The sequence below is a fragment of the Panthera pardus genome, unplaced genomic scaffold, assembly GCF_024362965.1.
Source record: "Panthera pardus isolate Hobbes unplaced genomic scaffold, ASM2436296v1 HiC_scaffold_25, whole genome shotgun sequence".
Taxonomy (NCBI): Eukaryota; Metazoa; Chordata; class Mammalia; order Carnivora; family Felidae; genus Panthera; species Panthera pardus.
Window position 1 is genome coordinate 57,159,207 of NW_026526821.1, and position 282,332 is coordinate 57,441,538.

Here is a 282,332-nt window from a genome sequence, read left to right on the forward strand (position 1 = left end):
CATACTTGTATCACAATACAGTTCATGGATCACAGACTTTTAGGAATTTTAGTAATAATTCCTGTGATGATTAACATTTATCACCCTTGGGGACTTCATCTACAAAGTACACCAGCTAAGAATACAGCAGAGCCTGCAAGTTTGTTCCACGTTTTTCTCCAAAAAAATCTCCGTGCCTCTTATAGATGTATGGCTCATAGGCTCCAAAAAATAAACTCAGTAGCTCTCTTCGTAACTCTGAAACGCCTTCTTCCACAACAATAGGAAAATGGACTCTTGAAATACATGGAGACTACTGTGTGGATGATGAAACTATTTTCTTTGGAGCAAAGGACTGTGGGACCTGTGATGTTGCCTAGTGGGTCTGTGCTCCCCTGACCATCTGGATCTGACTGCTGAGGTCTCCTCTCCACTCTCCTCTCCAGATTCAAACTCCTCATCTACCGCGTGGAACAGCGGTTTGGGCCGTAGCGCCTCCCTTCTGCCTCTGCCATCATGCTCTTCTTGGCTGGTGTTTCTCTGATAACCGAAGTGGGATGGTTTCCCTCCTCTGGGTAAGCTCTTCATTGGGATTATGTCTTGCGTCAGCCGTCTTTCCTGAAGTATCCCTGCTCGAGAGTGTGCTTTGAACATGATGGATGGGAGTTCTGAATCGCTGCTGTCATTGTCTAGGAAAATATGACAAGAGGAGGAAAGAACACAACTTAAGATCAGAGAGAAGACTTCATATCTGCATGGCAAGAACTCAGAGTGAAGAAGAGTCCTTCTTGATGTTCTAACTCTTACATTCACCTGGCTGATCTTCTCTGCCCCAACGAGGGCACCCAATAGAAGCCCTGTTATGGGCCATGTTATAAATAAATAGAAATGCCTGGAAACCTGTGTATTGGGCTAGACTCCTGCAGGTAAGTAAGAGAGGTTTTTTTTTTTTTTTAGAAAAGCAGATCAAGTGGCCAGTAGGCGCAAAGATGCATTGCACTGTCAAAGACCAACACTAAACTGAAGGTTCCATGGTTAACAATGATATGAAAATTTTTTTTAAGTTTATTTATTTATTGAGAGAGAGAGAGAGAGAGAGAGAGAGAGAGTGAGAGATCGAGCAGGGGCAGGGGCAGGGAGAGAGAGAATCCCAACCAGGCTCTGCACTGTCAGCATGGAGGCTCAATCAAACTCATGAACCATGAGATCATGATCTGAGCCCAAACCAAGAGACAGCCACCTAACCAACTGAGCCACCCATGAGCTTCTAAACGGTTGGTTTGTTTTTTAATCAGTGCTTACCAGAAAGCATGAGATCTGAGTTTCATCCCTTTGACCTTGAAATAGCCAATCGTGGAAAAGGGAGAGGAGAGAGCCACAGCAGAGAGTCATGTGTGGCAAAACAAGAGTGATTAGATGTCCTCCTTTCAAGGGAGGTAAAAGGGTGCACAGATTTCCACTGGCAGGTGACAGCAACGACAGTGGTAGGAATGTCCATGTACTGAGAACTCACCATGCACCTGTCATTGTGCTAACCATTTTACATCTGTCGTGCCATTTAGTCCTTATGGTAATCCTTGGAGATGAGTGAAATTAGCATCCTTATTTCAGAGGTAAAGCGGCTGAGGTTTCGAGATGTTAAATGACTTTCAGTATCACACAGTGAAGAAGATGGGACTGCAGTGTGCACAGAGTCTGTCCCACTGTGCATCTGCTCTCTGCCAGGCTGTGCCTGGCTCCCTGATACATGCCCTATGCGGGTCGGAAGGGTACACCAAGAGCGGAGGGAAGCCATTGGGTATCTACGTGACATCCCCTCTCAGATGACCTTCCGAAGGGCCTCCTTGATGCCTAGGACATTGCCTTTTCCCTATTTCCCTGTGCACACATCTTCAAGGGAGTATTTTTCACAAATCTCGTTTATTCTCATTTCCTCAAGTTGTAACCTTATAAACTTGTCTTTCCTTTAAATATTCTCTCGAGACTCTAAGTATTTTAAGAACTTTAAATCTGAAAGCAGGGCTCTTTGTCCCACTCTCCATTCCCTCCTAAAAAACAAAACACAACACAAAAGAAGAACCCCACAGTAATATGCTCAGAGGTTTACACATGACAAAAGGTATTTAGTCATCAGAAAAATTTAAAAAAACCTGTTCAATGATGTTTTTCTAAATGTGATCGAATTATCCTGAGAAGGTAGCTTGGAAGTTGAGGGGGATAGGGGACAGGAATCAACTGATTTGAATTAAAAAAAAAATAGTTAAGTGTATTTGTCCATTTTTTTTATTACTTCCCTTTAATTTGTGCTCTACCATCTGGCCTGGAACACGAGTTCCTCTTGATTCTTTGCTGCTTGGAATATTACTTAAGAAAACAATGGCCTGGATGCTTCTGCCCTCAAGAGCAGTCCTTTGGCTTGCTTTCCTCTGCCCTGTCCTGGTTTCCAACCCCTCCTTCTGAGTGTATGCTCCCCTCAGCCCAAAGATCATAGCCGATGTTTCCTGACCACCTCTGCTTATTGAAAAGTGGCTTCCAAGCACTCAGAAGGGTCTTGAGCAGGTGACTTGCAAGATTCCACTCATCTCAAGTCAGTAGATCTGTCCAAAAGGGGAGGAAGAGGGCAGCTGAAAGTGGAAAAGGAAGGAGGAAGAGTGGGGGCTGGGCTCTGTCCCAACTGCACAACCTCCCGCAGGTCAGCACTCAGGCCGGCAGTTCCAGGGAGAGATCGATGGAGACCTTGCTGCAAAATCTGAATATCTGTTATTTTATCTTGCATTTTAACATTTGGACTTGGGCACCCGGGGGCAAGGTGAAGGAGAAGCGGAACAGTGCTTCTGCATAGGGCAAGGCAGAGCCTGATACCCAGGGGTTGACACTGGACCACCTCATACAATGTGTGCTCTTTAGAGACCCGGATCTGGGGTATAGCCCCCTCTCTTGCCTCTCCTCATGGTTTTGTTTTAATTCTGTTTAATAATGGTAATTTAAAATTTACCATTTTAATCTTTTCCCCCCATTGTAACCATTTTGAAGCGTACAGTTCTGTGGCATTAAGTACATTCACATAGTTATGCAGCCAATACCACCATCTTCATTTTGTCCCAATCCACATGGATTGTAAGCTGTCTCAGAGCAGAGGAGGGGTGTCTAGGAAGGCCATCTCTAGTTATAACTCCAAGTGAGCCTCGGCTCCTTGAAAAAGAGCATTGGAAGAGTATGTGGAGCCCCAGACATTTAGAGTAAGGAATGCTCCAACACTGGAGAGCAGGGGACAGTGAGGAAGGCAGATGCTCCCCAAGTCACAGCCTGGTTAGTCTGGGACCGCCTGCTGGATGCCAACACTCCCTCCGTGTTGTCCCCTACAGCCCTCTGGCCATTCCTTGGCTTGTCCAGGTGCAGAAAGACTTCAAATTTGGGGAGAATGTGGATTCAAATAATTGTGCCCGGAGACACGTTGAGAACTATCTCAGTCTAACCCTGATTATTATAATTCTTGAAAACTTATTAGGGATAAGTGATCAAATAAGTGCCACTTTGAAAGGATGTACGCACCCCTATGTTTACTGCAACATTATTTACAATAGCCAAACTATGGAAGCAGCCCAAGTGACCATCGATTGATGAATGGATAAAGAAGATGTGGTGTATATACACGCAATGGAATATTCAAATCCTTTATGATTCGCTCGTATGTGGAAATTGAGAAACAAAACAAATTAACAAAGGAAAAAAAGAGAGAGAAACCAAGAAGCAGACTCTTAGTTATAGAGAACAAGCTGATGGGTACCAGAAGGGAGGTGGGTGGAAGAATGGGTGAAAAAGATTAAGAGTACACATATCTTAAAGAGCACTGAGTCATGTATAGACTTATTGAATCACTATATCATGCACTTGAAACTAATAATAGTGTATGTTAGTTATACTGGAATTAAAATTAAAAACTTAATGAAATAAAAAAATAAGTTTGACTTCATTACTTACCCTTCTCATATCTCTAGGTGAACAACTATTTAAAAAAAAAATTTTTTTTAATCTTTATTATTTATTTTTGAGAGAGAGACAGCGTGTGAGCAGGGGAGGACCACAGAGAGAGGGAGACACAGAATCTGAAGCAGGCTCCAGGCTCCGAGATGTCAGCACAGATCCCGACGCGGGGCTCGAACCCATGAACCGTGAGATCATGACCTGAGCCGAAGTCGGATGTTTAACCGACTGAGCCACCCAGGCACCCCAGTTAACAACTATTTTTTGATAACCTAATAAAATTTTGAACCAGTTATGCACATTTGAAAGAAAAAAGTGCATTGGGACTAAGACTTCATTCCATGCCTAGTTTAATTCATGTAGAACCAACATTTCTGAAGTGTTGTCTTTTCTTTCCAAGAACACCTCTATCTACCCATGTCAAGCCTTCTTTGATGTTCTTCAATAGTATTAATTGTCAATGGCTAATATTTCTTGCATATTTACTTGGTTCCAGGCACTGTTCTAAGAGTTTTGCATGCATTGCCTGGCTTTAGCTTGAAACAGAACTGTTGTATGTGGGAGGTACCCATATTCACCCCTTTACAGAGAGGAAATGGAGAAGTGGACTTTTATGTTTTCTTCATATAAGTCCTATATATATTTTCCTAGGGTTTTATTATGTTTACAGAAAATAAGAGTGAGATGCCTTTTAAGGCATCTGTCTGAAGAATAGAATCCTTTGACCTAGTCATTTGATGAGTAACGTAAACACATTTCCAAATGTTAAACAACCTCCACTTCTGGAATAAATCCCACTTTGTAAGGTGTAGTATTTCTTTAATGTCCTGCCATATTGTATTTATAATGCTTTATTTAAGATTTGCACATGTGTGCTCATGTGAGTTTGCTATGTGGTAATCTCCTGCTACGGGAGCATGTGATATTGAAACGACATCATAAGAAATGACCATGAGAATTTCACATTTCCTATTCATTCAAACAATGTAAATAGCAACAGATTACTTGTAGCAGGAAGGTTTTTGGAAATTAATTATTATAAACCCTACAACGGTGCTCTTTTGTTTGTTCGTTTGCTTTGGTTTGTGGATTAGCTCTTTTATGACATAAAATGACACTAGTTCCAAGAGTGTGATCTAGGAATAGATGGCTAGATCAATGAAACACAACTGAGAGTCCAAAACTCTCTCAAGATAAATGACTGTAGCACAGCAAAGGTAGCATCTCCTCTTGGAGGAAAAGATGGGTTTGGGACAGGCGCATGGCCACTGAAAAACAATCTGAAGTGTGTGTGTGTCTAAATCTATGCAAAGAGAAGTCTCAGAGGGTTTGAGATATAAAGGGGATAATTAAACTATTAAAGTTCTAGGGAAAAACATTGGGTAAATCGTATTCTAATTTTTCTGTGGAAGACTGAGCAGACTTGACTAATCAGAATGTATATCTGATGGCAAGTATATCTAAAAACTAAAAGATAAATGTGAAACTGGAAGAAAAACCATTAGCAAAAAATATGAGACAATGGATGATATCCTTGTTATACAGTGTTCTTCCAGTTCATTGTAAGAAAACAAACAACGGAATAGACCAAAAAAAAAAAAAAAAAAAGTGGCCAAAGGCAGAAACAGAAACTTCCCAAGAAGTAATAGTTGCTTCCAAGAATGTGAACGATGTTCAACCTCACTAAAAATCAGACTCAGATTAAAATTAATATGATATACAAATGTTATCTTATTCCATCATAGATTACTCAGAAGTTTGACAATAGCCCAGTGATGGTTAAAATGATTGAAAGCAACCTTTCTCACAGACTGTTGTGAGAGTAAATTTAAATGTATTTCATTTTTGACCCCCAAATCTTGGTTCCAAGAAAACGCACTAAGGGAGTAATTGATTATTTGTGCAAAAATCACAAAGTGATTCACAAGTGAGCCAAGGTGCTTATTAAATAAATATCATTGCTTACCTTCTATAAAAAGTCATAATACCTTAATATTTGTTAATAAGCATTTAGCGAAATAAGCTAGGATTATTTTATATAATTAGCTATTATTCAGTCATAAAAGTGATTATTAACATTATATATTGACATGGAAATATGTCCACAGTAGATGGTTGAATAAAGTAGACAATTTATAAAAATTCCAAAACAATGACGATACTACGATTTTGATGATGCTGGGTTTTTTTTTTTCTTTCTTATATCAGATACAGGTGGGATAGGGATTAGGATAGTGCAGAGAGAATTATAGAAGAATGTTTACCAAAATGTTCTATAGTAATTATATCTTGGTATTGGGGTTTCACGTGCTTTTAACTTTCTTATTTTATGCTTTTTATCTACTGATTAGTTTTTATTTTATATCTAATATTAGTTTTTATTTTATTTTATATCTACTGATTTAGTTTTTATTTTATTTTATTAGTTTTTATTTTATTTTATTTTTACATTTTTAAATCAGAAGTAAATAAAGTTCTATTTTAAAGAATAATTATATTCACTCTTCAAAGATTTAATTCCAAAATCCTGAGTTTAGTTTATTTGAATTTCCAATGTGTTTTTGTCTTAAAAATTTGAAAAAAATTAAAATAGATAATATGGCATATTATATATTACATATCACCTTTTGCTAATAGAAAAATTATTTTATATATACATTTGGAAAATAATAATGGCTTTTACTAGAACAAAAGGCAGTTTCAATAAATCTAAGAATTCTACTTAAGAATTAGATATTAAATTGGAAACACTTAATCAGTAAATTTGGTAAATCATTTTATTTATTTATTTATTTATGAAATCATTTTAGTAAAATCTAACCAACTTTGGAGAATCTTGCTAACTTTTAAACCTTGGGTGAACCCCAAATATTTCAAAAAAGTGCCCATTTTACATCAGCAAATTATGACCCCTAAGCTATACCCAGCCTGTGCCTCTTTTCCTATGGCCTGTGAGCTAAGAATAGTTGCTACATTTTTAAATGGCTGAAAAAAAATTAAAAGAATATATTATGTCAGGGAAAAATTACGTGAAATTCAAATTTCAATGTTCATACATCAAGTTCTGAATTAGATTTAATGAAAATGTTGTTTTCTCTTTTTCTTGTCATATAAGTACCTACATGATATTCTCGGGTTTGCCTTTTGGCCCACAAGCCCCCAAATATCTGCCCTCTGACCCTTTGCAGGAAAAGAGGAAGAAGAGCCAGGCAAGCAGATTACCTGTGAGTTCAGCAACCCTCGTGTCTCTTCCTGCCGGCTGAGGGTGGCCATAGGGAAAGGAGAGGTAACGAATGTTTTTGGTACCAGCCTGTGGGCAGCAAGTGGAAAGAAAAAGCAGAATTAGGCCTGTGGTCCCGAGTGTCACGTGGAAAACAAAGTAACGGGTGCAGACTCACACCGGGCACCTCATTTGGATCACAGGTTCTCCTGTACTCCTACTACTCTGGTTTAAACAACGTAGAATGCTATAGCCTTCAATATGTGTTTCCTTCCCCTCTCATGACCCCCTCAAAGTGACTTTTGGTTTTGAGAAAAGCATTTGTTTTTTGTTTTTTTTTTTTTTATTTTTTTTTTAACGTTTATTTATTTTTGAGACAGAGAGAGACAGAGCATGAACGGGGGAGGGGCAGAGAGAGAGGGAGACACAGAATCGGAAGCAGGCTCCAGGCTCTGAGCCATCAGCCCAGAGCCCGACGCAGGGCTCGAACTCACGGACCGCGAGATCGTGACCTGAGCTGAAATCGGACGCTTAACCGACTGAGCCACCCAGGCGCCCCGAAAAGCATTTGTTTTTTAATTTTTTTTTTAATTTTTTATTTTACATGTTTATTTTTTTTAGGGCAAGAGAGAGAGGGAGAGACAGAATCCCAAGCAGGCTCTGCCCCATCAATGCAGAGCCCGATGTGGAGCTCGAGCCCACAGACCACGAGATCACGACCTGAGCCGAAAAGACGCTTAAGCGACTGAGCCACCCAGGTCCCCAAGCATTTGTTTTTTAATAAGGAATCCAGAATTATGGATTGTTGACATATATATTTTTACAGGAAAAAAAAAGTATTTAGTCCATGGTCAGGAGATGGTCTGCGTTCTGCTCACTGATAACAGGGATAATTATAATTAAGGGGGATAAGCCTATTAGCCTTTCTGTGTGAGTTTCACTGTCTAGAAAAAGGGGATAAAATGCCTATGCTACACTGTTCACAGGAATAGTTTGAGGACAAAGTAAAACACTAGAGAGCACTTTTATTCTTTGAAAACACGATATGAATGCTATGCCATGATATTGTTAATAATTTCCCAGGTGCCTTTTAATGTGACCCAGTCAGATGCATACCTGAGGTAGCCTTTACTACAAGATCACAGGTCGACTATTTAGTTTGATTTTATTTTGAAAATAACAAATTGCAAAACTAAAATGTTTGAACAAGGTCACTTAACCCATCTCCTCAGGTGGTTGTTTACTATTATCACTATCGGCATCGTTATTATTACATTTGAGCCACTGAGGTTAGGGTAGAAATTAGAATCTGCTCCAGACCTACCCTTCGTCCAGACGTTACAGTGAGATTGGTGGGATATGGCCTCAAAGAGAATAGTTCAGATGCACAGTGGGTGATACGAAACATGAGGCCCACGCGTCTTGGCAAGAACATATTCTTCCCTATATCTTCCTGGGAGAGAAGTAAGCTTCCTAGAGCCCGGTGCCCCAGTCCAGGGAGGTTTCCCTGGACTGCTCAGTACCTGGCCGCCATGGCATCTGGTCTAGACGCACAGTCCAGTGAGCGTGTTCCAGTCACTGACCCATCCTGGAGGCTCAACCTGACCAACCGACCCCGAGGCTCTGGCCCCAGAGGCAGGTTGTCTAGTGTCCGACAGCTTCTTAGTTTTGTATTCCTCTGGCCACAAGGTGGTGGTTTTGTCTCACTGCCGCTGGCAGTCACCCAAGGAGGAGGCCCTGTGAGGGGCTGGCCCAGCTCCCAGAGCGATTCTACAGACCCCACTTACCGGCTTTCCCCATGGCAGGCTGTGGCCTTTCCTCATGCTCTCCCTTAAGGTATTCTGGCGGCGGATCAGAATCTCTTTAGCCTGCTTCTCGCTCGTTTGGGGTTTGAGGTTGTATTTGTTGTAGGACAAGGTCTGCAGAGAGAAGGGCATGTCAAATACATAAGGACATCTGCGCACAACCTTCAGCTTTAGGAGGCCATGGAAATGTCGCAGAATAAGATGACCCAAAAAAGAAGACACCGAAGACGCCACCTGAGCGTCCGCCTCAATTACAGAGGAGCGAGCTGTGGCCCCGAGAAGAAAGGTCTGTGACCAAGGCCACCCCCGTCAGGACGGAACTGTGGTTGGAGCCTGTGCTTTCCCAGCTCGCGGAGCATTGTCCACCTGCACTGCCCCTCTGGTGTCCTTGCAGGAGTCCCGCCCCGACGGGCTCATGGACTTTGGCTGCTCCATACCCACCCTCTTTCGCAGGTTGTGTTCTTTATGCTCGGACGGTGGTGTCTGCGTGTTTGGATCAAAGGGATCAGAAAAATGTCAAAACTCCATTGGAAATCTCATTAAGGTTGCTATTCTTAAATTTTGCCGATGGAAGATGCATTCAAGATGTCAGCCAATGACTATCACCATTACCAGTTCAGAAAGGAAGAGGTCTTTTAACCAAACTGTAGGAAGGACGTAATCCATAAGCTCCGATAAAGAGCAGTCCTTTAAATGGAATCAATTATCTTTATAAAAAATTTCTTCCTTATTGCTTTTTTTTTTTTTTCGAGAAAGAGAGAGACAGGGCACAAGTGAGTGAGAGGCAGAGAGAGAGAGAGAGAGAGAATCCTATGAGGGGGAGAGAGAGAGAGAGAAGAGAAGCAGGGCTCACCTGTAACAGGGATCCTATTTTTAACCTAAGCAGGGCCCATGTTCAACTGAAGAGGGGCTCGAGCTCACCCCAAGCAGGGCATGAGCTCCCCCAAAGCAGAGCATGAGCTCACCCAAAGTGGGCCTGTGCTCACCAGATGCAGGGCTCGAACTCACCAACCTTGAGATCATGACCTGAGCCAAAGTCAGATGCTTAACCGACCCAGCCACCCAGACACCTCATCTTCTTTACTGTTATCAGGCCACTGAAAACCTGTCTTGAACCACAGACCAACCTTGGTCCTCAGATGTTTACAAAGTGCTTTGCTGGAGTTTCGTCTCTCCTTTCTTTTCAAAGTGCAGCAGTGAATATACTGTTTCCCCTGGGTCAGTGGGTCCCACAGGATAACAGGGTCAGGGCTACAGGCATTACCACTCCCGGTTAATGGACGCTGTAATAAGCATTTTCAATTCAACAGCAAAACAGCAGATGCTCTATGTGCCAGGTGCCATGGTAGGTGCAGGGTTTTAAAAAAATGGATACATTTGAATTATGGTCTTCAAAAGGCTCATGGTTTACTTGGGGAGTCCGACAAGCATATACTTTTTTGTGCTCAGGAAGAGATAAGATGTTGGGGTCTGCAGGGACTTACAGAGTATAGGCAAAGGACACTCATCCAGTCTTGTGGGGGAAAGGTGCATTGCACTGAGCTGTGTCTTGAAAGACGAGTGGATGTTTCCTCCAAGAAGAGGGAACACATGAAACAATACATAGCTATAAAAAATATGTGATGGGAGGTAGGAGGACTTGCTGGAGACAAGCTGGGAATTTATTTTCTACCTCAAGAGAATTTAGTATTTTATTCAAAGTATGGTGAGAAGTGAGACAGGTACAGGAAGGGGCTGGGGACAATTGCCAAGGAAAAAGATTCTGTCCTCTAGGCCAAAGGTCCCTTAGGTTAGGTGCATACATTCCAAGAGTTACAACAAGATGATCCCCAGTGTGAGAAAAAACAAAGAAACAAAACAAACAAACAAAAAACCCTAATACTTAGGTTTCCACTCATTTTTATAAAAAATACAAAAGAAATTAAGCCTTATTAGTGCTTTTCACGCAGGTTTATAATAGACCCCTGCGTGGTCAGTACATGAGATGGTCCGCTTTCCTGTTACAACAGAAGGGGGTGTTTGTAACAAGGAGGGGTTGACAACAGCGTCCTCATTGGTTCACTGGCTTTTAGTTTATTGTTTGTGTTTTAGTGTATATACAGCCAGTGAAGTAGATTTATGGCTGTCATTATCTACTAACTAATCCTCACAAAATAGACACTTGTCTAAAAGTAGATTTGCAAAGAAGGCATAGGTTGGAGGCCAAGGGAACAATGAGGAGTCAGCAAAGCCAGCTTTCACTGTCTCCTTTTTTTTTTTTAAATATTTTAATGCTTTTTATTTATTTTTGAGAGAGAGAGAGAGAGAACACAAGCGGGGAAGGGGCAGAGAGAGAGGGAGACACAGAATCCGAAGCAGGCTCCAGGCTCCGAGCTGTCAGCACAGAGCCAACGTGGGGCTGGAACCCAACAACCATGAGATCATGACCTGAGCCGAAGTAGGACACTTAGGCTGAAGCGAGCCTGAGCCACCCAGACACCCTTCACCCATCACCATAGGAGATCTTCACCAGCCACTCTTGACAAATTAACCAACCTGATAAACGCTTGCCTTAAAAAATTAAGTTTTGAAGACAGTTTGAAATACGGACTCTTATCCACTATCACTAATGATGGACCTCAACCTAAGTGCTCTTTATACACGGAGATATTAAAGAATGACATACGACACTATCAAAACGTATTTTAAAATTAGGCATCTAGAACACCAAGACAGACTTACAATTTTTCATCAATGTTAACTTCATGCAAAAGTGAATTCGGGGTGCATGGATGTTTGTATACACACACTCATATACGTGTATCTGTACATATATATGTATATGTATATGTTGCTGTTAGGAATTTCCCACACCTTGACTTGAGGGCTGTACTTTAAGGAACATTTGGACACTTTTGTTCTATTTTGTCTCATATCACATCACCCATGTGCTTATTCTTGCCTATCTGCAGGGAGCTTAGTTGGTCCTATGCATATAATGTATATGCAAGCTTCTTCCCTCTGTTCCTTCCATTTCAGCCTTTTAATGAAGGAGTTGGTGATCGTTTAAAGACCGTATTTCCCCCTAAAACTTGAGCTCTATGGGACAAAGTGCTAGAAGTGCATTAAATATTTGCGGAAGGGAACTCAAGTTGCATAAATGGTTTTCCTCCTTTGAAAGTGTGTGGGAATTCAGCGTGTGACCTGATCATTTAGGCCACATCAGGGAACTGCCCATCAATCTTTAAGTTATCCTTAGAGTCTGAGCTGAGGTCAGTCTCTTCCCTTGTAGGTTTAAAGAGAACTTTTCTCAATTCCCATCCCCACTGTGTTCCAGAGAGCTTCTGGGTCCCAGAGGGCTGTCTCACTGGAAACCTCTAGAAGCTAGTTCTTCAGCTTGCTCAGCAGTGACAATCTGCTGAGGGCAGTGGCTTCAAACAGGAGTGGCCGGAGCCCTCCCAGGTGCAACAGACCCGGCAAGACCAGCTCAGCTTCAGATCAACTATATATCAGGATCCCCTAGAGTCAAACTGTGCACTCATTCCAGCCTTGCTCTGAAATGACTCCTGACTCCCAAGATGGCCTCTTCTGAGGTGTGGACTGTGAGAAATGTTCCAGCCACCAGCCCCACACCACATGAGGCCCACTGACCTATCACCCAGGCTAGAGACTACAGCCGTCACCTTTTGTGACAATCTTCAAAACTGTAGATTGCCCACTAGAAACAAAGGAGACAGACAGCTGTCCTGCATTGCATCTCTAGAGCAGTTTTTCCTTCAAGAGGGCAAGAGGACCACAGGGAAAAGAGGAGTCACATGACCTACGTAAAAGATGGTGAAGAAAGGAGACAGGAAGGGGAAGGACTGGTGAATTTCACTCTCTCAAAGTAACAAAAGTGGAGGCAGAAGCCATCTCAGGAGCTTGAAACTCCCTTCCATTTATTATTTACGTTCTCCCCATGCCACCTTCATGACCTATCTGCTTATTTGGGGGCAACAAGAAAGGAGGATGCTACGTGGCTTAGAAGGGAGAAGCCTGAAGACAGACTGAATAAGCACCCTTATAAAAGAAGAAAGGTGGCTATCTGGGAACCTGCATAAAAGGGAATAAAGACAGAATGGGTATTTGACCTCATTTTAAGCTGGGTTGGAGTCCCAGGATCTCCATCTCCATTTCTGGGCCTTTCCTTCAATTCAACATTCATAAACACGGGGAAAAGGCTATGCTTTAGTCAGCCTTCATTGAGCTCTGGCCCTCACTAAGCTAGCCCACCTTCTTCAAACCAGGAAGTTCTTAACAATTTATCTAACTATTTATCAGAATGTGATAGTCTTACTGAAACAGTTTCACTTGGAATGATTTGAAAGCTCTTGCATTTACTCTAAGCTTGCTATGATTGATGCTGACCTATATTCCTTCAGCAGGTGCAGAGTCTTTGCTGACACATTCCCCTTAATCACTGACCTTTCCAAAACGGGAAGCCAGAAAACATTCACTTTAACTGTATCGCTTAAGTCTGGAGTCATGGAAAGAGCACTGGGTAGACTGCTGGAAGACCTAGGTTCTTAACTTGGATTTTGTGTGTGTGACCTTCAACAGGTCAGATAAACAACTCTCCTAACCTCAGCATCTTCTACTTGAAAACGAGGGGCTTTCACCTGATGGCTTTTTTGGTCCCATCAAGACTATGCTCTATAACCAAGGGCCTCACAATGACTTTACTTATAATCATATCGTAAGAATTGGGATAGTCAAACTTAAAAAAAAAAAATAAAAACAAACAACAACAACATCTCCTAAGTAGAGTTCACAGGCTTAAATGTCATTTGACTAAATCAAAATTTCAGAAGGACTCACCCACTGCCCCCGGGAATGTTCTGACTATACACTTTGCACCAGTTCCCAAGTGGTAGTACAGACTCCATACCTTTATCCAGAATTGAAAAATAATATGCCGAGTACATCTCCTTTGATGTAGGCGTTCAGCATTGTAGTTGCAACAACCACCTCAATTTTCTAAGCTCTATTACAGTCAATCAGATCAGGACAACTTGACTGCCATTGGCATCCCGCTGCCATCTTTCTCTGTGGGGCGGTGAGTGAGATCCACTGCTTGTTCATCTCCGGAGGCAGAGGGAGGCCTGTTGCTTCTGGAAAGTACCAGGCTGCAGGGCTAGGGCAGCCTGACCCCTAGGGCCAGCAATTGGATTTGCATTCTTTTCTACACCACACGTGCCAATTTTTTTTTTTAGCAGAAAAGTAACAATTAACTTTCTGTTCTCGCAATTAAGCAGAAAGAAGTCGTTTAGCAAGAAGGCTGCTGCAGAAGAGATAATGTGAATAAGAACTGATTCTTGAATGACCGGTTCCAAGGACAGGCCCGGGAACAAGGCAGATAGTCTATACACACCCTTTGTCGAACTTGGTACATATTGCGTGTCAGGATGTCCCTCATGGATTCCACGTCTTCAGGGGAAAGCCTTTTGATTCTGTGTATCCTCTGGGCCCTGCAAACATCATTGGAGGGAAGCCAAGCGTTATTCTTGCATCTTGGCAAGAGTGCCACAGAAGTATCAACATAAGTGTGGGCATTCTAAGTTCCAGAACCCCTATTTTTACATCATTTTTTTCTATTGTTTTAGTCAATTCATGTGAAATGTTGGTACGTGTGTCATGACTTACATTTTGAAGATAAGGTTTCCTCCCTATAGCTTTTATGTGGGAATTATTCTAATCCCTTTATTTAAAAGGGGTTTAAGGTGGTTACAAATCTGTTATTTTTTCCTCCATATTCATTACAAAGAGATATGTTGGTTAAATACAACAGTCAACTGTTAGAATATAAATTTTTAAAAAGATACTATAAAATTAAAATGGAATGTTTTACGGTTAGAGTCCACGGCAATAAGATTACTCAGTCAAGGCTGTACTTCTCTCATTTCAAACAGGTGACAAACAGCTCACGGGCATCATCTGCACACCACGTTTTGGATATAGCTCTGATCTAAGGGAGTGTTAAAATTTTGGAATTGGCCCTTCAGAGATTTTATATTTGGTTAAAGAACAGTTGTAAGAAACTAGAATCATATTTAGGCCATTTATATTCTGAAAGCCAGGCGAGCTCTGAGACACTGGGCACTCTGTGAGACTCTAGAAGCAGTTGACCGCTCCCGGCCTCCGCATGAACAGCTCCCCAGGGCTTCCTTCACCGTGAGCCCTCCCCCTGCCGCACCCCCGAAAGGATTTAAAAATCAAGTCATGTCCAGGTTATCAGTCAATGCACAATTGTCTTCTGAGGATGTCAAAGGCATGACATCGCTATGTGCGGAATTCTCATGTGACAAATATATTTGATTTCAATCATTTCAATCTCCTGGCAGGAATTTCTAAAAAATGTTTCAGCGAATAAATAATGTATGTTCACTATAGAAAGTAAGAACAAAAAAGAGAAAACTAAGGAAAATTAAATCTGTCTTTTAATACTATCCCTTCCATTAATATCTTGGTATAAAACCTTACAGACTATTGATTTCTTTTTCGTTCCTTACCGCAGCTCTTCTCAGTGCATAAGGGCGCTGAGATGCCACTATCACCATGCAGAGGTCTTAGGATAATTGATTATGAAGATAAGTAGTTATTGGTTTCAATACAGGCCACTTTTAAAGTATTTTTTCCCAAACGTTAGTAGCAATAGAGCCATAAATAGCAAGGACATTTTGCAAGTAAGTATTTTGGTACACTTTGTAAGTACATTTTGTAAGAACATTTTAAAAGTACAATTGGTAAAATGTCTTTAAGGACTTGGATACCAGATATCACAGTATGCCAGAATTTATTTAGCAATACTATTTGTAGACTGACTAATGCCCTTTCTACAAAATCCTTGAAATCAGAGTTTCTGTATCTCAGAGCTGCAAATGTCAACACTATTGATATTCGGTTACCACCCTTGGTGATCTAAACAGTCTTATCAGGGCATTTCAACCTAACTGTTTAAAAGTCCTTGGAATAAAATCTATTCTGATTGAGGTACACCTACACATTCCCACAATCTGAGCACATTCTTTTGTTATAATGGAAGCAATCTCTTGCCAAGCAGAAACAACAGCTAATCAAAAGTTACATTCCTATGTTCATAATGAGATTCACAACCAACTAGGAAAAAGTCATAAGATGGTCAAATTAAATTTGAGATAGCAGGAGATCTAACTTGGCACTCTCCCCGGTTTGTAATTGCCCACTTTGGGAAAGACCAGACTTAATTAAGGTCCATTCAGATGGACCACTATCTTTCATTGACCCACACTGGGAAGTTACAGATATGAAATTATACAGAGGAATTATTAATTTAGGCAAGGGGATACCTGGAGTTTTCTACATGCCACTCATTAGCAAAATCATCCCTGAAATGATCTTATTATCAGGAAAGGTACAATCCTTAGAAAAACAGAATGTTAATAATCTCTAGATCAAATAAGTTAAATTATAAGCTGAAAGACTTGTCACTGGAACATTTATTCATTATCCATAAAGGAAATTTCCATCACCTTAAATGAAAGCCCCGTGGTAATTTCATAGCTATTGAATCAAACTGGGAAAATCTGAACCTAAGTGTATTTTAATAAAAGCTTCATAATTCTCTTAACTTTTAAGTTTATTTATTTATTTTGAGAAAGAGTGTATGTGTGCATGCAGAGGAGGGGCAGAGAGAGGGAGAGCAAGAATCCCAGGCAGGCTCTACGCTCAGCTTGGAGCCTGACACGGGGCTAAATCCCATGACCATGAGATCACGACGGGGGCCAAAATCAGAGTCGGACGCTCAACCAACTGAGCCACCCAGGCACCCTTCTCTTAACTTTTCTAAATCAGATGCTATAATAATGTAAAAAGAGGCTTCAGTTCTAAACACAGCAATATAGATATGAACTCGTAGATGTTCTTATTCATGCCATAAAATGAATTCGTAAAAGATCAAATATTATCCCCTGATTCATTTGTAAGAACCCATTCTCTTGTGATAGCTTTACACGTGAAATCCATGAGAAACATGCTAAGGTGACTGGAGAATGTGCCCACTGATCAACTAATGGCACCTAACTGCTCTTCTCTAGTGTGGGTTCCTTGTGTCTTTGTAGAAAGGTCACAAAGATGGCCAACATTTAGAATGAGTGAAGAGTGGCACAGAAGAGGGCCCAGCTCTGCACAACACCATATTCCATTATGGAGGTGAAAATGGCACCATTATCGTCATCCCAGAATCTTTGGTATAAGAACGCAGAAATGCAAACCTATACCTATCAACGTGTGATCGATTCAAAAATCCTTAAACTACAATAAATTAATTTGTGTTTTTTTGCAAACGACATGTTAGAATTATTTGGGAGTTTTTAAGTATGATGTTTTGAAGTTGTACAGTTGTAGTTTGTTATGCCTATAAATGTATATACTTTAATATCTCTTTAATATTGACCACATAATTTTGAAAGCTTTGACACTTTCAAGAGGTTGAGCCTTTATCGTCTGATATTTCTAAAAGCTTACCACTCCTTGGTAAAATGAGGTGCCTTGTATTGAAGCCAACAATCCCAGTACATACTCTACCTATCCCATGGGGTTGTTGTGAGGGTCAAATAACATAATGCACGTAAAAGTAAGGGCATTTCGTAGAGTTAACACGATCTGCACAATGCTATTGACAGCTTCTGGTGGCGGTGTTCTCCTGAAGACTTTGCAAAGCTAAACCTCTTGTAGAACAATTGCTTCAACTTCTAAAGACACAAATGTATCTGCATTTTGTTGTTATCGTCTCATACAGAATAATAAAAAGTGAGCTGGGTACACACTTCTTTTTCCTATGATTGTACGAAGGTTTGTTTTTAAGAAATTGGCTGCTTTGATCTCAGGAGAGGAATTCCTTCTGCTTGATGTCGTCCAGATTTCTGATGAGATCAAATAAATGCGATTTAAATACAGTTTAACTTGCATTAAATATCAGTTAAAAGAATCTCCTCTCCTACCCTAGTTTACTAACTGGTTTGGGCTACAGGAGGAAAAAAAAAGTCTCTAACTTATAAGTCTCTCTTACTAATCTTGAATCAGTGTCTAAAAAATAAGTGACTCGACAGACAGGATCCCTCCCAATAAAGCTGGCTTGAAAACTGTCTTGAGGTTAGAAACAGGGGCAATTGCTTGCAACCAGTGCAGTGTAATACAGAGATTCAAAATACGGTTTAACACATGATAGATTGCATTTGAGATAAGTGCCCCTACATTCTTAGACCGAGAGCTCACATAACTAGTAAGCAAACCAACTGAGGAAGTTCCTAATGGTCTAAAGCACCTGAACTTATCCAGGCCTCCTGCAATGCATTAACTCCCATTAGAGCAAGCCAAATGCCTGGAGACCAGAGGGTCACCTCTTATACTCTCATAGCTTCCTAGATTTTATGATTATGTGTTTGTAAGGCCTTTAAAAGAAAAAAAGTTTATTTATTTGAGAGAGAGAGCAAGCACACTCGGGGGAGGGGCAGAGAGCAAGACGGACAGAGGACCCTACGCAAGGCTGCCAAGAGATGTCATGACCTGTGAAATCATGACCTGGGCCCAAATCAAGAATCGGACGCTTAACCAACTGAGCTACCCAGGTGGCCCAGACCTTTTTTTATTAATGCCATGACCCTGCTAGGGTATGAGCTCCATGACGTGTTTGTTTTACAGTCCCTGGCCCATAATAAGTGCCCAAGGAACAGGTTTGGGCCTAAGGTGACGCCAAAAATGTTCAGTCAAGTTAAGTAGGATTGAAATGCAATAATTTAGAAAACAAAGGTCAATGCAGAGAAGAAAAAAGCCACGATGAATTAAATATCAGCACTTTAAATAAAGACAGAATCAATATTCCTGATTTTTTCCTCTGCCTTAGGCTCTAACATGGCTCTGCATGGCATTGCCGATAAATATTTGTTAGCTCACTGCCGTTTTAATATCAGAAGTTTCCTTAAAGCAAGCCATGCAGTGGGCAGCACCGAAACCAACCAACCAACCACAAAAAGAGTCTCACTGAGAAATAAGGCAGAAAGCTTTCTGTTCATACCAAGATGCCCTCCAGGACGCTACTTTAGATTTTTTCCAGGCCATGGAAGAAAGGTGAGGGTGTTTGATTCATTAGCAAGTAAGGGATGTGAGATAACACTCAGGCATGAGTGAAAATTTTATTGCTACCTGTTCTTCACCTGCTTTTCAAACATGAAGATACAGTTGAAGCTCACGATCAAGTGACTTTACCTACAGAAGATGACAGAATGCAGGTGTTCCTTATCTTAAATATGTTGTGAGTAGTTTGCTCAATTCATAAACTGCTTCTTGGAAGAAACCTGGAGATCCTTGACGGGGTGGGGGAGGGTGGTAAATTTAAGTAGCCCACCAACCACCACACCTCCGGCTTCCACCACTCATCCCCGAATCCCAGCTAGCGTCACAAGGTGCTGACCAGGTCTCTCCTCATACGAGGATGGAAGAGAAATGACTTATGGGAGAAATGCATATAATTTTTACTATAGGATTAGCAGAATCGAAAGAACAGCGGCTAAAGGGTAGCAATTAATCAAAAAGAGAAAGAAAGAGTCTTGTAAACCATGCCATAATTCTGTAAGTTCACTTGCCCCTCCTTCCCAAAGGAAAGTGTCATACAACTGTCGCACACAACTTTTGCTAGAAAGTACTTTTCAAAAACTGGGTGACATAGGTTGAGCGTGGGCCAGAATACAAGCTGCCAAGACTCAGGTCATCCTTTTTTCACAACTCCTTTCTTTCAATTTCTGCCTCTCTGATCCTAGTGTTATCTCTCAGTTGAACAATGAATGTGTGCCCTTGGAATTCTGGCATGTAAAGTCCAGATCAAAGGGCATATAGAACTTACTGGCATGGTACGGAAAAGGCTGCGGTACTGAGGATCCCAGTTTCTACCATCTCAATAGCTTGCTTCATTTCCAGCTTCTTGTACAAAGAGACAATGCTTGATTTGGGCTGGTTCTTTCGGATTAGGATTTTCCGTAAATATCTGTGATCAAACTTCTTAAACCTAAAAACAAAGACCAACAGTTTGACAATCTTTGATCTCTGTATGTGTTATGGAAGTATATATTTTTCTTAAAACAGACTAACTGTATTCTGAACACGAGGACAGTGCTGAGAATTCAGTCTTTGGACACATTAAAAAAAATCATAGAATATATATATATATATATATATATATATATAATTTTTTTTTTTTAAGTAAAGGAAGAATAGCCTACTGGCCTGAATACATTGAAAATCAACTAAACAAAAGGAGGGGACAAGCTGCAATCAGGGCAGAAAAGTATGCATAAGTGGGGAGCGGGGGAGGCCCAGCCCAGCCCAGCTCCAATTGTAAAAGAAGAAATGAGGGGTTGAGGCTTTTGAACAAATGTTTCATTCTAATAGCCTCCTGACAGTGGCAGCTGCTCTTACAGTAATACTGGCCTATTCAACCAGAACCCAATAAATTTAAATGGCCCGGTAGTTACAGTAGTTTTGCCCATTATGCTGCAGATCATTTTGAATCCTGACAATTAAGGAGGGGCTGGGGGGAGACCCCACATCTATCCTGACAGTCTGAATGATGGAGAATCTGAATAGGCTAGGCGCTGATGGCCGCCGACTATTGTAGCAAACCTCTGGCTGGCCCATTAGACTGAGCTGCACGTATGCATATGGCGCCTTCAGAGTTGGCCATTTGTTTGGGGTAGACATTGTCAACACTTCCAATCATTTTACATTCAAAGAGTAATTTGTCTGCCTGTTTTATTTTCTGGAGGGGAACATAACTCCCTGAGCTGCTGGCTTATTATCTGGTGATTGGTTTCCTGGCCTGTGAGGCGGATGGATGCTTTATCACTCAAGTCTCCTCTGGGGTTACAGGCTGTGATACCTTATGATCTGTGTTTAGCTCGTGCCTGCTCTTGCTCCAAATGGGTCAAACCCTCAGCCTTCTTGTTTTCTCTCTTTCTTCACAAGAGGCTGTTGTTCCTATTTATTGCTCAATCTATCGACATTGCTCCCCACCCATCAGGACTTCTCTGACACTCTTCACACTGAGCTCACCTTGACTTTTACTGTTCAATGCTAGTTGGTGCTGTTGCCCTTGCCTTACTTGCCCCATGGCTTCTCCTGATGTGCCACGGGGTCATTTCCTCTGTGCCTTCCACTTCCTGATTCACACATGCTTCCCTTCCACCTCCCTAAAGACTTCTTCCAAATCTCCTCCTCTTCCTCACCTGCCCCAGAGGAACGGAAACTTCTCAGAGTCCTGTCCTCAGCTTCCCCTCTTCACACCCATGTTGTTACCTCACCTAGCTATTATTTAATTAAACATTCTTCTATAGTCTATGCATTTAACCATGGCATTGTTAGTCCCCTAGACTCGCTATCTGGAAATCTGAAAGTTATTCTTATTGCCTCTTTCCTAGCCCTCCTGGTTATATCCAGAGCCAGTCACCATTTCCACCTCAGAAATATTTCAGTGCTCTTTCTGCTAATTCCTCATCCTTATGATTCTGAAAGCTCTATGGTTCATTGAAATCAGAAGAGGTCCTAAAGCCAGACCTGAATTCAATCAAGGTTCCACTGTAGAATAGGTTAGTTGATCTCTTGGAGTTGGTTTCTTTATCTTCAAGGAGAAAAATAGTGCTAACGCAGGAGATTCAGGATGTCAGGTAAGATACCATATATGAAACAGATAGCACAGTACCTGAGGCTTATTTTATGCTTGCAAGATGAAACTCTTAGACATCCATGTGAACATCCCTTACAGGTCTCCTTCCCCACAGTATCTGTTTCAAACCCAGCTTCCATATCTCTGTTGTTGTTTGCCTCCCCAAAGCCAAGTATGGTCATGTTATTCTCGTATTTAAAAGCCTTTTGAGGTGCGCCTGGGTGGCTCAGTCGGTTAAGTGGCCGACTTCAGCTCAGGTCATGATCTCGCAGTCCGTGAGTTAGAGCCCCGCGTCAGGCTCTGTGCTGACCGCTCAGAGCCTGGAGCCTGTTTCGGATTCTGTGTCTCCCTCTCTCTCTGACCCTCCCCCGTTCATGCTCGCTCTCTCTCTGTCTCAAAAATAAATAAACTTAAAAAAAAAAAATAAAAGCCTTTTGATCTATTAAAGATCAAATAGAATTTTATAGGATTAATGGCTCTCTAGGACTCCTTAGCATTGTGCCACAGAAGCGTATCTCTGTCTTTCCAAGCTCTTGTCTTACCATGTTCCTTTCTCGGACTGTGTCCAAACCATGCTATGCTCTTTGTTGCCTTCACAATTGGAAATACTCTGCTGTTACTGCTATTGCTTGGCATTTTTTTCCATTCTTCTTTGCCTGTAGAACACCTCATTTATTTTCAAAATGCACTCTTGTTTCTGTATTATAGCAGTTCCGTGCATTTACCTCCGTTATAGTGTTTCTTATACAGATCATCAGTATTTGTTGGAGCTCTTTCTCTCTTTGTTCCCCCAGGATCCTGTCTACCAAATTGTGAGGATCTTGAGTGCATTGGGTGCATCTTACTGCTCTCAATATTTGCCTTGGTGTCTAGAAAATTTGGTACTGATTTGGCTAAATAGAATAATATTAAATGATTTTTCACTGGAAGAACTATAGGATTTAAACTTAAAAAATCCATGACCTAGGTTCTAGATTGGTGAACATTCCCATAACTTAAGTTCTATTTTAACACTAGGAGGACTGCTAAAACTATAGTTTTTATCTCATAAAGAAAGCCCACTCAGAATGCAAACTGGTGCAGCCACTGTGGAAAACAGCATGGAGGTTCCTTTAAAAGTTAAAAATAGAACTATGCTCTGATGGCAGAATTGCACTAAATAACCCCCAAAACACAAAAACACGAATTCAAAGGGATACATGCACCCCGGTTTATAGCAGCATTATTTGCAATAGTCAAACTATAGAAGCAGCCCCACTGTCTATCGAATGATGAATGGATAAAGATGTGGCATATATACGTGTATATATAATGGAATATTCGTCAGCCATAAAAAAGAAAGAAATCTTTCCATTTGAAACAACATCGATGGAGCTAGAGAGTATAATGCTAAGCGAAATAAAAAAGAGAAAGACAAATATCCTATGATTTCACTCATATGTGGAATTTAAGAAACAAAACAAATGAGCAAAGGAAAAAAAGAGAAAGAGAGACAAACCAAGAGACTCTTAACTATAGAGAACTAACAGATGGTTACCAGAGGGGTGGGGGGGGGATGGGCGAAATTGGTGATGGTCATTAAAGAGTATACTTGTTGTGATGAGCACAGGGTATTATTGTATGGAAGTGTTGAAATCACTATATTGTGCACCTGAAACTAATAATAACACTGTATGCTAACTAACTGGAATTAAAATTAAAAAGTAGATTAACCACACACACACACAATAAATAAATAAATAAATAAATAAATAAAATGTAAAAAGCCCACCCATAAGCTCCCAGTTTCTCATGTGGGTGCAACTACTCCTTGACAGCCAGAATTTTCAAGATCTCGTTTCTCTTGGAATCACCAACATTAATATGTTGGCAATCCTTAGAAAGAAGACATCTACCATTCGGTTAATTCAACCACTACTAACTCCTACGTTTGCTAAATAGCTATGTTTAACTTACAAACTCTTATCTTCCTTATCCTGAGTGAAATTCTCCTCGGGGCCACAGAAGAAATAGGCTGTAGACTAAATCCAGGGAGAGAATGTGTTCTGAAATGTGAGATGGTGGCAGAGGAGAGGGACATTTAATATTCTTACGGAATCATATGTGGAAAGGACCCTTGAAGGTCTTCCTCCACAACCTCCCTCCCCAGGGGAGGACTCTCCTTCCCAGGATCCTGATGATTCACCAAACTCCCTCTATAGCCTTATGAAGTCATGGTTGAGCTTCTCTTCTCACTGGGGAACTTCTTGTTTTAAATTTAGATTCAACTTGTCTCGTTTCAATCTGAAAGTTGTTCTCTAGTCTAGTTCTGACGCAGCCTCGGCTAAGTCAGCAGCCCCTTCCCCCTGAGCGCTCTCCTTTTTACAGGCTGGGCATTCCCAGTGCTCCCACCTGCCCCTTCTGTGCCACGGCTCCCAGGCCCTTCATATTCTTGGTCCTGTTCCTCTGGATTCTTTCTAGTCAACTGCTCAGTTTTCAGTGTAACGTTTTGAGGTTCCCCAGGCCACAAATAATCCTTCCTAAGTCAGCGAAACTGTCGGCCTCCTTACTTGTCTCTCACTTGGTAGTGGCTCCAGTGCCCACACACATCTTCAATTCCAGCTTTCAGGTGATCCATCAGCTGCCAAGCCAAATACAGGAAAATGATTGCTAGTGAAACGTTAACCCTAAAAGACACACAAGGAAAGCTAATACACTTCGGAAAACAAAGGAGGCTTTAATTTCCTGGAGTGTAGCCTCTTTTCTATCACCCCATTCATGTAACTGAAACTTATAGTGCCTTCCATCATAATTCAACTGAGTTTCAGGATTCACAGATCCCGTCGATAAGCTCCTTAATAATGTGCCTAACTTTCAATGAAAACAGGATACCTGCTATTTGCTTTGAATAATATTTTTCTAGAATGATTTAGAAAATGTCTCATTACTGAAATCACATGAATGTCATAACTAATTGTTCCTTTTAATTTCACCGCATTGTCAGTATCCAACTTATAGTTTCTGAAAATATAATTCTACAGATATCTTATAATAATAAAAATAATAATAATAATATATAACAACAAAATTTATCTATCTGCCTCATTTTTACCTGGTTATTTTGTCTCAGTATTTATATTTCACCATGCAAGCCAATTGTACTAAATTTGCTTTACCCAAATTGCTTATAGGAATTTCATAAAAAAACGATAATCTCTTCAAAACTTATGAATTAGTCTTTATAATTTAAATTTGCAATCAATGAAATTTATGCTGACTTCTAAAATTTGTTTTGCAAAGTACATTAAAATACTAAATTAATTCTGAAATACTTAATTGATGTATTCTCAACCAATAATTGTAACTTTATTTGAGAAAAAATAAGAAAAGAGGGAATATCTATGTTCTATTGTCTTAGGTATACTATTTAATTTCTAAAAATAACGAACAGAGGGGATAAAGACAGAAACAAAAATCCTCAATCAAGTTAAATCATTTCTTATTTTAGAACAAACTCACTCCCTATCCCTTCTGTCGAGTATTTTCAAATGGTCTTGAAAATTTTGGGTTTAGATTTGGATGACTTTGGCCATAAAATTCAGGGCTGATTTTGAAAGGCTTCATCAGTTTCTCCAGCATTAGAACCATGAACTTTCAGGGATAAAAGAAACCTAAAGATTATCTGGGTCAATAATCCCCTAAAAGCCTGAATCTCCTTTCAGCAGCTATGCCAAGCGTTCCCAGTCATTGTTTGTACACATCCATTTCACCTTTGGGTACGCCATAGCTATTTCCAGAATGCTCTTCATTAACTGAGCTGAAGTCTCTTTCCTTCTGTCTTCCATGTATTCGCTCTCATTTTTATTCCCTGGAGCCATACAAAATGGCATCCCTCCAACAGTGTGTTGAACTTAAACCAACAGGTAGAAGCCATGCCCAACTTCATTTTCATCTTTGTCAGGGTTGAATGTTTTCACTGAAAACTGCCACTAGGCTGTTCCTGCAGAAGTAGTAGAAGCCTTTACCCTTTCGTAATTAAAAATTCCGAAAGAGCAGAGGATCCCATATTCCATTGGAACAATTATTTCAGAAGTACATAGGACAATTCATAATATTAGTCACCATGATAGTTTTTTGAGGTGTCACTTTGGCAAGGCTTGTCCCCAAGTATTATTAACAGTAATCTAGATGTTGGTGTAACAATATTTAGTAGATATGATTAAAGTCCATAATCAGTTATCTAAAAATGAGGAAAACTATCCTAGATGATCTGGGTGGGTCTAATTTGCTCAGTTATAAGGCCTGAAGAGTAGAGCTGAAGCTTCTCCGATAAAGAACAGTCACAACTTCATAGCAGTTGTGGCTCATGCCTGAGAGTTCTGGTCTACCCTCCTTGAAGGCTTGTCCTACAGATTCTGGACTTGCTTAGTGAGCCAATTCCTTACAACAAAGCTCTTAACATCTATATCTATATCTATATCTATATCTATATCTATATCTATATGTGTATGTATATTGATATCTATATCTATATAATCTATCTACATCTACATGTATGTGTATATGTATATGTATATGTATATGTATATGTATATCTATATCTATATCTATATCTATATCCATATCCATATCTATCTCCTACTGGTTTTGCTTCCCTGTTGAACCCGGACAGAAACACTGCTAACTTGGACAAAAAGGGACAGAGAAAAGACAAAATGAAAGGGGATGGTTGGACCCCAACATTCTGCAGGCAAGAAACAAGCTGATCAAAGGAATGAGCTAAAAACATAGGCTATAGGTTATAGGGTGGAAGCTGAGAACCCAAAGAGTAGAACCCAGATTGGACTTCTAATCTGGTGGAACAGAGGTTGTTCCTAGCCCTTGAAACCAAGTGGACTTAGAAATTTGGATATGAATCCTTTTTCCCTTTAATTTCCCCTTTTTTTTGAAAAGGAATATCTATAACCATTACCCTGTGAGTGCTCAACCAGTGTATTTTGGGAGCAGACAACTTGTTTCTCGAGTTCCACAGGTTTGGCATTAAAGAGGAGCTGTGCTTCCAGATGGATTATACCCAGAGGTTCACTCCTCTTCCCTCATTTAGATGACCGGGATGCTGAGATTTGGGGCTTTTGAACTGATAAAATTTAGATGAGATTGTGGCCTTTGAATTGACACTATAATGGGTTGAGACTTTGGGGATGTCAGGATAGAGTTCATGTATTTTGCATGTGGAATAGATGTGAATCTTTGAGGGGCAGCAGGTGTGATAGGCAGAATAATGGTTCCCAAAGATGTCCATGTTCTAATCCCCAGAACCTGTGAATATGTTAGTTTATATGCAAAGAAAAATTAAGATAGTAGGTGGATTAAGGGTTGCTAACCTTAAGACAGAAAGAATATCCTAAATTATCCACATGGGCCTAATATAATCATAAAGGTCTTTAATGTGGGCATGGAAGGCAGAAAAGTCAGTATCAGAGTGATGCAGCATGAGAAAAGACCTGACCGGCCATTGCTAGCTTTGAAGATGGAAGGAGTCCATGAACCAAGGAATGCTAGAAGCCTCTAGAAGCTGGAAGATGCAAGAAAACAGATTCTTGCCTAGGACCTCCAGAAAGACATGCAGCCCTGCAACATCTTGATTTTAGCCTACTGAGACCATTTTGAACTTGTGATCTCCAGAACTATAATAACTTTGTGGGGTTTTTTTAAGCCACTAAATTTATGGTAATTTCCTACAGCAGCAATCAGAAACTAGCACAAGCAAGGAAAGAGGCTATGTTCAGTGACATGGACACAACACTGCACCAAAGGTCTAGATTACTCCTACCAGTGGCAAAGGAAAATATCCTATTAAGTTGCTAATTATGATAGAAAACTTACGCGAATATGAAGCTCTTCGTTGATGGATTCTTTTTTATTGGTCTTTTTAACATCCAGGTACCTGACCAGTGGCCCAATTGTAATTCCCTAGATCACAAATGGCAAAATAAACAATATTATTGTAGTGAAGATTCTCGTTAAAGAGAGCAAATCTATTAGCAAAACTATTAGAGCTTCTAATGTTCATATCTTTGTTTTGTACTACCTGCTACTAGACAAATGCTCTACTGTTTACTTTAATTCTTATTTAATTAGTTCTGATTTAATTTTTTTCAATGAAGCAATGAAAAAAAGCAATGAAAATGGACATTGCTTTAAAACAGGAATTTAGTGCCATCCCTTAAAATAACTTCTCGCTAGTTTACTCCAGAGATATCTCCACCTAAAACAAAAACTTGTACTATCTAGTACTAATTGGAATCTTGTTTTCAGCAAAACACAGTAGAATGACTACCATTTGCCCGTTACCCAGGAATATTTTGATTAATATGTTTTATTGATTAAAAAGAAACATATTTTAGAGGTTAAAAGATGAACAAACATGATCTAGAAATATTTAAGAATTTAGCTGGAGTAATTGAGCACATGGTGAAAAATTAGAGTGTCCCTTTTTTGGGACACTATACTATTACTATACTAATTTAATGCATAATCCTGAAAGAACCTACTTATTTCAAATATGAAAGAAGTCTACCAACCTGAATAAATACAGTAAAATATATAACTACAAGAGTAGCAGTGACAAACATTTTCTTCCTAGGAAAAAGAGACAGAGGCAGCAAAAATGCAAGTGAAAAACTTCCAGCTCCTCGGACACCACTGTAGAAAATTATGCACTGGTCCTTGATGGAGAAGGGGAAAGTCCGAAACTGGTTACTGACATAGAAGAGAGCAAATACGCCTAGAAAGGGAGAAATATATATTAGAGCAGAAGGTTATGAATACGTAGATATTCAGTACTAGGGAACCCAAGTTTTGCGCGTGCGCCCACAAAACAAGGCAACCTAATTCCATCATACCCATGACTGTCCATCCCAAACAGAATATCTTACAAAAGTTTTCACTTTTTGAGTAGTTGTGAACAATAGTGCTTCAGATTGTTACTTTCCTACCTTGTGTGTGTGTGTGTGTGTGTGTGTGTGTGTGTGTGTGTGTGTTTAACGAAATAAAATCTTGATACTTTCTCATATAAGAAATATGATATATTTTCTAATCTATACTCATAGCTTTTGCTCTGCCTTTCAAAACTAGGTAAAGCAAGGGTATTGCTTTGGGGACAGAAACATTTTTATCATCTCGTGTTCTCAATGAGTAACCAAAGGAGGTGTATAATTTTAAACATAAGAGGACTCTCTTAGTGATTGTGGTCTCTTCCGGGGTAAGCAAAACTTTTGTGGTTGGTTTGGTTCTTCCTGAGGTTCAGTGCAAACAAGAAAGTTGGCAAGGGCTTAAAGGGGGGTTCTTACTGTCATTAAGTGGAAGGTGGAGGATGGCAGAGCTTGTTTAAAACACAGAGGTGTTTTCTACCACACTGACTTTCCATCCCCTTGTGGCCACATGTCCTAGCTTACCACCAACACAGTGCTTCCTGGTGGGAAAGGTCCCTTCACTAAAGCTCTGGCTAAAGAGGAGGTTTTACTGTGGAACAAAGCTCTCGGTATCCTCCCATGACTTCTAATCACACATGCCTCACAGCAAGCAAAACTTTTTGAATTTTTTTAAAAAATTCATTTATTATTTGAGAGAGAGAATGAGCAGGGGAAGGGCTGGGGCAGGGGCGAAGGGGAGAGAGAGAGAATCCCAAGCAGCCTCCTTGCTGTCAGCATGGAGCCCAACAGGGGCTCAATCTCACGAACCCTGAGATCATGACCAGAGCCGAAATCAAGAGTCAGACGCTTAAGTGACTGAGCCACCCAGGTGCCCCACAGCAAGCAACCTGTGATACCAAGCACATGGACAGTGTGAGAGACAGTAGAATTTAACATCTTTCACTGTGTTTTGTTTGTCCGGGCTCCTCCACAGACTTACTAGTCATGTGACCTTGGCTAAGGTTCTTATCTTTTGATGTGCTGAGTCTCTTTATCTGCTCAATGGAGGTAATGGTAGTATTCCTCTCAGAAGATAGATGGAAGATTTAGATAAATTTACTATCTATAAACCATAGAAAACAGGGACTTACAATGTTATAAGCCTTCCTGAGTGTGAACTACTATTAGCCACAAGGAGTCAGGCTGGGATGCTGGGAGGGGAAACTAGGTTCTGACAGCTGGCTTTGTCCCTCACTATGTCATGGCCAAGTCAGCCATTCTCTCGATGACTCTTCCACCAGCTAGAACATGAAGGAATTGGGTTGGATTGTCACCAAAGGCCAACAATATTGAGGTATCCATAATATTAACATTCTCTCAGATGGTTTATATTCCTGTAGGCTGGGCTGAAGCTTGGTGGTGTTACTTCTCTTGACATTAGAGAGTATTAGAGTATTAGAACTGAAGGGAACTCAAGAAATTTGTTCATGCCTACCATTTTGTGGCTGAGGAGGAAGATTTGGAGCAGTTAAGTCCATCCAAGGTCAAATAGCTAGTTAGTAACAGTGCCATGATTTGATTTGAAATTATAAGTTTACCTAATTACATAACATAGTTTTCTTAATTCTTTCTCCCCTGGCACCCTAACAGGCATATATATTCAGAGTAAGTTTTATGACTATTTTAATATTTCTGCATTCTTGTTATTCTTTCCTAGATTCTAAAACCCACTTGGGATTAATTTAAAATTGATATGTCCAAGGTAAGTTCTCAGTCATTTCCCATAATTTATCTTTCATTATAATTGGTTTGAAAATGTTAGTCAAAGTCAATTAAGAAAATGCTTCAAATCCTGGTCAAAATCATTTTAAAATCAAACTGCTTCTAATCAAAAGGCAGCACATATAATGTGGTCCCGTACTTAATGTTCTTGCTAGCCCCAGAAACATGAATGTTCAAGGTAAATAAGTAGCCTTTGGTCAAGATATCTCATTTTGGGGGGTACCTGGGTGGCTCAGTTGGTTAAGCATCTCATTTTGGCTCAGGTCATTATCTCACGGGTGGTGAGTTCGAGCCCCACATCACGCTCCACACTGACAGCACAGAGACTGCTTGGGATTCTCTCCCTCCCCCTTTTTCTCTGCCTCTCCCCACTCATGCTTTCTTTCTCTCTCAAAATAAATAAATAAACTTAAAAAAAAGATATCTCATTTTTTAAAATTAGGCATATTTCATAGGGGTGATGCCAGTTACATGATAGAGTTGCCTTCATTAGTTAAAGTAAGCACTTTTAAAAATAAAGATTTACTTTCTGATCCTTGCGTTTTTCTACATCAAACACAACCTTCAACCAAAACCACGTGTATTATTTAGAGGAATGTTTCCTAACAGTACCTGCCTTCCATAAAATATACTTAGTGAGATCTCACTTTTCCTGTAATAAAAGTGTAAATGCTCACAGTTTATAATCTATATCTGATTGAAGGTGCAAGAGGGGAAAATTGACAAAGCAGTGAAGAGCAAGGGAGAAATTCTTTGGGTTATATTTAAACGTGTAGATGCGAAAGTTCTCTCCTCAAATAAGCAAGAAAAACAAACTCCTTGCTCCAGCCTTGCTGCAGTGCACAACCTTATCAGCCACTAATTGCTCTAAACTGATTGAGGGAGCAAACAGACACCATTCCAGGTCCCTACAAGGTGCCTATACTCCCTTAACCAGTAAAACCAGTTCGCTTCACCTCACTCCTTAGGCCATTACACTGCATAAAGGAAGAAGAGAAATAAACAAAAAGCAGCAGGCAGGAGCCCCTTGGGGGCCCTACTGCCTCTTACTAATGGCTCTCCAGATCTGGCAGAAGACCAGGGTGAAACAGATGAAGGCCCAGTTCCATTCGTGGTTCTTTCCAACGGTGGATACGCCCATGAAGATGAAGATCAGGGTCTCGCTGACGCTGCTCAGCATCTTCATGAAATACTTGATGGTCGTGTAGGACGTCTGAGACACGTTTTCCTCTACATACTTCTTCATTGTTACCGCGCAGGCCGTGATCCTGCAGAAGGAGCAGAGTCTTAGGAGGAGCCACAAGATTTTGCCCCTCCACGAATAACTCCCTATTGGTAATGCCACAGATACACTCTTCCCGTTTTTACCCAGAGAAAGCATCTTCTCCATTCCCCTTTCTGGGTGCATTTTCCCAATGGGGTTTTCTTTCTTACTCTTCTCCCTCCCCAAGGGGCTTGCACCAGTGGAGGGTGTTGGGGAAGGTGAAGTGAAGGGCGTGGCACGACTTCCTCACAAGAACACAGCATCAACCATGCACCAACCCGAAGCAGAACTGTTTCTGGTATAAGAAATGATCCAGCGAGGCTTTCGTTTCCTCCACCTGAGCAACGTTTCTTACAAGAATTTAATGAGAAATTTTTCATTTAAAATGTTTTTGTTCTAGAGCCACTAAGAAGTCCGGGGTGGGTGGCAGTTGGGGGCGGGAGAGGAGATACAACTTTGCCTTGTCTAAGTAGTAGGTGGGACAATAGTGAATCTAGATTTTACACTATTATATTTAATTAAAATAGATATTTCTATACAATAAAATTAAATATTTCTGCCTGAGTAGCTGGGTATGAGGATAATGCCATAGAGAAAACAACATGACCAGATATGGTGAGCCAAGTTAAGAAGCCTCATTCCGAGATCTATGGAAGGATAAACATTTACAAATATTTTCATTAGGAAAAAGAAATCTGGACTTCTGGTCTTATCCCATCTACCTAGTTTCATTCCACACTGATAAGTCCTGGAGCTGTGGTGTGATTTAAGGGAAATAGCAGAAGGCAGAGCTCAGGAATGACAGTCCTTCATGGCATGCTTCCCTCTACCCTTTAAAATAATGAATTTTTCAAGAAAAAAAAAAAAGAACTATTGAAATAAGACTTTAACCTTGAACTTCTAGTTCTTCCCTGGATCAGCTCTTCTGAGCCTTTGAAATTGACCTTATAATTGCCATGCTCTGCTATGCTAAGGTAATTCAGGAAAAGAGCAAGTACAAATGCTCAGAGAACATATTTGTTTGGCAAAGGACCTGAATCCGATTGTACAAAAGCTAAAAAAGCCTGAATCCAGCAATACCTTTAAGGATTGGTGCCCAAAGCCCTGCCTTTTCAGATGCAAGTGCACACAATGTGGTCCTAAATTCTCTTTTATTGCTGTGAGAGTTGGTCCTTGGTTTATACTCACGCCAGGATGCCAGAGAGGTAGAGTGTCTCGGCGGCTAAGTAAGACAGGTAGCTGAACATGAAGACGATGAGTGGTTCGATTGCAGAGATATTCTGAGTGAAACGTGTGATAAACGCAGAAATGAACCCAAAAATGACGCCAAAAAAGACGCCCCCAACCCCCACAATAACGAATCGGGCACATCCAGCCAAAATGTCGACGGGCTCAATGTCTTCAAATTTATGCATCTTTGTGAAGGCAATTAATATATTGTATAAGACCTAGGCAAAAAGAAAATTAAAGAAAAGAAACAAATTAGAAATGAGAAATACTTGACACAGATTCTTAACTTCATGTCTACTTAAATAACACATAGCAATGAGTTACACAGCCATGAATATCAACAGGGCTAATATCTAACTTTTAAATGTATTCCAAATAATTTAAATGTATTCGGTGACACTGGATAATTGTCTAACACAGCTTTCAATCACTGAACACCCACTCTGTGCCAGTCTCTTCGCTCAACCTCTGTGTCAGTTACCAGTTTATTCCCTCCCCGCTCCGAGGGCACCTTTCTATACGGGCTCTGTTACAAACAATGGAATTCCTTCAGCAAAATTTCTTTCTCCTTTCAAGAGAGCACCATGTCACAGGTTTCTCAGTAGAGGGCGCTGAAGGGACCCTGCGGGAGGTAGGAGCTTCCAGCAACTTCCGGTGGGAGGGGCAAGAGTCCAGTCATGTGACTGGGAGGACTTCCTGTGGGTCCTGTGGGGGCCAAAGGGCATGGAAGCGGTTCCTCTGTCATCTTACACCGCTGGCTGAAGACAATCTGGCTTGGCCCTCTTGCGGCATGGCTGTGGTCACGGGTTCGTGTGAGCAGCCCTCTGTCTGTAAACCCTCTCCTGGACCCCTGTCCACACAGCCTGCTCCTCTGACCTCCCTGTGCCCCGGCCTGAGCCCAGCTTGCACTGCATGCCGTGCGCCACCCACTGCTGATGCCTGCTCCCTGCCTGCCCTCCTGATGGTGACTTGTTGTTTGCCCAGCAGCTCCATACCACCTCCTCTGGCGAAACCAGCCAGCTTCTCTGCTGCCCAGTGGCCCATCCACACCTTCCCCGGTGAGAACTGAACCCCTTCCGAGTCTGTCCTTCTTTAGGGGAGCCATCCCTCAGTCCTAGCATGCCAGGGAGCATCCCCTTATATCTTACAGCTATTCCTTTATTAGCGTTAACATGTTGATATTAAAATCTCTGTTTAACCTACTGTGTGGTTTCTATTTCTCAGTCAGGCCTCACCTGCTACACTTTCCGTACATGGCGTCTCACTGAATCCTCCAAAGGACTTGAGCCCCCATGTGATACACGCTTCCAATTTGCCTGTTAGGTCTCTACTCACGTCAACACTTATTTGAAATTACAGTGATCTAGGGATCACTAATTCATGTACTTGACAGCCCAGAAGTTAGACTGAGCTTCTGAAAAGAGGCAGCTGCCACACAGTTAATGAGACACACAGAACAGGTAAAGTAAGATCTCTGCAGAAAACGAAGGCCTTTGAGACTATCAGGCCCTGAAGAGTCCTGATAAACCATAGCACCTACCTATACTAGAAAAAAAAAAAAAAAAAAAAAAAAAAAAAAAATATATATATATATATATATATATATATATATCAGAGCAGGAGCAGAAGCTATAACTCAAGGAAACAGGGTCAGTGATTATATTCTGTGTGCAGAATCACAGGAGTGGGCAGTCCCTCAGGCTATATCCCATTCATTTCCCCAGCTCACACTCTGTTCTTGCCTGACTTCTGGAATGATCCCCCACTCTGCAAATTGCAAGACTTGCCCAAGCCTGTGCCTTCCGCTTCACTCTGACCTGTCCATCCCCCCAGTTGGTCTTGGTCTGTCCTTACTGAAACACTCAGTGTCCTTCAAGGTTCCCCGACAGCTTTTGTATTCTGGCTTTGGCTTCACCCACAGGGCTTACCAGAACTCCTGGCTGCTTTGTGTACACGCTGACCCCCTGCCCATGGTCTTCAATCTGCCGTTCCTTCCCCAGCCCTTTTCCCAGTCCCGGCCCTTCCAGGTCTGCTTTGCCCCCCACCCCAGTGACATCACTTTTATGATAAAAGATTGTTGTTATCTGACAGAGATGGGCAATGAAGAAGCCTAGGCTGGCTTCTTGTTAGGTTCACAATCATAAACCATCAAGGTATATTTAAAGCAAAGCCCCATTTCATCTTATTTGCATTTTTTTTTTCTAAGGAGTGCCTCACATTTGTTTGAGTGAGGTCATTCTCCTGTAGCAGAAACAGAACGAGCGGCTGGACTATAATGAGTATCTCTGTCCATGGGCACCCTAGGGTCACCATGTAAACTGTTAATACATTTCGTTGTCCATTTCTGTGTGGAGATAAAACATCTTATCCAGATTTACTTGATGGTATATGTCAATTATATCTCAATAAAGTTGGAAGGAGAAAGAAAAAAAAATGGGATCGACAAACAGGTTTTTTTTAATTTTTTTTTTTTTAACGTTTATTTATTTTTGAGAGAGAGAGAGACAGAGCATGAACAGGGGAGGGGCAGAGAGAGAGGGAGACACAGAAGCTGAAACAGGCTCCAGGCTTTGAGCTGTCAGCCCAGAGCCTGACGCGGGGCTCAAACTCACCGACCGTGAGCTCATGACCTGAGCTGAAGTCGGATGCTTAACCGACCACGCCACCCAGGCACCCCGACAAACAGGTTTTAAATTTCGGTTGATATATCTGAAAACTTTTGCAGCAGAATTGTTTAAAAATGTGTGGCCTGTGGGGCACCTGGGTGGCTCAGTCGGTTAAGCATCCGACTCAGTTTTTGGCTCAGGTCATGATTTCACGGTTCGTGAGTTTCGGCCCTGAGTCGGGCTCTGCAATGGCAGCACAGAGCCTGCTTGGGATTCTCTCTCTCTCCCTCTTTCTCTGCCCCTCCCCTGTTTGCATACATGCTCTCTCTTTCAAAATGGTGTAGACACTATTCTTCTCTGGAGTCCAGTTGTTAACAAGTAATTTCTTCTACTTTTATACTTAAGTCTATTTCTTGAGATAAGAGGTAGGAGTTGGGGCAGGAGCCAGTGACACCTGGGGGAGGGTGGGTCCTTATGCCCATATCATGTCCTTTCCTGGCAGTGTATAAAATGTACCATTGTACTACATCTCTGAATGATGAATTGGTGTTCTTTATCTAAGAAGAGTTTAATTATTCCATTCTTTCAAGTTTTACATATTTAGCTGATTACTGCTATAACTATGGGCATTCCACAGAACACCACACAACTTGCTTATGCTGTGACCAGTACTTAAATACTGTTCTCTGGATGCTGCCCATCCCCCCTTCCAGGTCCCCTCTCCTGGCAAAAAAAAACCACACACAGGGTGCACCTCATTGGGCCAAGCATGGAGAGATTCCTTCCTACAATGATACCTCAGATCTTGCTCCCTGCCTACTTCTCTTGGAAAACCATTCCATTCTTCCTTAACCTGGTTTGGATCCTTGGGTGCCAAATATAGCTGTTCACTGGGAAAATGCTCTTGTCTGGCCCTCCTTTTTCCCTACAGAATCTCTGGACTTGAATTTCCTTTCTGAACCACAGACTGTATATTACCTTCTTTAAGATAAAAGGGTTTTGCTACAAGATATTGCAGGAGTGGTGACTTTTCACATTTAGTCTTTGTATACTAAGTTATGAAGAAGGAGAGTTAAACAGAAAAAAATCAATTCAAAAGATAATAAACGGAAAAAACCCACAAGTAGTTCTCTGTTTTTTCTGGAAATTTGTGAGTTGAAAGCTGAAAGTCATTTGTTGTTTTGGGGTTTTCCTAATAATGGGTCTTAAAATATGATGGTACTTCTGTGTATAAGGAATTCTCATGCACTCTGCCATTTTACAGCCTCCAATTTTGTTCCATTTAATCTTCCCTTAAAGATCCTTTTGGACCTTTTTTTTTTTTTTTGACTCTTTTATACTGCCCTGATGTTACGGAAATGACAATGGGTTGTGTGGTTTCCTGTTCCTGCATGGCCCTCACAGCTGTGAGCACTTACCTTTAAATAGAAATTTCAGCCTCGACATCCTCTAGCCCTGGGAACAATAATACCTTTAATAAAGAGAATTTCAAGAAGAAAACAATATTATCCAGTACAGAATGGCTTTTGGCTTTGGAATGTGAGTTGGCAGAGAGGACAGTCCTCAAAGTAGCTCTGTCATCACTAATCCTCACATAGGGTGCTAGATATAGCACTAATGCACTTTGTTGAATGGGGACAAGGGACACGAGGAGGGTGTGCAGTGTCCCCTCTGCTTACAGGTTCACAGGCACCTTCCCTTCCCAGTACAGCTTTGATACATCCCCCCGAGTAAGAGTTTCCTAGAGTGGCTGCCCCAAAATACCACAAGCTTGGATGGCTTCCATCAACAGAAACTTATTCTGTTGAATAAGATTAAGTGCGCTGGAGGCCAGAAGTCTGCCGTCAAGGTGTTGGCAGGGCCACACTCCTTGTCAAGGCTCTAGGAGAGGATATGTCTTTGCTTCTTCTTGGTTTCTGGTGGGTTGTTGGCAAGCCTCGGTGTTCCTTGACTTGTGGACACTCCATTCCAGTCTCTGCCATTGTCTACCTATGGCCTTCCCTTCTCCTCCACGCCTTCACATTGTCTTCTTACAAAGAGACTAGTCACTGGACTTAGGGCCTCTCTTAGCCCAGTGTAGCTCATCTTTACTAATTGTATCTGCAAAGAACTATTTCCAGATAAGATCCCATCTTGGGATTCTGGGTGGAACATGAATTTTGGGGGGGCACTATTCAATCCAGTACAGCTTCTATAAGCAAAATGACCTTCCAATGAAATTAACTTGTATTATGGACTAGCAGATTTTCATTGTAAATCTCTCAGGGCACAACTTCATTTTGAATTTCATGAAGTCCTAATCTGTGGCCTGTCCTCTCTTGATCCACTCTATTTCTTTAGAGAGCTTAGGGCACACGTTTTCAGGGTCTGGATTAGTTCCTGCCTTTTAATGTAATTAGTGGCCAGTAACCTACAAGCTTGCTTAGATATTGGAGTGTGGGCAGAAGATTATAAATAGGCTTGCTTCCTCTCCCAAAGAGATGCTTCTAGTGTATCATCTGCTAGAAGAGAAGAAGATGGGGAAGGTGAAAGAGAAGAAGCAAAAAGCTTGGTGCAAATTGGCTTAAGCGAGGACAAACATACTCACCACGAGCCCTGTACATCTCTGCAATTAGGAAAGGAATTGCCTTAAAAAGAGAGAGGGAGAGTCTTGCTCAAATTTCAAACCAGATTTGCTTAAGAATATGCATGCTGCTGGGGCACCTGGGTAGTGCAGTCAGTTAAGCATCTGACTCTTGATCTCAGCTCAGGTCATGATCTCGAGGTTTGTTAGTTCGAGCCTCACATCAGGCTCTGCACTGATGGTGCAGAGCCTACTTGGGGTTCTGTCTCTCTTTCTCTCTGCCCCTCCCCCACTTGTGCATGTGCACTTTCCCTCTCTCTGTCTCAAAATAAATAAATAAACTTAAAAAAAAAAGAATATGCATGCTGATGTGCAGAAATTTTAGAAAATATAAAAGTTCAGAGGAAAATCCCCACAAACCCAGTCCTTCCTAGAGAAAGCCACTCTAAATATTACATATAGATATTATAGAGTATATGTAAATATATTTATAAATACATATGTAAATGTGTAACATTATATAAACACACATGTATATATCCTTTCTAATCCTGCTTGTCTGTCTGCCTGTCTATCTATCTATCTATCATCTGTCTATCCATCCAACCATCTGTCCATCCATCCATCCATCCATCCATCCATCCATCGTCTATCTATCTGCCTGGCATCTACCATCTACTTCTCTATTTTGGGCAGTCAGGACCCCTCAGGTGTCGGACTTCAGGGAATGAAACTGAGCAGCCAGCCACTGTACCTTGATTTCCCCTGCTGCCCTTAGCCAAGGACCTGGCGTGGCAGGGCACTGTGGCAGACCTAATCTTGGAAGGTGCAGGATTCCTCTGATGGGTGTTCTTAGCCCTGAAGACTCCCACTGGGCTTGATAAACTCTCTCAGAAATACAGTCAGACATTCCCACCCAGTTTCCTGGGGTCATTCTGCACGGTGGTCTGAGGCTCCCTGTCTCTCCGAGCTCTGTCCCCATCTTCTCTTACGGGAGTTTCCCCTATTAATCTTTTGTGCATCTAATGCCCTTTGAATGTCCGGTACGTGGCTGACCTGGACAATATCTAGTGATCTGTTTGTGTAAGCACCATGTTTTTACCAAACAGTTATAACATTGGTCTCTTTTATTTAAGCAAAGGGAAGCCAGGTTCTAAGAAAAATCCTGGCTGAGTGAAAGAAAATTGTAACTTAAGTTCTCAAAATGCATGCAAAAGAAGCTTAGTGGTTGTATCCCAACTCAGTGGAGTTTATTTAGTCCAGCTTTACCTTCTGTTTGACCTTGGAGCAACCCACGTGCAGGTCCTAGAAGCCCTGCATATCGCACTTTGGAGATGTGCTCACATCCCAAGAAGTGGAGCCAAGATGAGGAACCAGACATTCCACAAGGCCCCAAAAAGGCAGGTTTGAATGAGTGTTAGTGGGACTTGGGAGTTGATTTGACTCTCAAATCCAGAGGAAACACGGGGGATATGATTAAGACTCAAAGATTTGCATGTTGTTGCCACAAACAAAACTCCTCTGCATAGCTCTCCAGGTTATAAGTAGCTACCCAGTCTGTTGCAAGGGTCTGGGAAAGTCAGTTGGGCCAGCCCTGTCTCTGGACACCAGTATGCCCTGCCAGAAAGATGCCATGGTAGTTTCAGAAGCTAAAGTAGTACATATAATTTAAGAAGACTACATTTACAGACACAATCCATATGACTACATGAAAAACAATTCTTATCTTTCAAATTACACGGCTCTGGATGTCATTACAGTCGTAAAAGATTTTCTTTGGACTCATTTCAATCACAGTCGTGTGTGTATTTTTCACATGTTGGAGAGGAAATCTCGGCCAATGCTAAATCTCAAACATGCTCGTGGCATTCATGGAAACAAGATTAGATTTACCCTCTTCACTCAGGGTGGAGGTGCAATATTGTGATATAACAGGAAAAATACATATATATATATACACATATATATACATGTGTGTATATATATATATATACATATATATATATATATATATATATGTATATATGTTTTTGTCCCCAGTACTTGGTACAGAATTCCTAAAAAATCTTGTCATTTTCTGAGTGAGCCGAACATCCTTTGTTTTTCATAGTGGACCATTTTCAATGACAGCTGAGTTTATGCTAATGAAGTAACTCTTGCCTGGGTCCCAGATAGGTTCTGGAGGTGGACTGGTTGCCAGAAGAACCAAGCAAGTGTTTAGAAGGCTGTACCTTTCATCCCCACCCCATGACTTACAGGGAGAGGAGAGGGGTTAGTGATTGAGTTCAATAACCAAAGGCCAGTGATTTAATCAACCACGCCTATGTAACGGAACCTCCGGAAAACCCTAAACACCCAGGGTGAGAAAGCGTCCAGGTGGGTCCTGGGAGGGTGGCATGCCTGGAGAGGACATGGAAGCCCTGCACCCCTCCCCCCATGCTTTGCTCTCTGTCTCTCTTCCATTTGGCTCTCCCTGAGTTACATCCCTTATAATGAACTGGTAACCAAACAAACTGCTTTCTTGAGTTCTGTGACCTATTCTAGCAAATTACCAAACCTGAGGAGAGGGTTGTGGGAACCCCAATTTTACAGCCAGTCAGTCAGAAGTATGGGTGGCCCAGACTTGCAATTGATGTCTGTAATGGGGACAGACATCAATTAGGGGACCATTGTATGGGACTGAGCCCTTAACCTGTAGGGTCTGTGTTAATTCAGAATTAGTGTCAGAATTGAATTAAATTGTAGAAAACCAGGTTGGTGTCTGGAGAGTTGGAGAATTGCCTGGAAGAGGGAAATGCACCCATACATTTGGTGTCAGAAACGATGTTGTAAAACGAAACAGAGAAGGTGGCTCAGGAAATGGTTCTCCTATGTTGCCTTTAAGGAGCTCACCAAACCTCCCAAGGTCATAATTATGACGACCCTTTAACAAAATACCACTGCGTAAGTTTGCAAAACCCTTTCAACACACAAAATAATGGCTAAAAGCACGAGCCCACCAACCAAGTCTTAGCAGAGATGGAGAACTATTTTCAAATGTGCTGATGTTTTTTTTTTTTTTCTTTGTCAGATTTAATGAGGAGTAATTTATGTATGGTAAGTTTCATCTAAAATGAATATATTCTGACCATTGCATATACCTATAAAATCACCACCGTGGTCAAGAAATGGAAACAATTCCACGAACCCAGAGAGGTTCTTTATTACTCTTTTGAAGTCCTTCCTTCCCTCTATCCCTGACCCCAAGAAACCACTGATATACTATTGCCACTATAGATTAATTTTTATTTGATATAAATTGAATAACAAAGTATGGTCTCTTATGTGACTGGCTTCTTTAGCTCAGCAAAATGTTTTGGGGAGTTACCCATGTTGTTATAGGTTTCAGGGGCTCATTCCTTTTTAGTACTGAGAAGTATTCCATTAGATGGTTACAGTACATTTTGCTCTTCCATTCACCTGTTGAAGGACATTTGTTCCCCGCTTCTCCCACCACCCAGTTCCTACTATTGGAATATATATTTCTGCTATGAACCTTTACCTACAAGTCTTTTGTGTAGACTTATGTTTCCATTTCTCTTGGATATATACCTAAGAGTCAAATGACTAAGGAGTGTGGTACATACAAGTTACAATTTTAAGAAACTGCTTAGTCCATACAGTCTGCTGTAATAGAATATCATAATCTGGGTGGCTTATAAACAACAGAAGTTTTTTTCTCACAGTTCTGGAGAAATTGGTGAGTCGAAGATCAATGCCCTGGTGTCTTGTAAGAGCTCATTTCCTGGTTCTTACACAGCTTTTCCTCCCTGTGTCCTCACATGGCAGAAAGGACAAGTTAGCTCTCTGGTGTCTCTTTTATAAAGGGCATTAACCCCATTCATGAGGACTCCACACTCATGACCTTATCACTTTCCAAAGGTCCCACTTTCTAATACTATCAAATTGGGAATTAGATTTCAACATATGAATTTGGGGGAGGGGCATGAACATTCAGTCTAGAGCTACTGCCAAACTGTCTTTCAAAGTCATTGGATCATTTTCCATTCCCACCAGAAATGTATGAGATTTCCAGCTGTTCCATATCCTTGTCAACACTTGATATTGTCAATCTTTATAATTCTAGAGACTCTAATGGGTGTGTAGTAGCATTTCATTGTGATTTTAATTTGCATTTTCTTGAGTATGAAAGATGTTGAACAAATTATGTACTTTTTGATTACTTATATTTTACACTTTATGATATCTTTTCAAATCTTTTACCATCTTTGAGTTACTTATATTCTTATTATTAAGTTATAAAATTATTTATCTTGGATGTAAGTCTTTTCTGAGATATATGTATAGTGAACACTGACTCCTATTCTGTGGCTTACGTTTTTGTTTACTGAACTGTGTATTTTGAGTAGCAAAATTTTTTTTTGATAAAATCCAATTTATTATCTTTTTACTTCTGTTGCTTGTGTTTTTTTCTGCCTTTGTCTACTCCAAGATCATGAAGATTTTTTTTCTTCCATGACATTTATAATTGCAAATTCTACTTTTAGTCTACGATACAGTTTGTGCTAATTTTTGAATTTGGTTTGAGGTACAGGGTAATTCTCATATTTTTCTACATGGATGCCCATAGTATCGGCACAATGTCTTTCTTTTTCATTGGTTCGTTTGCCAAAAATTAATTGATCATATACGTGCAAGTCTATTTCTGGACTCTCTATTTCCCCCATGATGTCATATCTATTGTTTGATCAATATTTTGATTTTATTGCTTTATTATTATTGTGGAATTATAGTAAACTTCAAATAAATCTTTTGTCTTTGTTCTTCTTTTTAAAAATTGTTTCGTGCATTTAATATCATTTGAACTTGCAGTCAGATTTTAAGATCAGCTTGTCAATTTCTACAAAAAAAATTCTGGGATTTTGATTGGATTTTATTGAATTTACAGGTCAATTAAGACAAAGCTGTCCTCTCTAATAATATTGAATATTCCATTAACAAATATGATATTATTTATGTCTTCTAAATCATGTCAGCAATGTTCTATAATATTCAGTGAAAAGTTCTTGTCTTGCACATCTTTGTTGAATTTGCTTCTATGAATTTTCATTTTGACAGTACTTATAAGTGGAATTTTGAAATATCCTTTTGCTGCTAGTATTTAAAGTCATTTGCCACTACTGTATTAAAGTGCTGTTGATTTTTGTACATTAGCCCTATGTCCTGTGACCTTGCTAAATTTACCTATTAATTCTAGTAGTTGCTTTCATCTTGAGGATTTCCTACATAAGTCAGCATGTCTGCCACAAATAAAGAAATAACAGTATTCCACAAATACTGCTTCCTTAGTGATCTTGTATTAATGCTTTTTTATTTCTTGCTTAATAAATAGAAGTGTTGAGAGTGAATACCCTTAAGTATGAGGTTAACTCTGGTTTTTCATAAATATGCTTTGTCAGATCGAAGAAGTTACTTACTCTTTCTATCTTGCTAGGAGTTTCTTATCATAAATGGGTGCTGAATTTTTGTCCAGTGGTTTTCTTCATCTAATGATACAGTCATTAATCCTGTTTACAGCGTGGATTACATTGATAGATTTTTTTTCCAATGTTAAACTTGCATTTTCTGGTCTGGTACATTTGGTCGTCTGGATTTACTATTCTTGTTATATATTGCTGAATTTGATTTGCTAATTTTTTCCTTAAGTATTTTTGGACTATATTCATAATGGATATTGGTGTGTAGTTTCTTTGCATTATCTTTGCCTCATTTTGGTATTAGGGTGGAATTGACCTTGCAATGTGAGTTAGAAAGTGATCACTCCTTGTGATATCTATTTTAGCTGATATTAACATGGCCACACCAGCATTCTTATGCTTACTATTTGCCTGGTGCATCTTTTTCATTCATCTACTTTCAACTTATTTGCATCTTTATAATTATGTTGTGTTTCTTATAAATAGAATACATTTGAATCTTGTTTTATAATCAATTCTGGTAATCTCAGTTTTTCACTGGAGCATTGGTCCATTAATATTTAATGTAATTATTGTGACGAGAGGAAAAACTCTCTAAAAGCCTGATATACAAGGTAAACCATTTTAGATTTCTTTCTAATTGGTGTAAGTATGACTATACATAAGCTTTGTTCAAACCAAAAGCCTGATTTATGGCTGGCCATACATGCACTATACACTGGCTTTGTGAATGAGCAGCCTAAAAGAAAACCATCTTGTCTTGAGATATCTGTCAATGTTCTTACTCCCTGCATTCCTTTATGATAAAAAGTGTGATTCTCACTTATATGTTAATCTGTAATCTTTTGAGCTTTTACAAGATGTAAAAAAGTACATAACCCTGTAAAAATGGTTCATTCTCCAGAGTACTTTCTTCCCTGTGAAGAGCGCGTTTCCTGGGCAGCTGTCCTAACTTGGGCTTCAATAAAATTCTTTCTTTTAGAGATTCTAAAAGATTCAGTCAATTTGCATCCACCATTGTTATGATTAGATTTAAATCAACCACTTTATTACTTATTCTCTCTTTCCTTCCTCTGTTTTTCCCCTTTCCTGCATTCATTTTATTTGAATATTTTCTAGAATTCTATTTTAACGTTATTCTCATCCATACTTCTTTGCATTATGTTTACTGCTCTACAATATAAAGTTCTCACTCTTTTACATGATGCTTTGCATTAACATTATACCACTTCACATAAAATACAGAAATCTTATAACCACGTAGGTCCATTAAGTGTACCAACTTTTAATCATCCTTGAGAACGAAAGTGAGAAAGCTATTTGTTTCCACAATAAATCTCTGGATTCCTCTGATACTGACAGTTGAGGCCTTAATGATCAGTTATTGCATATTTTGTGGCTATGAACCCTCCTGGACATTAGAGCCATACTCCCGACCATGCTTATGGCTCCTTGTAAGGGTAACTTCTATGCCATTGCATCTGAAGAAGAGGTAGCTTCATGTGACTTTCAGCATGAGACTTCCCATTCAAGAACAGGAGTAGACAGACCCCAGAGAAGCCCATTTATAGATGGGGACTGCCAGTGAAACCCTCTCCTAGTTTGGAGCTACAGCAACTGCATTTTCTGAGATGTACAGGGAGACTTGACTAGGTGTTGATGAATAGATACCATGAGACTAATTAAGAGATGATAAAGGGCCACAAAGAAGTATGGGCTATGAGGGCCAGAAACTGAATAATGAACACTAAGGATTAGAGTTTGGAGTGAAACTGGAATGATCTATAAAAAGCGGCAGATTCTGAGCAACTGACCAAAGCTGCATCCGTGGTGGGGCTCTGGAATGACAACGTGATAGTTATTAGCACCCCATATTTCTTTTTCTTTTAGGCACCTGATAGGATTGCACTTCAAGCTCCACCATGTGTCTATGCCTGGCCAAGTTTTGAGTTTGAATACGTTTGGGGAAGAAGTGATTTATATTATTTATGAGATGGGGCACTTGCTAGCCGAGATGAGATTCCATAAGTCTTTTTTCCCTCTGGTGCAGTGTCCAGCAATGTTTAATATGGTGCCTGCTCTTTAAGCCCAAGGTCTTGAGCAACCATGATGCATAGAGCCTTCTTCTGGCAAGTAGTGTAAACAAGAAATACGTCTGTTGTTTTAGGCCAACAAAGGTTTAGAAGGATGTTTATTACCACAGCATAACCTGGCCCTTCCTGACTATCAAAAAAGATCTATGAACTCTTGCTTCTGTTAAAATCAAACACAAATGGAAACCAGACTTGAAAATTCCCTAAGCGGACAAAACCAGTCTAGCCATACTAGCAACACTTAATTTAGCTTATTTTGTAAGACTTTCTCGGCTAGCCTGACCTGGGTCCCTTTTTGCCTATGCCTCTGAAAATCATTAGCAAAATTTAAATAATTCCCTAAAATTGATATGAAGTAACCACTAACCAATTTCCTTTCAATTTAAGAAAATTCTAATACTGTAACCAATCACTATAAAGAAAAGTATCTGCCTTTATGCTATATAAGCTGCTTTCTAACAACATACTTATGATCTTCATTCCATGTTTTGATTTGGGTGCTCCTGGTTTGCGAACTGTATTTTTGGGTGTATGCACAATAAACTTTTACTAATTACTACTGCAGTGATTCATTGGTTTTACTTCTGATTTTTTCCCTCAACTTTGGTGCTTCTGAAATCCTTAAAATGAGCTTGGTTCTAGTTATGGCTTTTATGAGACCTGGTTGTAAAGTAACCAGATTTATGTGTGGAAGTCTTAACTTCCAGTACTGGAGAATGTGACTAGATAAGAAGAGATAGGGTCTGTAAAGAGGGAATTAAGTTAAAATGAGGTCTTAAGAGTGGGGTTCTAATCCATTAGGACTGCTGTCCTTATAAGAAAAGGAAGGGACACCAAGAGGGTGCACAGAGGAAAGACCACCCAAGACACAGCAAGATGGCAGCCAGTTGCTAGTCAGGAGGAGAGGTCTCACCACAAACCAACCCTGCTGTACCTGGACCTCAGACTTCTCCAGGACTGTGAGAAAATACATTTCTTTTGTTTAAGTCTCCCAGTTTGTGCTATTTGTTATGGCAGCCCTAATGGACTAATATGGGATCCGTGTCTCCCTGATTGCCTCATGTTTCTTTTTAATTCATCCTCATTACTTGAGCTTGCTGTAAACTCAGTTTCGTAAAAACAAAAGCCTAACTAATTACTGATTCTACACACATGTGAAAAGCACAGAAAGTTCAGAACACAACACAGTACAGTAAAAATGATCCTTACTATATGTCAGATACTGGAAAGGTATGGAGAATATCATAAGGAAATGTATCCATAGACCTTAGAGGAAATTAAATAATGAATCCAGCTAACTTTCTATTTTGTTTGAATAATGAATCCAGCTAATTTTCTATTTTGTTTGAAGGGCCATGGGCACATTAAACTCTATCATAGAGCATTTCCTTGACAACCACTTGCTCTGACTGGCAAAGGAAATCAACTAAGAAAACCAGCAATTACCTAGCAGGCACTGCATAATGACAGAAAAGACAGAAAGGAAGCTTTAACGTCACTCCTAAAGAAAAGAAATAGAAGATCTGCAACCATGGACAGGAGATTTAACATGAGATTTACCAACCCTCCTAGGGTTGATATCCCTGAATGTTTGTTACTTAGAACCTCAGAGAACAGAGACCAGGAAGTTGACCTGAGTAGACGTCAGAAAATTTAATAGAGAGAAGTACCAGTGGCAGGATTTTACTGATTAAATTATTATTAAATTAAAAAATGCTTTTCAATGGTTTCTAGGTATCTCAAACTCAGAAGGTCAAAACTAACTTAATAGTAATCACCCAGGCCCCAGCAACACCTGTTCCTCATCCATAATCCCATCGAAGGAAATCCCCAGCCTAGTACCCCTGAGTCAATGTCATCTTGTCTCCCTCACCCTCCCATCAACTTAGAGCAAATGCCCACAGGACTATCTTTCACCAACATTGCAGGAAAAGCAATTTAAAGGCTATTTAGCCTCAAGACTTTTTTTTTTTTTTTTTTTTTTAACTATAAAAGCAAACATCAGCCTGGCCCAGTAGATTAAATAAGCTGAAGATTAGCTTAGAGAAACCGAACTTTCAGAAACTGAAAAATGGTTGCTCAATAATATTTTTATGAATGAATGAATGAATGAATGATGAATAAATGAATGATTCAGATTCAGGTGAACTCTGGGTCAATCAAATAGGACTGAACTTTTACCTTTAACTTAAAGGAGCTGGATTTTTTTTGATCTCTCTGTTTACTCTCAGGCTTAGTCTCATACTCACTAATGACCAAAGCTGATCCTGGGTGTTAAGGGGTGAAATCTGAATAACCTTCGCCCAGAACCAGAATCACTGGCCTCATCTCTCCAACCCATCGCCTGGATATAACGTTACAGAGAGGGCCTGTACAACAGGTTCTGCTGGCTACTGTTCACTTTACATAATCATTGAGGAAGCTATAGGGAAACTATTTGCCAACTCATGGGGATTTTCACATGATACTGAGCATATTTTTTCCATACCACAGCCCAACACACCCAACTCGCCCTTGAGAATGCATGCATGCATGCGGTTGAGGAGGGTGGGATCTCTTGAAAACCACCAAGCTAGGAAACTCTCTTGGCTCTTTGTAATTCTAGGATTTTCTCCCAAGTCAGTGATTTCTATTAATGTATTATGTAATCGCCTAAGAAATCTCTGTGGCTTGAAAGGGCAATAAGAAAACACAGAGGAATAGGCAGATCCGTTCTTGTAGGGTAAGAAGAATAATTTACAGACAAAAAGAAATAAGGCCAATGTTGACGGCTTGGGGCTCCTCAAAGGCAGGGACAAGACTTGTTTGTTTCCGCATCCCCGCACTTAGCACAGTTGGTGCGTGGTTGTTAAGGTTTTGAAAGAACTGCTTTCACATGCTTTTCTGTGATCATTCTGATTGTTCTCTAAAGACTTAAAGAGTTTGCTTTTCCCCTAAGTGTTTCTTTTCCAAATCCATTTCCATAGCTTCTCAGCCCTACCTCCTGACAAAGGAAAGACAACTTGATAACCGGTGAGGCTTTGTTCTTTTTTTCCTACCCTTGTGAACTGCAGGGAGTTCTAACCACCCATAAATGGCTCACAGCGTAGGCAGGTTGAAGAGAAATTTATACAATTCAAACTTCAGTCGTGGTTTCTTCAACCCAAAGACAATGAACTAAACAGGTGTTTATGAATCAAATTTGAGGAATTCCAATGAAATAATGGTTGAAGTGTCCCTCTCTGACCCTGTCCTGCCTAAGCTACTGAGTTAACACATGGGTCCAGGGAACAGGTTTTTTTTTTTTAAGTTTATTTATTTTTGAGAGAGACAGTGACAGCATGAATGAGGGAGGAGAAGAGAGAGAAGGAGAGAAAGAATCCCAGGCAGGCTCTGTACTGCCAGCACTGAGCCTGATGCAGGGCTTGAACTCACGAAACCGTGAGATCATGACGTGATCCGAAATCAAGAGTCAGACACTTAACCAACTGAACCACCCAGGTGCCCTTGGGGGACAGATGTTTCAGGCTGCTTGTTAACAGGAGTCTACAGCTTGGACCCTGGACATGTAGGAGGTAAAGGTATCATCCCTTGGGGGAAACGTAGAAGTCTGATTTGCCTCTTTCAGGTCGGTGAATCTCTGACCTCTCCAACATCCTGTTTGCATTGGAGTGTCCTCTGCCCTTCTTTTTTTCCAGTTCTTTCCATCTCCCCAGCCTGGTCAAGCATTATCCCAAGCTATTTGTGTGGTTGCATCATATATTCACATGCTCACACACGCGCACCCTGAAAAGGCCCCCGCTGGTTGAGTCCTGGGCTGGGGGAGCACCAGACACTTGCTGTCCCCCTATGGTGCGTTAGAAGCAGTTCTGGGGGGAACTTCCTTATAGCTCAGGTACACTTGCTGAACGACTGTGGGGAGTGAAGTTCACTCTCCAGGCAACTAAAGCCAACCAGCCCAGTTTGTCTGAGGCTTGGGGCTTTTCCCCATTTCTATGCCAACAGATGCCAAACAGGTTGCCTTTCTTGTGTGGAACCTCCTCTTGAATACAAGAAGGGCAATAGGAAATTTACTCATCACCTACTATGTGCCAGGCATCTATGTGTATTTTTTCACATCCTCCTCAAAACCACTGTCTGAGGTCAGATTAATCATCCCATTTTATACCTGAGAAAATGGAGACACAAATGGATTGAGTCACTTGCTCAAAAATTGTACAGCTTGTAAGGTTCACCTCCCCCTTACACACAGAGCTCCCTACATTCTTGGCCAGAGGAAACTGTCTACTTGTATCTGAAGCCTCTCACCTCCTATCCTAGGAAGCTGAATGAAATGAAAGGAAATAAAGAGCTCAAAAGAGGACAAGAAAAAGTTGCCTATCGCCGCCGCTCCCCCTGCCCCGAAGAGTCTGTTCAAGTTTGTGCACAGCACTTCTATGGGAAAAGCTGAGCCTACCAAGTCCAGCCCGATGGACTGCATGATGTGGCATCCCTTAGGATGTGAAGAGAGCTCTGTGGCTTAGAAGCGCTCATGTACATGGACTTCTATTAATAACACCCGACTCTGACACCAATTTTGATGTGTGTGATTTATCCCACAATACCAAGCAATGAACTCCACTGGAGATAGCAGAAGATCCCATAGATTAAGGACTCAGTCCACAGGAATGTCCTCCCCACCCTCGCTTCAGATGCCAACTACACGTCCTGGTTGTCACCTCTGCCTCCCACAAATAGGCTATAGATCGGAGGTCCTGACACCCCCTCCTCAGATTCTAGTAATTTGCTAGAGTGGTTCCCAAAACGCAGAGGAACATTTTACCGACTAGATTACCAGCTTGTTATAGAAAGATATAACTCAGGAATAGCCAGATGTAAGAGATGCATAGGGTAAGATATGGAGACAGGATATGGAGCTTCCATAAAAATTAAAAATTTATTTTGAGAGAGAGAGAGAGACCAAACCCACGAAGGTGCACACATGTGGGGGAGGGGCAGAGACAGAATCTCAAGCAGGCTCCGTGCTCAGTGCAGAGCCCAACATGGGGCTTGATCTTACAACTGTGAGATCATGACCTGGGTCAAAACCAAGAGTCTGATGCTCAACCAGCTGGGCGACCCAAGTGCCCCAGTCCTTTTGGTTTTTCACGGAGGGTTCGTCACATAGGCATGCGTGATTAAATCATTGGCCATTGGTGCTTGAACTCAATTTCCAGCCCTTCTCTGCTCCCTGGAGGTCTAGGGGTGAGGACTGAAAATTTTAACCCTCTAATCACATGGTTGGCTCCCCAGGAGACCAACCCCCAACATTAGGTGACTGGGGGGTTCCCAAATTTGCCTCTGTAACATAAAAAGGCATACCCTGTTGCAAGTGCCATCAATGGAAATTCTAAGGGTTTTATGAACTCCATGCCCTGAGTGGGGATGGAGACCAAATATATATTTATCATAAGTCACAATATCACACACACCAGACATCCTTTACTTATTCCGTGACAGACACCATTTTCATGGTTAGGTGTGTTAACTCACTTTAATTCTTGCACACAACCTGATCTCCATTTTACAGAAAGGAAACTGAGGCCCAGAGGATAACTCACCTAAAGTCACACCAATGCAAGCTGTGCAGCCAGCAACTGAACTAAGGCATATGGCCTTGCTGTCTGTGCTCTTGGCCACACTTTACTGCCTCTTGAATGATGTTATTGGAGCTAAGACCCCTTTAAGGGAGGAAAGTCATAAACCAGAGAGAATCATGAAGGAAAATCCAACCCCACACAAATGTTTTCTCTCAGATCCAATGCAGCTTCCTCTGGCAAGCTGCTCCCTATTGTCCTAGTTTGGTTTAAACCTGTCATCTCGTCCTCACAACCAGCAAGGCTAATGGCTGTCCCTCCTCCATCAAGTGACTGCCCTAAGGGTTACATGCCCACCGTTCATCTTCTCCTGCCCTGTGCCTAGGCAGCCCCAGCATGGACAGGTGCTCCCTGAAGGTGTGAGAAAGAAGGACACTGGGACTCCTCTTTCCCACTGGTTTCATCTCTAGCATTTCAACCTCTAGCATTTAGGGTCAGGGAGAAATTCTACTGTTAGGTGGTGGCAGCGTGTCAGGAGAACACCCCTGTTTGCTCACAGCTTCCTTGACAAATCGGAATTCAAACTGAGTATCACTAGGGAGTCAGAGAGGGAGAGCTGTGGTCTCCGGAGATGGCCAGAGCTGCAGGTCCCAGGGCAAGCACAGCCTTTGCACAGTCTCTCCTAGTCCCCATCCTCCATTCATTTATTCACTCTTTGTGCAGCATTCATTCCTGCGCATGACTCAGCACGCCTGCAAGGCTCAGTGCTACATGCTGGTCCTATGATGACGGCACAAGCTGCTAGGAAAGAAATCATGGGGGTCACCTGGCAACTGTTTGGCAAAGTTAGGCTGGCAATGGTATGACAAGATGAGATGAGATCAGAGGAGGGCAAGGAATTCCAGCATACAGCGTCTGGAAATTTGGGATATAAGGCTAGCAACAAGCATTCATAATAAATAGGGGGGCTAACTGAATCAAAGGTAAAAGCTCTCCGTGAAAAACTGCTCCTGGGGATGGCTGGCTTGCAAAAGCAGTGGGAGGGGAACTTTTCACTCTACCTTTTGGATGCTAAGCCACATAAAATAAGTTGTATTCAGGGGCACCTGGGTGGCTCAGTGGTTAAGCACCTGACCGGCTCAGGTCATGATCTCGCAGTTTGCGGATTTGAGCCCCACGTCGGGCTCTGTGCTGCCAGCTCGGAGCCTGGAGCCTGCTTCTGATTCTGTGTCTCCCTACCTCTCTGCTCCTCCCCTGTTCATGCTGTCTCCCTCAAAAATAAATAAACATTAAAAAAAAAACCTACACCATTCTGAAGGTTGTCCTCAAAACAAGTAATTAAAAAAAAAAAAGGTTGTATTCAATAAATGACTTCCAGACAATCTGTATCTTTGTAATAAAAATGACAATGAAGAACATTAAGCACGTGGAGATCTGATAATTCACCTACAAGTCTCAAAGGAGCAAGAAGAGTCAGTAGGAGATGTGAACCCAGATGTCTGGGTCTGGGGTGTGGCTATCTCTGCTTTTATTTAAATTTTTTGTTTAATGTTTATTTATTTTTGAGACAGAGCTTGAACGGGGGAGGGGCAGAGAGAGAGGGAGACACAGAATCAGAAGCAGGCTCCAAGCCATCAGCCCAGAGCCCGATGCGGGGCTCGAACTCATGGACCGCAAGATCGTGACCTGAACCGAAGTCGGACGCTCAACCGACTGAGCCACCCAGGCGCCCCTGCTTTTAAACACTACATACAGTCCTTTCACACCATGAGTGATGAGGAAGCATAAGGTAAGCTGAGAGCAAAGTACAAGCTATCCCTCCCCGCCGCCCCCCCCCCCCCACCCCGGCCTCCTCAGGTGGGATATGTGTGACATTCCTCAGGCACTCCTGGTTGCCCAAGAACGAAGGAAAAGACAAAAAACAAATGGCTAAGCTGAGAGTCTCCATCAGTTTGTAAATACCTTGGTAATATTACAAGAAAAATGCATTCTTATCAATAGCCTAAAGTCCAAGAACTCCCTACTGTCTTAATGTTAATGCTTTGCTAGAAGGAAAAACAACCTTAGCTCGACAATAGCTAGACCTCCAGTATCCTGTGAGTCTTCTTTAGCATATGAAAACCTCTTTGGAAACTTCCCTTTTGACTTTACCTCCCCCACCCCTGTAATATATAACCAGTCATTCTTCACAACCCCAGTTCAGCTCTTTCTGCCCACAGGTACTGTCCCCGTACTTTAATAAAATCACCTTTTTGTACCAAAGATGTCTTCAAGATTTATTTCTAGGCCGTCAGCTCCGAACAACCCCACCTCTCCAAAATCTCATCAATGGGGACAACAACCCCCCTCCACACTAGGCTGTTATGAAGCTTTAATAAGGAAAATTATGTAAAGCACCATTAATGTGAATGGCCCAAGGTCTGGGCTCAGACATTTTCATTTGCCCCCCTTTACCACTCTCTCATTCACTGTGGTCCTAGAGGACAGACTCTAGCACAGCAAGATGCCAAATGAAGATATCACTAGGGAAAGGAAAGGCAGAGGGAAAGAAAGCTGGAGGGAGAGAGGGAGAGGTGAGGGACTGCATGGAGTAGCAGTCAGGAGCAGATGTGCTCTGGGGCCATCTGCCTGGGTTCAGGTCTCAGGCCTGGCTTGTACTAGCCTTTTGGACCTCTCAGATGAGTTGGAGGAGGGGGCCGTTGGGGAAAGATGGGACACAAAAGAAACCTTGGCAATATCGCCTTGTTGCTTATTCAGCAAATCGACCCAGGAGAACCAGGGAGGAACAATCTGCTTGAAGTAAGAACCATCTGCCTACAATAAATGAAGCAGTGCCATGTTTAAAACCAGGTACCTACGAACAGGGAGGCAACTACTATGCCGTGTCCATGAGCTGATATGATATAACAATAACAGCCAGGACTCACAGGGCACTCACTATACAAAAAGCTTAATATGAATTTTCCAGTGACCCTATGAGCTAAGTAATATCATCCCGATTTTACAGAAATGAGGCCCAGAGATAATCAGAATCTTTCCTGGAGCCACACCTTGGATTCGGCCAAATAAGGCAATTCTGTTTAGGAGGAAGAATGCTGGCTTCACGGCCAACTGGACCTGAGCCCAGAGTACTCATCGGTAACACATGGATTCTCTCCTATCCCTTCTGGCTCCATAAGTTGAAAACTCAGAAGGATGGGGCGCCTGGCTGGTTCAGTCCAGTCAGTAGAGCAGGCAGCTCTTGACCTTGGTGTCATGAGTTCGAGCCCCATGTTGGCTGTAGAGATTAGTTAAAAACAAAATCAGAAAGAAAGAGGAAGAAAGAAAGAAAGAAAGAAAGAAAGAAAGAAAGAAAGAAAGAAGAAAGGAAGGAAGGAAGGAAGGAAGGAAGGAAGGAAGGAAGGAAGGAAGGAAACAAGAAAACTCAAGAGGCAAGAATAAAAGGAAAAAGGTTGGAATGAGACAGTCCTGTGTGTCCATGTCCAGACTGTCCTTGGCCTGGCAGCATGCCCTTGTTCAATTTATTTTAACTTCCTTTGCTTTGTTTTCTTCATCCGTGAAATGTGTTTGTTAATTCATGCCTCATAGTAAAAAGCAACAATTTAATAAAATAGTAAGTGTCAAAGTGACCCCATGCAGGGCCTGGATATAATAGCTGCACCTCTCTTCCTGCTATGGCTTTGGCCCTGAGATTCAACCGGGGATACTAGTTATCATTTTAGAGCTATTTGGGTTTTGGCTCTGCTCCCTCTGCCTATCACGAAGGGTGTGCTCTGGTGAAATATTCAACAAGAGGGAGAAACACATGGGGCAAGAGACCTGGAGAATCAGATTCATTGGTATTTCGACAGTTCTGGAACAGCTCCTCTTTAGTAAGAAAGCAATTCTTTAGTGAATAAAGATCTGGAGAGTTGTCCTATGTAACCCGCAAATCACAGATCGCTTTCCAGATGACTCAGACTTTCTGCTGAAAGAGCATGCTTGTGACTGCTGCCCTCAGGAAGGCCCCTTCCTCAATGAAAGGGTGAGTTCAAGGCCCTTAGCTCAAAATACAACTGGACTGCATTAAATACCAGTTGCTTTCAAACTGCTTTCTAAATCTGGCCCTGGAGCTTCTCTGGTTTCACGTAGGGGCACAGAAGTGCCCGAGCACACACTTAATACTCACTGTGCTTTGGGTGACCACAGAGTGACCCAGGAGTGACGTGTGGGCAACCCCCCTGGAGCCAACACAACAGCAGCTTCGCCCATTGGAGGTCACAACAGTGCCCTCAGCAGATACTCTGGTCGGTTGAAAATTATAATTTTATTTTGAAATGATCATTTAAAAAAAAATGTCCAAGTGGAAACAATTTAACTTTGGGAAAATCAAACAACTGTCGCTGGCCAAGAAACCCCAACCAGAAACCGAGCTGTGATTGGCTTTAGATATAAATTCTAGAGAAATTTCAGGGTGAAGTCAGATTCTCAAGTTCAGAGGCAACACCAAAGAAGCAACAGAGTCCAATGTTAGAAATAGGGTGTCCTGTGAAAATTACAAGAGGTGGGATTTAGAAAGTCATTTGTGAAGGAAAGTTTGAAGAATTACCCTGGAATGGACAGTCAAGAGGTGGCTTTGATGTTATTACAGATAAGCGCTCTCAGTGGCTCGGCCAGTGATGGGGGTTACAGTAAGCAAGTAATACCAAATAACTTAGATTTAAATGAAATCAGATTATCTTTACGAGATGAAGTGTGAAATTAACACATCACGGTTCAGAGGGGCCACCTAGGAGTGGAATAGGGCCACTAACTTCATTATAACAAAACCAGAGGTATGAAAATATCTAAAGACCAAATGGTGGCGAAAGGTGATCTCAGAGCTTCATCCAGCCCAGTCTGAGGAGAGAACCACCCATGTTCTAAACGTATTATTGTTTTAGGTCAAGATACATCAGCTGCTCTCAACCTAAAGGTGAGAAACCATTAGTTCTCAAACGTTGGTAATCACCTGAGGTGTCTGTTAAAGTACAGATTCCCAGGGTCCATTCCCAGAGAGTCTGGGATGGGGTTTGGACATCTGAATATTCATCAGTCCCACCTAAGTGATTCTGAAGCACATGGCAGGAGGTCATTCCCTTGGCAGTTCCATGGGCAGTCCCAATCTCTCCTCCCAGTTTCAGACAACTTGGCTTCCTGTGGAACTTGTCCAGAAGGAAAGAATGTGTAGCCCTGATGAGTCTAGCATCTTGTTGAACAGTTAGAGATTCTCATTATGAATAAGTTAATTGATGTCTGACTTCATGTATGGTTTTTTTCTCCTTCACTTGGTGAATCCATCCTAGATATCTTGGGTTACATTTTAAGAGCCTTTTGCTCCCTGCACTATCTATTTTTTGCATAAAGTCCTCACCATAAAATATTGTGTGCCTGATGAATTAAATAACTAATGGTAAAAGGGAAAAAAAACAATGTTTGCATGATCTCTGGTTGGGCATAATCTCTGAAAGCAAGATATGAAACCCACAGTCAATAAAAGAGTACATTAGGTTTGAGCTCATAAAAATTTATAACTTTTATAGGATAAAAGATACCATAATCTAAGAAAAAAAAATTTTTATTTATTTTGAGAGAGAGAAAGAATGAGTGGAGGAGGGGCAGAGACAGAGGGGACAGAGGTTCTGAAGCTGGCCCCATGCTGACAGCAGATAGCCCAATGTGGGGCTTGAACCCACAAACCAGATCGTGATCTGAGCTAAAGTCGAATGTTTAACCCACTGAGCCACCCAGGTGCCCCTAAAAACATTTAAGTGACACAATAAGGGAAAATATTTGATTTGTATGTAATACTCAAAATTTTAAAATTTAGATAATTCAATGAGTTTCTACAAATTACTTGAAAATTAAAAAACAGCAAAGAAAAATGGATGAGATATGATACTTGCATACAATAACTGGGACATATAAAAAATTCATTATTTAAAAAAAAATTTTTTTTTAACGTTTATTTATTTTTGGGACAGGGAGAGACAGAGCATGAATGGGGGAGGGTCAGAGAGAGAGGGAGATGCAGAATCTGAAACAGGCTCCAGGCTCTGAGCTGTAAGCACAGAGCCAGACGCAGGGCTCGAACTCACGGACCGCGATATCATGACCTGAGCCGAAGTCGGATGCTTAACCTACTGAGCCACCCAGGTGCCCCCAAAAATTCATTGTTTATAAGAAATTTCAGTTTAACTGAGCGTCCTTCATGTTTTTAAAGTCTGGCCACCCTAAGAGGATATGAACTTCCAATTTACAGAATGAGAAACACTAATGATCCAAGATCGTTGCAAAGATGCTTCATATCATCATACAAATTAAAACAAACAAGATTAACCCTTTTGTGCTCATTCAATTGGAAAACATTAAGAAGAAATAACTCTTATAGACATCGAAAAAAGAAAACATGCATTTAACGTACTGTCTATGGAAATGTAAGACCATGTAGGGTTTCTGGAAAATTCTAGCAGCTATGGTATAACAACTAAAATTAAGGTCCAATATTGTGTACTACCTTGACATTTGGTAAAACGGGGAGGGTGCTGAGTGGCATAACTCCAAGTTCTGCTCCTCAGCCTGACCGCTCACTGGCCAAATAGCCCTTCCTATCAATGGGACCAGGCCCTATACTTGCTCATTCCTGAGTATCAGACGTCAGTCTCCTGACAGCCTGTGGAATGATTTGAAACAAGCCAATCACATCATCCTGGGGGAACCAGGAGGTACCTCTCTTCTTGTTACCACAAAGCCTTACTCCCATATCCCTAATTGTTCTCTCTGTTCCCAAGTGCAGCACCCATGTGGCCTTGCATGGTGTGCAATGTCCTCCTCCCCTGGGCTATGAGTGTATGTATCTAACTGTTGTCATCTGTTTATTGTTGGGTGTCACTCCTTATCCCTGGGGGAAGAATCCTTCCTTCACCAACTGGATGAGCAGCATCTTTTAAATTTTTTAAGGTACCCACTTTTTAACCCAGAAATTTCATTTCCAAGAATGTACCCTATAAAAATACTCACACAGAAACAATAATATTCATCACAATGTTGTAGTTTTCAAAAGTGAAAATTTGGTTACAACCTGAATTTCTATCATCAGGAAACGGTTAAATAACTTACCATCAATATAATCTGGGAAATACTCTATAACAAATGATATAGAATGAATTGTTATATTTAAGCAATGCATATAATATAACCCCACCCAGTTTATGCAAAATAATATCTATCTAGACACACACACATGCACGCGTGCGCTCACATATGCATATAATAAAGACAGGGAGGGTGCCTGGGTGACTTAGTTGGTTAAGCATCTGTCTCTTGATTTTGGCTCAGGTCACGATCTCACCATTCCTGAGACACGGCATAGGGTTCTGCTCTGACAGCATGGAGACTGCTTGGGATTCTCTCTCTCCTTCTCTTCCTGCCCCTTCCCCCACCTTGCATCGCATGTGCTTTCTCTCTCAAGATAAATAAATAAACATTAAAAAAAAGAAAAGACAGGGAAGGAAAATGCCAAACTGATCAAAGGGCTTGCTTAGAGAGTGAGGAGAGGGGAAAGTGGAAGCTTTTGTGTTTTTATGCTGTGTAATTTTGTACTGTTTGGAACTTCTACGATAAAAATGCATTCCTGTATCACTTATGTGGTGTGATGTAAATTTAAAGATAAGAAAAGTTAGGGGAGCCTCGGTGGCTCAGTCAGTTGAGCTTCCGACTCTTGATATCTGCTCAGGACATGATCTCAGGGTCTGGCATCAAGCCCCCCATTAGTGCAAAGCCTGCTTAAGATTCTCTCCCTCTGCTCCTCTCCCCCACTCATACAGTCTCTCTAAAATAAGTTTTGGGGTGCTTGGGTGGCTCAGTCGGTTGGCCGTCCAACTTCGGCTCAGGTCATGATCTCGTGGTTCATGAGTTCAAGCCCCGCGTCAGGCTCTGTACTGACAGCTCAGAGCCTGGAGCCTGTTTCAGATTCTGTGTCTCCCTCTCTCTCTGACCCTCTCCCATTCATGCTCTGACTCTCTCTGTCTCAAAAATAAATAAGTGTTAAAAAAAAATTAAAAAAAATAAGTTTTTAAAAAAGATAAGAAAAGCAAATCAAACTATATATAAAAGTTTCACAGTCTAGGGGAACCTGGGTGACTCAGTCGGTTAAGCATCCAACTTCGGCTCAGGTCATTATCTCGCAGTTTGTGAGTTCGAGCCCCGCGTCGGGTTCTGTGCTGACAGCTCGGTGCCTGGAGCCTCCTTCAGATTCTGTCTCCCCTTCTCTCTGTCCCTCCCCTGCTCATGCTCTGTCTCTCAAAAATAAATAAACAATTTAAAAAAAAGTTTCACAGTCTAACACCTGGTAAATGTTTGAGGTAACGTAATTAAACTAAGCAATGGGCTGACTTGCCTGAATATTCCAGCACCAAAGACGTCTTCTGGGCCTCAATGCCCTGTGTTGACAGCCTGTGAAGTTTTTCTCAGCTTCTCCCCAGAAGGAGTCCTTACACAAAAATGCCTCATTCACATATTCTGTAGGAGTCATGCAATCAAGGCTGCTAACACAATTTTGCAAATCCTTTTCAACTCCCTTCCTATCTCATCTTTTATTTAAATTCATTATTGCATGCAACATGTTAAACACAAAACAAACGAAAAGCATATGAAGGGAATGAGGATGAGGTCCAGTGAATGAGAGAAAAGAAAAATGGTAAAGTATAGATTATCCTAGTGAAAAGACCAGAAGAGGCTTTGACAACAGTTTCTTCTGGGAACCTGATTTTAACTAAAAAATGATCTGTCCTCTTCTTTTCCTCTGTTTAAAGAAGCTATTTGGTTACTGAGTGACAAGCAGCATTAGTGAGCAATTATTTATTTGTAGCAGATCCTAACAGAAGTCACCAGAACTTGGCTACACTCTATTGACCAAAGCCTATTCCTGTCCTGCCCTGACGCAGCCATGCTCAGCCTTCTCCATTTGCCCAGAGGATGGACTGCTGTCTCCAGCTTCACCTGACTCCTCATCTCCCCGGGGACATGCTTTCACATCTCACCACACTAATGCCGTCATTGAGAAGGGCCTCCCCGAAGATCATCATGTAGAGCGGCTCGTTCACACGTGCCTCCTCGAACACAGCCAGCACAGCCACAGGGTCCACAGCCGAGATCAGGCTACCAAACAGCAGGTTCTGAAGCAGGTTGACATCACTGAGGCCAAAGGCTTTGATCTGGCAGATGAGGTAGAGGGAGAGGCCAATGCCAAAAGCATTGATCAGGGCCCCCAGGCCTGCCCACCACAAAATGGAGCCAATGTTCTCAAAGAAGGGCCGGGTGGGCATGAAGTAACCACCCTCCAGGACAATGGGTGGAAGGAGATACAGGAAGTAGATGCTTGAATCCATGACAGGAGGAGATTTATGGTCAGTGCCAAAGATGATGGCGCCCACCAGAGCCCCAACGATGATGAGGAGGCAGCTTTCTGGCATAAGGCCTGGCAGTCTGTGGTAAAGATGGAAGCCTAGGGAAAAGCAGAGAACCACATTTAGATGTTTGCAAATGAGATGGCTCTGGCCACTAAGCTACCAGGAGACTGGTATACAAGAGGCCATCTAAATCCAAGCAGAGGGGACCTTGGGTAGGCTGGAGTGCATCCCTGAGCCTCAGGTCCCCATGCATAGCAGGGACTGGAAGTGTTGTGGGGGCTTTAAACAAGATCCAGTACTTAACATGCCAGGCCCGGAGCAGGTCCCAGAGTGGTCCTCAGCCAGTCGTCCCCTCTCCTGCCCCTCCCTGCTTCCCCACCTTACAGGATCCGGGAGGGCAGTGGGGGAAGAGGAGAGAAGAGAGTGGAGTTCCTTTGCATTCCTGCAAAACCCACCTTCAGGGCTCAGGCAGTCAATCACAGTCACCTAAACATCAGCTTCTTCTGAGCCTCCCTTCCCCAAACCAATAAACAAAAATTCAGTCCTTTATTTTATTTTCCTTATTTAACCTATGACCCTGCCAGCCGGTCAGCCACTTAAGTAGGAAATCAAGTCACAATCCCTGAAGCCCTGTCAACTTTGCCCCTCCTACAACCAGCTCCCTATTTCATCAGCTATGTCTCTTAGCCATGCCCCTAAAGACCAGCTCTTCCTCCCCGTTTGTACAACCACCGCCTTTTTTTGAAGGCTCCTCATTTCCCTTCCTGACTACTGCATTAGCTTCTTCTCCTATCTCACCCTCAATTCCCCAGTCCACTCTATTTCCTGCTGCCAGATGACTTTTCCAAACCACATGTATCTGATCATCTCAGTCCGCACCTAAGTCTCTGAAGGCACATAAAGCAACTCACAGATTTTTAAACTGAGGGCATTTGGGAAGCATCCTTGGGCCAAGACCAACCCACTGGGAAGCACTGTGTATAAAGTGGAGAACCAAACATGTTTATTACAATTCCAGCTGTTGGTGGAATTTCAGAAATAAGACATTAACAAATAAGAAGACAAAAGCAAGGCAATGCGTAAGTATACAGCGAAGTGTACATTGACTATTTCCACAAATATAAGAAGAGATCAGGGCACAGCAGGTCACTCTGGGGTTCTCTCCAAGTCAATATCCCTCCCACCCAACACTATCCTTATATATCCATCCTACATCACAGCCAACTACACATCTTTTCCCTGCGGTACACCTTTCTAGTTTTCGTTTACCATTAATGCTGCCTGGGTTGTCTTTTCTTCAACCTGTTTAGGTCCATCTCAGTCTTCAAACCTTTCCCAACCACTTCCCAAGGAAATCATATGTCTTCCTCTGAATTACTGTATTATTTTATCAGTATCTAACAACAATGTTCTCTATCATTTTTTGTGCATGACTTATCTCCCCTGCTCACCTCCAGACTCTTCCAACTCAGACAGAATGACATACATTTCTATATCTCCCCAACATGCTTAGCAAGGTGTCTTGCCCACAGCAGCTGGTCTATTTGCTGAAAGAATCCATAAGCGTGTAAATGAATGATTGATCAGGTTAAATGTTCACCAAAGAAGCTTTTATATGGGAAGCAGAAGTTGAACAGGCTGTTGGGGTATGACAAGGAGTTACATAGTTGGACAAAAGAATGGGAGAGATTTTAGGTGGGGAGAATTCCAGTGGAAAAGGAAAAGAGGTGGGAATGGCCCAGTCAGATAGGTCTAACATTTATCGAGGAGGTCACCTGGCTGGAGGAAATTATGAATTGGATGAATATTGGAAGAAGAGTTGGAAGATGATTTTGAGCCATATAATAGGGGGTCTTGAGTTTAAGGCTAAAGAGTGAATATTTCTCCCATAGGCCACAGAGAGCCATTGAATGTCTCCTTAGGAATTTTAAGTCCAGCCATCCAAAGAGCATGTGGGTTTCCTTGATCACAGCTTTGAATTTCATTTATTATCAGCAGGCAGGTTATTATGATAGAATGTAATTAGTATCAAGGGACAATCCAAAACCACAAGCCTATCCACTGGCTTCAAGCCAGTGGCTTGAAGTAGGCTTTAAGGCCTCCTTCAAGAGTTTGAGAGTCCTGCTCTCTCCATTTCCTAATGATAACTTTCTCTTCCTCCTTCCCACCCTCCTCCTCCCTCTATTCTTCTTCTCCTTGTCTTTTTCCTCTTCCTCCTTCTTCTCTTCTTCCTCTCCCCTCCCCCTCCTTCCTCCTTCTTCTTGTCCTCCTTCTCCTCCTTCTCCTCTTACCTCTCTTCCTCTCCCTTCTTCTCCTTCCTCTTCTTCTTCATCTTCTTCAGTTAGTGCTTATTTTAACTACACTGAACTTTTTAATATGTAAAAGAGGTGGAAGAGTCTATAGTGTGATTTTCTCAGTCCCCGTGTCTTCCCAGTTTGGTCTTGCTTCCAGGAATTGAGTTTCCTGAAATGGATCCCACATGCAACTGCCTTAAGCTACACCTACGCAGTGGTAGTAGGAAGAGGTGCCATGCACTGTAAAGTAAGGCATTGTAAAGAGAACCATCATGTGCATTTCACACAGTACAACTCTCCTCCCTTTCATGATGGACAATAGAGTCAGTCACTTTGAGAGAGTTTACAGTTCCAGGGCCCTAAATTTAAATGGCCACAAATAACAAAGTCCTGCCTGAAAGTCAAAGATGGCGCTACAATTCCATTCTGCCCAATGACTCAAGGAACACCCTTCTATAGTGTTCCAAGAGGTGGATCTAAAATAAAAGACAAACAAAAAGTCTGAGGTGATTCTGTATTATCTTTGTTCTATAATTTTGTTCTATAACACACATAGTTGGATGTTTTAAAAAAGACTGGGGGAGAGTTGTGATATTCTTCTGTCAGAGTGCCTATCAGGCAGTGCTAAATTCATCTGTTTTCCCCATTCAACTAGACCCTTGAGGCCAGGGACCATGGTCATTTCCACATATGGTATGGGCATTTAATAAATGTGTCTTGATAGAATGACTGAATGAAAGAATAAATGATAAATATAATGATTATCAATTATATTTTGATTCTAGTTTTATAATATAGAATCTAAGAAAATCTACATAGATTTCTTGCATGTTATAGTTCTATGTCATATTTTTTTGCCCCAGACACATGAGCCACCATATATAAAACTACGAGTCCAGTACTTGACATGTAAGAAATAAAAATCAATAAATGTGACCTTTTTTTCTTGTACAGTATAGAAGTAGTCTGAATCCTTAAAGACTAACAAGTTTGACATTGAACTTGAATAAGCATGATCCAACTGATAACCTACTGAAGTTATTTTTTTTTCTAAAGTATGTTGCATTCCATCAACATGAAAATCAAGATCATTTAAGCCAGTAGTCCTGTGAACAATACTGTCTTACCATCCTCTGAACTTCTAGGCATAGTGAGTGTGGACACATGAGATACTCTAAAAAACAATCTACGTTTTATGACAACATAAAACCAAGGTCAAATATATCCTTTCTGCATTGCCCTGTTTAGAGAATGTAAACCTCTTTGCCACTAGAAAATCCTTATTTGCGGGGCGCCTGGGTGGCGCAGTCGGTTAAGCGTCCGACTTCAGCCAGGTCACGATCTCGCGGTCCGTGAGTTCGAGCCCCGCGTCAGGCTCTGGGCTGATGGCTCGGAGCCTGGAGCCTGTTTCCGATTCTGTGTCTCCCTCTCTCTCTGCCCCTCCCCCGTTCATGCTCTGTCTCTCTCTGTCCCAAAAATAAATTAAAAAAAAAAAAAAAAAGAAAATCCTTATTTGCACCCAAAGAGGTCTTAGAAATAATCTCACAGCTGGGCACACAGAGACCTAGAAAGTCAAGGTGACTAGCTCGTCAGTGTCAGCTGTCATTCCTTGATTCCCAGACCTACTTCACCCATTACTGTGAAGAGGAAAGGAGTTGGGGGGAGGGGGTGGGGCAGACTCTACAGCATTGTTCACAAAGGAAAACTCAAGATCCACATAAGGTCACTTTGAATGATCTCAGCGCCCATGTGGTTGCATGAAAGGTAGTAGAACCCTAGCTCTGAACTGAGAATGTTACCCTGTTAGAAAGCCGGTTTTACTTGAGCACTTTTTAGAAATAACATGAGACCCTTTGTGTAAGTTAATGATTTGACAAATCACACAAGAGTTCTTCACACTAGCAATTTCCATTCACTCTTCAGACTTTACTAGCTCATAATGATAAGCAGTTGTGAAGGAGCATCGAGTGAATACACCAGTACCCCTGTCATCCCCAGGGAGGAATTTAGATGAATAGATGGAACCCACAGTCCTGATCCCAAGGAGTTAACTGCCAGATCCGGTGGTTCAACCCATATTTCATACCCATGCTAGAAGAAAAGGGTAAATAAGCATCAAAATGTTTCGTGGATTCTATCCCAGTAGGACAATGTATCTACCCAAATAACAAAGTTCGTAACTGAGGCAAAGGAGATGTTATGCTTAGTAAGTGAGATAACTGCATCAGTTTTCCACTTTGGAATAAGCTGGTATTAAGGAGACAAGGGGGTGGAGTTAAGGATTAAATGGTCACAGAGTGTAAAAGATCACTTTGGTTTTTGACACAGATGACCCTGATTAGAAATTAATCCATGAATTCGACTTCCTTTATTTCACAAAGGAAACCAGAGGTGCCCCACCGGCTCCATTTGGCTCAGGCATAAACTTATATCTTACTGACATGTCATCTTCTATGCCCCCATATCCCACCACTGAGTGTGGTTGTCTTGCTCCTTGCTTTCTGTCAATCTGCAAGGAGCGCATGTCACGCTTTTAAAGAATAAACAATGGGAGTCATTTATGAAGCCCACAGTTACACTGCCAAGAATGAAGGAAGAGTATTTCACAGAAGAATCATTATGTGCTCCTAAAATTTCTAAGGAGCATCATTCTGAGACCTACAGGCCTTGCTCTATTTTTTAATGCACAGAACTTGAGATTTTCATGTGCCAAATAGTCACATGGTTGTCATCCTGAAACAAGAAGAAATCAAAACAACCCGGAACCCAGAAGTATGCTCAAATTTCAAAGCACAGTCCCGAAGGATTAAATGGCTTTACACAAAGCAGTTATGGCTTCCCCTTGACTCGAAGCAACAGATTTTTTTGATGCAATAGCAGTAACAGTTAAAATGCACGTAGTTCACCAGGGGCAAGGCATTTTCACATACATTATCTCATGGGGAGAACAACTCTCACAGCCAGGTGTGCGGGGACTTACCTATTTTTGCAAGGGATGCTAGAAGTATCCAGAGGGTGACCTCATAAGGAATTTGCACATAGTCATAATCCAGTGCAAAAACAGATATCTTCTCATCTGGCTCTGAGCCTGCAGCAGCAAACCGAACGTTAGGTTCACGCTGGGCAGTGGAATTTGTGGATTCGTTCAAATCAGAAGATGCTTCAGGACACTTGAGGGCCACCAGCAATAGCAACCAGCTCCAGGGACTGAAAGGCGCAAACACTTGAAAACCCATGCTGTGGGCTTCCCCGACCCTGTATGTCATGGTGTGCCACACATCTGCAGTGAGGAGGGTTTCTAGAGAGCAGGGGCATCCACCTGGGTCAAGGGTAATATACGTACAGTCCGTGAGTCATTCCAAGAAGAGTCCGAGCATGTCATTGAGTTCTGAGTCCTTTAAAGGATTCGTGTTCAGATAACTCAGCTTCTGGCTCAAGTGCGTCAGTCATTCGGTAGACTCCTTAAAGCCCAGGTCGCCTATGTGACCTTCGTCCGATCATGATCTGAAGAGCAGCTTAGGAAGGGGAAAAACATGTCTTCATTCAAAGCTGTTTCTTCACGTCACTGCACACTGGCTTCATCTTGTGAGTGAAAATTAAAAAAAGACACCAGGGTGTCCATTCCAGATATCACTGGAGTCCTTTGGCTAAGAAAGGAGTCCTTCCCTCTCCACCAGATCCTAGTAAGGAGCTACCTGTCTGTCCTCCACCTGATCCCGCTCTCCTCCCCGAGCTCTCTCACTTGTTTTGAATGGACAGGCTGCAGGTAGCTCCTGCACTACACTTAATTATTTGCTCTGATATGACTTTTGTAATGAAATGCTTTCCTTGAGTGTTTTCCGGGGGTTACACTACTGACACCTAGTGGGCAGCCTCAATATGACACCTCGGCGTGTTTAATGATGAAATGTTTAAAGGTGGTGGTGAAATTGTCATCCACACCAGGGCATTTCTGAGAATAAGGAAGAGCTATTAATAATTATGCCAGACCATAGACGTCAGCCTGGATTGTCCTGGAGTCGTATGGTCTCTATAAATTAGGAACGAGGAAGAGGAGAAGGCAGCATACACATTACTGAACGCATGAGTAGTAATCCAAAGAAAGACAGAAGTTCCAGCTTTCCATGAATTGTATGCAGAAAAAAAAAAAAATGAACAGAAGAACAAGTTTCATGAAACACATCTAAAACCTAGTTTTAAAAAACTCCATGGCACATCCAAATTTTTCATTTTAAAGGATTTTTTTTTTTTTAATGGCCCCCTGGTTCAAAAAAAAGCAATACAACAGACTGTTTGACATTAACCTAATTTGTTACCTCTGAAAGCATCCTTATCTGAAAATGAGGAGGACAAAAATATCTAACTCATTGATTGCCTAGAAGCATTAAATAAGAGAGAACAAGCAAAGTATCTGGCACTTAATAATTGTTGGTTTTTATTATTTTTAATCACATTTCTTATTCTATATGGAAATAAGAACTCTGTTGCAATGAGGAATAGCATTCAATAGAAAATGAGAATTATTGTTCATAAACAGTCTCAACGCCTCTTCTGTATCAAACTGCAGGATGAGTTATATATATATTTGGTTCATGTTAGTGAGTGTCGATGACTCCCATCCCCCTCCCCATACTCAGCAAAGATCACTGGAAAACGGAGATAGGACATGTTGAGGAAGGCTGGCATCTAGATACAACATCTCAAGAACGCACATGTGTATTTTTTTTTTCTCTTTCCTTTGCAGTTTGGCTCTAAAAGAGATCAGATTTAGTCACTAAACTGAGACCATCATGTTGACCACAAGCAGGTCACCATATTGGGTCAATATTTTTTTTTTCAGAAAAGATGATATGCATAGCCTTGTAATGAAAAACTTCCTTGGAATAGACACCTTATCTTCTTATTCACACTTTTACTTTTGTTTTCTAAAAAAGAAATGGGAGAGGGTTTCCCATGGTGCTCCCTGCCAAGACCGAAACTAAGACTCGGAACACCTCTGTTCCTGGGCATTAATTACCTGCTTCACTCTAGGAAAGTCACTGTACCTATTTGAGCCTCAGGTTTTTTTTCATCTATAAGATGAAGATGCACAGGGCACCCGGGTGGCTCAGCCGGTTAAGTGTCCAACTCTTGGTTTGGGCTCAGATCATGATCTTACAGTTTTTGAGTTCGACTCTCTCTCTCTCTCTCTCTCTCTCTGCCTGTCCCTCCCCTACTTGCTGTCTCTCTGTCTCACAATAAATAAATAAATAATTTAAAAAATAAAAATAATACATGAAGATGCTGTCCGTATGAGGTGTTTTTTCCTGCTTTTCCTTTCAAGTCTTTGTGAATGTATTAGCACCTGTTTAGCCTTACATAGTAGTGGAGAGTGCAAGTAATGTCAGAGAAGTAAGGCCAATGTAGGGAACAGTGAGGGGAAATCTTGAGTTCTAGAGCAGCTGACCACTTTGCCTTCCAGGTCAAGGTTTGCTGTCTGCCTTGTCAATCCTTGGTACCACTTCCACCTGTTCAACAGCGCTTTCACACAGCGCCCTGGATATTCTTTCTAAAACGCCCTCTTCATCCCGGTTCTCTAGAAAACAGTGTGAGACAAAGCTTGCGTGAGTGGTGCAAACCAAAGGCAGCAAAAGTGCGAGGAAGAGGGAAACAAGAGAGAAACGTTTCCAGAATGGCAGTGTGGGGGACTCTCCAGACCCTCTCCCTAGTGGCAGGGAGACAACCATAACTGGGAACAACCAGTGAAAATAAAAATAACAGCCATTCGGGGGTGCCTGGGCGGCAATAGGCTATGCAGCAATAGGCTATGCATCCAATTCTTGATTTCAGCTCAGGTCAGATCTCACAGGTTGGGAGATCAAGCCCCACATCCAACTCTGTACTGACAGCGTGTATCCTGCTTGGGATTCTCTCTCTCCCTCTCTCTCTCTGCCCCTCTCCTGCTCGTGTGTGTGCACGCACTCTCTCTCTCTCTCTCAAAATAAAGAAATAGACATGAGAAAAAAAAAAGAACAACCATTCAGTCTGTGGAAATGGTCTGTGGGCATACAGAAATTAAAGACAACCTTCTAAATATTGGTAAAACCTGGGAGAGTCTGTGGCATGACCTGGTTCCGGCCCCCGTTTCCCAGCCGAGTGTCAAGAAAACTCTACTCTGCGTGGGCACAGCCAAGAGGATGGGACTCCCTCTAACCCCAGCTCCCAGTCTAGGGCTACAATTTCTACTCAGAAAGTCAGGCTGTCGGTATTTGTCATCAGTCTCCAACCTCCACCCCAACGCCCCACATCTTGTGTTGCACAAGCTGTGTTGCAGGCAAGCGTGCCTGAGAGATCCCTTTTTCTGTACAGGTCCACTCACTTACAAGCTTGAAATTCTACCACAAGTGAGGCAGGCCACGAGTACTGGCCGCCAGTCACTCTCGCCCTTGCTTACTCAGAGGGCTGAGTTTTCCACACCAGGGAAGACAAGCCAAGAAGACTAAGAGCTACTGTCCCTGTCCAGCACCTCCTTCATAAAGCAGAAGTGTCACTCGAAGAGAAGCAGAGTGCTGTCCCCGTGTCCCTTCCCAGAGTATTGGAGCTGAGTTTCTATTAAGGGGGGAGGCAGACCATAGTAACAAAGAACTCCCTAAGAATCGCTAAGGGAACTGACTACTTGGAACAGAACGTAGGGAAGTTCAAGCCTAAGGGCACAGTCAACAACAATGGAGATGTAGATAGCACGAGTAAGAAGAGCTGGGAGCTCCATGATATCAACATGTGAAAAGTAGACCACTTAAAAGATAAGAGAAGAACTCTGGAGGGAAACAGATCAGAAGGCTCATCATGGGGTCAAAGGTCATCATGAGGTCAAAGAAGTGTCGAAGACTGGCTTCAAAGATGATCCTACAAAGGGACCTGACTTTAATTGGATCCCACTGTGGAGCTAGTTAAGCCATGTTGAACACAATGTTGAACTCACTTGCAATTACAGGAGGCTAGCAGCTAGGTGCAATGTTAATAGAGACAGCAGACCAGGTGAAAGCTGAACAGGGAGATCAGCAAAAGAGTCAAAGAGGACCCTCTTCAAGCCACTGTCATCCTGGGTGAGAGAGGAAGAGGTCAGGGGGATTATGAGTACGCCCAAGACCGTATAGACTCAAGGGCGATGTTAAAGTCTGCATAGGGAAATAGACTTTATTGAAATAGTCCAGCCAAGTCGCTAAACAAACAGAAAACCAAACCACAGTAACACCTGGAGTTAGGGGAGGGGGCAGAATCAGTATCAAGTATCACTGTAAGATGTTAAAATGCCCAGTTTTTAACAACAAAAATGTAAGACTCTATGCTGTCCCCAGAAGATCCACCCTTAGATTCGAAGATACAAGCAGATCGAAAGTAAAGGGATGGAAAAAATATACCATATGGCAGTACGGTAAGAAAGCTGGAGTGGCTATACAAATAACAGAACAAAACAGATGTTAAGACACAAAATTTTACTAGAGAGGAAGAGGGATATTTTATAAAAATAAAAGGGCCAGTTTACCAAGAAGACATAACAATTATAAACATATCTAAACCAAGTGGGATTTGTTCCAGGAATTGAAGGCCAGTTAACTATCCAAATGCCATTTAATATAACATCATATCAAAAGAATAAAGGACAAAACCACATGACCTTTTCAGTAGACTAAGAAGAAACATTTAACACAATGTAATACCCCTTCATTTTAAGAACACGCAACAGAGTAGGAATGGACAGGAACTTCCGCAACATGCTGTAGCCCATCTATAAAAGACCTACCGCCACCATCATGACCAATGGTGAAGGTTAAATGCATTCCCATAAGATCGGGAACAAGACGAGGATGTTCACTTTTGCCATTTCCATTCAACATTTTACTGGAGGTTCTAGTAAGGGCAATGGACAAGAAAAATAGAATAAAAGATACATAGATTGGAAGGGGAAAGTAGAACTGTCTGTATTTACGCATGACATGTTCTTTTATGCAGAAAATTCTAAATAATTGAATAAAATACTTTTAGATCTAATAATTTCAGCAAATTTGCAGGATATGACACCAACATATAATGACAAATTGTATTTTACTGTAACAACGAATCAACCAAAATGAAATTAATAGCATCAAAAGCTAAATTTCTCAGGAATAAATTGAACCAAGCAGTATAAAACTTGCATTCTGAAAAACGCAATGTTGAAAGTAGTTAAAGAAGACTTAAATAAATGGAAAGATATCTCTGTTCGTGGATCAAAAGACTTAATATTGTTAAGATGGAAATACTTCCCCAAAATTATCTACAGATTCAACACAATCTCTATCAAAATCCTGTGCCTTTTTTCTTTTCAGAAATTGACAAACTGGTCCTGAGATTTATATGGAATGTGCCCAGAAATGCCCCTGTCCAAAAATGAACAAACCAAACACATTAATTAATTAACTAATTAATTAATTAATTTGTTTTAGAGAGATACTGTGTGGGTGTGTGAGCAAGTTGGGGAGGGGCAAAGAGAGACAGAGAGAATCTTATGTGGCCTTGATTTCAAGCCTCTGAGATGATCTGAGCAGAAATCAAGAGTCAGACACTTAACTGATTGAGCCACCCAGGCACCCCACTCAAAAAAAAATCTTGAAACAAGAGAAACAAAGCTGGAAAACTTACACTTCCCAATTTCAAAACTTTCTAAAAAGCTATAGTAATCAAACTAATGTAATCCTGGCATCTGAATGGACATATAGATAAATAGAACAGAATTGAGAAATCAGAAATAAACCTTTTCATTTATCATCAATTGATTTCTGACAAGTATTCCAACTCAATTAATTCAATAGGTGAACAATAACCATTTCAACACATGGTGCTAGGAAATCTGAATATCCACATGCAGAAGAATGAAAATGTACTCCATCTTTATACCATACATAAAAGTTAATTCAAAATGGAGGCACCTGGGTGGCTCAGTTGGTTGAGTGTCCAACGTCAGCTCAGGTCATGATCTCACAGCTTATGAGTTCTAGTCCCGCGTTGGGCTCTATGCTGAAAGCTCAGAGCCTGGAGCCCACTTCAGATTCTATGTCTCCCTCTCTCTCTGCCCCTCCCCTGCTCACACTCTCTCTCTCCTTCAAAAATAAATAAGCATTTAAAAAAAAAGTTAATTCAAAATAGAGTATGCATTAATGTAAGAGCTAAACACCAAAAGTTACCAAAAAAACAGGAGTAAGTTTGGGTGACCTTGAGTTAGGCAAAAATGTTATTACATACGCACCCCAAAACCACACCAACAAAAGAAAAAAAAACCCAACAGATTAAACTTCATCAAAATAAAAACGTGGTGCTCCAAACTATTCTATCAAGGAAGTGTAAAAGACCATTCACAGAATGGAAAAAAATACTTGTAAATCACATATCTGATAAGGGACTTGTATCTTGAATATAAAAAGAGCTCTTACAACTCAATAATAAAAATATAAATAACCCAATTACAAAATGGGCAAAGGGATCTGAAAAGACATTTCTCCAAAAAAGATATGTAAATGGGCAATAAGCACATGAAAAGAGTCCCAATACCATTAGTCAAAAGGAAGATACAAATCAAAACCACAATGAGATATCATTTCATACTCATTAGAATGCTAGAATGTCTAAATAATAATAATAATAATAATAAATAATAATAATAATTTAACACATGATAACCAATGCTGCCAAAGCTAGCAAGGATGTGGTGGGAAGGTAAAATGCTAATGGAAATAAAAAATGGGGCTGTTTGGCTGTTTCTCAAAATGTTAAACACAGGGTTACCACACAACTCAGCAAATGAAAACATATATCCACTCAAAACCTTGTCCATGAATATTTTTAGCAGCATCACTCACAAAAGCCAATAAGTGGAAACACCCCAAATGTCTATCAATTGTTTGAATGGATAAATTAAATGTAGAATAGCTATACAAGGGCATGAAGTTCTGACATGTGCTACAAAATGAATGACATCAGAAAAACTATGCTAAGTGAGAGAAGCCAGTCACAAAAGACCACGTATCACAAGGCTCTGTTTATACGATGTGTCCAAGATAGACAAGTCTTTTGGATGCACAGCCAGCACTTAGCTGCATGTGGGGCTCAAGCCCACAAACTGTGGAATCATGACCTCAGTTAAAATCAAGAGTTGGACACTTAACTGACTGAGCCACCCAGGCACCTGAAATTGTACACCTTAAATGGGCGAATTGTACAAAATCTGAATTACATCTCAAAAAACCTGTTTAAAAATCTAGGAAGTGAGACAGGGAAGGGAGCTCGTGTGTTATTATTCAGCAGCTATAGCATCATAAGAAAACATGATCGGTTGCTTAGTCACATGAGATATCTGCCAGGACGCTTGTGGAATCACCATGCTTTGGAAAAGTCTATGGGACTGGGGGAAATAAGAAAGGATTTATCTGGAGTGTTCTTTTTATCCCCTATCTCTTATCGGTCCACATTTGCCCCGTTGGGTATTAATTCCTTATACGTTAGGATGTATTTACAGAGCACCCGTGAGAAAGCCAGGCAATACACTGTGTACTGCAGGGCTTCATATTGGCTTGGGATAGGAAGGGGCAAGGTCTAGAGGGTGAGCTACAGGTCATCGTAGCTGCTCATCCCTGGTTGTGAAAGCTGACCTCAAAGTACATAGAAAAGTTCCGGGCATCCTAGCTTCCTGAGACTATGATCCATCTGCTGGGTGAGAAGCTACCGTTCCGACAACAACTGCTCATGCACGGGCTCAAGGGCATCCGCCCAACAAGACCAATCTGATGTGGGACCAGGGGAGCAAAGGAGGTTACTGCAGCCAGAGCAAGTGGTCGAGACTCATACAGATGGAGCCCAGGAAATCCTGGGGGGTGGGGGGGGGGGTGGGGGAGGAAGGGGGTAGAGGTCGTGGGACATAAACTGGCTCTGGTAAAAAGAAACAAAAAAGGGGCGCCTGGGTGGCTCAGTGGGTTGAGCAGCCGACTTCGGCTCAGGTCATGATCTCACGGTCCGTGAGTTCGAGCCCCACGTCGGGCTCTGTGCTGACAGCTCGGAGCCTGAAGCCTGTTTCGGATTCTGTGTCTCCCTCTGTCTGACCCTCCCCCGTTCATGCTTTGTCTCTCTCTGTCTCAAAAATAAATAAACGTTAAAAGAAAAAAATTAAAAAAAAAAAAAAAGAAAAAAAAAAGCCTCTGCGGTCCATCTATTCCTTAGCATAATGTAAGTGGCTTGCAGGTTCTAACCCATGAGAACATCTCCAGCTCCACTTATCCGAATTTCTTGCAGTTCCTTGGAGACAAAGCCCTACACTTGCCCTTCACACCTGCATAATTGAAAATGCCCTTTGACTGGGATATCTCAGTTCTACATCCCATCACTGCCCTTAATCTGAATGATGCATTCTGGTCCTTCAGGATTCAAGCCAGGAGCATCTCACTTTCTTCTACTCTGGAAGAGGGTTTCTCTTGGGACTTCGTGAACCTGTCTCCTCCCACCAGATGATGAGCTCATCAGAGCAAGTACCTCCGTGTTTATCTTTGAGAGTTTGAGGTGCCCAGCGCCTTGTCTGGCACAAAGGGGCTGCGCTTGGTTGACAGACATTAAAAATCCATGTTGCAATGAAAAGTTTTCCCCACTAATCTCAGTTATTCCACACTCTGATTTTCTCGATAAGGAAAAACTAAACTCTTCCTTCAAAGTTTCAGAGCAAACTCATTTCCTTCTAAAAGTCACAACTAAGGAAGACAACACTAAGAGGCCTTGCTGGAAAAGCTGCACACTGAGAAAACTTCTTAGCGAAGCAGTACCGTGGGGTGGTTAAGAACACGGGTTCTAGAGTAGATGATTTGGTTTCAAATCCCAGCTCTCCTCTTTACTGGCTTGGAAAAGTGACCTGGGAAAGTTGCTTCACCATTTTTGTGCCTTGATTTCGTCATCTGTAATGTAAGGAGAATACTAAACATAACAGTGGTTTTTTTTTAAAGTTTATTTATTTATTTTGGGAGAGAGAGAGAGAACAGGGGAAGGGCAGAGAAAGGGAGAGAGAGAGAATCTGAAGCAGGCTCTGTACTGTCAGAACTCATGAACTGTGAGATCATGACCTGAGCCAAAACCAAGAATCTGATGCTTAACCAACTGGGTCACCCAGGTGCCCCTAAACATAAAAGTGTTTGAGTATTGGAGTGCCTGGGGGGCTCAGTCGGTTAAGCGTCAGACTCTTGGTTTTGGCTCAGGTCATGATCTCACAATTCATGCCGTGAGCACAAAGCCTGCTTGGAATTCTCTCTTTCTTTCTGCCCTTCAGCTGCTTGTGTGCTATCTCTCTCTCTCTCTCTCTCTCTCTCTCTCTCTATCTATCTTTCTCTCTCAAAATAAATAAATAAACTTAAAAAAGCGTTTGAGTATTATGTGGGTTGATATTTATAAAGTGCTTAGCACAGTGCTTGGCACATAAGAAACAGTAAGTAAGCTTTGCTTAAGAAAAGGGCAAGAAGGGGAGAGGAGGAGGAGGGCGTTTCTTCATTCAACAAACATGATGAATTTGTTGTCATATGTCCTGAGGATAAGGGGAAGGAAAAGACGCTGTTTAGGGGAAAGAATATGTGATGTGTCAAGAAACACATTTTGCATCGTGCAGGTTTCTCCAACTAGAACCAAGAGGATGCGGTCATTTAGGAAGGGTCCAGGCAATTGATAAGAAGGAGACTTCAGTTAGATCTGCATTGTTTAGCTGAAACAAATTCTTCTTTAGGAGTCTACATTGTAATAAGATCTATGTGAAAATTACCAGTTAATTTAATTCCTTGAGAAAGATCAATTGAGAAGTCTCAGGGCACTGTAGGGTGCTGGGCACCTATCCATCCACAGTTGTATATGGAAAGAGAAATTTTAAAGGGAAAGAGAAAAGAACCAGCTTTAACCTGCCAGAGAATTGAAGGAATAATTCTGGAATTTTAGGTCAGCAGCAAGCTACTGAATTATCCGATGCCTTTGGTCTGATTATCCAGATAATTGGATTGGCGGTAGAAACCGGGCCTGCTCTGACCTTTGGTGCCAGGTCCCAAGAATCCCTGTGATCCTTGTCATCTGCTCTTGGAAACCCATCTACTCATATGGCCCAGTGGTAGGGAAGGAATGACCTGATGTCCTCTCCCCAGTGGATCCCTTATAATTTAAGTGACCATATCCGGTCCACCCTCATGGGACTAATTAAGGGTGGTGCACCCAGCAGAGGGATTGCCCTTCACCCAGGGCTCCAGCTGCACACAGCTGGAAGCAGAGTTTTGGGAGTTTGGTCTTCTTCCCTTTTCACCCTCACTTTCCCCAAGGCAACCTTTGTTTTAGGAGAAGATCCAAAAGAAACAAGGGTAAAACTGACACCATATTCTGTGCCTGCACACGATGAGTTAGAAAATCCCTTCTCTCCAACAGAAGTTTTAAACAAAATGATCAGCACATCTTTTCTTCCTTCCCAGTGTCTGGCAGTAATTGACTTTACCAGAAAGTATTTGTGCAGCACTTTTGGGACTGAAGGATATGTTGCTTGCCCCTGATCTCTTATTACCTTCTTATGGCTAAACTTTGTATTTTTTTTTTAAGAGAAGAAGAAGGAAGCAGTGATAGACAACTGGTCAGTGCTGTCCAGAAACATGATTTTCTTTCTAAGCCCCTAGCTAGCAATTAAGCTGGATGGCCTTGGCTGGAGTTCTGGTGTATCATACCCCTAAATTGAAAGCCTGCATCCCACACTGGAGTGAAGTCAAGAGCTTTGACCCTGCTTTCAGGACAAGAGAGCTGAGCTCTGTCCCTGCTCACTAAAGTCGACCTACTACTGCTCAGAGAAACAGAGGGGGCTGCTTAAAGGTTTAATCAACTCTGGGAGATTCCCAAACACAATTCCCTCTTGAAAGCTGTAAGACAGGACCGTGTTTCTGGGATATTTATGAAACTCCTAGCTCAGATATAAGAGAAAGGCTCTTACAGCTTTTTGATAATTGAAGCAATTTGAATGGGGTTATGTCTTTTTTAAAAACATTTTGTTTTATTGAGATATAATGAATGTATAATTAATTAAACATTATATTATTTCAGGTATACAATGTAATGATCGAGATTTGTGTATATTGCAAATGATCACCACGATGTCTAGTTAGTATCCATCCATACATATAATTACAATTTTTTTCTTGCGATGATAATTTTTAAGATTTCCTTTTTTAGCAACTTTCACATATATAATACAGTATTATTAACTACAGTCACTGGGATGTACATCACATCCCTAGGACTTATTTTATAACTGGAAGTTTGTACCTTTTGACCATCTTCACTCATTTGTCCAGTCCCTGCCCTTCAACTCTGACAACCACAATCTATTCTCTGTATCTATGAGTTCATGGTTTTATTTTTGATTTTATATATAAGTGAGATTATATCGTATTTCTTTCTCTAAGTTATTTCACTTGGCACAATGTCCTCAACATGCATCTATATTGTTACAAATGGCGAGATTTACTTCTTTCTTATGACTGAATAATCATTCCTGCATGTGTGTGTGTGTGTGTGTGTGCATGTGTGTGTGTATGTGTGTGTGTGTGTGCGTGTGTGTGAACACACTACATCTATCCATCCATGTATTAATGGACACTTAGGTTGCTTCCTAAGCAACAGCTCAGAGCCTGGAGCCTGCTTCAGATTCTGTCTCCCTCTCTCTCTGTCCCTCCCACACACTCTGTCTCTCTCTCTGTCAAAAATAAATAAACATTAAAAAAATTTTAAACAATAATGTTGCAATAAATTAGGGGGCATATACCTTTTTGAGTTAGCATTTTCATTTCTTTCAGATAAATACCCAGAGTGGGATTGCTGGAGCATATGGTAGTTTTCTTTTTGAGTTTTTAAAGGAATCTCCATACTGTTTTCTGTAGTAGCTGTAACCAATTTATAGTCCCATCACCATTGTACAGAAGTTCCCTGTTCTCCACATTCTTGCCAACACTTGTTGGTTCTTGTCTTTCGGACAATACCCATTTTAATAGGTGTGAGGTAATATCTCACTGTAGTTTTGATTTGCATTTTCCTGGTGATTAGTGATATACAATGTATCTTCACGTTCTGTTGGTCATACGTATGTCTTCTTTGGAAAAATGTCTGTTTGGATCTTCTGCCCATTTTTTCATTGAATTGCTTTTGGGGTTTTTTTTGTTTGTTTACTTTTTGCTTTTGTTTTTGTTTTTTTTCTGTTTTTTGCTATTGAGTTGTATGAGTTCTCTCTCTATTTTGGATATTAACCCTTAGCAGATAGATGCCTTGAAAATATTTTCTCACATTCAGTGGGTTGTTTTTTTCATTTTGTTGATGGTTTCCTTTGCTGTACAGAAGATTTTTATTTTAGTATAGTCCCACCTATTTATTTTTGCTTCTGTTGCCTTTTCTTATGGTGTTAAATCCAAAATATCATCACCGAGACTGGTGTCAAGGAGCTTATCATCTATGTTTTCTTCTAGAAGTTTTATGGTGTCAATTTTTATGATCAAGTCTTTGGGATCATGTCTTATTGTGGGCAAATGAATTTGTACACAGGATTCTTAGTACAAAGTCATTACAGAACCACCCAGGTAGGAGAGATTTTCATCAGAGTCAGGATGTTCTCTGTGAGAGAAAAGGCATCTGGGACACAAAAAAACAGGGTAGTGGTAAATTCAAGGGCCCAGGCATTATCTCTACCTTCTCCCCACTCACGGATGTGGCCTAACCAATGTTGAATTTGGTGTGAGAGCTAAAGACGCATAAGGTTTCTAAATCCCTTAAACCGAAGTCACGGATCGTTAGGACAACTTCATGCAAGGTCTGAGGACCAAGACTAGCGGGGTCCCAAGAATGGTGCTATTTTGTCGAGTACTACTTTCTACTCTGCCAGGAATCTCATTGGATGGAGAAAGTGACTGGCTTCTCATGATCACTAGAAAGCTAAAATTCTGGGGAAATCAGCCGCATTATAGGCTGCATCTGCTCCTTCTGGGGCAGCCAACTTCTTTCCACAGAGTTCAGTGTTCATGTGCAAGTACACACCGTGTGCGTGTGTGTGTGTGTGTGTGTGTGTGTGTGTGTGTGTTGCAAAAGAAAAAGCCTGGAGATGTGACCTTTTCCCACCAATTAAACCCACTTGCAATGGAGTACCCATATCCACACAATCATAGTGGATCCCATTTTACTGAGAAATATGCTAATTGATGTGATTCTGGTGTATTTGGATCCCTCTCAGGAATCTCTCCGTTCTGCTTCCCCAACAAAAGAGAAGAGCCATTTAGTTAATTTTAAGAGGAGGAAAAAAGACAGGCATGGAAAAATTAAAAAGAGCTCCTGTCAGAATAAGTTGTAAATATCTCTGGGGCTAACAGCGATGGATTTCTTCATTACTTCAGTGCATAAAGTAGAACCCCAGGACTCAGTTTGATTCAATAATTACTGACTGACCTACTCCATCACAAGCACGTTGTCCAGAACAAGAAGGCAAAAGGAAGAGGTCATAGAGGAGAAATGAAGTGAAAGAACATGGAGGGACATGATGATCCTCTTCACCAAAATAGAACTGTTTCCATATTATTTTCTTTAACTCTGAAGATCACGACAGTTTCAAACGGCAAAGCCTAGGGCGAGTTCTCTGAGATATTAAGAAGGGAAACAGAAAAGTCTTTGCCTTATATTAGTCAGGACAGTTTAGGCTTTGCTGTGGTAGTAAATAATCCTGGAATTTCAGGGGCTCAACATAGCAAGTCTATGTCCCACTTACACTGCAGTTCAAAGTGGGTTGGGAAGCCCTTCTTTTTTTTTAAGTTTATTTATTTATTTTGGGAGAGAGAGTGGGGGGAGAGGCAGAGAGAGAGAGAGAGAGAGAGAAAGAGAGAGAGAGAGAGAGAGACAGAGAGAGAGAGAGAGAGAATCCCAAGCAGTCTCCACATTGACAATGCAGAATCTGATTCAGGGCTCAATCTCACAACCGTGAGATCATGGCCTGAGTCGAAATCAAGAGTCTGACGCTTAAGTGACTGAACCCCCCAGGCGCCCCAGGAAGCCCTTCTTTATCACAAAGAAATGCCATCTCAGGCTGTGGACTCCAAGGTCACAATGGCAGGGGGAGAGAGTATGGAAACATGATACCTGCACTTACCTGCCTCAGTCTAGAGACCTCATATCATATCCATTCACCTTCTAGAAAAAAATTGTCATGTGTCCTCATCCAACTGCAAAGGAGGCTGGACAAAGTGACCATCCCATATGTTCAAAAAAACGAAATGATCTCGGTGAACACATAGCAACGTTCACTACACCCCTGCAGTAGCTCTAATTAGACTCAAGGTACAATTATGTAAGTGATCATCCACCCACAACCGAATGGTGGTTTGTAAATATTTTCCTTTGGAATCTGAGCAGGGGAGGTGAAAGGGACTCTAGGGAATACGATCAGGCACCGGTCAGAGAAGAATAAAGACATTTCCTGCAGATATCTTCGTAAATTCAACCTGTTCAACAATCCACTTATAGCCGGAGAGGTTGTGAAAAACTTCCAGACATGAAATGAGCCAGATTCGAAAGGTAAGAATAGCCAGTATGTGGTATTTAAATGTGCTGTGGTCAGAAACTTGCTTTTGTATAGTTTTATGTTTTTAAATATATATATATATATATATGTTTATTTTGAGAGAGGGTCAGTGAGGGAGGGGCAGAGAGAGAGAATCCCAAGCAGGCTCCACTCTGTCAGCACAGAGCCCAACACAGAACTCATTTCCACGACCACAAGATCACGACCTCAGCCGGTATCAGGGGTTGGATGCTCAACCGACTGAACCACCCAGGTGTCCCTGTAGTTGGTTTTAAAGAGGTTGCAGAAACTCACCCAGGGGTGGGTACAAGGAAATGTTAGATGGGGCTTTTGCCCTGGACTTTGAATTTTGGCAGACATCACAAATTTAAGGACTGTGAGTGACAGGTGCCTTCCTGGTCCACACAGAGGTGTTAGACAAAGGTGTTAGCAAGTTCCCTGCAGGACTTTCTGAGGGCAGCTGAATTGCCAGATCATAACCCTCTGCCACCAACAGAAGGGAAGCCTCAGCCCTACTGATGGGGTTCTTGAGCAAGCAGCTAAGAAAAAAATCTTGAGAATTCTTTGGTGCAGAAGGTGATTTTACTAGAGGATGGGGACAGGACCCGTGGGCAGAAAGAGCTGCACTGGTTGTGAGGAGTGACTGATTACATACTTCTAAATTGGTGGGAGTTAGGGAGAGTGTAAGTCTCTAAGGAATTTGGAAGCAAGGCTTTCAGGACCTTGAGGGGCTAGCTACTGTTAAGATAAGGTTGCTTTTCATCTGTAATAAAACAAAAACGTTAAGAAAGTAAGGCGGCCATGAGTTCCTTGAGCAAGGTCACACTCTGCATGTTTCAGGTGTCTATCATCAGGTTGCAAACTGTAAGGAGATTTCATTTAAGCTACATTTCTCTTGCCTTTGTTTCCCTCATCACTATCACCAGGGAGAGAGCCTCTAAGAGAAAATCAGAGGTGGGGCTTATCTGCCAGCTGGAAGACTGACATCTGACAATTCACCCCTACCACTCCTAGCTGAAGGTATGCAGAGCTGAAGAATTATCATTCTCACAGCATCCTTGGGGTTTGGATGTAGAAGAGTTCAAAACAATTTTGGGAGAATGTGGCATTTTTCCTTTGGGATTCAAAGATCAGACGGGTGCCTGACCCCTCAGCAGAATATCACTGGCAGTAAGACATCAGCTGGAAGAACCACGGTGGTGGGGAAAGTGGGCATCTGATTCCTCCCGAGCCAGGTGAATCACGCTGAAAGAATTGGCCATCAGGAGCCATCAGGGGCCAGTGTATGGGGCAGGAGATGAAGGGGATCCCGAGAAGGCATCACCTGCTGCAGGTGCACCACAAGCAGTGGGGGTCCTGGTGGGGCTGCGGGGGAGGGGAGGTTGTCCAAACAATTCACCAGAATGCCTCACCCAGAAGGAGCCTGCAGTTTGGCATCGGGTAGAAGGAGCAGCATTCTACTGTTCAGAGAGCATTTCAAAGAACACCATCTGAGTTCAGCTTTTTTCCTCCTCCTCTGCTTCCTCCCCCATCATAACCCAATGAGGAAAAAGACAGAACAGGCAGGAGGACAGGGAAAAGTAGATTTCATTCCTCTGTCCCATTGCCGGTCTACAGACTCACAGGTTGGGTCTCAACCAGGGGAAAGGGAGAAGTTTGAGCTGGATTCAAAACTAAAGTTTTGATATTAGGTTGGACTAGACTTTTAAACTTTTTGTTTTAAAATGAAATAGAATACAATTAAAATAATAGAGTACAATGGAAGAAAAATAAGCTATAATAAAGTACAGCCATCTGAGTGTTAACACACGTGTAGGTTGACATAATCCCCAAGACAAGCAGGTTCTCGCCTTTCATGTGTCCCTTTGTCACACCCTTCTTCACCTCCAACCCCTGGAAACCACAGATCTCTCCTCTGCCACAGTCTTGCCTTTTTGAACATGTCAGATCAATGAAAAAAAAAATGTAATCATTTGGGATTAGCTTTTTTGCGACGCTTTAAGATTCATCCAAGTTATTGCATCTCGGTAGTGAACTCTTTTTTACTGCCGAGAAGTATTTAATCTTTCTCATGTACAGCTATTATTGACTTGGCCTGTGCCAGTTATCACTTTGTTAGCTGTCAGCCCCGGATTCACCATTCAGTATCTACTCTGCGTGATGGACTAGAGAGTTTTGGAGAATTTATCCTTTACAGTGAGTGCAATGTTGAGCTCCGTCAGTAGAGGGGGCTGGAGGGGCATTGCATGAGGGTCTTCCTGAGTCCAGGTGCTGAATGCCGCATTTTTCTTGCTTGAGCTGTATGGACCATCAGTCAGCAGCGTGGGCGTGTGAGACATCTGTGGGGCCCTACCCAAGCCGTGCATCCAGAGGAAGCAGTCTCTCTTGGCCTAAGTCAGGTGGCCACCTGCCCACGGCCTCCTGACATGGACACCATCCTCCAATTCTTCATGCCCAAGGTGGCACTCCACATGCCCCTGTGCACCCCCACACCAGCTGCAGCTCTCCTTTGTTCTCTGAAGCTCCCGACACTGTGTGTTCCAGACCTCATTCCCCCAGCCATGTCCATGTCTCAGGTCTGTCCGCCAGCCACGGTTTGCCATGTCCCAGAGGTCTGCTTGCTGTCTTCCAGCAACCATGGACCAGCTCTGACACAGGCAACCAAGAGAACTTTGCCATTCAGTGGGCAGTACCACACTTTCTCTAACAACATCTGAACGCCAGATGGGAGAAGGGCCCCCCCAAGTCTGTCTTCCTAGTCTCTTTTGGCCCTGATATAGTCTGGAGTTCTATTCACGTGTTTTACTCTCTTATAGCCAAATAATTCTTTATATTAAAACTTCCCTTTTAAGACTACTGTGTGGTTTCTGTCTTCTGATTGGACCCAAACGGATACACTAGTTGAAGGTCACTGAGTTTTTTCCAGATATTAATGATGATGAATAGAACTGCTATAAATATCCATGTACAGGTTTTGTGTGCGTATGAACATAAGTTTTTATTTCTCTGGGGTAGATTATCTAGGAATGGGATTTCTGGGATATATAATTAAGTGGATTTTCACTTTATAAGGAATTGTTAAGCTTTTCTCAGGGTGCCTTCACCATTTTTCGTTCTCACCAGGAGTGCATGAGAGTTCCAGTTGTTCCAAATCATCGCCTGAATTTGGGATTGTCAGATTTCTTTTCTTTTTCTTTTCTTTTCTTTTTTCTTTTCTTTTCTTTCTTTTCTCTTCTTTTCTTTTCCTTCCTTTCCTTTCCTCCTTTTTTTCCCCTTTTTTTTAATTTTTATTTTTTGGCCATTTTAGTTTGTCATTTTAATTTGTGTTTTTCTAATAGATGATGGGTTTTTTTCATGTGTTTTTTGCCATTTGTATATCAATGAATTGTCTAAGTTTTTTGCTTCTCTTTAATTAAGTGGTTTGCTTTTTATTATTGAATTTAGACAGATCTTTATATATTCTGGATCCAAGTCTTTTGTTGGATGTGTGATTTTTCAAATATTTTCTACCAGTTTAAAGCTTGTGCTCTCGTTTGTTTAATAGCATTTTTCTCAAAACAAAGGTTTTTAATTTTGTCAAAGTCCAATTTATCAGTCTTTTTCTTATAGTTCATCTTTTGGTGACATATCTAAGAACTCTTTGCCTAATCTCAGGTCATGTTTTCTTCTAAATGTTTTATAGGTTTAGGTTTTACATTTGGATGCATGGTCTATTTTTGAGTTAATGTCTGCATAAGGTATGAAGTTCATCTTATCACATATCTATGCCCAATTATCCAACACCATTTGTTTAAAACTCTGTCTTTCATCACTGAATTACCTCAGAAACTTTATCAAAATTCAACAAGCCATATTTGTGTGGGCATATTTTTACAATTTTGACTCTGTTCCATTTTTTCACTTTGCCAGTATCACACTGTCTTAATTGCTGTAATTGTAAATTGATTTATAAAATTGAGTAATGTAACTCCTCCAACTTTCTTTTTCAAATTGGTTTGGTTATTCCAGATGATTTACCTTTTCATATAATTTTCAAATCAGTTTGCCTGTATCTATAAAAAAAATCTTGCTTGGATATTGATTGAAATTGTATTAAATTTCTAAATCAGTTTGGGGAGAATTGCTGATTTGAGAATATGTTGAGTTTTTATGTAAATGCACATGCTATGCCTCTCCATTTATTCAATTGTTCTTTGATTTCTTTCATAAGAATTTTGTATTTTTCAGTGTACAGAACATCCACACATTCTGTGGATTTATCTCTTAAGTAATTCTTTTTGGAGGTAACTGTAGTAAATGATAATGCTTTATAATTTTAGGTTTTGAATGGTTTATTTCTAAAGATAGAAATATATTTGATTTGGGGCACCTGAGTGACTCAGTTGGTTGAATGTACGACTCTGGCTTAGGTCATGATCTCACGGTTCATGGGTTCGAGCCCTGAGTCCAGCTTTGTGCTAACAGCTCAGAGCCTGGAGCCTGCTTCAGATTCTGTGTTTCTCTCTTCTCTCTGCCCCTCCCTCTCTCTCTCTCTCTCTCTCTTTCTCAAAAATAAACATTAAAAAATAAAAAATAATAATAATAATAAATAAATATATTTGGTTTCTTCATTTTCATCTTGTATCCTGAGATCTTGCTAAACTCACCCATTAGTCCTAGATTTTTTTTTTTTTTGTAGCTTTCTTCCTACATAAAAATTCCTGAGGACAGTTTTATCTCTTCCTTTCCAAACTGCATGCATCTTATTTCTTTTTCTTGCATTATTGCACTGGTGAGGACTTTCAGTACAAGTTTGAATAGGTTGTGAGAGCAAACATCCTTGTTTTTTCCCCCAATGTTATGAAGAAAGCAAACAGTGTGTCACCATCAATAATGATCTTAGCTATAGATTTGTGTGTGTGTGTTTGTAGAGTCCTTTACCATAGTGAGAAAGTTTGTTGAGAGTTTTCATGATGAAAGGGTGGTAAATTTTGTCAGATGTTTTTTTGGAATCGGTTGATATGATTATGTGAAGTTTCTTCTTCAGGCTGTTAATATGGAGGGTTATATTGACAGATTTTTCAATATTAGACCAGTTTTGTACACCTAGGATAAACTCTATTTGGCTATGGTATATTATTATAGTTATATATTGCTGGATTCACTTTGCTAATATTTTCTTGAATACTTTTGTGTCAGTGTTCATAAAGGACTTTGGTTGGTAGTTTTTTAATACTTTGTTTGATTTGGTATTAAGAAAATTCAGGCCACATAACATGATTTTGGAAGTGCTCCCACATTCTCTATTTTCTGGAAGAAAGTGTATAAAATTGGTGGGGTTTTTCCCCCTCCTTTTTAAGTGTTTGGCAGAATTAGGCAGTGAAAACACTTGGTTCTGGAGATTTTGCTTTTGGAAATTTTAAACTGAGAGTTTAATTTATTTAATAGTTATGTGAAATTCAGTTTATCTAGCTGTGTTTTGATAGCTTTTAGGGTTTTTTTTTTTTGAGAATTTTTTCATTTCATTTAGGTTGCCAAACACATGTCCATTGCCCATATGGTTACCCATAGTGTTCCCTTCTTATCCCCTTAGGGTGTGCAGGGTCTGTTGTGTTACCATTCATTTCATTCCTGATATTGGTAATCTGTGTCTTCTCTCTTTTTTTCTTGATCAGCGTTGCTAGGGATTTATCAATTTTATTGATCTTTTCAAAGATCCAGCTTTTAGTGTTGTTAATTTTCTTATTGTTTTGTGGTATTCAATATAATGAATATAATCAATTTATATCCTTATCTTTATTATTTCCCTTCTCTCTTGCTAAAGTGGAAATTTAGCTTATTAATTTGACATACTTTCCTTTTCTAATGTAAGTACTTACCACTTTAAAATTTTTTTAAATGTTTATTTTTGAGAGAGAGAGAGAGAGAGAGAGAGAGAGAGCACGAGCAGGGGAGGAGCAAAGAGAGGGGGAGACTTAGAATCAGAAGCAGGCTCCAGGCTCTGAGCTGCCAGCACAGAGCCTGATGTGGGGTTCGAACTGGTGAACTGTGAGATCATGACCTGAGCCAAAGTCAGACACTTAACTGACAAAGCCACTCAGGTGCCCCCAAAATTTCATTATTCTAATTAAAATTTTTTTCTTTGTTTGCTTTAGTTGTTTCCCAAGGCATTAAAATATAACATACTTATGTTTTCATTTTCAATTTAGAGTCAATATTTTATCACTTCAAGAGATACGTAGATAACCTTACCACCATATAAGCTCCCCTACCCTCTCTCCTTTATGTTGTAGTTAACTTACATATTACCTTAACTTACATCGAAAACCCAGTCAGAAGATGTAATTTTTTGCTTTCAATGGATTATATCCTGAACATTTTAAATATTCTGTTATGCGACTTTGGATCTTGTTGAAATCCTATGTAGAATGCTATTTTTGTTTAGCAAGCAATTGACCCAGTTGGATTCAAGCCCTAAATTCTAACCAGCCTTGTGGTTTCAATGTCTGTTCTATTTCACTGTCTTTCAGTTCTATTTAGACTTATTCCATATATACACCTTTCAGTGGTCAGTCTGGAGCTCAGGAAGTAGTCTATCCTATAGTTTAATTTTCAGAGTTTATGGTATTCTATTTTTGGTCAGATTCTTGCATATGCAGCTTAGGGATGAGCCCGGGAATTTGCAAGGAACTTCATGGGTTTGCTTTCCTGACCACCTTTCTGTCTGCAATCTCTATGGCACTTTCTGGTTCTAGAGGCCTCTTAACCTTTTTATGCAGTTCTCTGGCCAGAGTGTTGGTGTGTGTATACCCTACTCTGCAGTGCACTTCCCTGACTGCTTCTGTCTCCACACCTAAATGGTAAGAGGACAGAGAGACCAAAAAATCAAAATCAAAAAAGATTTACCACACTCTCTTGGTATCAAAGTGGACAGTTCTCCTTCCACAGAGATGTAGGCTCTCAAGGGCCCCCTTTTTGTTGGTGCCACTAAGAATATAAAAAGGAAAAAGTACGAGAGTGTTAGGAAACTCCTTTCTCAGTCTTCAAGGTGGGACAAGAGGGCTCCTTCTGGAACCTTCTGTCATTACTAATGTCCATTTGTGGGATTCACAGTGCACTGAGTCCAAGCCAAGGGATATTGGAGGAAAATAAAGTCATGGAACTTTGAACTCTTGTCTTATCATTCTGCTTTGATTTAGCTTCGGAAATCCTCAAACTGATTTCGCAAGCATTTTATTCAGGTTTTATAGCTGCAATGAGTGGGAGAGAGGGGGTGGTGTCCTTCCTACTCCATCTTACCTGGAACAGTGATCTGGAAATAATATAAATAGAAAATGTAGATATTGAAACCCAGAAGAGACCAGGACAGCTGTGAGATCTGCCTGAGGAATCATCCAGGGTTACTAAGGAGTACTCTCCAGTGTGTGTTAGAGGTAGGGTGACCATCATTCAAACGAGGACACGTTTTCATTATAGTTAGGCACCAGGTGTAAACCGGAAACAAGTCACCTTATCTAGAAAATGTAGGGGCGCCTGGGTGGCTCAGTCGGTGAAGCGGCCGACTTCGGCTCAGGTCATGATCTCGCGGTCCGTGAGTTCGAGCCCCGCGTCGGGCTCTGTGCTGACAGCTCGGAGCCTGGAGCCTGTTTCAGATTCTGTGTCTCCCTCTCTCTGACCCTCCCCCTGTCTCTCTCTGTCTCAAAAATAAATAAACGTTAAAAAAAAAATTTAAAAAAAGAGAAAGAAAATGTAGAGAGAGAGTTATACTCTTTTCTCATTGTATTTCACTGAGTTCAGTTGTTTGATTACCATTAGTCTCCTATGTAGAGAAAATGTGCTTCTGTTGCCCACTTTGTTTTGATTGATTTGCATGTAAGAAATGTAAATAAACCTTTGTCCTAAATGCTAATTTGTTGTCTTCAGTGGATCTACTAACCTGGAAAGAGTGCGTTCTGTAAATGTTAGGCCTAGGGAAGTGCTTTTCTTTTTTTTTTTTCTTTTATTTTGAGTATATATACAAACCTGAGGCTCAGTTTGAGTTTCTGTTAAGCTTAGAACAAAAGTCTGGACTACTGGATAGATCGGTGATAGAAAAATTTATTTTAGAATAAAGTAAACCCGGGTAAACTGGCCCAAAGGGGTTTCTGAGTCTTAGATCTCAGAGAGCGGCTGGCAGGAAAACCAGGGATTCTGACCATCACCATAGCACAATGGCACAATGACAGTGTGGATTCTTCCCCAATAAGACCCTACAATGAGCCTTCCCACAAGAAACTTCCTCCAGGAATAATTTATACCTTTTAACTCATCTTTAACTTTATCACTGAAATTCCCAACAAGGATGTTTCTCGGTGCCAAGGCCGCAGTGGTTTTTATGATGTGGGAGCCTTTGCGGAAAAAGAGCTCAAGACCATTTCATACAGGCTCCAAGCGGTAGCCAGATGACAGTGACTTTTAGCCACTCTGAACTTGGATCGCGTCCGTAGCAGTGACTGTGACACATTACATCTGAATGAGTCCAGAAGTTGCTAGTCTTTAGGCTCAAATGAATCATTCCACTCAGGTGAGGAGGACAGAGCATGAAGCTTTTATATCCCTACGTGACTAGAACACTGTTTTAACTCTAGCTGGAACTGGAATCCCCATAAGGAAAACAGACTATGAGAGTGAAATCCACCTTTTCTCTCCTGGTGCTCCAGCATCCTGCCTTGTTACTTAGGACTCCACTGAGATCATTCGGTCAGGAAGCACATACAACGAGTGCCAGCCTTGATGGGCAAAGAGCTCAGACTAAAGCTCTGTTCAAGCTCCATTCTTGCTGTCTTTTAACCAATTTCTACATTTACTTACCAAACTCTTACCTTGGCTGCTAGCTCTTGTCACTGTCTTTCTACTTTGTACGTATGTGCTGGCCCATTCCTTGCCTCCTCATTGGCCTGAGCATTTTGGCCTAGTTCGTTCCTACTTTCAGCGGCCCAGGGTAAGGTTGGGGACCTCCTGCCCTGCACCAAGGCCAAGGGGATGAGGAGATGCTGAGGTTAGCCCTACTCTGCTCTCCAAGCCTTGTGTCTAGCACAGGGCTGCACTGCCCACCAGAAGGGTCTCCTTCCTCTATTTCACCTGCTTACAGGGGGTGCTTCTGGCAGGGACAGAGTAGAGATTGACTGGGGCCCTGTCTGCCCCTTGCCCACCCCCCCCCCCCCCGCTCCCGCCCCGGTGTCTGCCTTTCCTACTTGCTTTCTGTGCTCCAGAGTTAATGGGTGGACATTGAATAAAAATTGTTTTGTGTTGCTTTGTTTTTATAGGGAAGCTTTAGGTAAAGTTCAAATCAATCGCTCCTAATAAAATAATATTTATTTGGTTGCAAATATATATAATTTATATGTACAATCCATAGTAGACGTGACAGCCAATAGGTAGCCCAACGCAGAAGCGGCTGTATCTGCCACTTCTGCTCAGACCCCTTGGCAAATCTTAAGAGCGTTGTGTGCTGAACGTGTGCATGCGTCTGCAGAATTTACTCTTCCTCTGTCCAGAGGAAATCAGAAGCTCTAACCACAGTTTCGGGGTCATTGCTTTGCCTGTCAGGCTTGCTTGGGGTCGGCAAAACACTCTCCATCTTATGTCAGCCCGATTCATGCTCTGTGCTCTGTCCATCAACGTCTCTACTCGCCCAGGGACTGAGGGCAGGTGGTTCAGGGTCTGCTTTACCATTCTGTAGGCTGGGAGCTCCTCCCAGTGGCTTCTGTTTTACGGAGTCATTTCCAGTGGAAAAATATTCAGGCATAATTCTGAGATGGTTCCACCTGAATCCTTTGGAGTTTTTCACCGGCATGTGGTAGCGCATCTGAGTCCAGAACCTGGAATTGGGAGGGACCGATTTTAAGCCTCTCCAAGTGACGGTGGGCAAAACCCGGAGAGCTTTTTTCACCAGATGAGGTAGAGACTCTGGCTCTTGGAAGGAACAGAACTTAATTAAAATTAGTTTCAGTGTTTGGTCATCCAAGGCAAGATTCACTGCTGCTTGTAGTTCAAAGACACTGGGTCCGTTGACATAGTTGGGGCTCAAGATAAATATTCCTCTTCTACTTTTCTTAATAATGTTTACGATGTCTTCTGCATATGCTGGAAATAAGGAATTGAATCGTTTGCTATTGTATTGCTGAACCCGGAGTCTCCATAACCCCAAATCTCCCAGACCTACCCAGAGGGTTCCCTGCAAAGGTTTTTAGGGAAGGAGGAAAGGAAGCTTGGTTTGCTATGTCACTTTCCTGTATCAACCCTATGGACAGTTGAAGATACACTCAAGTATCTGGGGACTCTCTACTCTACATTCCTCTCTTTGTGTTCTGTCTCTTCAAACTGTCACTCCCTCTAGGAGAAGACCTTGTTGGCACCAGTCAGGCTGGGATAACAGAGGGGCATGGGATGTCCCAGGCTCCCTGGTGGGGTGTCCGAGGCAGAGGAAATGGGGGGAAGGAATGATGTCTGTACATCTGGTGAGTGGCAAGAACTGCGCCTCGCCTCACCCAATGCTGACATTTGTGGCCAGCAGCATCCTTTTTTTTTTTTAATAGATTTATTTATTTATTTATTTATTTATCTATCTATTTATTTATTTATTTTCAAATTATATATACTATTTTTTATTTTTTTAATTTTTTTTATATATGAAGTTTATTGTCAAATTGGTTTCCATACAACACCCAGTGCTCATCCCAAAAGGTGCCCTCCTCGATACCCATCACCCACCCTCCCCTCCCTCCCACCCCCCATCAACCCTCAGTTTGTTCTCAGTTTTTAAGAGTCTCTTATGCTTTGGCTCTCTTCCACTCTAACCTCTTTTTTTTTTTTTCCTTCCCCTCCCCCATGGGTTTCTGTTAAGTTTCTCAGGATCCATATAAGAGTGAAACCATATGGTATCTGTCTTTCTCTGTATGGCTTATTTCACTTAGCATAACACTGTTCAGTTCCATCCATGTTGCTACAAAGGGCCATATTTCATTCTCTCTCATTGCCTCGTAGTACTCCATTGTGTATATAAACCACAATTTCTTTATCCATTCATCAGTTGATGGACATTTAAGCTCTTTCCATAATTTGGCTATTGTGGAGAGTGCTGCTATAAACATTGGGGTACAAGTGCCCCTATGCGTCAGTACTCCTGTATCCCTTGGGTAAATTCCTAGCAGTGCTATTGCTGGGTCATAGGGTAGGTCTATTTTTAATTTTCTGAGGAACCTCCACACTGCTTTCCAGAGCAGCTGCACCAATTTGCATTCCCACCAACAGTGCAAGAGGGTTCCCGTTTCTCCACATCCTCTCCAGCATCTATAGTCTCCTGATTTGTTCATTTTTGTGGCCAGCAGAGTCCTACAAAGCAGGGAGACCACCTGTTCAGATTGACAGAGGTGACTTCCTACAGGGGACCCAGGCGCAGTATCTTGTTCTGGAAGGCATCCCTAAGGCCCAATAATTTTTTTTTCTGAAGATGGCTTATTCTTGGATGATGCAGCACATGTCTGCAATGTATGTTTTTCTGTGTTGTTGCCCAACATGTTCTAAGCTCATGAAATATTCCAGAGGGTGTATATCCCAACAGAAGGAATAGCAGGGAAGCCCATAGAGCACTTGCATTCAACTGTTCTTTTTGTTCTATATCTTCTCTTGGCTTATAGGACCTACCTCCTCCTGGGGCCACATCTCTTTCAAGCAAACACAAGTTGTATCCATATTTGTTTTCCAAAACTTCAGGGAATAGATTCAGGGCCAAGTATTCCTCATGCAGAGATGAAGTGGCCTCACTCTCAAAAGAGCTCCATTTCGCATAGGATACGAAAGCATCAAATACCTTTTTATCTGAGGAAGAGAAATGTTAGGAAAAAAAAGTCAGCCATTTACGTTTTTCTCACTATCGTGGCATATCTACACGTGCTTGAGTCATATGGCAAATGGGCAAGAATTAAGTGCCGGGCTCCTTACTGAATTGATTTAACAATAAAAAGCAGCAGCTGCGTCCAATTCAGAATCACACTGCTGAGCCGTATCGATTGCCCAACCAAATTCGAATTCTGATTTATGACGTGGTCCTGCATTTTCACTGAGGTCAGATCAAACAGTTGCGGCTTCTGTGATTAAATCATATTAGTCAGGGGTTCCTCTGGGTTTTTTTTTTTTTTTTTTGCACTGCAGTGCTGCTGTCTCATGAGTTACACATCAAAGAAGAGTCTGTTCCATCAAAGCATGATAATATCCAGCAAGCAGAGCACGGCCAAGACCCAGCACCTTGCACGTGAACGAGAGAGCTGACGGCACATGTACCTCTATTAGAATCCCCGCCGTGTAAAATGAGATCATAGTAACTCCCTGGCAGACTGTCTTCAGGGTTGCATGATATAACGTATATAAAGCGCGTGGTGTCTGGCTCACAGCAGGGCACAAGATAAATATCCACTCCCCCCTGCCTTCCAGATGGGAAACTCTATTTATGAAACTTGTTTTAGGATATTTGTAAAGTCTCATGGGCCTCTGTTGAGTCGATTAGTACAAATGCACGTTGATTACTGGGATGTGCTACCGAACTAACCAAGAGAGGCAGAAAATCTCAAAAGTTCGCTCATGGGCTTCAGAGTCTGGACATACCCATTCGGTGTCATATTCCAGTGCTTTGCACAATGGCTGGCAAATAGCAGTGTTACAAAATAGCAAACAATAGCGCCGGTGGCTGATGTGATGGGCAGAACGCTTGCTTAATGTGGACGGAAGAAGAGGCCTTCCTGGATGGAAATGCCAGCAAAAGAAGAAGAAGAGGGAGTGGAGGAAGTCCAGGAGACAAGAAAGAGACCCAGGAGGCTCATCTGGGAAGCGCCTCATTGCCCAGGTGGGAAGGAGGAGGCTCATTGGGCATGGCTGGCAGGAAGTGCTGTGCAGTTTAAATGTGTGAGACACCACAGTCACCTCGGATTCCTTCCACGTCCCTGTGAAACTCCAACAGGCTTGGATTTTTCTATCATCTGGAGACATTTACATTTCTTTAGTAAGAAAATTAACAAATGGGAGTATTAGAGCTCTCTTAGGTCCTCTGCAACTCTGACATTCTGCATCTCTCTAAAATTTTGGATATTCGGCATTAACTTCAAAGGACACAGCCGTTTTGCTGTAAAACATTAGATTAGCTACAGAGGGCACTGAATCACCGTGCTTGAAAACCGGCGTCTGCGTCCTCATCAGGGTAGTGTCTTGTGCAAAGTAAAAAGAGAAAGGGCAGATTTAAAAGTGTCACAGTTGATTGGCTCTTTTGTACAAGCTCTAGAATCTTAAGATAAATAACATTTTAGTAAAGGAAATATAAATCTTTTAGGGGGATGATTGAGGCATTGGCTAAATAATTTGTTCAATTCAAAAACGCTAAGAAGCTAATTAAAAAAATAAATCTCAAAAAACACTCTTGGCTGAAGGGTTTCTAGCGTGAATTTTCAATAATTAGTTGAAAGGAAGGTATGATTGATGCATCTCGACTTCTCCTTTTCCTGTAAATCTGACAGCTTTTCGCTGCATTCCCGGCGTGGGAGGAGCAGCGGTGTGGGAATTAATTATCCCAGGCAGGTAAGTAGTTATCCCCGGATTCCAGCAGAGTGGATGCTGCCCTTTGCAAGCAAGAGAACCATCCAGTAAAACAGTACACCTAATCTTAGAGACCTCCAGGGCTAGAAAAACACACCAGCAGCTCTTCTATTCTAAAGAAGCACTATCATCCTGTCTCCTGGGGAAATGGGCAGACAGCTCCATTAATTGTAATAGTGGTTGCCTTTTACAGAGTGTCACATGTTTGGGGACATTGCCACCATCTTCAAGCCCCTCATTTTACAGATGAGGCTGAGGTAATAGCTAATGGGGGCTCTGAGCCAAATCACCTGGGTCCAAATCCTGAGTTCTAACACCATCTTGCAGTTCGGTTTTGGGCACGCGATTTTACGTCTCTCTGTCTGATTGCAGGATTCAAGTGACAAAGTACCTAATACACCTGACTGGCATGGACTGTTTACCACGTGCTAGATGCTGTTCTAAATGATAAATATTTCTTAACCCAATGGGTCCTCATAGATTTCATCGTGATTGTGATCATAATCCCTTTTTCCAGAAGAGGAAACTAAGTCATGGAGATGTTAGCTCATCTGTCATATTGCGTCAGGTTGGTGAGCAGAGAGATTGTTTTCGAGCCCAACATGCTCTGCAATAGCATCGTTGATCAGCAAGATTCCTGGAAACTGGAATGAAAAGAAATTTTTTCTCCACCTGTTCCCAGTTCTCCCAGGTTGAGCCACCACACCTGGAAGGAGGTTTAAAAGGCTGAGGGGCATGACTTTATCCATCAGGGAACATCCATTTCTTGAGCTTCTCCCTCTAAGTCTGAGAAGAAATGTCAGAGGCAGGTCGGGGTCACCTTACCCCCAAGTGTCTCATCCTTGTTCTGGTAGGTTCGGTACAGCAGCACTATTTCAATCCAGTACATGTAGAGCAGAGCACCTGTGGTCAGCACGCCTGCCAGGCTCATGACGGTACCAAGTAGGATGTAGATGAACACCACTGGGGGAAACACGGTAGCCATGAACAAATGTCTCTGCGAGACCACATTTGGGTTGACGCTGTGGGCCCCCCAGCGCCTTCTCAGGCTCTATTATTTTCTCAAAATCACTGCTCTTGGGAGCATTCCTCTTGACTCTGGAAACACTTAAAATCGTATCTTGAGGGAACTGTCTTACAATGAACTGGAAATAACCCACGGGAATGGCACGTTCCTGAACAGGAAACGGATGGGGAAACTAATCATGGTCACTTTTAGTTATTTTTCCCCCATAAACCTCCACAAAACCCATTCGCATCCTTCTCATTGCATATTATAAATTATCTTCATGCCCTATCTTCCCTACAAAAGTTTAAACTTCCTGAGGCCAGGAGGCACGCGTGGCTCGGTTTCACACTCTTCACAGTACCTAACACGTGAGAACTTTCACATGCCTCTCCTGACGGGAGCCCCACTACAGAGCATCCACAACACCGAGCACAAGTTTCGTCTTATTTAAGCCTCACTAGCTGTCAAAACTTGCTTGTTCTGTAATCGGTTCTTAATTGAATGAATGAATGATATCAACTCCATCACGGAGTATCTTCTTAAGGAAATTTCAAAGCTATTCTTTATCAGGAATTTCCACTCCTCCTGTCAAAGACTGTGGTCTGTGATACACACATATCACTCTGAGCAGTGAGCAAGATGACTCTTCTCTCCTCCACTCTCCAGTACCCTACCATCATGGTCTCTGGATTCAGAAGCCAGGAAAAGAAAACCCTGAAAGGGAGCTAGGTCCTAGCACAATACCTGTTACACAAGACATGCCCTTTAGGTGTTTGTAGAATAACGGATGAGTGAATGAATGAATGAATGGATGGCAGGCTTTTCCAACACAGGCCCCGTACAAAGAGTATTAGTCAAGAGGACCAGTTCTGGATCACTGTGATGTGATTGTGATTTTGTGATTACTAGTGATGTGTCCTTGGTCAAAGTATTAAATGGTTTAATATGAGCAAAATGCATAATGTCTGGCTTCTCACAAATGTTAATTGCTATCATCATCAACATCATCAGCAGGATATTTCTTTAGGAAAATTCCTCTCCTTTCAGATAAAAGCAGTTGTGTGCCTTCTGCGGCCACCTTCCAGGCTTACCTCCTTTCTTTTCTCTCAGCTGGATGGACTGGGTCGTGTTCCCGATGGAGTTCTGGGCAAAGCAAACAAACTTCCGGTGAAGATCCCTCTGAGTGACTTCTTTCAAGTGGACAACACGCTCTATAACGTCATCCTTTTTGGTGTGTTTAACTCTAGGAAAGAAGGGGAAATACCCCACTCATTCAGCAGCATAAATTGACCACTTTTGCAGTATTTGGAATTCTTATTAGTGGCCCAACAGTTTGGATTTCGGGAGAGCTATCGGATCAAAGCATAGAAGGAGATGCCAGAAGACCATAAGATGGTCAGAGGGGGTTCATTTTTGATTATTGAATCTTCTGGGCATCGTTTTATGCATCACCAGAATTTAATTTACTGTGGGCCTCATCTGACCTCCATTACGCGAAGCATTCTCCTTGAAAACAGACTATAATAATAATTTAAGAATAATGTTGAACATGATGCACTTCCACCAAGGGCTGACCATGTTTCTCTGCTCACTCATTTTTTTTTTAATATTTATTTATTTATTTGAGAGAGAGAGAGAGAGAGAACAAGTGGGGGACGGGTAGAAAGAGAGGGAAACACAGAATCTAAAGCAGGCTCCAGGCTCCAAGCTATCAGCACAGAGCCTGATGCAGGGCTTGAACCCATGAGCTGTGAGATCGTGACCTGAACTGAAGTGGGAAACTTAACCAACTGAGCCACCCAGGCTCCCCGTCTCACTCTTTTTTTTAATGTTTATTTATTTTGAAAGAGAGGGAGAGAGTAGGGGAGGGGCAGAGAGAAAGGGAGAGAGAGAGAATCCCACTAGGCTCCACGCTCAGCATGGAGCCAGATGTGGGGCTTGATCCCACAAACTGTGAGATCATGACCTGAGCTGAAATCAAGAGTCAGACGCTTAACCAACTGAGCCACCCAGGTGCCCTTGTGCTCACCCTTTTTAACACTAAACGTAGACTATCAAGTCTCCTTCATTCCTCACAGGAACCCCCACAAGGTAAGAGTATGATCGTCCTAACTTGGCCAGCAACGCAGACCAGGCATAGAAGGTAGGTGACTGTGCATGGTCACTCTGCTTGGAAGTGGCAGCCCATGCCCTGGGTCTGGGCCATTCTGCCCCATCCAGCAAGTTATAAGTCTCAGTATTTATGCACAATTTGTGTTCTCTAAGGTTGCCAATCTACAGTCTCTCTTTACTAGCTAAGGCATCTTGCCTGGGTGGATGATATTTTAGGCTGTGTTGCTTGGAACCCTACAATACCAACACTTATTCACTGAATATTTCCTACCAATCAGGAACCGTGATGCCCTTCTCACCTCTACTGTATCTACTCCGTACAGGGACCTAGTAAAGTGGACGTAAGTGTCCACAGATTACAGATGGTACAGTGGAAGCTTACAGGGGTCAAGTCTCACATTGCCAGGGGGTGGAAAACAGAAATCCAAACCCAAATAAGTTGTGTGACTTCCCTTGTCTTAGAAGCTCCTGATAACTTTTATTGCTGTTCTCAAAATTCATCCTTTATTTTTTCGTAATGACATAAACTTTTCAAAATGATATTACATTTGTTCATTGAAATCTTTTTAAAATTCAGAAGGACGTGCTTAATACACAGTCTATTACTGTGGAACGGATCTTGGAAAGATGAGGGACTCTGTTTTTTAGTGACAGGCCTGACCAATCGGATTGAAACCCGTAATCCCGCCAGCGGCCGGAGTCCAGTTTTGTGAGGCACTGGATAGCTCTGAATAACAGAGTTTTCCTTTCTATTGAGCCCAACTGTCTTCCCCGTAAATTCTGTCCACTAATCTGGACAACAAACTAAGCCTCGTTTCCATAAAACACTGTGGTTTCCAAGTACTTCAAGATATCTCACCTCTGCATTTCCTTTTCCAGGTTGGATTTCTTCAACTATTCCTCGCTTCACATATTTTTGGTCAGAATCCTTATTATTGTGCATTTTCCTCTCCATACATTCCAGACTGTTAATGACTCTACATATTTGGATCCCTGAACTGACCACTACTCTAAATGAATGGCACTGGGAAAAATGGGGTGTGGGCAGAGGGCAGCATTCTTTCCCATTGGTTGGACGTGCTACTTCTCTTCTGCCATCCTGGCTCGGTAAGTCTGTCTTCTTGTCAGCTTGATGTTTAAATGTCAAACTGTTGCTATAAACTCAGCTTTAGGGGCACCTTGGTGGCTCCGTTTGGTTGAGCGTCCAACTTTTGATTTCCACTCAGGTCATAACTCTCTGTTGGTGGGATGGTTCGTGGGATCCAACACGGCTTGGGTCCCGTGCTGACAGTGTGGAGCACACTTGGAATTCTCTCTCCCTCTCTCTCTGTCCCTACCTCCCTCCCCCCTCAAGATAAATAAACATTTTTTTAAAAAACCCTGAGCTTTCAAACAGCTTAAATATTTCATTTTATGGCCCTATTAAGAAACTGCTTCTGATCTCAGGGTTGAAGAGGATCCTGCACTTTGCATTTCTGTCCTTTTCTATTCACCACTAGTTGGCGCCAGTGGCCACACCATCAACTGCGCGCTTGTTCATCTTGGTGAGTCCATTTTAGAGGTTTCCAAAGGTGTTTTAAAAAGTGTTCAGTGTAGGTTGCAAAGAATATGATCTGCTAATTTCCTTCTTACCTTTTCTGCTCAGGTGTTGGAACTTCCCACTCCTGGTCGGAATCTTTAATGTACCATTTTATTACAGGTTTAAAATCTCGTTGGTAGCCAAATCGTGCCGTGCAGTTAAGAGTTAAAGGCTTTCCTGAAAATGAGAGAGACACACAAAATAGGAAGGAAGTCCGTGAGGACACTTTGTCCTGTGCAGGAGGAAGACGCCATCCGAACACTGTTCACTGCTGCAATCACGTTTGCAGGATAAATAGGTGTGCCAGAAATAACCAAACATCTACCGGTCTTTCATTCACAAGCAAATAAGACCAGGTATGTTTCTCTCCATTGAGCAACACTTACATCTCAGACTTGTGACTCTTTGGTCACAGCGCTAAGAATTCTGATGTGGTTTGAGGGCAGACACCAGGAAAATGAGGAGTCCTCTCAGTGACCAGCCTGGTCTTCTAATGCTGCTATTGAGTACATAATGTGTCAACAAAGAACATTTTACTACTAACCAACATTTGCATATTAACTTAAAATCGTGAGGTTACTGTAATGTAGCTTAAAGAAGGAATTATTTAGATATTCAGCAGTTTCTTGAACAATGCACTATGGGTGGGCATGCATGTGATGACACTACCCTCTTCCTACCCTCTTTTTCTACAAGGGGTCTCCAGATACACTCTGCCTCAAATTCAATATTTTCACCATGAAATGGTTAAGGACTCCATTAAAAATCATCTTCGCACCTTAATAATGTCCCGCCCCCGCCCTTTAGGGTTTTCAAATTCATTGAAGCTGTAGGTAACTTGGCTATTTTTGAATTATTAATGTTTTTTCTTTCCTCCTTCCTTACATTCTTGTGATGCTGTGGGTATTGCTAATGCTATACCCTGATACCGCCACCTAGTGGTCTTTTACCATAGTATCTATTTTGACATTTATTTCTATAAGTATAGATGTGTTAGCATTTAAAAGAATCACTTATTTTCTTGGAACAACCAGCACTTGGTTTTAAATAGAGAAGTTCTTATTTGGCTGTGTGGGGAAAATGTAGATGTTACTGAAGTGGATAAAATAAAAGGGGACCAGAGAAAAGTCACTTTGCCCCTCTACACAAAAAAGACACCACTTGGGAGTACAAATTACTTGGGCAGGAGATGTAGTGTTCTTCCATAGGTATCTTAAAGCCCACACCGAACACCACGTTTTTAAAGGTTAATGCTCTTCAAGGTGGTAAATCGGTTACATTTACAGATTTAATCAATGGACCTAATATACGTAACCACCTGTTTCTGGGATGAGTAAGGAGAAATCTAAAATCTATTGAACATGACCAGTTCACTAGCCACCTAACATACATTATCCTACATTTCTCACTGAAACCAGATGAGGTCAGTTTTCCTTTGTCTATTTATAGATTTAAAACCTGAGGCTTAGAAAGATTAAATAACTCTCTAAGGTCAACAAACTAGCCAGTGGCTGAGTCAAGATTCACACGGAATTCTGTTTGACTTAAAATCCCAATACTTTTTTCCTTAATATGACACTTAGACCTGCTCCCAGAAGCACAATGTCATTCAATGGTGATAATACAACCCACCTTACCAAGTTCTACTTCCAGTGTGTCCTTGATGGGGTCCAGAATATCTGGCTTGAAAATAGTGTCTTTCACTAAAAGATGAAAATAGTGATTATTATTTGCATTGGGAAATCAGAAGGCCTCCTTGCTGAAGATGTGCGTGCAAAGTAGCACTTTGATCTAAATGCTTTGGCGCTCCCTCTTCGATTTTGGTGCATTGTCTACAAAGTTAGTAGGAACTCAGGTTTCCACATGAAAAGCAAGCCTCCAAAGATGAGCGTGACATCAGGTTGCAGGTGCTAGTGAAACATTAGTCCCTGATAAATCCTTGTCCACCCGGGTGTGTTTTCTTCCACACCAACCCTGCTCAACTGCTACAGACCTGAGCCCCCATTCCTGTCTTCTACAACATTGCTTTTTGGTACCATCTGGCTGAGTAGTCCGGAAGAAGAATGCACTTGAGAAAATGCCCACATCAGCCAGACCGGAGGCCAATCCTCCATCCTTAAGTTCATGGTTTATTTCAAGATAAAAGTGAGTCCGACCCTCCATTACTCATCTATGCCTGAGTTTCTGGCCACAAACTGTCAAATAGGGCTCTGTGGTCAGACTTCCTCCTGAATATGGCCCATCTCCTGATCAAGGAAAATTCATCACCTCTGCTCTGGACATTGTCCTCTTACTTCTCGGGGATCTCCTTCCTTCAATGACTCCATTATCTTCCCTGTATATTTCTCTCTCACTCTCACATACACACGCACACACACACACACACACACACACACACACTCTTTCTCTGGGTTTCTGCCCATTGGCATTTATCCATGCTCAGTCTCTTCATTTTAAAAGAGAGAACATTCCCTACACCTTATGTCCTTGTCACATTCATGCTCCTTCCTTCCAAGCCAAATTCTTGAAGGAGCGATATGTGCTCATCTCCTCCATTCTCTCGCTTCCCATGGAGTTCAATTCCTGCCCCCATCACTCCACGGAAACTGCTTCAGCTAAAGTTCCCAGTGACGTCCTTGCCCCTAAATCCACTGGACACAACTGAGTTTTTCTTCTGCTTTATTTCTCAGCAGCTTTGGACACTGTTGGGCATGGCCTCTTAGAATCCTCTCGTTTTTCGTTCCCTGCTTCCCTACTTTCCTGTTTACCTTCTGCCTCTCTGCTCACTTCCCTGTGTGTTTGGGGGCTCTTCTTCTGGGCTTCTCGTGAACATCAGTTCTCTCCCTTGTTCTCTGCTAGTGGTCTTTTGTTCTATCTACTCTCGCTGGGTGGTACCGTTCATTCTCTAGAACTGTTCCCTACTAAAGATCTTAAACCTTTAAATGATCTCTCTCCTCCATCTTCAGTTTCACTTCCTTTACAGCTCCTATCCCCACTCTCCCACTGGTACTCACTAACTTATGTAAATAATGACCTCCGTTGCCCTTCCCAAACCCAGCGATGAGTTCTCAGACCTCACCCCTGAGGCAGAGCGTTACTCCCTCTGCCCGGAGATACTTTAGCCACCATGCCCTGGGACAGTTTCCCTCTGTTCTCACACCCCTGCTCCACCCCCTTTGGGGATCCCTTCCCTTCTCCTAACCTCTCCAAGTGTTGCAATGCTACAGTCCTCGGTTCCAGGCCTTCTTCTCTCTATACTCACTCCCCAGATGAGCTCATTCAGTTTTTTTTGCTTTAGTTATTTATTTTTTTTAATGTTTTTATTTATTTTTGAGACAGAGAGAGACAGAGCATGAGCAGGGGAGGGGCAGAGAGAGAGGGAGACACAGAATCTGAAGCAGGCTCCAGGCTCTGAGCTGTCAGCACAGAGCCCCACGCGGGGCTCGAACTCACGGACTGTGAGATCATGACCTGAGCCTAAGTCGGACGCTTAACCGACCGAGCCACCCAGGCACCCCCAGTCTTTTTGCTTTAGATATCATGTTGACCACCCTCACATTTACACCTTTGGCCCTATCATCTCCGGACTGGTTTGTCCAAATTCCTCCTTGTCATTGTGATTTGGATCACCGAAAGTCCTTTCGGACGTAATGTTTAATTTCTTCCTTAGACCCTCTTCTCTTGCAGCCTTTCCTGTTTCATGAAATGGTGTCACCATTTACCATCTTATCCAGGCCAGAAAACAAAAACATCCTTGGTTTCCCTCTTCACACATTAAATCCATCATCAAGTTCTGTGGATGCACAAACAAAGCCGCTCCTCACCTCCTTTGCTAAGGCTGTGCAGTGAGCAATCAGAGATATCTTCCAAGAATGTGCATCACACCTGCTGTGTAAGTTCTTATGTATGCCGTGCAAGGCCATCCTCCATCAGCGTCCAACAGAAAATCCACCTAGTTGCCCAACCTAAAACCCAACTCTCTCTCATCCTGGATCCCTCCTTTTTCCTCTTCCTCACTCCCAATTTCCAAGTCCTTTCAGCTGTACCCTCTCCGTAGTCTCTGAGTCTGTCCACATCTGTCCATCCCCACTGCAGCTCTCTGCCCGGAACGGCATTTTCCCACCTTCCTTGGGCTGGTTGGTCCTCACCCGTCTGTTCTTGCTCGAGCGTGGTATGTCCAGGTTTGGGCTTAGTGGGCCTCTCGTATGCCCCACTGCTTCCCTTTCTCCCCACTCATCATACTGTCTAGTGACAGCCTGTGTGCCCACAAAGTGGCAAGTTCCGGGTGATCACAGACAATGTGTCCAGGTATTCGTTCTTACAGCCTGAGCACCAAGCCCAACGCCTGATACATATTAGATGTCCCACAAATACTTGTGTGAAAATGAATATGTGAAAAAGTGAATGACTGAGGAAGACAGGAATGATGACAGAGAAGGCTTGGTCGAAAGAGACGCAATCGATGTTGCGGGGAATCCCTCGGGCAAGCGAGAAAAGCAGACTCAGCCCCTGAAAACTTGATGGGCTGAGTGGCATGTCCGAGGGAAGAGGAATCACACATCCCTTGGAGGGGGCTAGTGGCACAAGTGGGGTGCTTGTGCTCTAACTTCTCCTCCAAGGAAGAGTCTAATGTAAATGTTCATTGCTGAAGTCCAGGAAAGTAGGCAGAAGTGGTTACCTTGGCCTCAAGGTGTTTAACGTAATTTGTATCCTACACTAAAAGAAGAAGAGGTAAAAATAATCGATATGTTTACTAAGAGCTAGGTCAACCATTCTGTAGCTCTTTAATACAAAGCATGGATGACTGACCCTGTTGTGTTTTGACAAGAACCATGTTTAAATTAATGACGTCATATAATTTATTCATGTGGATACTTATAAATCTGGGAAGAATGGCTCAGTGAAAAGACTGGGCCAAAATAGAGCACAAAAGAACAAACCCAACAGACCACCAAACATATAACAAGGTATTAAACTTCATTAGTACTCAGAGAGATGTAAATTGGGATTTAAAAAGGGGGAGAGAGAAAGAGGTCTCACTTGACACCAGTCAAAAAGTCTGTAAACATCAAACATTATTTGGTAATAACGAGAATCTGTTCTTCACTAAGGGGGTTATAAACTGGCAAAATGATAGAATAGTACCATGTGTTTTTAACACAAAACACATTTTGTAATATAAAATGATATTCTATTTTAATTTTTTAAGTTTATTTATTTATTTGAGAGAGACACAGACAGCATGAGTAGGGGAGGGACAAAGAGAGAGGGGGAGAGAGAGAGAGAGAGAGAGAATCCCAAACAGGCTCCATGCTGTCAGCACAGAGCCCGATGCAGGGCTTGAACCCATGAAACCAGGAGATCAAGACCTGAGCCAAAAGCAAGAGTTGGATGCTTAACCCACTGAGCCACCCGGGCGCCCCCAGTATTCTATTTTATTAATGGATATATACTTTTGTCGAAAAGCATAAAGACATAAATGGAAAGCATATAGGGTACATGATTGGACTACAGCTGGGAAGAGAAGGAGCAGGAAGGGGTAAGAGCATAGGCCTCAATCTGTCTCTGCAATGTCTCATTTCTTTAAAGAAAAAGCAAGATTCTAAGTGTGCAGAGAAACAGTAATATGTATTAAAGCTGATAGGTTCATGGTGCCACTGCTGTGTGTGAAATATTTAAAATCATTTTTTAAATTATTACAAAAACTTAGCAGGATTCATCAGTGCATGGAAAACCCAACTTGTGACAACATGAATATGATCCAGAATGAGGCCTTCCTTGGGGGACAGAATCTAGATTTATGGGGAAATTAATGTTTTCCCACATTTAAGGCTTCACGTGACTACCAGTATATGATTATCTTTTTTCTTTCCCAAAAAGGAAACCATTACTAAACCGAAGGAAGATAGCTTTAATGGGGTAATAGGGGTTCAAATCCCAAATCTTGAAATGAAAAATCTCACTTACCGATGGTTGTCACTTGGACAACAGCTCTGACTGTCCATGAACTTGTGTTATCTGAATCAGTGTAATCACATACATATATGCCCTGGTCGTGGTCATAAACTTCATCCACTAGGATTGAGTTGCTCCTTTCTTCAGAGAGTAGTTTTCCATTCTAATCCAAGGGACAAAAAAGTGAATAACTTTCTCTAACCAGAGAATTGTTAGTAATATTAGTCAAACTTATAGAAAAACTTCATAAATAAGGGCATCACCCAAGTATGAAGAGCTTCTGTTCAAAAACTGTATTGGTAAGAGTCTTATTTGCTAATGAGAGGCACTTTCACATGCAATTACATTATCTTTTAAGATCAAGGCACCAAATCTGACTAATCTTCCAAGAGTTATGTGGCCTAGTATTTCCCAAAACATGACGCAGAACCCTGAGAATATTCTAGAAAACTCATAGTACTCTACATAACTGACATCTCAATGAATTTTTTGAAAACATGTATATTTATGGTTATAGAAATTGACATAGTTTTGTGGTGGGGACGGGCTAATATAAAACTTCCTGTTTAAATAAATTTCACTCTTGGGGCACCTGGGTGGCTCAGTTGGTTAAGAATCTGACTTTGACTCAGGTCATGATCTCACGGTTCATGGGTTCGAGCCCCACATCTGGTGAGCACGAGCCCTGCTTTGGGTGAGCCCCACCTCTCTCTTTCTCTGCCCCTCTCTCACTTGTGCCCTCTCTCTCTCAAAAAAATAATAAGTAAATTTCACTCTAAAAAAAGGTGAAATTTATTTTTTTAAAGGTGAAGTGTAAATTTAAAATATTAAGTAAATAACTAAACAGGTGTACAGACATATGACAAGGAATGACTAGTGAGTGAGACACAATGAACTCATGGCGGACCCAAAGTCACGTGAGAACTAAAATGCAATTATGAACATTTCTCTCCCTTACTCAGCATATCCTTCAGGGATGCTCTTCTAAGGTCTGGAGTTCTCCCCCGGCTGCAGTTGCCATTCCTTCCTGGTCTCCTTTCCTGCTACTGCCCCTCCACTCACTTGCCATTCCCGAAATAACCATATTCCTTCATCAGCTACCTGTTTGTAAGTCTCTCCCAGCACTCTCTCCCCCTGGGTAGGCTGCAGCTCAGTCTTTAACTCCAACTCAAAAGGATGATTCTCACAGAGAGAAGAGGGTGATCACACACTCCCTGAGCAGAACCAGTCCCTTCGTGCTCCCAGACCTCCATGATCGCGCATAGCCCTCTGATCATAACGATGTGTATAGTTACCTCCTTCTCCGAAGTTGTGAAGACCAGCCTTTGTGCCAAGACACATAACTGTTCCTACACACACTGGCAGGAATAAACACAGATCCCTCCTTGCAGAGAGCACTCAGTCTAAGAAGGCAGGTCCCAAGCAATAAGCCAGAGTGCGATGCACTTGGGCGACCTTGCCTCAACTTACAAGAAGCAGGGCTACTCCCTCCAGGCCAATCAGACCTTAAGGAGTATGTAGGAATCACTCCATTAAGCTAAGTGCCTTCTCAGAAATATTTGAAATGGAGAATATATACAGGAAATAGGGCCAAGGTGAAGAGGCTGATGCATGTAGATGGATTTGGTCTTTGTGTCTCTACTATATGGCAAGCAGGCCAGGAATCGTAAGCTCTTTGTAAATGATGCGTGAATAAAGTATATATAATTGAAACATTTTGAAGTGTGAGAATCATGTAAGTTATCAGTAGGGGCTAGGACCTAGTAGGGGCTCAAAAAATCTTTGTTGAACGGTTGAGTATCCCTTTGCCAATAATTCTGTAGCCCCTAACCTCCATGTAGCCCATGGCCTTCCAATCTCCAGCGAATAGCACCTGGAGTGTGTGTCTTACCACACAGTCCAAAGCAAAGACATACACAGCGAAATCACCTAGTATCTATACAGATTATAAAATTCTTTCTCGTGTATTACCTCATATGACTCATTCCAAGGACTCTCTGACTTGGGTTGCACAGGCTTTGGGAGGAAACTGAGGCTCTGGCGTTTGTGTGTTGTTCTGTATCACAGAGCTAGCGAGTGAGAGGGCTGAGGGTCAATCTGAATTTTTCTGACTCTGAGTTTCATGTTCTCATTGAGGAGTTTCCCTTCTGTTTCCCTGCTGACTGGTAGGAGCAGGGTTTCCCCACTCCAAGTCTCTGGTGTGGTTCCTGTGGCCCAAGAAGGAACCTCAGTAGATTGGCAGGGAGACCAAGGTGGGGGGTCAGAACTGATCAGAGAGGGGCAGCTGCAGGCTGCAGTAAGTAAAAGGAAGCGAAGAAATGGGGCAGATAAGGTTAAATATCAATCAGCTGATCTCAGGGGTCAAGAACCCCTTTTCAGAGCATGGGGTAAAATTCAGAGCTAAAACCCTAGACAACATACATACAAAGAGCAGAAATTGGAGTGGAGGTGTTTCATGAGTCCCATGAGAAAGTAATGGGGAGAAGATGCAGTCGTGACCAAGACCTCAGCTAAGCTGCAGGGAGGATGGGTCAAAACAAAGTCAACCTGATTTTTTTTTTCCATGAAAAGAAAAGTATGGCTTCATATGTATTATTAAGGCTTAACAAATGGGGCGCCTGGGTGGCTCAGTCAGTTAAGCTTCCGACTCTTGATTTCGGCTCTGGTCATGATCTCATGGTTTGTGAGTTCGAGCCCCGCACTGGGCTCCATGATGTCCGTGCGGAGGCTGCTTGGGATTCTCTCTCTCTCTCTCTCTCTCTCTCTCTCTCTCTATCTCTCTCTATCTCTCTCTCTCTGTCCCTCCCTCACATGTACTCTTCTCTATCTCAAAATAAATAAATAAACTTAAAAAAGAACTTAATAAGATGGAACTAAAAGGAAACATCAAAGAAAACGGATAAGGGAGAGGCAATTTGTGTCGAGAATGATGGGAGACCCATTCTGGTAAGACGATCACAAATGATTCCAACAGAAAAGAGGGGTGCTAATAGGGCTGTTTTGCTCAGCCGTGAAACAGTCTTGGAACAAAATATGGAAGGAGGGGCATCTCCAGTGTGAACCTGTATGAATTGGGTAAGTCCGAGACAGAACTGAGGCATGCAGAAAAGAGGAACACATGAAAATAGAAACTTTTAAAGGTAGAAAATAGAACTTTTAAAGGTATGTGTGAAGCCAGAAAAACAAAGGAAATGTATTCTAGTAGGACTGTTCTTGTAATATTACCCTCTAATATCACCAAGCTCTAATACTACCGGGCAGTGCAGCCACTCCAGGGAGTACTATGCATATGGTGCTGCCTGGAGTTGGGTGACACAGTCGAGCTCCTACTGGGGCTTTCACTACCTAGTCTGGGAGGACTCTCGGCATGTACATCTTCAGCCCTATCCTCCCTGATGGACTTGACGTTTTCACATCTGTTTTAAGGATTCGTTATGTCCAGATCTGTGTCTGTGACCTCTTCTCACCCCTCGTTGAATTTATTTCTATTTTGTCAACTTCCTAAATGCTGTGAGTATATCTGAGCCAGAAAGACCCAACATATGAGTCATCTCTTTCACGTTTCCCTAAATATTTAATCTTGTATTTAATTCTGAAGATATCACTGGCACCCACCACCTTCTTTCTGTTCCCACTGCTAGTTCCCTAGATCAGGATTCACCCTTACAAAGTTCAATCACACCAACAGGAACCCCCCAATAACCATACCACATAACCAACCTACAGCCTCTGTTTCCAGCTCTAACCCTAACTACACCTCTCGGGAACTCTCCGCACCCACCATGCTGAGCCACTCACCATTCACAGAATGTGCCCCTCGTGTTTCTGTTTTCCATTGCCCATGTGCCTGTTCTTGCAGCTTCCCGGTCTCTTGCCCCAGTCATCAACTGGTAACATTCTACTCAGACATAAATTTTGTACTAGTGCTTACCTCTTAATTGGAAAAGGGTACATTATGAACAGTATAGACTGATGAGCTAGATGCTAATCTCTAGCCAAAATCTTGAATGGGTTATTTGAACAGATGCCTATGAACTCTTAAAAAGGAAACGTTGGTTAACATCAGCCAGCTCGCACTCACTGTCAACATTCAGACCGTGGCATGTTGTCTGATCATTTCCTTCCACGATAGAATGAATAGACCAGAGCCTCAGAGGAATACAGGACTACAGTAGATGTTCTGTCTCCGCTGTAGTGACTGACTCATTTGGAAAATACTTTGACGGTGTCTTTGTTAAATAAAATGTATACACATGGGCTGAATGAGTCAACATTTAGATGCCTTTTTTCAGTTAGTTGAGTAGTAATACCTCCCAAGTTGTGGATCAAGGGACCACGTATAACTAAAAGGATCGTGCTAGAATCAATAGCTGAGTCGACGGGCTGTTCAGTGCCAGTCTTTTCAGTATTTTTGCTAAGACCTGTCATGCCTGCCTCTCATCTACAAGTCACGCAAATCTGGGAGTGATGGCTAGTATGGTGGATTTCAAACTCAGAATTCCATCCTCTTGATATGCTGCCAAAACCAACAAATTTGAATTTAACAGGAATAAATGTGAAATCATGAAGACGAGTTACAAATTCTACCCAGCACAAAATTGCATTGGCCTGATCGCAGTGCTTGTGAGAAAACAACGACAGCAATAACAACAAAAAACACAAAAAACTGCTTACCTGCCAACTACGAATGAATCAACCACATAATGGAGCTGTCCCAAGGCTAATGTCATCCAGACCACATTGATACACTATTCAAAATAAGGAAGAAAGTAGCCTCTGTTTTCACTATGGGTTAGGCCACATGGGGGTTATAGCACTGAACAGATGTTAGGAAGTTGTGCAGGATTTTGAGCATTCTGAAATATCATAGCGAGAACAACAAAAGGGGCCACTGTAGGGACCTTGAAAATACTTTCCAAAAATCTAATCGAAATGATCTTTACTTCTTTTCTATTGGGAATCCCATCGATCTTGGGTTCAGCCAGTCTCAAATACTCACCAGTTCTCAGAATGCCAGGCAGCACTAGTGACTACAAGAAAACTAGGCCAAAAGGAAATGGGAAGGAGAAGTGGCCGGTCTGCGTGCGCACATTCCATTAAATGCCCGGCCAGAGACGACGCAGCAGCCACGTCATCATTGTGGCGAGTGAATGTGGCACATGAGGGAGATTGTCTTAAACCACCAATGGCAAGGGTACTCAGGGCACAGCTCTAACTGACAAGAGGCCCCCAGTGGTGTCACTGACACCTGTATCTCGGTGCCAGTGCAGAAGGACCTCTACCAACACCCTGTTATATAATTTCTCCCACGTCACAGATTTCCTTAGCTGGAGAGCAAAAAATGCCCTCTCGTTCAATGTCATTGTCATTTATTTCAGATAAAGTCTGTTGAGGCCATTTTTTATCGTATTTTTAAAAATTAGCAAAATGCAGAGGAAATGTTCTTTGAATGAATACCAGATAATTCACTTTAATCCTGACTTCTTGGTCACTTAATATTTCAGTGAAGAATCTCCAAGCCTAAATTTTTTGATGTGTCTATTAAAAATATTTTGAAAGCCCCTAGAGCCTCCACCCTGTTGGATATGCATCTGGCAGGTGCATCCCTGATCAGGAGTTTCGTCTGAATTCAATAAACGCCATGTTCTCCTCTGCTCAGCCAGTGTTTAGCACCTGTCATCTACTCTGAGATGGCTTAAGTGTGACCTGCCCACCACATGAGCACCTGGGGCTTAGCATGAAGAAAAGGAGCATTGCGTATTATTTGCTGCCTAATGTCACCAGTTCTGGCGATACACTCCTTCTGTGAGGTCTGTGACTTTTCAGGTTACTGCGTGTGTGTGTGCAAGCCAGCGTAGGTACGTGTGTGCATATGTGCATATGTAACGTGCGCGCACGCGTGCAATTAGGAAACACGACTTGATTGATAACCTCCCCAAATTTGCATCAGAAAGTACAGTTTTAAGGAGCACCATTGCTGGCCCACTTTTTGGCGGATGCCTATTCACCACCGAACACACCCTGAAATTTGCTGTCAAGACCGGGAGAAGGGAAATGAAGCTTCTTTCTGGGAATGCCATATGCCTTTCGGGTTTAGTTTACAAGTACAATATATGCAGAAAGCTAGCAACTACCGTGTGGCTTATGCTTACCTGAAAGTGAAAATAGCTTTCATTTCAGGATACTAATCATTGAAAATTCAAATGCGATTTCATCTGAAACAGCTAGGGGTAAGCCTTCTTTACTGGCCTAGGAACAAACCCACCTTGCCATAGTCAGATTTGTCTTCCTGGATCACAAATACTTTTGAACCACGGGAAGTTTTATTCTGAAGAGAACTGAAAAGAATAAGCAGAACCGTGGTCTCTTCTGGCTAACCTCATTTTAGAGATGATGAAATTAAGGTGTTTCTTAAAATTATGATTTTACTGAGGCCGGCATATTTTCATTGTCCCTTCAAAATACAAATGTGAGACCCAGAGCACACCACTTTTCCTCCTTGTGTACTTATTTCCCCAGTGGACACGATAACACCTGTCTACCCATCGTCACCAAGTCGCTGAAGAATCAAGTGATGAAATGTCTTCCACACCATGGTACCTGTGCCGCCATGACCCTGATTGCTGAGCCTTGGAACGCATAGAGCCACCAGGTAAACATGAGCCACTTTCTTGACTGATCACTGGTGATTTAAAACGACATTTTTATACTAACAGATGTATTTTGAAGTCTAATTTAAAGCTTTGCAGGATGTTTGAAGGCAAAGTATTGGACTTCCAACAATTATTGCAAGCGTAGGAGGCAATTTAAATTCTATTCTTGGTTTCCACCACCAAGGGGTCAACTGTCAATAAGGCTATGTTGAAGGAGACACCTATGCAGCATTTATATATCGGCTAGCACTTGGAAAAACTGTAAGATGTAATGATAATGTGAAGTGTTTTTGTTATGAAGCTTACTCACATGTGGTTCATAACCCGAAATGATTAGGAAACTTGCCTCTTCCTTCCCCCTCCTCCCTCTTCATCCTCACATTGCACTCCCCACCCCCACCCCCATCTCACCTGTGCAAGACACTTGTTACCCTGGCCTCCTGTGTTTGCTATAACTGCCCTCTCGGATATGCTCTCTTTGGAAAGTGTTCCAGTCTGCGATTTCATTCAGAAACCCTCCAGGATTCACTTCTTGGGGTGTCCCTTCCCCCGAGGAATGCCCACTGCTTTCCAAAGACGGTACAAATGAACCCACTTGGCCTTCTGTATTGGAAGATGGCCCTAAGGTTATGTCTCACTTCATGTGTAATACACTGGTATTCTAGAAATTTTTCTGGCACTGATCAAAAAGATGGTTCTTACGATGATAATATCAGACTCTGGCTACCTAGGAGAAAGACCACTTTAGGGACCCAGGCTTTCTCTGTAGGCGCAAGGTCAGTATTCACAAAGCTCTAGACCTCAGGTTCTCAAACCCACGTTTCCATAAAGTACCTATGGAGATGTTACCGTGAAAACCATATTCTCACATCGGTTTTGGAGGAGTCGCTCTTACCTTGTACCAGGTCACCTCTGAACTTTGGGCATCACGTTGGCAGTTGAAGCTGGGGCAATTAATATAGGCAGTGCTGCCAATAAGAAGTTGTTGCTTGTGTGATACGAAGTTATTTGGTACACACGATACATTGGTCTTAGGCTTAACTTCTAAGATGGTCTTGACACAACAGGCCTCACCCTGAGGGCTCCTAGGAGAGTTAACAAGGTCTTGTGAACGTAGAGGTTATATCCAGGTAATATAAAATTTGGGAACGTTTTCTCATAAGAATGCATGCGGGACATACCGAATCCTGGGTCTACAGATATACGACCCAGCATTATGCATTCCTGTGGTCGAAAAGTGTAGGATGCTCTTGTCCTGGATGATGTGATGATAGTTGTTAGTTATTTCCCCTAATGGATTTCCATTCTGAGGTTGAAAGTACCACTGGACATCAGACAGATCCTTACTACCACTGCAGGGCAAGTTTTCAGGGGCTTGGGTTAGTGAGAGTTGACTTCTGTGGTAAATATGGGATTTCTGTGACTCTGTGAAGTCACAAAATAAGACAAACTTCTCACTCCCTGAAGAATATTCCCAAAGAAGTTTTTTGGTGATGCAATCTGAAAACCACAAGGAACAAAACAACAAAGAGATACATTAGAAGATGAAACTCTCCCTTGGCAATGATCTTTTTGGATATGCCATCTAAAGCACAAGTAACAGAATAAAAAATAAACAAGTAAAACTACATCAAACTAAAAAGCTTCTGCACAGCAAAAGAAATGATCAAAAAAATGAAAAGACAACCTATGAAGTGGAAAAAATATTTGCAAACACTATGTTTAATAAGATATATCTGATTAACATCTAAAATGCATAAAGAATGCATACAACTCAAAAGCAAAACCAACAAAAACAAACAAACAAACAATAAACACCCAAATAAGCCACTTAAAAGTGGGCAATGAATCTGAATAAACGTTTTCCAAAGAACATATACAATTAGCCAACAGGTACATGAAAGGCTGTTCAACATCGCTAATCATCAGGGGAATGGTCTTGATATAACAATCACTATCACAGTGAAATATCATCTCACACCTGGGAAGATGGCTTATCAACGAAAAGACAAGAGATAAATGCTGGTGAGGAGACGGAGAAAATGGGACCCTTGTGCACTGTTGGGATTATAAATTGGTACACCCACTGTGGAAAACAGTACGGAGGTTCCTCAAAAAGTAAAAAATAGAACAATGATATGACCCAGAAATTTCATTTATTGGAAATGTATCTGAAGGAAATAGAAATGCTCTGTTGAGATGTTCTGCACCCCTATGTTCATAGCAGCATAATTCATGATCATCAAGATATGGAAACAACCTAAATGTTCATCAAATGAATGGATACAGAAGTTGTGCACACACACGTACACAATAGAATATTATTCAGCCATAAAAAAGAAGGAAACCCTGCCATTTGTAGCAACATGGATGGACCTTGAGGGCATTATGCTAAGTGAAAGAAGTCAGACAGAGAGACAAATACCATATGATGTCACTTATACGTGGAGACTAACAACAGAAACAAAACAAAAACCAAGCTCATAAAAAAAGAGATCAGATTTGTGGTTACCTGAGGCTGGGGTGAGGAGTGGGGGAATTAGATGAGGTGGTCAGAAGGTACAAACTTCCAGTTATAAGATACATGACTGGTGGGAATACAGTGACCACAGTTAACACTTCTGTATGATACATCTGAAAGTTGTTAAGAAAATGGATTCTGAGGGGCGCCTGGGTGGCTCAGTCGGTTAAGTGTCTGACTCTTGAATTCAGTTCAGGTCATGATCCCAGGATCGTGGGATCAAGCCCCATGTTGGGCTCTGTGCTGCGTGTGGAGCCTGCTTGGTATTCTCTCTCTGTGTGTATGTCTCTCTCTCTCTCTCTCTCTCTCTCTCTTCTCTCTCTCTCTGTCTCTTCCCCCTCTCCCTCACTCACATGCTCTCAAAGAAGAAGAAGAAGAAGAAGAAGAAGAAGAAGAAGAAGAAGAAGGGGGAGAAAATGGATTTTGGGAGTCCTCATTACAACTGAAAAACAAGGAAATTTATTTTCTTTTTTTGGTAGCTATATGAGATCATGGGTATTAACTAAACTTGTTGTGGTAATCATTTCACAATATATGTAAGTCAAGTTATTTTGCTATATATCTTAAATTTACACAGTGCTATATATCGCTTATATCTCAACAAAACTGAAGGAAGAAAAGATCAAACTCTAACTTACATTTACAAACAGTGCTGGATTTAACAAGGGATTAAGCTCTTTTGTGTGTCTGTCCTCTTCACTGTTTCCATTTAGAAGTTCATGTTCTAACTCCCTCTTCATGGACTTGAGGGGCCACTAGCCATAGCAGTTTCCTGTTAGAGAAGGCTGAACCACCCCTCGTTCATCTTCAGCTGCTCCCTCTGAACACCCAGCTATTGTAAATGGGTTCCTCACTGATGTGTGGTATAAGCTGAAAGCTGTTCACCCCAGTCATTTCTCTCCCTCTGCACCCGTCTTAACAATAAGAAGGAAATGCTCTGTATTAACAGGTCAAGTTGCTGATATATCAGAATATCTGTCACTTTATACTTTGACCACAAGACACACAGTGTTAACATGAAAAGTGAAATCCCTACCTGAAATATTCAGTCCTTTAGTTCTCTCTCCTGTGACAAGCCAGAGAAATATCCAGCCCAAATAAAGCGTCATTCTCCCTGGGTCTTGTCATCACTTGAATGAATTTGTTCCCTTGCCAGGCTGTGGTACGTTGTGTTTCAGAGCTCTTCCCTGAGAACCCTCTTCATTTCTGTAAGTCAAGAGGTGAGAAAAGGAGAAATCAGAACCAGTTATCAAAATGCAAGTCACACAGGAAGCTTTGAAAGGGCAGGTCACACCCAAGCGAGCCTTCCCATGCCCACAATAGTGTGTGGCAGTCTCGTTGAACGTGTCATTTCTTGTACATCTAAAGGAGGAAGAGCAGCGTCTCAAACTCATGGCAACCACTTGGACCTCTGCACCATACCATGTGTTCTTTTGGTGCCATTTCTTCATGGAATTCTCCTTCTGTCCCTCCCCCACCCCCTTCCCTTTCCCTTTCCCCTCCCTCTTCTTCCTCTTCTTCCTCCTCCTCCTCTTCTCCTCCTTCTTCTTCTTCTTCTTCTTCTTCTTCTTCTTCTTCTTCTCTTTCTTCTTCTTCTTCTCTTTCTTCTTCTTCTTCTTCTTCTTCTTCTTCTTCTTCTTCTTCTTCTCTTCTTCTTCTTCTTCTTCTTCTTCTTCTTCTTCTTCTTCATGTTATCACCTAGCATGCATATTTCCATGAGTATTTTGGAAAAAGTTAAGTGAAACTTTTCCAGAAAAGGGGACCCAAATTGATTGAAAATGTCAGGTTCTCCACAGTTAGGAAGCCTGTACTATAGCTCATATGTATAAAATTTGAGAATGTCCACATGTCTGTTTTATTTGCTTTTATTAGTAGTTGTAATAGCTGTTAGAGAATAGACTCTCTTCTCCCCAGATAAGAAAGGAAAATGGTCACTGGATATCAATATTATTGTCTTACTCTGTGTATTACTCCTTGGGGTTGTTAGAATAAGGAAACTTTCTCCTGAGCTTTGCCTAAAAATTTGTCCTAAAACATTCCCATACTGTCTTAGGCTCTTTAAAGTGAAAGTGGGGGTTGGGGCATCTGGGTGGCTCAGGCAAGAGTCCGACTTTGGCTCAGGTCATGATCTCACAGCTTGTGAGTTCGAGCTCTGCATCAGGCTCTGTGATGACAGCTTGGAGCCTTGAGCCTGTTTCAGATTCTGTGTCTCTCTCTCTCTCTCTCTGCCCCTTCCCCACTCTTGCTCTGTCTCTCTCTTCTCAAACATAAATAAATGTTAAAAATAAATTTTAACAAGTGAAGGTGGGGGGCTGAAGGGGTGGGGGGAATGGGTGATGGACATTGAGGACAGCACTTGTTGGGATGAGCACTGGGTGTTGTATGTAAGTGATGAATCATGGGAGTCTACTCCTGAAGCCAAGAGCACACTTGTATACACTGTATGTTAGCTAACTTGACAATAAATTCTATTTAAACAATTAATTTAAAAGTAAAAAAAAACAGTACTAAACATAAAAAAAAATTAAAGTAAAGGTGGGGTGGGGAACAAAATAATCCTCTGAAATAGAAAAAGTAAAGGAGCAGATCACGTCAAGAGAGAATGAGAGCCCTGCCCTGCGTTCATTGCACTTTTAACTCCCTTGTTGATAGGGTGGCCATTGCAACTTTCAAATGAATTATAAGAGATGCGAGATAAGGATATTGGGTGTGGGTCTTAGTCCAATGGGCTGCTATAATAGAATACCACATAGTGGGTGGCTTATAAACAATGGACATCTATTGCTCACAATTCTGGGGGCTGGGAAGTCCAAGATCAGGTCACCAGCATGGTCATATTATCCTGAAGGCCCTCTACTTAGTTCGTAGTGCCTTCTCACGGTGTCCTCGGGTGATAAAAGGTGCTAGTGATCTCTCTGGAGTCTCTTTTATAAAACACTAATCCTATTTATGAAGGCTCCACCCTTATGACCTAAGCACCTTCCAAAGGCCCTACCTCCTAATACTCATTATTAGTGATATCATCTTTAGAGGTTAAAATGTCAACATATGAATTTGGGGAAGAACACATTCAGACCAGAATAGTGTGTGTAATATTTGATTGTTGTTTAATGTTGTTTCAAGCAGAAAATAAAAGTAATTTTTTTATATGACTGTTTTCATCTGTCCTTTTAGAGTCCTGAACTATTGTCACTAATGTAAAAATTACTCTGTATTACTCTGTGGGTTACTCTTGGGGTGGTAGGTATAAGAAAACTTATCCCTGAGTTTTGTCTAAGAATTCCCCCTAAGACACTCCTATACTGTCTTAGGCTCTTTAAAGTTGGGAGAGGGGGTGGACAAAATAAACAGTAAAGTCCCTGTCCTCAAGGATCTGTCACAATGTGAAAAACAATGTTGTTGTTTTTTCATTTTGAATTCTTTGTTTTATTTTTTAAATTTCATTGACACTTTTATTTCACGTCAAAAACATGTTTTTGTGAGAACAATGTTAAATAAAAAAAATTTACTGACACTTACTGTAAGTAACAGTAAGAAATACTTTTATTCAAAACTATTGCAATAGGGTAGAGAAATCAAGCTCAACTCAGAATACAGCAAGGACGAGCGAGAATTTATAGTCAAAGAGCAAGGTGAGGGGGTCAGGGGATGGAAAGTTACTAAAGAGACATCAAGGGTAGAGAGATTCTTACTAAATGGATCTAATGGAGTTCTTGCTCAAGGTGAATCAAGGGCTTAGATATCAAGGATGGGAGAAGAGGACTTTGATCAGATATCAAGTGTAGAAGGATGATTTAGCAGGACGCTTTGCTAAGGCTGGTCTGGGCAGACAAAACATATGACTGGGGCCAGGGTGTAGGCCTAGTGGAGAAGAGGTCTCAGAGGAGCTGGACTAAAGTTTGGTCAAGAAGAGACCCTTTGTCAGGATGCCCATGTGACTTAGTAAGTTAAGCATCCAACTTCAGGTCAGGTCATGATCTCACGGTTCATGAGTGAGTTTGAGTCCCAGGTCAGGATCTGTGCTGACAATGAAGAGCCTGCTTCAGATTCTGTCTCCCTCTGTCTCTCTCTGCCCCTCCCCCTGCTCGTGTTCTCTCTCTCTCTCTCTCTCTCTCTCTCTCTCTCTTTCTCTCTCTCTCTCTGTAAAATAAATATACAGTTAAAAAAGAAAGAGAAGAGTGTCTTTGTCAACATAAACATGCAAATAAGCAATACAGAAGAATGCATTACAGAAATAAACACAGTGATGACAGAAAAAAAGTAAAAAGGAAGGAAGAAAAGACAGACAGAAAAGACAAGGAAAGAAAGAAAGAAAGAAAGAAAGAAAGAAAGAAAGAAAGAAAAGAGGGAGAGAGAGGAAGGAAGGAAGAGAAAGGAAAGAAAGGTTACATGAAATGTCACTTGGCGCCTTTAAAAGTCTCCCCCCAATATCCATATTCTTTAGGAACCTGACAAAATCAATCTCTTTCTCTTTCAACATCTAACCAGCCAACCAAGTTCCTCTCCTCACCCCTCCCTGCCTTGCTGCCCTTCCTGCAACCACTGCCTCCACCCCCCAACTTGCCCAGGACCTTTCTTTCCAGGTATTCCCATGTTTTCTCATAAATAAATGCTTGACTTTCCTCATCTTATAAAATTCTTCATTTCAACTAGTTTCCAACACACACACACACACACACACACACACACACGAACACACGCTATTATCTCCCACATCTTCAGATGCCGGAGAAGAAAGTGATTTTAATATCTATAATTTTTTGTCAATAATTACTGTTTCCCTAACAGAAATAGTGAGCTTGAGCTGTCTTTGGGGATCCAGTTGGAGCATTGCGAAGACAGCTGGGTAGGACTCAGAAATTTTTCTGTGGGATGCCTGGGTGGCTAAGTTGGTTAAGCGTCGCACCTTGGCTCAGGTCAAGATCTCAGGGTTCATGAGTTCAAGCCCCGCATCAGGCTTTTCCCTGACTGTGTGGAAACTACTTGGGATTCTCTCTTTCTTCCCCTTCCCCCCTCAAAATAAACAATTAAACTTAAAAAATGCTTCTGGGGGTCAGCAGCATGGGGAAGCATTCAAGCCAGGAGCATCTGTAAGCTGCCAGGAAAGGGCAGACAGATTTCCCTAAAGAACACCGGCCTGGCAAGGGTGGGTCAGGGCTAAGGATGAAACGAAATAAGCTGAAAAAGGAAGAGAAGAAACAGAACACAGAGACTATCTTCATCCTAAGCACAGAGAGAGTCTGCAAGGAAGATGGGATGTTAGTGTCAGAAGCTACCGAGTAGGCACAAAATGGACTGAGAAATGGCTTCTGGCCTTGGCTCCAATAGATCAGATCAGCTTGGGCAGGGGCCGGGGCTGAGTTGACAGAGAGCAGGACAAGAAAAAGAAGTAGTGGGAGGAATGTGAGGGGTGGGGACAAGCCGTGAAGTCCACAGGCTGCACACACGGAGCAGAGAAGCCAGAGGTGGTGTTTGAGCGCTTGTGGACAAGGGCAGAGCGTATACACCATTTGGGAGAATGAGTTTGCAGGCTAGCAGGTCAGAGTGAGGAATTAGGAAGCGATAGAATCCCCAAAACCATGGAGAAACCAGGACTGGGTAGGAGGCACGTGGCCATGCATAGCAGTAAGGTCCATTCAGACCAGTTTGCCCAGGGGGGACCAGAGCACAGGATGTTTCCACCTGGCCACTGACCTACTGAGAAGAGAGTGTGCTCAGGGGGCAAGAGGCTTCATGAGACGGCGGAGCACCTTGAAGGGAGCCAGGCACAGGGACTAGAGTTACTGCTTTGTTTATCCCCATTGGTGGCTCTTTTTATAAAGACTGTGGTCAAGGAAAAAGGCAAGATCAGCAACTGCCTTTTAAGATGTGGCCTCCCCTTCGCCTTTCTTCCCTTTGCCTCATAGAATAATCTCTCCATCTCCAACTTCTAGAGACATCTTCCTAAAAAGCAAACCTGAGCGTGCCATTTTCATGCTATAGACTTCACCAGCTCCACTGTATGTGAGACACCGAATTCATCCCGGCCACCATTTATAAAACCCTGTGGGACTTGATTTGGCTCTCTCATGTCTTATCTTGCATTTCTTCTCCAGAGAGACCCTCTCTGGCCATTGGCATAATAAGCTCATCCCTCCCTCCTCACCACTGTACTGGCCAGCAACCATCTTTTATTACTCATTTTATATTTGTCTTAGTTCACGTTACCGTCTCAAAATATGTTGTTTTAAAAATTTCTTCTGGGGCGCCTGGGTGGCTCAGTCGGTTGAGCGTCCGACTTCGGCTCAGGTCACCATCTCGCGGTCCGTAAGTTCGAGCCCCGCGTCAGGCTCTGGGCTGACAGCTCAGAGCCCGGAGCCTGCTTCTGATTCTGTGTCTCCCTCTCTCTCTGCCCCTCCCCCATTCATGCTCTGTCTCTCTCTGTCTCAAAAATAAATAAACGTTAAAAAAAATTTAAAAAAAAATTTCTTCCCCGGGGCACCTGGGTGGCTCAGTCGGTTAAGTGTCCAACTCTTGATTTTGGCTTAGGTCATGATCTCACGGTTCAGTATTTGAGCCCCATGTTGGGCTCTGGGCTGACAGCACAGAGCTTTCTTGGGATCTCTCTCTCTCTCTCTCTCTCTGCCTCTTCCCCACTCATGCATGCTCTCTCCCTTTCTCTCTTTCAAAATAAATAAACTTAAAAAAAAAGTTCTCCCTCAACTAGAATCAAAACTCCATGCCAGTGGGAACTGAGTCTGTCTTTTCCAGCCTTCATGCTCTCTCCAGGAATAGTGGCTGGCCAACAACAGGACCTTAGTAACTCCTTGTTGGTAAGTTATCCACACCACACTGTAATTGTTATTTCATATACTGTGTTCTCCCACTAGACTGGGAGCTCCTTAAGAACAAGGATCCTGTTTCAGAAATCTTATCTTCAAATCCTTGGACAAAGCTTTGTGTATAAATCACGATCAGTTCTGTCATCCAGATAAATACGGAATACTTCGAGAGGAGTCAGAACAAATGCACATCAATCTAGGTTTGAGGGGCGCCTGGGTGGCTCAGTCGGTTGAGCGTCCGACTTCGGCTCAGGTCATGATCTCACAGCTCGTGAGTTCGAGCCCCGTGTCGGGCTCTGTGCTGACAGCCTAGAGCCTGCTTCTGCTTCTGCTTCTGTGTCTCCCTCTCTCTCTGCCCCTAACCCACTCACATTCTGTCTCTGTCTCTCTCAAAAATAAATAAACATTTAAAAAAAAAAAATCTAGGTTTGACCATTAACTTGCTGTGTGACTCCAGTTAAGATACTTAACCTCTCTGTGTACTTCAGTTTTCTTATCTGCAAAATGAATTATTTGGACTGTGTCAGTAGTTCCTTCACCTTAGAGCTAGAGAATCAGAACTTCTGGGGTCTAAGATAGGAAATGTGTATTGTTTTTAAGCTCCTTGGCTAGGGAACCATGAGAACAGGATTGCTAATATCATTTCAGCTTTAACATTTCTGTGATTCCATGTTTGAATATCCAGAGCCTATAGCAAATTAATTACCACACCTAGCAGTCTCCAGACCTCAGAAATTTCCATCCCAACCAGAGCCAACAGAATCTCTCTCCATGATGCACTCACCTGCTGGTCTAGGACTTCAGGTTGCCTGGAGCTCTTTCCATGCTACAGCTCTCTCTGGGACATCGTTTTTGAAATTTTCTTGATTTCAAGAGTCACCTGGAATACTGATTACAAATGCAGATTTCTGGACTCTCCAAATCATATTAAATCAGATTCGCCAGGAGAACATTGGAATCTACCTTATAAACGAGTGTCAGGACCATCACTATGGTCCAGGGAGCATCCTCGGGAAGCCCTGCTCAAGAAATAATAGAGCTTGGGGAGGTGGGTCCGGGCTGAGTTATAACAGCTGTTGTCAGCACTGGTGGCAACTGAACAACACAAAGACAAGCCTATTCTGGAAACCCCATTTATGTGGGTTAACACACTGTGTGACTTGTTTGTCAATGTCTGCTTTTGAAGACTATTTAACATCTATGTGATGACTCTCATTCCACCATCACCAAAACACTTTCACGAATCATATGGAATCACACAAGAGGCATAGTATATGCTTTATTGGGCAAGGACAACTTAATCTAAAACAGTCTGTAGAGTCTCTGTTGATGGGAGTTAAAACCATGGACAGGTGTCACTGAATATAGTGCACTGCTCTCATTTATTTTCTGGTCACAGATGGGAAGATGATTGTCCTTCACGTTTTACTGATGGACCACCAAAGCTCACATTGTTTGAAATAGAAGTCCCCAATATTAATGATAATCACACATCTGGTAAGTATTAGAAGAATATTATTCCAGATTAATATTTCCAGATTCAGAGGTCTCAAAGCCTCTGATTATCCCATCACTACATGCTATCCTGTCACAGAAGAAGACAGGAGGCCAACAGGGCATCTTCAAGTATCTGACGTGTCTCTTCTCCAAAACATCTCATACCTGCTTTTTGAGAGGCACAATTCTTTTGTTAGAAGTTGAAGATTCCTCCGCCTCCATTGGTCAAAGCTACACCTTCAATTATCTTTGGTTGACAATGAACTAAAATTTTTGCTGGCCTAAGTTTTTGATGAGATAAGGCGAAAGAGAGGAAAATGCTAGAGAAGGTAAGTGTCAACAGAGCTTTAGGAAGGAAAATCTTACTGCCAAAGATAAACAAAGTACTTTATAATTGCTCACGGGATCAGCAGTGACTCTACACTGAGAACACAGGTGCACAGAGAGATATGGTCTAGGACAATAGTAACTGTTTAATTCAATTAATGTTATTATGATTTTCACATGGTCCATGTGAGCTTTATACCTGATTGGCTGGGAATTACAGAAAATCCAGCGTGTAGTGCCTGCTCTCACTCACTTGACCTTATGATCTTATGATCAAGCCAAGATAAGGATTAGAATTTGACAAACATCTTGAGTCCTTTTACTCTGAACCTGTCCCACAAAATGCTCAAATCATGGTACATAGGTATATTTCATAACCATCATGTTTTTATAAAGTGAAGACTCCATAGATAGGAAGATCTCAATTTTCTTAGATGGCAATCTGTTATTTAAAAACCTCACGAAAAGGAAGTGTGTGAGAAATTCACTTTGAAAATTATTTAAGTTCTTTTCTCAACTTATGTTTTCTGGTTAGGAAATCTAGTGGGAAAAATGTACTAATTCTTACCTTATTTTCTGTGCTGAAGACAGAAAAAAAGAGGAAGGAACTTCAAGTCCTCATTTCAGTAACTGCCGGCTTTTGCATCCGAAGAACGTGTAAATAATATCCATTTTCAAAGGACTCTACTATTATTTCTTCCTAGCCAGAGAAATATCTGGAGGACATGCAACAGCCGTTTGGCTCACACATGCTTGGAAATAATGAGTTATACCTGGAGGACAAAAGAAAACTTTTATTAGTTTGCAAATGACCATCGTCTTTGCCAAATCCGTGATCACACAGAGAAAAATCAAATTAACTACCTGTATCAGTAGAAGGAAATGTGCTGAAGATGAAGCATCTGAAACTCTTCTCTGACCCACCTCCTCGACTAGATAAGGTTTGTGGTCAGGTTTAGTTCAAAGAATGAGTAAGCCTGTTTCCTTTACAGGGATTTCCTGTAAAGAATATAGCACTCAATTTCTCAACTTTGTTGTTTTTTTTTTTTTTTTTTTTCATCTTGTAACACTAACCTCTGAAAGTGTAACCCTTAAGACATAAACTTAGGCCTTTCTTATGACTAACTTATTAACTCTGGAAAAGGAAAAAAATAGTATCTCTCTGATGCTATTTACATAAAGCAATAATTTATTGACAGAGAGGAAATAAATTTAAAGTTTAAAATCACCAAGGTTTTCGGTACCTGTTCATTAATATAGAAAGCTTCAAAATATAACATATAATTAAGAGCACCACTATTCCTTTGATAGAACAACTAAAATCACTTTGTAAGGATCCTGAGACCACACGGTCCTCAAGAGCTCTGCCTAGAAAGCATGTTGGTTAAGCCTTGATATTGGCTTCCCTTAAGAGTCTCATATTCTTTTTTTTTTTCTTAAGTTTATGTATTTTGAGTGAGGGAGAGAATGAGCCAGCGAGGGGCAGAGAGAGAGAGAAGGAGAGAGAGAATCCCAAGCAGGCTCTGTGCTGGCAGTGCTGAGCCTGATGTGGGGCTTGATCTCAAGAATCGTGAGATCATGACCTGAGCTGAAATCAAGAGTTGGACGCCCGACTGACTGAGCCACCCAGGTGCCCTAAGAGTCTCATATTCTAAGAAAGATAAGGCTGATTCATCTGAGCGCAGCAGAGCCCCACGACCACCTCTACACATAACTGGAGGAGAACATAAAACACAAGTAAAGACTAAGTTCACTTTGGGATGAAGGCAAAATAAGTGTTTACCTGCGGTTAGGGTAGAAGAGGGGTTTAGCAATTATAGCCAGGAATGAGCCCTCAAATGTACCCGCCACTAATCATAAATCTGTGTGGGATTCCAAGAGAATGTGACTGTTTGTTTGTCTGTTTGTTTTTCAGACCTATTGCAGGAGAGGTCATAGGAAGCAGCTGAAAGGCGTGTAGAACTCCAGGCTCCCAGTGTCCTATGGGGGCAACACACTGATGAGAAGAAAGGCAGGAGACCTGGAGGCTGGGGAAAGGATGGAATGCTGGGGGCCAGCATGGAAGGAGAAAGTTCAACATAAGGCGATATTTATGACAGGTATTCAATAACTTTTGAATTTTTTTAATGTTTATTTATTTTTGACAGAGAGAGAGAGAGAGAGAGAGACAGAACATGAGCAGGGGAGGGGCAGAGAGAGAGGGAGACACAGAATCTGAAGCAGGCTCCAGGCTCTGAGCTGTCAGCACAGAGACCGACGGGGGCTCGAACGCACAGACCACGAGATCATGACCCGAGCTGAAGTCGGACGCTCAACCGACTAGGCCGCCCAGGCGCCCCTTCAATAACTTTTGAATTGAACTGGATTTGAGTCATGTGGAAGTAGAAGCAGTCCTTCTGAAGTTTCAGAATCCTAATGCAGACCTCGACACTGAATTTGATCACCTGAATAGAATTTGAATAGGCTTGCAGTTGATGAACTATCCTGTATGGGCCTTCCTCTGTCCCCCTCGTGTACATTCTGCTTTACATGCCCAGAAGTTGAGTCTATGAGCAACACCCAGTGTTCATCCCGATAAGTACCCAATAAGCTTTTCATTTTGATGAGGTCCCAATAGTTCATTTTTGCTTTTGTTTCCCTGGCCTCCCGAGACGTGTTGAGTAAGAAGCCGTTGCCGCCAAGGTCAAAGAGGTTTTTGCCTGCTTTCTCCTCGAGCACGTTGATGGCTTCCTGTCTTACATTGAGGTCTTTCACCAATTTTGAGTTTATCTTTGTGTCTGCTGTAAGAAAGTGGTGCGTGTTTCTTTCTTCCTAATGAACTTTATAATTAGCATGATTAACTCCGTATGATTTAATTCATATGTGGAACTTGAGAAACTTAACAGGAGACCATGGGGGAAGAGAAGGGGACGAAATAGTTTTAAACAGAGAGGGAGGGAGGCAAACCATAGGAGACTCTTAAATACAGAGAACAATGCGCTGCGCTAGTTTGCATTCCCACCAACAGTGCAACAGCGTTTCCATTTCTCTACATCCTCACCATCATTTGTTGTTCCCTGAGTTGTTAATTTTGGCCACTTTGACCACTGTGAGATGGTATCTCAGTTTTTTAAGAAGGTGGGGTGGTAGAGAAGCCTTACCCCATACAAAGAGAGAAAGGACAGGGGCAGGGCAAAAGAAAAGAAAAAAAAATTGAGCAGGCAGAGAATCAGAGAAGCTATATGGCTTAATCCAGAGAGAGAGAGAGAGAGAGAGGAAAATAAAGAAGGAGATACAGAAGCAGTGTAAAAAGAATAGATTAAAAATGTCTGCTTAAACAAAACAACAACCAGAATAACTAGACTAGAAAAGGGAAGAAATAAGAGGAGGAAAAGGAAGGAAAAAATATATATATTATATTTTATATATATATATATAATATAATATGATGTAATGTAATATAATATAATATAATATAATATAATATAATATAATATAATGTATGTGTGTGTGTGTATAAAATAAGAATTGACCAAGAATCAAATCAGAAAATGCAAAACTGCTGGACTGATACCTTGGAACTGGTGGCCTGGAGGAGGGGCTGTCTGGTTTGGTCAATGTCAATCTAGCTCTGGTAGATAAGCAGCTATCAGAGGTAGGAGGTCCCGCCTCCACTGTGGGCCCCTTGTCCGGTGCCTGAAGCCTCACCTCATTGGTGATGGGGAGAAAAGCGGCAACACCCCAGCCTCCCCTCCCCAGACCAGGTGTCCCAGACCACTCTGTTCAGGCTGTCCTCACAGTGCCACGGGCACAAGCCGGCCGGTTCTGTTCTGCTCCACAGTCTCCTGTGCCTCCCAGGATGCTCGGCTGGGATTCAAACCCTGATGTCTTAAAGGATCCTGCTCCACGTGCCCTGGGCCCCAGGTAGTGCCACTCTGCCCCACCGACAAAGGGCCTCTGGCTGGGTGGCGTGTGCAGGGTCTTTTGTCCTTGGAGCGGCTATATGCCTTCTTCCCACAGCTCTCAAAGAAGGGGATTACTCTCTCTTACTGCACCTGTGAGCTCATGAATGAGCCCAGGACTGGCTCCCCTCCTTCCCAGGCACTGCAACAGGGAAGCAGGCCCCAGTCCAGAGAAAGTCCCCCAACCCTGGATCATGTTAGAAATTGGTTCTTTCTCTGTTTTTTTTTTTTCCATTCCCCAGTCTGTGGTTTTCTCTGGTCCAAATACAGTCCTACACTTCCATAGCCTCTCTTTCTCTTCCTTTTGTCTCTCCACAGAAGGGGATCCCTCCCCTCCGTTCCTATGCCAGCTATTCCCAATCATGTACCTATGGCCCGCCAACTTGTCCCCGTGGTCCCCTGGAGATTTTTCTGTCACTCTGTAGCCCAGATTCCTGGAATTCCAAGTCTTCTGGCCTCAACACTGTCGTGTTTGAGGGATGAGGGAACTTTGGGTTCCCCTACTTCTCCGTCATGTTGGCTCCTCCCAAAGATTTAAATTTTAAAAAGCGAATCTATACAAATATTGGAAGAATGGGTAAATTCTCTCTATAATCAAGAAATGGGTAAATGCCAATAGCAAAATAGAAAGACAAGTGATAAATTGGAAAAACAAAATATTTGCAACATACATTGCAGTGCCTTAAGGCCTTCTATGTAAAGAAGTTCCAACAACAGAGATGAAAAAGATCAATGCCTTTGCAGAAAAATTGGCAGAAGCTAAGGGATAATTACCCCTTACGTTGCTAATGGGAATACCAAATGACAATCCCTGTGAAAAGGAAGTTGGCCATATTAGGCCAAAGTATGCATGCATTGCCCTCTGACACAGAGATCCTACATTTAGGAATATATCCCCCAAATATTCTAGGGAAAATGTGAAAAGATGTATGCATAAGACTACTGTTCACAACGGTATCTAAAATTGCAAAAAAACTGGAAATATTTGATACTGGCCAAATAAACTGTAGTACAGCCACACAATGGTGTATCATGTAGCTATAAGAATGAGAAATAGCACCATAGGCAATTAGGCAGTGATTCTGGAATATATTCTGAAATGGGAAAATAGGATGGAAAAATTGCTTCTGATATCCTACCATTTGTCTGTATGAAGGGAGGGGATTTAAATATGTATGCATTTTTATTTACATTAAAAATGGAAGGCTACGTTGACATTTTTAGAAAGCTTTGCCTATAGGGGAAGGAGCAGACAAATAGGGAAGGGAATAGAAACTGGAATTTTCTGCATATACCTTATTTTGTAGATTGGCTCTAGAAGGCTGTAGCTATTTTTGCATTATTATAAAACAAAACAAAATTTTAACAAGCAAACCCTAAAAATCAAAATCAAAGGAATCGAACTGTTTATTGGGTTGGCAAAACTGTATCAAGAGGAATAATTCCAAATGGTTCTATAAGAGCCTGACTTTATTATATTCTGATGGGATATTCTGAAGGTATAAAATACCACCCCCCAAAGAATCTCGAACTGTTTTTACTAAACAAAATGTAGATGGCTGTGTTAGTATTATGAATTGTTCTGAGGCTATTATGTTTATTGTAGGGTAAAGCAAATTAATAATGACGTCGGTTCTGGAGGACTCAGGTGCCCAGAAGCAAGTGGCTTTTCCAGCCCTTGGCAATTCCACAGTATGGGGCTTTCCCTCAACTTAGACTATAGACTAGGTCAGGAACTGGCAGCTGTAAGCAGGAGCTTCCAGATTTGGCAGATTTCTTCCTGTCTATGGCAGGATCAGCAGCTCCTTTGGTAGCCCGGTGCCTTGTGACTTTGAAAGATGTTCTTGGAAGATGAGCTTAAGGTCGGTTTCTTTTCCTCTCTAAGCAATTCTAGAATTGTCTCTGTTTAAGATTTTTTAAAAAATTTTTTGAATGTTTATTTATCTTTGAGAGAGTGAGAGAGACAGAGCTCAAGGAAGGGAGGGGCAGAGAGAGGGAGACACAGAATCCATAGCAGGCTCCAGGCTCTGAGCTGTCCACACATAGCCTGAGGCAGGGCTTGAACGCATGAACTGTGAGATCGTGACCTGAATCGAAGTGGGAGGCTTAACCGACAGAGCCACCCAGGCTCCCCCAGCCATCTCTGTTTAAACTAGCTAAAGAAGATTATGTCCATTACATCTAAAGCATGACCCATTCAGAGATACTTTATTTTGTTAAATAAAATCGTTATGTGCAACCTCAACATAAAAATGGGTAAAAACAATGTTGCACTGACTGAACTTTCTTGAAGGCATGGCAGTGGGAAGAGAGCTGGGGGAAGCTCACCTGTTTCCCCCTCACTCCACCCTGCTGCCCAGGATGGTCCCTAAGGCACCTTGAGGAGCCCTAGGACTCCCCCAACACAATCTGGAAGTCTATTCTTAACATGTTCGCCATTAATTATTAAGCACACACATCACATTATAGATATTAATATATGAATGGGTATAACATAAATTACATTGCCTGGGGATGTATGAGCCACCACAACACAGGCTGTAAAGAGACAACAGCTTGACATCACAAACCTCACACAGAAATGGAGACGTTAGTTTTAGAGCCCCCAGCCTGGACTGTGATCATTATCAGTGTAGCACACGGGATGGACCCAGTGTCCCAACCATGGCACACATATACCGTTTCCTGTTAGATTTGTGGCTTGGTCACCCTTTGAAGAGCCCTCCAGTGCTCCTGAGCCCGTCTCTTAGAGTAGCTTCTGCTCAGGAAGTTGGCCTCCTCAGAGGTTGGGTGTCCTCCCTCAGATCTGCCTTGAGCACTGGGTTCGCCAGTGTCCCGCTTTAGGCAAATATGTTGACAGCTGGAGGGAAGTTCACCCCCTGTGTGCCTGGCCGACAGTCCTGGCCAACCATCAGCATCAGCATAGCATGAGCTCCTAGTACCCGCCAGAGGCCCCACTCCCTGTACCTTGGCAGATGCCACAGCAGACATGCTCCAGTCAAGTGTACACTTTCATCCTGTGAGGGCTGGAGTGCCATTTGTCCCCTCCATCCTTACCCTAGTGTCCTAGAAGAAAGACTGAAGAGCCTTCATATCCTCTTGTCCTCCTTGGAGGTAGTCCTAAGCAACCACGCTTCCTCTCTGCAGGCCGTGTCCTAGACTCCCCTAGAATAAGTTGCCTTCCCGGGAAAGTGCCAGCACTTCCAAAAACTCATCTCAAGACTTACTGCCCAACAGGCAATTCCAAAGAGAAGAGATGATACACCTGTCTGCCCCTGCCTGTCACACTAGCTAGTCGTGTGACCTGGGTCAATCCCCGGACTTACCCCGTTCCTGGCTTTGGACTATGTGGGTAATAAGCTCTCTGCTTTAAAAGAATATAACTCTATGTTAATAAATGTTGCAGCACATAGTAGACATACATGGAGTAGTTTATCCATCTTGGATGGCTGGCTATTCACTGATTCTCTGAAATGGACCCCACCGTTTAAGGACACCTGAATCCACAGAAGAGAATGCCATTATTCTACCAATAATAGCTATTTGTTGGTCCCAGCTGGAACTGTTTGCACTTAGACTTAAAAATATGCACGCGAATTAACTGGCGTGTGAAGAGCTAATTCTTGTGCTGCGTATTGAGTGGCTTTGTGGCTTTGTAGAAGAGAATTCTCTTTTTGCTCCTGGATGGAAGGTAGAACGAAGAAGGTACATACAAAGTGAGTTGACATAAAAAAAAAAAAAAAAAAGGCAGAAGAAGATAGATGTAGAAGTTCATTTTGAATGACCCATATCTTATTAAAACAGGTAGACATCTATATTGAGAATGAGGAAGGGGAATGTTCACATAAGTGAAAAAGGCATCCAGAGACATTTCAAAATTAAGGGCACTGGACCAAAGGTTTATTAATGTCTTTTAAAGCATATGTTTAATGTACTCATTTAACACACTTAATGCAAAACTTAATAATAACACAATATATTTTATAGCACACATAATAGAAGAGAAAAACAAAATCAGTCTACATAGTAGAGACTCTGATGATAGCAATAACATTTCTCTTGACTGTATGTTTTCACACATAATTAAATTCTTTTACTTTTTTAACCATCCAACTAGCATACAAAGTTTTAAGCTCTCCAAAAAGCAAATCACTTTCTACCACTGAAAATCTAATAAAATCTTATTTTTTTTTTTTTAAATTTCAGCAATATCTACCACAGCTGTTTTAAACAGTCTCTGGTTTAAATCTGTCTGGAACATTCAGGCTGCATCCATATAGCCTAACCAGGCTTCCAGATCTACCCAAATCTTTCCTTTCTGTGTAAGGCAGATATTTGTCACTCACTCAGTGATTTCCATGGACAGCCATTATTGCTGAGGCCACCAAGAAGGCCCACAGGGCTGTGCTTGCTTTAGGGAGACAGACACATGTCTCCCAATGTCAAGTTTCACGCCTCCAAGGAAGAAATCTCTTTTTCCCTATTGATGTGCTTCTCCCATATGCTTCTCTCCGTGTACAAATGTCCTCAAGTCAAAACCGCCTTCCTTCCAGATCTCTTTCCTTTTCCTGCTCTCTGGCTAGTATTTTAGTTCACTGCTAAATAAATGAGCTAACAATTAATGATGACAATTAATAGTGACAATTAATAATAGTAATAACAACACATGAACTATTAAGTCTGGGCCAAGAACTGTGGTAGGTACTTTATTTATTCATTTGGTTCCCCTATGAAGTAGATACAATTACTCTAAATTCCAGTTTTACAGATAAGGACACTGAGGCACAGACCGGTTAGAAAAGATTCCAGGGGCCACACAGAAGTAAGTAGCTAGCACAGGATTCGAACCCCAGCATCTTGACTGCACGGCTCATGCTCGACAACCATGCCCTGCTGCCTCCACATTAACGGCATTTAAAATATATAATTAAAAAAAAATCAAGCAAGTAACTTTTTTTTTTTTTTTTTTTTTTTCCTGTGCCTAATGAATAACAGTGGCTAACAGTGAATATGGAAAATCTGGTCTGGCACCATCCTGTCTATAAACATTCCTGTTCATTAAATCAACAAATGTTTTAGACCAGTTTTGAAAGACCCTGAGAATGATTTCAATGAAAATGTGTGTCTCAGCATTTGGGGAAGTTCCCTCCAAACAGGCCCAATTAAGCAAGCCCTGTGCAGTGCTTTAGGGGGGTTCCAGTAACTGCGGGTCTGCAGCTGTGGTCAGCACACACCGAACACGTCCTGAGGCCAAGGACTTGGCACACCTCGGTCCCCTACTCTGCACACAGCCCCACCCGCTCTCTGCCCCATCCCAGGCACTCTCCACAGTGCTTAGAGGTAGGAGGCACTGTGCGGAAGTGAAGGCACCGTTGCAGTTACTACGTCACCTACAGGATCATAGAAAATGCCACTTCATCAATGAGAAAGAATGAAATATGGCCCTCTGTAGCAATGTGGATGGAACTGGAGAGTGTGATGCTAAGTGAAATAAGCCATACAGAGAAAGACAGATACCATATGTGTTCACTCTTATGTGGATCCTGAGAAACTTAACAGAAACCCATGGGGGAGGGGAAGGGGGAAAAAACAGAGGTTAGAGTGGGAGAGAGCCAAAGCATAAGAGACTCTTAAAAACTGAGAACAACCTGAGGGTTGATGGGGGGTGGGAGGGCGGGGAGGGTGGGTGATGGGTATTGAGGAGGGCACCTTTTGGGATAAGCACTGGGTGTTTTATGGAAACCAATTCGACAATAAACTTCATATATTGAAAAAAAGAAAAAAGAAAATGCCACTTCATGAACTTAAAATCCTTTAGTTCAATCATGAGCATTAAAAACGTGAGGATGTACCCTTTTTGTAGGGCGTAAGTTCCTTTGCTTTGTGCCCAGCCTCACCGTTGCTGAATATGGATTGAGAATGAGCACCTGTAGACAGTTACGGAGGAGGAAGAAACAGAAGAGGTCTGTTGCTTTTGAACTCTGGGTTCCACTGGGAGCACATGACCACAGCTCAATGTTTAGTCCTATCTCTGGCAACCTAGTGATGACTTTCATCTTCAGACTGTAAGTAAGATTTTCAGAGAGCCAAATATTTTTAATAGTGCCCTTTGTTAAAAATAGGCTCCTCCGCTCCGAGCCCAGAGCGTCAAGAGCTCTTTCTTACATTTGGCTTTTCTAAAGATCAGGACTGTGAAAGAACAGGGAAGACTTCAGATTCAGTTCCACGAGACTTGACCACTTTTGCAGGCATCAGGTACAGAAGATTCTTCCAGAACCTTGAGTTATACGACAGAGGTTTATCAGCGTTCCACTTCAGAACTCTGTGAGATTTCAAAAGCTTTAGTGATTGGGGGAAGAATGTGAAGTCACTGACAGGTGTAAATTCAATTAAGATGATTTTAATTTTCCTTTCTACCAGAGCTTCATGGAGTCCACTTTCAAGTTCATACCTGACTTCATTAGACATGTAGCTTTTACTTAGGACAATGATCAGTCTTCGGCTTTTCTCTATCAATGAGTGGATTTCATCAACAATAGCTGAAAAGGCAAGATGTGGCAAAGTAATTAAAGAGAACTAAAAGAGCAGACAGGAGATGAAAATCATTTTGCACAGTCTAATTCTGTATTATTTAACTTACTTCACTAGTAAGTTTTTCAAGACAAACCATTTATTCTTAATTCTATACACCTATGGAAAACAATCATCTAGGTAACAATAATGAAGTTGGCACTAATTCTATGCCACTCCCTCTTCTAAATGTTTTATGTATATCAACTTACTAAAGCATCATGATGATCCTATGAAGAAAGTATTGTCATCACCACCATTTTACAGATGAGGAAGCCAAAGTGCAGAGTGGTTAAGTAACTTGCCTGGAGTCACACAGCTTGTAAATGGCAGAATCAGAACCTAGGTGGTCTAGTTCTGGAGCACCTGTTCCTAACCATCATGCTATCTTGCTTGCCTCTCCACAGGCAGGGAGGAGCACACTAAAGTCCAAATTTAAAGATTATATATCTATATATCTATATCTATATGGAGATAGATCTATATGGAGATACAGATATATAGATATAGATATAGATATAGATATAGATATAGATGATATAGATATAGATAGATATAGATGATATAGATATAGATAGATATAGATATAGATATAGATATAGATATAGATATAGATATAGATATATAGATAGACATCCATCCCACAGTTAGTCCAGACCAGAAGTTGACAAACATTCTGTAAAGGGCCAGATAGCGAATATTCCAGGCTTTTCACACCATCTTTGTCACACTGCTCATCTCTGCCACGTAGCTCAAAGGCAGCCACAGACAACACATGAACAGATGTCACCTTGTTGTGTTTCAACAAAGGTGACAGACTGGATCTGACCCGTGGGTGATGGGTTGCCAATTTCTGGTTTAGACCTCTACCCTTTCTCAAATAGACGTTTTAATCCAAACTAATTACAATTAAATATACAACATTCTTTATTTTTATATAAGAACCGAGAAGAAATCTATTTGATTAATTAATTTATTAAAAATTAGTATGCTTTCTCCTTCTAATTGGTAGTATTTTCCCTTTCTCATTTGTAATCTGGGTGGGTGGGAGGGGACCACAACTATTCCTTATTTACTGCTATGTTTTCAATGCCAAGCTCAGATTTTGGCACAAGGCTGGAACTCAGTATATGTTGCATGAATGGATGATAGTGACAATGAAAATATTTATATTGTATCCTTGGTAATGCACCAGCCCCCAAAACATTCTGACGCAGATTTCAGATATTTGCTCTGGAAGACTTCAGAGAAAATATAAGGAAATGTTACTAAATTTCTTTGCTTCAAACTGGAATTTGCTTCAATGTATGTTTTAGGGTTGTTTATATTCATATACTAGTAAAAAACTGAATTTCATGACTAAAATCCGACATGAATCATCAATCTCCTTTTATTCACCCTTTTCTGACCGTAATTTTCACACCAATGCCAACCCAACAAAGAATAAGTATTTTCTGGTAAGAATGAACTGTGTTTATAGTGCAGAGAATACCGTTCTGCTGTATAAAACATTACCAAAAGAGATATTCCTACTGTGGGGCATCTCTAGATAAATGCCTCACGACAATGCTGATTCTGGGCCTGGTTCTGAAAGTGGAATGCCCTTTCCCCAAAGGTTCAGAGAAGTAGGAAGCACATTGAAGAGCCTGGGGCCCAAAGAGGTGACTCTCAGAAGTAGTGTACTTAGCTTTTTTGTCACTATTGATTCTACTGGTTTAGCTGGTCACTTTTGGTTTAGAGAATCACGTTCATTTGTTTTTAAGGCAAAACGGGGTTGTTTTTTGTAAGGCTGAATTATTCATCTTTTACAAGGAAAATCTCTCCACCAGTTCCCTATCTTGTATTCCCTTTCTTACCTCCTCCAGGCACTACATCCCTTTCATATATGCATAACTTATACCCAAAGTGTTTCTCCAACACCCTGGGCAAAATCTCCACAGCAAAGGTGTGCTCCTCTCCATTTTCGGGTCCACATTCTTTTAGGTAAGACACAAAAGCATCGTATGTTTTCCCATCTAGGAAATAAGGTTTACTCTTTTAATTACAGTGCAAATAAAAGTTTAAGTACGAATTTGAGCAAAAGGCATGAAAAATGGGAGTGGAACCAATGAAAAGGAAAAATGAAATAGAGCATCTATCTGTACAGCATCTATAATCAAATTGTACACATTAAATATGTACTGTTCCTTGTATATCAATTGGAGCTCAATGAAGCCATTTAAAACAGAATAAAGAAAATATTTTTGCTAGAAAACAAATTAAAAATTAGAGCAAGAATGTTTAAACTAGGTAACCCGTAAGGTTCATCAAATATATTTTGGTTCTCGGAGTCTTTTTAGACATTATTCTTTATCTATGACTTTTTAAGACAAACAAAAAATAGCATCACCAAATCTCATATGCTAATCAAGCAACCAACCAGAAAATTGTTTTTTTGCATGTACATTAAGACTCCCCTTTTTGGAAACTATAGAATGATGGAGATAAATACTAGATCCAGGAGCTCAAGGAATTTAAAGGCAGTTAAAGCCCAGGAGACCAAATATACCCTCAGTCTAGAACTGGAAAGCAAATCTCATCTTGGATTTCTTGTATCACCTAATTCTACAGCATCCTCATATGTCTACTCTCAGAATGACTCACTGGAAAGCCAAGACAGAAACAAAGCTGAGAGTTTACATGGGCAAGTGAGAAGAGACAATAGAGGTGATTTCACAGAAGACCATGTGGGAAGAGAAGGGGTAAAAATAGTTACAAACAGAGAGGGAGGGAGACAAACCATAAGAGACTCTTAAATAGAGAATAAACTGAAGGTTGATGGGCGGGGGACGGGGAAGAGGGGAAAATGGGTAATGGGCATTGAGGAGGGCACCTGCTGGGATGAGCACTAGGTGTTATATGTAAGTGACGAATCCCGGGAATCTACTCCCCAAACCAAGAGCACATGGTACTAGATGCCAATATGAAAACTTCCAGTCTATTGAAAGGTTTTCACTGATAATAACATCTGCTCCTATTTAATTCCTGATAATGAAGCGCTTTCAGGAGGTTAAGGCGACAAAGCCAAGATGAAAGTGTTACCTAAGCAACAAAGACCATTGTACTAATTGGGTAACTACAAAATTACATACATCTCTGTCTCCTCTACCTTCATCCAATCTGTTTGAGAAGACAAAGCAGACAGACCCAACAACTTGAAAAGTTTACAAAGAACACATTAGCAGATGCCAGACGGTGTGACAAAACCAGCAAAACAAACAGAATCAAAACAGTCAAACACTACAGCGTGATCTCCAGGGGACACGCTTTCCGAGAAAAAGAAATTTTGAGCCAAGTCCTAAATGATACAATTGATGCTAACTGGGATTGGTAGAGGAAGAAGGGGCAGTGGGTGGGGCGTGGTCTATGCCTAAGCCGTGACAGTTGGTTAGATGGTACAGGAGTTAGATATATGCTTGCCTGTGTTATTGGAATCATGAACTTGCTACTGAGTTGAAAGCTAAATATCACTGGGTCCTTTATGAAAATCTAATAGGATGAAACCATTCCAGTTCCATGTTCTTTGTGGTGCCACATCATGCATGCTCAACAATTCAGCCCGGTACCTTCAATGGCTCACAAAACAACAATTTCTGTTTCTGGCAAAGCTTCTTCAATTCCACCTACAGCAGTTCAAGTCAGAGCCTACTGTTGATTTAAAGCAATTGGTTGGCAGAATCGCATGCATACAAAAGAAAGGACAGGGGCGCCTGGGTGGCTCAGTGGGTTAGGCGTCTGACTTTGGCTCAGATCATGATCTCCCGGTTCACGAGTTTGAGCCTTGCATTGGGCTCTGTGCTGATAGCACTTTGGATTATCTCTCTCTCCCTCTTTCTGTGTCCCTCCCCCACTTTCCCTCTCTCTCTCAAAATAAATGTCACCTTTAAAAAAAATGAAAAGAAAGGACATTTTGGTAAAAACTGTAGAATTAATATGCATATCGGAGGTAGGAAAAGCTGGTATAAAAAAAGAGCCAGTTCCTAGTTTAATCAGTAAGTGGGTCCCCCAAGTAATTCTGTTAGATTGCTGTGAAATACAGCTATTTATTAGTGTAAGAGCTAGTGTTTCCATTAATAGTCATTATGTCAATGATTAGAATAGGCGCCAAGGAGTAAGAAATAAATAAGTACACTTTTTTAAAAGGTACTCTTTTTTTGTAATCATGATGTAACTAATTGCAATAAACTGGAAAGACAATTCAGCCAAATTTATACTGTAATATGCAAGTAATATAGCTTTACTCTTACCCATGGAAAATTAGTTTTTCAACTATTAATTAATTTTCAAATGCCTTATTTCAAGCAATTCTCTTCTTGGTTTAGCAAATCTTGTAATTTATATTCTAATTTACTTTAAACCCAGGTAATGAACGGCTTGCTGGCTTTGATAACAAAGTAAAGTGCTTAAGATAAGGTATCGGAAAGCTAATAATAATTATTTGGGGTTCTGTATAAATGAAGTCCTCATGTGAATGGGCATTTGGGACTTTAAGGAATCAGGCCAGAGCTTCTCAAACTGTGTTCAGCGAGTGACCATGTTTTCATTTAATTTGACTGGCTTGGGCTGATGGTTTCATTTCCAGTCCTTCATAAACCAGTACTGAAAACATTCTTGGATATTGCAGCAATATCAATTGGCCAGGAAAGTTTAAATTTTTGCACTTTATCTCCATTTCTTCCCTTTTCCACAACTGATCTCTGTCATGGACCACACTTTTCAATATAGCTGATGTAGAGCACATCTGTAAATATTTCCATGCACCGCCACATTGGGAGGTAGGAAGCGTGAACTGAAAAAAAAATGTGGATTGGGTCAAACACAACAACGAGGGGGAAAAAATCTTAGCTGAAGATCAGAAAGAGAGATATTAGTGAATGCTCATTTTGAGATACTTTCTGGTCAATGTAAGTAGAGACCTGTTCAGAAAGGGCCAACAAGAGACTTTTCGGTTGTTTGCAGTGTTTCTCTCCATCTCCAAAATTGCACACACACAGGCTCAAAGCTAAATTAATTAGCTTTGCTAATTTTATATTATTTTTTAAATTTATTTTTATTTTTGAGAGAGAGAGAGAGAGCCTCAAGCTGGCTCCGTGCTGTCAGCGCAGACCCCAACACGGGGCTTGATCCCACAAACCGTGAGATCACAAACTGAGCTGAGATCAAGAGTCAGATGCTCAACCGACTGAGCCACTCAGGTATTCCTAATTTTATATTATTAATTAAAAGTTGCAAATGTGAAAAATCTGAGACTTCTTTCATAACTTGAGGAGAGGAGGGTCTTTCTACTTCTGATCACAGATCTAGATTTAAAAAATCCATAATAATAAAAATGTACACCTGAAACTAACATAGCAGTGTGTTCAATTATCCTTCAAGAATAACAAAAAAAAAAATCTTCCACATGTGACACTACTATAAGCAAAGTCAAAAGACAGATTACAATCTGGGAATAACATTTTCATTTCATATTATAGACAACAGGCTAGCCTCCTTAAACTAGAAATAGCTCCTAGATATAAACAAGAAAAGGAAAGGCCAACAACCCAAAAGAAAAAATGGCAAAGGCTGTGAATGAGTACTTTGAGAAAAGAAGTACAAAAGAGTCTTACACAAATCAACAGTGACTCTTGCATAGGAAGCGAAATGGCAAACGAAAACTACACGGAGATACAACTATTTACCTATCAGATTGGCACATACTCAAAAGGTTTTGGGTAAGGTCATGGGACAAAAGTGACCCCATTCTTTGAAGGTGGCAGTGGTATAGTAATATGGGGGGCAAATTGGCAATATCCGCCAAAGTAACAATTGTGTCTACCCTTGGTGTTGCCAGCAATTCCACTTAGGAGAATTCTTCCTTCAGTTATACTGCCCACAGTTGAACCGATGACTGTACAAAACTATCTGTCACATCATTTCAGTAATAACAAGTTGTTTTAAATAACCCACAAGGTGACCAAATAGGCAGTGAGACAGCTGCAGAAATAAAACACTGGGCAAGCCTAACAACTGAGAGACTTTACAAACTACTATAGAAGTGCATCCAAGGCATATTAAATCAAAGTTAAAAATAGTGTACCTAATATGCGAACATTCGTTGGAGCGGAATTTGATTCTATATTGGTATTTGTTCGGCTATACTGTCAATGGTGGATGAAGTGGGAAAAACAGACATAGGATAGGATGACAGGGAGATATTCTGCTGTATCATTTCTCAGACTTTTTGTGTTTTGAACTATGTGTGTCCTACACACACACACACACACACACACACACACACACAAAAGCAAGTGCAATGGGGTAGACTGATTTTTTTAAATTCAGTAGCCATCTTTCTTTTTTATTAAAGTACACATAATTCAGTAACTGTCTTGAAACTTGAGGACTTCTTTAAATCACCTTTAAAAGTAGAGAAACCTAGGCACAGAGTTGCCACACAGAAACAGCCATAGATAAAAACAGGCAGTTCTAGGAAACTGGAACCCGGGTCATTTGACTTCTAGTCCGGGGTTCCTGTAGATACATCATGCAGCCTTCTTTGTCAGGTTAAAATAATGAACCATAATACAATTCAATTCCATTGAAATGAAGTTTATTGAACGTGCATATTGTTTAAGATGCCCAGATTGTGTGTGAATAACGACAGCTCATGGGCACAAGCATCTCACAGGCCATGAAGAAGGACGTGACATGCGTGCATAAAACAGTTAGAGAACAGGTTTTGGCAACATATGAGCAAGCACAAAAAAAGGTGATACAAGACAACACTTGTGAGGGATGCTACGTTCAAATCAATTTTTCCCATGGACAAACCTCTACCACACATGAAGTATAATCAAAATGAAATGAAGATTAATGTTTCTTTATTTGGTTTCTTTTTAAAATTTTTTTAATGTTTATTCATTTTTGAGACAGAGAAAGAGTGTGAGTGGGGAAGGGGCAGAGAGAGAGGGAGACACAGAATCCAAGCAGCCTCCAGGCTCTGAGCTGTCAGCACAGAGCCTGATGTGGGGCTTGAACCCACAAACCGTGAGATCATGACCTGAGCCGAAGTCAGACACTTAACTGACTGAGCCACCCAGGTGCCCCTCTTTATTTGGTTTCTTAATGAAGTAAGAAGATAAGAAAATCCAGCATTGTGATATTCATTACCTGTTAATGTTTCATCTTTTCTCATGAAATGTCTATAAAATAGAGCCAAGTCAACTCTATAAATGACACCCATTATCACTAGGCACACAACTACCACTGAGATCAAAACAGCCACAATCATTCCTCTGGTGAAGATGTAGCCTGGGATATCAGCCATATCTTCTAGAGAGGAAAAGAAAATGGAAATGATTAATGAAAGATGGTTTACCAGTGTCTCCCCCCATCTTACCTCATAGTTGTCAGTTTTTATATTTAGCACTAATCCCAGTTGTCTATCCAACGCATTCCGTTCACTTAGTCCACATTCCTGCCTTTAGTCTGGAGTACTGACCTTTCTACTCCAATTTTTAAAGAATAAAAATGTGTAAAAGGATATTCAGAGACCTGAATGGAAAGCATTGTGATATAGCCTGTCCCTACTTGGGGAAGGCGAGGATGATAAGATACCAGGGTGAAATGTCCAGGGACCCAAACATACATCTCAGCTGGTATGTTGAGAACATAAATGGAAGTACACAGTCTTGAGAGAGCAAGTGCTGACCTGAGCTCATCTGGGCCCCCAGCCTGGCTCCGTCACTTAGTTTGTGTCCTAGGGAAAGTCACTGATTCCCTTCATTCTTAGCGTCTTCATCCATAATATGAACCCATTTCTGAGCAGCTATTAGGCCAATGGCCCTGGGTTGTATTGTATTGGTGGAGGATGGAAGGGGGTGACTCTGGAATGTTCCATCAGGTAGGCAGTGAAAAATTTTAGGAGTCCGCAGATCTGAGCCATCAACTGTCCACCTGCCAGATCCAGGGACTGGTCCAAGGAAGGGAAGCCTCAGCTAATCTTGGTTGAATGCATGAGCACACGCAAGGGCCCCCTGTGCCCAGCGCCCAGCTAAGGTAGGCTGGAGGCCGCAGTACCTAGTATCATTAGCCTCACCCTACACTGAGCTGCAAGCGTGCCTCCCATCGTTACGGGTGTGTGAGGGCTGCCATGACTGCCTCCCCCATGACACTCAGCTACATCTCTGTCTCCGGGCTATATCTGCTCCACTCTCTTGGGCCCCTGGTGCTTATCTAGGACTGCAATCTGATCGAGAGCAAAGGATTAGAGTTTGCGTTTTCATTTTCTGCATGAAATCAACGCACAGGGGACTCTGGCAGGGGACTGAGCCCCAGTTTAGCCTGAATACCTGTGACACAAGGCAGACAATTTCACCTCTTGGGAGCTTGCTTCCTGGGGTGTAAAATGAAGGGAGTGGTGATCTTTGAGGTGTCCCTCAGCAGCAACTTTCTAAGCTTCCACAAACTTCCAAAGTAAAACTTGCTCATACCTTTTTTCAACAAGACAAAGTTTATGGTGTCTGTGCCTCCCTCGCTGGCCACAGTGCAATTATATGAAAATTTTAGATTTTTTGCATTAATATTCTCAATTTTCAACATTCTTGACACATACAATTTGCCGTCCAGAGCCCTGTAAAAGAAGAAACAATTCAGTGACAGGCTTTGTTCATTGCCAGCAACATTGCTCATGAGGGAGGAATTCATATGCACAAATACTCAAAGGCAGTGGCTCTGTTGGCCCCATGGAACCTTCTCTTTCTGGTGGGTCCTCAGAGTGTGGGCCACCACAAACCTCTGCTCCTCCGGGGAGCATCAGGGTGGACAGAAACAGCCCTCCTGAGACCACATGGGGACCACCCTGTGAACCCCCCAGAATGAAAATGTCTGGAAGGTAATGATGCTAAGTCCTCTCTCAATGATTTTCCCCTATTTCTCCTCGCCCAACGACTTAGCGTTCTTCCCATGGGGAAGTCTCCACCGATTGTGACAAAGCTGCAAATAGTTCAGCAGAGATACAGATTCCTATCAAGCTTGTCCATGCCATCCTGAAGATCGCTTTTATTTTGTTCAGCATCGAAAACAAACTGAAGAATGACACTATTGTCAGATGCACCTGCAGGCATATGAAAAATACCAATTAAGCTGTTCAGCACATGTCAGAAAATGACGTAGACAACCATTAGCAGCAAGCTGTCTTTCTCTTCTTAAAAGATCCAAGTTGTCCTGTCGTCGATGCAAGGCAACTGCTCATGACATCTGCTTCCCCGTCAATGATAGGCCGTGAAAGCACCATGTCAACCAGCACTCCCCAGGTGCGCTCACTCACCTGCCGTGCCCCTAGCAGCAGGTGCCTCTATTCTTGGGACATGGCACCCTCTGTAGCCTCCAACTGTGTCAAATATAATTTGAACATGATTCTGTAAAGAAGTCACCAATCCAGAAATAGCAACTATCTCATATCAGTGAAAAATCCCGAAGTAAGGCACAAAAGGCCAGTAAGAAGCCAAGACAGATGACAGAAAAAGCACAGGCATAACTCTAAAGAAAGACCACCTTACTCTTAGCTTAGTTTGAGCTCCATTGCAGATAGTTTGGTGAGTTGGTCTTCTATCCCTCCAAACAGGAGCAACAGATCGCTAGAAGGGGGAAATGCAGAACTCCAGGGGAGGTTCGATGCTGAGGATAAAGACACAATGGCAAGACAGCCCTGCAATTCAGCTGAGTTACTAGTCACGTGCCTACTACAAGCAAGCGGACAGACCTTGCACCATAAGGAGCTTGCAGACAAGTGTTAGCAAGAATCAAGAGTTGTTGCTGTGACATTAAAGAATTTTTTTAAGTGTAAAAAGCAGAAAAAAATCCTCAAAAGTGCAGCTAAGGTAACAGATACCTTGAGATCCCTACTCTCTGCCACCTGAGTATATCAGTACAATACTGATTAATGACCCAAAGTCATTCAAAAACACTCAAATGACCACAGGCTTAGCACAATTTTCAAAATCCAAAAAACTATGGCCTAGGTAATCCCTCTTTTATCAGATGCTTAAGTAAATTGCCCATCCCTATCAGATCCTGACCAACCAAAAGCTACTTTTTGTAAGGCGATGTTAAAAAACCTCACTGACCTTCTTTTTCTAGTTTAGATCTTAGCAATAGATTTCTGCATAACCCATCAGCCTAGCGCATGGTAATTATCATTATAAAATATGTAAATTATAAATTAAAATTTAAACTTATCTCAAACACCCAATCAGCCATTCAGGACTCTGGTGTTTTTTATAGCATGGATCTATGATACAATGTGATTTGTATATATCATGATACATAATACATCACATATACGTACCTATTTTTTTTTACGTTCTCTTCATGTACATTGGGCTCCTTTCCATTTTCATCCCACAAGTTCCAATAAATCTGATCCTTTTCATTCGCCAAAGCAGAGCAATTGAGGTTTACATCTTTTCCTACGTAAAAGTTGACAACCAATATTCTGATCTTACAGACTCAGAATTCCCAAAGGTATAAAATTAATATAATCAACATATATTAACTTAATACATAGAGCTAATATAGTGCTACCTCTCAGAAAGAAAAAGATAGGCTTGGTTTTTAAATCTTAAAACATGTATAAAGCAGAGAAATTAGGTAGCAATTTTAAGTCATCCACAGCCTATGAGTTGGTTTCGCTTCAAATGTCTATGTTTAAATAAATTATTAAAACTTAGAGTGGCGGGTGGGCCTTCTTTTCAACATACAGTTTAGTAGGTAGTGTCGGGGCAACACTCCCACAGCAACTTCTAGAAAAACAAAATGGGTAAATCACACAAAATTAAGTTAGCCAGCAATTAAAGACATTAAAGTGCAGGGAAAACAAAGAGAAACAGCCGGGCTGAAAACGCAGCCAGGAAGAAGCCCTTCCAGGAGGAGCTGAGATAGCCGGCCATCTTATTCTTTGGAGAAATTACTTTGGGTTTGTACAGCACCAGGGGAATGTCCCAGAGAAAAGAGAGCCCAGGGGAAATTCTGACAGCCACACGGGCTTGCAGAATTATTGCCGAGGGCTTGGACAACACACAGGAGGCTGCAAAGGCTCAAGGGTCTCTCCTACAGTCTCACAGTACTTAGGTGAGAAAGTCCCACTTCCGGGAAGAGATGTACAACAAAGACAGGACTGAAGTCCTTGCATGCCCCACCCCGCCCCATAACCTCGCTGCAGGGAATGCCAAAGGAAAGGTTTCAGAGTCACAAAAAATTATCCCAGACGAAAGCAAGGCACTACATGAACAAATGAAGAGTACAAGAAAATACAAGTATTTCAGTAAATATAAAAGAATTTTGGTCACCTAAAGCAATAACAGTGCCAATCTATTGTGAGTTTTACAACTCACAGTAGGGAAATACGTAAACTAATAGCACAAAGTGAGGTAAGAAGACAAAAGGAAATACAAGTCTCTAGCACAACTTTTTTTTAAATATTTATTTATTTTTGACAGAGAGAGAGAGAGAGAGAGAGAGAGAGAGAGAGAGATGGAGCATGAGCGGGGGAGGGGCAGACAGAGAGGGAGACACAGAATCCAAAACAGGCTCCAGGCTCTGAGCTGTCAGCACAGAGCCCGACGCGGGGCTCGAACTCACAGACCACGAGATCATGACCTGAGCCGAAGTCGGACGCTCAACCGACTGAGCCACCCAGGCGCCCCTCTAGCACAACTTAATGAAGGACACAAAAAGATATAACTAGAAAGAAAACAAATCATATTAAATGAAAGAAAGAAAAAATACTTCATCAATCCAAAAGGAAGGGAGGAATAACAGGAACAAATAACACATAAGGCAACTAACAAACACATAGCAAGATAAGAGGCTTCACAGGATCACCATCATTAAATATAAATGGACTGAGGGGCGCCGGGATGGCTCAGTTAGTTAGGCACATGACTCAGGTCATGATCTCACTGTTCGTGGGCTGGGGCCCCGCAAAGGGCTCTGTGCTGACAGCTCAGAGCTTGGAGCCTGCTTCAGATTCTGTGTCTCCCTCTCTCTCTACGGCCCCGTCCCCCCGCCCTACTCACTCCCTACCCCTCTCTGTCTCTCAAAAATGAATGAACATAAAAAAAAAATGTTTTAAATGTCAATGGACTAGACACTATACAGACTGGATTTCAAAAAAGATCCAAATAGATATAGTTGACGTGAAATATAGTGCATGTGTAACTGATTTACAAAGAAATGTTAAAAGGATATAAAAAAAAGATAAAACATGCCAATCCCAAACAAAAGAAAACTGCTATGGCTGTCTATTACTAGAGAAAGTAGGCATTTAGGAAAGAAGTAACATGATAGATAAAGAGAGAAATTTTATAATGATAAAGTGTCAGTTCAACAGGCATCAGTACGTATGTGCCCACAAGATAACCTCAGCATGTATAAAGCAAAGATTGAACAAAAGGGTACGTAGACAAATTAACCATCGTAGATGCAGATGTTAACATCTCTTTCTTTAACAGATAAAGAAAACACTTCAAAGATTGGTTACAATATACATGATTTGAACAATGCCATTAGCTAACTTCACATAATTGGTATTTACAGAATGATAAAACCGAAACCTGCAGAATGCACATTTGTTTCAAACACACTGGGAACATTCATCAAGATGCCACATTCTGTTCCTTAAGCAAGTTACTGCAAATTTCATCAGACTGAAATGATACAGAATACAATCTTGGACCAGTATGAAACTAAACTGGATATCAATAACAACAACAACACAAAAACTAGAAAATCCTCCAACTATTTGGAAGTTAAAAAGAACAAATTATCCATAGATGAAAGAGGAAATCACAAGGGAAGTGTTTTTTGTTTTTTGTTTTTTTTAATGTTTGAACCAAATAGTAATGAAAACACAGCATACCTGTATTTGTTAGAAAGAGCTACAGTAGCGATTAGAGGGAATTGTAGAGCTTAAAATTCATGTGCTACCAGAGACGATAATTGAAATCAATTATCTATGTCTCCATGTCAACAAATGAAAATTGAGGTGCAAATTAAGCCCAAAATGAGAAGAAAGAAATAACAAAGCTAAGTTCAGGAATCAATAAAAATAAAAAGCAGGCAATCCACAAACACAAAAGGCAAAGTATCTAAGCTACGCTGGGCATCTGTGGTCCACAAATGATTGTGACAGGTGGTGGTGGTCCAAAGGTGTGGGCTTAGGAAACAGTTAACAGAAACTTGAACCCCAGCTTCACCACTTTTTATTGTTTTAACTTTAGACAGATTTGTGAACCCTTCTGGGCTTTGGTCATTTAATCCATTAGATGGGAATAATACCCCTTGGAGTTTTTTGGAGGATTGAATTCAAGAATGTTTTTCTGGACGCCTGGGTGGCTCAGTCGGTTAAGTGTCCGACTTCAACTCAGGTCATGATCTCAGGTCCGTGGGTTCAACCCCACATCAGCTCTGTGCTGACAGCCCAGAGCCTGGATCCTGCCTCGGATTCTGTATCTCCCTCTCTCTCTGCCCCTCCCCCACTCACATTCTGTCTCTGTCTCTCAAAAATGAATAAACATTTTAAAAAAGAATATATTTCAAACACCTAATACAAAACATGATTTAGTATACGTGAATTTCTTCTTTTCCTTCCCTCCTTTCCTTATGGAAAGGAATTACTCAACTGGACATGTTGATTTCATCAAGACCTGTCTGGATGGTCAATTAAGTCCATTGATTCAAAGTCCATTGATTAATCAGTCAAATATTCAGAACACAGGATAAGTCTGAATCATTTCTCCAGAGCGCTCTCTTCTAGGGTTTTCGTCTTTAAAAATAACCATAAAGACTATTAGAGAAAAGCCACAATGGGGTGACCAAAACCCTATGTAAAAACCACAGGCACGTCACATTATAGAACTTACAATGTTTTCAACATACTGTTCATTTTCATCAGCCTAAAAATGGCAACATTCAAACAATGACATACTTTCCCTGCTTTTCTAACTTTCCTCACTAAATCTGGTATGTGTTATGCACGCACAATATTGGTGAATCATGAATCACATTTAGCCTTGGAAGACTCAATTATGCACCCCATTCCTAAATGTGGAATACATGTATGTCAACATATACCTAATTCCACCTTCACACGGTTAAGCTTTGGTCCAAGAAGAACAGGAATTATTTTACTGCGATCTAAAAGTGAAAAAAAGAAAAGAAAAATGTTTCAACGTTGCACTGAGCTTCTCTAAGACAAGTTTTTGTTGCAATATGCTTATACCATGTAACAAAAATTCTAAATAGTCATCACTATGTCATATTTTCGTTAAGTAATGGTTGCAGCTAATATTGTTTGTTTCACTTTCCATCAATGCAAAGCTAATGTAACTGGAGGGAACACACTAAATTTGGTTTCCTTCAAATCTGTGGCTTCTGCAGCTATATGGCAGAGGAAAATGTTCATCAAGGAGGGACAACCACATCTGTAGGATTTAGATGCAAAGTCACTGGGACGTGCCTTTCTGCTCTTTCTTCCTTCTGTCTGCCCTTCTCAACCCCTCGAAGATGGGTTTATTGGGCACAGGGTCTCTATCCGTGCTTTGGCAAGAGACTCTCTCTCAGGTGCCAACCCTCCCCTCACAGGCACTAAAGGAAGCACACCTTCAGTTCTGTGCTCTCGATACCTCACTTGCCTCACCTTAGCCCTGGCCCTGCAAGGTGTCCACATGTGTGGGCTCAGCTCTACTTCTGTTCCCGAGTGGCTTCTGACCTTGACCAGAGGTACATAATACTCTCCACCCCAGCCTCCCTCTAGTAATGTTTCAAAAGTAAATGATTCCCCTAGCAGCCTCCCACTGAATGCTCTCCTACAACCTAGGACAGCTGATAGCTGCACAACACTGAGAGCGCCTGTGGTCATACATTGAAATTGCTGTTGTCAAGTTCTCGTTACTCTTCTGATCAGCATTGGCAACTTTCCTCATGACCTAGACTCTCCCTTCTAGCACATCTGGCACTCCTAGGGCATTTACAAGTAACCTCCAGAGCAGCCTTCCTGGGACATACCTGTCCTCAGCAAACACGATGCCTGAGGACAAGGAGTAAAAGGCAACCCAGGAGCTCTCCCGCAGTGCCCTCACCTACCTGAGCTCTCTCAGAAAGTGTGATGCTGAAGAGTGAAGGGTTGAGACGGGAGGGGTGAATGTGTGGGTGAGAACTGGAGGATGAAACTCGCAAAGTGAAAGCCCAGGTGAGTCGGATTTGGTTCCTCTGGGGTTCAGAGTCTCTGGGCAAGCCTGGAATTGCTATAAGTGGACAGCGGGACCCCAGAGAAAGAAGGAACTCTCGGCCTTGAGAGTATGGAGGAACATGAGTCGATTCAAGGACAAGGGGGCAAGAGATGATTTTGCTGAAAATTGCCATTGCTTATCTTTCTCCGGATCCATTTTCTTCCCCCCTGGGAAGAGGTAGTGTCAAAGGGTATCCTTAGGACAGGACGTCTTTAAGACAGTATGCCATCTGCTAAACCTTGAAGTATATCGGGGCGCCTGGGTGGTTCAGCCGGTTAAGCGTCTGACTTCAGCCCAAGTCATGATCTCACAGTTCGTGAGTTCAAGCCCCGCGTCGGGCTCCGTGCTGACAGCTCGGGGCCTAGAGCCAGCTTCTGATTCTGCGTCTCCCCGCCTCTCTCTCTGCCCCTCCACCGCTCACGCTCTGTCTCTCTCTCTCTCAAAAATAAATAAACCTTAAAAACAATTTTAAAACTTGAAGTATATCATTGGAAACCCCAAGTACCCTGTCCCCAGCGTGCTTTCCTCCTCATCCGTCATGTCCCACCTCTAAACTCAGCTCAGAGTCTCCTGTCTCCGATCTATCTCTGGACTCCTTCTGCACCCTAACATCACACAGATGTGTCCGGTTTCATACACTAGGTACTTCTATGTGGCTTATCACCTCTCCTGACTATTCCTCGAGAATAGTATAGAACTCACTTCATTGCTTATTTCCCTGCTTCCTTTACCTACTGATGCTCAGTACAGTTTATTGAATACAGGCACCCTCAATAAATACCTGTTGAGTGAAAGCATACACTGAACAACAAAAAAATCCACAAATTACTCGAATACAAAATAAGAGGGAGACATTCTACTACATACAAGTCATTTACTATCCCCCTTCCCCACCACCAATCTCTCCAGGGTGGTGAATGACGCCCAAATTATTTGACCCTATATTTGAGCTAGTGATGTGGTCATGACTCCAAATAAGTTGTCTCTGGATTCCTGTGCTGGGTTAGAAGAAAGAAAACTCTGTTTCATAAGATACATTTCTTTCTTTCCAATTCTAACATTCCTCTTACCTCCAACGATTGTTACGTTGATGGTTTTGGTGACATTAAATAGTTTTCCATTATGAGGGATGGAAAACACACAGGTGTAATATCCCTGATCTTTAAACTCTGCATTCTTCTGTAAAACTGGGTTTGTACCATTGTTTATCTTTTTACAGTTCTGTTTTGTGAAAAAAAAAATCAAGTTAAAATATTTTAAGTAAAAGCAGTATCATATTACATTGATTCAAATTTTAGAAATACTTTTATAGAAAAAGGGAAACAGGACGAAAGGTAGAAATTTCTGAGTCGATATCCCAGTGATTTGGCATTGCCTGTAGAGCAACAATGAAACGCAGTTCCATTACCTGTTATTATTACGGTTATTAATACATGCTGGGAAGTAGAATATAGGGGGAACTATAGCTGCTTCCATCATTTTCTTTTGATCTCTCTTTTACACACAAAGAAGGGAAGGGGTAAAGAGAGAGGGAGAGGGAGAATGGAAGGAGGGCGGGGTGGAAGAATGGAGCACAAGGAGGAGATAGAGAAAACTAAACAACAACAAAATCCCTGCTTGGATGAAACCTTTTTGTATTCATAACACTTTCAATCTAACCCATGTACTCAGGAACATCCGTGGTGGGGCTAGTGGAGATAGGAGCAGAATTAGGCAGAGACCTGAGTACCTAACTGACTACCCACCCCCCCCTTGATGTCTTCCACAGAAGACAGTGGACTGATCAGAAATGTATTAAGCATATTCAAATATGTAGGCACACACAAACATGTCTCTCCGTCACAAATTTCCATACGGGTCACAGGAATGAATAATAGGAAAAAAGCCACCTTCTTCAATCGAGCCATCGGTCACCCATAGAAAAGGTTCTGAAGCAATCTAAGGTCCAGATAAGGAGAACAGGAACTACACTGCTAAACTTGACTATGTGATGCTGTTCCTGCAAACGCCAACAAGAAGAACGTACTGCACACATACTTCTCTCGAACCTGTCAAAGCTGGCAGCAACTGGGGCGAGGCCCAGAGGTCACTAGGAATGGGTTTGTGAAGCACCCACATGTGTCCCTCAACTCAGTAAATTGTTTCTGTGTATGTCAAATTTTTATAAACCCAAACTGTGTTTTTGAAAGCACGTTAAAATATCAATGTCTCTTCGTTTTTATTTCTAATCAGTTGCTTACTGATTTAGCTTCCTTGCTCTCCTCCCCTCAGGTACGCCACAATCTCTAAACAGGCTGAGAATATTGAAGTGGTTAATCATCTAGCTAAAAATAACCTCTCATAGATCTCTTTTCTACATTTAAACATCCGCATGGTGACATTTCTTAAAACCTAGTGCATGGAACCTTACAAATTTATATGTATTGTCAAGTATTTGCACACTTGACAGGAAATAGAATCAAGTGAACTCAGGACTAACTCAGACGTTTGGAAAACATGTGGGTAAGAGCTCTCCTTGAAAACTCACAAGTAAACAGTGGTCAAGCAAAATATGCAAACAGAAGTTTCTAGGAAATCATCTGTGGCTTCAACTTTCCAAAGGGCTTCTGTCTGGATCACTCTTCCATACAGCTCATTAAAACTTCCATGACAGGGGCGCCTGGGTGGCTCAGTCGGTTAAGCGTCCGACTTCGGCTCAGGTCATGATCTCACAGTTTGTGAGTTCGAGCCCCGCCTCAGGCTGTGTGCTGACAGCTCAGAGCCTGGAGCCTGTTCGGATTCTGTGTCTCCCTCTCTCTCTGCCCCTCCCCGACTTGTGCTCTGTCTCTCTCTGTCTCTCAAAAATAAATAAAAATGTAAAAAAAAAAAACACAAAAAACAACTTCCATGACAGAGTCACATTTGTTCTCCTATAGAAATAATATAATTTGTGTTATGTGTCTGCATGTATGTATATTATGCATGTGTATGTTATGCATGTGCATACTGTACATTTGTATGTAACACATGTGTGACTGCATATATAATATCCACAGTACTGTCTACAAGAGTTCTTACAATTCAAGTTATACCAGCTGAAGAACATAGGCAATCCACAAAAAAAATAATACTGAGATGCAATAAAGATATAAAAATGTTTAATTTATTATTAAGAAAAGAAATGGGGAAAAACCACTAAAAATTACAGAACTTCTGCATGTCATATTTCTAAATGTTCTAAAGGTACGACTTCTTGGTGTGGTAGTGGTGGTTGAAAAAAGCATTTTGAACTAGCATAGCTCCCCAGAGAGGAGCCAGCTAATGCACAGCAAAAGCTGTAAATGTGCTCATGGCCATTGATCCAATTATGCTACTTTTAGGGATGCGATTAAACAATAAAATTGTGCATACACCCTAACAGTTACAGGAATGATATTTATTCTAGCCTTATAAACAATAGTGGAAAGTAGGAAACTAACAAATGTCTAATACCAGGGGATTAATTAGATGCAAGTATAAAGCACAATGGAATCCCAGATTTGGAAGAATATTTAAAGACACGGGAATAATCACAACATAATTTGTAGAGGATAAAGGAAAAATCCAGGCATAAAATACCACTTTTTATTTTTTAAAAGGTTTTTTTAAAAATACCACTTTTTAAAAGTAGATGTTGGGGCTCCTGGGTGGCTCAGTCAGTTAAGCCTCCGACTCTTGATTTTGGCCTCAGCTCATGATCTCACAGTTCGTGAGTTCGAGCCCTGAGTCGGGCTCTGTGCTGACAGCATGGAGCCTGCTTGGTATTCTCTCTCTCTCTCTCTCTCTCCTTCTGCCCCTTCCCCACTTTCTCTTTCTCAAAATAAATGAACAAACATTTAAAAAATAAAAATAAAAGTAGATGTTTACACACACACGCACACACACACACACACAGACACACAAACCCTAAAGTCTCTGGCTGGTGGGATCATGAGTGAGTTCTGCTAACTTCATTGTCCATTTTTCCATCTTCCAATTTCACAAAAGGAGCTCATATGTTTAGGAGGAAAAGTACATACAATGGAATTTAAAAATGTAAATATACGTGGCAAGAGAAAATGCAAATGCTTAAGCTAGCTAGCAATCCTAAAAATCAATCTACCAAAACAGAAGGGCAAGGAAGGAAGGGCAAGGAAGAAGGAAGTGTTATGTTCACTGAACAGTTCGGATGGGGCAGGGGCTCATTTTAGCCACCCCGCCTGGCACCTGGCTCAGAGGGGTCGGCTAAGCTGTGTGTGTGGTGGGGGGTCATGCGACCTGCATGTGATGAGACCAAAATGCTCCACAGCCATCAGATTCTTACTTTGGAATTTTGTCCTTTGTTTCCTCAAGTCTTTTATTTTTAAGTTTATTTCTTTATTTTGAGAGAGAGAGAGAGTGCGCAGCACACAGGAGGGGCAGAGAGAGAGGGAGAGAGAGAGAATCTGCACTGGTGGTGCAGAGCCTGCTGTGTGGCTCGAACTCAAGAACCCGTGAGACCATGACCTGAGCCGAAAACGAGAGCCGGTGACTAACTGAGCCACCCAGGCGCCCCTTTCCTCAAGTCTTAAGTTAAAATATTTTAAAAGCATTACCTTATACAGTGAAGTTCTATTGGCCAATGGTTGAAAGTAGTCATGTTTACAGGCTACGTGCAAAGATTTCTGAACTTCTACAGTTTTACTAGTTAGTAGTTTTTCAACAAAACAGCTGCCTTTACTTCTTCCAATGACATTTAATTTCCATTTACGAGTATCATTTCTATGAAATAAAGGTTTAAAGATATTTTATTAGTACAGAGACTTTGCAAATACCACCTTTCAGTAGCCAATGAAATTCTTTCCTTATTATTATATAAAGAGACTTATTCATTGACGCCCAGACCCTGCCCCGTTTTGGCCCTGTGCAGCAAGAAATGTAACAATTGTCATGGGACAGAGGCGAGGGGCGGGGAAAGAGAAGAACCTTAGCGGCCCTACACCCACACCCACACCCCCCCCCCACACACACACACAAACACCCTATTGCATACCATATATTATAGATACCAGGACAGAAATGTTTAAAACTTCAGTGAGCTTTGGAGATGGACAAGTTCAAAGATTCTTAACCCAGGATGGGACAGTGGCATTGGTTTCATGAGGTCCACAAACAAACTCCTGAACTTGTTTTCTGGAAGTTTGTATATATGCATTGGGTTTTATATTTCTCTGGGCTGTTTCTTCCAATCCTTTTCTCTTACTGTTGAGTAAACCCAAGTCTGGAGCGCCTGCCCTCACCGTAGCTGTAGTAGCACTTTAGGTGCCTTACTGAGCAAAAGTTAGTTTGAATAGTTTTATTGTTGTTGTTCCTTCTGATTAGAAATTAGTAATCTGGAAGAGGAAACAACTTTAACCGTGTTTTTATAAAGGATCTCCTTTTTTTTTAAGTTTACTTATTTTGAGAGAGACAGAGAGAGCAGGGGAGGGGGAGAGAGACAGAGATACAGACAGAGAAAGAGAGAGAGGCAGAGAGAGAAAGAGAGATAGAGAGAAAGAATGAATCCCAAGCAGACTCCTTGCTATCAGTGCAGAGCCTGATAGGGCTCGAACCCATGAACCTGTGAGATCATGACTTGAGTTGAAATCAAGAGTTGGACACTTAACTGACTGAGCCACCCAGGTGCCCCTAGAAAGGAGCTTCTAAGAAAGGAAATGTCTGCAACCTGATGTTTGTTTAAACTGAACTACAGGGATCCACATACTAAATACAACAGACGTGTGTTAAATTGTCCTGTGTGTGTGACACGCTTGTACCGACCACAGGCTCTTACAGCCCCGACTCTTACATCTGTGGTAGCATGGGAGGAAGACTAGCACTCACTGAGCTCCAGGGATTGTACTGAATATGTACAATGGAGATGGCTATTTCCCTTACTTGTGATAAGAAAGCTAAGCTTCATGTAGCAACAGGGCCAGGATGCAAACGCACATCAGCTCGGCCCTCAAGGACAGGACTGCACTGCCCAATACTATGCTTTCACAGTCGATGTGACTCTGGCCCCTCCTTTGGGTATGCATTCATACAAGATTGACCAGGACTGGGAGGGAAGTGATGGGTGGGCTGACAGGCTGTCCTGAAGGTTAAAAGCAGTAGGTCAATGGCCATGGAACATAATAGAGCTACCTGGCCCTTGAAATGGATTCGGAATCCCGTTGGTATCATCTTCTTCTCAAGTGTGTCTACTGTTTCCCCTACTTCAGCCCCACTGAGCTGAGCAGAGACCTATTTCCAGATATTTCTATCCCGTCACTTACGAGGAAGAGAGTGCATGCATATTTCCATCTTATCAGGCCATATTGTTCTCTACCTCTGCAATCCTCAATTCCTAACACTCAGTAAGTCCCGACTGGTGGAATGCTTCCGTGTCCCTGCCACCACACTGTGAGTGCCAGAACAGGCAGATGCCGGCCTTGCTAGAGGAACTCAAAGGATGGTGTGAAGCTGAGGCCAACTGACCCAAACCTGTGATCATCTGTGTTCTCATACAAGGCCATCCTGTCCTGGTTGTGGAGCTACTCCTGCCACACAGGAAGGGACTTGAAAAGCTCTGGGTCATTCTTCTAAAGCCCCTTACCAAGCCAAGTTTGCTGTTTGTCAATCCAGAACATGATTGAGACATGATTTGTATGTGCTTTTTTCCTCTGTCTTCATGCCCTTCCCTCTACCACTGAAAACCCCCTCTCTCCTGTGTCCCCTCCCTTCTTGGTGGATTTTCCCCCTTCAAATTTTATCTGACTTTAGGATTAAAGTATCAGTCTCCAGAAGCATTTGATTATTAGCAGAAGGCTCCCTAGAAATGAAAGGATTATGGTTCTAATGGGGGGGGGGGTGTGGAGGAGGATTCCAGGGATGGAATCTGGTCTTTGAAGGATTCCACACAAAATTCCAAAGGCTCACTCATGCATGTGCACACACACGCACACACACACACACACACACACCCCTCTGAGGCAAACCAGTGCACCATATTTGAAAAAGCCCCCATCTTCAATGCCTCTAGGTGTCCAAACAACCTGTGTGGGTTCCCATTTATTTTCAAAACGATTGTCGAGGCTGTTCCTCATACCATCACTTTTGTCTCATGTTATTCGTCAGCCTCAAATATCCTTTAATGTTCGTCACCACAGCCCCTGAGTCACCTCATTGTTCCTGGCCTCTTGCACCCTCTTCCTGGTTCTCCACACGTCTCTGACAGCCTATCTGTTGGACTATTCCAATTTTCCTTCCTAACCCAGGCTGTGTTCCCCACCTTCCATATCAGAAAGACAGTTAATGCTTTCCCTCCCTGTCTCTAAGCGACATTTGTAGGTAACTGTCTCTTCCCCTCCATGTGCTCCTTCTGTCCAGTCTGGAATGCTTCCTTCAATCATGCCTTTATTCAGTCAGGATTAAGGAGATTTTTTTTTACCCCATTTGTGAATATTCATTCTGCGTTAGTGTGAGAAGACCCAGTTGTGATCCATTTCTGGAATCATCTCTCTTAAAGGGTCACATAAAATCCACTGCTGGTCAAAACAAACAACAGAAAGAGTTCTCAAATTTTCTCTCTGACTCCTGGGAGTTCCTATGCATAAAAACAAACCCAAATGACCTCATTTTGTGTAAAACCACAGGAGAGATAACAAGGTTTCACTGTGATATCTCACTGCACTCTCAACAGCACTGTTGACGATGATCGGGACCCACCCCAGAAATCGACTACATCTGCCAGCACACCACCACGACTCACCTGGCCCTGAGCTATCTTCCACAGGTCGGTCTCACATCTCCATAGAAACATACGTATACACCTACGCAAGTACGCACAGTACATCACAAATGTGCCAGATGAACACTATGTCACCAACACTACTAATCCATCACATAGAGCCCTGCTTGTCCAAGTTACTCCTTCCCACCTCACCAAATAATGTATAAAGAGAACCCAGCTCAGTGATAATCACAGACGCAGCGGTTGCTCTCATTTCATAGAACTTATGACTCTTGATGAGGAGCGTCCTGGCGTAGACTGGCGCGGTCTGGCCTGCGAAGGCTGTGCAAAGCCCTTTCCGCGCTGCCTCTCCCCCTGCCCCTGGCTGTAGGCTTGTGATTGGCTGCAAAACCCACACACTCGTCATGAACACTACGGCCTTGTCCCCAAAAGACCCCGAAACACTGAACTAGGATGTGTCTGTATCAATTCCAATCCCTCTCCTCAGCCTGCGGATATCACCCAGGAAGCTGAGGCTACCCCCTTCACTGCATGTTCATTACGGAGCTTCACCAATTAGTCCATTTGGCCAGCAACTCTAGATAACAGGAACAGTTGAGTTTTAAAATGAATTTCATCTGATACCTACTTACCTTTGATAAGGATCCCCTGAAAGAAGTATTAAGGGAATCTTTCATTAAGATCACTAAGAAGATAGACACAAGGGCAATATTTAATTTGATTTTCCAATGATGAAGTATTGATTACATGCTGGAAGAAGAGTAGGGGGGAATAAATGCATGGATTATTCTTTCAGACTGCTGTATATGTGACTGGCTGAGCTAAGTCTAGGGGTGCTACGAAACATACTAACACAAAGAGAAGCTATACTCACCCCATTTGGAAAAAGTAAGATCCACTGTCCTCCAACTCAACTGGCCAAAACTCCAAAACATAATCATGCAAAGTAATTCTGGGGGAACTGCTTGAGTTTAGCTCAATGCGTCCATGTGATCCACTGCTCTTGTACCATTTTATGGTGTTTTTTTCACTATCGTGCTCAGATGCTGATGAGCAGTATCTCAGATAGAAAAATTCCCCTTCCACTGCAGTGATGCTTTGACGTGAAATACATGTTTCTTCATAAGATTAGCAAAGGAAAAGGAAAAAAAAAAAAAAACACAGGTAAATTCTTTCTTTACTAATGCATTAGGAGAATAAGCCAGGTTAGTAAGAAAATTGTATGCAATCTCAGTGTCTCAGTCTGGTGGGTTCTCTCATCTTAGGGTCAATCTTTCCAACATCAGGGCACTTTCAGGACGTAAAGGAAGACAACATTTCCAACAGCTTTTCCCAAACAGGAAGGTACCAAAACTTAACCTGTCATAACTGAAAGACAGATAAATGTAGTGTAAGCTTTTCAAAGAAAACGCTACACATTACAATTTCCTTGTAAGGAAAGCCACAGAAGTCACAATGTTGCCACATCTACGCCCAAACACCCCTAGCTGGGGAGTCTCCGTAGAAATGAAAACCAGAAACCAGGAGGCCTTAGAGTTCATCATCTGCCTCAGCAGAAGTGTCACCTCGCCTGTTCTCAACCAGCCTACCTAACCATTTCCTGGGCAGAGAGGGATGGTTAAGGGGCTCCTATGTAGCTTAGAGCGTGTGTGAGTTCATTATCTCTCCAGGTTACCACGTGGATCATCAAGAATTGATTAACATAATATCACTCCAAATCCAGGTATATGTCACTTCCCTCCTTGAGTGCTTTTGCAAGCTGTCTCTTTCTCTCTCCCTGCCTCCCTCCCTTCCGCTTTCCCAACTAACCCAGATACTCTAGCTTCGGAAATTTATCTAATTCTGTCAGCTAACAGAGTCATCATTCCCGTCCTTTTGAATTTGTGATAGTTCAAAGTCAGCCCTCATGGACCCTTTCCATATCCTGTTTTCCAGTGGCTGCTGGGTGCCCTTTTACTTTATTGAAGTATAATTAACATATAATAATATCAGGTGCACAACATATTGATTCAACAATTCTATACGCTACTCAGTATTCACCATGGTAACTGTGGCCACCGTCACCATACAATGTTATTAAAAATATTATTGACCATACTTTCTATGCTGTACTTTCCATCCCCGTGACTTACTTATTTATTTTTATTTTATAAATCATAGTTTATTTCTGTGCTTAAAAGAAATATTTTATATATCATACATTGAAATAATTATGCTTAATAATACTTTCTATGTTTAAAATAAATATTTTATATATCATATATTGAAATACTTACATATTTTATATATTTTAGTATAATTTTATATAGTTTAATTTATAAATTATAGTTTATTTCATAGTTATTTTATAACTGGAAGTTGTAATCCCCTTTTTCTATTGCACTCAGCGCCCCACCTTCCCTCGGGCAACCACCAATTTGTTCTCTGCATTCAAGAGTCTGGATCTGTTTGTTTGCTCATTTGTTTTGTTTTTTAGATTCCACATATAAGCGAAATTATATGGTATTTGTCTTTCTCTGTCTGACTTATTTCGCTTAGGATAATATCCTTCAGGTCCATCCGTGTTGTCACAAATGGCAAGATCTCATTCTTTTTTGTGAATGAGTAATATTTCATCACATGTTCCCACACTAATTTATATGCCCACAAACAGGATTAACTGAATTTTGAGAACGAGAATCCTTAAATTAACTAGAGCACTTCGCGGAAGGCATGGAGAAAATGCCTCCTCCATACTTAGGGTCTATTTCTCAAAGCAGTTGTTTGGTTTTAATTCGATGTCGTTAACCACAATGTAAAGAGGAAGTGGCTGAAATGGTAGACGTATTCTTTGAAAACATGGATGTCAAATCTACCTCAAAGTACAAGTGTTACTGAACACCAACCTTGTGTTTGGTGGTTATAGAAGCTCCATTTTACATTTCGGTCCTTCAACGTAGAAGGTGTGATACAGGTGTAAGTGTTAGTGTTAGCTTCAATTGACATCCGAAAGGGTGGTATGTCCAAAACAATGTAATTTATTTTCCTGTTTTAGAAGTACGACACACATAAAGCCATACAATATGTGCTCTTCTGTGCCTGGATTCTTTCTTACATCATCATGTCTATGATAGGCATCCATGTTGCTGCATGTAGCAGTGATCTGTTTTGTCTCATAGTTAGGCAGTATCCATGCCATATCCAGTTGTGTTTGTATATGATAATTTAGTCATTCTAGTGGTGTTAAACATATGGATTACTTCCAGATTTTGGCCAGTCTTTTAAAAAAACCAGAAACTTCCATAAACATCTGTGCCTGTGTTGTGATAGACATATCCACCATTTCTTTTTGGGAGTAGTTATCCTTTGAAGAACCCTAATCTGGATTACATTCTTTCCAGGGGTAGATGGTTGGAGTTGGAAGTTCACACTCTCCTGGCAACTAATGGCTTCAGCTACCTAATCCTATGCTTAACACTACAGGCCTTGTTGATTAGAAATGGTTTTTGGGGGCGCCTGGGTGGCTCAGTTGGTTGAACGACTGACTTCCGCTCAGGTCATGATCTCGCGGTTCGTGAGTTCGAACCCCGTGTCGGGCTCTGTGCTGACAGCTCAGAGCCTGGAGTGTGCTTCGGATTCTGTGTCTCCCATTCTCTCTCTCTGCCCCATCTCTGCTCTGTCTCTCTCTGTCTTTCAAAAATGAATAAACATTAAAAAAAAAAAAAAGAAATGGTTTTTGGTTGGAAAAAATGACTGGAATTTAAGCTGTGCAGACTGCCCAGGCAGGTACTCACTCCCATTCTTACATGAACAGAGAGTAAGAATCCAAAAGCGTCAACAACCTAGACCCTTTGGAATGATATCTGTGTTTGGAATTGTCTTGAGTTTGGACAGTAAATAGGATGCTGTCACTCAACTTCTACTAGGTTAAATGAAACCTCATGTAGAATACTGTCGTACTTGCCTAGATTAAAGCCTTTATGAAGGTTCTCTGAAAGGACAAAGAGCTGGGACCTTAGTAAACTTACAGAATGGGCTGTCTGGCTGTTTCTGAGCCTGAAACATGTTTCATTGTAATTTGGGAGCAAGGTTAGTTATTAGTATATGTCTACAGAGCAAGGTGCCCATGATGCACACTTTTCTGCACCTCAGTTTTTCACTCAGCAGTTTCTAACAGAGGATTCCATATCAAGCGGAGCAGATCTACCTCCTTCAACATCTGGATAGTATTGTACTGTATGGATCTCAATAAAAATGGATCCACTTTAAGTAAATATTAGACAGGAATTATTTGAAAGTATCAATTTGTTCTCTCTCCAGCAGTAATTCTCAGAGTTGGGGATATGGGCTAATATGCTCCCCTCTCCTAGATGACAGGTCAAGGCAAATCAGTATTGGCATTCCCACTTTCTCTTCCAAGGCATAAGGAGAACCTTGCTTATCAGTCACGTGTCTCTTCTCCAAAGGATCCTAATGAGACCCCAGAATCATTCTCGATAAGTTTCCAAGTGATCACTGCTACTGCTAATCAGTTAAAATTGCTATCTGCCATCTGATATAAAGACTACATGTTTTCCCTAGTCTACACAGTCTTTCTTAGGTACTCCTTCTAACTCGAATATTTCCCTCAAGACCTGTAAAGTATTCCCCCTCACTGTCTTCATCACCTAAATAACAAGATGAACCTTGGCCTCCGCGTTGGCAGAAAAACGTGTATAAAACTTGTTAAATATCAACAATAAAGATGGGTGTGAACTCTTCAGTTTTCAATAACACAAAGCAGAGTTTCACCTCAGACAAATGTAATGTGTTTCCAGACATGATCCTGCTCTCTCTACATAAACTCAGAGGACTAAATATTTCCTTTTCAGCAATCCCATATGATTCTTTACTTGATTCCATTTCTACGAACGTTTTATTCTCTATGCCAGGGACACGAATTGGTAACTCTCAAAGTAAAATTTAAAACCACTAATGTTAATAAATTCAGCATTTTCAGTAGCCACCTCCACATAAAAAAAAAGTGAAACCTTGCTCTTCCCTCTCAACTACCAATGAAGTATGTCCGTGAATGATTATAATTACTTACCTGAGGTGCTTGTAAACATAAGTGCCAAAAGTGTTAAGAGCAGTTCTATATGACGCATATTTAGGATTCTGCTTCCAGTGGTTTCTCTGGAAAACAGAGCAAGATGGGTTCAGCCAAAACTTGCAAACAAAAGTATACCTGTCTCATGAAGGAGATTTTAAAACATCTTCTGGCATGCAAACTTTAAAAAAATCAGCACAGTAAGTTTCCATATCCCTTAATAGAGTCACCAAGTGTTCTCAGAACTTTCAGCCATATAGAATTCATCACATTTCAAGGCAGGAAAAATTCCTAATAATGCAATTTTCTAATACAAGAGAGTCTGCTGTACAGAAAATCTACTATTCTATGAAAGAACATTCTGTGAAGTGCCAAGATATGTATGGCAGGTCTACTCATGTAGGGGTGTGTGTGTGTGTGTGTGTGTGTTCTTTTTTTTCTCATCACACCAAAATGCTCATTGTGATCTTCATGTATGGCTTGAATTTTTAAATATCCATCTTTCTTCGTCAGAACTAAGTTCTTGATAAGTTAGGAATTAAGTCTGTTTTGTCCATTACTATATCACTAACATCCCAGCACACAGTTGTACAATGCTTAGTACATAGTAAGGACTAATGCTCATTCCAGAGGAACAGGTGTACGGATGTGTGCATGCATGTGTCTATACACACATGCCCACATGTGTTTATTTTAGGGAAACAGAGACAAAGCAAGAGTTTCCTACACTCCAAATGCCTAATCTACATTGGGTCAATGAACTCAAATCTGTGTTGAATTTCAGTCGTACTCTAACCCATCTTTTGTCCTGTGAATTACAATTTTAGAGAGTAGGACAGGGGAAGGGGGCAGCGGGGCTCTACACCTGGGTTGGCATCTCCAGCTGGAGTCTCGACCAACAAGTTACTTAACCTCGGGCAAGTTACTTAAAAGTCTCAGAGACTAGCTGCTCATTACCAAAGTGGAGATGATAAGAAGGCCTATGACCAAAATTACTGAGTGATAGAATGAGCTAATGTTTGCCAAGGCTTTCTGGATGCATAGTGGCCTCTCAGTCCCAAATAATTCTCTTACTAACTGCCATGCACCTCCCATACTTAAAAAAGAAGAAAAACAGTTAACATCCAAATCCTGGATGAAGTTTAAGCGCTATGCAGTCAGACCATTTACATCAATCTTTATGAATAACATCACAAAGCAAAGCATCTGATGTAATTTCCAAGAGATAATAATCAGTCATGTAAAGGGTTAAGTAGGTATGGAAAGTACCAAGTGTTCAAAATAACTAAATTAGAATATTTCTATGGTTCTATGGTTTGAAATCAATCCCCCACCCACACTCACACACACGTATTTATTATTAACTATCTATTCTCTTACCTTGGATAGAATGAAACGTGTTGTTTCCTCTGGTGAAGGTTGACACAGCCTTATAAAGGGCACTGCTATTTTTTCTTGGTTTTGGTTTTTGTTAATTTTCAAGGTCTACTGAGAGAAAAAGTTACTAAGAAATAATCTAGCATTGTAATGAGTTAACTCTGAGTTTCAATATGAATCATGTTAAGATCCCAGTATACAAATTAGCTGATATTTGCACTGCTCTGTGTATGTAAACATAAAAATTTTATTGTGCTTTCATGGATTTAAAAGATTAAGATATTAAATAATAGAACTCATTTCCAAAAGAAAAGCTATTCTGGAAATGTCACATTTGGTACCATGTGTAATGTTGATTTTTTTTTTTTTTGCCTTTCCATAATATTTGAATTTTTTTCTTCTTTCTTTCTTCCTTCCTTCCTGCTTTCCTTCCTTGCTTCTTTCCTTTCTTTAAAATTTTTTTTTTCTGATTTCTACAGTATTATATGTCCAATAGGGGGCATTTATAAAATGAAGATTGAAAAGAAGAAAATAATCTCAATATGCAAAATAATTTAACATGTTTCCTTGTGCTTTTTCTACATATTTTTTCAACTAATTAGGATTATGTTTAAAAAGTTTCATATCCTGCATTTTCCACTCATTAAATGAGCACCTTCCTGTGTCACAAAAATGTCTTTGCTACCATCATCTTAATTGCTACATATATTCCTTGATATGAGTCTAATTATAATTTATAAGATATATTTGATTACAAAATAACCCCATGGCCGTCTTCTCATGTCAGACGATATGTATCAGTTTTTGGAGCACGGCCTCTGGGGCCAGACTGGCTGGATTTGAACCCTCATCCTACTCTTTATCAGATGAATAATTAATTAAAGAGTCCTGCCTTTCCTATGTGTTGACAGCATAGTTATAAGTATGGGTCCTCTGTGCAAGCATTCTGTGGAAATCTAACAGTATTACTGCTCAGGAAGTGCAAATATATGCAAGCACACACACACACACACACACACACACATACACACACACACACACCACTCTCTCTCTCCTCTTCCGTTGTGTTTTATTTTTCCATTCATAGCACTTATCGCTAACGGATACACTTTATTTTATGTTTGTTTATTATCTGCTGAATTAACACACACATTAGATTCATTAACTATATACAGTTGGGCATCTTAGGTGATCGCCTGATCCACTGTTACACCCGCATAATCTTACTTTTGAAATGCTTCTTAAATCATGACATCTTGGAAAATATGTTTTAATAGTGAATGTGAAGTCTACCTTGAGCTTAAAAAAAAGTGATAATAATAATGCCTGGGTCCCCACCCAGACACCTGAGGTACAGCCTAGGCTTCCTGATTGCTAAACATCATCCAGGTGATTCTAATATGCAGCCAAGGTAGAAAGACACTAATCTAGGGGGCTTATTTGTATACTTAAAAGTAAATTTAATAGATCACAAATATACACATTTAACGATAATATTTATTATTTGAGACATTAAGTATCTGTGCATATATATGTATGTGTATATAAGTGAGTATCTATGTGCACACACACACATACACACACAAAGAATACTCACAAACTTCCCCTAAATCACCAAATGGAATGAAGTTTTCTCTAAAAGAAGAAGGTTCTCTCCTAAAAATTGTGTGACTTAGAGTGAGGATACAGACACAAGCCAACTGTTTTCTCTGAACCCAGCGTGGTACTATCCAGGGCCCCTGCAGAGTGTCTGAATGTTCATTCCTGAGTCCCTGGGTCTGTCCAACTGCCCTGCTTATAGACCCCACCCTGAGCAAAGTGACCATTCTCTAGAAAAAAATAATAATAGTTCACAGAATTTCTGCTGAGGAAGCTGAGACTGGACCAGGTGAATAGGTCCAGATTGTAGAAAGTTACACTGACCCACATAAATAGATGTAGATTGCTTCCGTGAAAATCACCCTGATTAGCAAAACATAATTGAGTACCTCCTAAGATAAGCTGCCTTGATGAAAATCTTAACACCAGTGATTTTTAAAATAACTTTTTCTCTACAGTGTTCAATGCCTAAGTGTTTCACTCAGCCTTCGAGATGACAAAACTACCAAATGCAAAGAGGAAAAAGTGATCTTGGACATAAAACACACACATGTGCACATGTGCGTGCACATCCATGCTTCCACTCCAAGGAAAGCAGCATTTATGTTGAACGAGGGTTGCCCTGTGCAGGGCCAGGAGAATCATTCCCATTTCATAGTCTTTTCCACAGACACCTGCTGTGATCCTTCTGCTTCCCCCACCTCCACCTGTGCCTGTGCCAGTCCTGCTACTTGAACCCTTCCTGCTTCTAACTGTCGGCTCCCTGAATTCTAACAGCCTGGCTCAATGGTTGCCTTCTCAAGGAAGCTCTCCAATGGCTGGTGCCCCCAGACACCTGCACACTTGTACCACACTGCATTCCCCTTACTCCTGATTCATCCCTGCTCCCTGGGACTTCCCTGAGGTCAGAGACCCTGTCTTTCCGTGTTCCCACACCACTTGCTCAGAGCCTTTATATGTTTTTGTGCTGGTGGGAGGGGGGAGCAGTCATACCGTCCCAGAACCTGCATAAACCCAGTTTCTCCCAAATCTACACCCTCCCAAACCATCCAAGGACCTTGGGTTGAGATGTGTGCCCCAGATCCCAGCGTTGCACAGCACCAAATGAGTGTTGGTGGAGGTTCCCAAGAATAGACCAGGGGAAGGGGGTGAAATTCATACAATCACCTCAGGTGTCTATATCTGCCTGGGATTGCCCAGTCATTAATTTGTCTCATAACTGCAGTGCAATTTGCTCAGGGTTCTCACTCCTGGAGGCAGCTCGAATTAAAGGCAAACGTTTTGGAATCAGAGAAATTTTGTTGTGAATCTGTGATCTATTACTTAGTAGCTGGATGCCCTTGGATAAATAACTAAACATCCCTGTGCTTTGGTTCTCCTCCTTTAATTAAGCATAATGATAGTGCCTACTTCATTTGGCCTACAGGAAGAATAAATAAAAACAGTGCATCTAAAAGTTTTCTACGCCATGACAGACAAGAGCTTAATAAGTGAAAACTACCAAATATTTTAGCCATTTTCACTTTTTCAGGAAAAAAAAAATTGGGGAAGTTTTAACCTTTAAAATTATACTATCAGGGAAAGTTGATGATGCTGTCTCACCAACTATTCATGTGTGTGTGTGTGCATATATATGTGTGTGTATATGCAGACACATGCACATATATACTCAATATTTATATACATATCGGTGTATATATATATATATATATATATATATATATATACAGTCCTTACATATGGTGACTCCACTTATGATTTTTTTTTTTAGTTTATGATGGTGCAAAAGAGATACACATTCCGTGGAAACCATACCTGGAACCTTGAATCTGTATCTTCCCCCAGGCTAGTGTTACGCCCTAGGATCCTCTCTAGTCTCAACTCCTAGTGGGCCAGGGGTTCACGAGGGTGAACAATAGATGCACTTACAACCATTCTGTACCCAGGCAACCTTTCTGTTTCTCAGTTTCATCACACTATCCGATCAACTGAATGAGATACTCAACAATTTATTATGAATCAGGCATTGTGATAAAGGATTTTGCCCAGCTGTAGGTTACTGTACGTGTTCTGAGCACCTTCAAGGTAGGCTGGGCTAAGCTATGATGTTCAAAAAATAGATTCATGTTCCAGTGACTTAAGATATTTTCAGCTTAGGCTGGGTCTGTCAGGACTACCCTCATCCTAAGTGGAGGCAGACCTGTACACATAATGGCATACATACTAAGCTGATCTTGTTTTCAGAACCCTGGCCCCAGGAGGCTGGGTCGCCCTTTGCCAGGCGGGCCGGCAGCAGAGGGGAGGGGGCAGGGGGTGAGGATGGCATCCGGGCGCCGCTTCTTACCTTCAGAGGGGAGTCCCCGAGGCTGGCGCGGGGGCGGCCGTCCCTCCTCCACCCTGGTGGCCTCGGCGACAGAGGCAGGAGTTCAAACAGCAGGTGAGAAACTGCAATCGCCGCCTCCCCAGCGCTGTGAAACACGAAAGGAAAGAGGAGCCGCAAGTGTGATTAAAGATATAAGGCAACTAGAGAAGGTTGGAGGAAAAAAAAGGGGGGAGGGGGGGACAAAAAAAAGCAGAAGAAAGAAAAAGCGTCCGGCAGCCGCCGCGAAGGCTGTAGGTGGGACGCTGCCCCTGCCCAGTGTCTGCAGTGCTGGAAGTGGGGCGCTGCTGGGTCCCGCAGAGTGTTCCAGGTCTGGGTTGCTCCGATCGAAGATGCTCCTGGTCGAGGTTTGCTCCCAGTGGGGGGGGGGGGGGGGGGGGGGGGGGCTAAGGGATGAGGGGAATCCTCCCAGTCTGCGGTGCTCTTCTGAGGGGGGTACGCCCTGGGGCAGGCGTTCCGGCCCCGGAGTGCTCCTTGACTGGGGCGCCCCTCCCAGCGTTCTTGGGGTTTGGGCTCCTCCACCTGGGCGCCCCGCCTCTGAGTTCCGGGAGCTGCTTGATCGCGGCGGCAACTGCACACAGCTGGAAAATCCCGCCTCGCCCTTGCACGGAGATCGGCTGCGGTCCCCGGCGGGGCACGGCGGGTCTCGGGAACTCTCGGCTGGTGGGCGGTGGCCGAGGGACCTGCAGTGCCCTGGGCGCTCGGAGCTGCTCTTGCACACCCTACAGGCCGCCGAAAGGTTTGCGCCAGAGTAAAGTCAACCGGCCCGTGGGGCAGAGGGGCACCGTCTGTGGTCAAGGGGAAGGAGCAGGGGGTGGGGGGCTGTAGACAGGAAAGAGGCCAAGTAACAGCCCTTGGTTATGACAGGACGGCTTCTAGAAGTTACCCAAGGGGAGGAGGAAGCCATTGTCTGAAGCACTGAAGCCTCAGACCTGTGCCGAGGCCTTCTGCCTGTACTGGGGGTTGGGGAGGGGGGGGGGGGCGGTTCTCTCCTAGGAAGTAATGGAGATGTGTCAGAGGTGTTGAACTGAAATTTTAAATTGTTTAGAACAAAAGAAGGGCAAAGGAGAACTTGTACTCCTAATTTTTTGCTTTTTTGTTTTAGTGTGGTAGAACTCAGGATACATTTTTAGACTGGTCTGTGGTAGGGTCTTTCCAAGAAAAGTGAAGAACGAAACCATGGCTGACAGGAAGAACGTTTAATGAGACAGTGGTTTTCATCCTTTTTACTCGGTCAAAATAATTCATCATATAATAAAAGAGAATAATCATATAATTATCTCAAATGCAATAAGAACAAGCATCTGACAAAATTCAACAGACTTTCTTCAAATAACACTAGGAATACCGAGAATAGAAAGGAACAGTCTTGATCTGATAAAGAATGTCTATAAGAAACCTGTAGGTAGTTTCATCATTAATACCGAAACACTTTGCTTTTTTTTTTTCTAAGATGGGGAACAAGATAAGGATGTTATCTTTCATCTGGGACAATCCTGTTGTAATAAGCAAAGAAATAAAAATAGAAGACATACAGATTGGAAATGAAGAGATAAAACTACTGTTTTTGACAGACGGTCGATTTCATGATCACCCTTTGAAATTCACAAAAGAGTTACTGGAAATAATAGGTGAGTTCAGCAAAACCATGGAATAAAAAGCCAATATACAAACTCAAGTGTAATTCTATATACTAGTAATGGAAATTTGAAAAATGAACCTTGTTAATAATACCACGTATAATACCATAAAAATTAAATACCAGGGTATAAGTCCCTTGAAACATGTACAAATTGTCTACAATGGAACCTACAAAATACTGCCAAGAAAAATGAAAGACCTAAAAATTGGAAGATTGGAAAGACCTAAAAATTGTTAAGATATCTATTCTGCACAAACTGTGGAGTTTATATAGTCTATACATTTTTGACTCTATACGTTATAGAGTCTACATATTTCATGCAATCCAAATCCTAGGAGGAATTTTCAAAGAAATCGAGAAACTGTTTCTAAAATTTATGTGCAAATACAAATGATCTAGAATAGTTGAAACAATCTTGGGGAAAAAAGAACAAAGACTTACACTGACTTGAAGGTTTACAATAAGGCAATACTAATCTTAACTGTGATATTTGCATGAACATATAAACAGAAAATAATAGAGAGTAGAGTAATAGACCCACACATTTACAGCCTATTGATTTTTGACCAGGGCACCATGTCAATTCAATGGAGAAAGAAAATTTTTTTCACAAGTGTTGCTGAAAAAATTGGGCATCTCTGTGGGGGAAAAAATGAAGCTTAACCCTCCCTTCATCCTATATACAAATATTAATTCACAGTGGACAATGTGATCATAGTGAACGTAAAAGCTGGAACCATAAATACTTCGTGAAGATCCATAGGAGAATATCTCCATGATGTTGAGGTAAAACAAACAAACAAACAAAAACAAAAACAAACAAACAAAAACTTAGGACACATAAAACACTAACCACATAAGAAAAATTGATCAATTGGATGTTATCAAAATTAAAAATGTCTGCTAATCAATGATTTCATTTAAAAAAAGGAAGAGGTAAGGAGGTAAGCCTGGAACAATTCTCACCTTACACCTATATGAAGAGGAATTTATATACAGAATATATTTTAAAAATTTCCACACATCAACAATATGAAGAGAAACAACACAATCTAAAAATGTGCAGAAGACTTTACTTTCATTGAGCAATACATGAATCTTATTGGTGAATAAGGTCATGAAAAAGGCTCAACATCATTAATCATCAGGGAACTGCAAATTAAACCATAATGAGGTTCATTTGTCACCCACTGAAATAACTAAAACGAAAAGAAGCCTGACAATACCAATCATCGGTGAGGATTGACTCAATCGTAAGAGCAGTCTCATACATAACTGTAGGAAACATAAAATGGTACAGTTTGCCAATTTGACAGTTTCCAAAAAGGGACCAGTCCTAGGTATTGAGCTAAGAAAAATACAAACACAAGTCCACAAGAGTGTTCACAGTCTCCAGATCCACAGTAGGTACAACATGAAACCACCCATGTGTCCATCAACAGGGATAGGTTAAACATACCGTGTACAGCCATACAATGGAATACCACTCAGTAATACTGAGGAACAAACTACTGACACATGCAAAACATTGATGAATCTTCAAAATGTTACATTGTGTGGAAGTAGGGAGTCACAATGCTGCGCGCCTAACTTTACTGATAGAAATTTCAAGATCTGACAAAACTAATCCATAGAGATAGAAATCAAAACACTGCCTCTGAGGAGAGGGATTGACTGGGAAATGGAAGGATGGAACGTCCGGGGGTGAAGGAACTATTTCTATCTTGTTTAGGATGATAGCTACACAAGTATGCGTAGTTGTCAAGACTCATCAAACTTAAAATCTTGCCTTTTATTGTATGCAAATTTGACTCAAGCAAGAGCAATTCTTTGTGTCTTTATAATTTACCAGAATTTAAACCCGGGTCACAAGGTAGACACATCACTGGTTTGGGCTGTATTCATTGTATTTCACACTACCTTGTATGGTACATGAAGCACTTGTCACTCTGATGGTACAGATGAAGGAAGCGAGAGAGGTCGGTGGTACTGCTGGCAGGAGAATCCAGGCTTCTGGAAGTTCTGTGGTGTCTCTGTGAGCATATGCTTGGAATCCGGCTATGAGAGCTGAGAAAGACCTCAGAGTTCTTCTTCTCCATCCTTAGTTTGCAGAAACTGAAGCTCAGATGACTTGGGAGGTGGTGTGTAAGTTTGGGGAAAGAAGCACTGCAGAAAAGAGCTCAGAGTTGCTCCTAGGGCCAGCCCTGTCTGGTTCTGTGAAGTGTTCCCCTTGTCCCTCCCCGTTCTAACCCCATAAGATAAGTAAGGGGTATGCCTGATTCACCTGAATACCCCTCCAGACCTCTTCCTCTCCCTGCCCTTCTCAAAGAGATACTCAGCTCATGTTCAGGAAATGTAAACGTTGAATACTGGCAAAGCAGCATATAATACACACAGTTAAAATATATTTAAAAAGAAAGTGTATCAAAAACAGGGAAGAGATTATTATAAATTCCTTGTTGTGATAGCCTATGTACGTACTTGCTGTAGAAAGAGCCCAAATTGGTCTCCATGCTGTCAAGTAGCTAATGCAAAGAGGTAAATAAAATCAGTTCCAAAATTCCCTGTGTCCATCCACCAAACAAATGTCTGTAAGTCTAGGTGGGTGGGGAAGCAGGATTAAAGGCACATCTATTCCTGATGGCGAGGGTGGAGAAACATCCTTCAGAGGCGCTCATTGCGAGAGGACTTGGAGTATCATCCACGCTTCAAAAAGCACAATGAGATGTTGCCATTTATTGAATTCTTCTCTGGTCCAAAGAGTCTTCTTCTGCTTTTTGATTCGCACAAAAATACAAAGAGTTTGGTATGGTTTATTCTCATGTTACCTAAGGTAATTTTGGAGACATTTTGGAGAAGTTGAGTAACTTACTCATAGTCACACAGCTGGTTGAGAGCAGAGAATAGATTGTTGATTCCAAATTAGGTGATGCTGACCAATCATTTATAGGGCATCCTTCTCACAGGCTTTTTTTTTTTTTTTTACTAATTCAACGAAATCAGATGTCACCACAGAAAAGCACAATAGCCCACCAGCATAGGGAGAATCAGATTTAGCAAATAAAAATACAAGATTCGCAGCTAAATTTGAATTTCAGATCAATTTCATATGAAAATTCATTCTTGGAATTCAACTTTAACTGATGTCTTGTAATTTATCTGGTAACCTTAATCCAGGGAGTATAGATTCAGATTATAGGGTACATAGAAGGATGGGTAACTGCAGATCCTTTAGGCAACCTTCCAGAAATATGATCTCTTTTCAAGCAAGGCTCAGTAAGGCATTGAGTGACAATGCAAAATTATACTTGCTGTCGAGGGTCTGGAGTGCAGTTTTCTTTTGTAGCTAAATCTGAAATCATACACATTTTAAAGCAGCTCAGCTGAGGGTAAGATCTCCATCCACCTGTAAAATCTGAGCTCTGACAGGACTCCCAGCCTGAGAGGACACTGCTGAGTTCCGGATCCACTGATGGGCTCTGTGGCCCCTGAGGCTATGTGAACTCCTTCAAGGAGTGGTCTTGACTGCATACCTTGACGTCACTTTTATCAAAGGGTTCTGTCAAAATGCTTTACTAATTTCATAGAAATGTTATAACAAACCAATTTCTCAAATTAAAAAATAAAAATAGGGAGCGCCTGGGTGGCTCAGTCGGTTAAGCATCCAACTCTTGGTTTTGGCTCACAGTTTGTGAGATTGAGCCCCGCATTGGGCTCTGTGCTGACAGCCTGGAGCCTGTTTGGGATTCTTTGTCTCCCTCTCTCTCTCTCTATCGCTCCCCCCACTCTCTTTCTCTTTCTCTCTCTCTCTCAAAATAAATAAACAAACATTGTTTTAAGTTCAAAAATTGTAACTGGGAAATATAAAATATGCTGGTATGGTCATTGCAAAATTACTTATAATGATGGTTATTTAAACTCAACACAACTCAAATATACAACAATAACTAATTAGGCATGTCAGCTGTGGCACAACAGTGAAATAGAACTCTATGAATAGTTAAAATGTTAAAATTTAAGTGACATGTCAAGTGTTTTTATTATGATGTTAAGTAGAAAAAATGTATAAACCCTACACACTGTGCCAGCTCAGCTATATTAACAGAACATTTAAGTACAAGTTAAAAATTTTTTAAATACGAATTTACCCAAATGTTTAAAAGTCATTATCTTAGGATGATGGATTTGTGGATAATACTCACTCTTTTCTTCTTTGATATTTTCTGTTCTTCTGTAACTTTTAGAGTGAGAAAAAAATATTTCTAAAGAGAATAAAAATATATCAAAGCGACTTTAGAACTGCAAATACTGATTGTAATGGCAGTTGGGTAAGGGACCCCAATGGTATCCACAATATTGAGATGATAAAACTTAGCATCCATTAAAATAAAATATAATAATTTTTGGTAGGTTGGAAACAAGATTTGCTGCTAATATTCTGCTTGTGGGAATCGGAGTGTTCTTCACGGTTACATGAAAATTTCGCTCTAATGCTTTTCGTTTGTTCAAAATGTAGAATATTGACAAGGAAAACGGGGCAGGAGAACAAGAAAGAGAGAGAAAGAGGGAAAAAAGAATAGTGAAAAGATCCTAGGTCTTATGGAGAAAGACCAGCAAAAGGAGAAAGGGAAGGAAATGTGGGGTGAAGAGAGGGGGAGTGAGGATAAAAATTTCGGGGCATTTTGCATCCATCCAGAATCAGGAAAATGGAAGTAAAGTTGCTAGATGAAACCTGAGGCCTGAACACCCTTGACATGTCCCCATTTCTCATGCCTCTGCTCCAGGGTCTGGCCCAGGGGCATAATCCTGCCAGAAGGAATACAGATCTAGGAAATCTGGTGCACCAGCACATCAAAGCAAGCGCTACTGCCCCTGGGTACTCAGGGAAGCCCAAGTGGATGTCTTCCTTGAGGGTTTGTTTGGCACAGGCATGTGGTACCTCACGTGCTTCCAGAACTTGGAATTCCGGGACCGTTTGTTGGCCACATCATCTTCCTTCCACTTGATGGTACCTTGCATTTCCACGACGTGCTTGAGGGAATCTTGGAGCTCCCCAAACTGCATCCCTCCTGGCTTGCTCAGAGCCTCTAATTCTATAAGAATCACCTTGGAGTCGTTCTGGATGAGGGCACTGTGCAAGGCGATCTCCTGCTCATAGGCAAACTCCCTGCAGTGAGTGATTTCAGGAGTCAGGATAAAAATGTGCCGCCTACTCTTTCCTATGTTGGTTTCCACTGAGGTGGCTGCATCTGGGGATAAAAGACATGGACCAGATTTCCTGTTGATGCATTTTTAAGTCTAATGCTTTGATCATAAATGTTCTGAACTTTAAAAAACTGTTATTGTTATAGCCTGCCATGAGATTCTGACACTGATCAATTCTTTATTCAGGAAAGTGGGAATGAGCTTGGATGGACAACTTGTGTTCATCTTCTCCTTCTCACTGTCAGAACATCAGTCCCAAAGCCTTCTTCCTTCTCAGGTAGAGGGGTCCTAGCTAAAACAGAGTCCTTGGAGTTAAATGGGAATGTAGAGATATTTAGCAAGAGACTTAGAATTCAAGTTCATTAACTACATGTTGCCCTCTTCGAATATTAGTTTATGTGTTTAATAGGGCTTAGAACTTTAACTCTTAGGAACCCTTGCTTCTCTGAACTGATTCATGGGGAGTCCTGGATTCATGTCTTTCCCCAGGATCTCTGTTTTAGAAGCTGATTTGATCCAGACTAGAAAAATCTTAAGGAAGACCAGATCCCCTTATCAAGTTGGAGTTAATACAGCATCAACTCCAAGATGATAGCAGGTAACTTCTGGACAGACTTAGAAAGAACATGTAAAATACTCAGCTCTCACCGCAAGGAGGTAACAGCACGATCAAAGAAGCTTAACCATGAATGAAACCACTCAAGATATTCCTAGAGGCTGGCAGCTGAAAGACTGCCAATTCATGTAGTGGGAACTAGGGAAATAAATGTTAAATACTGCCAGGTAGAGACCTTATGTTGGTCAGGATCCCAACATAAAACTTGGCATACTCAAAGGACTGACTTAAGAGAGTTTAATCAAAGGTCAATTTATAAAAGATGTGGGCAGACCCAAGGGAAATCAATGAGAGATACCTCAGAACCCCCAACATTAGAAATAACACAGGAGGCATTACCACCCTCCAGGTATGAAGGGGAGGAAGCAGTTATGGAACCTAATGAGTATGAAAGCAGCTATCAAGAGCCCTTGCTTTGGGAGAAAGGAGCCCAGCCACCCTGGCAACCTCACAAGATGCCTGCCTCTGACCTGTCCCCGGTGCTCCCTCTTGGCCAAACTCAGCGTGGAGCAGAAGGCAGGGGTGTGATGGATTCCATAATGACCAGCCACCCAGGGCCATTGGATGGAGTGGGATGCAGAGTGGATTTGAAGGAGCAAACGGAAGATACCTAGGAGGGGAAGAAATATACTGATGCAGGCAGTCATAATCTTTTTCTAAGGGAAGAGTGAAGTTTGGTGGTGTTTTGTTAGATCTGATTTTATTTTGGTTGAAGTAAGGTCAGAAGGCTTCCCCTTGAGGGAGGGGAAGTAGGAAGTCTTCTCACATGAAAACCAGCACAATGCAGGCTACACGAGCTTGAGCATCAGCGAGCTGTCTGGAGCGAGACGGAGCTACAAGTGAGGTCAATGGATCTCAGAAAGAAGAGATGAAGAGCTTGCAGCCAAGTGTAGCAGGTGCTGTGACATCACGAACAGATGGAATCCCTGCAGCTTCCTGTGCCGGTGTGTCACATGAAAAAGAACATTCGAGCACCATGACTTGCTCCTCTCGACTGGCCTGAGTAGCCAAAGGGAGAGTTGGAGGAGGGAGAAAGAATCCAGAGGAAACCTGGATTACATTTTCCTGGATTGTTCATTTTATAAGCCTCCCAAGCCATTATGGGGTGATTAACATTGCCCAAATAAATATTCCCGGACAAACCGGCTTCACCTTCCATGTATTCCTTTAAATCTATAGATGCTGAATCCCTCTTTTCAGTGGAAATGCCAGGTTAAGTTCACAGTCTACTAAGCATTTGCTTTATTGGAATTACCCTCATGATGCTCCTGCCTCATTCATATTCCACATGCTTCCTGGTCCCTGAGGAATTTGAGAAGGGCCTTAAGGAGGGTTCATGGGTACTTGACATAAATGTAGAGAGACAAGGAGAACCGCTTCTGAAATGCCAGAATTACTCTCAAAGGTACATGGAATTGACTACACTTGATGAAACAGAAGACAGCTCTAGTTGTGAGAATATACATCTGCAAATGTTTCCCCTATACAAGGAAAGTCATAAAGAAAGACTCTGAGGCCTTTCAACTATCGTAGCCAATGCCTCTGGATATTAGAACAAAATTCTTTGTTTTGTGAGTCCTCTTTCAATTCTTCTAGAGAGAACTAAGAAATGTCAGTTATGTTAGTGGTGGATGTGGGAAGTAAGTAGGGGCAGTGCTTTGCTAAATCCACACCGCAAAGACCGCTTACTGTGTCTTCACGTCACTGACACTCCTGCGACAACGTCACGATCGGTTTGGCTATGGGGGCAGGAGGAGCAAAGAGTAAGTATCTCTTTCTTCCAGAGCAATACTTAAAAACCCTGGTTTTAAGGCGTGGAATAATGATTGCAATTCCCTATCCAACACAGGGAGAAGACCACCTATCTCTTAGGGTTCTGACGAATGTGAATTTCTGTCCTTAATGTATTTTTTAAAGTTTATTTTATTTTGAGAGGGAGGAGGGACAGTGAGAGAAGGGGAAAGAATCTCAGTCTCTGTCTGGCGCATAGCCCGAGGCGGGGTTGGATCCAGTGAAACATGAGCTCATGATGAGCCGAAATCAAGAGTTGGTCCTTTGACTGAGCTACACAGGCGCCCCTGTCCTTGATGTATTTTGACAGCTTTACCTTCTCCAGGTAGCACATCTCTCCCATAAATGCATAAGTTATAACCACATTTATTTTCCAGAACATCAGGCAGAATCTGGTAAACAAAATATCCCACAGCGCTGGCCCTCTCAGGACTATTTGTATAGTTCCGCGGATAGATAACGTAAGCATCGTAGATCTTTCCATCTGAAAATGAGAACAAGAAAAGCAACTTTATTACTTGGTTCTCCAAATTTGACTCTCGCTAGACATTCTTCACTTGATTTTATGGTTGGTGGTGATTGTATCCCACCCCCCAAAATATTCTGGAATCCAGAGATGGTGAGGACAATCTACTGCTACAGAAAGTCATCAGAAAATCAATCTTAATCCTAAAGTTCACCTCTTCACTGTCTCACACTGAACGAGAGAGAATAGGCAAGAGCCCGTCCAGTTTAGCTCATCACATCATATTGTCAAGTGTGAGTAATAATTTATTGAGAAATATTTATAGTCATGGATAATGAATTCTTCTGCTGTTTGGGGCAGATCTCAATTTTCTCTTTTGTTTTCTCCGTGCTTACCCAAGGAAACGGAAATGCTCAAGTAGAATTTTTTAAAGCATCTGTATTTCCCACAAATCGAATAATTAGCCCGAATTGAGAGGACCATAGGGAAAATGTAAAATATATCTTCATCCAAAGGAAAGAATGGTGTTCTTGTTTAGCGGGGCACAATTGTATTCTTTCATGTGTCTACTTATGTGCATAGATAGGACTCTTTATGGAATGGGCTTTCTGGCAAAATACACCCGCATTCTGATGGCCCCTTCTAAACTGTTCACTTCTGGAAAACGGGAAAAATTTTTTTAATGTTTTAAATTCCATGAAGTTTCACCAATACACATTTTCCAAACTGTTTAAACCACTCTGGGCTTGGGGCAGATTCTGTTATTTAGTAGGAACAGCAATCCTGTTGGGAAGGAAATCTGAGGTGTTGAGATGAATCTCAGAACCATGAGAAGCAACAAAAAAGGATAGAAAATGGCTACTAAGTGAACTGAAAAAAAAAAAAAAGGTCTACTTTGAATACATTTATCAGCAAAATCTGGATTTAGTCGACAGCTGTTAAGAGATCAACAGACAAGTAACCATCAGCCATTATGGATCCTTTTCTTTTGAAGGAAAATTTGAAACTTGCCACTTACCATTCCTACTTTTGTAAGGTCTAGCTATGTCTCTCCAGAGCAGAATAAACTCAATCCAGAACACTTTTAGCATTATCACCATGATATTGATTAGCATTAACAAGATGCTAAATCCTGTCAGTATGTAGTAGGTACTTTGATGGTCAACTATTCAAAAGATAAAGGGAAGACAAAAATGATCACTATTGTTTCTAGAACAAGGTAAAATAAACAAATATATATGGATGCTGACCTCCATTGGGCATATGAGAGATTCATACAAAAGATGCTTCCCTGGAATTTTCATGGCTGCTTTAAGAATCAGTAAGTGAACATTTATGGAGCACCTACTCTGTGCAAGGCTAGGCATCGTAGGGGATTCTCAGAGCAAAAAAGGTGTCAAGGCCATGTAAACTTAACTAAGATAGTAGGTAAAAGTGCGATTTTAGCTGGCAGAGGTTCTTAAGAGTGCTGGCTCCGTGCTGGACTGGGCAAGGAAGCCTTCCTGCAGGAGGAGGTCCCTGAAGAATACGTATGTTTTAGAGAACTTTAAAAAGAAAAAAGAAAAATGTATTCCTGGCTACAGTGGATGCTATGAGCCCGAGGGCAGAGATGTGGTGTGTGTGTGTTCTGAGGAACTGGAGTGATCCATTTTGGGGAGTTAGAGGCAGACACAGTAAGAAGTATGTGTCAGGGCGAGGTTCTGACCAGACTTGAGATTCCTGTCAAGGTATTTTGTCTTTACTGTAAAGGTCACAGGAGCCCCAATGAGTCTTGAGTGGAGTGTTAACAACAAAAGTGGTTTATAAGCAAGATTCATCCGAACGTAGGGGAAGGTTTGTTTCTGTGGGAGAGGCTGTAGGAACTTAGAGTAAAATTGATGGGAAGCTTCTGTAATACTTGGCAGTTAGAGGTAAGGAGGGCTCAGACTCCTGTAAGAATGAGAAAGGAATGGATGTACCTGGTATTGGGGCATGAAAGAGAATGAATCAACAGGTCTTGGGGTCTTACTGCATCTGGGGCTGGGGGCACAAGAAAGCAGGGAAGAAACAAGAATCTTGTAAGTCACTAAAGCATCACTGATGGAGAAGTCAAACTACTGGGGTTTTAGGTTCTACACACCCCTTACTTTTCTCATGGTGGACATCATTTAGCCACCATTGAACTGGGTCCTGTACTCACTTCTGCACAAGGTCTATATGCAAGATGGTTCCCATTTTCAATACTTATTAATAGTATTCTTGGACATTTTAGGTTTACTTCTCTCTTTGGAATTAACTATCTTCTTACAAATAGTGCCCCTGAAAGATGAACGTGAGAAGGACCTCACATAAGATTTGATTCTTACAGTGTTCTCCCTGCATTTTCACATGACGTCTCAAAGCATGGGTTCCTAGGCTTGCCATAGAAAATTTGTGACTTATCCATAGTCACAAATTCCTCCCTTGGCTCATCGGCCTGCTGAGCATCCAGCACCATGAAATGAAGAACGGCCAAGGTGAAGTGATTCAAAACCAGGGAGCAGAGGGTGTTGCTGAAAATTGGCAGAGAGTTTACTGACTGCACTGTCATTAGTGTAAATAATAGACACTCCCTAAGTAAAGCATTTCAACAGGATTGTCCACACCCTGCCCCAGTTCACTCTCTCTAAAGGTCCTACCTAGGCACACTCTGGGGGTGTGGAGGTTTTGGTGAAGTAAGTGTGCATGTGACCGGCTGCTTTCAACAGGAGGAAAGAAGTTAACCAAGTCAGTAAAGGAAGTTGAAGTCCCATACCTTCCTGTTAATGTAATGATTAAACACCAAATACTTTCTGAAGGTGTTTATAAACAGAAAAGCACTGTCTAAGTTGGAATCCTGGCTCTAACTAGAATATTTGGTAACTTATTCAACCTCCATTTGCTTCTGTTTCCTTCGCTGCAAAATTGGATGATAGTAACAGTCTCTTCTTCATGGAATATTGATCGAATAAATGAGAAATTTAATGGAAAATAAATAGACAGGTTCAAAGGAAACAATGAATAAATGTGTACTACTATTCTTATGAGTATCGAATATTTATTTAATCACATTGAATAATATGGGAACATAAGCTTTTAGAGTTTTGGTTTTCTAAGCCTCAAGGCAGTGTTGTAATTTCTTTTATTCTGTGATTAGAAATAAAGGCATTCATTGTGGCGAGCTACTGTAGCAACTGTTTTTGTTTAATTTACACAGTTGTCAAAACAGAGTGTATCCATGTTTTTTGTGGTTTTTTTTAAGATTTTATTTTTAAGTAATTTCTATACCCAGCATGGAGTTCAAACTCATGACCCCAAGATCAAGCGTCACACGCTCCACCGACTAAGCCAGCCAGCCCCCGCCCCCCCCCAGAGTGTAACCATGTGAATTTGAAGAAAAACAAGGGAAACATAGAAAATACAAATAAACCAGAAGGAAAAAAGTCACCAAGTACATGTAACGTGAAAACAATTCCAATACACAGGTAATGAGAGAACATTCATAAAGTGACAATATAAGCTTCACATGGGGATAATGATGCAATGGCAGCGTCAGGGCAGAGACTGCAGTTTCCCCTTTCCTTGGGGAACCCATGTGCCCACTACCATCACATTACCCTAACATGACGTCTTGACATTGTCCATATGTCCTGGGGTGACTCAGTTATAACTGAGAAAGCTGGAGACCCACGGAACTCAATAGCACTCAAAATCATCCAGGGAAGTCATGATTCTGTTTGTTTGGTAACAAACTTACAAATTGGTGGTTGAAATCTACATTAAAACAAAAATCCGAAGCACCACCTCAGGCAGAGACTTAGCACGAACATATCAAATTGGTGGCCTCCGTTTTCATCGCTCCCAATTTTTTTCCGTCAGGTTGTGCTTCTGTGTTTATCCAAATTAATCGGGGCTATATCCCACTTAGGGGTATAAACTGAGGGTTCAACTCTCCCTTTTGCTGTTTGACAAACACATTAAATAACTTCCATGTCGCTGTACATGGAATTACAAGTGTAAAAATACCATATTTTTCTCCCCGCCCATTTACACCAGATTAAATGCATCATCTAACGAATAGGATGTCTTTGCCTGGAAATGTAAACAAGTGAGGAAACTGACAGGTTCTCAGGAAGGATATGTTTGTAAAACTATTTTTGCTGACATCATTGCCTGTGGGGACACACCGACAGAGTGGAAGGAAGGAACAGACTGCCCCTGAGAGGAAGAGCGTGTCATCACTGACATTGATTAACAATGTCTGGGTCAGGTGATGATAAGAAGCACAATGACTCTTAGACGGTCTGTTTTGGACTCTTTACACAAATGTGTCCTCCTGTTACCTATACCCAAGACAGATCATTTGATCATTCTCTACATCCTGCCCCCATATGCCACTGATTATTTGTGAAAGGGAATGTTACATTTTAAAAGATTATATGTAGTGTCTGAATGTAATCTCTTGAAGAGTAGTCAGTTTCACATTTTTGTTATGACCATATTTTATTGCAGCAAATTATAATGAAGTCATTAAAGGCATGCTAGATTCAGATGAAACTATAGGAAAGTTACAAATAATCTGGCCCTTTCAAGTTACAGGGAAGGTTATTCAACCTGAGAAACATAAATGTAAACTGCTGTTTTGTGGTATAATTGAGCCTTATCACTAGAGCAGTAGAAATGCACAAAAACAGTTTTCCTTGATAACTTTGGTGTGCATTCGCTTATTCGTTGGACCGATTTTTATTGGACACATGCTAGGTACCAGGCACTGCCCTACAGACTGAGCACACAAAGATGGGTGAGACGCCATTCCTGACCTCACAGAGGTTACAGTTATGTTCAGCAGACTCTCAGACAAACTTTTATAAGTGTGATGAGTGTGGAGACAGAAATAGGGTCCTACAGAAATACCTGGAAGAAACATATACTCCAAACTGGCGGTCACGGAAGGCTCCCCGTAAAAGGCAGCACCTGAATTGCATGTTGAATAACAGATACAATAAAGAAATGAGCCGAGCTATCAGACTTCCATTGAGTCTCACCTATATTTAGACTGGTAGTTACTAGAGGTGGAGGGGGAAGAAGTATGAGAAATGTGTTTTGGTTTCTTTCCTCTTCTTCTTCTTCTTCTTCTTCTTTTCTTTTAGTTTAAATAAATTAAATTTTGGGGGTGCCCGGGTGGCTCAGTTGGTTAAGCATCTGAGTCTTGATTTCAGCTCAGGTCAGGTCATGACCTCGCAATTTGTGAGCCTGAGCCCCACGCTGGGCTCCTTGCTGACAGTTTGGAGTCTGCTTGGGATTCTCTCCCCCTCTCCCCCTCTCTCTTTCTCTCTCTGCTCCTCCCCTGCTCATGCACCTGTGCCCACACACACTCTCTCTCTCAAAAATAAACTTCAAAAAATAAAAACATAAATAAATTGAATTTTTAAAAAGACAGGAGAAGAAAGACATGTAGCCAAGCAGTGTATGTGGTGAGATAAATGATAGTCTATCTGTATAATTGAATACTAAGAAGCCATTAAAAATTGTATTGTAGACGAACATTTAATATCATGGGAAGACTTCTACTATACATTAAGTAATTATAAAACAAGCAATAAAACCCTCTATGTAACTACAATAAAAACATGTTTATAATCAAAATATGTCTGAATAGAATTTATATGGCAGTACAAAGGCCTAAGACTAGCCAAGACGATCTTGATGAAAACAAAATTGGAAGACTCTACCCAAAATCAGGGTTGATTATAAAGCTACGCTAAGTGATACAGTATAGTATTAGCACACAAATAATTTCTTTTAAAGGGACAGAATGCAGAGGTCCCACACTTTTTCTGGAAAGGACCAAAGAGTAAACACTTTAGGTTTTGCAAGTATAAATAAATAAATAAATAAGCAAATTTAATATTTTATAAAATTTAACAATGATGGCACGTGATGTCTTATTAAAAAGTAACATCTAAGATCTTCTTACTGGAGTGGGCAGTAATTAAGTGCTTTACCTTTTTATCCACTTTGCCAGCTTCACTAACAATTTCTTTGTGACAAAAAAAATTATAGAAGAGAACATGTTTATAACATGTCATAAAAGTCATGCAACAAACAACATGTTCAGTTTACTCTTAGTGTGTTGTCTTTCGTATACAGTGAGACAGAGAGAGCTGATGAAATCGGGAGGATGGCCAAGGAAGCAGTTGGGTGTTAAAGAGGAACCAACAGGAGAAGGTAAGGGGTGGGGGAGGAGGGGGAGGAGGGAAGGGGAGGGAGGGAGGAGGGAGAGAACAGAGAGGAGTAGGAAGGAGAGGAAAAGGAGGAGGGAGAAAAGGAAGAGGGGGAGGAAGGGAAGAGAGGGAGGGGGATAGAAGGAGAGGAAGGGGGCTGGAGGAAGGAAAGTAAGGATAGGAGGAGGAGGGAGAGGAGGAGAGGGAGGAGAAAGAGGAGGAGGAGGGAGGTTGGAGGGAGAGGAGGAGGGAGGTTAGAGGAGGGGGAAGAGGAGGGGGGCAGGAGGGAGAGGAGGAAGGGGGAAGTAAAACAAAAGAGAGGCAACTAGGGAAACCAGACTACAAATGGTCAGTGATCTTAAGAGGAAAAACACAATGTATGATATGGGCCTCTTCGTCCTGAGAGACTCCCCATGGAACCACACATGCCAACACATTGTTCTCCAAGAAAGTGATTTCAGCTTACAGTTGATGCAGCTAACTTGGGTGGCCAAAATCTCAGAAACACTCCTTACTTGGACTTCTCCGCTTTAGTCTTATGGTGTGCCGTGTCCAACCATGCAGATTCAGAGCCACGCAGTCATACTCCATAGATAAATCTTCTTCTCTCACAGGCTCTATTTTTAAAACGGTGCTCAGACAAGTCAACTCATTGCTGGAACTAAGGAGGCAACCTGTTACCTTTAATGCTTGCTTTGCAGTTGCAAATTGTGTGGGAGGAGGAGGGGATGTTTTAACTTCAGTATAAAAATACCTTTGATTTTGCTCCCGGTCCTCGTGAATTCTTGGTTCTCCAAAGTTCTGAACTTTGCTTCCATTCACCTTCCACAGGATGCCGGCCATGATCTGAGAGCCTTTCCCAAAGCAAGCGGAGCAGGGTATGCTTGCTGGTTTTCCTAGATGAGAAGTGAAGAAACTCACCATTAACATTCAGTGCTGCCAGTAGTATTGCATTTAATGTGAAAAAAATCGTTGAATGCCTGGTGTGTGCCAGGAATTGATTCCAGACCCCTTCCTCATCCTTAGCCCTTCTGTGTCCTTGCCTCCACCCACTTTGCTCACAGTTTGGAGGAAGCTCCACTCACACTCCCCTCTCACCTTCCATGGAAACTAAAAAGGTGAATAATTCTGGTTTCACCAATCAGACATTATAAGGTGGGGCTTCTTTTTACTATAGATTGGAATTTCTTTTTAACTTCTTTCTTCCAAACCTTCCTCCTTTTACCAAATTCTCTTCATCTCTCTGTAAGTCACCTTGTTGGTAAAACTATATTTTGCTCGACCCAGCTACAATCCCAGCATTTAATCATTCAAGAGTGCTCTCCATTACTACCCCTTGTACTTGAGACTTCCTCTGCCCAGAACTGAAAGCGTGAGGGCTGCCCTCCTGCTTGGGACAGGCATTCAGGCATCCCTTACTGAGCTCTTGGTTCTGGACTCAAGAATTCTGCATCTGAAGAGGGTTGAGGGACGCAGAGTGCCTCAGAAGATGATAAGGGTAGACACAGATGATTAAAACACAAGGTATTCTACTGTTCTATAGAAAGGTTGACAAATGACATGGAAATACAGAAGAAGAAGGCATTCCAGACTTCTCTGGACTGCTATGCCGCACACAGAAATGGTTTCTTTGGACCTCATTAGATGGAAGCTCTGGTGGTGCCCATGGTAGTAAGGAGGGCGGGATGGGGAATGCTATTTGAACTCAGTGTTGAGAGATGAGAAGGAGGAACAACATGGACAAAAGCAGGAAAGAATGTGGAAATGCTGCCAATCGGTGTAACAACTGTGAGGTGGTCGGTGTGGAGGGGACTCCAAGGCAGGTGGGGTTAATAGCTTCAGATGGGCCAGAATGTAGGTGAAGACTAGTTCATGAAGGGACTTGTTTTATGGACCGAGAACTTGAGTTATATCTAATTTCTAGTGGGAAACTAGTGAAGGCAGAGATGGGCAGAGTCAGAAAGCCTTGGTTCTCATCCTTCTATCACTGATTATCCATAACCTTGGGCACATCATTGATCCTACCTGAGCCTAAGTATCCACAAGCATAAATTGGAAACAATATCTACCTCCCGGAGAGAAGTAAGAATGAAATAAGATAGTCTGAACTGCAATACAAATGTAAGTGCTGGGTATTCCTAATATTAACAAGTGCCCGGTGGATGTTTCTACATGTAACATTTCATTTAATCCCCAAGATCCATCGTGTTAACTGCATGACCCATACTTGGAGAATCCAGACCAAGCGTCATATGGAAGGATTCTCCAGGTAACATTCACAGCAGTCTTCAAGTTTTCTTACCAATTTCCACTTCTTTTATTTCATTTTGTGGAGGGGCTATAATTACTGGAAACAAAGAAAAGCCTTCCTCATCTTAAATCAAAGACAAAGAAAATATAAATATTAGGATAGCATTGGATGGTCATCAGTATAAAGCTTGTGTTTTCATATTACTATCTTATATCATAGCAATGTTTTTCAAATTTTTCTGACAATGACCCATGGCAACAAATACACACATACACAGACACACAGAGACACACAGACACACAGACACACACACACACACACACACACACACAAATGAAAAAGAAAACATTCAAGTAATACTTTCTCTTATGACTTATGATACTCTTTTATATTTCCTATTCTCTTTTATATCATTAAAACAAATATTAATTAATTAATCTAACACGTTAAATTAATTACCTGGGTTGCCAATTGCTAGAAAACTACAATTCTACAGAAGAAGAACAACATTACAGGAAAGAAGCTTTCAAAAGTTGCATGAAATGCTAGCATATATAAGGTACTGAGTAAATGCTTGTTGAATGAAAAAAAGGCCTATGAAAAAGATAAACATGTAAGCCCACACTTCTGCTCAGAGATTGCCACCATTGTGGTCCCTTCTGTAAGGAAATTCTAACTTCTGTGGCACTGATGCCTCAAGTCGGGGAAGGGGAGTCTTCTGAAATACTGCTACATTCTGACCTTCTTTGATTCTCATTTATTTCAGGATCGTGTGATTAAGGACCCCCATGATCTGGTGTTTAATAGTGAGAGACACTAATAACAATGTGGTCTGATGGTGCTTATTTTATATGATAGAGCATCAAAAACCTCCAAACCTTGTCTTCACGTTTGCTTTCCACTGAGAAAGCTTCCACACTGACCGGTGCTACTTCATCCTGTATCTGTAGATCAAGTGATGCTAAAGAGACCGTGACTCCTTATAGATTTGACATGCTTGACTGTGAGGGATTTCCTCTGAATAGACTTTTATAGACTTAAACATTTGAAAACCAGCTTTTAGGATCAAATTAGCTACTTGAGGTCATTGATAATGTTGGACAAATTGCAAACCAGGATTATGTGAAATGGAATGGCATCACTTATGTCAAGGGGTTTTGAAATGGAGCCAGGAGGCCATTAAGGAGACGGGCCCATGTCCTCACTGGTGGAATCATGAACGTGTAACCTGACTAAACCACATATATTCCAAGATGAAGCCCAAACATCTGCAAGTTGGTACAATAAAAGACTTTGCTTGTGTGATAGCCTTAGGAACCAATGATATTCAGTGAAGATCAGCCTTCTGCTGCCAACATGCATCAAAATTCTTTGTAAACAATGTATAACAGGCATTCCCTCTTTGCTTTAAAAACCCCTGACTTTATGGGGCTCCTGAGTGGCTCAGTGGGGTAAGCTCAAGGTCATGATCTCCCGGTTCGTGAGTTCGAGCCCCACATCAGGCTCTGTGCTGACAGCTCAGAACCTGGAGCCTGCTTCGGATTCTGCGTCTCCCTCTCTCTCTGCCCCTCCCCAGCTCGCATCCTGCCTCTGTCTCTTTCAAAAATAAATAAACATTTTTTTTTTTAAAAAACCCTGACTTTTGTTCCCTAGTGGGACACTATGTGGGTTCTACCCAAATCTGAGTACCTCAAATTTACAATTCTTTGATCCCGGATAAACACTCTTGCTTACTCACTGCCTCCTAACAATTTTAGGTTGAGAATTAAAAACCACCCAGCAGTATCACTATAGTCCTTTGTAGCACTTCTAAACTTCTAATCTAGTTAGTTATATTAGAGATTAAACAGATTTTTTTTCTATTTACAGAGCCTCTGACAACAAACTGGGAGAAGAAGAGTTAATCTTGCTCTCCAAATACGTGTATTATCATACCAAAAATGTTTATTAAGTTGGCATGCCGATCATGCTGTTTTCAAAAAGTGAAGTCATAGAGGAGAGAACCAGTCTGGCTTTAGATTAGTAACATAATCTCCCCCTAAAATTTCTTAAATCTTGATCGTGCATTTAGAAAAGCTCTTTGTGCTATTATAGAGAATGTGCAAGATAACATGAAGCTGGAGGGCATCTTAGGGACCATGAAGCATAGTAGCTCCCCCGTATCCCCGGGTTCACTTTTCAGGGTTTCAGTTACCCATGGTCCACCTCTGTCCAAAAGGTTTAAATTGAAAATTCCAGAAATAAACAACGCATAAATTTTAGCTTGCTCACTGTGCTGAGTATCACGAGAAAATCTCACAATGCCCCACTCTGTCCCACCCAGAAAGTGAATTGTCCCTTTTCCAGTAGATCCACATGATATCTGCCACATGCCCATTAGTCACTTAGTAGCTATCGTGGTTATGAGATTGGCTGTCATGGTATGACACTGCTCGTGTTCAAGTGTGCTTTATATTACTTAATAATACCCCCCGAAGCACAAGAGCGATGATGGTGGCAATTCAGAAAAGTCAAAGAGAAGCATTAAGCACTTCCTTTAAGTGAAAAGGTGAAAATTCTCAACTTCACAAGGAAAGACAAAAAAATCATATGCTGAGTTTGCCAAGATGTATGGTAACTTTTATTACAGTATATCGTTGTAATGGTTCTATTTTATGACCACTTACTGTTGCTAATCTCTTGCCACATCTGATTTACAAATTAAACCATATCGCAGGTATGTATGTACGTGTGAGAAAAAACATAGTATATACGAGGTTCTTCAGTATGATCCCTAGTTTCAGGCATCCACTGGGGGCTTTGGAATTACCCCTGCAGATAAGGGGGTCTTTAGTACAGGAAAATCAACAAGAAGGGCACAGTTTCTCCACATTATTTTTTTTAAATAATCAATTTTGTTAAATTCAGCAGCTTACCGTTCACTGTGAGTGATCTGGTCGCTGTCACGCTATAATTGACTCCATTTTCATTGTGGATAAATTTACATGTATAATCACCTGTGTCCTTGCTGGTTGCACCGTCAATCAGCAAAAATGTCTTGTGTGTGTGATACCTTGGTCCTTGAAGAGCTTTACAATCCTGAAATTAAAAAAACAAAACAAAATAAAACAAAAACCTCCCTTCCATTTCCAGTAACTCTTCACTTGCAGCTATCCTGTGTAATGTTATCTATTTCCCCCAAGTTTCCTTTTACCTTAAACCACTCAATAGGTGCCGTCCAATTGTACAAGTCAATCGTAGGACAATATATTTTGGAATTTGTTTCTGATCCAAATGTTGTTGAATACATCAGATGATCTGGAATATTGCAATTTGGCTGTTTTTTATATATGGTGACGTTCACATAGCCAGTCTTATTGAAGGGAGGGCTACCAAAATAAGTCAAACGATTTTAAAAAGTTACTCAGCATTATGAAATAACCTCATCCCATTCTAACTTTTGCTGAATGCTACTTTTGTTCTTCAAACAGTTGAGGTACAGTGGTTCTTTCCTTATTTAAAAGTATGTATTGAAATCTAGAATTTTAAATACTTTTTGCATTGCATTTGAGAGCCAACATAGCCTCTGTGGTAGCCCTGAATATTTCCCTCACTATTTCTTTATACACTCTATCAGGTGCCATGCCAAGAACAGGATATTATAAAGATAGTTAGTGTTTATTGAGAGTTTACTATGTAGCATTCATGGTGGTAACACCATATCAATTTATTCTCATAAGATGCTTTGAAGTGTGCTATATTATCATGTGTATTTTATAGATCAGGAAACAGAGGGACAGAGAAGTAGTTGTTGGCATCACACAGCTAACTAGTGACAGAACACGAATTTGAAACGAAAACTGGTCTGACCTCAGAACCTAGGTGGCCAACCATACACACCCTGCATTCCGATGTAGTTCATCTGACATATTGTATGTACCAAACACAGGTCCAAGATCAAAACATTTAACAATATGTATGTAGGGTAAGTAATTTGCAGGCACACAATCTTACACAACCCTTTTCAGCTTACCTTTCAGGCTTAAGGGACTAGTAACTGCCTTATGGCACCCACCATAGGCCTCTTTGACGCTCAACATCTAGATTACTGGGTCTTTTTTCTGGTTTGTTCCAACCAAAGTGAATGATTGCTCTCAGTTCTCTTGGTCACTAGGCAAGCTAGGTCTTTTCCTAATTGGGCTACAAATTCATTCTTGCAATTCTGCCTCTACATAGTTCATAATCACCCAAACCCCAACCCAATGGTGTTCCTAGAAGGACTCTTCTATTCAAATCGCTTTATAAATTCATCTGTTACAGAAAGGTCTAGAAAGGGAAGGACAGTGAGGACAGCTCAGACCATCAACTATCAAAGAAAAGGGAGCAAGCCCAAAGATTATGGGTGGCTGCCTGGTACCTTCTGATAACGCAAGTATAAATTCCAGAATCGTTGACTTTGGCCGGGAGAAACTTAAGACGTTCCCCTGAGGCAAGTACATGATTTCTTTTCTGGGTAGTGATACATTTGTTGGTTTTTGAGTAATACCAATCCACAGGGTATCGAGATCGTCCTTGCCTAGGACATCTCACGATTAAAGCCTCATTTTCCAGGCCCCAGGATGATTTGCCTGCCCAAAACAAAACAGAAACCATCAATATGATCCTGAAGTGATCATCATCTAAAAACATTATAATTCCTATACTCTATCCTTCTAGGATGAAATTTAGAAGTGGGCTATTCTGTGTGACACTTTCACTGAGAAAGAACAAGTAAATGATTAAGATCTTTTATGAAAGGTTTTAATGGGTAGCACAGACGAATGAATTAACTTGGAGCTCAACCCCCTCACCCTGCCCCCAGGGGAGAAGCAGCCACATCTACGTCTACAAAGCCTACTGCGGGACAGCAAATGCTTGCAGCACCTGCCGTGTGCAGGCAGCATGTGGTAAAGTTCGATGTTTATAAATACGTAAAACTAAAATCATGCTGTATTCTGAAGAATTTGTCTCGTTAGATTTGCAATAAAGAATGATCGAGGAGCATAAACGAGTTTTCCAGGTTCCGATTCAACTGGAGCAACCAGGAACAAGCGGTGTGAAACAAGGCAAATGTTTTGGGGATTACTTAATTTAAAATTTTAACAATTTTCACTGAAGAGCAATACTTACTAAACTTAGCTGCTGTGGAATGTACCAGAATTGTTGAAAGTGCCAAGACCCAAAGTCGCATTGTCAGTTCTTCAATCCAGAGCAAGTGTTGGTAACTAACTGTTGAGATTATTCAAGGCGAATCCGTGACATGTGATGGTAAAGGTCTCTCCTAGGAGGTAGACGGTGACCCCTGAAATTTATAGCTGGAAAGCAGTTTCACTGTCTCAACTGAAACATAAATCATACAAAATCACAAGCAAAGTATTTATTGCCAAGATTTTTGCTATTTCAATACCAACCCCCCCCCCCCCCCGGAGAGTTAATCAATCAACAGCTATTTATTAGATATAAATATGTATCACAGCAGGGTTTCAGGCATGAAACACTGCACTTATTCCTACTGAACCTTAGGGTCACGTGGGCCTTACAGGGGTCACGCCGTTTCATAGTATCATGAGAATGTACTGGAAGAAGCTGAATTAGGAGGAAAGAAAACTAGTTTCCATTTTTGAAACAAATAAAAACTGTAAAATTCCACAGACCCTAGAAAATACAATATTACAAGTGGTAACACAAAACCACACATTTCCACCCAGGCTGGGGCCTGCCTGCACACAGGCATGACCCACTTGTAGGCACACATGCAAAGAGTCATCACAAAGCAGTTAAACTTATAGGAAAGTGACAGGGAAAACATCAATCAAGTAATTGCCCTAAGCCCTACACCAAACCCTCAAAAATGCACCCCTGCCTCAGCTTGTCCCCAAGCTTCACCAAAGTTATTTCAAGAATAGTCAAAGGTCTGTGCAAAATAATTACATACTTTTCTTTTTCTTTCCAGCAAGGGAATCATTTAACTAGGTGGTTTTTTTCTTAAAAAGTCAGGGAAGGGAATTGAACTAATAGAAAAACTGACCAATAGATCAACTGACACAACAGACCTTAATATAATACTTCAAGGAAGCACATTTCCTGTAAACATCAGTCTTTTCATATTATGTGTATAGAAAAGTTGTTATTGTAAACTTTAGATAAGTAATTGATGCTTACCCAAACTGAAGGACAGAAGGGAAGGGACTCCAAGTCAATGACTGAGCTAAGAACAGCTTCCACCTCTTCTGGCTCCTTCCTTGAAGAGTCCTCAGGTGCATGAACTCTCTCTTTTATTTTGAAGGGGAGGCAGCCAAAGACATCCTACCATCCCTCACTCCACCCACGATGAAATGTGATTTTTTAGCCAAAATCCATGACTTGTTCAAAAATACTGGTGCATCATGTACCAAGAATTTTTGTCCTTGTTACATAAATATTTAAACATAATGACAACATTGAGTAATCCCTTTAGAGGAAGTAATCCTATCATCTCCCCTTGGTTTGGCATCAGTTTCTCAAGCTAAGTAATCCTTGTCTTTTACTGCCCTAATAATATTTTTAACCAATTTATTTATTTTGAGAGAGAGAGAGACCACGTGCGCTTGAGCAGGGAAGGGGCAGAGAGAGAGACAGAGACAGAGACAGAGAGAGAATCCCAAGCAGACTCCATGATGTCAGCGCAAAGCCCGATCTGGGGCTCCAGATCATGAACCTTGGGATTAGGACGTGAGCAGAAATCAAGAGTCAGAGGCTTAACGGACTGAGTCACCCACGTGCTCCTGTTGCCCTGAGACTACTCAGTTGATTCTAAATGATCTTGAAATCTTGGGGCCTTGAGTCTGCCTTTCCCAATATCCCTTGACACTTCATTTGGCAGACATTAGTTAAGCATGCTCATCCAGTTTGGAGAGATTTGGTGCAGAGAGTTCCAAAAGCAAATGAGGGGAAGCAATGAGAAGTAAGCCAGACTTTATGGAGGTTTGTAAATGCCCTGCTTATGGTCCAGACTCATCCAAAAACAGATTCCAGCTTCTGGGCTCCTCACATGTAAGTCCCTGTAAAGATCTCAGTTTGGATGGAAAAGGGAAGTTTTTCTAAGGAGTTCAGGGACATAGAGATAAATTATGAGTAAGAAGTCTCCTCAAGGGGCCTGATAAAGACCATAACCTTCAACCCTTGGGCTCCATGTAAAACAAATGTTAATTGCAAAATTAGATTTCAGCTACACGCAGCTGAAATGCTCTATTATGAGTAAATTCAACTCACTTTTAAAACCGACCACATCCCAGAAGCATTCAGGGATTAACTGCAGACCGGTGTCATACCGTAACCATAGTTGAACTCTCTCCAGAACTCGCTCTATGCCAAGATACAGTTCTAAGCGACTTAACATTTGTTAACTCCTTCACTGTCCCAACACCCAAGAAGGCAGGTGCTATTATTATTACTATTCCTGATTTACAGATAAGGACACCGAGGCACAGAAAAGTTAAGCAACTTGGCCAAGTCACATGCTGCTAAGACACAGAACCCAAGCAGGTGGGCCTTAAAGACACCTAACCACTAGGTCACACTGCCACGTGTGAGCAAGGTGAGGAGGTGTTGCTAACGAAGAGTTCTAGTAGGTTTTCTTTACCCCACACTGTGGCCGGCAAAGCTCTTGCACAGGCTTGCCTACCTGCTTGGGGATACAGTCATAGTTTGGACATTGGCCACGTGCTCCGAGAGGAAGAAATGCAAAGTCCTGTCACGGCTAGGAGATTTACCCTGAGATGTTTCGCGTAAATTCGGGGAATCGGGTCTGCTTATCTCTACCCTCCTTTTAGTTGTCCAGACTCTTATTATCAAGATCGTATGAGTTTCATACTGACACCACAGAATCAGGAGCAAGTGGGCTTGGAACAGTGCCCAGGGTGTGGTTAAACTCCAGATAGCATTTTGTTACATAAAATAGCATGAACTTGAAAGTTCTTATACATGAATATGAGCTTTTATTTTGCATACTAATATATGATTCAAAAAATTTTATTAACTGTAGGCGTTTTTCATGAGACTAGACCACATTTACATTGGTTTCCTAGTTTCAAATAAGATTTCTTAGTTCAGGGGCACCTGGGTGGCTCAGTCAGTTGAGCGTCCAACTTCAGCTCAGGTCATGATCTCACAGTTGGTGAGTTCGAGCCCCACCTCGGGCTTTGCGCTGACAGCTCAGAGCCTGGAACCTGCTTTAGATTCTGCGTCTCCCTCTCTCTCTCTCTGTCCCTCCCCTGCTTGTATTCTCTCACTCTTGTTCTCTCTGTCTCTCAAAAATAAATAAACATTAAAAAAAATTTTTTAAAGATTTCTTAGTTCAAAATAAGGTTTAGGGGTTCCTGGTGGTTCAGTCAGTTAAGCATCCAACTCTTGGTTTCAGCTCAGGTCATGATCTTGCAGTTTGTGAGTTTGAGCCCCACCTTGGGGCTGCATTGGCAGCATGGAGCCTGCCTGGGATTCTCTCTCTCCCTCTCTCTCTGCCCCTCCCACTGTCTCTTTCTCAAAATAAATAAATAAACCTAAAAAAAAAAAAAGGTTTCAATTAGAATTTTAATACAGTTGTGAAAACTTACAGAAGCATTTAGTAAAATCTAACGACTATTGTAAGATAATCAACTAATCCATTCAACAGTAAAGTCCTGGGGCACCAGGGTGGCTCAGTAGGTTAAGTGTCCACCTTCGGTTCAGGTCATGATCTCACAGCTCATGAGTTCAAGCCCCGCATCGGGCTCGGTGCTGACAGCTTAGAGCCTGGAGCCTGCTTCAGATTCTGTGTCTCCTTCTGTCTCTCTCTGTCCCTCCTCTGCTCACACTCTGTCTCACTGTCTCTCAAAAATAAATAAACATTAAAAATTTTTTTAGAAATTAAAAAAAATAAAGTCCTTTCATCTACAGTACAGTACAGCGTGCTGCTTATCAACAACGCCCTTCCAATTTTACAGATTAAAATAAAACCCATGGATGAGACTGGTTAAATCATTAGACCAAGCTCATCCACTTGTGGCTAGGGTTAAAACCAAATTTGTTGAACCTCAAAGCCAAGGGTTTTTTTTTTTCTTTTTTTATTCAGTGTCAACTAAAAAAGAGAAAGAAGACAGCAGTAAAGCTTTCTTTCTTATAATTATGACTGGGTTATTAAACAAAAATAACCTAGTCTGATTTCCTGAAAGTTTCTTCTTTATAAATCACTAAGCCACTTTGGCTTCTGACCACCAAGACCCCATCCAACATAAAAGTATAGTATTTCATAGCAACTTAGTAAGACAAAATGTGAAAGGCAAAGACTTCTAAAAACCAGAATTTGGGGCATCCATAAGTTTCTGTCAAGTTAAGAAGAAACTTTTCTTTTTATTATTATTTTTTAGTGATTATTTGTTTTTGAGAGAGAGAGAGAGAGAGCATGACAGGGGAGGGGCAGAGAGAAAGGGAGACACAGAACTCGAAGCGGGCCCCAGGCTCCACGCTGTCAGCACAGGGCCCGATGCCGGGCTCAAACTCATAAACTGTGAGATCATGACGTGAGCCGAAGTCGGATGCTCAACCGACTGAGCCACCCAGGCGCCCCAAGTTAAGGAGAAATCTTTCAATGTCTGCTTGTTTCTGTAGCGGATACCCTCTTCCTCTTAAGATTTCTCAGAACTACTCTCCATTTTTAAAAATTAATCTAACCCAATTTGGCCATAACTGCTTTCTGATTTTTTAGTTTAGCCATAATTTTCATCTGATTTGGGGTTATAGTTTTGAAATCTCACGTGTCCCTATTTCTAATATAATTCTCTGACATTTCTGCTAAAAAATGAGCAAAACCCAAAAAACCTTTATTTCCAGAGTAACAGCTAGCAACTTGCATTTGGACCGTGGCACTCAAATACTGCCTAGCTTAGGAGATACCCTGCAAGACTTCTCCATTTGTCTTGGCCGGTGTCATAATTAGATCAAGACGTATGTCTCACACTCCAGAAATGGCCATGGTCTTACTGTAAACCATGTCAAAAGCCAGGACATTTCTGTCATGTTACACGCACGTGAATCCAAGTAGGTCAGGTTCTCAGTAATTCTCACAGGAATAAGCAAAGAGGAAATCTTCCCCCCATTTTATTCGAGAGATTTAGGATGCCACGTTCCTCCCATTCTCCCAATGGGGTGTTCGTAGGGCCTACAACCAATAGAGGCAGACCCTGTGTGGCAGTGGGTGGCCTGGCCTGGGTCTTGGGAGAAGGTTCTGGGGGGCACTCCGTCCACCGTGGCACCTTGGGCAGATTCTTCTTCGCCACACTTCAAACTCTAGGAGCTCTCAGTGCTCCTTCCCTGCCTCGCCCCTAAGAAAAGCACTTTCTCCCTCAGTCTTCTTCACCTCAGTGATGGCAACTCCGTCTCTCCAGTTGCTCAAGCCAGAACTCACCCTGTGTAATTAACTCTTCTTTTCCTCACACATTTGGCCTGCAATCCACCAGGACACCCTCTGGGTCTCACTTTCAAACACATCCTACCTGCCAGCACCTCCCCCCATCTCCCTAGCCACCTCCCTCTCCCTAGCCACCACCACCTCGTGCCTGGGCTTTAACGATGGCTTCTGTCAGTTCGCCCTACTCCCACTGGTGCCCCTCTTCAGACTGTTCCTAATATAGGGGTCCAGAGATTCTGTTAAAACCCAAGGCAGATCATCTAGTCCTTCCTCACCCAAAGGAAGAGCCGATGCCCTCACAGCAGCTCTGAGGGCCCACACAACCTGGGGCCACCTATCACCTCCCCAGTTCCTCCTTTCCAACCCTGTGTCCTCCAGTTACCCACCAGGCTAACTTGCTCATCTCCTCCAAGTCAGTGCTCCTGTGGTAACTTCTCGAAAAGCCTTACCCTGACGACTCAATGTTCTCTTTTTCTTTGCTTCTGAATAGCTTTTTTTTTTTAATTGAGCTTAAATTCACATTACATAAAATTAATCGGTCTAAAATGACAATTCAGTAGCATTTAGTGTATTCGTGATGCTGTGAACCACCACCTCTGTCTAGTTCCCAAATATTTTCATCACTCCAGACAAACTCTCACTCCCATTAGTAATTACTCCTTCTCCGGCTCCTAGCAACCACCAGTTTGTTTTCTGCCTCTCTGGATTTCCCCCTTCTGAATATTCCATATAAATGGAATCATCAAGTAAATACCTTTGATGTCTGGCTTCTCTCATGTAGCATACTGTATTCAAGGTTCATCTACGTTGAAGCACGTGTCGGTACTACGTTCCTTTTAGTGGTTGAGTGATGTTCCATTGTGTGAATATCCCACAATTTGTTTATCCAGCTATGCATTCATGGACATTTGGGTTGTTTCTGCCTTTGACTATCGTGAATGGTGCAGTTCTGGACATTGGTGTCAAAGCATTCATTTGAGTATCTGATCAATCAATTTTAAATTGCGATATTCACACCCCCCGCCCCCCCCCCCCCCACGTATTCCCTATTTTCTCACCCAGCTCTGGCCTTTTTACTAGGGCACCCATCAACGTTTAATTTTCTACCTATGAATTGTGTTCCCTGTTTGTATTCTGTTTCCCACCACTAGGATGCGAGCTCCAGAAACGGAGAGATTTTTTGTGAGTTTTTCCCACTGACACAGCTCACGCCTGGCATAGCACCCAGCGCCAAGTAGATACTTGAAAATGTTTGTCTGGAAAGGAGAGGTTTGTATACAAATTTGAATAGGAGCAATGTCCTTTCTGCCATATTTTTACATCTCTTCCTTGAAACTCTGGCTTTTCTATTTTATCTCACAGTAAGGTGAGGCCTCAGTCACTCTTGGACTATCCCATGAGAACTCCTGGGGCAAGAAGAGAGTGAGCATCTTATAAGCCAGAAGGAACTCTGTGGGCTGAGGACACACAGGAGAGAGAAACAGAGGTGCTGGCCATATGAAAACTAGCCAGCAGGCATAAGTTGGAGAACTTATATAACTTGACTTTAAGACTTCATATAAAGCTGTAATAATGGAAACAGTGTTGTAATGGCATAAAGATGGACATATAGATCAAAGGATCAGAAAAAAAGAGTCCAGAAATAGACTTAAACATATAGAAATTGATTTTTGATAAAAGCACCAACATAAATCTACAGGAAAGCATGGTTTTCAACAGACGATGATGGAAAAACTGGCTATCTGTATGGATGGAAGATCTTTACCTCACAATATACATAAAAATAAAATCAAAATCAATCATATTTGTGGAAATTGCATAGTCGAAAATCTTCATAATTTTCCTCTTGGAGTAGGACAAATATTTCTTAGACTAGATAAAAAAATCACTAATCATGAAAGAAGAATAAATAACAGAATGTACCAAAATAAGAGCCCCTGTTCTTCGAAGGACATCATTATAATTTGAATAGACCAAGCCACATGCAGACAAGATACAACTTATATGGCTGATGGAAGGCTTGTATCTATAATTTATAAAGGTGACAAAATAGCCGAATTAAAAAAAGAGTGAGAAAGAGACTCAAATTGAGATTTGGCAAAATACACTGATGGCCAAAACACACATTAAAAAAAGAGAAAATTAAATAATTGAAGCTACAATGATAATCCATCTCATGACATTACAAAGACTGAGGATTTCAAGTTTTGGCAAGGATATGGTGCAACCAGAACTCCCATATATCACTGGTGGGAGTGTCAAATGATAAATGGCCTCGGAAAATAGTTTGGAAGCTTCTGGTAACTGCTTACCATATGACCCAGAAATTCATCTCCTAAGGATTTACCCAAAGGAAATAAAAACCTATGGCCACAAAAAGACTTATACACAGATGTTCATAGAATCGCGATGACCAGTAACACGTGAATGGAGACACTATTTTACACTCATGATAGAAAGCTACTCAGCAATACAAAAAAAAAAAAAAAAAGAAAGAACACTATGAGTGGATTTAAGAAACATTAGGCTGAGTGAAAAAGCCGGGAGTAAACGAGTACACACTCTATGATTCCATTTCTATAATGCTCTAAAGTGGCAAAGGTTAATTAGTGATTACCTGGGATGGGAGATGCGGGGGCCAATTAACTGTAAAGCAGAATAACAGAAATTTATGGGATGATATCTGAACTGAGATGATGATCTCATAAGGTATACATCTGTCAAAGCTAACTGAACTTTACACTTAAAATGTATTCTTTTTATCGCACGTACATTTATATCTCAATGAGTTGACAAACAAAACATAAAGTTAAGGAACATCTACTCTGTGACTTAGCAATTCCACTCTTAGTATTGTCCCAAGAGAATTAAAAGCACGTGTCCACAAAACACTTACAAAAGAGTGTTTATGGACGCCATATTCATGTACCAAAAACAAAATGATTCAAATGTCTACCAACCAGAAGAATGGATAAAGAAAAGGTAATGAGAAAGAAGAGAATTACTGGTACAATACCATGATGAATCTCAAAAAGATCACGTTCAGGAAGTTTAAAGCCCTGCCCCCCCCGCCCCCAAATTACACCAAGCAGAAGAAACTAAACATGGAAGAGTACATATTGCATATTATGTGTCTATGAAGCCCAATGGCAGGCTAATTAACTTAGACTAGGAATCATGAAGCATGTGTTTGAGATTGTGAGAAATTGGTGGGTAAAAAGTGTGGAGGAAACTTCTGAGAAGAAGAAATGCTTCCGGTGGTGTTTGGGATGGTGATTACATCAGTGAATATTACCATCAAATCTTATTCAATGTTTGAGATCTATGGTTTTAATTGAGTGTTAGTTATTTCCCAGTATTTTAAGACAAAATAAGGTCATAGTCTCCCAAGTATGTAATAGGAGAAGCACTGTACTGAAATCAAGAGACCCAGATTCATTTCCAGTATACCATGAGAAATCGCCTCGGGAGGTCTTACCCATATTTAGTCATCAAACCTCCCATAATAAATGATCTCTAGAGAAAATTGGTTATGTTTTCTTTTTGTTTTTGTTTTGTTTTGGTTTGGTTTTTTCTTTGAGAATGATTCCAAGAATGAATCATCCAGAGCAAGTTCTGTGGTCTTTTTCCAAAAAACCTCAGGTAAGTTTCCTTTCTGAATTCATTTCAGAATTTTTCTGGCTAAGATTACAAGCAACCAGCTAGGTAGGCTTCTGTGTAGTTTCTTGGGTGTGAGTGAAGGTGATGCTTGAAATATTTGATGAAAGTAGCATCATGTAAGCACTGACCAGTTACAAGGACACCGGCCACTACAGAGGAGCTGGGCTTAATCCTGTGGTTTCTGGATTATGAGGAGGTCACAGGGGAGCACAGTGGAGGGTTTGGGGTGGGGAGCTGAGGTTTCAGCAATAAGGAAATATTTCAGTGTTTTAGTAATTACCATGGTTGTGCACACCTATTCTGCGTCAACAGAGCTTTTAAGAGCAAAATCCTGAACCCAGACCTCTAGTGGGCCTCTTAGGTGTCGATCACTGCTTCAGATACTGGGGGTGCAGCAATGCACCAAACAGAATAAAGACAGACAAAAAGACCTGCCCACGTGGAATTCACATCCTAGCAGAGAAGAAAGACCGTAAACAACACAAATAGGTAAAGAATATTTATAAAACATTTTAGGTGGTGTTACAATAAGGCAGAAAAAAAACAGAGGAGGGAGGGAAAGAGAGTTGGAGAAATGCAGTTGCAGGTGGTGGGGTGGGGGTGGTCCCGGGAAGGCCAACCAGGAAGGGGACATTTGATAAGCAGCCGAAGCAGAGCCCAGGCAGAAGGGCAGGCAGTGTGGAGGCCCTGAGGCTGAGCAGGCCTGGTGTGTCTGAGGAGCAGCAGGGAGCCACGTGGCTTGAGCCAAGCTAGAAATAGCAGAAAAATAGGAGCTGAGGTCAGAGAGGTCTGGTGACAAAATGCTGCAAGGCTCCGTGAGTCACCGTAAGCACTTTGATTTTTACTCGGTAGGATAATGGAAACCATTAGAGTATTTCAAGCCAAGGAATGACCTGGGTGTTGAGGAAATGTCCTTAAAGAGGACCAGGGATGGAGGAGAAGAACAAGTCAGGAGGCTATGTGGTCGTCCAGGAGAGAGGGAGATGGGAGGATAGGCCATGAGACAAGGTTGGAGTCTGGATACATGTTGACATGTTGCTGACAGGATTTCTTGATGGATAGGCTCTGGGATGTGAGAGAAAGAGAGCAGCCAAAGTGATGCCACGGTTTGGCCTGAGCAGATGGACAAAGGGGTTGCTATTCGCTGAGATGGGGAGACCGCAAGTGGAACAGGTTTTGGAGTAAGATCAGCTCTGTGTGGGACATAATCAGCTTGACATATTTATTAGACATACAACTGGGGATGTCTAGTCAATGGTGGGGTACTTGCTTCTGAAGTTCAGGAAACACATTCAGGCTAAGAATACAAATTCAGGAGATGTCAGAGTGTAGATGAAATGAAGTCCGTGAGACTAATAAATGAGATCCCCAAGAGGGAAAGTAGACAGGCCATGAGGGCACAAAAGAACAACTTCTTAGTTTCACCATAAAATTTCCCTAAAAGACAAATTTTACTCTCTCTGCAAAGTACTGGAGAAGGGTTGAGACTTCAGCATAAGTTAAAATAAGTTTTTAACTTCAAACCCTTGGTCTCTTCTTTCTTTTTCTTGTTTGGTTTGTTCACTTGATTGTTTTGTAAATGACTTGATAGAATCTGAATCCACTCTGGGAACACGGCCTTACTTGTTTCTTTAAATTTCAGCTTGTTAATAAATAGGTAAGATTGTGATGGCATTCTGCTATTGTCATTGTCTCTGATTACCCCCATGTCCTTGCTAAAGCCGGTGTCAATCCTCAGTCTTGACCTTCCCTTGAAGGAGTCTCTGTCACAGGCAAGCAACTTCTCCTTCATTTTCCTGCAGGCCCCCCACTGGCTGCTCCTTCATATCCCACCCCACCTCCCCCCGCCACCATACCTCATGGTTTAGTCCTTGGGTGTCTCTTCTTCTCTACCTGCATTCATTCCCCACGTGATGCCGTCCAGATTCTGTTGGTTCCCAGGTACTTCCCAGGTATAATCTGAAACCAGGCCCCGTACATGGAGGACAGGGGGAGGCTGAAGAAAGAGGCAGGCCACTCCAGAAAGGTAGGTGGCAGTTGGCAGTTTTAATGAGCAAGGGAACTTCGTTATGGAGTTTATAACGTTGGGTATACCAACGTTGGGTAGCAATACCCTTGTTGGGTAGCAACAGGACAAATAGATCTCTGTACCTGCCTGCCAAATCTGAAGAGTTTGTCTAAAGGATTTGACTGGCTTCAGCCATGTACACCGTCCAGATGGTCTCAACACCACGTGGCTCTCTCAAGTGCATGTCCTTGGAGCAGCCTCTGGTCATGGATAAGACAAGCAGGACCCATATTCCAAGGAAAGTGGAGGGGGTGAGGAGCCTCAGTTCCCAGGCTGAGTGTCAACCAGCAGTCATATCCTCTCAATGAGCTCCCCCAACAGTTTCCCTGTTCTGACCATTGCCTATACACTGATCATACACTGGCAAACCTGTTGTTCAGACTTTCCCCCTGAACTTCAGACTCAGGTATTCACTGCAGATTTGACAACTGCACTCTGGGTCCTCGACGTCTCAAAATTAACCTGTCAACTTTGAATTCCTGCTCTTCCCACCAAAACCTGCTCTTCCGATAACCCCTATCATCTTAGTTGATGGTAACTCCATCTTTACAGCTGCACAGATAAGAATCCCTGGAGGTCTCCTTATGCTTCGTTTTCTCCAGCACATTCTCTCCAATCCATCAGCGAATCCTGCTGAGTCTATTTTCCAGATATATTCAGGGCCCAACCACATGACCCCTTGTCTTGGCCCTCACTGGTGGTCCGGGTCACCTCTGTCTCTTGCCTGGACTACTGCAATCGCCTCCAGAGTCCTCTCTTTGGTCTCTTATAATCTACTTCCTTATAATCCTTGTCTCTTATAATCTACTTCCATAGCAGAAATCATCATGAACCTTTTAATCACTCCTCTTCTTAAACCTCCCCTTTCACTCAGTGAAAGCCAAATTCTTTGTAACGGACAAAAAGGCCCTCCACAGTCTGCCACCCTTCACACTTCTTTGACTCAGGTTATTCTGTGTTCTTGCCCTCATTCCACTCCATGAACACCTTTCCCCTCCCTCTTCCCTGAAAGCTCTGCACTTGCCTCCCCCTCTGAGCCTTTGCACCAGCTTGAGCCTCTATCCTAGATTCCCTTCCACCAGACATCTCTCCGGCTCATTCCCACACTTTCTCCTTAATGAGATCTGCCCTTTGCACTCCCAACCTCCCTATTCTGCTCTATTTTTTCCCGTGGCTTTTATTACCTTCTAACACACTAGATACCGGACTTAGGCATCACATATATGTATTTTCTGCTTTGTTCCCGTACATATCCCAGAGTAGGTCCTCAATACGTAGCTTTTGAATGAACAAATGAACAAACCTTGTTAGGTAAGCTGAGGATTCATTTCCTCTCCAACTAGATTGTTACTGAATTGAATCCTTTTGCTTTTAAGGATGTCATACTTAAGGATACTTTCAATTATAAAGGTGGAAGTAGAAATAGGAGGTGGGTGAATGAGCCCTGCGTTTGGCTCAGAGGCCAGGGGCACAGACGACGCTGACAGATTGAAAGAAGGGAAGGGGCGCCTGGGTGGCTCAGTTGGTTCAGCGTCTGGCTCTTGATTTTGGCTCAGGTCACGATCTTAACAGTTCGTGAGTTCTAGCCCCACATCAGGCTCTGCACTGATAGTGTGGCGTCTGCTTGAGATTCTCTCTCTCTTTCTCACTTTTCCTCTTCCCCACACACTCTCTCTCTTTCTTAAAAAGTAATAAACATTAAAAAAAAAGAAAGGAGAGTTTAAGCAGAAACACACATATACCAAAAGAGAGAAAAAAAAAAAAGAAAAGCCAAAGGAGTCATGTTTGACTTCAACCTCCAATTTGCTCAAAATACTCCCTCACAACAACAGGAGGCAAACCCATTCTAAGATCATTTATTTGTTCATGATGATTTATTTCAAAATAAATTTTATTTTATGAAGCTTAATATAGATCACATTTCGAAAACATTAATCTTCTGTTTTATCTTTTGAAAGGTAGTTTCTCTGATGTCTTTTAAAAGTTGGCATTTATGTAGGCAGTGATCTAACAGAGACTTGTTGGTGGGAGGGGGGCATGCTTAAATTTCCAGGAAACAATGCTCAAAAAAATCAAAATGAAGAGAAGGTACATTTGAACATTCCAGCCCAGAATCTACCAGAACTCTGCACAAGGAGACAAAACAATATGAGAGAATTCACAACTGAATGCTTTGTCTTTATCTCTTTGCTTATCATTCCTACAGAGTAGTGAATGAGTTATCCCAGAAAACTTGGATAACAAGTTTTAGTTAAAAATGTGTTTTATTTGAGAGAGATAGAGAGAGAGAGATAGAGAGAGCATCTTATTCAAGAGAATGATTTTTTTTTTTCTTTTAGCATTTAAGGTTACTGCTCAGATGGTGAGCTGAAGACATCAGCTACCAGTGTATAATTAGTCAAGCTTCCAGCAGGAAGTGGCTGAAAACTTTCTGGCCAACTAAGGATGCAGGGTGAAGAGGGCTTCAGAAAGTGCTGGTTGGCCCTGGGAGTGGGCAGAGAATATGAGGAGCAGGGAGAGGGACCAGCAACCTCAGATGAATTCCCATCATCTCATTTTCTTTCCTCAGGGATAAGTCCCCATCCTGGGATTCTCAGTTGCGCGCAGTGGGCCAACAGTGTGGAGGTTCCAGTGCACAGTGACTCAACCCCTCAGTCCCTTCATCTCCTTAACTACAAGGTTTCTGAAAGGAATGTGTAGGGAAGTCTCCGTTGCCATCTTACGGTGGGCTCAAACAGGCATCTAATATTCATACTTTAATCACGTTAAGTCAAAAGACATAAACGGTCTTAGACAGGGTCAGCAGTTGTTGAAATTCAAAGTTATCCATCTACCAAGGGAATGAGGTATAAGGACTGGTTTAAATCTCAGTTACAATGTTATGGACACTGTCTTTATTATGTTTTTCCATCAGGGCACTGTCCCCTTTCACCTGGCTCAGTCACATATGGCTCCAGATCCAGTCCCAGAGATTCAACCCAACCCTTTTCGTGCTCATAGTCTTGCTGCAGTGAGCCTGCGCTCTCAGCAGCATTGGTGTGGCATAGGAGTTGAATGCACAGGGTTTGAATCAGCTAGAGCTGGGTTTCACCCCTACTTCACAAATTATCCTAAGGTCAACAGGATATGGTATATGGAGAGCACTTGGCTCAGGGTTCTGCACAGAGCAGACTCTCACTATATAGTTATTGCTGCTACTGCTCTGTTATTACAAGTGTGCTAAAAAAAAAACCCAATTGTGTCTCAGACAGGAAAGAGTCTCCCCACCCCTTACCCAGGTCCCCTTCGTCACCCCACATCTCTAATCTCCCCTGAGTCTGCACCCAGTCTTCAGTAAAACTCATAAAAGAAAATATAGGGAAAAGCTTCATGACATTAGTCTTGGCAACGATTTCATGGATATGACACCAAAAGCACAGAGAAATTGACAGAAAGCAAGAGAAAAATAGTGGAACTACATCAAACTAGAAATTTCTGCAAAACACAGGAAACAATCAACAAAGTGAAATGGCAATCTATGAAATGGAAGAGAACATTTGCATACCACACATCTGGTAAAGAATTGATTTCCAAAATATATAAGGGACTTTTACAATTCAATAGAAGAAGAAGAAGAAGAAGAAGAAGAAGAAGAAGAAGAAGAAGAAGAAGAAGAAGGAAAAGGAAAAGGAGAAGAAGAAGAACCACCCAATTAAAACATGGGCTAATGACTTGAATAGACATTTATCCAAAGAAGACATACAAATGGCTAACAGGTACATGAAAGATGTTCAATTTCACTCATCATCAGGGAAATGTAAACCAAAACCACAATGAGATAACACCTCCCACCTGTCAGGGTGGCTATTATCAAAGAAACAAAAGATAAGTGCTGGAAAGCATGTAACACTGGGAAATAGAAATAGTGATCCAACAATCCCACTTCTGGGAATTTATTGGGATCTCAAAGAAATATTAGCTGTCCCATGTTCATTGCAGCACTATTCATAATAGCCAGGATGTGGAAAAAACATAAGGCTATGGAGAGATGAATGGGTAAAGAAAGTGTAGTATAGACATACAATGGAATAATATTCAGGCCGGACCCTGAAGATATTATGCTAAGTGAAATAAACCAGTCACAGAAGAACACATATTACATGGTCCCACTTATGTGTAGTCAAATACATTGAATAAAAGAATGGAATGGTGGTTTCCTGGGCCTCAGGGGAGGGGGAAAGGGGAGGTTGGTAATCAACAGGCATAAAGTTTCAGTTAAGTAAGATGACTAATTTCTAGAGATCTGTTGTATAATATTGTGCATATAGTTAACTATTCCGGATTGTACACTTAAAAGTTTGTTAAACCATTAAGTCTCATGTTAAGGATTTTTAGCACAATAAAATAAAAAAAAAATTTAAGACCCCTGTTTAGAATCCAGACAACCTGCCTGGCCCTTTCCCTTCTTCTTTCTGGAAACTGGACTTGGCTACTGTTAGAGTTTTGTTCCAGACCAGAGGGCTCTTTCCCTTCCTCCTGAACTATGACCCTGCCACGTGCACGTACTTCTACACACATGTGCTACACTCACACGATTTCAGCCTCACAACTGTTGGGACACTCCTGCATTGCACCTACCCACTACAGTGCATTTGCCCTTGCATAGTAATGTTGCTTAAAACTTTCGAGACTCACTCCTTTGAAGTTTTCTGTTTCTGCAATTACAGAAAACTGGGAAGTGTGGAGGGGTGAGAAGAAAAAGACAGACCCTCACAATCATATGGTGAGTATTTTGAAGGACATAGATGAAGAGCTCACCTCCTGGAGAAGCAGGTATCTGCTACCCACATCCCCTTAAGCTACTGGTCCTTGTCTCCAAATGTAGACACGTCTGGTAGGAAACTACTTTGGGACCAATCACCTCATCTAAACAACCTGTTCAAGAATAGAGAGAACCCGATGTCTTGCTGGGGATTCTGTAAAGTTCAAATCAGCATCCCTGGCACCCTGTCTGCAGGGCACAGAGATAATAGTTCCCGGAGCGGGAAAGGAAAAAAATAATGACAATGATGAGGGCTGACATTACTCAGCTTTTACTATCGGCTGGTACTGAACTAAGTACTCTGCATCCATTTAATCTTTAGAAACCACCCTTGGAATCTGGCATTAGCATTACCATGTGGGTTTTATAGGTAAAGAATACAAGAATTAAAGAGGTTAGATAAATTGCTTGGAGTCGTGGATCACATAAGTTTAAGAGCAGGGATTAAATGCAATTCTGCACGGGGGCACCTGGGTGGCTCAGTCGGTTAAGCCTGACTCTTGATCTCTGCTCAGGTCATGATCACAGGGTCATGGGATCAAGCCCCACATTGGGCTCCATGCTGGGCATGGAGTCTGCTTGAGATTCTCTCTCTCCCTCTCCCCTTGCCCCTCCCTGCTCGTTCTCTCTCTCTCTCTCCCAAATAAATAAAATTAAATAAATACCATAAAAGCAACTCTGCACAATTCCAAAGTTTTCTGTCTCAAATACTTGACACAGAATAACAGACATTGGATAACAATATTCATATTGATATTTGGGGGACAATGACAGACGGTCAGTTTGGCCTTGAGTGCTGATAAAAGAACCATTGCAGCTACTGGCAAGCACCCCTCCCTTGTCTCTGCTCCTGGAAGAAATTATTGGGAAATCTGACACTCATTGGGTAGGGCGGGCTTTGGGGGCCAGCTCTGCCATATTTGGATCTGCACACTTTGTTGGGCAGCCTCCAGAGAGAAAGAGAACAGAGCCATCAAGCAGAGGTTCAAAGCAGGCACCAATGACACATGTGAACTTGAACCAGTTATTCACCTCAGCCCTTCTCCTCACACGCACCACTTGCTTTCCATCCTGTGTTTCCTTCTCCCTGATGGCTGACTTCCCATACGGCATGCCTCTTCCTTTCCCCTACTGTCCTGAGGCTCCTAACTTCCTGAGTTCTTTCTCCTGTCACCATCTGAGATTCCACATCTGTATTTTCACGGACTCCAGGAAGAATAGTTGGAATACGTGCACTCTGCATGTACAATGCAAGGCCCCTTGCTTTCCCAACCTCCACCAGATATTTTCCAACACAGGAGGCTAGAGTACCGTACTGTACAAACCAGACTACAAAAGACCCATCAATCTGTAACGAGATTTTCCCATTGGTAATATTACTCTTTTTTCATAAACAAAAAATGGATGGCAATTATTATTTTTAACCTGGATTTTGCTTTAAAATTCCATTCCCTTTGAGTTAAAAGTATTAAAAAGAAAAACAAACAAGGGAACTTACCATCAGGAAGTCGTACTTGAGCTCTTTCTTCCCCAACTTTCTACCAACAGAGTTTATTAACCCTGAACGCCAATTTCTCTAATAGATCTCTGCTAAATACAATAGCCACTTTTCTTTAAAAACTTCCCATTTTCTTTATCAGTGAAGACACAGGAACCACATTACTGATAAGCTGAAACTGATGAACTGTGCTGTTCACAAATGGGGACTGCAGTTTTCACATTGTCTATTTCAAAGATCTCTGATGATTCTACCCTCCCAATGTTACGTTATCTCCATAGATGGTTACATTTCACCTTAAGTAGACTTTGCTTCCCCTGTGGGTGACTTTCTCAGCAAAACCTCCCTGACTCCATGTAGGTGGCCTGTCATTCATTGCCTGGAGAGTGGGTTGGCAGCTGTAACTTCCTGAAAGCTGCAGCTCCAAATTCAAGGATGCATATTACTGCAGCAAGTTTTAGTGCTGGTGCCTCAGTGTCAATGGTTTGAAAACTCCAATACATATCGGGTGCTTAAGTGTGCACCAGGCTCTGTGTGCAACGATTTTGCACATGCAAGCCCTACACTCTTCAGAGCCTTATCAGAGACTCAGGGAGGCTGACAGTTACCTTACCCAAGGCAACAGGCAGTACAAGGAAAAGCCAGAAAAATGCAAAGCTTCTGTAACTGGACTTTTTCCATTTACCACCAAATGGCATGTCTCAGATGGTTGTAATACAAATCTGTGAATACATATTACAGTTATTAGAATTCTGGATGAACCAACTTCAATCACTTCCATGATTTTGTTTTCAAAATGTTGGTGACTTTCAAACAATCAGGATGTACCATCTGTTAAAGAGTTCTCTAATACAGTAGAGAGAGCATGAGTTTTAGATAAGTTCTGGTTTTCCTCTTACCAACAACGTGACTTTGGGCAAATTCCTTAATCTCTCTACATCTTTCGTGATAAGGGTGTTGTTATCAATATTAAATGAATAATCTGTGTAAGGGGGCAGCCATATTAATGGATACCGATGGCTTTCTGCCCTGCCATATGCTCAACCTATTGTGCTTATCACAATTGTACTAAACACACACACACACACACACACACACGCACACTTCAAAATTTGTTTATTTTTTTCCTGGTTGCTTCAAGACCCCAACTGCACCAAGGCAGCCAAACTGCCTTTTCTCCTTACTTATGGTCACTGTACATAAAAGATGAAAATTGACAGCAAAATCTAATTACATGTTGCATGATCTTTATGTGGAACATGCTTTTCCAGGAGGTCATCTATCATTTCTTCTCCACTGTTAGAAAACTGGGAAAAATAGCCTCAAAGAAACTTACCCATACTTATTGATGTACCCAACAGGCTGGCAGGCACTGTGAGAGATGTAAGAGAAATATAAGACTAATTTCTGACCTCAAGGAACTTAAACTTTACGAAAAAAATTAAGGTGTGAGGCAGGGAATGTAGTCTTTTACAAATCTGAAAATTTTGAGCTTCAATTAGACAGAAATTTACAACAACCTGAATATTTCTTAAAAGTAGGGTAGGTTATCAAGAGACCAAGTCATTTTTCTTCAAAAATGGAATTTTAAAAATCCTCCTGGCATGGTTGAGCTACTTGTCCCAACTCTAGATCTCTTGATATCCTTAGCCATCATGTGAGTGTTGAGACGGAAGCATTTAAAATCTGCTGCAGAATTTATCTTTCAAAGAGACTGTTAGCTTTGGTATGTGTGAACCTGATGGTTATCAAGATGATTAATGGCATTTTCAGTGTTTCCGTCAACATTTCAAGAAATCTGAACTTCAGAAAGGCCGATGTCTATCAAGGTCCATCAAGTTTATTTGGAGGAAGATAGAGGGGCCTCACAGCCATAGGCAGCTTCAGGAAGTTTCTCTTTAACCATCCCTCGATCTCTGAATTCAGCAGAGGAAAGACTAGGAGACTGTGGAAGAGACAAGAGCTCGAACCCCTCAAAGGTCCCTCCCCGGGCCTGAAGATCCTCCATGGTGCACTCCAAGTGTGACTCGCCCTCAGGCCACACCCGTTAAAAATGACTGGACTCCTTGGAGGTGACCCTTCTGAACAGAAGTACCCCATAACCAATGGGGGGTAATGCTTCTCTATGAGAGAGCAGAGCAACATCTGTGATAACTCACCGTTCAATGCCATGAAAGGAAACCTCAAAACCGGCCAAACTTGTTCATATGAAATGAGAACAACCACTTGGCACTGAAGAAGAGCTGAAATGTGTGTGTGTGTGTGTGTGTGTGTGTGTGTGTGTGCGTGTGTGCGTGTGTGCACGCACACATGCATGCACATACACATCCCAGTGCAGGTTCGTGTGTTTGCATGTGGGTTTTGTCCACATGGAGAGGACATCTTAGCTCTGCACCAAACCAAAACCAGCTTTGAAATGTCAAAAATCTCACCAAATTGCTAAAACGGAGAGGTTGGCTGGTCCTTGCCCCTTGGAGAGCTTGGAACAATTGGCTCAGACAACCAAACGACAGCAGGTCTTTCCTGTGATGTCCACTAATTCCTGGGCTCATTATGTCAAGGTCTCCTCTGTCCCTGGCTGCTGCCCCTGGAGTCCCATCTCTGTTCTGGTTGTCATCAGCCTAGAACTCAGTTCCTTTTCCAGTGTGCACAAGAAATCCCTTTACACCAAATGGTTCTGAAACGTGGTGCACCAAGTTAAGATCTGTGCAGCCCATGGCAGATTTCATGGCCTCCTACCGTCTCTCTTTCATTCCCTCTCTCATCCGTTCATCACTGCCCCTTCCCTCACAAAAGTGTGGCACTTTGTCCCAGTGCCTGTCCTCATATGAGCGCACCCCGAATGCACCAAGGTTCTAGGCAGTTAAAAAGGTGGCACCCCCCCTTTTAGAAAGAAGCTGAAGCTTCTGGTTTGCAAATCCATTTTCCTCTCTCACATCCACCTTTGGCTCACCTTTAACTCCTCATGAGCACCCTTTTCCCCCTTCTAGCACCTTCTCACCTCTTACCTGGTTGCCACAACCCATTGAATATGTTGACTAGCACGCCTTGCTGCTTTATTTTCCCAAGGAGCAGAGAGTTAGTTGAAGAATAGAAAAGCCTTATAAAGACTAAATCTGAGTAACTTAAAAAATAATCTCAGCATCTATGAAAAAAAAAGAAAACTGTAGGAGTAGTGTTTTAACCCAGAAAACCCAAATCAAATTGAATAGGTAGCCAGAAACTTTACTTCCTCATAAAACTAGCCTTGTGTGTCTCTAACTTTCCTTTCACGCTTGGTCCCTGTTCTCCTCATCATATTTAAGAGGAAATCAAATTCAACCTTATTTCATATTCATACTGTTGTAAGTTTTTTCAGATCTTTCAGGATTGCAGAGATAGGTATTTTTTTTTTAATCTTCAGGACTTTAATTGGCTGTTCATGATTTTATTGAAGCAATTATCCTTAATAATTGTCTCCTGCTCATCCTAATCTAATCAATGCAAGTTAGAAGCTTTGGATTATAGTACTCTTTCTCTTTTTTCAGAAATTCAAAATGAAACAAAGCATGAAAGCATGAAAGCATTACTCCTATTCCAAAGTTCAAAAAAAGTCCTTGTTTGGCAGAGTTAACGGAGATACTTTGAGACCTGAGCAATGGGACATACGTTCAGCTGGAAGAAGAAATAATCTTGAGCTGAAAAATTAGATTTTTATATTCTCTTTCTGTCTCTGTTTCTTTCTCTCTCGTACACACATACATACATGCACACGCGCGCGCGCACACACACACACACACACACACTCCTTCTCCAAAGGAAACAATGAAAAATATTTAGTCAATGACTTCTATAAAATACATTTAGATTTGCTCCATGGTCATGTGTCCCCTGCCAGACTTGAGCAGTTTAAGCAAAAGGATGAGCAACTGGGTAGCTAGAAATTGTGAGGTCCCAATAAAAAGCACCTTCAGTGGGTGTGGCAACCAGCCTCCAAGATAGCCCCCAATGATCTCTGCCTCTCTTGTGTAGTGCTTTCCCACACCGTACGAGGCAGCTCTATGTGGCCAACAAGATATGGAATAAGTGAGCACTTGCAACCTCCAAAATTGGGTTAGGGCTTGCTGTTGAATCACTTGTTCTAAGAGAAGCCATGCCATGAACAGCCCACAGAGAGGTAACAACGCCTCCTGCCGACAAGTCACATGAGTGAGTTTGAGGGAAATCTGCCAGGCGCAGTCAAGTCTTCAGCGATGACAACTTCTGGCCAACAAGGTGACCGCAACTTTATGAAAGAACCCAAAGTAGAACCACCCAGCTAAGGCACTCTTGGATTCAGAAAACGTGTGACATAATAAACGTTTCTTGTGCAGGCTACCAAATTTTAGAGTAATTTGTTACACAGCAGTAGGTAACTACTAGTTGATAATAATAGGTCCACAACTGTTTTCCCTGTGGTTCTATCAATGAGGAGGTAATAGGGGTCCTTGCTAGTATGAAATCATTTAGTCTCCATGGGTTTTTGCATTCTATTTCCCTTACAAAAATGCAACCTCTACTCCTACATAATAGGCTTTTTGCTCTCTGTGTTGTCAGAACTTCCTATCTGAGAGATTGTTCCACTCTTTAGAGTCCTCCTCTCCTAGTGTCATCAGATCAACTATCCACACAGGCAATCTATGTCTTCAACAGACCTTTGTCCACTTATCAGAAGAAAATAAACTCATTTTATCATAGAAAGCAACATTTCATTGTGTTGTCCTTAAAATCTAGGATTGGTACCATGTCCGTACTGGTCAGCAGTGGCATCTGAGAGCCCTCGAGGGACAGATCTCTAAGGACAGTGAGATGGCCCACATGTGGTTACCAGGAGCACAGCCAGCAGGCAGTCCAAGTTTCAGTATGAAAGGCAGACGTCAGCAAGGGCAATGGGTGGGAGCTGGGGCCCGGGTCTTGGGCAGGGGGTCTGTGACTTTGGGCAAACAGGCTTTGTCTTGATCAGAAATGTTCTTACTGTGATGTGATACCTTCCTCTTGTAGTGGCCTTTGCTCCTTGGAATCTCAAGCAAACACAGTGAGCGTGTAAGAGGAAAATCCAATTCTGTATGTCATGTCCTCCATATTTCCCCTGTGTGGTGGCCCTTGTTCTCTGGTGTCTCAGTCACTTCCCTTACCTTTTAATGTTGTCAGAACACAAGAGGAAAGCCAGCTGTAGTCGTATTCTCATTCTTTCCTGTTATCTAAATAAATGTCAACATTTTCCATTATGACCCTAGGTCTCCTAAACCTAGAAATCCAGAAGCAAGCTTCCATCCGGGGCTCATAAAGGGTTACACATGGCCTTTATTTGCTGAAATCCTTGACCCTTGTGAATATTCATAACAGATGGTCTTCTGAGATCAAGTCCAGATACTTTGAAGCATTCCAAGAAAACTTATATTTACTGAGAAAAGAGAATTGAGAAAGGAAAGAAGGGGATTTCAACAGAGACCACATATATACATTTTCAGGAAATCACTTTACTCATCCTCTCAAGGTTGTTTCTTTGCAGGGTCCTGTCCAATTCTCCTCAAATCAATTTCCTTCATCAATTATATGGTTTTTTTAAAAAAACAAACAAACATTTTATTTGCCAACATAATTCCATAATACATAGCTTGTACTATCTAACAGGTACTATCCTTACATCTGAAGCACAAAACAATGGAATATTGGGGCACCAGAGTCATTTTAAAATCATGTGTTCCTGGCTATATAAGTTATGTTCAGAGAAGAAATTTTGAGTATTTCTGAGTGTTATCCCTAGTACTCACAGATAATAACTTCACACATGTTCATATATTTCTAAGTCCTACTTCTGATAGTGTGTGTAGAATATAGTTGTGCAAGATACATATAATTATGCATAATATTATATATATACACACACACAAAACCAATAAGACATGAAAGAGACAAAAAGGAAAATAAGGAAAAGAAGTCGTGTTACGTTTTCATAAGAGATAATAAATCATAATAACATAACAATGTAAAACACAATAAAAATCACAATGAATTCTTTTGGACTTTGACAAAATAATTCTAACATTAAATTGGAGAATAAATAAAAATAGCAAAACTAGCTTTTTATGAAGTTCTCATGTGTTCTAGGCATTGGCTCCAGCCACCAAACTAGCATCACCATACTAAACTTAGAAACTAGGGCCTGTTGGTACCACCACTTTCTAGATAAGGAAACTGGGCCATGAAGAAGTGAATAAATTTGCTGGGTCCCCTGTCGATCAGCTGGGGAGGTGGGATTTGGACTCAATTACCGGGAAAGCAAAGTTTACACTACACCCAATATCTGCACTGCTTCTCAGCTCTCCAGGAATACTTGAGAAAATGAATAACATTTTCCAGGAAAATGTTAAAAAATAATAGAAGGTTAAGAGAATGGGTGTTGGTCCTTCCAGATGTTCTCTCCTGGGCCTACCATTGTTCAATAAAGTTTACGTAATTAAAATAATGTGGAATGGCCACAGGAGGAGACAAATTGCTTAATGGAACAGAGTAAAAAGTCTAGAAGCAGATCTCAACATGCAGAAGAATTTATCACAAGACGGTAAAACAACAACATATCAATTCTCGGGGCAAGAATAGGCTTTAAATAAATAGCGTTAAGAACATTTTAGATTTATCTTAGCATTGTAAATGTTTTAATGTAAGCATTGTAAAATATATTATGATGAGAAAAATAAAGTTCAGTTGATGAAAAAATTAAGTTCCAAGTGAATTAAAGGTTTAAAAGTTAAGAAAACTTAAGCTGTGAACAAACAGAGTAAAATATTACCTTGGTTATGAGGTGCAAGTAATATTTGACTTTCTAAAGCACAATGATAAAGACAGAAACCAAAATTGCAAAGGTCAAATCAATTTCATTACAGCTGAATATACTATAAATAGCAAGCCTGGGGAAATATTTGAAATTTATATATTCATATATAGCTTATAGAGTTTATATATAGACACACACACATATACTTTCTATACAAATATATTTTATAAATCAATAACAGAACACATAACTTTAGATTTTAAATTGTCAAAGGACATAAATAGGCAATACACAAAAGAGATTATAGAACTTTTCAATAAGCTAATTACAAATATTATGCCTCAAAACTAACCAGGAAATATACATTAAAATCCATAAAAGTACCTTTTCTACTTATTGAATTTGTAAAAAGCTTTACAAAACTACAATATCTGATACTGGCAAAAAGTGCAGCAAGATGATGGATATACAAACTGGTACAACCTTTCTAGAGGGTAAGTTGGACACTGGAATAAAACTCCTCTTTAACTCGGTTATTTGTTTTCTGTTAATATATTTGAAGAAATCATGGATGTTCAAAAATATTGAGCTTTTCACTGGCCATGTTGTGGATAAGAGTGGGGAAATAACCATGCACCCTAATTGACTGAATAATCTATGCTACTCCTACCTAATAAAATACTTTGCAGTCATCAAAAATCCTATAGACTAATGACGCTTAAAGAAACACAGTATGTTTGTGACATATTTTAAGTGTTTCAAGAACAGGTCTTGTGATTTTCGCTCCCACTCAAGATGAAGTAACAGTGACTGGATTTACTCTCCTTCCTAAAACAACTAAAAGTTGGACAAAATGTATGAACTGACAGCTTTTAAGATACTGACATGAGAGATGAGAGGCAAAGGAGATCAGCCCGCGGCCCCTGGGGCTGATTGCCTGCACACTTTCTGGGCTGTAGCACGGGACTGGGAAAGAGAAGGAGCCCAGCAATCCCGCTGAGTTGAGGTGTCAGAGCTGGAGGGTCTGGAAAGGCCAAGGTCAAGAGTTCAGGGAGTACTGCGTAGAGAGATCTGCAGAGGGGCCCCACAATTACTCAGCGTGATACTGAACAGCTCATGCTTATGAGGAAATTATCTGAAGCCAAGGAAAGGAACTCCCAAAATGACGACAGAGAATGGTCATCACAGGTCACATAGAGCCAGGAATAGTACCTATTCCCAGTGCATGATATAATTCCTGATATAATGAAATGGAAAATGATATAATTCATAAGTCATCAAACTCAGCCTATTTAGAAAGATTTCATCTCATCAGTAATGTAAATTAACCTTAGCCTAACTACTGCCCTGGTTACACGCGAGGAAACTTAAAAGGAAGACCCGGGAGGATCAAACTATTTCCGTGCAACTTAACAGTGATCCAGAGCATAACCGAAGAACAGCTATAGGAACACAAAAATACCTAATACCTAGCAAGTTAAAATTAATTTTTTCTGACATCGAATCAAAAAGTATCAAGACATGAAAGAGCTGAAAAATACTACCCTTAAGAAAAAGAAAAGACAATCAATTAAAACTGACCCAGAACTGACACAAGACGGTAGAATCAGTAGAAAAAGTCATGAAAGCAGCCAATATATTTGAATTTCCCATGTTGCAGAAAACGACATGAATGATTGTGTTAAGTGGATGGTAGGTTGAAAAACAAAAACAAACCCAGGGGCGCCTGGGTGGCTCAGTCGGTTAAGCATCCTACTTCAGCTTGGATCATTCATTCATGGGTTTGAGCCCCCCTTCAGGCTGTGTGCTGACACCTCAGAGCCTGGAGCCTGCTTCAGATTCTGTGTCTCCTTCTCCCTCTGCTCTTTTCCCCCTCCCGTTCTGCCTCTTTCTTTCTTTCTCTCTCTCTGTCTCTCAAACACAGATAAACATTAAAAAAAACTTTTTGTAAAAAACCCAGATAACTCTTGCAGGTAAAAACGAAAATATTTTGGAAAAAAAAAATATATGGGAATAAATGGGAATTAAAAAAAATGTATGGGAATAAAGATTATACAAAAGGAAACACAGAAAAAGATTATACAAAATGAAACACAGAAAAAGGACCAGAAAAAATAGAACATCAATGAGTTGTGGAAAAATGTCAACTCATGTAATGTAAGTGTAATTTGAGTCTCTGAAGGAAAGCAGCTAGAAAGGGGACGGGAAGAAAAAAGTTATTTGAAGAAGTAATGGCCCCAAATTTCCAAATTTGATGAAAATTACAAAAACCCTAAGTCCAAGAAGCTCAGTGAAACTCAAACATTCAAAACAAATAAAACTACCCCAAGGCACAACAGAATCAGATCACTCAAAACCAGTGATAAAGAGAAACGCTTAAAAGTGTGGGGGGGAGGGACCAAACCATGTTACTATAGAGCAAGAAAGATAAAGATTATATCAGATTTCCTGCAGGAAAGAAAATAGGAGATCAAGGTCTTTGCAGTACAATAAGAAAAAGTCACTTTAGAATCCTTGACCCAATGAAAACACTGTTCAAAAAAACAGTACGATGAGACATTTCCGTGGAAAGTCCTTCACAGAGAGAAATGATGCCAGATGTAAAGCTGAATCTACACACAGTAATGCAGAGCACCAGAAAAGTGAACTGTGTGGAGGAAATACGAAGATTTTTATTCCATACTATTGAAATCACCTAAAAGATAATGTACTGTCTAAAGAAAAAAAAATCACCAGGTAATGTGAGGTTTATAATATGGGCAGAAGTGAAACATATGAAAACAATAGCACAAAAGCCAGGAGAGGAGAAATGGAAGGAAGTATACTGCTGGGAAGCTCTCTTCCGGTAAGTGAAGTGGTAACATATTCCCTGAAGGTAGACTGCTATTTAAAGGGGTGGAATACAAACCCTCAAGACACCACTAAAATAACAACAGAGTAACAGTGAAGAGTTTAAAAAGGAGGAAAATTGCTCTCATTAAAAAACATGCAATTAATCCAAGTCAGAAAATGGAGAAAAGAGAAACAAAAAACAGTCGGCTCAAATACAAAACAAATAGCAAGATGAGCGCCTTCAGCCAGACCATCCCAGTAACCACATTACATGAAAATGGTCTTGAACACACCAACTATCAGATGGGATTTGAAAAGGAAAGTCCAGCAAAAAACTACCTATATGAATCCAACTTTAAATACAATACAAACCGGCTTAATATAAAAGGAAGGAAAAAGATGCACCATACTATACCATATCAATGCCAATGAAAACATAGCTGGTGTGGCTATCTTAATATCAGACAAAGTAGATTTCAGAGCAAAAAAATATCATCAGGAATAAAGAAGGTCACTTCATAACAATGAAAGAGTCGATTTGTCAAGAAAGTATAGCAACAAACCTAGATATTCGTGCTTTTAAGGATGGAGCTTCAAAACACATGAAAGTAAAAATGATAAAGTTGCAAGGAGAAATAGAGAAAATCCTGAATTGGAGTCAGAGATTTCAATATCCCGATCTCAGTAATTGACAGAATTAATAGAGTATCAGTGAGGTACAGAAACTTTGAAAAACACTGTCAACCAATTCGATCTAATTGACACCTATAGAACTCTCCAGCCAACAGCAGCAACATATTTATTCTTCTCAAAGGCACAGGGATAATTTACTATGATAGACCATGTGTTGGCCCTCAAACAAGTCTCAATAAATCTGAAAAGTTTTGAGGCACACACAGAAAATACATTATCTGACAACAGTAGAATAGAATCAGAAATCAACAACAGAAAGTTATCTAGAAAATCCTCAAATATTTGAAAACTAAATAACACACTTTTAAATAACCCGCGGGTCAAAGAAATTGAAAGGAAAATTCAAAAGTATTTTGACTGAATGGAAGCAAAAACGTAACATATCAAAATTTGGGAAACAGTTCAGTGGTACTTACAGGAAACTTTACAGCACTAAATCAGAAAAGAATAAAATCCACCAATCAATAGTCTTGGCTACTACTCAAAGAGACTAGAAAAAGAAGAGCAAAGGAAGACAAAGTAAGCATATGGAAAGAAATAATAGAAATCAATGTGGAAAACAAGGAAATAAAAGAAAAACAAGAGAGAAAAATCAATGAAACCAAAAGCTGGTTTGTTGAGAAAATGAATAAAGTTGATACATCTCTAGCCACATTGACTGGGGGGAAGAAAAGAAAGAAAGAAGACACGAATACCAATATCAGGAATGCAAGTTTCCACAGGTATTAGGAAGACAGTATGAACAATGAAAATAATAAATCAAATTTTTAATAAAATATTTTTTATGAACAATAAGAAATGGCATATTGATACATGCAACAACATGGATGAATTTAAGAATAATTGTGCGGAATGAAAGAAGCTGGATGAAGCTAGATGCTGCCTGGTTCCATTATATAAAATTCTAGAAAATGCAAGCTAATTTACAGGGACAGAAAGATCGGTGGATACCTGGGGATGGGGTGGGAGGAGTAGTAGAGAGTGATTTCAAAGGATGTGTGGAAACTTCTGGGTGTAGTAATATGTTAATTATTCTGATTGTGGTGATGGTTTCAGAGGTTTATCCATGCGTCAAAACTTATCAGATTGTACAATTTCAATATGTGTAATTAATTAGATGTTGATTGTATCTCAGTAAAGTTGTGAAAAATAGTTTTCAAATGGAATATAGGTTAATAATTTTTAATAACACATACACTGGCAAGTCCATATGTGCACACATGCACACAAACGTGTATACATGCACACACACACACACGCAGAAAGTGCTGTTTGAGACAATAACTCGAAACTCTTAGCAATTATTATCTGCATGAGTTGGAGTGTAAACGACTTGTGTTTTCTTCTTTCTCCCATTGGATTTCTACTTTCCAACAGTGAAATGTGTTATTTGTGAACATGTATTATAACAAATATGTTTCTGACTTTAACTTGTGAAATCTTATTTATTTTTTTAAATGTTTATTTATGTTGAGAGAGAGAGAGAGAGAGAGTGTGTGTGAGTAGGGGAAGGGCAGAGAGAGAGAGAGACAGAGAGAGGGAGAGAGAATCTCAAGAAGGTTCCACATTGTCAGCCCAGAGCCCAACGTGGGACTCAAACCCATGAACCGTGAGATCATGACCTGAGCTGAAATCAAGAGTCAGATGCTTAACCGACTGAGCCACCCAGGTGCCCCATTACTTGTGAATTTCTAAATTACATTTCTATACATTATGTCTACATGATAGTGATGATGAACACTTTGGTCTCCACTCTAGGAAAATACACCTCTATTCCTGCAAAAGCAGACCCTAGAACAGATACGAATCCAAAAGTTTGTGCTGTTCCAAAGTCAAGGATATAACCATGGGTCAAGTGTGATTCAAGACCAAATACCCTAAAGCAAAAGATAACACTAAGATATCCCTGTTTATAGCAGGAGCGTTCCTGTTTCCTGCACACACACACACACACACACACACACACACGCACACACACACACACACACACACACACACTTTTATGATATTCTCAATGAAGGGACATTGGCAAGTTTCTGAATTTTGGCTCTGAGAGGTGGAAGGTCCACAGAAGATGTCCCAGATAAACATAAAAGGATATGCAACCCTTCTAAGTCCAGGCAAAATGACATCTAAGCTAATTTAGACAACAAATCCCCTTATTGTAAAGGCTCAAGGAAAGGAAATTATGGCATGATGTATGCCTCAGTAATGGCATGTGAAGTTTATTGTCTCTGTGGCAAATTCTTCCTCCGGTAACCTTCTGTAGTCATTTAAAACCAGTTTACAAACTCTGTTCTCTAGTCTCCTCAATGTAATTTAAACCTGATTGCCAGTGGTCAACCACCTCCATTCCAGAATGTCCAAGCCCACGTTGGCCAGGACCGACAATGAACATGGATCCCAGCTATTCAGTCAGTGCTAAAGTGACCCAGGGGACAATATGCAAATAGAACAAATGTTTCCCATACACCTTCTACTGATTTACTGGAGAAACTTCTATTATGCATGCTCCATATTCCTGGTCATTGTTAGATAATAAGACGAAATAATTGGCATTTCCTATCTTCACAGAGACATATCTAGACTAGTGACCATGATAAAATGCACAAGAAAGCATCAATGAAAAGATAGACCTATCATCACATAAACATTTAAAATTTTATATGTCCATATAACCCTAGGAATAGTGATATCTCCCAAAATCTGAGGCTTTCTGGAATGAAAATGTTAACTCTTTCTTATCTACAGTTTAAATAAATACATTAAACAAATTAAAAGGCAAATGAAAACTGGAAGAAAGAAAGGTTCATCTTATATGTCAGTCTTTACTATCCTTGATTCATTAAGAGACCATACCAGTCACTAAGAAAAATGATTTCAAAAAAATTAATCAACTCAACAATTTACAAAGGAAAAATGCGAATGGCCAATAAGTACGTATAAAGGTTTTGGGCCATCAGATGAAAAAGACATTTAAAACAAATACTGTATGTTTTAACTACCCATGAAATAACAGAAAACATATATTTTGGTCTCTGTCCCTGGTTCCCAGCACAGAGCTCCTGAAATCCTTATAACTTCCTAAGTGAAAAGAACACTAGAAGCATTGTTCTATTGAACGTGGGTTCCTGGATGGGGACTGGTCACCAGGAAGATCAAGCTATGATTAGAAGCTTGGATTCTTCAGCCCTACTCTCTCCCTATCCTTCAGATAGGAGAGGTGGGATGGAAATGGAGCCTCCACAAAATCCCAATAATAGGCAGTTCAGATGGCTTCCAGGTTGGTGAACACATGGAGATTCAGGGACAGTGGCACACTCAGAGAGCATGGAAGCTCCTAGCCCTTTCCCCATACTTCCCCCTACATGTCACTTTCCAACTAGCTGTCCCTGTGTTATATCCTTGTGTAATGAACAGGTAATCTAGTAAGTAAAATGCTATTCTGAGTTCTGTGAGCCACTCTAGCAAATTAATCAAACCCAGGAAGGGGATCGTTGGAGCTTCTGGTCTATAGCCAACTGGTCAGAGGCACGAATGACATCTGGATTTGAAAGTGGTGGTGGGTGGGGGTAGGGAGGCAGTCTTGTGGGACTGAGCCTTTGACCTTTGGGATCTGATGCTATCAGAGAATTGTTTGTTGGTGTGGGGAACAGTCCTGCCCATGACACACACACACACACACACACACACACACACACACACACATTGGAATTTGGTGTGGGATCCTGATTAGTACCAGAACATTTTAGTACCAAATTGGTAAAGATCAGAAAAAATCTTAATGTTCAGCATAGGAGTAAAGGAGCTAACTTTCCAGGACTCATAGCTGGTTGGAGGGCCAAATCAGAGAGCAAGTCTTGTGTTTCTTTCACCAAAGCCCCCGTCAGCCAAGAGACATTAGGTAAAAGAGCTTCTGAGTTTCTCAACAGCTGCCTCTTACACTTAACAATTCAAGGCCAACTGTAAAAATGAAACAAGAGATTTTGAACGCTGTTTCATAAAAGCTCCCAAAAAGACAACATTGCACTTTTAGAACCCAGCTAAAGTATTATCAGATAACCTTCCTGGTAAGATGGATTGTTATCAGTTGGCATGCGCTCAAAATACTCAGTAGAAGTCCAAGTTGAGAAAATGGAGAAGAAATCTTGAACAAAATACAAGTTAGAGAATATCTACATCCAACTCACTTTTACAATGAAGCCCAGTGATGTGATAGGATGTGCCCAAGGCCATATAGCTAATTTGTGACCAAAGGCAGACCCAACAACGCCACTGAGTCAGAGCTCTTCACACAAATAGTTGACACGTGTCTTTTGAGTTTCCCTTTCTCTCCGGGACCACTGCTCCACCCAGGGACCTCCTGTCTAATATGGAGGAAGTCACTTAAATTCTAATATAAGTCACAGACGCCTCATCTGTAAAAGGGGGATAGTTCCAAGTCGTTGAATGGTATAAAAAAGATAATATGCAAAAAAAACCTAGCATAGTGTCTGGCAATAGTAGAAATTTAACTGTTAGTTTCCTTTCCATCCCTAAGACATTATTCCCAAATGACTGTAGACTAAGCATTTTAGAGCACAGATTATACTAGCTAAGCTAGTAATTACATGTACATTGGAGCGATAAGAAAAATGGGGGAGAACTGAACACACAGTTAATGGTGGAAATTCATATGGAGAGGCTATTTTTAGGAAGAAATCACTTCTTGGTTTCACATGGATAGCATGCTTTGCCTAAATATAGGATAATTCCTCTTTCTACAAGCAAAGCCTTCATGCTGGTGCTTAAGCAGTAGCAGAATAAAATCTTAAACCAATTATCTCCACAGAAAAACATGTTATATTATCTACAAAATAAATACCAAGGTTCTTGGCTAACTTCTGTATGATAAGCACTGGTATCCATATCACAAGTTGAGCAGAAACAGTATATATTCTCCTTTAGATGAGCTACCGTGTAGAATCAGTGGGAAATCAGTTCCCTCCAAGTGGATGAGAACCACACCCTGGGGAATGATGGAAGAGCCAGCTGTATGGAATCCAGGATTCTGAATTACTTTCTGAAGCATACCCATCTGCCAGCCCCAGAGCTCCTGGCTACCCGTACACTGTTATGTGAGAGAGGAATAAATGTGTGTCTTGTTTGAGCCACTCTATTTGGGTTCTCTCTTTTTTCCATCCTGACTAATGCAAAAGGTATCGTGTACACAGAGCGACTAAGCTGTGTGGATCATGACTAACAATACGAAGTACAGTTTGCCTTCGAGTGTTTGCGGTCCCTTCCCCAAGAGTAAAGGTAAGGACAGAGATAGAGGCCATGATCGTAACAGGGAATTAAAGCTTCTTTAAGGTCTCTAATTTTCTATTACAACTTCTGTTCAGTCCATTTCTTTTGCAGCCAGCTGTTTGAACACTTTGCTATTCACCAGAAGCTCTGCTAGGCGACTTTACAGATTATCTCACTTAATCCTCACCACAAAACCCTGAATGTCCTTTGGCTTGTAACACTCCAGACATCACTCTGCAAGGGAGACTGCTTGCCTCATTTTGCTTGCTCTGGGCGCCAGCATGGTGACTCTAAGATGTGAATGCCATTATAGTAGTACTAAATATCACTATGTAGCCAACACAGCTTCTCTAACTAGGGACACTAAGTCGATTTCAAACAGATTCGTTAGCAAGACCTGAACACACACGCTGAAATGAGTAGCGTGTGCAATTTATACTTTGCCTATTTTTATACAATTTGTCAATACAATGCCCTTGGAATTGTGATCACATATTGAGGTACATCCATGAGGTACCCATAAATAACTGGGTCACTTTTTAACAATCGTTAAAAGGCTTGAGGCACTAGAAATACAAGACCCACATTTGGCTCATTGGTATTTAGACCAGGGAGGAACATACACACACATTTGTGTAATGAAAACCATGACCACAGTATAATTTTTGTGTGTTAAGGAATCTGCATGCTTGAAATTATGTATTTGTAATCCTGAGAAATTAACCTATTGGAATGACAGACCTATAACTCTTTCAAAAGGCACAATTGAGAGGCACCTGGCTGGCTCAGTCAGTAGAGCACACAGTTCTTGATTTGGGGATCCTGAGTTTAAGCCCCATGTTAGGTATAGACCTTACTTGGGGGGAAAAAAAGGTATAATTGAGCAATTGATTTAGACTTGCAATTTTCAGTGGAATTCTTACTAAGCTTACTTATACATAACATTTAATTTTATATGTAGCATTGGAAGCTCTGAACTTAAATATATAAGAATTAATTAATATAAGAATTAAATACTCAAAGTACTTAAGAAAGATTATTAAATACGTTCAATTTATAAATGCAGTTTTAAAATATTTGAAGATCTTTAGTTTACTAAATTTGTAAATGGAGTAACCTGGTGTTAAAGTTTGCTAAAATGTACTAGACTTATAAATGGCATAAGATGATTTTAAAGGTGAACTCTACCCAAAATAAAGCCGATTTTTAAAATTTCTAACTTTGACAAATAGAAGATTAGTTTTGAAACCCAAAACAAATTCTGACTTGTCTTCTGTGCCCAAAAAAATTGCCCTTGGGGCGCCTGGGTGGCTCAGTCGGTTAGGCGGCCGACTTCGGCTCAGGTCATGATCTCGCAGTCCGTGAGTTCGAGCCCCGGGTCGGGCTCTGTGCTGACAGCTCAGAGCCTGGAGCCTGTTTCATATTCTGTGTCTCCCTCTCTCTGACCCTCCCCTGTTCATGCTCTGTCTCTCCCTGTCTCAAAAATAAATAAACGTTAAAAAAAATTTTTTTTTAAATTCCCCTTAAAGGCACTTTAAACAGCTCATCTGACCAAGTTTAAAGGACACACTTGGCATCACTAAGGATACAGAGATAGACCTAAGTCACAAGTATTTACCAGTGGGGTTGCTCTGCTGGTTCTGACAGCTCAGCAATGTCCCTTTGTTCCTTCTTTTTTTTTTTTTTTTTTAAGTTTATTTATTTTTGACAGAGAGAGAGAGAGAGAAAGAGACAGAGCATGAGTGGGGGAAGGGCAGAGAGGGGGAGACACAGAATCTGAAGCAGGCTCTAGGCTCTGAGCTGTCAGCACAGAGCCCAATGCGGGGCTCGAATTCACAGAACGGCAGATCATGACCTGAGCTGAAGTCAGACGCTCACCGGACTGAGCCACCCAGGCGCCCCTGGTCCTTCTTAACTGTAGAGAACAAACTGATAGTGACCAGACAGACGGAAGGTGGGTGGGGGGATGGGTGAAATAGATGATGGGGGTTAAGGAGTGCACTTGTGATGAGCAACGGGTGCTGTAAGTATTGAATCACTAAATTGTACACCTGAAACTAATATTAGACTGTTTGCTGACTGGAATTTAAATTAACTAACTAACTAACTAAATAAATAAATAAAGCGTTGCTACTGGTCCCATTGATGAATCTTTCACTGTTGATCCTGGGGGATGTTTGCAGGCACCATATTTCTGAGTGGATGCTATTTATGTTCAGACTGCAGGGATCTGCTTTGATGATGGCTTCTCCAAGAGTCACCACAAAGAGAGTTTCGAAAGCTCTTTTGACAAGAAGAACCTCTTGCTGATGGCATCGATCACAGCCACAAATGTGCAGCACATAACATTCCCTATGCCACACTCTCCATGGAACTAGTTCCCCTAAGAAGTGGTTAAACCTTCAGTCATCCGACTTAGAAATCCTGCACCGGCCCCTGGGCCGGTTATACTTCCTCACCCCAACTCTCTTTCCTGAACACTCCTCTTTCCTGGCTCCCTTCCTTTTTCTCTTGCCTCTTCCCACATTCCTTTCTCTGAGCTTTTATTCCTCTCTTCCCCCCGCCCAACATCTTTAGTGCCCCTTCTCTCCACTCCCAGACTTGCCAGGTGTACTTCTTGGCCTCTCTTATTCAAGTTCAAGTCTCACCCTCTTTGATGATGAAAACTACTGTTACTGTTCTCCATCGAGATATATTTCCTCATACAAAACAAAAATGCTCTTTCTCAACATGAAACCAGATGGCTGCAACAATTTAGCTGGATATTTATAAACACTGGGAACATGATCTATCGTGGAGCAGAAGATATCTGATGGGTCAAGTGGTAAATCACACCGAGGGAGAACAGTTCTGAAGAAGGCTTTGCACAGTCAGCTATGATGTCAGGGGCCACTATGAAGTACCAGAAAGATTTGGTGCTAGATTGAGAGACATGCGTTTGGGTTATAGCTCCACCACTTAGAGCAAAGCAGGCTTTCTGAACTTAAATCTAGGAAATAAAGATAATGATGGTAACGAATAGAACTGGGGGATTTAGTGAGAAGGACACTACAAAATTAAAGAGTTATACAATCATAAGGTGTGGTTCCTATCTCATTGATCTATTTCTGGCCCGGATGCTCATTAAAAGACTTGTTAATCCACAAGGGATGTTGCTTTTGTTGTTGTTGTTTTTAAATGAATGTGTGTTTATCGTTATAAACTCTTAATAGTCAAGAGAACATTTACTCATTCATCATTTATATATTCACCATTCTTTATGAGGGCATGTTTCTTTATAGTCCCCTGCAATATGATGTGATTTCAGATGACCTGGGAAGACATCCCTCCACCAGTACTAATATGTCATTTTTTTTTTTTTTAGTTAAGTGTGTATTGCTGCTGCAATGTAACTGTATCCTGACATACAGGAGGCTGACACAATTATCTCCTATCAGTCATTCACATTTGAGTATCAATCAGTACATACTCATTTTCCTGCTTGACACCTAGGTGAGAGGGGTTTTAGTTAGAATGTATTCCTAGAGCAGTATTTTTCAATTGTGATTCCCAGACATAATTAATCAGAGTTGCCTGGGACTATCTGTAAATAAGAGATTCCTGGAAAACTTCCATTTCACAACCATGCCTCAAGCCTGCCCCATGCTTCTATTTCCAGGGTGAAAACAGTCCTGTCAGAAACAAATAGAAACCATAACCCAAAGAGGTTTAAGACTCTCCAGCTGAAATGTGAATTTGGAAAAAAAAAAAAAAGAGCTCTGAGGCCAAACCAACTTCTTCTCTTCAGAAATTCTCAGTCTTTCCACCCAATGTTGCTTAATTGAGAAGCACAGTCATTTCCCCCCCCCCCCCCCTGGAGTGATGGTTACACGGGGTTTGGGCTTTCTGGAGGCTATAGACGTAATAGACTTCTAGTTCTGGTGAGTGTCAGCTGGCATAGAACCTGTATCCTAGACCCTCCAAGAGAGTTCTCTGAGTGAAGCTAAATCACAAGACGCTGGAGGCTCTTTCCCTGACTCTGGACCCAAAGGTTCCCTGTGCCCCCAACAGGCCTTCAGAAGCTGTTCGGCACACAGGCCAGGGGACAGACTGGGTTTCAGGAACTGGTTTCAGAATCACCCTTTTGTTAATGATGTCCACCTGGGCCGCTTGACAGGACTTTCACAGGGTGGTTCCAGTCTGGACCCCCTGACACTAAGGGTGAGTGCTGAGCCCCGCTGTTGCTGACCCACTTCTCATGCTTCCATTTCTGTGGCTTTACTCCCCACCCGCCGGTTCCTATACTTTGAACAAAGTTCACCTCTACTCTGCCTCAGTCACACTTAGGCGGAGACATGCCTGGGAGCCCATCTGTAATTGATCGTCCTTGGACTTAAAAGTTGGTCTTAGAAATTTCTCGGCTGGCCACCCGCTTCCAGCTTGCCACATGTCTTACTCTTCCTAAAGCTATTCTTTGTCCTGACCTTGGCCATCCTCTTCCTCAGCCCATTCCTGTTCACACAGGCCATTTGTCACCCCTCCTTCCTTCCTACCCTGCCCCACACCTGCTTCTTAATTCTGTCATTCACCTTGCACGGTCTCCCTATCAGATTCCCTCCTGTGCCCATGCCACCCAGCTCTCAGCTTCAAGAACATACCCCACCTCCTTGGTCTCTGCAGACCAGCTTGTCTCCCCGTTGACTGTGATAACACAGATGTATATTTCACTGCACTTTTCTTCAACTCAAACTCCCTTTATCTTTTTCCATTTTTTCCCTTCAAATGGGATACAAGTGTTTCCCAGTCTTCCCTGCTCTCAGAAAAGCTGGAATGAAGAAGAATGTTCCTCAGCCATGCCACTCCCTGATCTACCCGAAGCTTGCGTTCTCAACCCCATCAAAAAAATAACGCCTACATTCATTGTTCCCGATTTTTCAAGACCCCACTCGCTGTTTACGGTTACCCCCACCTGCTTGTCTCTTAAAATTGTTCTCATCGAAGGTTGCAACACCCTAAATACAAAATCCAGTGGGCTCTTCTCAGTCTGCATTCTCCTGAATCCGTCTTTAAAGCATCATCCTTTGGAGCTCCCCTTCCATGCTAGGCACTAACTTCTTCCCACGTGGCGATTATGTGGCAAACACTGTGCCATACATTTACATTCTCTTGTACTTTAATCTTCTTGATGATCCAGAGAAGAAGCTATCATTTCCCTATTTTATAAGAGAGGAAACAGGCTTGGAGAGATGAGGTAACTTGCCTAAACATACACCTCTATCTATAGAACTCCAGTGCCATGCTTTGAACCATCAGACAAGGGCACCCCAAGTCAAGTTGCTGCTTTGTCCTGGCTCTCCTCTCCTGCTGCCTCACTGACTCCTCCTTCTAGCTGCCCCCCTCTCCCTGCCCCCAAGTGCAGAAGGTTTCTGTTTTTATAATGGTTCTCTGGCCCCCTGACTCAACACATTGGAACTCTCCCCCTTGTCCTTCGCGTTCAACCAGGTGCCAAACCTTATTGATTCTAACAACACGGAATCTTTCTCATAAGACCTCTTACCTTCTGCTGCCAGCATCTGTCCAGGCACTCATCACCCATAACCTGCAGCATTTCTGGGGCCTTCGCTCATTTCCTGTGTACCCTCTGCTAAGCTGACTCATTTTTCCAATACAGTCATTCTTTTTTTTTTTTTTTAATGTTTATCTATTTTTAAGAGACAGAACATGAGCAGGGCAGAGTCAGAGATAAAGAGGGTGACAGAGGATCTAAAGCAGGCTCTGAGCTGACAGCAGAGAGCCCAAGTGAGTCTCAAATTCATAAACAATGAGAGCATGACCTGAGCCGAAGTCAGGCGCTCAAGAAAGTGAGCCACCCAGGCACCCTTCCAATACATTCATTCTGTGGAACAGCAAAGACAAAAGACAAAAATGAGTGGAGGACCCCCAATCTGAAGTCAACATAAGGTTTACTGGTGTTTAAGATATATTGAAAATAATGTGGGACGCCTGGGTGGCTCAGGCGGTTAAGCGTCTGACTTCGGCTCAAGTCATAATCTCCCAGTCTGTGGATTGGAGCCCTACATCAGGCTTTGTGATGACAGCTCAGAGTCTGGAGCCTCCTTTGGACTCTGTGTCTCCTTCTCTCTTCCCCTCCCCCGCTAGTGCTCTGTCTCTCCCTCCCTCCCTCTCAAAAATAAATAAACATTAAAAAAAAGAAAATAATTTAAAAATAAATAGTAGGACACCTTTTTAAAAATTATTTTTGAATTTTAAAAATATTTTTTAATGTTTATTTATTTTTGAGAGAGAGAGAGAGTGTGGGGCTTGAACTTGGGAACAGCGAGATCATGACCTGAGCTGAAGTCAGACACTCAACCGACTGAGCCACCCACATACCCCAGTAGTAGGACATCTTCTAACAAGCCAATCTGGAAATCATATTATCTCAAAAAATGCAATTTTGACTCAAAATTGGTTAGAGCTCAGCTCTCATGCAACTCTGTAAAGTTAGAGGTTACTTTGCAGTAAACTGATCAGTGGGATGAGTTTTTTTTGTTCCCTGTCTGGTATGTAAGATAACACAATGGAAATGGCTTAAGCAATTTGGTATCCACCTTCACAATATTGTCTCAGCAGTCCCTTCCCCAACTTCTTATATAAACTTCAGTTTCTCATAACCTTATGAAATTAGTTCCGATGTTCTGCTGTTCCCCCCGTTAATTAAACTTTGACAGATACTATCTACGCATATGAGGATTATGATTTTAACAATTTTGCAATTAGAGAATCATGCCTTCATATATGGAACCTATTTTCAGAAACAATCTCACCACCCAAACTGCCAGCAATAGAATAGAATTGAAGAGTCTGCCCATATATTACAAAGTATGGCATAAACCATGAGAAGCAATGGTATATACTACTCAGGTGTCCCTATTAACTGCTAACAGGTTCATTTAGAATCACATCTTCCCAGGCCCATGCCCAAGTGTTGGATACTTACATAAAAATCTCTCAACTACATTTTTTGAGAAGCCATTCACACATTGTTCTGGAAAATTTCTGAAACGTGCCAAGCTTTATACAAATTCATCTCTAAAAAGCCATTTTCACTTCTTCGTGTACTCTTTCACTGCTGAAACTAAGTGTTTTTATATACAGAATATGTTTTCTGAGTTACAATTTACATACATTCACGGGTGTTAATGTTCAGCACTATGATTTTTTTGACAAATACATAAACCTGAATAGCCGATGCCTTGGTCGAGATATAGAACATTTCTGCTACCCCTCAAAGCTCCCCTACGCCCACCTGTACTAGACACATCTTGCTAAATAGCAAGTTACCCCCAAACTTAGCAATGCAAAGCAACAAGCTTTCTGTTTTATTACCTCACATGATTTCTGAGGGCGAGGAGTCTAGGAGTGACTTAGCTGGGTGGTTCTGGCTCAGCATCTATCATAAAGCTTCAGCCAGGTGGCCAGGACCACAGTCCCTATGGACTTGACTGGAACTGGAAGATTCATTTCCAAGCTCGCTCAGTTGTTGGCAAGAGGTTTGGTTCCTTACCAATGCTGGCCTCTCCACAGGGATGTTCACGACACGATGCAGAGTCCCAGAGTAGTGGAGAGAATGAGAGAGAGGGAGAAGGAGAAGGAGGAAGAGAGGGAGGGAGGGAGGGAGAGAGAGAGAGAAAAAGAGAGAGAGAGAAAGAGAGAGAGAGAGAGAGAGAGAGAGAGACATTATAAGACTCAAGCTATAACCTTAACTCAGAAGAAGCATTCCATGCGTTCACTTTTGCCTTATTCTTTTGGTCACACAGACCAAACCTGGTACAACACGGGAGGGAACCAAGGGGAGAAATCATGGAGGGCCATTTTAGAGGCTGGTTACCATACCACTTCAGTCAATTTCGACTACTCCCAACCCCTTGCCCTCTGATGGAAATCACTGCTCAGGTTTCTTGCATCATAGACTCAACTTGCTCTAGAATTTCATATAAATAAAACAGACATTCCGTACTCTCTTGTGCATGGCTTCTTTTGCTCACCATAACGTTTCTGAGATTTATCCACGTTTTTATGGGTTTCTAGTAGTTCATTCCTATTTATTGCTGAGTAATATCCCATTATATCGATGTATATCAGTTTATTTGTTCTCCTATGGATAAACTTCGAATTGTTCATAATTTAGGGCTATTCTGAAAAGAAATCAGCTAAAAATATTCTTGTACAAGTCTATTTGTGAATATATGTTCTCATTTCTCTTAAATATATACCTAGAAATGGGACTGTGGAGTCAAAGGGAACATGTATATATTCTGGATGGATATAGATATAGATATAGATATAGATATAGATATAGATAAAAAAACCATCAAATATGAATTTTTGTGAGTAATTATCCTGTTCTCTGGTTTGCTTATTCATTTTCTTAACACTCACTGTCTTCCAATATGAGAAGTTTTGATTGATTGATTGATTGATTGATTATCTACTGGATCCTAATGGTTCTCTAGGAGTGGCCATAACTAAGCTGGGTCTATGATTTCAGCTCTGTGAACTGGGCTCTGAAAGGGTACAGAAAAGGCAAAGTTGGCTGCCCCAATGAGGGATTAAGGTGTTTGGGCAGCACCTTCCAGATCCCAGGATCATTGGGCTAGGACTTTAGCATTCCTGGGAAAAGACCCAGAGATCCAAATACCTCCCAGAGACTCTGGATGCAGGTAAAGGCTGTCAACACAACCCACCCATTCCCCTGCCAGGTGGTCCCCACCTCATCCCTCGTTTTGGCCCTTTCAGAGCCTGGATGTGAGAAGTGGGACACCTGGACAAGGCTGGCAGAGACATCGCTGTACTCAGGGGCAACCCAGTGTGACACGAAAGTAGGCATGAGGGTTAGAAGTGTGCCGCATCCTCTCTCTTCTTTGTATACTTAACCTTGAATCTGTGCTTTAAACTTGTTTTTACTGGTCTGGCAGTAAAATCAAATTCAATAACGAGCCCTCCTCCTCACTTGTTCCAATTTTTGAGCTTGTTTCCAGACGCAAGTCTTCTTATGGAAATGTTTTCCCATTGTTCCATTTGTCAATTACCAGAGCAGTGGCTGTCTATTTAGTCCATGCGCATATTTGATAGGGAGAGATGAATTTTAGAGTCAAGATTCTTGGTTTCATTTCTTAAAGTCCTCAGAATTTTGATTTTGTTTATAAATTGATTTAGTGAGAATGGATATCTTTACAACGATGAGCTCTTTTGCTGACACGCAGCATGCCATTCCAGGGATTTAAGTCCTCTTTCATGCTTTTTAAAGAGATTTTATACCTTTAGAGATTTAATCACAGAAGTCTGTCAGATCTTGTTCAAGCATTTGATGTGTATTTATATTTCATGCCATCAGTAATATCATTTTTTATTTATCCCCAAAGCCATTGCATTTTTTAAATGTGTTTAATTTTTTAAATGGGTTATACATGCGCAGTAGAAACATTTTTAAACGTGCTTTCATTTATATCTTCTGTCCTGTCCTCTCATTTAATTCTTCTAACTCATTGTACGATTTCTAATGATTTTTAACAACTGTATTGAGGTGTGATTTAATTCTACAGAATTCACTTATTTTAAGTGTATAATCATTTTTTTGAGAGAGAGACAGAGAGAGAGAGAGAGAGAGAGAGAGAGAGAGAGAGAGCAGGGGAGGGACAGGGCAGGGAGAGAGAGAAAATTTTAGGCAGGGTCCCCACCCAGCGTGGAGCTGACCTCACAACTGTATGATCACAACCTGAGCCAAAATTGAGAGTCAGACACTAAACGAACTGAGCCACCCAGGCACCCCTAGAATCAAATGATTTTCAATGAAATTAGCAAATTGTGCAACCACCATCATAATCCAATTTTAGAACATGGCCCTCACTCTAACAAGACAGTTGAGGCCCGTTTACAATGAACCACCCCCTGGCCCACTCCTAGTGCCTGGCAACCACATCGGCCTTCTGTCTCTCTAGATTTGCCTTCCATGCACATGGAAACACACTATGTGGTCTTTGTGCCTGACTTCTTCCACTTAGTAGGATGTCTGGGAGGTTCTTCCATGTTTACTATGGATCAGGACTTCGCTTCTTTTTATCGCTGAGTAGTATTCCATGCAGGGATGCACATTTTGTTTTTCCATTCACCAGTTGATGGACATTTGGGTTGTTTCCACTTTGGGCTATTATAAATTAATAATGCTGCTGTGAATATTTATGTGCAGAAGTTTTTAATTTTGATGAAGCCTAATATATATATTTTTTCTTTTCAAGTTAATGCTTTTTGGGTCCTCGCTAAGAAATTTTTGCTTACTCCAAGATTGTGGAGTGAAATTTTTCCCTTTGTTCTTACAGGAGTATTATATTTTTAATTTTTACCTTTAATCTCCAATCCATTTTATCTTTTTAAATTTTTTTAAAGTATTTTTTAATGTTTATTTATTTTTGAGAGAGGAAGGGAGAAAGAGAGAGAGAGAGAAAGTTGGGGAGGAGCAGAGAGAGAGAGAGAGGGAGACACAGAATTCAAAGCAGGCTCCAGGCTCTGAGCTGTCAGACTCAAACTCATGGACTTTGAGATCATGACCTGAGCTGAAGTCAGATGCTTAACCCACTGAGCCACCCAGGTGCCCCTCCAATCCATTTTAAATTAAAGTTTTTATGTAATGTAAAATATGAATCTAGGTAGATTTTTGTAGAGATATTTAGCTCTTATATTCCTATTTGTTAAATCTTTTTCTCAATAAAGTATTTTGGTGTCTTAGTCAAAACTATATACATGTGGATCTAATACTAAAATCAGGTATTATGGCTTTTCCAACTTTTTTTTCTTCAAAGTTATTTTGGCTTATTCTAGATTTTTTATGGTTTTATATAAGTTATAGAATCAGGTTGCCAATTTCTGCAAAAAATAATCTTCAGGAATTTTGATTAGAATTGCATTAAATCAATAGATAACAAAACACTCTCACCAGTGTTTTGTAATCTGAAATGTAAAGATTTTACACATAGTGTAAACAATATTTTTTTTTAAGTTTAGTTATCTTGAGAGAGAGAGAGAGAGCAGGGGAAGGGTATAGAGAGAGAGGGAGAGAGAGAGAGAATCCCAAGCAGGCTTTCCACTATCAGTGGGAAGCCCAACACAGGGCTCAAACTCATGAACCATGAGATCATGACCTAAGTAGAAACCAGGACCCCTCTGCTTAACTGACTGAGTCACCCAGGCACCCCATATTCTTTAAAAAAAATTATTTTCTAACTGTTCACTGTCAGTATAGGAAAACAATTATACCCATATATTGATCTTATATCTTATGACCTTGTAAATTCACTTATTAGCCTTAGAAGATTTTATGTTTTAGATTCCTTTGAGTGATTTTTGTTTTACATACACACTTATTTCTTTGGAAAACAAAGATAATTTTACTTTTCCTTTCCAATATTTATGTCTTTTATCTCTTGTCTTATTATACAAACTAGGGCCTCTAGTATAATATTGAATAGAAATGGGAAGAGCAGGTATCTTGCTTGTTCTTAATCTTAAGGAGAAAATATTTACCTTTTTACCATTAAGTATAAGTTTGGGTTTGATCACAGTTGACCTTTGAACAATGCAGGGTTGAGAAAATACATTTACAGTACTACACTGTATTTGTATACAGGGAAAAACTGTGTATAAATGGACCCAGGCAGTTCGAACCCATGTTGTTCAAGGGTCAACTATAGTTCTTTTTCTATCTTCTTAAATTAGATGTTTAGGTCACTGATTATAATCCTTTCCTTTTCTAGCATAACTTATGAGTACTATAAATCAGAACTATGTATTTCTTTCTATGCACTGCTTTAATTTTGTCATACAAATATATAAATATAAACACACACACATTCTGTTCCCTGTATTGTCTAATTTCTCTTATAATTTTTTCTTGGACCCCCTGATTATACAAAAATGCATTGCTAAAAATCCAAATAATTTAGGAATTTTCCAGATATCTTTTTGTTATTCTAATTTAATTCTCTCTTGGCCAGATAACTCACTCTGTATAGTTTTAATACTTTTAAAGTGTTGAGACTTGTTTTATGATGCAGAATATAGTTTTATCTTGGTAAATGGTCCACGTGCACTTGAAAAGAATATTTATCCTATGGTTACTGGGTGAAGTGTTTGTAAAGGTCATTTGGGTCAATCGTTTGTTGTTATCAACCTTTTTATACCATGAAGAGGTTGGGTTTTGGGTGTATTTTATGATTAGGAGTACATTACTGAAAGAGAATTAAAATAATTTCCAATTGTGATGGTGGATTTGGTAATTTCTCAATTCTGCTCTCGAAATTTTTGTTCACTGTGTTCTGAAACTCTGCTTTAGGTGCATATACTTTTACAATTGTTCCTTTTCTTTTCTTTTCTTTTCTTTTTTTTTTTTTTTTTTTTTTTTTGATGAATCGCCTCTTTAACATTATGAAATGTCTCTTTCTTTGGTAGTATTCCTTGTCCTAAAATCTACATTGTCTGACATTACAATAGCCACTCCAGCTTTCTGATAGAGTTCACGTGGTATAATTCTTCCATTTTTCCACTTTCATTTTACTTGTGTCTTTTTACTAAATTTGTGCCTTTCAAATAGCATATACTTGGGCTTTGCTGTTATTACCCAGAGTGACAATTTCTCTCTTTAATTGCAGGATTTAGTGCATTTATTTTCTTTCTTTTTTTTTAATCACTCTAAAATTCTATGATTCTGTAGTATAATTACTTTATCTTGAGTAGATTGGGATCCTACTCATTGGTAATGTTATGGATAGCCTAGACACTCACATGTCTTTCTTCTATTTGCTTCATGCACACAGTGAACTGAATTCCCATTAGTTTCCCCCCATCTTCATAAGCCTATTTTTTTATCCAGTTACTAGCTCCATATTACCGAATCAACTGTGAATATTTATTCAGGTCGCACTCAAAATGATTATCTTTATCGGGTAAAGAGCCAGAATTTACAACATCCTTTAAATGTGTTTGTTATCCCAATGTTTCCATAGCCAAATGCTTTGTTTTAGACATTCTCATTACTTTGAAACCTTATTTCAAGACAGATGTGGTAGCTACATGGAATTATACACATTCCTAATATTTTTTTTCAAATATGTGCAAATTGAATTACTGAAGATTAGTTTTGAATTTGCAAGTTCGTTTTGCAGTAGAAGAAATCAAAAGCATTGTTAGCACAGATATTCTCATTCAGGAGAAGCACCGTGCAAGATGATATGTGCCACCACGACTTCATTTACTTAGTAAGTACACGAGTATTATCTGAACGACGCCAGAAATAGGTATTATTGGTATTGGTATTATTTATTACCCAGTCTAACAATTTCTGTCTTTAACTGGAAAAGTGAATATTTTAATGTAAATATCAGTCTTGTTGGGCTTGTGTCTATCATCTTGCTATTTTTTGTTATTTGTCTCCTATTTATTGTTCTTTATTCATCATTTTCTAGCAGCCTTTGGATTAAGTATTTGAATATTGCGTCTTTCCCTATTGGCTTGTGATCTCAACTTCTTTGTTTTATTTTTATTGGTGCTGTGGGTTCCTAGGGTTTACAATATGCATTGTAACTCTTCATAGTCTACCTTCAAGTAGTTTATGCCATGTAGATAAAATGAAAGAACACTAACGTGATATATTTTATCTCCCCCTTTATGCCATTGTTGTAATACACATTACTTGTACATGAATTGAGGCCCTACAATACATGGTCAGTTACTTTTCCCTTAAAAAGCAAACTATGCTTTAAATCCACTATCAAACAAAAATGATTTTGTATTTACCCACATGTTTACCATTTTCTACGCTCTTCATTCCTTCATGCAGATCTGAGTTTCCACCTGCCATCATTTTCCTTTACCCTGAAGAACTTCCTTTAAACCGCCTTTTCACAAAGGTTTGCTGGTAATACATTTTCTCAGTTTTGCTTTGCGTACAAATATTTTTTTATTTCACATTCCTTTTTAAAAGATATTTTCCACATACATAAGATTCTAGGTTAGCTGTTTTTTTTTTCTTTTGGCATTTTACAGATGTTGTTTCATTATTTTCTGGCTGGCACTGCTTCTGACAATAACACAGCAATCATTTTTACCATTCTTCTATAAGTAATATATTTTCCTGCCCTCTGGCTTAAATTTTCTCTGTATCAGTGGTTTTCACAAGTTGATGCATTGCCATTGTTTTGTATTGCTGAGCTTCTGAGAATTGTGGATTTATTTTTTACATCACATATTAACATTTTATCATGCTTATTTCATTAAATATGTTTGTACTTAAACCTCTTTCCTCCTTCTGAGACTCTTGATATTGTGTTAGACTCTCAATATTGTCCCACAAATCCCTGAATATCTTCTCTTTCTTTTCCACCATTTCTCCTCCTTTACATACTACAGTCTCTTCCCTGTCTTCAAGTTCCCTGATTTTTGTTTTCTTCTGCATGATTCAATCTACTGTTAACCCCGTTGAATGACTTATTCATTGCAGATATTATATTTTGTTAGTACAAAATTTCCATTTGGTTCATTTTTTTTTTCTTTTTCATTGCTGTCTCCCTATTTAGATGTCCTATTTGATCCTTACTATGGTCACATTTTCCTTAAAGCTCGGAAAGTAATTAAAATAGATATTTTAAACATCTTTGCTTACTCTATCATCTCTCTCAGATCTGTTTCTATTTCTCTTGGTTTGGGGATCACATTTTCCTGCTTTTCCAAATGTCTTATAATTTTTTATTATGTTTTGAGAATTTGGAATGCTATGCTGTTATGTGTCTTACTATTTTCCTTGAATTGTGAAACTTATTCTAGGAAGAAGTAATTTACTTGTGGATTTGCTTAATCCTCTGAAAACTTATCATAAATCTTTACTCAGGTGGGTCTAGAGTAGACTTTGCTCAGGGTGGATTACCTCTGCTTACTACTCAGAATTTCAATAAGGTCTCTCCACTTTGGCTCAAGTAATGTGCCTGCTATCCAAAGTCTGACAAAAATTTTTTTCATAAGTATTCTCCACTTCTCTAATTATTTGTGGTAAGAAGGCTAGTCCAACACCAGATACTCTGTCACAGCACTGAAAAATCAATTTTGATTACAGCAGTCTCCTGCTCAAAATCTTTTAGATCATGACTATTTACAGAATAAACTCAAAATTCCTTAGCCTGAAAATCTGATTCAGTATGCTTTATTTCCCACATCTGTCCTTAAAATATTTTCTACCAGGAAAAAAATTCATCTTTTCAGCCTCATTTTTGGATCAAAGTCTTGGGTTCAAATCCTGATTGAACTTTGGTTCTCCAGTCTGTAAAATAAGGATAAGAACCGGGGCACCTGGATGGCTCAGTCGGTTGAGCGTCCACCTTTGGCTCAGGTCATGATCTCACAGTCTGTGGGTTCAAGCCCCACACTAGGCTCTGTGTTGACAGCTCAGAGCCTGGAGCTTGCTTCGGATTCTGTATTTCCCTCTCTCTCTGCCCCTCTCCTGCTTTCTCTCTCTCCCTCTCTCTATTTCTCAAAACTAAAGATGTTTTTAAAAAATCTGAAAGAAGAACAAGCACCATACCTACCTCACAGGAGTTGTGAAGAATAAATACCATAGTTTACAGAAAGCACCTAGTATAGTGTCTGTCTTATCAGAGACACTTAACCATAAGAAGTATTGATGCACCTGCCCTTTGATGTGCCCCCAAGTAGACTGCAATTTCCTAAAGAATAGACGTAACTATTTCATCTATTTACCCCTCCCATAGCCTAAATCCATGCAATAAATCATAATGGTTAAAAACATTGGCCTTGTAACTAAACCTCCCAAGTTTATTCCTTTATCCTACAAGGATATACTGATGTCATATGAATTAAAAAACAAAGATCCATGCAAAGCAGCAAGAATACTATTGGGAGCAAAAACAGACATGGTCTCTGCCCCAGTAGAGCTGACAGTCTATTGTAAGAAACAGACACCAATGAGACATTTACCAAAAATAAAAACAAACAACAACAAATAGAGCAGGCAACGGAAATCGTGCAAAGCACCATGGCAGGAAGGAGGGTGCGGGACGCAGAGAACTGAAATCAGAGGGCAAAGGCTGTGCGTGTGCTACAAGACGAGGGTGGAGAAGCCTGGTTCAATCCTTGAGGTCACGTTAAGAATTTCCATCTTTAGCTTAAGAGCAGTGGGACACAGCTGAACGGTTTTAAGTAGGGAGATTACTCTGGCTCTGCAGCGTGAAGAACAATGTAGAAATGTACAGACGTAGCTGGGATATATCAGCGTTTCAGTTACTATTGCTGCTCAACAAATCACCCCAAAACTTCTCAGCTTCTTTTTTTTATCAAGTATAGTTGACATGCAATGCTACCTTAGTTTCAGGTGTACAACATAGTGATTGGACAAGTCTATATGTTAGGCTACACTCACCACACCTGTCACCATAAAATGCTGTTGTGATGCCATTGACTATATTCCCCGTGCTGTAACTTTCATCCCCTAGAACAATCATTTTATTATGTTGATTGATTTAGTATTTCTGAAACTTGGGCAGACAGGGGTGGGGCGGAAGGTGGAGAGAGTAGAAGGTGGAGGGAGAAGGGGCATAACTTGCCACTGTCCCATGATGCCTGGGAACTTTACCTTGAAGACTTTTTAAACTGGGAGGGCACTGGTGGCTAGGGTCTGGAATCATCTAAAAGACTTGATCACTCACTTGTCTGGGCTTTGGCTGAGATAGTGCAAAAATTATAACTGACGACCAAAATGCCCACATGTGACCTCCCCATGTGGCTTGGCTTCCTGAGAGCATGGCCATCTAAACTTCTCAGGGCTCCAACATCAGTGTTATAGCAAGCAAGATAACGTTGCATTGCCTTTTATGACCCGGCTCTGAAGTGACACAATCCTACTTTAATGAGACTTTGTTGGTCAGTGCAGCCCCAAGTGCAGCCAATTTCAAGGGCATAGAACCTACACTTCACTTCTCAATGGGAGATGTTATCAAAGAACTTCAGGGCAATGTTTAAAATACCAAAATCAGTAATAATGTTATTTCAATAGAGATGGTGATAGATGAGGGTAGCTTAAACCAAAGTGGTGATAGCAGAGGTGGAGGAAAGTATTTAAGATGTAACATTAGCAGGACTTGGTGATAGAACAGATATGAGGAAAGAGCCGAGGCTTTCAAATTGCACAGCAGAAGGGATGGTGGTGCCACTTACTAGACTATGGAACAGAGGAAGAAGACTGGAGCTTGCACATTCCGGTCTGCGGGGAGGATAACTTGAATTGGCTTGGGAAATGATGAGTTGGGAGAGATTTTGAGACATCGCAGTGAAAGTCAGGTAAGCACCTGAATGTATGGACTCCAAAGAGACATTAGGGCGGGCTAGGGGAATTATTATTTTGGTGGTCTTTGACATCAAAGATGCAGGTGAGATCAGAGAGGGAATACAAAGCGAAAAGTAATGAGGGACAAGCATAAATCTTTGAGCAACTTTAACATCAACGACTTTGGAGGAGACAGAGGCTAGAGGTGCCTAGAAGAGCAGTCAAGGAGTTAATAGAAAATGAAGAGTCACCTGCACCTCAAAATCCCAGAAAAGAGAGGAGCGAAGGAAAGGAGAGTGGTCAAGTGTCATATGCCGAGGAGAGTCTAGATGAGAAGAGGTCTGAGGATCTAGTGCAGGGAGTTGATTACTGTGGATGCTGAGATTTTTTTTCATACAGTTATGAGTGCACAATGGAAAATGAGAAGAAACCTGTCTGAAATGGAGGCAGAAAAAGACCCAGGGCTTTCATTCCACAGTCACCACTGAACCCAGCGTGCTCAAAGCCAATGAGTGATTTTGCCACCATTGGCACTTCTAATCACCCTGCCTCTATAATCTCTCTTCACTGAAAAAAGCCCCTCTTTGTTTACACTTTATATTTCTCAGCAAACATACACTTCTTAGAAAACCCTCTTCTGTGTTTCATTTAGCTGTCCTCTTTCACCCACCATTTACCTGCAGGCATCCTCCTGACTCAGTCCGGGTCCCATACCCACTTTCCCCACATCCACTCTCCCCCCCATAGCCTCGCTTACCTTGAGATGCACACCTGCCCGCAAGATGGCTGCCTAGACACACATCTCCATCCCAGATGTTTCTTCCTCTGCCCAAGCTTTTTCTGGCTGTTTTGAAGGCCAAATGCAGATGATTTTGTTGCTGAAGCCAACAATGTACCCTACCCAAAGTTAAATCAAATGAGTCCTATAAACTCTTCTTGCCATTGGTTCTTCCCTATTTCTAGTTCCCCGTATCTCAAATTCTGATGCCACCTTCTGCTTTTTGCTACCTTCTGGCTTCCTGCGCTCATCTCTGCCTTTTTGCCTCTCATGCGCACATATATCCAGGGCAGTCTCCTGCATTCTCCTGGATTCCCACGAATTTCTATCTTCACAATAACCCAGACCCAGTGTTAACACATACGTGGCTCTAAGAGCCACCTATCAGGCTCCCTGATAACAGTTGGTCAAAGTCATCTTCTTGACATGTTACTATCCTGGATGTGACGGGGTGATTAAAATAGAAAGGGGAAGTTCCAACTGGTTGTCAATGCTGACCCTTTTGCGCGGTTCCCTGGAACACTATGTTTAGAATTCTGAATCCCCATCCAGATTCTTGCAAGAATTCCAAAGTTGGCTGGTGTCATTTGGTATTTTGTTATTTGTTTTGCTCTTTGTAAGAATTAACAGCCCCCGTTGCAGGTCAAATGCAATCCTCGGTAAGAACATTGGATGAAATAAAAGTAGGCCTATATTGTAATCTCCATAAAAGGGTTAGGATCTTGCCTACAAATTCCAAAAATTCTATAAAATATGACTTATTAATGTGTGTTAGGAGGTGATATGGTTCAACATTGGCTCTTTTGTTTCTTTTACATTATTCGTCTCCTTTATATAGCTACAGTTATCTTAGAGACCTACTGGTTACAAAGAGCTCTCAAAAGGAATGCCTGATCCAGAAAATTTTAATCTATGGATCAGCTATGACCCACCAGCTCCTCCTCAGGTTGTGACAAGCTGTCCTCGTGTTTTGCCTGTGCGCTAAACGATATGGAAACGTAGAATTTGTCAAAAGAAGGACCACCTTGAGAAAACACATCCCTGGAGATCCAGCAACGCTCTTTACAGCTCTTAACACTTTCACCAGGTGAAATTTCATCACTTTCGTGTGCAAAACAGGCAGGGCCAGGACTTGGGTACCAGAGTTAGACAATTCTGAGAAGGGTGTCTCTGGCGACTGTCATATTTGCAATATCAGTGTGAATGCATCACAGATGCTACTGCACAGCCATATTATAGACCCAAATTTGGTTATAAAAACATGGCACACAAATTTTCAAAGATTTATAGTTAAGGTTGATGATAGTAATGTGCAGTTGTTCGTTGTACAACTCAATTGCTGTTGCCGGTGGAACAACTTTGGAAAAACACATGTGATATTAATGAAAGCATACAGTGACCTCTTGGTTTGACCCACCAGCCCTTGGTGTGACTGGAATAATTTATCCCTGGACACTTCCAATAGATTTTCCAAAGTGTTATATGAAGACTCTATTAAGCACATGTTGTCTGGCACAGGGTAGGTGCCCACAATAGTTGTGCAGAAAAATAAATGCGCTTTTTCAAAAATATCTTTGCCATTTACAAAAGACAGAACCATTCATTGATTGCTTGCCTCTGATGAGAAGCCCTCAAGAAGAGTTACCTATTCTGCTTAAACACGTTAGTAAGAGCTAACACTTAGGAGCACTTGCTATAGGGCAGACACTTTGCTGAGAACCTTATCAGTATTATACGCTTCCTTCAAACCAGCCTATGAAGCAGGTACTGCAGGTGCTTTCTAGGATGAGGGATCTGAAACAGAGAACGTTAAATAATTTCCCCCAAATAACAAAGTTAGTAAAAACTGAAGCTGGGGGGCACCTGGGTGGTTCGGTGGGTTGAGCATCCGACTTCGGCTCAGGTCATGATCTCACAGTTCATGAGTTCAAGCCCCACATCGGACTCTGTGCTGACAGCTCAGAGCCTGGAGGCTGCTTTGGATTCGGTGTGTGTGTCTCTCTCTCTCTCTGCCTCTCCCCTATTCACGCTCTGCTCTGTCTCTCTCTTTCAAAAATATATAAACATTAACAAATATAAAAAAACAAAGAAACAAAAACACCCAAAAAAAAACCTGGAGCTGGGATATGAACCCAGGCAGCCTGCTCCTGAGCTTAATTTATCCAGTGGTTTGCAGTTTGTCTCAGCTAAGCACTGAAAGTAAGTAGAACCAGACCGAAACCAAAGGTTGAGGATGACACAGCGGAGGCAGATGTTAGGTTAAGAAAGAAAAGAGGAATCTTCAGAATTGCACTCCTTCCATTTGAAGAGGGCTGAGGCCAGATGTGACCGTAAAAAGCGGTCAAGGCCAGATGTGACAGGAACAAAGGGATAGCTTACAAATAGGAGTGAACCAGAGGCTTCTGGAATATTCTGGAAAAAAATTTTCCAGTTTTATTGAGATATAATTGACACAAAACATTGTGTAAGTTTAGGGTATACAACCTGCTGATTTGATATACATGTCTATTGCTCAATGATTATCACAATAAGGTTACCATAATAACACATCCATCACCTCACATAATTACCTTCTTCTTTTGTGTGTGTATAGTGAGAACAACTGAGATTTACTCTTTTAGCCACTTTCAGTTATACAATAGAGTATTGTTAACTATAGTCACCATATTGTATGTTAACTCTCCAAAACATATTCATCTTATATCTGGATGTTTGTACCTTTGACCAACATCTTCCCGTTTCCCTAGGACCCCAGGCTCTGGAAACTACCATTCTACTCTCTGTTTCTATGATTTTAACACTTTAGATTCTACATATAAGTGATACCGTAGAGTATTTATCTTTCTCTATTTGATTTATTTCACTAAGCATAATGCCTCAAGGTCCATCCATGTTGTCACAAATGGCAACATTTCCTTCTTTTTATGGCTGAAATAGATTGTGTATATAGGGGTGTGTGTGTGTGTGTGTGTGTGTGTGTGTATGCCTCATTTTCTTTATCCATTCATCTACAGATGAATCCTTAAGTTATTTCCATTTCTTGGCTATTGGTTATTGTGATTAATGCTATAATGAATATGAGGGTGCAGGTATCTCTTCAGGGTAGTGACCTCATTTCCCTTAAATATATACCCAGATGTGAGATTTCGAGATCATATGGTACTGCTGTTCTTAATTTTTTTGAGGACCCTCCATACCGTTTTCTACAGTGACTGCACCAATTTACATTTCCCACCAATAGTGCACAAGGATTCCCTTGTCTCCAGAACCTCACCAGCATTTGTTCTCTCTTATCCCTTTGATAATAGACATGCTTCCAGGTATAAGGTGATATCTCACTGTGGATATCAGTGTGATCAGTGATATCTCACTGTGGATTTGCATTTCCTTGATGATTAGTGATACTGAGCACACTTTCATGTACCTATTGCCTATTTGTATGTCTTCTTTAGGAAAAAAAATCTGTTCAGATCCTCTATTTTTAATTGATTTTTTTTTTTTTTTGCTATATCTCTTCTGTAACAAAGAGGATCTGAAAATCTCCTCTGCCCTTGTGCACAGTAAGCATACCAGTGGGAGAAGTTCATGTATGCATATTTTAGGCTGAGGTCTGACAAGACCACACCCCTCACTGCACCTGCACCTGACCTCCTCAGGTCTCCACTTCAGATGAACCCTCAACCGTGCCAATGACTAAGGAGTCTGAGTTTCCCTTCATTGCTGACTTCCTTCTTCTCCCATGTTGGGTCCAAGTTCTCAGATACCTATAAATCGCTGAACCAGATGCCCACTTGAAGGAGATAAAGCAGCAAGCAGAAGCTTTGAAACTGCTCCACCTCCTCTGCAGGTCAGATTCTTTGCGAATTAAATCATGTGCAGACTGAACTTGAGTTTGCCCTTTGACTCCTCGGGACTCCTCAGAACACCTTTGGAGTCATTCCCCGACATCACCATTCTGGCTCAACCCTGTGCCCCTTCTTTTTTTTTTTTTAATTTTTTCAAAAAATGTGTACTCTTGAGAGATAGAGACAGACAGAGCACTAGTGGGGGAGGGGCAGAGAGAGAGAGATCAAGACAGAAAGACACAGTGGGAGACACAGAATCCAAAGCAGGCTCCAGGCTCCAGACTATCAGCACAGAGCCTGACGTGGGGCTCAAACTCACAAACCACAAGATCATGACCTGAGCCGAAGTCAGACACTTAACCAACTGAGTTACCCAAGTGCCCCAACCCTGTGTTCCTTCTTGATTGGGTTTTGAGGGTACTAATCCTCTCTAGGTCCTAGTTATTGATGAATACATATAAGACATCTGCTAGAAATCTAGATCTAGAGATATAGCTAATGTTAATAGTAAATCTAGATTAGGGAAAACAAGTAGAGCCTCTTGCCTCCTTCCTCAGCACAAACCTTGGAACCATAAGACCCTAATTTACCTTCCTGACTCCATGGGCAAGGTAAGCCTGTGCCTGCTATATAAAGAGAGGGAAGAGTTAGGACAGGAAGAAGGGAACAGAAGGGAGATAAAGAGTGACCCACTGGGGCACCGGGGTGGCTCAGTTGAGCGTCCAGCTTCGGCTCAGGTCATGATCTCATGATTCATGAGTTTGAGCCCCACGTTGGGCTCTGTGCTGACAGCTCAGAGCCTGGAGCCTGCTTCAGATTCTGTGTCCCCCTCTCTCTCCGCCCCACCCCTGCGTGTGCTCTGTCTTTCTCTGTCTTTCAAAAATGAATAAACATTAAAAAAATTTATTTTTAATTAAAAAAAAAAAAAGAGTGACCCACCCTGAGAGAATTTTAGGGCCACAGATCCATCGTCTCAATAAGGTGCTGCTTGAAGGTTAGCCCCCAGTCCCATCAGTAACAGAAGCCCTTGAAGGGAAACATGAGGAAGGGTGGATAAGGCACTTTCTAACATTCTTAGCTGTTAGTTCTCTTAACTCCTCAGGCTTAGCAGTCAAGCTTGTGACTTACGCCTTTGATATCTTCTTTGGGAGAAGAGATTCGTGGTTGATTGGAGAAGTCTTGCTTCCCGTTTTGAGGCTGTTTCACTACTCTGCTGTTCCTAGGAGAAAGAAGTTCAGTTTGGGCACCCAGATAGCTCTGCAGGGTTCAACACTGGGCATTAAATGTATTTCCCAACTAAGGACAAAAACCCATGGCTTTATCTCCTTCTAGTGTTAAATTATGCCAAAGGCAATATCCATGTAGACCAGAGGACATAAGCAATAAACCAGAATGACAATACAATAATATCCCAATTCCAGGAACCACAAAAGTCCCAAATTTAAATTATCTTCCATTATTAAGGTCTCGAGAAGAAATTGACCTTCGATCAATGTGCCCTGAATTAAAGACCAAAAATCCAAATCATTTTCTACTTACTTTTCTATTCTGACATTCAACCAGGAGAGTTCTGGGATCCTTTAGCATCTGTTTGGTCCTTTTCTACTAGAAACCCCTTCAAAGTTTATCTCATCCAATGGTATCCTTCACGGTATCTTATTTTCCCAAAATGTTCCATGGCCATAGCATTTTCACATCACCAACCCCACTGATACTTACAAAATTTCAAAAACAAACCTCAGCCATTACAAGTCATATCCCAAACAAATACAATTGATTCTCATTATTCACAGTGATTATGTTCTATAAAGTCACTGTGAACACTGATTTTCAAATACTTCTTGTGCATAGAAACACTAGACAACTTCAGCATCAGGCTTGGGGTCCAAGTTAAGCAGTGAAATCACCAACAGAAAGCACAAAAAAATGCAAAAATATTGGCACTAACTGGACCACAAAAAGGACCCTTGTTTGCAATGTGAAAGTTGAATCAAGAAGGCAGAGCATTGCCTTGTTCCACATCAACTGGGAACATGCACATTGGGTGAGTTGAATTTGTGCTTCTGTGTGTGTCCATAAATACTGCAACAGCACCAAAAGTATTGATTTCAGCGTCACAAATAAATTTTAGCAAATAGGGAAATTCACAAGTATGGAATCAGTGAATAAGGAGGATGAAGAGCATGTTCTCACAGCCCAGGACACAGTGCATTCCAAACCCACGTTGTGTCACCCTGCAAAAACCACAAAAGATATCTCAATTGCCTGGAGGAAGGAACGTAGGCAAGGAAATAGAGAAGAGCCAAAATATGGAAAGACCCCAGATGCCCATCAACTGACGAATAAATAAAGAAGATGTGGTATGTTACTTGGCAATGAAAAAGAATGAAATTCTGCCATTTGCAACAACATGGATGGAACTAGAGTGGATTATGCTTAAGTGAAATAAGTCAGTCAGAGAAAGGCAAATAACATATTATTTCATTCATATGCAGAGTTTAAGAAACAAAACAGATGAACATAGGGGAAGGGAAGGAAAAATAAGGTAAAAACAGGGAGGGAGGTAAACCATAAGAGACTCTTGAATACAGATTACAAACTGAGGGCTGCTGGAGGGATATTGGGTGGGGGCAGGGGCTAAATGGGTGATGGGCCTCAGGGAGGGCACTTGTGATGAGGACTAGGTGATGTATGTAAGTGATGGATCACTAAATTCTACTCTTGAAATCATTATTACACTACATGTTAACTAACTTGGATTTAAATTTTTAAAAAAGAAAAGAAAGGGAGAATATCTTTTGCTAGCCTTACCAAGATGCCTATTCATCCGTGACTCTTTCTCAGTACCTCTGCCTCTGAATGTCCTCACGTGTGGAGGGAACCTTTCCTCTAAATGGTAATTGTGGCACGATGCTCACCATGTCCTGAAGGAAAAGAAATCCTCGTCTGTACCCAACCTTCTTTCTCAATGACGGAGCTTTGGGTCTTGTTATGAACCACACAGAACCTCCCTTGGAGGAGGTCTGACAGCGACATCTGAGAGACGAAATCCAACACCAAGAACGCAAACCATGTGGCTTCAACACTTCAGCACTCAGCACTCAGCACTCAGAGCACTCAGTTCACCAGCACTCTGGTGTACTTCAGAGATCACCAAGGGGTGAGCAGAGCAACCAGCCAAGAGGTCCCGGCTTGCCATGCAGATGTCATTGTTGTCCTAGAAAGTGTCTACAAGGGAACTCCAAGAAGGCTGGTCTGTTTTAGCCCAATACGTACTTGCATAAAGGAGAAATTCCTAGGGCACCTGAGTGGCTCAGTCAGTTAAGCGTCCAATTCTTGATCTCAGCTGAGGTCATGATCTCATGGCTCATGAGTTCAAGCCCCACATTGGGCTCTGTGCTGATGGCGTGAAGCCTGCTTGGGATCCTGTCTCTCCTTCTCTCTGCCCCTCCCCTGCTTGTGCTCTCTCTCTCTCAAAATAAATAAATAAACTTAAAGAAAAAAGAAGAAGAAGAAATTCCTTAGGCTAACCATCAGCCCCTTCAGATAAAGGAATTCTGTGATGCATTCACTCCAAAAATAAAACAAGAACTTTAAACCTCATTGGGGTTATTTGACTACATGTATGACACCTTTCCTTTCTTACTAGGGAAGGGTCCTTTTAGGAGTTGACCTCATCAAAGAGTGATTTAAACTCTGTCACCAAAGGGTGCCTGGGTGGCTCAGTGGGTTAAGCCTCCAGCTTCTGCTCAGGTCATGATCTCATGGCTTGTGAGTTCAAGCCCTGCATTGGGCTTTCAGTTCTCGGGTCAGAGCCTCCTTCAGAATTTCTTTCCCTCTCTCTCTCTGCCCCTCCCCAGCTCATGCACACACGCTCTCTTTCTCTCTCTCAGAAATAAATAAACATTAATAAAACCAAAAAGTAAATAAAGGCTGCCGCTGAACTTAGGAAAGAATATAAAGCACTCTCAACGCGCTTGTATCCGCTTGCGGGGCTGGAGCCGCCTTTAATCTTCAAATGCCAAGACACTAGATATAGGGCCGGCTACATGAGCCAGTAATAGTATTTTTGTTATTGATTAGGGACCAAGAAGTTCCATGAGAGTTGTTTTACTTGTATGGATCAAAGCTGCTTTTAGAAGTTTTTTTTTTTTTTTTTGGGGGGGGGGCGCTTTTCTGTTCCCTTTTCAGATTTTTTTTAAAAATGTCCCCACCATCTATGCAAATTATATTACATCACATTCCCTGATCACATCATATCAGCAAGCTGCCCAATTCCTTGTTACCTCAAGTGACAGAGTACCCTGCAGAATCTAACAGGAAATGTCTGAAGGAATTCAAGCCACTGGGCTAACCACATAAGGCTGCGGAAAGCCGACAAGCACAGAGGTCAGGAACAGACTTTGAGGCCAGACCAGCAATGTAATCTTGGGCAAGTTATTTAGCATTTCCAAACCTCAGTTTCCTTATCTGTAAAATGGAGGTAACTATTACAACTTCTTAAGATTATTGCCATGATGCATGAGAAAATGTAAACGTAAAACGCTTGGCCCATAATAAAAGCTCCACAAATAGTAGCCACTCTTTTTTATGCAATAATGTATGGCTTTTTCTTTTTTCTTTCTGTCTTTCTTTCCTTCTTTCTTTTCTTTCTTTTTTTCTTTCTTTCTTTTCTTTTTTTTTTTAAATTCCAGAGAAGTTTCCAGCCCCACCTCTTTTGAAAGACAAATGGTTATCTTGGAACGGATTTTTTTTTTCTCTTGAATGAGGTCACTTGAGTGCCCTCTTAGGTATGAAATATAGGTGAGTTGGCAATCTAATTGAAACTTCTTTTTAATGGGCCCTGAGTAGCTGCATCTGTGGGGGAATAGACCTTGCTACAGAGAAACCTAAGGGTTTCTGGAAGGAAAGAGACTGTTCCCAGGGATTCCGGGGTAGAGAGGCATAGTGGTGGGCAGTACGGTGACCCTACATGAGGCCCTCAAGTTGTGAGCACAGACTGGTGACCAGAGCTCTCAACACATTGGTTGTCCATTGGAAAACAATGAGTGCAAACCAAATAAAGGGCACCTCCGAGGCCAGCAAGTACATCCTGGCAAGTAAATACTGAGTGCATCACGGCCACCTCAAACGATGACTGTGTGGAAAGGACCACTGTGGCATCAGATTCCATATCCCCTTTAAATGATGAAGCAGATACTATCTGCAATAACGGAAGGGATTTTTTAAATGAAGAAAAGCATGCTATTATTTAAGGACGTAATTTTGACCAAGAAGCAAAAATCCATATTGATTTTGCAGGGCCATTGAATAGGAAGTCCACTGGGGAGAATTCCCTTCCAGAATGACTCATTGTACTCGCAGAATCTTTACGCAACAAAGTCTTGCATCTGTTGTCAGATTACTGGAGCAAGAACTGCTGACAAAGACCATTCATTTGCGTATAGAGTATGCAGACAGGCATCTGACTTAAGCCAAGCTACTCTTCCTCGTCAGCCTCGGAGAGACTCATCAGTCTGAGAACATCAGGCAAACCACTCCAGAAGCCCTGAGCCAGAAAGCTACTGGGGAATGAACAGAAAGCCTCTCCCCATTTCTTAATTTTCAACCGGTCACCTCATGTTCGACTAGAGGAGTCGGTTCTAGGGATTTACTACTAGGTCAATCTTTCCACAGACTGAAACTCAGGTGACAACTTATGAAGAAGAAAGGTCAGAGTGTAGATGTCTCTCATGTCCACGGTCCAATCACCACATCCAGGGAAGTAGTCTTTCTAGGGACTGGGGAATTGGATTAGTGGCTTCCCGCTACGTTCCTAATTTAGGGTCAGAAAGTCTATGATAGGGCAGGTGTTCAGCTGATACACTATGCCATCAGCACATTGACAACCATGACATGTACCTTCATGGTTAAAAGGTAAAGTTGAGAAGATCCATAGTCATTGGGAACATTTTCTATAGGACCAGCGATATTGTCTCTTAAGCTACATCTGAGTATTCAACAGAGCCCCAAGGGAGGAACTAATATTTCTTCTGTGATCACAGCAGCTGCTGAAATCAATACACTCAATATGTCCACATGCACTAAACACAAAGATAGCTCCTCAGCCCCTTACAAAAGAAATCAATGGAGAAGAAGGGTGTTAACACTTTCCAGGGAATGCTGTGGTTTTAAGTCATAGTAGCTGCCATTTTTTTGGAGACCTTTCTATACGCCAGGCCCTGAGCTAAACTCTTCACATATATTAGCCCATTTGTATGCTAAAGACAACTCTGAGATTAAGGTATCATTAACACCATTGTGGTATGGGAAACTGAGGCACAGAGAGGTATCAGTCATATCCTTAATAAGTGGGAAAGCTAGGATCCAAGGTTCAATCAAGTGGACTCCAACACCTGACCTTATGATTGACACTGTCTCCAAAATCTGTACTTATTGTCCACTTCTCACTGTCTTTTAGGTGAGTGTCTTTGGTGCCAGAGTAAGGAAGTAGAGCATTGTTTAATTAGTAACATAGCCATCACAAAATTATCGCTGTACCTTGTTGGCCTTATGTTTGTAACTGATGCTCAGTAGCCCTGAATAGATCACTGATCTAGACATGTTTTGAGAATAGACACATAAGCTTCCTGCTATCTAGAACTTTCTGTGGCAAGACAGATGTATTGGCAGCATTTGCAGAGACAGATAAGATATCTCAAGACAAACGCAGTTGCTTAGAGATGTATAAATATCATGTGTCCCACAGAGTAGACTATTCAAGAAGTGCATTTGGAAGCCAAACGTTAAAATGTTTCTGGAAATGACAGAGCATCTCAGAATTCTCTAAGTCAACATTTTCTGAGCTTTCTTAAACACAGAACACTTGAAGATAATAACACATTGACCCAATGCTGTAAGAGAATACAAGATATTTCACATGCTTAAAGTACAAAGCAAAGAACATGTTACAGATGAATTACGGTTAGCATGTTCACCTATGGCTCACCATTCTTTAAAGGTGTAGGTTATCTAAAACTAAGAGAAGTACAAAAATGAAATGGAAGCTTTTTCCCTTTAATTTGATTTTAAATGTATTTCACAGGGCACATATCTATGGCATTATTTGTGTGTTTATGCAGGACTTAGTAGAATATTTGAGGGATAATAGTGATCCAAGGAATTATGGCTGAAGAGAAGGAGCTATGCAGAGAGAAGAAATGTAGATGAATAAAGGAGAAATAGGAAAGGGTTCTCACTTTAGCCTATGGCACTAGGAAACTCAATCTTCACTGTAATTAAATATCAGACTCAGTTTAGGTTCTAAATTTTTAGGGTAACAGTATAGAGAATCAGAGGTAACCAATGAGAAGGTGAGATATCAGTTGGAAGTCTCCTGCAATAATCATTCTGATCAAGAAGGGATAAGGGATTAAATTTAGAAAATGGATTTTAGAATGGAGTAGCAAGGAAGAACAAATTGTGTTTCTTTGTTTAAGAGTAGAGTCAGTTTTATTAAGTTATTTTGCACCAGAAGGGAAAGAGATGGGAGTTTGGGGGACACCCTTCAAACAAGATGGGTCGGTGCAGAACAGAGATACCAGATATTGGAGGAGGACCAGTTAGTGGGAAAGGAATGGTGGGTTCGCCTTTGGATACGCTAATTTTGAGGTGCTGTCTTGACGTGGAGATGTTGGAAATATAAGTCAGCAAGATTATGGGCTAGACTTATTAAGTCTTGGGATTTCTCCATGTATGAATTGCAGTCACGTCATGGAGATGATCGAGGTCACTCAGGAAGAGGGCAGAGCAAGGACTGCAAGGGACAAGGATGGAGCCCTGGGGCGCATGGAACTCTTGTTGGGCAAGAGGGCGAATGGCACCCGCACAGGGAAGGGAAAGACAGAGAAGGATAGAGACATTTCCATCAGCAGCTGGTGCAGTCACTAATGACAGTATTGAAAGTGATTTCGGAGATGTTGAGGATGGCATGGACAGGACAGACACAGTGGGTGGGAAGGAAATGCTAGAAGTGAGAACATTAAGTTCAACGTGTGGCTGTTTGCAAATGGCAATAAGTGCAAAAGACCACCAGCTTCTCCTCTCAGAGACACGAAAAGGGGGAGATGGAGAAGCCCCCCCAGGAAACAGAATGCACTCAGGAGAATCAGCTAAGCCCAGGTGCTATAAAGAATATTTTCTGAAGAATTTATGGGTGAAGGGAGTCTACCAAGAGTGGACCATGCTATCTGTCCTCTCTCCTACTCTTCCAGCACCCCACACTGAGTTACTTCCTCACATCTTCAGCGTTCAGCTTAAATGACTTCCTGAGGAATCCTAGACTCAAACTGTCTCCGTTTTTTAACACAGCCTGGGCTATTTTCCCTATTGTGCTACTCTTCAGATACGTAATTTGTTCAAAATCTCTTTTCTTCTAGACTGAGAGCTCCAAGAGGCTAGGAAACATATTTAGTGTCTTCACTATTATATCCCCACGTAATAGAAGTTCAATAAATAATGTGTGGAATGGATGAATGAATCAAACAGTCTCTAGGGATCCAGGTTCACAGTGGAAAGGGTTGGTCTGGGAGGCAGCACTGGGAGAAAAAGCGAGCAGGGAGGTAAAGTAAGAAAGCATTAGAATGAGCTGCAGAAAGCAGTGACTCAGAAGTACATGGATGTTGGTTTGTGAAGAAGGACTTGAATGAGAGGCAACTAGTTTCTAGTGCCTGTGATTCTGGTCTAAAGAAAGGTTTGCTTTGATAATTAGTAGCATCCAAGGTAGGATGACACTCACTGATCATGGTGCAGGCAGGAGGAACAGGGTATGAAAAAAGCCTTGATGCTAGAGGACACAATGGGGAGGTCTTGCTGGCTCCTGTAAGGACTTTATTTAGCTTTTACTCTGGTTGGGACAGCGAGCCTTTGGGAGCTTGAGGAGTATGATCTAAAATCTTAAACCGGTATTAAAATTGCTACTCTGGCTGATACACTGGGGAGGGTGTCAAAAGTGAAAACAGGAAGAGCAGCAGCTGGGGACTACAGTCATCTAGATGGCAGTTTGGGATCAAGATGTGTGATGGGGTCATGAGAAGTGGTTCCATTCTACATATAATTTGGAAGTAAGCCAACCAGACATGCCCTTGGTTTGGGTTTAGGTGTGAGGGCAAGAAAGAAGGAAAGGGAGACCCCACGTTCTCAGCCTGAGCACTTGGAAAGATACAACAGGCACTGGGGCTCCTGGGTGGCTCCATTGGTTGAGCGTCCTACTTCAGCTCAGGTCATGATCGCACAGTTCGTGGGTTCGAGCCCCGTGTCAGGCTCTGTGCTGACAGCTCAGAGCCTGGACCCTGCTTCAGATTCTGTGTCTCTCTCTGCTCTTCCCCTGCTCATGCTCTGTCTCTCTCTTTCTCTCAAAAATAAAAAAAAAAAAAACAAAACATAAAAAAATGTTTAAAAAAAAAAGATACAACAGGCACCAATAAGAGAGGATAAGAGATAAGAGAGGCTGTCGGTAGGGCAGGCTGGGGGAGGGGCTGTTGTAAATATATTAAGTGTGAAATGTTTATTAAATATCCAAGTGGCAAGGTTGAGTAGACAGTTTGGAGCTCAGGGGAGAGCTCCAGGCCAGCGATATAAATTTGGGACTTTATCACCCCACTGATTTTATTTAAAGTCATGAAACTATTTGGGGCGCCTGTGTGGCTGAGTTGGTTAAGTGTCAAACTCTTAATTTCGGCTCAGGTCATGATCTCACGGTTTGTGAGTTCCAACGGTGTCCGTGCTGTCAGCGCAGAGCTTGCTTCGGACCCTCTCTCTTCCTCTCTCTCTGCCTCTCTCTCTCTCTCTCTCCCTCTCAAAATAAATACATAAACATTAAAAAAAATAAAGTCGTGAAACTATTTTTAATTTTAAAACTTTCGTACTCTTTTCCACAATGGCTCTCCTACTTTACGTCCCCACAACAGCGCACGGGGTTGCCATCTCTGCGCATCTTTGCCAGCACATATTATCTTTGTTGTTGTTGTTGTTGTCGTTGTTGTTGTTATTGCTGTTAGTAATGGCAGCCATAACAGGAGTGAGACGGTAGCTGTATGCAGTTTTGATCGGCATTTCCCCGAGGATTAGTGGGATTTTTTTTTAATACCTGTTACCCCTGTGTATGTATTCTTTGGAGAAGTGTTTATTCAAGTCCTTTGCTGGTTTTTAATTAGGTTATTGATTTGTCTGTGTTGCTATTGAGTTGTGGAAGTTCCTTATATATTTTGGATAGTAATTCCTGATCAAGCATATGGTTTGCAAATATCTTCTCCCTTTTCACAGATTGCCTTTAGCGCTGCTGATTGTTTCTTTGCACAGAAGGTTTTAACTTGATGCGGTCTCACTTGCCTGTCATGTGATCCAGCAACCACACTTTTGGATACATATCCAAAAGCATTGGAATCAGAATCTTGAGCAGACCCTTGCAACTCCCATGTCCATTGCAGCACTATTCATAATAGCCATCACCTGGAAACAACCTTAATACCCAGCAACCAATGAAGAGATAAATAAATTGGGGCTTATACATACAATGGAATATTATTTAGCTTCAAAAAGAAGAAATCCTGCCATCTGTGACAACTCGGATGGACCTGGAGGACATTACACTGAGTGAAATCAGCCAGGCACAGAAGGACAAATACCGCCGCCCCCCACTGACATGAAATATCTAAAATTGTCAGACTCACAGAGACAGAAAATAGAATGGTGTTATCGGGAGCTGGGGGGAGGGGGAAGTGAGGAGTTATTTTCAATGGGTATAAAGTTTCAGTTATACAAGATGAACAGGTTCTGGAGATCTGCTTTACAACAGTGTGCCTGTAGTAAGCATACTGTATTGTGCACTTAAAAATGTATGAAGAAGGGAGATCTCATGTTAACTGTTCTTGCCACAAGATGGAAGGAAGGAAGGAAGGAAGGAAGGAAGGAAGGAAGGAAGGAAAGACTGAAGGAAGGAAGGAAGGAAGGAAGGAAGGAAGGGGAGAAGGAAGGAGGGAAGGAGGAAGGAGAGAGGGAAAAAAGAAAGTTACAAAATTAGATGAGATAGAGAAGGCAGAACGAGCCTATGGCAAAAGCCTATGGCAACGAGCCTATGGCCTCAGGCTTTGGCCATGAGAAGGCAGCAGGGGAAAGAGTGTCCCAGGGGAGACCCAGTGAAGAGGTAATGGGGGTTAAACAGAGGAGCGTCCTCTGATCCAGGGGACATCATTGAGGATGAGAAAGCGTCTTTGCTTGATCCAAATTTAGGCTCCTGAACCTTCTCTTAGGCCTGTCTGTACACTTCCCTGTAAAAACCAGTTTTAGCCAGAACCTGGCTTCATCAGTTTAGCTGGAAACCCCCACCCTCAATATTTGATGACCTCATGTCTGATCAAGGTTCTTCACCCTTCGCCCTTCCCCAAATGATGTCTGATCTCCCCGACCTGCCTTCAGCAAGATTCTCGTCAGGTAGGCTTAGCCGGAACCTCCCTTAGCCCTGATGTTTCCCCTCATGAATGTTCCACCCACTGATCCCCACCCTTCTCCCTGGCTACAAGTTCCCCCTTGTCCTTGTTGTGTGAGAGGCTGAGTGCCATCTCTCTCCCCGACTGCAAAACCCCCCTTGGATTGGACCCCACATTACCATCTTGAACTGGTGCCATTCAATATATATATATTTTTTACTTTAACAAAGATGGGGGATGAGTTTCAGAGAAACCAGGAAGGGTCTTCAAGGGTTAAGGAGGGCCAAGCGATGGAAACAGAATTGGAGATCTCTGGGGAGCATGGGTAATGCAGCCTGTCGGAGACAGTGTGATCTGGGAGACATGGCTTTCTGGCAACTGACTCAAGGGGGGGTAAAGGGGTGAGAAGCTGAGACCTGAGGTCCCAAGGCAGATGATGGAGGTGAGGCCTTGAGACTAGGGAGATGGAAAGCAGGGGAGCCAGACCGCATAGGAGGCATGGAGGAGGGGGAGATACAGTCTTTCTCCGAACACATGGGTCCCCTCTGCACCCCTGGCGGTGGAGGTCAGTGGCCCTGGGAAGGTACTCCTACCCCGAGGTACCGGGGCCACTCCTGACCCAGAGAGGTCAGGAGGCTAGGAGGCCCGCAGGAGCTGCCCAGTAATGCTGGGAAGAAACTTTCAGGTGAGTCATTTGGGACTCCTCCATCCCCAATGCAGCCTCCTGTAACAGCCCCCAAAATAGTCATGTTGTCAGTCCCAACTGGGTTACCCAGTCCAAAAGGATAATAAGGAAAATGTGAATGAAGTTGTGAAGCCAGCAGCATCGGGAAGCATAAAGAAGTTGACACTTGATAGGTGGGGTGAGCAGGCGGGAAGGAGAAAACTGGAGATTCCCCCGGACCAACCAATGTGCAGCTTGTGGGCTGGACTCAGCAAGCCCTGAATGGGGATCAGAAATTTAGAAGGGCAGGAGCACTGGGTTGGGGGATGATGCTCAGCAGGGCTGTGGCCCCCTGCAAGGCTGAGTGTGGTCTGCAGGGGGAGTGGGGGTGGCTCCCCCTGCCGGGGGAGTGGGGGGCGGCTGAGAGCTGAAGGACCAGTGACCGGCGCTCCCCTGGATTTCTCACGGCGGTGACACAACCAAGAAAGACAATAGCGAGACCCATCTCAGGACAGCCCATCTCTGCAACCCAGTCACCATCCCCCAGGAAGGTCCACCCCTGTAGCAACCACCCTCCAGCTTTGGTACAGATGTCCTGTGCCCGTGTTTGGAAGCCGCTCCTCTACCACCAAGTGGAAGCTCTGGGTTGTATTCTTCTTACGAGCAATGAAATGTCGTTGTATCCCAATAAATGTTCTAAGAGTGAATTGTGTCTAGGCCCTGGGCTCGCTTTTAGGAAACCGTGGGCGAGGTGACAGGAACAGGCATCATCAGCCAAGGCCTGGGCCCATGAAGCAATCCAGGGTTCACGAAGTGGGCCACCACGGAGCAGGGGAGTGGGAGAGCCGGTGGGCCTGGGTCTGGGGTGGCAAGATCATCTGAAGGCCCATGTGTGCTGGCAGGACTCTGTATATGGGCATGAGGCCAAGATCTCCATGTACTGCTGGCCTCAGGACTGGCCTGGAAGCCAGCAGCCAGGCCAGGGCTTTCAAAGATCTACCCGAGCTGTGACAGAAGCGAGAAGCTAAGAAACAAGGGTGGTGCTGACTGTTCTTGTGATTCTGACATGTTCTTCCTTATCTGTTTGACTTGGCCGTCTGTGTGGTGAAGTATCGAGAAGGCTAAAAATATGACTCCCTTGAAACTTTTTGGGGAACCTTCCAAGTCCAGATACTTCACATATTATGACACGAAAAGATAGGATTCAGTAGGGAGACAGGGGAAGATTAGGACCTGAGGTCCCTGGGTGGGGAAAAAACTAGTATTTTGGAACAATGCTGGGAGCATCTGACCACAGCAAATCCCCTTGGACGTAAGGTCTCTCTTAAGAACATAACAGACACCCCCTCAGGTTCGCCTCAGGAATTTGACAATCAAAACACCTAACTAAAATAAGTCAACCGTAAAACTTACGTTATACACGGGACAGTATGACCAGTCTGACCCCTCACACAATGGAGTCGAGTCAGTCAGGAATGAACAACCCAGCACCTAGAGCTATCCAGCCAGTAGGGGTAGAACCTGAGAAGGAAAAAGGGGGAAGGGAAAGGAGGGCTGACCAGAACCTTATAGAACAAGACCTTTAGTCGGGGGCATTCACTTTCAAACGTCCCCTCTCTGGAAAGAGAGCTTTCCTACTATTCTTTCTAATCTTATATCTAATAAACTTTGGACCTGCTGCTCATTCTGTGTCCACCCCTTCCTTCTTTGAAGCGGTGAGACAATGAATCCCGGGTACTGAGGTGAAAAAATCCTGTGACGATATGATAAGAAGCTGCCTCCGTCTCAGAGCCCAGGTGGGGTGCTTGCTTACTGTGACCCCATCTGGAAAGAAATCACTCAAAAGTAAATGCCACCCTCCACTCGAACACTGCATTTTCTGTCCTATTATTGTAACTATCGGTAGCCATCGTTGGCTGAATGCTCCTTATACGACAAAGGCTTTGCTAAACCCCTAAGCTTCACTATCTCCTTTATCACACAGTAGGAAACGCTATCCTGATTTTGCAGGTCAAAAACCTGCAGCTTAATAAAGTAAATTAAGGGTGGGGGTGGTGGGAGGCGGTGGGGGGTGGGGAACGGGGGCTGAAATTCTGGTGTCCTCAGCTCATACCCTTTTTTTAGTATTGTGATAAAATATACATAATGTAAAATGTACCATGTCAGCCAGGTTCAAGTGTCCAAGTTCATTTGTGTTAAAGTACTTTCAGACTATAGTACAAGCATCACCACCATCCATCCCCCAAATTATTTCACCTCCAAACTCTACCCATTAGATAACACCTTTCCATTCCCCTCCCTCGCCCCCAGCTACCACTGTTCTACTCTCCGTCTCTATGAATCTGACACGTCTACGTCCCTCACATAAGTGGGGTCATACAGTTTTAATCCTGTGACTGGCTTATTTCACCTAGCGTAAGGTCCTCAACGTAAGGCAGAGCCATAGGAGAGGGTGGCTTCAATCCCACAACCCCTGGGTGAGGGGCCCGCATTTTTCCACTGTGCCACTCTGATACTTAGGCCCGTGTTCTTGATTTTGCGATGGACGGTATCCTGCCTGAATTGTGTCCCCAGACCCCCCAATTATAGGTTGAAACCCTAACCCCCGTACTACCTTGGAATGTGACTGTATTGGGAAATGGGATCGTCAAAGGGGGTAATTAAGCTTAAGCGAGATCATGTGGTGGGGCCCTAAGCCATTGTGACAGGTGTCCCTAGTAGAAGAGGGACATCAGGGATGGGGTACTCCTGGAGGACAGGCCATGTGAGGACCCGGCGGGAAGGCGGCTGTCTGCAAGTCAAGGACAGAGGCTCTGGAGAAACCAAACGTGCCAGCATCTTGATCCTGGACTTGCGGCCCCCGGGACCATAAGAAAATAAATGTCTGTTCTTTAGGCCACCCAGGCTGCGGGACTTTGTTATGGCGGCTGGAGCTGACTTCTATAGACACGGCTCTCTGTGTTCACAGATACGAAGGCCAGTGTCACACTGCGGCCTCCTTGACCTGGCGGCAGTCCTTCCCCTGTCTGATCTGTGGGCATGGACCACGGGGGTTACCTGATTCTACGTATCCCGCCCAAAGGGATGTGGTTTCTGAGCCTTTCCGGGGGCTGGCACTGGATGACTTTTCAACGTTATATGTTTCCAGCACTGCACCTGGCCTCCATGAAGGTGGTTTCACTGGCCCCAGTAGCCTTATTTTCACAGAGGGGACCTGTTCCCATGGCCTGCAGCACCACAGAGACGTCATGGCTTCACCAACTCTGTGAATCATTCCTCTCTCCAGCCTGCTGCTTTGGGGCACTAGAGGAGGAAAAACACCTCACAGAGAAAGTCACACGGCCCGAGAAATGAGCCTCCACCTTCTGAAAGGAAAGTTACCAGTCTCCCTAATAAAAGTAGAAGACTCTTTGACCTCAAATTCAGAGTAATTCTTCTATACTTTTCAATGCTCTGTGTTTAAATTTGCCACTCAGAGGTGCCACAATCTGTGTCTCATCTTGCTTTTCGGCAAAACAAATAGAATTTTTTTTTTTTTTTTTTTTTTTTGGTTCTAAGACATATAAATTCTAAAACAGAGCCTCCACTTGGTCCAGAGAAACTGGAGGCCCTAAGAGACGTTTCAAAGGGTAGAGCGAGCTGGGGGGTGGAAAGTGTGTTCCGTGAGGGGGAGAGAAGGTGCTAGAAGAACCAAACAATTGCTAGAAGAGTGTCATTGGGGGCCACCCAGGAAACTCACTGAGGAAGATTAGGCCCTGCGAGTGGCCTTGGAAATGTGTGACCCAACACAGGGAAACTGAGTAAGAGTGAGAACACCCATTACTGAAAACGCGATTCATGAATTTTCATTTAAGAAGAGCTCAGGAGAACATCAGCCACGTCGATGAGGCATGGGTTCCCAGACAGATGTTTCGGCCAGAAGCCAAAGAGGGTAAAGACAGAGATTCCAGGCAGGCGAAAAGTCTTCATGCTTCAAAGAGGAGAAGAGAAATGGGTACAGGGTTCAGGGAGTAGTGACGAGGCTGAAGGGAATAGACGGGTGTGCAGTTGGAGGGTAGAAATTAAAGGTGAACTGAAAATCAAAAGGGGAAATCTTAGTGCAAAGAGGTCAAGGCAGGGGCAGCAGCCACAGCCTCTAATGCAGAACAATCACAGAAGTGGGGCGACAGAGGGCGTCACTTGTTGGCCGAGGTGCAGGAGGCCCCGTGGCCAGGATCAATGACAGCCCAATGTCATCTGTACTGGTTAGGCACTCGCCAGCCAAGTAACAGGAGTTACCTGTGCCTATCATGGACCGGTTCGAGAAGAGGAAACCAATGAAAAGGAGAAAGCGAAAATTTTCTGTGTACCCTGGGCAAGATACATCCCTCTTTGATCACTTGAGAATGATAAAGGGGAAGTTCACGGGCATCAGCAGCACAAGGACCTTGCATTTGGCAGTGGACCCAGGGTGGGCTTCCCGTCTGGTCATGCCTCTTCCCATTGCCCAATCCTGGTTTCTCCCCCCACTTGCGGAATAAGTGCTGATGGACCTCCCTTCATTTGCTGACCAACACATTTACAGAATGTAGTCAGTAGGCGGATATCAACCCGACATCTGCTCTGGCCAGGCCCTGTGTTATATGACAGATACTCACTGGAGATGGGATGGCAAGATCAACAGAGGTTTCTCTCCACAAGCAGGGTAACACGTTCATGTGAACCCAGCTGCAGTGAGAGGGCCTGCCGTAGGGCTGACGAACCCTTCTCTTCCCCCCTGGCTTGTTTCCCTTTCGTTCCCACAGCATCTTCCCAGACTTTCGGTTTGTTTGGCTTGCACCTCTATCTTGAATCTCTGGCTGTGAGTCACTGGTCCCACTTCCTAGCCACTGAGGAAATGGACACCATCTGATGGGTCCCCACCTGCCTTTCCCAATGCAAACTTCCTGGGATTTTCAACCGTAGTCTCCCTCCCCTCTCCCCGCAACTCCTCCTCCCAGAGAAAAGTGCCTGTTTTTCTAGAGTTAGCCCCTCCCCTTGCGTGCCGGGTGTGATCTCTCAGTCCCACCAGCCCTGAGTGCAGTCTTACCTCTTAAAGGGTTCCTCCCTGTCTCATCCTTATGTCTCTATGGGCTTCCCCACCCGTCTCTACAGTTGGTGCAGGCTCCTCGCCCTAAGGAAAGCCTTCCCTTACATTCACTTTCCCATGCGACTGCCGCCCTCCCTCCACCTCTCCTTCCTTCCCGCCCAAGCGCTTGCCCAAGGCCCTACCCCAGCCTCCGCCACCCCCATTGCACACCCACTCCTTGGACCCTTAGGGTCTGATTTCCGGAGTCCTACTTGAACTGCTCGCTAAAAGGTAACTGAAGACCTTTCGAGTGATATGCAAATCTCAATTCTCATCTAGCCCCCACTGGGACCATTTGACGCTGTGACCACTTCCCCTTTGAAACTCCAACCCACACCCCACCCCCTTCTTGCTCTCCTTCCCACCACTGATCATTCTTTCTGGATTCCCACTCTGATCCCTCTCTCCCTCTACAGCTCAAACGCAGGTGTGCTTGATCTGCCATTACTTCTCTCTCCAGGGACGCTCATGGATTCCCACACCTGCAACCGTCAGCACATGCAGGTGGTTTTAAGACCCACATCCAGGTGGACCTTCTTCTCAGCACCCCTTGCTTCACCTTACTTGCAACTTCTTGCATGCTACCTACACAATATGCGTTGTGTTCACCCACTTATTTTATGACTCCCTGACATTGACCCGATTCAGGCCTTTATCATCTCACCAGGACTACTGCAATGGCTTCCTAATTTTTCTCCACATCTGCCATAGTCTTCATGCACTCAATTTCGTTTCCTTCTCGAAAACCAGCGATGGTTCACACAGCCCATAGACTAATGTCCAAATTCATTGCTTAAGAGTCTTCGCTCTGGATGCATGAGTTGCAGACTATGGAGAAATTATTTTGCCTTCTTTGAGTCTTGATGTGGTTGTAAGAGCAGTCGTTCAGGTTGTACACTGCACAAGTATGCCCAGATGACGGAATCCGTTAACACTAAAATCAAACTCATGCTCCAGCCACCAAATCAGTGGCCTAGGCCGAGTCTCAGTCTGGTCAGAGTAGGAAGAAGTCTTTCCCTAATTTCCCCAAAGGTTCAGTAAGGGCTGGGACTTCCCAGATTTCTTCCACAATACATCCATATTCCTGCTGCTGCCTGACACTCAGACTCAAATCTTTTATTTTTCCCAAGTGTACCAGGTACTTGAATAGCCAAGGGTGAGTTTCCAACATCTCTGTAGCAGTTTGTTCCTTTATTCTGCACTTGGGGAAAGCCTCGTCCTCCAATGCTCCTTGGTCTGGGAAGGCTCTGTGCATTCCCCCCCCCCCCCCCAACTTGGAACTTCCTCTTTAGTCCACATCCTGGTTGCACATTGATTGAGGACTGTGCCACTCTGGCTTGGACTGTGCTTTTGGTTGGGAATCCATCTCCTGCACTTGGTTTTGGGTGATGTGATAGCAAACCCAGAGTGGAGCCCACTCATGTTTGCTCTTTTGAGCTTAGTATTCCCGGTAGGCCTGAACTTGTCACTAAGCACTATGGGGGTTACAATCTGGAAGACAAAGGGATAGAGCAGAGTTTAAGGAGCAAACATGTATATTTTGAAGGAGGCAGATTAGAGAATGATTTTAAAATAGCTGTCTGAATTAAAGCGATAGTACAAAATAGCCCTGGGTATACTGGAAAAACACAGATGAGTAAAAGAAAACCAAAATGACTCCTAATCCCTCCAGCCAGAGAGAACCGTTATCATCATTTTGCTCTATAACCTTATAGATGTTATTATATATTGATGATCTACCAAAAATAAAATGAGATTTATGTGTTACTTACTACTTTACTTGGTGTATCATGACTACTTTCTTTCTTAAATTTTTTTAATGTTTATTTTTTTATTTTTGAGACAGAGAGAGAGAGACAGAGCACAACAGGGGGAGGGGCAGAGAGAGAGGGAAACATAGAAACTGAAGCAGCTCCAGGCTTTGAGCCATCAGTACAGAATCCAACGCAGATGGGGCTCAAACCCACGAACTGTGAAGTCATAACCTAAGCCAAAGTTGGACGCTTAACCAACTGAGCCACCCAGATGCCCCTATCATGAGTATTTTCTGACGATATAAAATATTTTCTATGGGATTAATATTTTTAATGTCTGCATAGTATTCCACTGGGTCATTGTACCATAATTTATTTAAACATTTCCCAAATAGGTAGATTTTCATTTTGTCTCTGTTTTATGTAATGCTGTAGTCAACATCCTTGTAACTATCTGATACAACATAACTTTTCTCTTAAGAATAAATGCCTTAGAAAGACAAGCGCTGGATCACAGGCCAGGTACATTTTTAAGACTTTTGATATCTGTAACTAAACTGGCCCTGGAATCTCCACACCAACCTAACCTTCCCATTGGAGACCAGCGACTTGTCAATTCCACCACCCTCACCAAAACAGGTGTTTCAGATCACAGATGTTGAAACCTGAATGTAGTCTAAGAGATGACCCACAGCAAGGGTCTCATACCTGTCTGCCACTGGACCCACGGGGACCCGGACAGGGCATTGTGTATCTATCAAGCTCTGCAGGTGACGCTTCTGCATAGCCAGGTTGGAGAACCACTGATGAAGTCCAAACCTCACGCTCCCTGTTTGAGGAAACTAAGGGCCATAGAAGGGGTGGGTCTTGTTTCAGTTGGCCCATTGGTGGAACAAAAATTAAAATGTATCCAAAAGACAAAGGAAAGGATGCTGTTAGATGGGGAATGAAATGATAATCATTTTGCAGTGAATTATGGATAAGAGAGGCAGTCGTCCCTAGGTGTTTATAGTAGAAACTTCATTCTGGGTCTGCAGACGATCTAAGAACATAGAGAAGGAATGCTACTCTTTCCTCCATTTCATGGAGGAAACATCCCCAGAAAATTGGCTTATCACCATTTGTTCATCTTAAACTTGCATTTTTAAAAAGTTTTTTAAGTTTATTTACTTATTTTGAGAAGAAAGAGAGTGAGCGCATGAGCAGGGGGGAGCAAAGGGAGAGAGAGAGAGAGAGAGAGAGAGAGAGAAAGAATCTCAAGCAGGCTCCTCACTGTCAGCAGAGCCTGACACATGGCTCGAATTCACAAACTGCAAGATCATGACCTGAACTGAAACTAAGAGTCAGACGCTTAACCAACTGAACCACCCAGATGCCCCCAAACTTGTATTTTTTTAAGTCTATCCTTTTAAAGATATTTTTATGTTTATTTATTTTTGAAAGAGAGACAGAGCACATGTGGGGGAGGGGCAAAGAGAGAGAGGGAGACACAGAATCTGAAGCAGGCTCCAGGCTCTGAGCTGTCAGCACAGAGCCCGATGCGGGGCTCGAACTCATGAACGGTGAGATCATGACCTGAGCCAAAATCGGGTGCTTAACTGACTGAGCCACCCAGGTGCCCCTTTAAAGTCTATCCTTAAAGGAAAGGGAGGAAAGGAACATACAGATAAACTCCTACAGATAAACTATGTGTGAATTTATTTTTTTAAAAATAAAGAAAAGTTATTTTTACAAAAGCTGCAACAAATAAATTTGTGTCAACCCAAAGAAAAAAAGACAGAAAAATTCATTTTTAAACAAAAATCAATCCTGATGACATAAGTCAAGTAACCGTTTCTTGGTTGGGGGAAAAGCCGTGCATTTGCAGATGAAAACATTTCCCAGGAGGAGAAAAATACCGTAGCTTTGTGGCTTTAAGAGTCTTGAGTGAGCGGCATTAGGGCACAATTGGATTTTGTGTCTATTTTAGGGTACATCTAACTCAAGTGTAAGAAGCCTAGACCCTGTGACCCGTCATCGCTGCAGGCGTGAGCACACAGAGAAGAATCATGAATCCGTGTGTGTGTGTGTGTGTGTGTGTGTGTGTGTGCGTGTGCGCGCGTGCGTGCGGTGGGCAGGAAAAGCTGAGGAATCTTGCCTGAGACTCGTGGTCTTTTAGAGACCAGCTGAATTAGCAATTGCAACCAATGGCTGTTCCCAGTTACCACTTTACAAGAAAAAGTGATTGCAGCACCCTTTTTTTTCTGAGAAAGGAAACATTCTCAGAAAGGAAAGAGAAGGTTTTTTTGCTTTGTTATTTACTGCTGTCAGGAGATACACAGCTTGTGGTTTCGAAAGTCTGAATTGCCTATCACCAAATCTACCTTACCACTCCCACTAGTGAAATGAAGCGTTTCTTTCTTGAGCGTTGATCGATCAATGAGCAACTTTGTAAATGAGCACCCCTCCCCCTGCATTGCCCTGAGTGCCACCGGACACAGCCTGGGACCCCGAGGAGCTTAGGCTACGGAATGGGGAGTGAGAGTGGGTTCACATGTTACCCTGCAGGCAAGACTCCAACTTCCCTCAAGCTTTGCACAAGAAGACAAAGAACATTCCCAGAAGCCACTCAGCTTGCTGATGCAATCAGGCCAAAGGAAAAAGCAGCCAACGGTGTTGGGAGAAACTACAACGTCTTCATCCGGGAAATGATCTTTTCCCTGCTTTGGGAGAGTTATGATACACTTGGCACATCAGAATCCTTAGGTGACCACCAGGACGACACTCCTCAGGTGGTCCCGAGGGCTTCTCAACCTCCGTCCAACTGACACTGGGGCCCGGTAATTCTTGGTTGGAGGGCGCTGTCCTACGTCTTGTGAGGTGTTCAGCAGCGTCTTTGACCTCTACTCACTAGACGCCAATAGCTGCCTAAATCCCCCGGTTGTGACAACAAAAAATGTCCCCAGACATTGCCAAATGTCTCCTGGGGCACAATCACACACAGACACCCCTCTCCATTCAAGGTGACACTCCCTGTTTCCCAGGAGACCACGCACAGGCAGGTGAGGAAACCATCGGAGAGGGGGACCTAAGAAAGGACAGGAGAACAGAACGATTGTCTGTCTGCCGTATTAAGAGAAGAGCAGGCTGGCCGGTAACAACACCACCAGCAGCCACAGCGTGAGACACTCCAGTGTTCCAGTCTCGTGTCTTCTTCCCCAAACATATCCATGAGTAGGTGTTGGTCTATCTTAACAAAGGCTAACCAGTATTCTTTTTGTTTTTGTTTTTGTTTTTTTTTGTTGTTGTTGCTATTTTGACCATTTCTTTTTTTTTTTTAATATATGAAATTTATTGTCAAATTGGTTTCCATACAACACCCAGTGCTCATCCCAAAAGATGCCCCCCTCAATACCCATCACCCACCCTCCCCTCCCTCCCACCCCTCATCAACCCTCAGTTTGTTCTCAGTTTTTAAGAGTCTCTTATGCTTTGGCTCTCTCCCACTCTAACCTCTTTTTTTTTTCCTTCTGCTCCCCCATGGGTTTCTGTTAAGTTTCTTAGGATCCACATAAGAGTGAAAACATATGGTATCTGTCTTTCCCTGTATGGCTTATTTCACTTAGCATCACACTCTCCAGTTCCATCCACGTTGCTACACAGGGCCATATTTCATTCTTTCTCATTGCCTCATAGTACTCCATTGTGTATGTAAACCACAATTTCTTTATCCATTCATCAGTTGATGTACATTTAGGCTCTTTCCATAATTTGGCCATTGTTGAAAGTGCTGCTATAAACATTGGGGTACAAGTGCCCCTATGCATCAGTACTCCTGTATCCCTTGGGTAAATTCCTAGCAGTGCTACTTAAGCAGTATTCTTAAAGTCACCCAGACTCTCTGTCACCAGGTTGGGGTCTGAACCGGGTCCCCCATGCTCCTTCTATTGCTATAACAAGGTATAGAACTAATGATCGACTGTGGAATTTTGAACAAAACAACGTAAAATGGTGTCACACTAGAAAGGTCCTAGATTACCAAAAGGAGCAGTTGACTTTTTTAGATGCAGGTCACATCCTTCTCACTGATTTTGGAAACTTTTTCAGAGGCAATGGATATTAGCTTTGAGCAACAATATAAATTTTAGGGGGAAAATGATTAAGAAGGCACAGACAATATGGAAGGAAATAGAGTAATAACAAAACAACTAGTTATGGCCTAGTAAGAAGCTTAAAGATATAAATGTGACATTTTTAGAAGAAAGAAAATAGAAATTCAGGGGAAACTTCTTTTTCTTATGTAATAAGTGGCCCTTCCAGAGGCACACCCAACCAGAAATTAAACTTGGGTGTATGTGCAAGGAATAATCCTCTTAACTGAGGGACGTTTCTACCCTGTCATAAGGTAAGTGAGGATAAGAAATCACTTGGGATTCCCTGTGAGACCATACTCATTTGGAAAGTCATATCACCTTTCACTCACTGACAGTGTCTTCCCTTAGAAGAGTAGGACCCAGGAAAAGAGGAAGAGGGGAAGGACTTTCTTGGGGGGAAACGTTGATCCCACTTGGGAGAATGAGTTATGGCCAAAGAGACAGAGCACATGGTGGCCCTGGTCCGTAGAGTGGCATGCACGAGAAGGACACCTGATGCAGCATCCACTGGAGCTGCCAAGGCAATAATCACAACCTCCGCCATGGTGTTCTGGATGCATCCTACAGGGACAGCTTTGTTAGTGTGGGTAGAACCTCACCTCCCTGCAAGGCTATCCCTGTGTCTTCCACCAGCCCGTCATCATAGCCACCTGGTAACTTATTACAGACCTCAAAATATTGGTTTTCTGTAGCCCAAACCTTCATCATCTCATGCCCTCGCGGTGACAGCACACTCACCAGTCCCTGAGCAGTGAGGAGCATGGGTAACAGACATTAAAGGTGAGGGTCCCGTTCACATTTGCCCTCTGGCAAAAGGCATGCTGAACGACCTTTGACCCGTGACCCAATGATGTTTGACTGGACATAGTACTGTAGACCTAACAATTGTAAGGAAAGTGATTTGAGAATGTGCAAATCAGGCACTAAAGTAGTCATAGAAAAATTATCATCTTGCTTCTCATGCCAATGGAATTGTAACAACAAGTGCCAAGAGATTATTTAACAGGATATTAACAAATTCTCTGGCCAGGATGCAATAAAACTAGAAATAATTAACAATGTTACTGCAAAGGCAGCCATATTGGTCCAAATGAAAATCAAAACTCAAATGTCCCCAAGTTAATAAAATCATAACCAGAAGAATGTCACATATTAAATTTCTGGAAACCAGCCAATGAAGAAAAACAAACAGAAGTTTGGTAACATACATACCTCTTGTATACACAGAAGATACCAGGAAACTGAGTAAGACTCCTTGAAATGGCCCAAACCACCACGTTAAATACCATCTCCATCTAAAGACAAAAGAAAGATGTTGGGGGTTGGAGAAGGGGCACCAAGGGGGGTGTAGTTATGGAAAGTTATGAGAGAAAGTGCAGTAAACAAAAGTAGGTTGCTATGCAGACTTAAATAGGGTGCATTCTCCACCGATGAGAGATTCTGGTGATTTAGAGTCATACTTCTCTTCCTGGTACAGAGTGGGAAACGTACAAATAGAGAGTCCCCTTAGAAATGCGAATATTCCTTACAAAAGGGTAATTTCTACTGTGTTCAGGGCTTCTCTCATTTCTTAAAAATAATCAGCTCAAAATAATCCATGGGCCCAAGGCGGCACATTCTATAATTCTATCCTTAGACGTTAAACCTGTTTATTGAACTCAACTCAAAATACCTTTGAAACACAAATTGGTCCTATTACTAAGGATGTTTCATGTTTATAGTTTTGCTCTTCAGTCAGATTCTAACAGTCTGCTTGAAAATGGGCACAAAGAAGCTTAAAACACAGAGATTTTCGAAAGTCTTTATTGGTCGGTCCTCTGTTGAGATCTCTAAGACACAGTGGGTTCGCTATAGTGGCCTGCACTAAATTTTCTTGTTTTATTGTTCAAAGTACTCTGTGGCCTCTGCCCTTCTGCTTATCTCTAGCATCAATGATCCAAATCTCTTTCTGACCTTTCTCCTCTTCAACGGTTTCCTCTGAACTCCCTGCAAAGGGGTGCCTCGTGATTCTTTTTTCTCTTCTACGGCATTTGCTTGTTGGCTTTATTTTTTGTTTTCCTTTTTTAAAAGAGAGGCATCTTATTAGTGAGCCCGGTGGTTTATAACCACTGGGGGAAAAAATCAACCCTCTTGTTCAAGAACAATCAGGAGTAAACAAACTTACCTCTTTGCATGTGAGTTCACACATGGTCATGGTGGTAAGGTGATAAGCAAATCAGGGCTTCCTGGCCAGAACAAACAAGTGCATATCATCAGTAGAATTTTCTCGTTATGTGTTTACCATCTATCCTACATGTCTTAGGCAGCAATATCAAACAACTTGAAAGAAAGAAAGAAAGAAAGAAAGAAAGAAAGAAAGAAAGAAAGAGAAAGAAAGAGAGAAGATAGAGAATGAGAGAGAGAAGGGAGGGGAGGGAAGGAGGAAGAAAGGCTCAACTACGTGCCAAAAATTCTAGTTCATGATTCTAGTTAAAATAAAAGACACAACTCTGACAACCATCCGAGAAGGCCACTCCCATAGGCTCCCTTCTTTCAGACAACCAAAGCAAAACCCAACACATCAAGCCACCATCACAATCAAGAATTGGCCTCGTTGTGGAGAGCTGCTCTGGCACAATGCCACATTTAAACCATCTCTGTGGTATGACTGAAGCAGCATAGGGGCAGCAGAAAACATTTCCCTCCTTCCCTTCTAAGTTCTTTGGCTGATCTAATAATTACATTGACATAAGACAGATAACAGGAGGAAAAGAAATTAATTTCATATGTGCAGGAGCCCCATAAAAGTAGGAGAACCAAAGAAGTGATCAAAGCGAGCAACTTATATACCTTTTAGATAAGCAGTAAGTCTGTGATGAACTCACAAGGCCGAGAGGTTTGGGCTTGAAGTAACAAAGCAGTGAAGAAGTAAATTTTGTCCATGCAGACTTCTCAGCCGTAAATTCCTGATCTCTGGTGAGAAGGATCCTTCTACCCTCCTTGTACAGAGAGGGTACCTTTCACATGGGAAATGTATCTCCTGCTTTCAGGGGGACAAAGGAGGGTAAGAGTGCCCTTCTTGCACTGGCTGTTTCCCAAGTGTCTTTAGCTCAAGATAATATGCCAAAAATGGCACTTCAGGGGATGGTATATTCTTCTCTCCTTCAGGAGTGTTTAAACTAGCTGTTGAGGAAAGAGAGAGAGAGAGAGAGAGAGAGAGAGAGAGAGAGACTTCTCTTTATTTGGATGTGTCAGATATAAAAAGGAAAACTTTTAAGTGTACCCGGTGGTCCCAGTCGGTACTGAGATGGGCTGTGAGCACAGTCTGGACACTCCACTTTGGGACAGGCGACGGTGGAGAGGCACATCATGGCAATCCCCCCTGACACCAACGTGTGCCTGTGCTCAGCCTGCATTGTTGTGATGGCTCAGCTTGCTCCTAGTAGAAAGTTGTTGTGATTTGAAGCATCATTTCAACAACCCCAAATGTGCCCTTCCCCACTCTCCCTCACCAGCCCACTGATTCCCAGAAGAGAGCCGTTGACAAAGAACCAAACTACTCCAAGCTGTTCCATCGGAAGCAGATCAGCTCTCATTCATTTATTTACTCCCAAGATTTGTGGAGGGAGGGGGCAGTGAAGGACGGGCAGGGAAGCATGACATTGTTGCTTCAACTTGAATTTCATTTTACTGATTATTAAAAGCATTTATTTGGCTAGGTTACACCAAAAAGATACATAAAAGTTGCTTCTGAGCCATTAAGTCATTTTATAATTTAAACCAAAACATCCTCATCATAGAAGCCCCAAACTTAGTATGTTTCTTTTATCTCTTTTCCAAGGGGAGAAACTCACAACATTATTCTGGAGAAAAATCTGCATTGTTTATGGTTGGTATTGATCAGAAAGAAAGTCTAATGGGAAAGACAGAACTATGGAGGAGGATTACATTTGTCAGAATTCTTTCAACTGCAAGAAACAGAGACCCAACTTACGCAGAAATGAGGAAGAGTTAACTCCTGAACTTGAGAATTCTGAGGGAGTGTAAGCACAGCAGGATCCAGGATCTCCAACAACGTCATAGAACTTTCTTATTCTTTCTCGCTCTCCCTCCCCTTCTCTGATTGTGCTCATCTGTCTAGCTCTTCATTTTTGGCATGACTCTTTCTTGATTCTGACAAATTCTATGCTTATGGAAAGAAAAATTGCCACTGGCACATCTACTTCTGAGAGAGGTGCTGCAGGGGGTCGGGGGGACAGAGAAGGAGAGACAAACATACAATTTTCCCCACTTAGTCCAGCTAAAACAAAATTCTGAACGCTTCTGGCTTACCCATCCTGGGCACAAAGCTATTGTTGAACTATCTGCAGACCATGCGGTGTCAGGACTGACCAAGCCTGGATCATGGACCATGGGATCCATATGTATACAGGTGGTAGTTTCCTAATGGAATCAAAAGAAGGGTAGGAAATTTTATGGATCATATCCAAAGTATAGTCCACCACAAACCTAGACCCCGTCTAGAAGTAAGCAAAAATAGGAAGAAAACCATTACTCAGGGCCATCATGGCATATTGGATTTTGGAGTCAGCTAACCCTGTGTTCCAATAGTATTGTATACTTGGGAAAGGTATTTGAGCTTCAGAAGCTCAACACATGCATCCTCAAAATGTAGCTCAGAAGGGTGGTGTAAGGGTTTATAGGCTAAGTGCCTGAAACACGGTAAATGCTCTCAGCGAAATGTAAATCCCTACAGCCATCAGACGTACCATTGAGATACCAGGTGTGGTTCCCCTGTGACAGGTTTACATGTTTGTGCAAAACACCTACATTCATCCAACCTTGTCCTGCGTTCTCCTGGTTTCAGAGAGTAAATGCACCGCCTCCAGTGTCGTACCTGCTGTCACCCTCGCCCCACAGCAGCCCGTATTAAATGTCAGCTCTCTGCTCTTTTCCTGTAACAGAGCTTCCGTATCTCCATTCCGCCTCAGCTAGCCATCACATTGTAACAAAATCAACTGAGTTTATCCCCACAACTGTGTGGGTGTAGTTGTTGGAAACATTTTCATTTAAAAACAAAAAACAAACAAACAAAAACCCTACTCATGCTGATATTGCATACACCTACTATTTTTTTTTTTCATTTAATTCTAGAAAAGTATGTGGTGGTGGACTGATGGAGATGTTTTTGGGAAAACATAGCATTCTACAATCCCTAAATGTTACTAAATAGCTGATCACTTAAGCAGAAAGCCAGAACTAATTGAGACACAGAACCAAGTAACAGGCCTCAAAGATCATTCAAGTCAATACCTAATGTAGAACCAAAGGTTTTGGTGTCCAGTGACATGCTGCTCTCAAAAGCTTGAGCCAAAGTGACACGTGACCATCAACAGATTCTGCATTAGAGGGGTGCCTGGGTGGCTCGGTTGGTTAAACGTCCGACTTTGGCTCAGGTCATGATCTCGTGGTCCGTGAGTTCGAGCCCCGCGTCAGGCTCTGTGCTGACAGCTCAGAGCCTGGAGCCTGTTTCAGATTCTGTGTCTCCCTCTCTCTCTGACCCTCCCCCGTTCATGCTCTGTCTCTCTCTGTCTCAAAAATAAATAAACGTTAAAAAACAATTTATAAATACATTTGCCTTGTTGTGCAACCCATCACCACCATCCATCTTGAGAACTTGTTCACCTTCCCCAGCTGAAACTCTGCACCCATTCAAATCTAGTTTAATAATAAATGCTTCATGCATGTGAAAAATACATAGAATGATATCATGAACACACAGGCACCTGCCAGGCAGCTTCCCCAAATTATAGTTTGTAACATTTCATCCGGATCTCCTCCTCCTCCTATTTTCTTCTTTTTTTTAAGAGATGGAACATTTGTCCATACAACTAGAAACCCCCACGTGGTCCACTCAGGCCCATTTCACTCTCCTTCACCCCCAAGGTGGCCACTATGTTCATAATTTTATAACATTTGTGCATATCCACAAATAACACATAGTACTGGGTTTTTTTAATGTTTATTTTTTTGAGAGAGAGAGAGAGTGTGTGTGCACACAAGTGGGGGAAAGGCAGAGAGAGGGGGAGAGAGAGAATCCTAAGCCAGCTCCATGTTGTCAGTGGAGAGCCTGGCACAGGGCTCGATCTCACGAATCATGAGATCCTGACCTGAGCTGGAATCAAGAGTCGGGCGCTTAACTGATGAGCCGCCCAGGCACCCCAACATAGTACTGTTTTGTGTTTTATTGTATCTTTACTATATCTAATGACTGTAACTATTGTGTGTATTCTTCTGAAACTCTTGATCGACATTGCTTTGAGTTTTACCGGTATCAGGACCCTCCCCCAAATCTGGCTTCAACTCTCATGTCCTTTCTCTCTATCCTTTCCATCTCCTTCCCTTTCCTGATACTGATTCATAGGGGTTTAGAGCCAGAGTCCAGTGAACAGTAGAAGAAGAGAAGCCATGGTATCCCTGGGCGATACCATGAAGAACCCTGGATCAAGGGACCTACCTCTTATATCATGGAGTGCCAACCACGTGACCTAAAATCTGTTTTTCCTCATCTGAAGATCTGTGAACAAGGAACCCACGCAAGACTTTTTGTCTTGTTCCTGATTTTCAGCTGGGTGTGACACTGAGATTAAGCTTAGTTCCCCATAACCTAAGTACAAACAGCTCCAACCAAAGGCCCACTGAGAGGGACACTGCAGAGGAATTGGTCCTACCGCCCTCACCAGCCCCCGGGCCCCACCCCTCACCAAAGAACAACACTCCACATCCGGAGAGAGGTCAAGGGATGGGATTTCAACTCCTACTGTGTCGGCTTGGCTGGTAGATTTGCACAACTGTCCCTGTGCCTCTGAACCAGAGGAACGTGGACTGGAGAAGAGGTGGGGGCACGGACGCTCACTGCCACGCCCATGTGGGCACACGCCACCAGAGGCTCTGGCTTCTAAGAAGTAAGAACGATGGATCCTCACGCGCCTGCAGTCCTGATGGTAGACCGCGGCAGAAGGTGAGCTGGGAGTTTCAGGTGCGGGGAACACAAGGATCACAGGTCCATGGTACCAGGCCGCCGCTGGTCATCAGCAGGAAAGAATAGCCGGATGAGAGCTCCTGGTAAGTGGGACACGGAGGTGTCACCACCCACCTACCTGAGGACCTTGGACAACAAGCTAGGAGAGCAGTGGAGATGCCCCAGGGAGGCAGCTGCCACCGTGTGCAAAGACGGAGACATCTCTCTTTCTGTCTCTCACTGCTCCAACTAGGGCATGAGACACAGCAAGAGGACAGGTGCCTGATAGCACCTGACTCCCACCTTCATGCCAGTCCCGAGACTCATCTCCCCTCTCTGCTGAGAGAGCAAAAGAAAAAGAAAGGCTTTGAATCAAATGACTGATGTTTGGGGGCACCTGGGTGGCTCAGTCAGTTCAGCATCCGACTCTTGATTTCGGCTCAGGTCATGATCTCATGGTTCATGAGATCGGGCCCTGCGTGGATTCTGCACTGGCAGCACAGAGACGGCTTGAGGTTGTCTCTCTCCCTCTCTGTCTACTCCTCCCCCGCTTGCTCTCTATCAAAGTAAATAAACGTTAAAAAAACAATGACTGAGGGGTACCTGGTTGGCTCAGTTGGTGACGTGTCCAACTTGATCTCACCGCTCATGAGTTCAAGCCCCATGTCGGGATCTTTGCTGACAACTCAGAGCCTGGAGCCTGCTTCAGATTGTCTCCCTCTCTGTCTGCTCCTCCCCAGCTTGCTCTCTGTCTGTCTCCCTCAAAAATAAATAAACGTTAAAATTTTTTTTAAAAATGGCCAACATTTTAATATGGACTAGAGCTGCATCCTATAAATCCCAAATAATTCTCCAAAATACCCAAAATGACTAGCAATGTATAAAATTAGCTAGATCATAATTAAAGGACCTGATGGGAAAGGGGACTCAGCACTGGGGGGAAAATATGTTTGTACCACACTCATTGAGCTCAGTTACCTGGCTACCCCCGTCGTCCACCTGCTGCAACAGTCTTACAGAGTGCTTGCGGTGATAAGGTGAGATTTCATTTTACACTTTTCCTTCCTTGATGAGACATCTCTAGAAAAGTCTTACAGCAAAACACTTATGCATTCAATCATGTAAGAAGCCCAAGGCTGCATGTTATGCCTTTAAGGGATCTTTTTTGTGTGTTTCTGAAGCAAGAAGGGGTTTAGGATCAGCGTGCTCATCTACTCTCCACGGTGTATAATTCACCAGTATAGATTTGTATTGCTTTGTGTCAAATCAATTCTAATGAGAAGCCCTTTGAGATAGAAGGGGGGGAAAAAAAATCCCAGGGCGCCCTCTGCAGGACACTTGGAGCAATCATGGGCACCTCTCAGGTGGCCTCAGACCTCACGAGGTTTATGGGTTTGGGATATCCTCGCGGCTCATCCGCAAGGAGTTTTAAAGAACTTTCAGGAAGCCAGGCAAAGCACATCTTTTGGATTCTCTGTCTCAGGTCCCACCCTTGAGATGTGGGACAGGCACAGCCCACTTGGAGCGTCACTGGGCAAAGTCCTGGAGGAATGGACGCTGCAACAGAGGAACAGAAATCTGCTTCCCGTTTGCTATTCGTCCTTCAAACTCCGTCTCAAAATATGATACAAATAAAACCAGGCCAGATTATCCTTATTTTGCTTGGAAGCCATTCTGTAGAGTCACAAAAAAAAAAAAACAAAAACAAAAACAAAAAAAAAAAAACAAACAACAACAAAAAACTTGGACAGGAAGGAGCCCTGCAGCCAATGTCACTGATGCTCCTGGGCCCCAAGTTGGCTCCCGTTATTCATCATTTGGCAGACACCTGCGAAGGCGCCAGGACAAGGCAATGTCTGTACCTGTTGGCGCACAAACTGGCTACTGTCACAGTTGAGACGTACGACGGCTATTTTCCCCTTGCGTAAGAGAGACAAAGCCTGTCTAACATGCATAAGGTCATTTGTGGGGATTTTCAAAGCTAGCTTGCACTGCGGAAGAAAAAAGTTGGAAAACTGAGAAGGGAATCTGTTTTCAAGCACGAAGGTTAGGGGTGAATTTCCAGCCCTTGTCCACCCGCCCTCAATGAGATATTTGGTTTTGTTGATTTATTCCAACAGACATGGAGTGCCTACTAAGAAGACCCTCTCAAGGCCTCAAGCATCTCTTCCCAAGAATGTCTCAAGAAATTTCTCAAGAATATCTGTGTCCTGGGGCACCTGGCTGGTTTCGTCGGAAGAGCGTGAGACTTTTGATCTCAGAGTCATGAGCTCAAGCCCCGTGTTGGGTGTAGAGATTACTAAAAAATAAATAAATAAACCTAAAAAGAAAAAAAAAAAAAAAAAGAATATCTGTGCCCTGTCAACTGTGGTATAGGAAATGAAATAAAGAGGATGACATCAGAGCAGGGCCAGAAACATCCTAAAATCCCAAACCTTCTTTTAGTTTTAGGGGAGCTCAGCCTCCCCATAGGAGGTCAGCCCTCCACTGCAGCCTGCCTGACTCAGTCAGACTCTGTCCTCTTCCTGTCTGGGGAGAGCAGTCTTCCCCACTGGGCCCTTAATACAAAAGACCCCCAAACACACCATCAGCCTCTTCTGCCCTTGGCGGGTTTTGTCATCACTGTTGTTGAAGTAATTTACTCTACCAGCATGGTTAGTGGGAAGCTAGAAGTTTCTCTCTTTCCGTGTGGAGCCTTGGGCTTTTCCTCACCTCTGTAGTATGACCCATCAAGTTTTTAAGATGCCCCCAACTGGACAGAGCAGTAGAAGAGCCCAAATCCGCAGGAGTGCCCCAGACACCATGACCCTGCTGGAGAAGCGCCCTGATAGGAGTCACCAGGAACATGGCATGCACTTCTGACAGGTGCACTAGACAGGCCTGGGAATTACACAGCCTCACCCCAGAATGGAGACGTGTGCTACTGGGTCCTGCCAGATCAAAAACATCCCACCCTAGAAGGAAAAAAAAAAAAAGAGAGAGAGAGAGAGAGGGAGGGAGCCAAACCATAAGAGACTCTTGAAAACTGAGAATAAACTGAAGGTCGATGGGGGGTGGGAGGGAGGGGAAAGTGGGTGAGGAGGGCACCTGTTGGGAGGAGCAGTGGGTGTTGGATGGACACCAATGTGACAATAAATTTCATATTTAAAAAATAAATAAATAAACATTAAAAAATAAGAATAAAAAAAAACATCCCACCCTATGTTGTCGATCATTTCTTTTGAAATGTACAAAAATGTATAAAACAAGAAGTTTCCCATTGTCATTACCAAAATAGGAACTCAAATACGAGCCTAAAATTCTCCACTGAGACACCTTAGACTATTTCACTTTCTGGCATCTTCGGTCAACATGGTGTGAGTCACCACTTGTACAAGCTCTCTGGAGGGGAATTTGGAAGGAGGTACCAGATGTCTTCATCTGGAAATCCTATTTCCAGTAATTTACCCAAGGCAAATCATCAGGTGAATGAGCCGTGTTTGCCAAAGTTACAGACTGGAAACAACCTAAACATCCATAAGTCAAGGGGTTAAATAAAGTATAATACCTCTATCCAATGGAATGCTATGCTACCGTTAAAAGCGATGCACGGTGACTATAGTTAATAATACTGTATTGCATATTTGAAACTTGCTAAGAGAGTAGATCCTAAAAGTTCTCATCACAAGATGTTGGCTTATTGTGGTGACCATTTTACAATACATACAAATATCAAATCATTATGTTGTACACCTAAAACTAATATCATGTTGTATGTCAATTATACCTGAATAAAAATGGAGCTTTGTGTTTATTGGCTCGTAACTATGTCCATGTGCTATTGCTATATTGGTATATTAGTATTTTACTAGAGAACATTTAGGTATGTATTTCAAGATCAAATCTTTGTAAATATCCATATGTAGGCTAAAATGCTAATAAATATTGGTTTTAAATAACTTCCCGTTTTATGAGTTTTTCTAGTGGGCAGAAAGTCGAGAAAAGCAAGAGCTGTCTACATTGTCCGAACAAAACAAAGCGAAATGCCTCCTTCTCTAGCTTCATCCTACCCTATAGAACACAGTCTTTGTTGTTTTCACAAGCAAACTGGCTTAAATGTCCGAGAATTGGGTGGGGTTTTTAAAAATTTTCTTTTAACTACTCTGGTTTTCAAACTTTTCTGGAGAAAATTTTAAACATAAAAAAGTTGAGAAAATAGTATGCTGGACCCCCATGAACCTCATTCATAGCCATCAATTCTTCCATGGTCTCCACCTCTCCCTGCACTGGATTATTTTGGGACAAATCTCAGACATCACAATGCTTAACTCATAAGCGTTTCAACATATCACTTCTGAAACACAAGGACTGTTTTGGAAACATACCAATACTACCATTATCATAAAAAAAAATTAACAGTAATGCTCCAATGTCATAAAACACCCAATCAGCGATAAATTTCCCTAAGGCCATTTCTTATAACTGTGTTACCTCCTGGATAGGTTACCTAATCTTTTATATCTTTGGTTTCTTTCTTTTTTTTTTTTTTAAAAGAGAATATATAGGATAATTGAAAGTATTAAATGAGATAATGTATTTAAAGAGGTTAGCATGGTATCTGGCACAGATGATTTGTGACATTATACACTTTCTCACTCCCTGGGTATTTATATGAATTTGCCCTTATACTGTAAATTACCTGTTCATTTCCTTTGGCCCTTTTTCTAGGGCGCATTGTGGATATCAACCCTTAACTTCATACTTTTGCCCACAGTTTTTTGGTTTATTCTATGCTTTTTAAAAATTTTTTCTAATGTTTATTTATTTTTGAGAGAGAGACAGAGTGTCTGCAGGGGAGGGAGAGAGAGAGAGAGAGAGAGAGAGAGAGAGAGAGAGAGAGAATGCAAAGCAGGCCCCAGGCTCTGAGCTGTCAGCACAGAACCCGACATGGGACTCGAACTCACGAGCCATGAGTTCATGACCTGAGCTGAGGTTGGACACTTAACAGACTGAGCCACCGGGCCACCCCTACTTTTTTATGTCACTTACGATTATGTAGTAAAATATGTCAGTCTTTCTTTTCCTTTGTTTTGACCCAGTATGATATACATCTCCATTTTCTAATATTTTGTGTTTTCCTGTTTTTTTTTATTTAGCACATGTTAACTTTGAGAAATACTCTTTAAATGAGCCCTATAATCTATTCTTTCATTTAAAATGCAAAACAATGTAATCATTCTCTAATCCATGAGCTTATATATTTTATAGAATCAGGTTTTTCTTAAAGTGGAACAACTCTATAAATTATGTATGATAATTTGGGGTTCCCCATATTTATGGTGATACCAACAACCAGTTTTTCTCTAGGGTCTAAAGTGCTTTTCACATATATAATACTCAAAACCAACCTATCAAGGAAGTACTATCCTCACCCGGGTTCTGGAAATGAGACCTGTGGCTGATGGAACAAAGAGATTAGAAAGCTTGAACCCATATTCTGCCTCTCTTTCTTCCTCAAAGCGGACTTCCTTAGCATGCCTGCCCCACAGCGCCGAAAATGAAGTAATGCATATAAAGCATGTAGGAGAATATCTGGAGTGTTGTAAGTGCTCTGTAAACGTTAACTATCATTATCATCATGAGCACTAACACAGGAGTAAAAATCATGAGTGCAAAAGAATAATAATTTTGGTAAAAATGACAATATAGTAAAAAATAATATTATTGTTATTACAATGTAGTAAGAGCCAATGTCCACTGAGGTCTTACTAGGTGCCAATAGGCATTATATTTACTTGCTGGTCATCCTACAGCATAGGTGCTTTTATTGTCCTCTTTTTATACCTAAAGCAACTGAGGCACAGAGTTTGTGACTTGCCTGAGAAAATCACCAGTTGTGCAGACGTACTCAGTTAGCAGGCGGTGGGGTTGTGACTGCAGTCTGAAGTCAGGGACACCCTTCTGGAGCCATTACGCTTAGAGCTCTGTCTTGTGGACACAGAAGGAGGAGGACCTTCTGGCCCCCATCACAACTCTTGGGCTCAGCACTGCCATCTCTGAAGCGCAAGGGTTGAGAACATAGTGACAGACTTAGAAAAATGGCACTGAATACTTCAACCTTTGCCACGGCCTAAGAAAAGGAAAGCCATTCTTGGCCTTAAGTTAAAGACCCTCCGAAAGCTTACACGCACCGGTGAACATCCATCTCTTGAGCAAGGTGCCAGATGGAGAGCATTCCCTCAGCCGCCAGCAGAGGGCGCAGTGGAGCCGTGGGGAGGCACCGGCGTCCTTTCTTTTTTGCCAGGTTAAGGCGTGAACGTCATTTTCTCCTGTGTCTCTTGAGAAGAAATGCTTCTCTCTTTCTCAAAGGCCTTCACCCGCTTTCTTTTCCTCTTGTCATCCTTTTACTCAGGCAGGAGATTATGTTCATTTAAAACTGCCGTGGGAGAGACTTCTGCCGGTCCTGGGGTCATTTAAAATAACAAACAAAGCTAATTGACCCGGAAGTTAGATAAAGAAGAACTTAATAAGTTCTTGAAGAACATAATAAGTTCTTGATAAAGCCTTGTTGATTAAAGAAAGCAGAATGTCATGATTGGCTGGGTCACCAGTAGGCTGGGAAGCTGGTGCTGTGTTTTTCAAATTGCTTTGGAAAACCAGAAGTTGGTCCTTAAGTCGGTGGGCCGTGACCTCGCATTTTGAAAAACTGAAAGAAGAGGAGAACAAAACAGAATCGAACATATAACAAAAAACGGAATTGTTTTTTTCATTCTCTCCGTGCGCGCGCACGCGTGTGTGTGTGTGTGTGTGTGTGTGTGTGTACGGAGTTGCAATGTAAAATGTAGTTAATCCTGCAGTTTGCCGTTTACAAAACATGAACACCTTTGGTAGCAGAGGCCAGCACTTCATGTACGACCTAAGCTGCGTGTCTCTAAGGTCTGCACCCCTGGTTTGTCCTGCATGTGGCTCCATCTGGGATGGGGAGACAATAAATCATGGCTCTCTGGGCTGACCACATTCGACGGATGTATTGAAAACTCATCCAGCCCCTGTCCAACAACCTTCACTCCTTATGTTTTTCTTTTCTAGAAAGATGCTAAGCAGAGTGCTGGCGGTGGTGAAGAGCGAGGAGCGGGAGGGCTGATAACACACAGAGCAGGAGGGAAATAGGGAGAAAGGAGGGTGTGACCACAAAACCATCACTGTGTAAACCTTTGGTCTCCAGAGCTTCTCTGGGTAAGTTAAGGGACAACGTGAATAAATCAAATAGAACAGTAGGTATCGGTGACTCAGATTAAGAACTAATACAGCCATTGAGTAGGAGGGAAAAAAAGCCACTGCGCATTATTCTCACATTTTTCTGTAACTATAATCGCAGTTTGGGTTTTGCCCAGTTTTTCAGTG

At 41.7% G+C, this 282,332-nt stretch overlaps 4 protein-coding genes across 14 annotated transcripts; all 4 read right to left on the reverse strand.

Moving 5' to 3' along the window:
- Positions 1–312: 312 nt before the first annotated feature.
- On the reverse strand, positions 313–66,624 carry SLC9A4 (solute carrier family 9 member A4). The gene is made up of 12 exons (XM_019428507.2): positions 65,863–66,624; positions 60,220–60,683; positions 32,825–33,084; positions 31,423–31,640; positions 28,261–28,463; positions 27,563–27,649; positions 24,247–24,317; positions 19,883–20,044; positions 14,378–14,474; positions 8,971–9,102; positions 7,186–7,273; positions 313–668 (listed from the first exon to the last, which is right to left on the reverse strand). The coding sequence occupies exons 1-12, from the start codon at positions 66,146–66,148 to the stop codon at positions 313–315; spliced, it is 2,424 nt and encodes an 807-aa protein (XP_019284052.2). The 5' UTR covers positions 66,149–66,624.
- Positions 66,625–89,814: 23,190 nt separating this feature from the next.
- IL18RAP (interleukin 18 receptor accessory protein) lies at positions 89,815–123,527 on the reverse strand. 6 transcript variants are annotated; one of them, XM_019428510.2, is made up of 13 exons: positions 123,440–123,527; positions 123,144–123,348; positions 121,536–121,631; positions 114,967–115,136; positions 112,591–112,909; positions 112,305–112,494; positions 104,769–104,919; positions 100,439–100,504; positions 98,855–98,978; positions 96,202–96,353; positions 94,927–95,064; positions 92,164–92,337; positions 89,815–90,603 (listed from the first exon to the last, which is right to left on the reverse strand). In XM_019428510.2, exons 4-13 carry the CDS (start codon positions 115,037–115,039, stop codon positions 90,104–90,106), a joined length of 1,887 nt encoding a protein of 628 aa, XP_019284055.2. In that variant the 5' UTR covers positions 115,040–115,136; positions 121,536–121,631; positions 123,144–123,348; positions 123,440–123,527; the 3' UTR covers positions 89,815–90,103. The 6 variants fall into 6 exon arrangements, with proteins under 6 accessions (XP_019284055.2, XP_019284053.2, XP_019284056.2 ...); XM_019428508.2 differs by having other exon boundaries at positions 121,536–121,639; XM_019428511.2 differs by having other exon boundaries at positions 121,536–121,770.
- A 7,170-nt stretch (positions 123,528–130,697) lies between these two features.
- Positions 130,698–166,947, reverse strand: IL18R1 (interleukin 18 receptor 1). Of its 3 annotated transcripts, none has more exons than XM_053890507.1 (12): positions 166,536–166,947; positions 162,596–162,700; positions 161,216–161,301; positions 157,022–157,265; positions 152,990–153,155; positions 149,468–149,618; positions 147,241–147,303; positions 143,456–143,576; positions 141,600–141,739; positions 140,278–140,439; positions 134,943–135,101; positions 130,698–133,055 (listed from the first exon to the last, which is right to left on the reverse strand). In XM_053890507.1, the coding sequence occupies exons 3-12, from the start codon at positions 161,271–161,273 to the stop codon at positions 132,700–132,702; spliced, it is 1,620 nt and encodes a 539-aa protein (XP_053746482.1). In that variant the 5' UTR covers positions 161,274–161,301; positions 162,596–162,700; positions 166,536–166,947; the 3' UTR covers positions 130,698–132,699. The 3 variants fall into 3 exon arrangements, with proteins under 3 accessions (XP_053746482.1, XP_053746483.1, XP_019284062.1); XM_053890508.1 differs by having other exon boundaries at positions 140,278–140,436; positions 162,596–162,703; XM_019428517.2 differs by having other exon boundaries at positions 162,596–162,703.
- Positions 166,948–171,970: 5,023 nt separating this feature from the next.
- Positions 171,971–241,390, reverse strand: IL1RL1 (interleukin 1 receptor like 1). Of its 4 annotated transcripts, none has more exons than XM_019428520.2 (11): positions 240,961–241,390; positions 189,912–190,121; positions 189,160–189,370; positions 187,957–188,131; positions 187,679–187,841; positions 184,815–184,886; positions 183,267–183,408; positions 183,028–183,173; positions 177,310–177,456; positions 176,142–176,309; positions 171,971–173,462 (listed from the first exon to the last, which is right to left on the reverse strand). In XM_019428520.2, the coding sequence occupies exons 2-11, from the start codon at positions 189,970–189,972 to the stop codon at positions 173,077–173,079; spliced, it is 1,671 nt and encodes a 556-aa protein (XP_019284065.2). In that variant the 5' UTR covers positions 189,973–190,121; positions 240,961–241,390; the 3' UTR covers positions 171,971–173,076. The 4 variants fall into 4 exon arrangements, with proteins under 4 accessions (XP_019284065.2, XP_019284064.2, XP_019284063.2 ...); XM_019428519.2 differs by lacking the exon at positions 240,961–241,390 and adding an exon at positions 207,232–207,940; XM_019428518.2 differs by lacking the exon at positions 240,961–241,390 and adding an exon at positions 190,944–193,994.
- Positions 241,391–282,332: the final 40,942 nt, after the last annotated feature.

Coding starts and splice junctions, on each gene's coding strand:
- SLC9A4 (XM_019428507.2), bottom strand. CDS start 66,148: ATGACATACAGGGTCGGGGAAGCCCACAGCATGGGTTTTCAAGTGTTT. Junction 31,641..32,824: donor TACCTCTCTGGCATCCTGGC/GTGAGTATAAAC, acceptor CTCCTTCTGCAG/GATCACGGCCTGCGCGGTAA. Junction 20,045..24,246: donor CACTACCAAGTGAGAGACAA/GTAAGGAGGCCG, acceptor CTTTGTTTTTAG/GTTTAAGAAGTTTGATCACA.
- IL18RAP (XM_019428510.2), bottom strand. CDS start 115,039: ATGACGCTTTATTTGGGCTGGATATTTCTCTGGCTTGTCACAGGAGAG. Junction 112,910..114,966: donor TAAAGGACTGAATATTTCAG/GTAGGGATTTCA, acceptor TGTGGTTTTCAG/ATTGCATCACCAAAAAACTT. Junction 92,338..94,926: donor CAAGGATGAGACACTTGGGG/GTAAGGTGACCC, acceptor TCTCTTCCTCAG/ATAAAAAGGTATTTGATGCT.
- IL18R1 (XM_053890507.1), bottom strand. CDS start 161,273: ATGCGTCATATAGAACTGCTCTTAACACTTTTGGCACTTATGTTTACA. Junction 153,156..157,021: donor TCTTACTTTTTCCAAATGGG/GTGAGTATAGCT, acceptor TTTATTTCATAG/AAATGATACTCGTAAATGGA. Junction 149,619..152,989: donor ATAGAACTTCACTGTATAAG/GTAATGCTTTTA, acceptor TTCACAAAACAG/AACTGTAAAAAGATAAACAA.
- IL1RL1 (XM_019428520.2), bottom strand. CDS start 189,972: ATGCGACTTTGGGTCTTGGCACTTTCAACAATTCTGGTACATTCCACA. Junction 187,842..187,956: donor CACCTATTGAGTGGTTTAAG/GTAAAAGGAAAC, acceptor TTTTAATTTCAG/GATTGTAAAGCTCTTCAAGG. Junction 183,409..184,814: donor AATAAAAGAAGTGGAAATTG/GTAAGAAAACTT, acceptor CTTCTCATCTAG/GAAAACCAGCAAGCATACCC.